Source organism: Adelges cooleyi, unplaced genomic scaffold, assembly GCF_023614345.1.
Source record: "Adelges cooleyi isolate 19-005CV unplaced genomic scaffold, UGA_ACOO_1.1 ACOO_flye_CR_arks_rails_tigmint_CR_PRNA_108, whole genome shotgun sequence".
NCBI classification, from domain to species: domain Eukaryota; kingdom Metazoa; phylum Arthropoda; class Insecta; order Hemiptera; family Adelgidae; genus Adelges; species Adelges cooleyi.
Genome location: NW_026095761.1, coordinates 18223496 through 18511853, shown reverse-complemented (window position 1 = coordinate 18511853; position 288358 = coordinate 18223496). Strand labels below are relative to the sequence as shown.

At 32.4% G+C, this 288358-nt stretch overlaps 17 protein-coding genes across 36 annotated transcripts; 13 read left to right on the top strand and 4 right to left on the bottom strand.

Annotated features, from left to right (window-relative positions):
* Positions 1-772: 772 nt before the first annotated feature.
* On the top strand, positions 773-1307 carry LOC126842117 (neuroligin-4, Y-linked-like). The gene is made up of 2 exons (XM_050579012.1): positions 773-1244; positions 1291-1307. Exons 1-2 carry the CDS (start codon positions 773-775, stop codon positions 1305-1307), a joined length of 489 nt encoding a protein of 162 aa, XP_050434969.1.
* Positions 1308-46264: 44957 nt separating this feature from the next.
* On the top strand, positions 46265-48629 carry LOC126841125 (uncharacterized). Its single transcript, XM_050577428.1, has 4 exons — positions 46265-46511; positions 47202-47375; positions 47581-47853; positions 48350-48629. The coding sequence occupies exons 1-4, from the start codon at positions 46449-46451 to the stop codon at positions 48377-48379; spliced, it is 540 nt and encodes a 179-aa protein (XP_050433385.1). The 5' UTR covers positions 46265-46448; the 3' UTR covers positions 48380-48629.
* A 1191-nt stretch (positions 48630-49820) lies between these two features.
* LOC126845938 (uncharacterized) lies at positions 49821-71171 on the top strand. 7 transcript variants are annotated; one of them, XM_050585043.1, is made up of 5 exons: positions 49821-50080; positions 50739-50822; positions 60838-61014; positions 61378-61650; positions 61714-61761. In XM_050585043.1, exons 1-5 carry the CDS (start codon positions 50024-50026, stop codon positions 61744-61746), a joined length of 624 nt encoding a protein of 207 aa, XP_050441000.1. In that variant the 5' UTR covers positions 49821-50023; the 3' UTR covers positions 61747-61761. The 7 variants fall into 7 exon arrangements, with proteins under 7 accessions (XP_050441000.1, XP_050440986.1, XP_050440980.1 ...); XM_050585029.1 differs by lacking the exons at positions 60838-61014; positions 61378-61650; positions 61714-61761 and adding exons at positions 51543-51719; positions 52017-52289; positions 52357-52465 and having other exon boundaries at positions 49822-50080; XM_050585023.1 differs by lacking the exons at positions 50739-50822; positions 60838-61014; positions 61378-61650; positions 61714-61761 and adding exons at positions 70136-70222; positions 70323-70499; positions 70648-70935; positions 71039-71171 and having other exon boundaries at positions 49931-50080.
* A 394-nt stretch (positions 71172-71565) lies between these two features.
* Positions 71566-73288, top strand: LOC126843045 (uncharacterized). The gene is made up of 5 exons (XM_050580349.1): positions 71566-71704; positions 71832-71924; positions 72023-72199; positions 72569-72841; positions 72908-73288. Exons 1-5 carry the CDS (start codon positions 71645-71647, stop codon positions 72950-72952), a joined length of 648 nt encoding a protein of 215 aa, XP_050436306.1. The 5' UTR covers positions 71566-71644; the 3' UTR covers positions 72953-73288.
* Positions 73289-74281: 993 nt separating this feature from the next.
* On the top strand, positions 74282-81368 carry LOC126846145 (uncharacterized). 5 transcript variants are annotated; one of them, XR_007686868.1, is made up of 6 exons: positions 74282-74458; positions 74822-74902; positions 75022-75198; positions 77651-77920; positions 78007-78234; positions 78982-79175. XR_007686868.1 is itself a non-coding variant. In XM_050585380.1 (6 exons), the coding sequence occupies exons 1-5, from the start codon at positions 74396-74398 to the stop codon at positions 79389-79391; spliced, it is 630 nt and encodes a 209-aa protein (XP_050441337.1). In that variant the 5' UTR covers positions 74284-74395; the 3' UTR covers positions 79392-79412; positions 80856-80970. The 5 variants fall into 5 exon arrangements, 4 of the variants coding, with proteins under 4 accessions (XP_050441319.1, XP_050441337.1, XP_050441312.1 ...); XM_050585380.1 differs by lacking the exons at positions 77651-77920; positions 78007-78234 and adding exons at positions 79347-79412; positions 80856-80970 and having other exon boundaries at positions 74284-74458; positions 78982-79245; XM_050585362.1 differs by lacking the exons at positions 77651-77920; positions 78007-78234; positions 78982-79175 and adding exons at positions 76108-76380; positions 76485-76621.
* A 20609-nt stretch (positions 81369-101977) lies between these two features.
* On the top strand, positions 101978-103574 carry LOC126837858 (uncharacterized). The gene is made up of 4 exons (XM_050571811.1): positions 101978-102144; positions 102339-102560; positions 103106-103375; positions 103478-103574. The coding sequence occupies exons 1-4, from the start codon at positions 102088-102090 to the stop codon at positions 103502-103504; spliced, it is 576 nt and encodes a 191-aa protein (XP_050427768.1). The 5' UTR covers positions 101978-102087; the 3' UTR covers positions 103505-103574.
* A 3198-nt stretch (positions 103575-106772) lies between these two features.
* Positions 106773-108323, top strand: LOC126837866 (uncharacterized). The gene is made up of 4 exons (XM_050571823.1): positions 106773-106957; positions 107045-107221; positions 107756-108019; positions 108121-108323. Exons 1-4 carry the CDS (start codon positions 106892-106894, stop codon positions 108145-108147), a joined length of 534 nt encoding a protein of 177 aa, XP_050427780.1. The 5' UTR covers positions 106773-106891; the 3' UTR covers positions 108148-108323.
* A 12162-nt stretch (positions 108324-120485) lies between these two features.
* Positions 120486-159982, top strand: LOC126837849 (neuroligin-4, X-linked-like). Its single transcript, XM_050571800.1, has 8 exons — positions 120486-120589; positions 131737-131886; positions 136184-136384; positions 140531-140967; positions 142306-142626; positions 147704-147858; positions 154839-154951; positions 156983-159982. The coding sequence occupies exons 1-8, from the start codon at positions 120562-120564 to the stop codon at positions 157927-157929; spliced, it is 2352 nt and encodes a 783-aa protein (XP_050427757.1). The 5' UTR covers positions 120486-120561; the 3' UTR covers positions 157930-159982.
* Positions 159983-162703: 2721 nt separating this feature from the next.
* LOC126842561 (uncharacterized) lies at positions 162704-164166 on the top strand. Its single transcript, XM_050579593.1, has 4 exons — positions 162704-162993; positions 163483-163656; positions 163728-164000; positions 164078-164166. The coding sequence occupies exons 1-4, from the start codon at positions 162934-162936 to the stop codon at positions 164102-164104; spliced, it is 534 nt and encodes a 177-aa protein (XP_050435550.1). The 5' UTR covers positions 162704-162933; the 3' UTR covers positions 164105-164166.
* Positions 164167-165387: 1221 nt separating this feature from the next.
* Positions 165388-169538, top strand: LOC126842537 (uncharacterized). 5 transcript variants are annotated; one of them, XM_050579580.1, is made up of 5 exons: positions 165397-165730; positions 168225-168314; positions 168559-168735; positions 168807-169079; positions 169331-169538. In XM_050579580.1, exons 2-5 carry the CDS (start codon positions 168252-168254, stop codon positions 169358-169360), a joined length of 543 nt encoding a protein of 180 aa, XP_050435537.1. In that variant the 5' UTR covers positions 165397-165730; positions 168225-168251; the 3' UTR covers positions 169361-169538. The 5 variants fall into 5 exon arrangements, 4 of the variants coding, with proteins under 4 accessions (XP_050435520.1, XP_050435526.1, XP_050435537.1 ...); XR_007686347.1 differs by lacking the exons at positions 168559-168735; positions 168807-169079; positions 169331-169538 and adding exons at positions 166052-166228; positions 166300-166572; positions 166824-166958 and having other exon boundaries at positions 165541-165822; positions 167421-168314; XM_050579563.1 differs by lacking the exons at positions 168225-168314; positions 168559-168735 and adding an exon at positions 166052-166228 and having other exon boundaries at positions 165388-165822.
* Positions 169539-169608: 70 nt separating this feature from the next.
* LOC126842096 (uncharacterized) lies at positions 169609-176304 on the top strand. Its single transcript, XM_050578980.1, has 8 exons — positions 169609-170245; positions 170768-170941; positions 171018-171290; positions 173458-173490; positions 173685-173765; positions 173936-174109; positions 174177-174452; positions 174547-176304. Exons 1-8 carry the CDS (start codon positions 170186-170188, stop codon positions 174583-174585), a joined length of 1110 nt encoding a protein of 369 aa, XP_050434937.1. The 5' UTR covers positions 169609-170185; the 3' UTR covers positions 174586-176304.
* Positions 176305-178135: 1831 nt separating this feature from the next.
* LOC126842494 (F-box-like/WD repeat-containing protein TBL1XR1) lies at positions 178136-187207 on the top strand. Its single transcript, XM_050579511.1, has 9 exons — positions 178136-178373; positions 178449-178893; positions 179580-179712; positions 179771-179932; positions 179998-180180; positions 180253-180455; positions 185981-186146; positions 186219-186320; positions 186442-187207. Exons 1-9 carry the CDS (start codon positions 178316-178318, stop codon positions 186469-186471), a joined length of 1482 nt encoding a protein of 493 aa, XP_050435468.1. The 5' UTR covers positions 178136-178315; the 3' UTR covers positions 186472-187207.
* On the bottom strand, positions 180403-183189 carry LOC126842462 (zinc finger MYM-type protein 1-like). Its single transcript, XM_050579481.1, has 2 exons — positions 182966-183189; positions 180403-182884 (listed from the first exon to the last, which is right to left on the bottom strand). Exon 2 carries the CDS (start codon positions 182878-182880, stop codon positions 180772-180774), a length of 2109 nt encoding a protein of 702 aa, XP_050435438.1. The 5' UTR covers positions 182881-182884; positions 182966-183189; the 3' UTR covers positions 180403-180771.
* A 1626-nt stretch (positions 187208-188833) lies between the features above and the next one.
* On the top strand, positions 188834-282562 carry LOC126842473 (uncharacterized). Of its 3 annotated transcripts, none has more exons than XM_050579500.1 (15): positions 188834-188877; positions 189377-189567; positions 189659-189734; positions 190019-190161; positions 190232-190424; positions 190484-190615; positions 190693-190829; positions 191388-191444; positions 251236-251397; positions 252413-252538; positions 254341-254455; positions 254540-254662; positions 264646-264812; positions 264976-265070; positions 282263-282562. In XM_050579500.1, exons 2-15 carry the CDS (start codon positions 189475-189477, stop codon positions 282402-282404), a joined length of 1761 nt encoding a protein of 586 aa, XP_050435457.1. In that variant the 5' UTR covers positions 188834-188877; positions 189377-189474; the 3' UTR covers positions 282405-282562. The 3 variants fall into 3 exon arrangements, with proteins under 3 accessions (XP_050435457.1, XP_050435452.1, XP_050435445.1); XM_050579495.1 differs by lacking the exon at positions 188834-188877 and adding an exon at positions 188978-189341 and having other exon boundaries at positions 189424-189567; positions 190487-190615; positions 282263-282561; XM_050579488.1 differs by lacking the exon at positions 188834-188877 and adding an exon at positions 188978-189341 and having other exon boundaries at positions 189424-189567; positions 282263-282552.
* LOC126842515 (uncharacterized) lies at positions 191746-242521 on the bottom strand. Of its 3 annotated transcripts, none has more exons than XM_050579529.1 (6): positions 242078-242521; positions 208081-208181; positions 198460-199081; positions 196820-197138; positions 196584-196750; positions 191746-195845 (listed from the first exon to the last, which is right to left on the bottom strand). In XM_050579529.1, exons 3-6 carry the CDS (start codon positions 199031-199033, stop codon positions 195613-195615), a joined length of 1293 nt encoding a protein of 430 aa, XP_050435486.1. In that variant the 5' UTR covers positions 199034-199081; positions 208081-208181; positions 242078-242521; the 3' UTR covers positions 191746-195612. The 3 variants fall into 3 exon arrangements, with proteins under 3 accessions (XP_050435486.1, XP_050435500.1, XP_050435493.1); XM_050579543.1 differs by having other exon boundaries at positions 196820-197135; XM_050579536.1 differs by lacking the exon at positions 208081-208181.
* LOC126842504 (uncharacterized) lies at positions 274319-280001 on the bottom strand. Its single transcript, XM_050579518.1, has 2 exons — positions 279628-280001; positions 274319-275594 (listed from the first exon to the last, which is right to left on the bottom strand). The coding sequence occupies exons 1-2, from the start codon at positions 279919-279921 to the stop codon at positions 274533-274535; spliced, it is 1356 nt and encodes a 451-aa protein (XP_050435475.1). The 5' UTR covers positions 279922-280001; the 3' UTR covers positions 274319-274532.
* LOC126842445 (4'-phosphopantetheine phosphatase) lies at positions 281654-287693 on the bottom strand. 2 transcript variants are annotated; one of them, XM_050579473.1, is made up of 12 exons: positions 287408-287693; positions 287123-287226; positions 286847-287049; positions 286110-286521; positions 285917-286039; positions 285664-285826; positions 285395-285587; positions 285172-285324; positions 284466-284553; positions 283628-283832; positions 283238-283562; positions 281654-283178 (listed from the first exon to the last, which is right to left on the bottom strand). In XM_050579473.1, the coding sequence occupies exons 1-12, from the start codon at positions 287502-287504 to the stop codon at positions 282938-282940; spliced, it is 2307 nt and encodes a 768-aa protein (XP_050435430.1). In that variant the 5' UTR covers positions 287505-287693; the 3' UTR covers positions 281654-282937. The 2 variants fall into 2 exon arrangements, with proteins under 2 accessions (XP_050435430.1, XP_050435423.1); XM_050579466.1 differs by having other exon boundaries at positions 281655-283178; positions 285917-286023; positions 286088-286521.
* Positions 287694-288358: the final 665 nt, after the last annotated feature.

Genomic DNA, 288358 nt, shown 5'->3' with positions numbered 1-288358 from the left:
CGTGCCACCAAACGCCACATACAAAGATTATGTTGTACAACGAAAGACTGTGTGTACGCGACGAATGAACTTTTTGTGTTTATATTAAAACGACGTTGCCGTCACCGTCGCTATATCTGTTGTCTTTTCGCCGGTCGTCTGTGTAAAAGGATACAATATATAGTATATATATATATATATATATTCATAAGGGATTTAATAGTGTTATGTCGGCAAGCGGAGAAAGGGCGTTAAAACTTTTGCACCGTAATCCTTTTACGGGTGTTAATGAAACTATACGGCGGCGCACACGTGCCCCGTGTAATCAAACCGCAGGGCAAAAGTCGGTTAAAAGATGATAACAATGTCTTGGAAAAACAATAATATTTTAAGATAAGAGGTAAAGACTTTTTTTCATTCGTGCAGTCATACTGGTGTTAGTAGCCCTTCTGCTGCAATAATGTGTTAGTTCATCTCTGTATATTATTATTACTCTACAAATCAAACTAATGTCTGCCGCGTGTCATGTGTTGCAGGTCTGAGTGGCAGCCCGTGGCCGGAAGAGGGTGAACGGAATCGTCCGGTGAAAACGATGTGCCGGCGCCGATGTCGGTGTAGCCGCGTCCGGGCCGATACCTATTGCCGCGGTGGCCGCGTAACCGGTGCGGCGGAATCGCGGGTGCCTGCGACGATACCGCCGGTAACGGGCGTCCGTCCGACGGCGGTGCGGTGAATGGACGGCGTCGCGCTCGACACCCCGTGACAGTACACAGCCGCGGCGGCAGGCCGGCCAATGATCGCGGTGTTGGTGGCCACGCTATGTTTGACGGTGACCGGAGACGACGGCGGCGGAGCGTCCGCGGCCACGCTCACGCGCGTCGTGACCACGCGCTACGGTAAGCTGCAGGGCGTCGTCCACACGGTAGAAGCCATGTCCAGGCGGACGCCCTCGAGCGCGGGCACCGGCAACGACGCCAACGACCGGTCCCCGTCCGTCGACACGTTCCTCGGCGTCCCTTACGCTACGCCGCCGATCGGGTCCAATCGGTTCGGTCCCACCAGGACGCCGACACCGTGGGACGGCGTCCGGTTGGCCGACGCGTTCGGGCCCGTATGCCCGCAACGTTTGCCCGACGTGTCCAACGAGACGGCCGCCCTTCAACGCATGCCTGTCGGTCGACTCGTCTATCTCAAGCGGCTGTTGCCTTACCTGCGCAACCAGAGTGAGGACTGCTTGTACCTCAACATCTACGCACCCGCCCAAGGTAAGCGTCAATTTTTCATCTTACTACAATAAAATATGCTTAACAGTATGCAACTTCTTATAAGTTATGATCAGCGTGTATAAAGTGCATTGCTGCATAAGAGTAAACAAATCGTCTAAAGCAAGTTGTTTTTTTGTTATATCGACGAGAAAATTCAAGTGCAGGGTAAGCATTCACTGAAAAAAAGTTTTATTTTTTCGGAAATATGTTTCTTAGAAATCTAAGAATAACCAAAAAAAGGTATCGGTATTTCTAAATTCAGGTAGAACTTCTTTGAAATTTGGAGCAAAATAACCCCATGTTACGGTATAATATGAGCTGAATAGACCAAGAAGTGCTCAAGGAATTTTTCGAATACCATAGTTCATTCTATTGGTATACATCAAATGAGTTCCAAAAATAATACTTGATATTAAAAGGAATAAAACGATTTTACTGCTTGTGCAAACATGGTTTGCCTTTTTTTGTACGACATTCTGTGTATTTAGTATAAAGACATGTTTTAGAAGACCACGAGGGAAGTCAATGTTTTTTTGTTATGAGTTCCGTAAAGGAATTACTTATTTATATGTTAATACAAAATTATGTATAAACATTAAATACCGTCGTCTCAGCTTCAAGACGAAGTTAAACATAAGAAGGATATTTTTAAGTACAGCTTAGTCTACATTTCTCAAATTATTAAAAATATGTATTTTACGGAACAGAGGTTATCTTTTTTTTACCGGAAGAAAAGTACATATTTTATCTGATTATATTATTATATAATGCGGAAATAGAAATCGCCTTTCCTGGAAACCAAAATGGGTAAATTTATAAAAGTGTACTTTGTTGACTTTGTGTGATGCGGTTTTAATTTTATGTGTGTTTTTTTAACTCAAGCAGGTCTGGTTTTTTTTTTATTAGGGAACCGTTTGCTTGCGAATAGCACTAAATTTAGTGGAAATTTGCATACACTAAATATATATCACAGTTAAACGACTATAAAAGTAGAAACACTCATGCATTATAGTATATATATGTAGTTCAATTATTGTTATGCGTTGAAGCTCATCGAGTTCACTCGAGAAGAAAATTAAACTTAAATACGTACGCTATACGGTATAAGTAAATTCAATGATATAGATATAGCAAATGGGTTATATCACACACAATCGTTAAAACGCCTTACTTGAATTTGACGACTTCATATTTTGTTGACAGATCTAAAAACTAACGATAGGTATATGTATATTGAAATAATTATCCTTGAAAATAACCCAACAATAATTAAAAAATGGATTTATACAAGTTTGTTTCTTATTCATTATAAGCATTCATTAGATATTAATAATTTCTTTATAATATATAAACTAGATTATATTATAAACCCTCTGAAATATTAAAAAAAAAAAACCCATGAACCATTATGTATTACCTATATATTGGCAGGTAATACATAATGGTGCAACCGACAAATGGATTAGACATTTTTCATAAATAATATTATCATCAGAATTTCCTGATTGAATTTATTATGTAAATTTGGAACTGTTTGAAAGAAGACTATAGTAATAATATAATTTAGTATATTATATTGACAATTGAGCTTGCCCGCCACCTATTTGTAATGGAAATTTCAATTTTTTTTTTCTATTATATTGCGCGTTGGCTATTTTTTCATAGTACAGCTAGATTTATCTAACTTTTCTGTCTATACAGTGCATACTGTACGAATCAATAAATATATATATATATATGTCCAATTAATGTCAAAAACGTGGTCTTCACAATGGTTCGGTGTATTTAGACTGTCATAAAAGAAGGTCGAACCGAATTTAAAAAGACACAGCCAACGAAAGGCGCATGTTTAGGGCTGCTAAACATAATAATAGATATGTGGTAGACTCTCGATTTTTTTTTTATGTCTGCTCTGGTAATATTAAACAAATAAATACGGCGTGCAGTCAGACGCGCCGGTAAGATTATATTCAATAGGGTCGTGTTCTTTGATATTGGAATAAAAAAAAAAAAAAAAAACAAATAGTAATGAAAATGAAAAAAAAAAAAAAAGGATCATGCGATAATTCAGCTGTCGGAAATCGGAATGCGCACGTAGTGAAAAGGCAGTGGAAATTAGACTTTGAAATTTATGTAAGAATGTACTGGGTACGGCGAATTGACACAAAATCAATAGTGTGTGTGTGTGTACATAACGGGAAAGAAAAACACTTTAAACTGTCAGTGGGAAGGCCTAATTAAACGGGAAAAAAATTCTGTCGACATTAAATAACTGGTATTGTTTGGAATTTATAATATATGTACACACTTTTGGAACGTGTCCGCGGCAGACGTTGAAAACGTTAAACTTGGACAAATCATTAGACGGGGTTGGGGTGTTGGTCAACACACTCGTTCTCATAAACAAAATATGTCAATCACAGTGGAATATTATATTATATTATATGATGACACTATCTTCTATCGCCCGCGCGCGTACACGTCAAACGTCAGTCTATATTTTTCATTTATTTATATAAATCCATACGGTTTTTTTTTTCTCGAAATCGACGTCACCTTCCAATGCAGATTTATCGACACGTTCCCCACACCTCTGAACTTTGTGTTTTACAACAAACACAATAATATTATCATTTCGTTGCCGGGTTACCGGGGGGGGGGGGGGCTTGGGGGTTATTTATTCGCCGAGCTTTCTAAACAACTTGGATTTAATGCCTCCAAGACCGTTAAACTCGGTTTAACAGTCTTGGCGGCTCCCGCGGGAGAAGCGGAGTGACCGTAAAACTATTAAAACGCAAATGTGCCCCGATAACGGCCGGCCAAATTCGTATTAAATGTAAAACCAGCGTCCAAGGCGATATTTAAGTTTCCGACGAACGTTACCGCCAAGATCTATGTGTGCGAATTACATGTAAATCTATTTTTCAATTGTCCGTTGTCGGTCCGAGAAGGTTAGGTACGATGGTTTTCGGCGTCACCGTCCGTAGAAAAAAAGAAAAATTATATATTTTCGCTAAAGGTTCATATTTTTATAATATAATATCAGCGTTAACGAGGAAAAATAAGTTTAGCAACATTACCCCACACTGCAGTACACCAACAGCTATTTGATTTTGATTATGATAATTATTATTATACTTGGCGATTTCATTTTGAAACGCTGTTTTCGTATTTTGCAAAATAACTTAACGGCCTTTCGGGTAATAATTTATTAGTAATTTTAAACAAAAAACAAGTTATTACACATAATGTTTTTACAGAAATTATGCAATAGTGTAGTATTATGATTTTCCAGCCCCGCAATAATTTATGTTAATAGATTTCGGTAAAAGCGTTTTTTATTCAAATTTTAATAGAGTAAGAGAGAGTAGGTGTATTTTGTTATTTAAATTGTTAACACAAATAATGCATTTGCTTAAAAATATAAAAATAATTTTAAGGAAAATAAAAAGAAAAAAACGGGAAAGTAGCTAAATAATTAAACTGGATGTGATTTTTTACATTATATGTATATATATATTATATTTTTTTTTTATATCAACAAATAATATACATAAAAAGCAATGGGGAAAAAATAGCGCGATAATAAATAAATTAGGTACAACTATTATTAAATTCTACTCTGTATGCATTTGTCCGGAGAGTATCGACCTTTGTATCTCGTATATTATAAGGATATAATGTGTCAACGTTGTGGAACTAATGATTCCAATCCCGCAGAGCTTTAGCCCAATACATTACTAGCCATATATATATATATACAAATATATCTGGGTTTAACTCTCGAGAGAAATAATTCGGAATCGTTTCTTTTTCAGTTACCATCTTTGGAGCGTTATTATCGCTCGAGTATGAAAATAAATAAACGGAAATATAGTTACACAAACTATATTATATCTATTGACATCAAATGTTATTAATTATTATTGTACAGGCTTACCCAACTTGTTCTGGGTGCCTAACATAATGTACAAGGATATCAGACAAAGCGTTTTTGAAAATAACATTTTTGAAACACACATCATACATAAAATTGTAAAACTAAAATATATATTTATTAACTTGATGTGACTTCTGTAAAACAAGGCCAGAGCAATTTTTTTTCTCTCTGGAACATTTCCCATCAGGACACTTTGAGAGCATTGCTCGGCATTCCGTCTGAAGTTGTATTGTGCACATTCAAAGGAGTACTATTCAGCGTTGAGGGTTTAATCCGAGTTCGTTGTAACGAAAGCAATTCTTTTAAAACTCACACACGGTGTGGGTGTATGGTATATGGTTTTTGCATACCTAGCCAATATAGTATACATACATATTATATTGATGTGGGGGATTCGTGCTGCAGCCGATGTCGCGTACAGCCGGACGGTTAGGTTAGGACTTGGGAGCAAAAAATCCAAAGTTGTGGTCTGTGTCAACCGTTTTGAAGGCGGCGCTATGTTGGCCATGGACTGATTTCCAGGATAAAGGTCGCGTTTCTCGGTAACCTCGATTACCCTCGGGTCTGGAATAACGTATAACGCTGTGTACATATTGTAATTATAGTATAATATAAGATTTGCGATTTCCCGGAGCGTTTTCTGAGTACTGTCGGACGTACTACAAGTTTTCATCCGGTCCAGTTCTACAGAATTCTTCTATACAACACACAATATATATATATATATAGTATTTTATACAGCTTGTAATTTATGGCTGCTCAATTTCATAGCGTCCGCGGTAGTAAGATTTTAATAAGACGCCTTCAGCGTAATAACGGACTAACATCAAAATAGCTTAGATCGTTTTTACATTGTAGAGACAGTTACAAGTACAGACAACTATTTCATACAGCTATACGATAAAAAAAACTCTTTGATGACTTGTGGTAAAATTTTTGCTTACAATCTTCTTGATATGCCAAAATCATACTTTTTTGTTATAAACTTGTACACATAGCTTAACATCAATCTAACCTAACTGTGCGCTCTGTACAGTTATCTCAAAAGTGAAGGATCTATAATGTATTATAAGAACTAAATAATATTATGCGCACGAGTCTATTTTTGTAATCATTCCATATAGGTGTATAATGAACCAGACACGGTGTCTACACCAAAAAAAAATTGACCCTTTGGCTTTTAGTATAAAAGCCAAAATATTAGAATATAGTGTAAAATGTTAATAAAAAATCCTTTTGACACCTGTGCCACCATCATAATATTACTATATTAATTAGTGAATGGAAATAATTGTTAAAGAGCACAGCTTGACAAGTTCAAAACGACATTAGCGTAGGTATAGAACGGTACTCGAGTAAAATTTTATTTGAACCACAAACATTAAAATATAACGTATAATAACTTTGGTGAATACGAAACGAATGCGCCTAACCGCAACCGTGTGTTATTATAATAATATTATTATCAACGGACAACCTGGTTAGCATCGTTACCTCGATATTATTTACACCGAGCACACACACACACACACACACATGTAATTGTTTACTTTGCGGACCTCAATTACATAATAATTTATGACAAACAGATGTCGTTAATTTTTCACACACTGGACCTACTTCAAGTGCGATACCCCTGCACTGTGGCAGGCGCAAGTCGTACAACAACGGTGCTCATACCTCTTGCATGTTATATAATCGTTATAGCACACGTTTGCAAACACTGGAAATCCACCTTGCCAACAGCTGCACCCCCCCCCCCCCAAAGCGTAATGACCCCGTAAAGCCGTGGCGGCTTTTGGTAATCGTGCGCGTCATTAGACTAAGACGAAACCAATCTTAACAATATTACAAGCACACGTGCTCGGCTATAACCTTTTTGTCTTTTACCTAGTCACGCAGCCCCGAGCACGTGGAATTTTTAACGTGCATATGTACAACCGCAATCGACGATATTCACCGCCGGTAAAGGGTTCGCGCACACCGTATGCCGGTGTGTAAATATAATGGCCGTGTCACAAGAAAACCCCAGAATTGATGACACCCGGGAACGCGACCTGATCACATTTGCACAGCAACCGACCGACGCACAGACAACGTCCCCAACGTGTTTTTCCATATGACGCAACGCATAAATTAGATGGCCCTATTTTTTTGATTCTGATGTTTGTTTTTTTTTGTTTCTGTTAATTGCGTACCAGTCCTTTTTACTGAAAATTCGAATCGTAGTGTGCTGCCGTGCGTCTCACTTTAACGTTTAATCTTTATTAATTCCCTAATGCTTTATTGCCGGTGATAAATAAATCACTCCGAGCGGGCGAGCAATCCCAAAGAACGCCCCAGAAACGATGGATACGTTCAGTATGGGTCGGAAAAAAATCTGCCATTCCCGTTAATAGTGAATGAAGCATCGGAAAATGTTGAGATTGAAAGGAACACTGTTGTATTGAGACTGAATGACCTATATAAAAAGCCTAATAGCAGAAGAATATCAAAGCCAACAAACGAAACTACACGTTATTGCAGTCTTAATATGCTGACTTGGCTGTGCTTCTGATGTTTTGGTAAAATATAAATTTTCCAAAATTGTGACTTTCCAGACAAGTAGAATCCCGAAAAGTTAGTAAGTAAGCGATTTCATTTAAATATTCAACCGAGCTCTGTATGTATATTGTGTATCGTGATTTTAGGTAATAGCTATATTATGCGCATTACAGTGGCAATTATGAACGTCCCAAGTATAATGGCTTAGACGGCGGCCCCGTCGTTTGGACTCGCACGATTGAACAGCTCGAGTAGAGTAGTGGTCCTGCCCGGTTACATCCAGATCTACATTGGTTAATTGTACACTCTTGTGGCAATCATATTATAAGTATATTGTATACACTGTATTCAAGGTACACAAACCTATCGTACGATTTCATCATCCGTTTTGAGAACATAATACGTTATCTATACACAACACAATTACATATTTTTCTTCTATCCCCGTGTGTGTGTGTGCACTTTGTGAGTCAAGATTTGAGTTCTACATATTTTCGCTAATACATTATATTATTATAAAATCAATGGTAAATCCGCGCCAAGTGCAACAACGGGCTCTGTGTAACGACCATTAAAAACAAACACCGAAAGAGTACTTTCTCTCTCTCTCTCTCCAGTCGACAGCGTAATGCCGAACAAGTTGTTAAGAGCTCAATCTGTCTGTGTCAACGCGACGGAGCAGAAATCGAATTTCCAAAGTCGCTGGTAAAATTAAAAAAAAAATCTATATTTGTGTATTTGTCTCATACGACAAACGAAAGTACTCATACTTACATTCAAGATAACGAATAATAGACTACAGATAACAGCTCTGCTCTTGAGAAAAGCAAAAGATTCGACGAAACGACGAGGCTGTAAAATATAAAACGTTTAAAAGCTGTTAGCAACTGTAAAAAGGCGGTTTCCAAACGAGCACAATTATTATATTCAACGACCATGTTAAAAAATTACCAAGAGTATTTCCATATCTGTACAGTGAATCTGGGCACAGTTGTTGGTATTATGCCTATGTATGCCTTCAAAAAAATAACATGGAACACTGTGAGAGTCAAATGTAAACCGCAATTATCTTTATAATATATTAAAAAAGATAATATCAGTGATAGCTTTGACAACAGCTAACGGTAGTAGGACAACTATCACTCCACTAAGCAAAGAAACCCAAAAAGCTTCAACAGTGAACATGGTATAATAGGCAACATAGGCCGTGCTTTAGTTGGACTCTTTAAAAAAAAAAACCAATAGACAGACTGTTAATTTTTCAGTAATTGTATAAAATTCAATAGCAAGCAGCATATTGTAAATAAAATTTAAAAAATCATAAAATTAGTGGTAAACAGTTTAAAATTTACTAATAAAATAAAACATTATTTATATGATTAAAAAATATGAGCGCAAGTGTTATGAAACCTAATACAAAACTTGTCTGGCTTTGTGAATTGGTTCGATAAAGCAAAATGTGGTAAGTCGCCAATTTAAACCGGTAGTTTTACCTGTTGATAGAACGCTCAATAAAAACTCCCTGTACAAACCGGGATTGCCAGGAGGAAAAAAAATCAGCTAAACCCCTTCTGAATAGTAGTTCATAGGAATTCCCTTGTCGTTCAATCGCCGTTTGACCGGTAGCCGACTCTATGCAATATTGTGTAATTATCCAATTGTATTTCCATTTCACTAAATCGAAAAGCCCGTCTGTCGGAGGGGAATGATTTGGAAATAAAGCGCGTAAAACGGTAGCAAAAGTCACCGTTAAACTTCGAGACCCAGCACTGCACAACCCGCTCGCAAGGTAAATAACAAGCCCATTGTTTTGGTTCAACGCCTCGTTGGTTTTCAATAATATTATTGCCGGTCTTATAAAATACGAACTCTGTCAGCGTAAAACCGCGTAACGGAAATGCGTCCGCAAATTAACACACGGTTCACAAAGCTCGTTTCCGGATACAATAACAAAAAACAGCCGAAGAATACTTTCGAGAGGGTTGACTTGATTTCACATGTATCTTTGGACACGGTGTTAAGACACCGAAATCAGATTTGAATCCATCCTGTGTGTGTGTGTGTGTGTGTGTGTGTGTACTATACTCGGATATGATAATGGTGCACGCATAACGTTGTGGGGGGGGGGGGCTGCTAATGATAACGTTTTGAAACGGCGTTGGACGGCGGCACGAGCCGTGTTTGCCTATGTGTGCGAGCAAGTCCGGACAAAAGGTTTCGATTATATTAATTTAATACTTGCCGAAATCCTATTACACCGTGTGTGTGTGTAATATATTATTAAACCTATACACATACAACACGGACATGGACGTACGGGAAACGGGCGTGCCGATGATTTAGCGGGGCATAATAATATATATCGCCGTTAACGTTTGTTGTGGATTTCCCTGGGACCGCGTCTATACGGTGAAATATTACCGCGATGATCGAGCACGACCGCGGGGCAAAGGGGAAGTAGCAGGCAAAAGTAGAAGGAAAAGGTCGGCCAAATGGAAGGGGGTGGGGGGGTGCGGTTCGATCAACGGCACGCTTGGGGCGCGAAAAAAAAACCAAAATAATAATAAGAAAAATTCGCGAATTCCGGTTGTTATGTTGTTTAAATGTACCGGAACAGTATGTACAGTGTGTGTACACATTGTGTGTGTGTGTGTACACTATACAGTATACCACGGCATCCGTATACAAATTTTTACATTCCAAAAGTACAACGCGCACGAGGGACTTTATTTGCTCGCGAGAAGACGTGAAGTTTTTTATTGCTTCATCCGCGCGTGCGGGTTTTGGGGGGGGGGGTGCAGCGATGTTTTCCATAATAATAACAACGGGCGGTGAACCGCCGGCACAATGTTCCCGGCTCTTGTGTGTGTGTAAGTACGGGTTTTCGGAGTAAGACGTTTTTTTTTTTTTTTTTTTTGAAAACGGCTCTTAAAAAGACAGCGCCGGCGGTTGTGCGGCGGACGGAAACGCGCGGCAAAACCGTATACACTCGGCAAAAAGGAAATCCGTTGTCCAAACAACAATACATAAACGATGCAAATTATTTCTGTTGATCGCATTAACATGTTCAAAGTACACGACCAAACTCGGTGCCGGCCCGGCAGTCGCTTTGATCTTTTGTTTTTCTCCGTTTTGTCAGGCAGTTAATAGTCGTTATGTACGGCTGAAAAACGACTTCTCAAGCGCCGAACATTTAGGTTACACAACAGCCCAAAGTGCACCGTCTTACGTATCGTATAAATCGCCTTTTACATAGGTTCAACAGGGCTCGAGTGAAAGAGGGAGCTGTCAAGTTTTGTAATGATTGCCACTAAATGTCTGCATTCTTTTTGGGACACCCTGTCGGAACGTCGTTCACTACTCGGACAATAGTTACTCGTACATCGATCCAAAACCCGTAAGGGTTCCGGTATTCATTGACCAAGACCAGGTTACTAGGGAGATAATGAAAACCGCGCCTTTAAGCCGAGTTGGAAAGAACCACTAATGACCGGTACTGCGGTACCGTTTTTTCCATACAAATGTAAACACCGCAGTTATAACGGGAAACTAAAAGTTAATATTTGAAAAACTACTAAAGCAACTCTTTATTAAAATATATAATTATAAAAAACCGGGCCTTGTTTTTAAGTCGTAATATTTTGTTATTTACACAAATAGTAACCTAATTATGTTGTTTTTTTTTTAACCGAAAAATCTTAAGGTTAAACTTACTTTCTAATCTCAATCTCCCATTAAAAAAAAAAAAAATAAAGCCTTTTAAGCGGCACCGACTTTAAGTTTTCGGGTTTTGGGTACGCCTAGCCCTCCCCCCTGTTCTGAGCCAAAAGCGTTACTAACCGCTATGGACTTTACTGGGTATTTTTTATATGTTTATAGCTGATACGATTAAAAATACAACTTACTATATTTAATTTTTTTTTTTTTTAAACCAAAGTCTGAAATCTTAAAGCTTTACAATTATTAAAGAGTGCCGCGTTTAAAAAAATAATGACAGAATATATTTTATGAATTTATGAAAATCCATGGACCGACGTACAAAGGTAACATGATACGCATACTAATTTGAACGGATCAATATCAATGCTTGTGCACTGTAATCTCTTTATAACCGTTAAGCGTCGGGTTTTATGTCACCGACATTCGAGTACAGTAGCAGTACGGCCAAACCACATTGTTTTTGTAACGAGAGATATTTGTTTCTACATCATCCGAGTAATTCCTTTTTGTCAGTCATTTTACTATGTCTAACCTAATCTGGAAGCTAACCAGAGGCATCACCTCCCCTTTACCCCTCCTTACCCAACGAAAACTCAGTTAAGCTATATCATACTTCCTGAAGACATTCGATCTCCCTAAATCCTATATGCTTCGTCACCACTATGCCCCGGCCAACACTGTGCTGGCTTTTAAAAAATTAAAAAAAAATGTTTTATTGTTTATTGTTAAAAAAAAAAAAAAAAAATTAAATTTTTAAAAAAAAATGCAAAAATTAACCTGTTGGTCATAGCGGATCCGATCTCGTGGTCAGAATTGTTACTAAGGAAATCAGAGTCCTAGTCAACAGCTTACACCGATAGCCCTACGGCTCAGGTTGTTTATTTTGATTGATTTTAATCTATTTAAAAAAATTAAATGAGTATATTCGGTACATTTCTAAAATCCAATAACGTGTACCCGCAAAAAGCGAAATCGGAACATTGATATTTTCAATTAAATTGATATACTATAACTATAATATGATTTGATTTATGACTGTTTTATAACACATAATACGTGTATAATGTAATATATATTTTGAAAAATAAGTTCATACTTCTCTTTTGTAGCTAATTTATAATAAGTATAACAAACGAAATAACCATAAACGTCCAACAGAGCTTTTTGTGGAAAACGATGACGCTAAATAACATATACATCTATACCGTCGGTAAAGTACACATAATATAAGCAAAATGTAAACGGTAAGATACATGTTTGAAATTCGATGGTAAAATGACAACGACCGAAGATACTCCTTTGAATCCACTGTCTATATAACCTGCTCGGTTGGAGTATAACGTACACAATGAAGCTTTTAACGAAGCCACAAAGGGCTCGTAGAAGCGTTGAGTAGGTGCGCGTTATAGACAAGCATCGTACCAAAGATGGATATATATTTCGATAATTTTTTTTTTTTTTAGTCTCACAAAATCTACATGAAGTTAACGTTCAAGTATTATAATCGGTAGAAAAGACGTTGAACGTCAATCCTTCAGTCATGTGGTAAACCTATTTTGTTTGTACTTTATGTGAATGCGTCGCATAACAGTATCATAATATCATGAAAAAAATCTCACAATATTTTAGTAAGTAATTTATAAGAAATTGAAATAATGGTTTTAGGTGAAGACTCATTTGAAATTATCAAGGTGAATGTTATTGAAACAAGTCACTGAAACGGAACATAACAGGATTAATAAAAATAACAATATTATACATGACTATAATACAATTATATTAAACAGTTCAATAAAAGTATACAATATAAGATTGTTTTAAATTAACTTTAACGTTTAAATTACATTTGCATTATTGGTGATTTAATCGTATCGAGGGCACGTGTTAAGTATATATATGGGCTATTAGTTTTTGGTCATAGTACACACACACACACACACACACTTGTTAAATAATAAATAACAATAGTAAGATCATATCATATTGATTAAATATTTCAAAAGTTGTGATATTATACTTATTTTTTATTTTTTTGTTTATATACGCCATGACAGGCATTAATTAAAAGTACACGCTACAAGATTGGTGTACAAAAGTTTGCTTAGAACAGCTATATGGCAGTGATAACATGAATATTACCAAAAGAGTGACCAAGGCTAAGGTAACACTCATATTACTTGATCAAAACTTAACATAGACCTCAAGAGACATTTAGGCTCAGAATAATTGATTGTTGAGTTTCGATTTGAAAGTATCTATATTAACCAAAGTTCTCGTGTGTTTAATAAAATAAGCATTCCGTTTTGCAACAACAATGTTTTTCTTGAGTTAATCACTGTGTTTACAACGTTCTTGGTGGAACTATTCCAACTTCACTAATCGTAAACAATTTGTTATATTCAAACAAGTATTGTACAGTTAATTTAACATGGACGTTTTAATAGCACTAATTATAAATACAAATTGTAATAAAACTCAATTTATAGCAATAATATATAATATTTTTAACAAGTCATTTGTTTTTAATAACCACGTAATTATTGTCTCATTATGAATCATAAAATTATTCCATGATTTTTTTACAGCCTGACTTCATAACATCAATTATAAATGAAATGTTAACGGTATGTGTTTGAGGTATTTTACATTATTTCCCAAAAAAAGTTATAGGTTTCAAAAAACAGACGTTTTTATACTTACATCGAACATAGTTATATTTTGTACAACAATATTCGGACATAACATTGTGCAAAATGAAGTGGTTTTCATTTTGCGTTCTTTTACCAGATCTAATTTAAACCATTATCTTTCGTTTGCATAATTAATTAATTCATTAAAAAATTATTAACATTAACGTTGGTAGTGTTCAAAGTGCAATATTACTTTTCTGCGCTTTAATTGTAAGCCGCGTTCATTCTACAATTATCCTGTTCTTATCATTTTGTAAGATAATTTTCTTAGAATTAACTACGTACAAATTAATTCCATTGCAAGTTCTTTGCTCAATTTACTTATAGCAACACAGATTGTCCACAGTTATGAAACAAATGATCTTTTTTTCTCAATGTTTATTCTAGAATATCTAATAATAATTAATATAGTTCCCCAAAAAGGATGAACATTTAAATGTTTTCAAATTGTTGTCAATACACTTTCAAAAATGTTGTTAAAATATTATTGACATTATTTTTATTGTCATGTTGTTATCACAATAATTTAAAAAACAACATATTATAGAATTATTTTCGTTTACATTACAATATGTACTGAAACAACATTTTGTAAATAACTTTTTTGAAGTATTGAAAGTCAAGACATAATATATTTAGACATTATTTTTTTAATGTTAGACAATTCATTGAAGACATTTTGTAAATATTAAAATGTTTTGTTTACTATTATTATTATTTTCCAATAAGAGGATTGTTTTGAATTTATTCATAAATTATGGATGGCCTGTATTAGTTTTTATAACTGTAATGTATTTTTATTTATTTATAATTTTATGTAATATTTTATTTTAAAGTACCTACTATAATATTACAGTTGTTATTATCATTTATAATTATTAACTGTAACAGTTGTCACATCTTTGCAGTAAACAAAAAAACTAATTAAAACTATTTTAGTTTCTGTAATATGTTTAAAAAAACGTATCTTGACTTGTTAACAACGGAGTGCATTTTCCACACAATCGCACGGCTACAATTTAACCGACTTTTAAACTTTTATCAAAAAATAAATAAAAATAAATAGGTCTTCCTTGTTAAGCGTTATAATATATTATAGTAGCTTTTTCTTGTTCATTCGACTAAAGAAAAAAAACCAACGAATTATATCAATTCTATGGTCGAAATTAAAGTAAAGTAATTTGTGATTTTCTACACAGTTAAATAGTTGTTCATATTTAAATAAGAGATTGCCATTTGAGAAGCAAAATACAATTTTAATGGTAAATAATATTATAGATGGCGTTTTTTTTTTTTTTGCTCAGATTTTTAGGTAAAAGTGACAAGTCACGATAAAAAATACCGTCAAGACATTATGGTGTAAAAATAATTGTGCAGTTGATACAATACACCGGTTGAGAAAGAGGTGAAAGAGGAAAAGTTGAACAAAAGAGTGTAATCTGCAGAAGAATGCTGTAACAAAAAACGTTTTCCTCTAAGAGTGACACGATTTTGTCACAATGGCAGAAATGTCCTGATTTTTTTTTATATGTGAGCACGCCATTCGATTGACACAGTATGTAAAATAATATTAGTCAGTTTTAACTATATTATATTTCATTGCACTTTAAAGTTGAACGTGATTTTTTTTTTAAATATTTTGTCAATACTGTTTTTTTTTTGTGTAATGACACAATAAGATACCTTTATGGATTTATTGCCAAAATAGCATACACTCAGATCGCATCGGTCGAAATGTTACCTCTTGTAATTGCTTTAAAATTCCTAACAAATGTACTCTCGTTAGCCTCACGTCTAGACAGGCTTCCTTTTTTTCAGATTCGCCAGTACGACCAGTGCAGACTGTACTTGCTTGGTTCGTTAGAACTGATAGACATCTGTTATTAAACAATACATTTTCTTGGTATGCTATATCTTTAGTAAAATATACCTAAAGACTAGACTTTGTCGTATTGGACAATCGAAAAAGTTTCTCTACATTTGAGTACATTTGAGAAACAAACACAACGTACTTAAAAGATTTAGTAGTACTTTGATTAGATAAAAGTTTAAAGAGCTTTTGGCCTGTATATGTATAGTATTGTTATAACGATTTTTTCGAGCTACACAATAAATAATGAATATTATCTTATGTATACATACCGGATGATTCGTAAAAGATAAGACACTACGTTTTTGTCCGTGTTATTTTGCAATATTATAAAATCGCTAATTATTTTCCAGAGTTTTATTAACTCTGAGGACCTAGTTATCTAGTAATATCTGAGTTTCCAGTAAACTATTGTACTATTCTCGTGGTTTTATACCTAAATAATACTCGACAACGAGCGAACGACGGTGATCATCACACGATGAGGTAAAATATGCACTGTCAAAACGCTGGTCGAGACAACAAATTTTAGGAACCATTAAGCACAGTTAGCCGTCTGTGTTTTGGCTGTGCGACATTTTACATTAATATATGCGCGACCGTTTTGGGCGAGTCGAAATCTGGTCGGTGTTTAATTAAATTTCTGCGTCATAAAACATCAATTGGCTGGCGCCCCACCGCCTTGCACGGTGGCTAAAACGGTGAAAATCATTAATTCCAAGCTGCTCAAAACCTGCCCGGGGTTAGCTGTGGTTACCGTGACCGCGTTTCGCGAAATTAGTTAGAACTCAAACGACTGACTTCTGACGGACCGCCTCAAAAGTGAGAAAGGGCGGTGAAAAAAACGCACTTAACCGTTGACAATAATCCCCAACGGTCAACAGTCTGTCTGGGTTAAACCAGCAGGGATGACGAGTAACCGTCCCTATGTTCTATCGCCGTTATCTGTTATCTGTTGGAGCCTTTCGAAAACCGACATTAGGTTCGATGGCGCGTTGAAACTCGCAAAAACCGCACGCGGCCTTTGTAATGTAATTTATTTATGAATAACTTAAAATGCATATTCTGTATTCCAAGCAAATATTTCGATTTTATTCCACGTGCCCGTCAAATCATTACTTCCCGACTATAAAAACATTCATTTCTGCGCTTTGTATTGCACGCTGAAATAATAGTCTACAGGGAAATTTAAAGCCGGTAAAAAACAAAATTTCATTTTAACCCTTCGGAATGTTCACATATTTTCTTAAGCATTTTGGCTTTTACCCACACACGAGTTCGTCGCCAAATAAAAAAAAAAATCATAATAACTATATTACATATAATTTAAAAAAATTGATCCGCGTTCTTGGCGTTTTAATTTCGACACGTGTAAGTTATTGTATTTTAGGTGTGATCCAGAGCTGAGCAGTTGTAAGCTTTATGATCTATCGTGTTGCACGGTGATATTTATTGAGTTGGCCAAGAGCCGTTGTCGTAATGGGACCGCTTTAACGTTATCGCTAAACAAGTACAAGTACATTAACCGTACACGGACATTGTCAAATATCGGAACGTCGGCCCTAAAGCGTTTGATTAAGGTCTCGGCTGCTGATAAAATAACTTTGCAAAAGCGTCCGAGCAAATTGTAGTGCACCTCTGCACTCGACATTATCCATTATAATATGTACCCTTAAAATATGGCCGGCGCATCTTTTTTTTTTTTAACCCCCAAATAAAGTAGTGCAATGACAGTAATAAATTGTTTTATATATTTTTTTTCCCCCGACGAATTATTATTATACCTAGTATTTCTTAAAACAAAATAATAACAATAACGTCGCCTTATCCCATCGACTTAGCCGAAAGCAAGAGCGAGCAAGAATGAAATATAATATATAATAGCCCGGCGGACACTTTTGGCTAATAACCGTACCGGGCGGGGCCACCCCCAAGGAATTTGCCACGTTGAATATTAAGGAATTTGTTTCTCTGTGCCGTCGCCCTCATAAACCATAATCTTGCCCGTCGTGGCCTCGCGGCTTTTTTTTTATTTTCTTATGAACTTCTGCTTCGGTGCTCTTCGGACTGCTATCCTCTTGGCCGTAAATAACCGTTTACCGCAGAATGGTTTTGGCGGCCAACGGAGGCACGTAAAGTAAGCACAAGGATGGGGGGAGGTTAGGTTAGCAACAGACGTCATCCGAGGACACCGCAGGATCTGGTGCTGCTATAGGTGTATATTCCACCGCCATACTCTGCCCGCACGGTCCCCCGGGTCGAATTGATATTGTCTTGGATAAGGCAAATGGAAAGACTCTGCTGTGTCCATCTGCTGTGCTTGGTCAAACACAGTGCGGTTACACCGGAACACCACAACATGGTATTACGATTGTTAAAGACTGCACGTATCGACGAATCCAAGTGTCAAGCTTCACCCCTGCTATACTTATTATTCTGAAGACTACAGATGTCTGTCTATAAGTATTGACCAACATTGATATTTGATACGCGTATCAAGTACCTGAGCTCATGCGAATCGTAAGTTTAACTTAAGCGATGATAGAACGGCTCAGTTTTTAAAATAAACAACGGTATCATAATATTATTATCCCATAATTTATTGCATTATGTAGGTTTTTTTTTATATTCTACTAAATTATATCAGTTTTGTACAACTTGTTCGGTACATCATTAGCTTTGAACAACAGATACATTGAGGATCCATCAAATTGTTTAAGACTTGTTCAACAGAATCGCCGTCGTTTAGGTGTAAATATCTATTAAAAACAAAAGCCTCTTTAGTAGTTGTTGTTAAAGATTATTTTTTCCTACTCGGAAAAGCTCTCCGAAAGTTGTCTAATATACTTTCGCATAAACTCATAAACTCATTTCTCTGAAACAGTTTATTATACTGGCTTTGTCAATTTTCGGCTAAAATGTTTTTGTTTTAATAATTACTACTAATTGCCAAAAAAAAAAAAAAAATTAAATGTATTAACATAAAAACAAAATGTCTGTTTTTTTTCGGTTAATTTAAAATTTAACCTATATCTATAGAAACTTTATCTGGTATAAAGTGTACAACACGTCAAATGGTCTCATCTAATAACGATGCAAATAATAAATGAAGGGTTTTTTTAAACTGAATTATAATTATATTGGTTTAACTGACTGGAAAAAAAATAACAATTGTACTTCTCGCTATATGGATGGATCACATTTATATTTCAATGATTTAGAGTTATAATCAAATACATGTTTTTTTTATATATGGTCTATATAGTTTTTTAACTTTTAACTATACCGTAAGAGGAGTATGTGTCATATTATGTTGATCGAGCAATTAAATAATGACAAATATTTTGTGATGTAAAAAAAGTTTTTTTTCAACCATGTTGCTGTTTTTTTTTTCATGGAGAAAAGTTAAAAGGAAACCCTATAAAAAAAAATATAACAGTATTCCATCGTGACACGCAAATATTGTTACTGTTACTAGCAGTTTAACCTGATATTATTACAATTATTGTCGGTTCCAAAACTATTTTTCTATAAATGTAAAACGATTGCTTAAGTGTTTTTTTTTTTTGGTTTTGTTTCGTTCTATCGAATCCAGATGCTTTTTCCGAAGTAACGTCTTGCATATAACAATGCGGAAAGGACGTGTCAACGTTTAATAAAAGAAGTTTAAGTCCAAACGCTTAAGTAGTAACATTCTTGAAAATTTGACCTCTGGGAATCAGTTTATTGCAATCCAATTTGTTTCGATGGAATTCGTTTAGTTTTTCCCCATGTTGGCACACCGACCAGAGCTTAATAGAACGAAACCCATCAACGACCAGTAAAGTTGCGGTTTAGCACAACTACAACTTTACCATAGAACTCTGCTTTTTTTGTAATATCACTCGCTCGGACGCCGTGTTACAATAATATACTATTAATACTACGGTATAATATTGAACTGATTAATATGTTATATAGCGTTAATTAGATTTAAAAAAAAAATTACTATTTATATGGTAAATTGTTTAGTTGCGCTTTCCATATTTACCCTACTAAGCACTGCTATAATTTTACAAAACAGCTTAATGTCAATAATATTCAAAAACAGTATGAACGATGAACATACTGTATTGCAATGAGGTTTTTTTTCTTCTGAACATCTTACAAAAATCACATAAGATAAAAACAATTCAAGGTACTTTATACAAATATATGGTTTTGACAAATTGCCCAGCCTTATGTATACAAAATCATAATAATCACTAAATTACCATCACGTATGAAGATTCGCGTTTTGCAACTGATTTATATCTTTGGTATTTTGACGTTTTATTTTTTAAGTTATTATTGTATTGTTTGAGCTGTAAAAAAAAACCAGCCAATAACAATGAAGGATCGTTCCCGCCCAAAGGCGCAAGAGTGTGTTTATGCTATTTTCTTATACGAAATGGAAACTAGGTCGTACGTTCAGACGTTTTTCTTTAACGCGACTTACATTTTATCCCTTTAAATGCAAATTTTATAAACATTAAACATAGTTTATACGTACACGGTTTTTCTTTTTTATTATTAAACGTTACAGTTTGCACATTTGTTGTATGTATGTGACCTAATATTGAACGTACACAACAACGCGTACAATGCACCACTAAAAAGTATACGATAAAGTATTGAATTCAAAAATAATAGGTTAAATTTGACATGAATAATTATTGAAATTAAAGAAGAAAGTGAATCCAATTTATTTTCACTGCTATGCTAAAAATAAAAACTACAACATTTCTAATAGCAAATGCCCGTGGTTAACTTAGTAAGTCGCTTACTTTTCATTACCTACAGCTTTAATAATAATTGATTGATCGACATATTTCCTGAAAGATCCGTCTTCAGCTTTTGTTCGTACAACCCATTATTTCAAATCATTAATCCACCGTATTATCTTTTTCCACAAGCTGTCACCTTTTGTATTGTGGTCGTATTGAAAACAACGTTTACAAACAACTGGCCGTAATTCACTGCAAAATATACTCGAGATTTTTTTTGTGTAAATTAATTTTTAATTCCAAGAACAGTTCAAATACCCATTACAGTACAAACCAGCGCAATGAGAAATTGGCATAGCGATTCAATAGGGTTGTTTCGTACTGTGAAAGTGATGTGTTTCACTGACAAACGCCTCAATGCGAGTCTGATATTAAGAACACAATAGTACAGTGCAAACCGTGTACAGTCCAAATCACTACACAGTATAAGTCGTGTACACAGTCTAGACTATAGACACAGTTTAAACCAAGTACGGTGTAAAAAAAAATCTAGAAAATTGTAAATATTTTTCGAAAAAACTAGCGTCTTCGCGGAATCGTGATCACTCTGTACACAAGCTATGATGTACATACTTTTGGCATACCGTACATCGATCGTCCCAACAATGCGTACCGTAATATACATATGGTCGCCGACAGAATACTGTATGAGCTAGGACGGTCGGACAGAGTAGGTACACCACAACACGGTGTCGTTGTATTGACCACATTTTGTCAACCGGTCAATATTCGGGTAATGTAAAGTTTTACCGGATGCTTGTCGGACAGTCAATTTGTACGAAAACGTTATATTTAAAAATTGACTTCAGCAATATTCAGATACACGTATTACATATTCTATTTTAATACACGTTTCTCGTTTATAATATATGTGATGACGAGGCGGACTTAAAATGAATCCGAGTCGGACTGGGAGGGTTCCAACCCCGGATCAGAAAACGTGTCTCAAAATTATGTGTACTTTAGGAAACCTACAGAGTTGGGTAAAATGTTGAGTACTTAATACATACTCCCATACAGGCATAACCGGATTTAGCTCGGCTGCTGGCCACAGTCCACGCTGCGACGAGGCCCTGTTTATTGCAGTAGTATTTATTCAAACTGAAAATCTTGTTTGAGCGTTGAGATCATAGATCAGTAATAATATATAGCCGTATTACGCAGAATCATAATACAGATTCGTAGAAATCTACAATATTATCCTCCGGGAACACACGTGAAGCTTTACTGTGTACACAATGTAGTGTTATACTCGAACGTTAAATAGTATGTACACGACTGTTGTGGTGGTACAATACGCGGTCGAATGTATATAACTTATGTTCAAAGTTGTCGGTTTTCTCATTTCCTTTTGTGACTCTGGTGTGTGTGTGTGTGTGGGATATGCTCGCATTAATAATATTCGAATACGGAATTCCGGGTTTCACACGCGCATCGTTGACGGATAGATCATACTTAAGTCTTAACCATGCCAAAGCAAACACAAGACGGTTAAACGTTATTTTCTGGCTCGTCGATCGCAGATTCCAATCGCACTGGATTGGACGATACTGGGCGTAAAACTGTGGCTTGAGGTGTTGCATACAATAAACGTCTCTTTGTATATTATAATATTTTCGGCCGAAAACTTTTGCCGCCGACCGGAATAGCAAGAGAAAATGGTTATTATTATTTATTATAATCCACATCCGGCTGTCGCTTTTGCGCAATACGTGTATATATATATATATCTATATTTTATTTTATTATTATTATCTTCGCCGTCTACCCGTCAAAAACGAACCTTGGTTTGTATATAAACGATTATAATATGTATATAAACCGTAACGAATATGCAGGCGATTTCCTTATGAAATTCAAAACAATCGTCGTCGAAAATGTATTCCACAAAAATGCAATGTAAAAATGTCGAAAGCACTATACAACGTTTCTGGAAATAGGAAAACCGATAAACCTACTCAGGCAGGGCTCGAGGCGGGAAATGATAAGGAAAATTTCCCCCTCGACATGTTTTAATGGAAAAAAAGTATAGGCAAATAGTTGGCAATGTACAGCGTTTACCTTTAAGCGACGTTTTAAAAAAATGAAATATATTTTTGATGTAAAAACAATGTCATGACATGTCTGAATAAATGAAAGAAAACTTTTTAAGTGAAATTTAGTTAAAGTAAACGCTCCGAGAGTTATACAAATCGAAAAGCATCGTATTGGGGTACAATTTTATGTCTGGTTTTTTTTTTATTTTCAATCCCAAAAGGACCAGAAGGTTTTGAAGACTGTTTTGTATGGGAAAAGTTTGGTACATAAATGTATTTTTTAAATTTCAGTAATGTATGTAGATGGCAGTAAAGTCTCATATTTAAATAATTTTCGTTATTTTCTTTTACTATAATATAGTGTATTACTCGTAGTGGGAATTTCGTTATTCAATTATATTTCTTCTAGTTTTTGGCCGGTACAAAATTCTTGTGGAAACGTCAGTTCTTCTCATCAAGAAAAATTCAGCGCAGGATAATATAGATTTATTATGTTTTCATTTTGTACAAGCTTTAACTTTGTGAAACTATTTTTTTTTTTTTTTTAATATTCTTTTGATTAGCCTCTGCAGGATGATAGTCATTTAGACCGAAAAGTAACTTAACTTTTTTTTCTCGAAAAAATAGAAAGTTTTCCTTTTTTTTTTATTGTTTTATTTCAAGCTTTAAATGAGTTCTAAAAATAAGAACGAATATGAATCCAACGCGTTTTGAAAGAAAATAATACTTTTTCTTGTGGATGAACAAATATAAGAACTTGTATAAACTACTAAAAAACTCGAGTTTACGTAGAATACTATTTTTACCTGTTATGTATACACATTGTAATATACACTTGAGTGTATGTTTACTTCGACGGCTTTCCTTGGAAATAATTCAATCGCTTCTTAGCAAATAGTAATCATTTGTAGGTACATGCCACTAGTTACTGGTATCTTATCTACCTACTATAATATAATATACTCTTAGTATTTTATTTTACTTGTAACCATAGACTATGTGATCTCTTCACTCTACTTTTTAAAATTTAATAATACATGTTATACCAACATTTGCATTGTTTGTATTTGGTGTAAAATCTAATTCAACCGACTAAATTTTGTTTGTACACAAAAATACATTGAGTAAATAGTAATATTACATTAGTAGTAATGAATAACCATTTTATTTACTTTAAACACTTAAACTAACTATTGTTTGTCTAATCGTTATTATAATTTTTTCGTTAATAAAGTTTTTTTTTCTGTTTCAGGTAAGTGAAATCAACATATTGCGATAATCGTATTCACTGCTTTTTTTTTCCATAACAGGTATGTTAGCTTTCAATACTTACATAATATCAGTTTTATACTTTAATAAGAATCAAATTGTCATTTGATCGTGAGTGGATGTACCTAATGTATTGATTACATTGATTGATACAAAAATGACCAATTATTTGAACTGTTTATATGTATACATTTGAAATTTGTTAGAATACATTTTGGACGATTTTAAGTCAACCGAGCCCGAATGATACAAGTTGTAATTACAATGCTTAAATATCACTATACTTAACTATTACTGCAAGACATGTTGTAACAGTTGCTCGTGCTTTATTTTTAATGCCACTATTTCTCGACTGTGGAAAATATTCGGATTGACAGATTGTAGTAATCTTTCCAATTTGTCACAACCTGTAAGATTGTTTGACTTTCTGTTAGCTAATTAAGGATTATTTTTTTTTTTGTTCTGTCGTTTGGCCGAATTGTTTCAAAAGTGTTTTACCGTTGCAATATTTTACACTGTGTACAAATTCCACCGGCCTGTATCGTTATTAAAATATGTATTTGTGCATATTCCACGGCGGAAGTAAAGGTGGTGTTTTTATTGTTAGATTTTTTTTTTATACTTACGCGAAAAACCGCGTCTTAACGACTACCATCAAGTAAGTGTACATAGGCCTATATACCGAGAGCATAAAATATCGAACACTGATGAAAAACCACGTTTTGGAAGAACATATACTTGGCGAATTGGCGTGATGCCCGTAGACCCGCAGGCGCCCAAGTACAGCCCAGTCTTTCTGCAACGGAATACCCGCCCCGAAGTAGATCCTTTATTAAAGTAAATCAAGCGGTTCGTGAAATTAGAAATCCCGGTAAGGCGAGGGTGCATCGATCAATTTTACAGGGGTTTGTTACAGCAAAAATCGTTGACATACTTGTGTTGTGCTCGAGTCGATTTATCGTTTCAATGATCCAAAAAAATTACATTATTGTTATGCAAACGAGCGGGAAATTTGTTATTTATTTTTTAATATGTTTTACTTGTGATTGACATTAGACATGTTTTAATGATGGCACTCCGAAAATCTGGATTTTCACATAAACAAAAAACGCTATTTAAGCCACTTAAAAATTGTATAAGTATGAAATATATGTACAGTGTACCTAAGTAAAATATTTTCAATGAAAATGTAAAAATAAAACGCAACACCAAAAAGATAAACTGCTTTTAGATTTCTGATTTGTTGAAATCCGAAAATCCGCAATCCGAAAGCAACTTAAGTCAAAGTAGAGCGGTATTTTTTTTTTTTTAAATTTTCATCAAAACATTTTACTTGGGTACACAGTTTTATATTGTAATAATATTTAATATTTATAAAAAAAAAATTAAGCGGCTTAAATAGCCTTTTGTTTTAAATCCGGATTTTCGGATTTAGAATACACTTACTATTTATTATGAAAATACCGAAGCAAAGAAAATTCAAAATAGAGAGTGCATGTTTTACAGAAATCAAAAAGCAATTTATTTTTATCGGCTATTTCTATAACAGCTATAATGAACTCGCATTTATACAAATTGTAATTGAGTAAACAAAGTTTACTTTTTTGGACGTGTATACACTTTATAATTAAATACAAATATAGTTTTATTAGGTACAACACAACTCGCAAGTCAGTTATTGGATAAATAATTGAATTTGTTTTAATGATATTATGTCAACTTGATAAATTGATAAGTGCATATGTGGATATATTGTTAAATTATAATACTTGCTATTTTTTTTCATTATCGTTGATGTATGTTCTATTCTTTCAATCATACAAATAAATATATATTTATAAACAAAATCACTAGCTGTTGATATATCACCATCGAATTATTTTAATGATAAATGCCCTGTAATCGTTTAACGTTAATAAAAAAAAAAAAAATTGAAAAAATTGTTCTACATTTTATAGGAAGTAGCAAACGGCATAACATTACCAAATACCCAACTATGAAATATTTACTTGAGCTCATCGCTCACAACAAGCTTGGCTGTTGATTTTATATTACAATATTTGCATGCTCGTGTAATATACTAGGGACACGGTGGTGCCGTATATTTATTAATAAATATTATTATTTTCTACCCACAACGCTGGTTTTGCATACTCGCCTAAGTATAAACTATGTTGTTAATAACACGGTGTTTCCTGTGTTAGTCCCTTTTTGTCTACACGACGAAGCTTTATGGAAGCTTTTGAACCGCGTTCGCATTGTGCGCACAACAACCGAGAAAGGCATTGGAGAACGTCAGTGTGTGAACAAGAGGCTAATAATTACTAGGAGTCATTTGACGCCTTATTTTTCTTTTACACATAATGTGCTTACTTATTACCTACTTAACCTAACGGGTTTAATTTGTAATTATTGTAGAAAAGCTGTCAATAAAAGTTGTTTCGACTAACATATATTTGTTATTATTTTGTCTTTCAAGTTTATTACTTGAAAGACGTGTGAAAAAATGCAAAATTTAACCTGTTGGTCATGGCATTTTCGATCTGCTGTCGAAATTGTTACTAAGGAAATCCGGTTTCCTAGTCAACAGCTATGTAGACCGATCGCCTTACGGCTCAGGTTGTTTATTTTGATTGATTTTAAGCTATTTTAAACAAATTAAATGATTATATTTTGCACACTTCAATTAATCAGAACCCGGATTAACATTATCATAGGCCTTTTTTTTTCCATTATAAAATATCATTTTTATAATTTCATTATAATTTAATGAGTACATATTATCAGGCGAGTGGAGTGATTAGGGAAGATAGAACAAGAAATGAATACATACGGGGGAGTCTAGGGGTTGCATCAATTGTGGAGAGGATGAGAGAGAATAGGCTGAGATGGTTCGGTCATGTTATGATAAGAGATTAGGCAGAGGCGGCGAGAGAAGTTTTGAAGATGAATGTAGATGGAAAAAGAAGAAGAGGAAGACCAAAGAAAAGATGGATGGACGGGTGTTTGAACGAGATGTAGAAGACCGAGCTCTATGGAGGTGTAGGACTAGCGTGGTCGGCACCATGTAGTTGGGAGTGTAAGGCGAAGATAAAGAAGAAGAAGAACAAGCACTTTAGTGTGATTGATGTACACGAATTTCAGTTTTTTAACACCACCGATATACTTGATTTTACTTATTCGACATAAAATGTGATCGATTACCGCTGTTGATCAAATCAGTCGGCATAAGCCTGTGCGGGGATGATATTTTTTAAATGTTCTTTGCCTGTTGTCATATTATTGTAGTGCACGCGAGGGATACTTACAGGCGTGTACTCGGAGCGGGCTTATATTTGTTGGTTTTTGTCGTTTAATCGACTTTTAATAATTAACCGTTGCATTGTAGTTGCAACACAGCCCAATCGAATTCGGGAGCCTGCCAATTTGTGCAATTCGCTTAATTGGATTTTTCCAATACCGTAAATTATTATTACCTATTGTTTTGTATTGTATTTGCTATTTGTCCTATTTGGGGTCATTGGTTCGTAGCTAAATCCACTAAATCGCCGGCATTCTCGTTAAACCGTGCGTTTAGATTACTGCGGTCGTGAACGTACACGGTGTACACCTATTAGTGGAATTACACGCGAATACCGTCGATGAACCCTCGCAGCAATAATAATAATAAGTAAAACAATCAACAACAGCCGATACCGTCCCAATTGACAAGTCATTGTTTATCCGCATTAGTTTACAAAAGTGAATATGCGTGTGCACCGAGATGGACTGTTAAACGTTTACAGCAGCTCTCGTTCCAAGCAAAAACGAGCAAAGTTGGCACCGAGGTTAAAAGGCCAAACACACTCAAAAGCCTCGGAGTAGAGTAACTATTAGGACTTTATAGACGTCCATTAAACACTGTATACTGAACAGCAGCAACTAAACGAATCCGGTAGTACCTGTAAGCGCTGGGCGCGGTCGCTTTGATCGACTATAACAATTAATTTCACCGGACTCGGCCACTTTGTTTTATTGTTTTCTCTGGCCCGCCGGCTCCTTTCGGCGGTCACCGTGGCCTTTGCAAGCTCATGAATATTCCCCGGTAATTATCGAACGATAATATTATTCTATTCTCTAGCGTGTAGGTGTGCAATGCTAACGCACAATTTTTTTTTTTTTCAAGAATGTCGTTTGACGATCAGTTCAGCCGGGGAGACGCTAATTACACGTTTGTGCGACGGTTCTTGTGCGGGATGGACGCAGAGAATAGAATAGAAAACGATAGAGGATTTTCCACTTGAGAGCGTGTTGCGTGGCCGGTGTTCATTAAACGTGCTTCGATTTGTCGTCGAGCAGTGTTATACAGTGGTGGACCTTACTAGTGTGTACCAAATGGGAAATTTCTATTCGAACTGTTCGGCTATTTTCGAAAAGTAAAAATAACGAGTAAGAAGGAAAACCGAACAGAAATGATTTTGCGGTAAGAGAACATAGTATTCTATTCTATTCCGCGCAAGTCAACTCAACGTGAAATGTCAGAAAGGAAACCGCCATAATAGTTATTGTTTAATACCGTGTGATTACTTACAGTGAGAGTTCAGCGCAAGAGTTTTAATAAAACGTTAAATCACTGTGCAAAATTGTATAAAAAAAAAAAATAAACATTTTTACCTTAAACCACCTAATGAGGACTAATGAAAAACCGGTCTGTTATTGCTGAACGCTAAATATACAAAAAAAAAAAAACCCCGTTAAATAATGTAACGTTTTCGTCGGTTCTAGTTTTGGAGATATTGGTTGGTTTCTCGTTGCACTCCAGTTAAATTATAATATCATTTATTGGACCATCTTCATTGATAGTATACAAAAAAACAAATATTTAAGTCCAACCACAGAACACGTTTCCTTTGCGTTATTCGAAATCCACAAAGCTCTACTCGGACCGCTTTGTTTGCCCACAATACCCAAATACAGGTCATCGCCAAACGTTCTACGCTTCTAAGCATTTCAAATACTAGTTTACAAAGAACAAAACGGCTAGTACTCGTTTTGTGTTTTACAAAAGAAGACATTTGAAATAAAAGTTTACAGGACGAACTACATTAAAATTCCGTACAATTTAGATCCTTGAAAGGTCTTCGGCACTTTGAAAACTTCATAAACTTAGTTTACTGTACAATACAGTCAATACAGTTATTTGATTAAATGCAATATTATAAATAAACAGTGGTAGTATAAAATATTATACAAAATGGACTACTTCGGTTATCTTTTCAACATTTTCAAATTAGATTTTATATCAACCATATTATTATAATATTTTCCTTTATTGTTTAACGTATAAAACGTTTTAAAACCGTTTTTAAACCTGATAATGATATTTTTATTTGTAAAACAGCAGTTTTAGTTTTAAAATATTACTTGTAATTGTATCCAAAACAAAATGTTTTCCAAAATACATGCTAATGGTGTACGTGTGTTTTATACATTTGTATTATACGCTCGAGTTGAGGTTTAATTTTGTTTGGTAAAACAACGAGCATAAAACAAGTCTGAAAAATGTGCAGTGGAATGTGTTCAGACAAAACCTGCCAAATGGATTCCTTCCGAACAGGAGGAAGCGTTTTTGTAGCGCAAGACGAGCCATGAATCACTTTGAAATATCTTTAGACGTTTTCCACAAACTTGCCCTCGGCGATCTAATCAAAACTTTTTTTGTGATGGACTTAGACGTTTTGTAAAATTTTCAATAAATTTTACTCAGAGATATAATTTAAAAAATAATCCAAACTGTGTAGTTTCAATATTTGAACACACTGATGGAGATAAATTACAAAATACGCTACTATGGTTGTATAGTATTAGTTAAATATAATTTTTGGAAAAAATATGCTGGTTTAAAAACAAGGACGTTGCATTCAAATATGTTTTTTGTCGGACTGGGACAGTTTTAGGCCATGATGTTTGTCCTTAACCTGACACCTTGGTTTTTTTAATAGTCTTGAAATTTAGTTTAGGGTCCGCATAAGCCTTGATGTAAATTATTTAGCTGGGGCCAAGAACGGGTGCATAACAAGGAGTAGTACCTGTTCTCTGATGATCAAAAGGACTTGCTCGCTGCCACTCATTTTGGCGGCGGTAGGTTGCGGGTCAGGATGAATTCTACCGAGCAAACGTATTATTAGAACTTTGCTGCCGTCACGTTTCTCCTTACCCGGGGAAGATAAATCTTGTTAATTAGCGGCGTTCGAGAGGGACGAACAGCGGTTAGGCGAAATGCGATCCGCGGCTGTGTATTATTTACCGTTCGGCCGGTCGTGTAGTGGCGACAACGACAAAAGGAGTTATTGTATCCAAACGTCTTTAGCGTGTAAATAAAAGCGGGTAATTAACGTGGCCGAAGGGAGAAAAATAACACAGACTCGGCAAACTCGAGTTTTCCCGCCAAGGTTAATAGTAATTTCGGCGAATTTCGAAACCGAGTTTGGCATTTGCAATATTGGTCGGTGAAATTTATCTCCGACTAAAAAAAAAAAAAAAAATTAAAAAAACGGCAGACAGGCGCCACCGCCGTCGAAAGTGCGTCGAATACGTGACTTGCATGTCCAGTGGATGGTACTGGGTGTATACATACGGTCACGAGAACCGCCTGGGCTTATTTAAATATTTTTTACCCGCGGTTTTCAATTGACGAACGTGATCGTGTTCATCCACACGAGGGTTTAATGGAGATACACTCGGCTGCGAGAGATAGGAAAAATATAACAATATATTGTATTATAAAACATGTACATTTTTCTAATTACAACAGCGCATCATGACGGTTATTAAAAAAAAAAATATATATATATATATATGGTCAATTATTTATTTATGTTTTGCAATATTAGGTAAACGTGAAACATATTTAAAGGAATTCGACTAATACTGGCCCGAGTAGAACAATATTAATAAAAATTAAATTAGTTACATCGCATGTGTTACTGTGATTACTTGTAAAAGGTCTTCATAGGTTAACCCGGCGAGTGTTAACAGTTTCTTAATTTCTTGGCGTGTGTCAACAAAATATTGATATTATCTTGTATCTGTATCAAACAAAAAAGTATTATAGCTCCATAACAATTAAGTGTTTGATATAAATAAAAATAACTCTTTTTTCCTTTAAAAAATCATGTTACACATATTTACCTATAATTAAACACAGTTCTGAACAAACTTTGACCATATCGATGTGAGAGAATTACACTGTAATGTTATTTTCACTTTTTCTATAACTAAAATATTATAAGATATTAATTATAATATATAATATTTATTCAAAACTGTTTTTCGAATAATTATTATTTCTATTACATTCTTTTATAGTAGTTTTAAACAGATATAATAGTTTAAGTATATTAACTTTAATGCAGACATAATAATGGAAAATATAATATATTCAATTTTAATTGTCTCCGTTGCACAGCGCATAAAGAATAGTCTAAAGTTCACTTAAAACAATAACAGTAATAATCACATTTAAAACTATGTACCTATTGTTAGGTTTGAATTATTTTGATAAGTATTACTAAACTTAGGGCTCGAAACCGCTTTCTTGGTCGTTGAATAGGAATCGGTCAAAACATTTTTAAAATCGAAATCAAAACTAACTGAAACTAAATAAGATTCAATTTTTTAGTTTTGAAAATGTCTGTCAGATCGCAGTTTGATTGTTCTCCTTTTTATAATCGTTCTTATTCAATAATTGAATATGGTTTTTTATCGAGTAACGCTGTGCTCCAATATAATTTACAATGGTCATGCGAGCATTGTCTTTTTTGGAATGACTCCAGCAAAACGATATACCATAATATTACAGTGAACTCGATTGAAATTTAATGACCTCAGCTTTGATGATTATTGAACATAAACTATTGGATTATGAGCCTTGAACAGAACTAAACATTTTTGAACATCCTGTTTCAATAATATCAAAAGCTAGTATATCTTATTAGAGTATCCAAAAAGAGGATGTGATATGATCAAGAGTACAATATTTTACTCTTTTTTTTTAGGAATTCATTTAATTGTACTAATTAATTTGCAATTTATTTTTACAAAATTAAATAAATATTATATTATAGTTCCTCGCTTAATGGATGTCGTTACTTTAAGATAGAAAATCACAGCGTGTATTGGCGTTTTACGAAAATTAAAAAAAAGTTTCAAAATAATTAAATAAAGTAATTCCGATAATTGTTAATACACAAGCAGCCTACTGAAAAATGCACAAGATCCTCTAACTCCGCCAAATCAGCAGTAATCAAATGACTCGTGCACTCAATTTATTTATTATATTATATTATCATGTTGGTTGTGTTGGAACTGGACGTTTTCCTTTGGCATCGCATCGGTCTGTTTGTGACGAACAGACAGTGAAAGCATCGGGCACGTGTCTTTGGACTTTTCGAAAGTGTAAACATCAGGCGCAAGAGACGCGGATAAAACGAGCAGATATAGATAGTGACTGGGGGGGGGGAGGAAAGAGGGTTCATTAAATACGAAAAGTTAAAAAGGGTTTTAGGGCCCATCTGGCCGAGTGTACGAAAAGTGTTAAAAGTTTTCCAGCAGTTGATCGAAATTTGATTATAATGGTCCGACCCACTTAACATAATCCACACGGACGCATAGAGCAAGTTGGATAGCGCGCGCCTGTACATAAGTGTAGTGTGTACATATGTGCGAGAGGGTGAAAGTAAAAGAGGCCTAATACGTAGAAAATGGTCTCATGTGTCTATCACGGTTCAAGTGCACTTTTTAAACCGATCTATTATCATCGCCCCGGCCGAATATGTCAGTGCATGATTTTTTTTTCCTCTCGTGTTTGGAATATCGATGACCATCTCCAGAGCTTTATTGAATATGTTTTTATTTGGTCGTCGGATGAATATATATATATGTATAACCCTTGTCTGTAACCAGATTGCAAACACTAAACCGACACCATATTCGCCAACCAACCGATGAAACACTAGATGAAAAATCACCAACATCAACAAGCACAACATTTAAGTATATAGACACCTTTTTCGGTACTATTATTTCTTTGTGTCCATTTTACTTTTTCTGCAGAGTTGTAACCTTCAGAGGACTTCTTGTTATTATTTGTGTGTGTATAAACAATAATCAATAAGTAAGAGCTTTTTCTAAAGGTCAAATGACGCGTACACATATTAATATAATATTAGCAGAGGTGGGCATCCAGTGTCGATGGTACTTTGATACAAAAAGTATACAATAGTATGCTAAACAAAATAGATACAACAATAGTTGATCGATACACGTGCGGCATAGGTACTATGTATTCAATTAGACAAGCTGATACGTTATTTATAAAAATTAAATGAGTTCTTGCGTGATAAATATAATATGTTATATCAACTAATTTTACATTACTGATTACTTATGAAGTGTGTAAATGTATTAATGCAAGTATCAATGTATGGACAAATTTCGAACATGATAAGTACATATAACAAGTATTTTGAATCTGTAAAAAATTGTCAACACCAAACTCTTCTTGTGTAACAGCAATGAAATAAAAATTGTCATAATATTTATGTAAAATAAATACTTTGTTAGTTCTACAGACAGATATATTGGTGGTGTTTGTTCACATTTAAAACATGCACTGATGGTGCATAGGAAATTCACGTTGATTATGTTCTCAATCGCAAGCACATGACACTTAAGTAGTATGGCACTGAAGTATTTTTCACTCGAATTTCGATTAAACACTTAGACTATATTATATTCGCGTTTCGTACAGCGAGAATTGTATAGGTAGGTAACAAGTATACACTCGTGGCAAAAAGGATGTAATCATTTGTAGTGTGAAATGAATACTGAAGAGGCTGTGTGAGTAATTTTCATTGATAAATAGATAGGTAATATTATCTATACTAAAGCGCGGTTATTTTTTGATATTGCTAATATGTGTGTGTGTTATAGTCTTTACTCTAATATAATATTATTATTTGTGTACCGAAGAGAAACGATTCTTATGGTTTCGACACAACAAATATTTACTTTCAAACTCTTGTAATAGTTGTTTATTCAAATGTCGGGCTTACTTTGTTTATGGAAAGGGTTTTTTATTGTTTCACGCTATCGACGAAGGCCCGGCATCCGTTTTAAATTTTTTTTAGAGAGCCAAAATAAAAGTCGAATAAAACATTTAACAAAAAAACGGACGGTACCATAATAATTCATCGGACGATTATCCAGTGTTTTTTGTTTTTTTTTTAAGGAAATTAATAGTATGCATATTTTCCAAACGTTTGATATTCGCAATAATACGGGTTTCTGAACGATGCCAAATGTGGTGGTGGGTTCACCGTGAAACGTGAGCAGGCAGACAATTCAAAAGCCGTACAGTAAAGTTCACCCGGAACAACCTAAACTCTCATTTTTCAATAAATAAATTCGTACGAAACACACTGTAATCACATTAGCCGCATACTACCTACTCATATTTTCGTCGAGACCGTCGGAAGAGGTAAAGACGTTATATTGTTGTAACCTATACAGTAATAGCAGTTGTAGACCAAGTAGGGGATGTTTAGGTCGGGCAAGACCGTATCGCGATAAAAAAAAAAAAAACATCCCAGTGTGACGTGTATACAGTCTTAAACCTTAAGCGCTGGATAGAAGAAAAAAGCGCATGCGAAAAGCTGGCTTAAACCGATTATTGGTGTGCTAGAAAGATGTCCCGGCTGAGTCGCCCAGAAACAAACAAAAAACCGCTTCTTATTTTTTTATATATATATATATATATATTTTTTTTTTTTTACCTGTTTTCCGGTAGATTGTTCCTCGCACGGCTCGATGTCGATAGAACCGCCGGCGTAATCTAAACAACCGCAGAGAGAGGGGAGGTGCTGTTTCCCGGTGGGAAGAGGAGGGGGGGGGAAATAAAGGGGGAAAAAAATCAAAATTAACGATAACGCGCTTGGTTTTTCTGCCTCGCTGTGCATTTAACGACATCATTTTTTCAACGCCCTCGTCTGCTACCAGCGGGCGATTACCCTGCGACCAAAAACTGCCTATTTATTTTATTATTATTATTATTATTAGTTTTTTTATATTATTTGTATTATTCGGCACGCGTGTACGATCCTCGTACGATATTAAATTTAGACGAAACGCGTGTCTTTAAAAAAAAAAAAACCCCATAAACGTTGAAAGCGCCACTTGAAACGAGGCGCCTAGCTTAAAAATCAGCTAGACAATTTTTGTGAAAATCTTCACAAAACAACAAATCATTTCTTTAGATAGAACCAACCGAGATTTTCAAACAAACGCGGTTTAAATTAGTTATATTCTTTATTTGAAATTCGATAACAGTTTTACATAACATGTCATACACAATGTGGTCACTTAAAAAACAAACAAGTAGTCCAAATGCCTCAAATATAGTACTCGTGGTAAATGGTTATATCAAAATTTTAGAAATAAGTCTACAATTACTACATCAATACGATTATTATTTAGCACCTACGTTTTTATAATATATTAGTATTAATGCGTACAAACGATTACCAACGAATATACATAATTTTCGTTCGAAATTGCACCAAATCGTACTTAAACGTTACATATCATATTATAATTAGGGCAAACTATTATAATAGGATATTACAAAAAATTACCATATTCAATATACATTTTGATTGTTCCGACTATACATATGCACGGCGTGTTGTGTAATTGGACGTTTAACGTTATAACGGGGTTTTAGTATGCAAACCGGGTAGTCCGTTTAGTTATTTAAACGCGTTTTCATTTTTAATTAGTGCTTTTGTACAAACTAACTTAAAACCCTAACCTTTTGGCAATTAATGGCGGCAAGGTATTGTAGATGTATACTTTAACCGTGAAACGTCTACTGACGCTTGATGGGGTAGACGTTTTGCGTTATCACCCCTTTTTTGGAAGTCTAACGTCGGTGATTTGCCAACCAAGTTGTTGGTTGGTTGGCCGGACGTTATCATATATCAAAACCTACTTTAAACCTGACCGAGGACAGGATTGTATTATACAATTGAGAAGGACGGCAGCAATCGACCAAATACTACGGCAAAACGAGAGCTGTATAATACATTTATACATTTAGTGCAACCGCCTTATGCAAATAGCAGACCCGAACTTATCTTTCTTATGTGGCTCGCACGCTAATTTCGTGTAGACTGACCCCGCGGAGTCCAAAATGTATATTTTGTGCGCCCCGGGGATAATCCACAATTAAAAAAGTACCTACTCGGTGTATATTACTGTATACAGTGTGTTTGTGTGTCTAAACGGTACAAATCAATGGCGGACCCCGGGGACCTCGCGGCCTAAAAGCAATTAGCCCCCCGCTGATCGTTCAGCAGGGTTAGTCGGCATCCATTTTGGTTTGCTCGCTGTACACAGTATAGTGTACAGTAATATCATATAATGGCTTGCTTTCCTCATTAGCGAAAAGATGGATACAACCTTTTTCCTGTACAGACGAGTTAGGTTAGGACACTATAAAAAAAAACCACCGCTAATTTTTGATAATCGTATTGTATAATTTAAAAAAAAAAAAAAATACAAAGAGCTGTCGAGCCAGTTTAAAAAACAACAACACTCGACCGAGTTAATTATGACTTGAAAAACGCCGCTAACTATGTTACGGTATGTAGTATTCGGCTTAAGAACGGTCGTTTTGTGTTTTTATAACCCGCACTTGTATAATATAGGTCTATTGGGAAATTAATGTTCGGCCGTTTTTTTTTTCCTTACCTAGAATATCAGTAAAAAAGTTTGCGCGCGACACAGTCGATCTTATCGTCAAACGATGACTCGAGAGAAGTATAAATAATTTTAATAACGTCGCTTTTAGACTTGAAATATACACTACAAATCGCAACGGTCGTATTTCCTACCCCAGGACTCATAAATTATGCTTTGATACAAAAAAAAAAAAATATACTTGTGCGCTATATTTACTGGTGGTATTAAAAATAATAGTAATATTTTCACCAACTGCTTATGAATGTGTGGAAAAAGTAAATTGTGTAATACAAAGCCACAATTTGTGTTTGTATCAATCAACATTCATACTTGAAATATGTATATCAACACATTTTCAGATATCGATGTATCAAGTTATATGTTGTACCTATAACAAAAAAAAAAATATCAATGCCTAGTTCTGATTTGTAAGTATAGTATAAGTAAGGCACAGACTTATCACATATGAACTAGAGTAGCTAAACTGGCAACGGCCAAACCGACAAAGAGTATTACGCCAGAAAAGCACTTCACTGTAAGAATATTAAAATTTTGTGATAATTAATGTTTATAAGTAAAACCTAATTTTTTGTGCAAAATTATATACCAGGAACTATTTAAAAAAAAAATGAACGGAACACAGTTGGACTTGCTCTATATGTTTAACCGGTAACCGCTATTATATCTGTTTATAATGACGCTAATACATTTTATTAAAGTTGTGCACTTTTGTGCTCAAACAATATATAAATTTATACATTATACAGATTATAGTTTAGAAGGCATTAAATAAAATGTAAAAGCGTGACGTAGTTCGTTGGCCATTCGTTTGAGAAGATTAAAACGTATATTATACTGGTACAGGAATAAGAGCTTAAAATGTTTTCAAACAAACTTACCGTGTGCATGTTAGCAATAATATACGGGTTCCCAAATTAAAACTTTTATCATTCTTTAGTCTGATGGCAATCGCATTTACTCGAGTGCCGGCACTGCGGCAGAGTTCTATAAGAGAATTACACGGTGGTATTATTTCTAATAAAATTACCAAAAATCCTGACCAGCAAACTTCGTATAGACATATATAAATCTAAAATCCTAATTTTTTACTCTGTAAAATCGCGGACTGATGTATTTTTCTTAGAAATACACTTAAGCTCATTACTTTTCAATAACGCCACATCAGAAGTATTTTATGGAAACTTTTCTAGAAGAAAATACTTGAAAAGTACAAGCAGACATTTTGGCATTTAGTTAAGCGAATCAGCTTGTACCGAAATCAGTGCACCGTTAAGTGATTAATTTTGTGAACTAATAAACCATTTGAAGATAAAAGTAAAATATGATAACACAAACGGTATGTAGTTATTGTCTAATTAAACGACAATGGGCAATGTTTCATAAACAAATAATACTTTTGCCAAACTTTTACTATTCAGATATTATCTAAATTTGTTGCTCTTAAAATTGTAAACCAATTAAAAACGAACACGACAATACTTCTACGCAGTTGCGATCTCCAGTTAGTACGTGTAGAGTGAATTTAATACGGTTTAAGGAGAAAGTTATCTAATTTCAAAGCTCTACGCACTGCAGTTTATTCGTCATCGTTTAGGCTGGAAATCCGACAATCAGATTTCGCAAGAAAGTTTAACAATATGTTAAAATTAGCTTGCGAACAAGAGACGCGAACTGCGGGCACGTTGAACTTCCTAAGTGTCAGACTTCTGTCCGCCTCCTTGATTTATAAGCGAAAAGTTTACAATTCACTATTGCATTTATTATTATTGTTGTTATTAATAGTTTTTTTTTTTTTTCTTAAACAACATGCAAACCTCCTGCGCGTAATAACCGGATGAGAGTACAACAACAAATCGTTTGCAAAATTACAGCTTTATATATATATGTATAATTATTATCCTAATGGCTTATCCGTGTATTAATTTGATTTACAAATAACATTATAAAACGCGGTGTAAATAGTTTAGTTTATTAAACTGTCTTTGAATTTTCCTAGTCATAACACTGTAGTGGTAGTTACCGTTGGAGATCTGCATACCAAAAAAGCATATTACGAAAACACACAAGCGCAACGAGTAGGTAGCTACTTACATTACTCAGAAATAACATTTGCTAGAGGAATGCACGTTGGATTGCAACCAAACATATTATTAAAATTCCGTTCGTAAATGTACATAAACGGCGAAAGACTAAAGAAATATGTTTGGAGCAGAGTAAACGTTTGTCAATCCAATTTGACACCGACCGATTGTCTAACCATAGTTTATGTACAATTACCACACAAACAGCTGTTATAAGAACTGTTCTAGAATACAAAATATGTTCGTTACCATAATTTATTTTTCCCGACATTTATTCACTTCATTGGTAAACAGTAATATGTAATATTAGTTAATGTAACTATTACGCTAGATTAAAAAATAATTACCTTATTACATTTTTATAATTAATGTTGATACTTGCTTAGCTGAGTAGGTACATATTATGTTGCACGTGTACCGATTAATTGTCGGATCTAAGCGCATGCTCTGCAGCAGAGCCTCTGCTAATAATATATATTTTGTGTATTACTGCATTTACACTCAAGAAATAGCTGCTAACAATGATCATTGTCGGTAATCAGTATTAGCAATAATTTACTGATGATGGTTTTGTAAAAAATAAAAAAACAAGCCGGTCTAAATACATTTGATATTCGTCCATTGGATCCACGCTTCACTCTGAATACGAATAGATATCAATGTAATAATTTTAATCAAAATTACATACAAATTGATTGTTTTATTTAATATCTTACCCAGCTATATATTTTAACAGAGTTCATGTGGAATTGCAAGGAAAAAAGAAAAAATCGTCGATTTTTTACTAATTTCATAGTCTTATTCTTAATCTTATATACTTTTGTTTTTTGTCACCGAGTAAGTAATTGCAAAAAAATACAAATCTAGTGAAACAATAATAATAATAACACTATAATAGCTGTATTTTAAAATCTCACTTTTTTTTAACTATTGGCAAATCAGTACCTATACCGTTGGTTGTAACCTCTTCGGTCGATTGTGTGTCACTGAGTTGAGGGAGTTCGTAGCATGTTGTTTTGTATTATGAGAAAATATTATGTTATGTTAGAATACAATATTATAAGACATGTAGGTAGCATTCAAAAGTCTAATGAAAAAAATAATAAAATAAAACGGTTGACGTCAAAAGAAAAAAAAAGAAATCTTGTTTTTACTGTGTTAAGAGTCGAAAAAATAATTTGACACTCTTGTAATATATGATAAAAACTTTTGTTGCAAACAAAAATTGTGCGAATCTTTCTTTAATCTACTCGTTACCGTGAAATTCATATTTATGTATTTTTGAATCTCGCATTAAAACCTTGTCTTTGCAGTGGTGTCGCGCACTCGTGTATATGCATTAAGTCTTGTTAAAATAAAACACCCAAAGTTGATTTGAAAAATAACATGATTTCCCTATAATGAATTTACATCTAATTTTATTACAATAAGCCAGTGCTGACAAATACAGATGGCGTAAACAAACCTTGTTCGTGAAATTACCTCTGAAATATTGATTGTTTTTAAAAACGGATAACTACTATTTATCGCATTACCGTTACAGTAACAGTCATTAAACAAATTATGCTGGCAATTATTATTTATTTAACTCGAAAAAAGAAAAACATTTATCATATTTTATAGAATAAACGTGCGTGTTTGGCTGATAATTATTGAGTTTGGTAAGTAGTTTAAAAAAGTTACTCGAATATTGTACACAGACTACATGGTGGCAGAATTCGACGTAGTTAGCCACTTATACACAAGTTATTATAACCGAGTAACAAATTGTATCTCATACCTAAACTTGTAAACTGTTATATCGTTATAGTACAACTTGGAACTCGCAATCGGTTACAAATATCACTGTAATCGTCTACTAAAAAGTTACATTAACTCACTTAGTGTAATTACAATGTACAACATGTAACATTACTGCAATTATTTAACGCGTCGGTTGGTTTTATCTGCAACTCTTTACCGCCTATTCTCTCTTGCAGAATAATACATAAGTTGTATTTAATTACTATATTAACATGTATGCGGGGGGCAAACGCTACAAATATGTTTTATTAGCAAAGACAATACAATATCATTTATTGAAAATAATGGACAAGATATATATTATTATTCGTATGACCCAAGTTCGGTCGCCTCCGAGGAGGACGGAAGTCTCTCTCCTTTACAGACAGGTGAGCTTTACACTTTGTAAGCAAACGAATACTGTGCTTGTTGTGCGGTTATAGGTTTTTGAGTTTTGTAAGTTTGAACATTTTCCTGTCGACAGAATATTTTCTCTTGACAATAGAGTTCAAACGGTGTAATTCAAATTTGCCTTAGTCGCGTTTATTGCATTATTGTTTGCTCGCTGCGACGTTTACAGGCAGTTCCGTGAATTTATCCTTTTGTCAATATAGCTGTTCAGAATGTGATCACGGTAATTATAATGCACGACAAGACCAAAGGGAAATAATAGAATTGGTCCGAAACCATATCGATGGATGGAAATATTGTGTACCACGGGGAATAAGGTAGACAGTCTCGTGACCGCCTTTTCCCTTCCCCCTCAGTCTGGTCTGCGTACAGCCAAAACTGATCGCGGTCGTCTTCGGCTTAGGTATATATGGCAGTGGTCAATATATTTTGTTTTCTTATCTGCGAGAGTGAGAGAAAAAATATATATGTGTAATAAAATATACTTTTTTTCCGGCCAATTTCTCCGAGCCAACACCACCCCGCGTCACCTAGGCCGGCCGACTAGTGTTTTTGAGATGACCGGCTAACACAAACAGCCGAGATATTTTATTGATCCGGCCCGTTTCCGTCGTACGTACATATTGTATAATAATAATAATAATAATAATATGTACCCAAAGTGTTCATCCGAAACGCTGTTTGACGGAAATAAATTTAGAATTTTAAAGCCACCGTCGACACTCGATGCTGTGTTAATATTAACACAAAATATAAATTGGTTTCTCTAGCCAATAAGTACCGCTGTGAATTAAACGCCGTCGTATATCATTATGGATCAAAGTCCATGAACTCAAAGTTTATGTAGACAGAAAGCGAAAACTGTTCGAGTGTTATAAGACGTTGCATTCATAAATACAGCTATTCTGTAGATGAAAAGGCCATGACCTGCGTCGGTCTTTATGCATTATTTTAAACTTTTGCAATATTACTACTATAACTATAGTATTGCACTACTATATTTTTCTTTTTCTATAATGCGTTGCGAATGAAAAATTAGAATTATTTTTCTTGAAAAATCACCGGCGGAATGTAATCGTTTTTATTTGATCTCGCTTTAAATCACACCAGATACATTTGTATGGCAATATTAAGCTGTAATTAAACCAATGGAAATGAGTAGGGAGGGTAGCAGAGAAATAATGAAAGGTCAAAATGGTAAAACAGGATGAATGGTACGGAACGCTATGGAATTCAGTTACTGATAAGTAGGTATCAATTTAAGTTTTTTTTCATAAATTGCACAAGACTATTCACTCTGATTTTCGAAACATTATCAATACATTTTTCTCATAAGCTTTTGATACGAAAAGCAATACATAAAACATTTAAGGCGATGTCAGTCACTTGCACTATATTGTTATAATCACCGGAATCAATAGATATCATGTATTTATTACATTATATTTCCAAGAAATAATAATATACCTAATAGTTCATAAACGTTCATCCCTATAATCTTTAACGGTATATAACGTTTCCATTACCTTAATACCACACAACGATATCTCAACGATGATCCTTAAAAACGCCGTGCAGGTATAGTTTCTCAGAAATATGTTTCAGTGCGGTTTTGAACAGAATGTTGTGTGTCTTTAACCTGCTAAAACCCTCCAAACGAGAATTGATTTTTTCGATGGAATTTTTTACTCTCTTCCGGAAATAACTCGATGACGGTTTAACGAGTACAACTGATACTTGAAGATATCAATTTCAAATTTTTACAAGTTAAATATATTTTGTTCTCGAATCTTAAGTGCAGACCGCGGACAATATTTAACCATGCCAAAAACAACAACGGAAATAGTCAAAAGAGAGAAAAAAAATGTAACTTGGAATACAGCCACTTTTTAGAAAAATATCCTCAATTCTCTCGGTCGGTGAAAAATTGTTAAAATTGAAAATCTTAAAGAAAACATTAATAACATATATTTATTGCCATTGTACCATTAGGGCAAAAGTTACTTTTCAACATCGTGTATTTATCCCTGTACAAGTATTTTTCTTTTTTTTTTTCTATTTCCACAGCAGCTTACCCCCTGCGAGTTATTGCATTAAAGTTTCCAAAGCTACAATAAAAATATGACAAACATTTGTCGCATTAAAAAAAAAAAAGAAGAAAAATCCGCAATCGAGTATTATTTTTTCCATAACAGTTCGATATCGTCAAAACCTTTATTGTAGTTTACCATAAGAAAACAATGGCGTTTTGATTTTTGATTTTTATAATTCTGTAACATATATATTGAATATTCTATAAGTATATTTATATATACTTTTATATACTTTTAATACCACCGATAATTATAAATATATTTTGATAACACTGACATAATAATATATAATGTACATAATAACGAGTTGTCATCTTTAATTAGATAGATGTATTGGTGTTCAGCTGTGTGGAAAATAATCTTCACTTCTTAGAACACCATCTCTGAGCGTTTTAGGGGTGAATGAAAAAAGTAGATTATAAATGCCAATAAGAGTAACACGTTGAAAATACAATTGTGTTGTGTAAATGTACAACACTAACTGTAGCCAATTATAAACACAATTAAAAACATTATTTAACTCTGTTAAAATAAATGAGTGGCGTATTAAACTATGAAAACGTTTAGTTGGAATTTTCCACTTTTTATAACCAAACGCGTTCGTACAGTTTCGACCAATTTTGTTTTGCAAGTTGGTAATTTTTTTTGAACTTGAACTTAAACTACATTAGCTGAGGCACTTTTTACAATGCGTATGCACTTGAGATAACACTTGAGATAACCCAAAAGTATTTGGATCGTTGGCGCCTTTGCTTACTGCTTAGTGTATAAATGTCAGTAAAATGTAATTTTTCTACATTTTGTATTCTAAAATACACATTTTGTATTTTATACAAAACTATTAATTATTTAATAGTGCTTTACGTATCAACCAGCACTGGATACACGAATCAAGTATCCTGTAAAATGCCATCCTCTGTCCGTTATATAAATCGGTGTAGGACATTATTAAAAAAAAAAAACAGTTACACTGTCAATAGTTTGCACAGGCGCAATTACAATTTAAAAAAAACCGAGAGTGCTTTAGCTCTGCATTTTCCAGGTATTTAAATATTAATTTTAATTGATGAGGTTAATGTTTCGAGTAAGGACGTTGTTAACAATTTAACACTTTAGTTTATTGACATTCGCAAGATGCAGAACTAATAGGAATAGTATGAGAGCTACTCTTGAAAATGATAAACGATACTAATAAACATACTGTTCAATCAACTCTGCAAAAAGTTTTTGGGTATTTTAATGTTAAAAATATTTTTCACAAGCAAAGGTTTTAAATACATGAACACGAACAAATATTAAAGGTTGCTAATTTCAAAAATAAGAGTGCTTCCGTCCTTTAAGAGCCTCTCCAGCGTGATTGCGCCCATGATAATATTTGCCACGCGTTGATATTCGCGTTGTTTATACTTTGATTTCCCTACATTCGGATGCAGTTTCCGGTGACAGTTTCCGGTGGCACACCCTGTATGCATGTTATTAGACACAACAACGTCTTCCGGACCATTTCGGCGGACAAATTTGTTCGCTCTCGCCGACGGTCGTTTTATGGGGATTTTTTTTTTCCGCCCCCGGGCCAACGTGTACGCAATATATAGTATTTCATTCAGACCGTCTCCCCAGAGCCCGCGGTTCGCACGTTAACTTAAACGGGCCCCGTGCCCTTTCGTCCGGATAATAATGTAATAATAATGCCGTTGCCCGAGTCCGGCGGCACACTGGCCAACGGTAAACGTACACAATACACACAACACCGACGATTGGCTTTTTGCCGTGCGAAAACGTACTAAAACAAAAAAACGACCCCCCCCCCAAGTAGAAGAAAACACACAATACAAGCGCACTTCGGTGGCATTGGAATTGCCCGGATAGCTTGTACATAAGTACACGTGTAGTACGTTTTTATTATCCTTATCCGATATAAAAGTTTATTCTCGAGTGGGCTGAATGTGTGTGTTCGTCCGGCGTTAGAGCGGCCGTTGTGCAAAAGCCGATGTTGCCCGTCGCGTGGCGCTCGATGGTTTATCAATGTTAGAGGTATATTATTATTATTGTTATTTGTTGTACATAGCTTGGTATCGAGCCCAAACGCACGTGATCATCACCGTTCGCCGTGCTCAAGTCGGTGCAACGTTCGACATATAATTTTATTATTATTATTATTATCATTCGCCTTAGTGTGTGTGTGTATTTATTAAATTTCTATAACGTCGTGTGCCTTTCCATCTGTGGCGGTTGCCATTGTACGTTGGTAACGCGAGTATAAAGCAAGCCGCGAATGTAGCCTAAAAAATTCCACATTGTCAAACACACAACAACACATTTAACATTCAACATTTTTTTTTTTTGGTTTTTATCATTAAAATAACTCAGCACCGGAAACGGACTGAATTATTTTTTTTATTAATATTTCACGAAAATCAATATATTCTCGGTTGTGCGTCACGACTAAATATAATCATTGTTGTAATATGGTACATTATTTAAAAATATTTACCGACATTTTAAGGAAAACTTTTTAAGATAATATTTTATACTTAAACACAGCCGATGATGTTGTTTATTTATGTTTAGTTCCTTGACGGATAATGGAAATAAAGAAATGCATAAACGCAAACAACAGTTAGCATAACTCAATTTCCAAGTTGTGGATTCAATAGTTCATTGCAGTTAATCAGTAATTAAAAAAATAATAAGACATCATTTATTTCTAGTTGAAACGTACTTTAACCGTGATTGAACCTATTATACTAGTTCTGTAAAAAAGAAAAAAAAATCCTGTATTCATAATAAAAACTAACAAACTAAATGAACCCCTTGTACTTCGCACTCCTTGTGTAAGGTAATTAATATAATTACAGCTACTATTGGTTATTTATAACGACTATTATATAACAACTAGTCCTCTAGTCTACGGTTGGTCTGTGTTCGTTTTAATCATTGTAATCGCTGTTATACTTGTTTATATTGAAAGATAATACTATGAAAAAATATATAATATAAACATGTATACTAAGGTGTAACGATCAGTCTCACTGCGAGTCTAGTTTAAAAAAATATTGTTCAGTTGCACTCTCAGTGAAATATCTCCGACTACCTGCTAGTCGACTGTATAAACAAAGTACATAAAAGAGTAATTTTTTTGAAAATTATCAAACAAAAAAAATGGCTACTTCAATGGATCGCATGTGGATTGCTACTAAAGATATAACGTATGAAAACGCTAAAGTAAGACATATATATGTATTTATTTATTTTATTGTTATTTTCTCATGGATAAAATACTAGTACACTCGTTTAACGCGTCATATCGCAACGCTATATAAATTTAACTTCCCAAAATTAGTCAAATAATTATTGTTTTTTTTTTTTTAATTTGTATATATACTGTTTAGGTACGACCCTGATTAAATTAATAGCCAAAACCTGGAAAATATCTCAATTCCCTTATCTTTATCTCCCAAGTGTAATATTGGTTTATATTGATGTATTTAATGACCGCAACCACAGCTACATGAAGATGTATAAAATATCTGAATTAAGATTTGTTTGTCACATTGAGTACAAATACAGGGTGATTCGTCTGATGTAAGACACAAATTTTCTCGGAAAAATATGAATACTTTAGAAATTATTTTTTCCCTACACTTTAGGTACATATTTAACTATATTTTTCGAAACTAAGAAAATGTTTACCCACGTTGCTATTACGTAAAAGAAGTATGGACTTCGTTTTTTCAAATGGGAACATGTATTTTTGATTACATAGATGTGTAGATAAAAATTCAAAAAATTTTTTTTTTTTAATTTAAAGTGTTTTGAAAAAATGGACATGTCTGGTTGTTGCCCCGAGAACTTTATTTGATATAAAAAAAAAACTGGGCAAATAAAAATGTTACTGATATTTTGTTTTTCTAGAAAGACGCATACTTCGAATGGGTCGAAGATTGTGAGATATCTTTAAATAAACTTACAGCGCAAATTTTCGACGACTTGGGTATGGACGATGAAGTGTCTTTAAATGTCGGTCTCGAAAGAATCGATACCTTTCAAGAATTTAAAAAAAACCAAATAGCCGCATTCGCCAAAAAGGTAGATTGAAATACACGTTGATACGTTTTGATCTAGTTCCCATTGTAAACTGGGTAATTGTTATTTTGCGGGGATTGAAGAAATTCAATAATGTGGTATTTACTATAGTAAATATTTTTGACTTGGCTATGTCTTATCGTTGTAACTATGTATATTTTTAATTAAACTGTGTCCATTGCGGTCAGTAAATGCAAGTTTTCCCTAGGTCGTTTCCACAGACTTTGCAAGTGATAAAGCCAAGCAAGTGGCCGCCGACTGGGCGGATACAATGGAACAAATGTCCTCAATAAAATACCACACCATAGACGGTGCGAGCGCTGCAAAACTTCGATGGGCTTTCGAAACTCTTCTGAAATACTTCATTACGGGCTCGACGTGCTTAGCTAACCAGGACGACAAGGCAGAACACAAAATAGCCGTTTCGGAATTCGCTAAAGATCTGATGCAAAGTCTACTACATACTCTCCAGGTCCTTAAAGTGAGGATCGTTTCAGATTACCGATATTAAAACTCGATAAGGAAACAAATAAAATAAAACCTAATTAAATTCATCAGTTAATTAAACGCGTTATATAACCAATTATAAAATGATCTGTACTTTAAATTATGAATTACAGTAATAGCATAATAACAAATATTGTAACAGATTTTGTTTAGTCAATTATTAAACATAACAAGTAGTTATCGTTTTTTTTACTTGTTTGTAACACTAAATGAACATTATCGGATAATATATTGTGGCCTTTTCAAATACCTCATTCATTAACCGTGTACATTTTGCTGATTTTATCATAATCTCAATAATACAATCTCGAGAGAAGAACGAAATATAATAAGGTCACCACTCTAGTGTTCATACAAATGGAAAATAATATTATTGTGTACATAATATGTTTAAAAATGTATAATAATATTATTATGTGCCTAGACATAAGTCTATTATTAATACTAACTCAAAATTGGTTACATTACAGAACGACATCGAAGCTCTCAAAAAACAGTAAATTCAATATGAAAGCATTAATATTATATTACGGATAATATAATAAATCAACTATACATGGTGCACCACCACAGCGTTCCAACAACATTTTATACATGTCAGAATTCAGAGTTGAATGTATAATAAATATTTTTTGTTGTTATTTCAAATATGTTTTAATTTTCAAACGAATAAAAATGTATGGAAATATTTTAAAGTGACCTGTACTAACTATTATGTGAAATTACAAATACTGTTTTTGTGTTGTAAAATATGTTTGTATTGTTTAAATTGGCTCTACTTATTCTTGTTAATGGCAAAGGTGTCTAAATCGTGTACACACAAAATATATCCTAAAGTGTAATACCAACACAGTACAGTTATAATTAACAATAATCGGTCTCGGGGGTGTTTTAATATGCATTTATGTCGTGCATATTATATAAACACATATATATATTGTATATACAATAATATTGTCTACATAACAGCTGTGTAGTGTGTGTATCGCAGAAGTGCTTGGTATTTTATTTGTTCAACAAACCCCAATACGGTCGAAAGAGTTCAATTGCTGGATTGCCAGGAATATTTGTTTCATAAAAGTTATTAATAATAATTACATTAGCTGGTTTGTACCGTCCTCTACCAGATCTAAGTTAACCGAATTTTTGTAATTAGAAATGAACCAACACACATTTAAAACAATAGTACTTTGTTTTTGTCGATACTCCTCAAACTATAACAACAATATTACAGCATATAAGCACCATGTCGTCGAATGACTTTTGCACTCTAGACTTAAGATAATACACCTCTGTTGTTGCGCAGTTGAAATAAAAAACTAATAATTTTAAAATAGCGCATACGGTATTTGATAAATATTTTTGCTAACGTGACAATAATATAATTTCAATTAGTATAGTTAGTGTGTTTAAGAAATTTGTAGGCGATATAGATATTTGTATTTTTTTCCATGTTAAAAGGTCCACTATATGATAAGTGACTGTAAAAACAGACTATAACACAAAAAAAACAAACAATATATAGAGTACACCCCCCCCCCACCCTAACGTGGGGAAGAGAAGTTTGGGAAATAGGTAGTAGTTAAATTTGAGGTTCTTGCCGCATGGAAGCACATTAAATAAACATTCATTATAAATTTAAACTCGATCTAACCATTTTCCTCGTAATTAAAGCTAGTCAAAGTAGAAAATAATATTCGAAGAAATTGGTTCGGCGGTTCAAAAGTTATCGTGTGTACAGACAAAAGTGCACATCACTGTAAACCTATGCAGTTCTGCGTCAAAGCCGACCTTTTTTAATATCAATTAAAAAATAATCATTAAAATATTAATCACATAGTCATTCGAGCTGAACATGCTTTTTGTTTGAAATAATTGCACATTGCACAAATTACATAGTTAGATTATTAAATTAGTCAATTTTTGTTAATTATTGAAATATAATCTTTGACGTAACTTCGTAACTTTAGTCTATTTAAAATAGAATGATAAGCTATGTGTTAAAATGTACCCTTGTAAGCATATGCATTGTTGTATAAATGGACCAGTTTGTGTAGCGCCTAGCACTGATGTATTGGACGTTTAACGAACAGTTAACTTTCTCAATTGATCAGTTTTTCAAGTTTGTTTAACATTCAGTCACAATGGCAGGACAATCAACTGTTGTGTTAGCGATGATCATCGCGGCGTTGGCCGTTCAAGTAAGCCTAATCCGATTAATTATATTTATAATCTAAGTGCTGGTTTTAAGAAGATGCTGTATCATAATTTATTTATTTTTAAAAAATATAATATATTACGTTATACATCATATGGGTTAGGATAATAATTGTGTTTTTAAAAAAGACTACTTGTTCCAAATTAATAAATATAAGCGGTGTGGCATCCTCTTAAGATTAATGACAAATGGCATTATGGTTCGATTGCAATTAATAATTTTTAATATTGTTTTTTATTTCTGCCATACGAACAAACAAACTTGTGCTAACTACCATGAAAACAAATACATAATTGGATCAGAAGAAACTATGGTTAATATAGGGACACAATACATGTATTGTTGTAAGAACCAAATAAATAGTTGCTTTAACTAAACATTTAGTTGGCCAAACTATTTATTTAGCTGTTATTCTAACAATAACTTTATTTAAAAATTACAAATAATTTTAGTTGATCCAAATATATAATTTACCGTAAATAACTATATAATATTTTAATTAGTAGCACTTCTATTACAAGTATAGTAAAATAAAAAAAAATAGGATAACTTTTTTTTTTTTTTTTAATTCTATATTATGATACGTATAAGAAATCAGGTTGTTTTCGTTATGCTTAGTTTTTTTATTTTTTATTTCTCAGTCTATTAATTCGAAGGCTGTTGGTGACGTTCAGGACAATGGAATGGACGGACTACTAGCACTGATCGGAGATACTGTAACATCGGTAAGTACTGCACTACCATAATAATAATATGTACGACAATCATCTTTAGCTTTGCCTTACACTCCTAACTACATGGTATCGACCACCCTAGTCCTACACCCCCATAGCACTCGGTCTTCTACATCTCGTTCAATCGTCCCCGGCTATCACTCTCTATTCTGCCCATCCATCTTTACTTTGGTCTCCCTCTTCCTTTTTTGCCCTCTTTTTTTTTTTTTTTTAATACAGAACCAATGAGGGCGAACTGTTTTTCACATGACATCCCCTCTACATTAATCTTCATAACACCTCTCACTGCCTCTGCCTAATATCTTATCATAACTTGACCGAACCAACTCGACCTGTTCTCTCTCATTTTCTCCACATGTGATACAACTGCTAGGTTCCCTCTTATGTGTTCATTCCTTATGCTATTCTCTCTAATCACTCCACTCATCCATCTTAACATACTCATCTTCGCTACTCTCGTTCTCTGTTCAGTTTTCTTATCCTACTGCCCAGCATTCCGACTAAAACCTATACAATTTATCTTTCAATTTTATAGGCATCCTCCTGCCACACAAAACACCCGACGCTCACCTCCACTTGACCCACCCACAATTAATTTTTCACGTCTTCCACGTACTCCCCCTTAGTTTTACAAAACTCATAGCGAGTAAAAATAATGATGTTTAGGGTAATAATGTATTTTATCATTATGATTGTGCATTTATAATATAGATCAAAAACTTACCGTTCGCTTGGGCCCATAAATACGAAATCGCCATAGTGTACAATACTGGCAAGTGGTCTGAGATTACCATTTCAGAAAAACCAGCACAAATGAAACTTGCCAAAAGGAATTACCTTGACTGCCTCATTAAAATCAAAAACATTTTATTTGATTTAATGAAACAAGTACGTAAATACAGTTTTTTATGTAGTAAAAACTAAGAATCGTCAAAATATTAAATTTAATTTAAAAAAAAAAATTAATGCATTCCAAATTTTTAAATATTTTTTTAAAAATTCGCTCCATTCTTTCAAAATACGCTGCTACAATATACAACCACATTAGTGTTAAATTTTAAAAATACTTAAGCGTTAGAATGTATTATACTGCTTTAATTAATTGAATAATTTAATTAACAAAATCTCATAAATAGAAATGCACTCGTATGTTTAAAGTTTTTAATTTATTCCTCGTTGTAATAGATGAATGCTAATGAAAGAGAGACCGCAGTAGTGCAAAGTGACGTTTCCAGTTGGCACAATAAAATTGCGGACTTGGTAAATAAGGATGGAGATTTGCCTAAGGATGCCGACTTAACACTATATCAAAAGAGATTTAATAACTTGTTCAGTATTTTAACCGGCAAGGCTAAGAACGTAAATGATGCCACACTCCTCGCCGACACCAAGGTTACTGTAGCTAATACGACCGAAGATATGATGAAAGAATTGGTCAAATCAATAAAACATGCTACGGTAAAATAATAATATATCTAATTCCAATATCAAAATACTAATCATAACTGTATCTATGTTGTTACAGAAAGAATTCCAAGACCTCGCCAACGAAAATAGCGATTCAATTTGAATTTAAAAAAATATTAACTATCTCAATTTTAGTGTAGAATTTGAATGAAGAATATATGATTGTTTACATTCTTCAAATTTACTTGGATTTGGTTAAAATATTAAAAACGCTAAATAGTTATCAGAATAAATTGTCGTTAGTCATTTATAATGTTCCTAACAGTGTGCACATCTCACATAGAAGTCAAATTTTTAATGCGTTTGTATCATTATCTTACATTCGTGTTTTTTTAAACCAGATATGAACAAAATGGTTTTATAACTATTTATTAATAAACAAGTTTTGTGTGACATATTATTTATAATCGCAATAATAATATAAAAAATAAAATCCGTCAGAATAATATATTTTGTAGTAATTTTTTGAAACACTAATTATGGAAAAAAAATTGTATTATAAAATGGTTGAATATTTCTCTAAATTAAAAAACAAATGTTAAGTTTCTACTATTTTATGACCGTTAAGTAGGCGTTCAACTATTACTATCATTAGTTTGGTGAAAAATTGTAAAACTGTTTTAATATTAATTAGAATAAAGACATTATATTTGGCAGTTAGCTGGCTGTTACGATATCTTGTCTATACTGTCCAAAGTTATACACCAAAAACAATTTTTATAGTGATAAAAGTCCAATAAAACTAATTAACATCCGTTAAGAATAGGATTGTATATTATTTGAATAATTTGAAGCTTACCGACTATTTTATTATGTAATACAATCTACAACTAGAAGATAAGTGTGAAATACTTGACGTCACATACATCATAACTATTATAGATCCTAATTTTTTAGTTTGATTATATCTGAATTATATTTTCTACAAAACGTTAGCTATGTATTACTTGTACATAATATTTGATATATAGATATTACATTACATTTAAATAAGGATGGGCAGTATCTAAGATACAAGTGTTTCAAATACTTTTTGTACTTTGTAAATTGTTTTTTAAGATACCTGTACCTTTGTATTTTGTATTTAGTCGAAAAGATACTGTATTTTTCACATCCCTGCATATAAACTTGTCGCTTACATGTTTTTATTAATAGGAATAACACCGTTGTATACACATTTTAATACTATATCGTATATCAAACTTACAAAAAACTTAATCAAAATGCCAATTATTGAGCTTTTAAAAAAGGAATTACACAACAAGAAAATTAAAAATTAAAAATTTGCCTTTAACGTACAATCAATTCTACATTGCATACAAAAGTGACATGCAGATAAAATAACAATAAACTATACATATAAATTGAACGTGTATAATATTGTATTTAAAATATAAATCTTATTCCAACATTATCAAATTATCACTAGAATTAATATGTTATAGGTTACTTACCACAAATACTTATCAAACTCTGCTCACAGAAATTTTCAATTAACTAAAAAGTTATGTGCAAAAAAAGTCACTTTATTGTAAAAAGTACCGACCGGACTTTTGTACTGAAGCTATAACTTAAAAGTAGATGTCGATAATTGTATAAAGATTATGTTTTAACGATTTTACTCATTAAAGGTCGACACGGGCTACAGCGGTCGGCCTTTTGATGTTACCTAATGAAATGTCTAATACATTAACGCGGTTCGTTGTTTGTTGCTTCGGTCACTCTAACCGACGAAACCGGACACTGTCCGGGGCTTAACTAGTGGGTAATAAATAGACGGTGGACTGCAAGACCGTTGGCTTGGTATAATAAAATATGTCTTTTGTGTGTACCAACGAGCGGCTTATGTAATGGCAAGGGCCAGCGGCGAAATTATTATTCCACGTCCGTGCGTTTTGGTCGACTTATTATTGTCGGTGCGGTTGTGCGATGCTGCCTAATATTATCATTTCACATGCTATTCTAGTCAGCTGTATTGTCTAAAATCGTGGCGACTTCTTATAGTCTGCAAGGGGCAAAAAAAAAAAAAAATAATACCTTTTTTCGCCGTAACAATATTACTAGTTGCACCGTTAACCGGACGGGTTCAGCATAAATAATATTGGAAAATTAATTACAACCGCAATTTTAATCGCAAACACAATAGGTAAGCTGTTATCTTTGTTGTACGTTACGCAGTTAAACGATATAATATTAAGACATTACCCCCGGGGTATACCTATATGTGATTTTACATATACATATAATATGTAAAAGGAATCATTCAACAAAACTCGAGATTGTAATAATTTATTGAAATTGCCTATAAAGAGACAAACACTATAGTTTATGTTTTACTTGCAGGTGGCATTTAAAAGATAATTATTTATAATATTAAAAATAATACTATATAAAATAATTAGTAATATGCATGAAAAACTGTTGTAGAGATAAATTGATTTCACACTGAACATACATTATTACAATTATTTTGATATTTTACCGAAACCAAAATATCGATGAAACGTACAATGTTTTATTTACGGTGTTCAAATAATTATATACAATTCTCTCTATTGAAACCTGTAGGCTGGTGGGCACAACAATGTTCACGGTGAATACCAGATTTCATACGGTTTTGCCTATAATAATAATAATCATATTTTGATGATTGCTAATAATTAAAGCAGCAAAGTACATTACTTTTGTCGGTGGCGTTTAAATGAAAACATAAGCGTGCGGCACTGACACAGAATAACCTAAACATACATACAACGTTCGAAATGATCGTTAGTCCTAATTGTAAGTACGGCAAAGAAGGCGATTTTCAACGTTTAAAATGTCTCGTTAAACCTTATGGCTCGTGAAAATGCACATTGTTACCGAACGTTTTTTATTAAGAAACAATACACAACCGGATAATCAGTTACCAACGGTATATTATTATTATAGTTATTAAGGACCGCGTTAAAAATTCAGCACATTGTCAGTGTATACATACATATTATTTTATAATATAAAATATACTATTGTAAGTGTACTTGAAATTAAACAGCCAACTCACATCTAAAACGACAATATATATCAGGGGCGGACTGGCCCGTCGTCCGTATTATAGTAATTATAGTACTATAGCATATACTACAGTTGAAATAGAATACTGATAATTTTAAATTTTAAAATAGCGCCTACGGTATTTGATAAATATTTTTGCTAACGTGACGATAATATAATTTTAATCTGTATAGTTAGTGTGTTTAAGAAATGTGTAGGCGATATAAATATTTGTATTTTTTTCCACGTTAAAAGGTCAATTATATAACTTATCGTAGCCCGTTAGGGTTACTTTTGTAAAGTGACAGTAAAAAACCGACTAAAACAAAAACAAAAAAACAAAATATAGGCCCCCCCCCCCTAACATGGGGAAGAGAAGGTTGGGAAATAGGTAGTAGTTAAGTTTGAGGTTCTTGCCGCATGGAAGCACATTAAATAAACATTCATTATAAATTTAAACTCGATCTAACCATTTTCCTGGTAATTAAAACTAGTCAAAGTAGAAAATAATATTCGAAGAAATTGGTTCGGCGGTTCAAAAGTTATCGTGTGTACAGACACACAATAAAAGTGCACATCACTGTAAACCTATGCAGTTCTGCGTCAAAGCAGACCTTTTTTAATATCAATTAAAAAATAATCATTAAAATATTAATCACATAGTCATTCGAGCTGAACATGCTTTTTGTTTGAAATAATTGCACATTACACAAATTACATAGTTAGATTATTAAATTAGTCAATTTTTGTTAACTATTGAATTACAATCTTTGACGTAACTTAGTCTATTTGAAATGGAATAATAAGCTATGTGTTAAAATGTACCCTTGTAAGCATATTCATTGATGTATAAATGGACCAGTTTGTGTAGCGCCTAGCACTGATGTATTGGACGTTTAACGAACAGTTAACTTTCTCAATTGATCAGTTTTTCAAGTTTGTTTAACATTCAGTCACAATGGCAGGACAAGCAACTGTTGTGTTTGCGATGATCATCGCGGCGTTGGCCGTTCAAGTAAGCCTAATCCGATTAATTATATTTATCATTTAAGTGCTGGTTTTAAGAGGATGCTGTATCATAATTTATTTATTTTTAAAGAATATAATATAATACATTATACATCATACGGGTTAGGATAACAATTGTGTTTTTTGAGAAAATAATTGTTCCAAATGAGTAAATAAACATTGTGGTGTTCTCTTAAAATTACATTTTACATTTTTTGTCGTTTGAATTTTTTAATTTTCATCCATCGGTTCGTTTGCTATGACTTTGTAATGATTTGAATTTAAAATCAGTTTGCTTGAATTGTTTGCTATTTTTCGTCTTTATTGCCACGATGTCTGTTCATGTAAGCAATACATTATAATGATTATTCATAAGGGTTAATTTTTTTTTAAATTGCACATTATGATACGTATCATCAAATCAAGTTGTTTATGTTATGCTATGTTTTTTTTTTTTTTTTTTACCAGTCTAGTAACTCGGCGCCTGCTGGTGGCGTTCAGGACAAGGGAATGAACGAACTACTATCACTGATCGGAGATACGGTAACATCGGTAAGTACACCACCATAATATGTACGACTATCTTCTTTAGCTTCGCCTTACACTCCCAACTACATGGTCCGACGCAAAACTATAAAATTTACCTTTCAATTTTATAGGCATCCTCCTGTCACCCAAAACACCCGACGCTCCCACTTCACCCATTAATTTTTCACGTCCTCCTCGTACTACCCCTTAGTTTTACAAAATTCATATCGAGTAAAAATAATGACGTTTAGGGTAATAATATATTTTATCATTATGATTGTGCATTTATAATATAGATCAAAAACTTACCGTTGGATTATGCCTACAAATACGAAATCGCCATAATGTACAGTACTGGCAAGTGGTCTGAAATTTCCATTTCGGACAAGGCAGCACAAATGAAAATTGCCAAAAGCAATTACCTTGACTGCCTCATTAAAATCAAAAACATTTTATTTGATTTAATGACACAAGTACGTAAATACAGTTTTTTATACAGTAAAAACTAAGAATCGTCAAAATATTAAATTAAATTAAAAAAAAAATTAATTAGTTCCACATTTTGAAATATATTTTTTTGGATTCGCACCATTCTTTCAAAATACTCTGCTACAATACAAACCTATTTATTTTGTATTTTCAATATACTTACACGTTCTAATGCCTTATATTGTTTTAAATAATGGAATAATTTAATATGGATAAATAAATATGGATTTCTTTTTATTCTTCTACTTCAGACAGTAAACAAAATATGTACTATTAATAAGATAATCTAATAAATAGAAATGCACTCGTATATTTAAAGTTTTTAATTTATTCCTTGTTGTAATAGATGAATAATAATAAGAGAGAGACCGCATTAGTGCAAAATGACATTACCAGTTGGCACAAATCAATTGAGGACTTGGTAAATAAGGATGGAGATTTGCCTACGGATGCCGACTTAGCACAATATCAAAAGAAATTTAATAACTTATTCAGTGTTCTTGCCGGCAAGGCTAAAGAAGTAATTGGTGACACACTCCTCGCCGACACCAAGGTTACTGTAGCTAATACGACCGAAGATATGATGAAAGAATTGGTCAAATCAATAAAACATGCTACGGTAAAATAATAATATATCTAATTCCAATATCAAAATACTAATCATAACTGTATCTATGTTACAGAAAGAATTCCAAATCCTCGCCAACGACTTGTAAGGCAAGAACTAGAATTCAAAAAAATATTCATTACCACAATTATAGTGTAGAATTTGAATGACGAATAAAGAATAGTTGATTATTAATTGTTTACATTCTTGAAATTTGGTGAAAATATTAAAAACGCTAAATAGTTATCTGAATAATTGTTGTTAGTCATTTATAATGTTCCTAACAGTGTGCACATCTCACATAGATGTCAAATTTCTAGAGCGCTTGTATCATTCTCTTACATTCGTGTTTTTTTAAACCAGATATGAACACAATTGTTTTATAACTATTTATTCATAAACAACTTTTGTGTTACATATTATTTATAATCGCAATAATAATATAAATAAATAAAATCCGTCAGAATAATATATTTTATAGTAATTTTTTGAAACACTAATTATGGGAAAAAAATTATATTATAAAATGGTTGAATATTTCTCTAAATTAAAAAACAAATGTTAAGTTTCTACTATTTTATGACCGTTAAGTAGGCGTTCAACTATTACTATCGTTAGTTTGGCGAAAAATTGTAAAAGTGTTTTAATATTATACAAAAAAATGTTTGTTACTATAGGAAGGGTTTCTTTATTATTTTTTCTAAATAATCTTTTATAATTATTAAATTAGATCAAAGCCATTATATTTGGCAGTTAGCTAGCTGTTACGATATCTTGTCTATACTGTCCAAAATTATACACCAAAAACAATTTTTATAGTGATAAAAGTCCAATAAAACTAATTGACAACCGGTAAGAACAGGATTTTATATTATTTGAATAATTTGATGGTTACCGACTATTTATTATGTAATACAATCTACAACTAGAAGATAAGTGTAAATTACTTGACTACACATACATCATAACTATTATAGATCCTAATTTTTTAGTTTGATTATATCTGAATTATATTTTCTACAAAACGTCAGCTATGTATTAATTGTAAATATTATTTGATACATTAATATTATGTGAACGAGTGTGAATCATCTTACTATTTTAACTGTCATTTGGACTCGTACTATATACTTTGGATAAGATATCAGTTAATTTTACAATTTCCATACAAAACACTGAACCGTACTTGAAATCAGAGCAATATGAGTATTTATTATAACTAATGTTTGATAATGTTTAATTGTGCAATCGAAGGTTGACGACTAACTGATAACAATAGGACTTATTGTTTATCACATATATTCCCAATGATGTTTACAGTTGATAGATGTGTGGTAGAATAGCATACGACATACATACTAAAAATAGTCAGTATAGAATTGTCAGTATTCGTCGAATTGATGAATGGTTAGCGGCACTAGGGTTAACGAAAAGTTAACTATCTCAGCTGGTCAGTAGTTTTTCGAATTTGTCTAAGATTCAGTCACAATGGTAGCACAATCAACTGTTGTGTTTGTGTTGGTCATTGCGGCGTTGACCGTTCAAGTAAGCCTAATCCGATTAATTATAATATCATTTAAGTTAAGATTAATGACAAATGGCATTTCGATTGCAATATCGTTATATTTTACCACACATTTGTATTCAACCGAAAATATGTTACACATAATCTAAGTGCTGTGTAATTGTGAATCTGACCACAATTTATTGATTCATTTTTTCTGATATTGTTTTCTACTTCTGCCATACAAACAAATAAACTTGTACTAACTACCATGGAAACAAATGCATAATTGGATCAGCGGAAATTATGGTTAATATGGGGCCACAATACACGTACTGTTGTAAGAACCAAATAAATAGTTGCTTTAACTAAACGTTTAGTTGGCCAAACTATTTATATTTAGCTGTTATTCTAACTACAACTTTATTTATAAAGTACAAATAATTTTAGTTGATCCAAATGTATAATATTCCCGTAAATAACTGTACAATATTTTATGTATTAAGCTCAGAAATATTTATAGCGCATTTTAATAACCAACAATATCACATATTATATTTTGTTATAATACAGTTTTTTTTAAATAAAAAAAAATTATTATCGATAGAATTAAGTTAATAATCGTCAACTATTGCTTTAAATTGTATCATATGAAGGGCTTTACGAGTAATAATTATTATTTCATGAGATACGGTTGCAAATTCCAAATGTTTAAGTTGTACATTTAATTTTTTTGGACATTTTTAACTACAAGTCCTTATCTACTTGCTCATAAACACATTTTTATCGCACATTTATTTTTGGGTGGCGTTCATAACAGTTTTAATATAACAAAATACAGAAATATAGATAGGTATAATTGTTGTATTTGAATATTCTTCTATCAGTGTTGTCTATCAATACACACGTATATCAATATGATACGTATGATAAAATCATGTTGTTTATTATTATGCTTAGTTTTTTTTTTATTTACCAGTCTAGCAACTCAGCGCCCGTTGGTGGCGTTCAGGACAAGGGAATGAACGAACTACTATCACTGATCGGCGATACGGTAACATCGGTAAGTACACTACCATATGTCTTCTTTATGTTTGCCTTATACTTCCAACTTAATGGGGTCGGCCACCCTAGTCCTACACCTCCACAGAGCTCGGTTTTTTACATCTTCACAACATGGCCGAACTATGTCAACCTATTCTCTCCCATTTTCTCCACAATTCATGCAACACCCCTTTATATATATATTTATTATATATATATATATACGACTATAAAGTTATACAAAACACATATCGAGTTAAAACAATGACGATTAGGGTACCTAATAATATATTTTGTCATTACGATTGTGCTTTTATAATATATAGATCAAAAACTTACCGTTCGCTTGGGCCAACGAATACGAAATCGCCATAGTGTTCAATACCGGCAAGTGGTCTGAAATTTCCATTTCAGACAAGGCAGCACAAATGAAAATTGCCAAAAACAATTACCTTTCCTACCTCATTAAAATGAGAAACCTTTTATCTGATTTAATGACACAAGTACGTAAATACAGTTTTTTACACAGTAAAAGCTAAGAACCGTCGAAATTTAAAATTTTAAAAAAAGTAATCAAGTCGACATTTCTAAATATTTTATTAAAAATTTTGCATCTACGTGTACCCCATTCGTTCAAAATACCCTGCTACAATACAACTCTATTTATTTTGAATTTTAATTATACTTTATAATGTATTATATTGTTTTAAATAACTTCATAATTTAATATGGATAAGTAAATATGGATTTCCTCTTATTCTTCTACTGCAGGCAGTAAACAAAATATGTACTATTATTAACATAATCTAATAAATAGAAATGCACTCGTATGTTTAAAGTTATTAATTTATTCCTTTTTTAAATAGGTCAAAAATAATCAAAGAGAGACCGCATTATTACAAAATGACGTTATCAGTTGGCACAAATTCATTGCGGACTTGGTAAATAAGGATGGTGAATTAGCTGAGGATGCCGATTTGGCTTATTATCAAAAGAAATTTAATAACTCATTCAGTCTTGGAGCCGGCCAGGCCAAAATTGTAATTGGTGACACACACCTCGAGGAAACCAAGAAAACTGTGGATGATGTGACCAAAGAAATGATGACCGTATTGCTCGAAACAATAAAACATATTTCGGTAAAATAAGAATATACCTAATCCAATATAAATATGCTTAACAAAACTGTATCTATGTTACAGAAAGAATTCCAAAACCTCGCCAACGAAATTTAAGGGAAGAATTAGAATTCAAACATATTACTTATGAGTGCAATAATAATAAAAATAAATATATTTTATCATAATAATATATTTTATAATAATATGTTTTATATTTTATCTAATATAATTAGATTAAAGACATTATACTTGACAGTTAGCTGATTGTTACAATATCTTGTCTATATTGTCCAAAATTATACACCAAAAACAATTTTGTATTGATAAAAATCCAATAAAACTAATAAACATCCGTTAAAAATAGGATTTTATATTATTTGAATAATTTGATGGTCACCGACTATTTTATTATGTGATACAATCTACAACTAGAAGATAAGTGTTAATTACTTGACTTCCTATTTTCTAGTAAAGTTATATTTGGGTTATACATACTAATTTATATATAGATATTACATTACATTTATACAAGGATTGGCAGTATCTAAGGTACAAGTATTTAAAATACTTTTTGTATTTTGTATCTTGTTTTTCAAGATACATGTACCTTGTATTTTGTATTTAGTCGAAAAGATACTGTAATTTGCACATCCCTGCATACAAACTTGTCGTTTACATACTATTATTAATAGGAATAACACCGTTGTATACGTTAGGCGAAGACAGAAACTATGATTAGTGTTTAAATAAAGTACCTAATTGATAAATTATATCACATTTTAATACTATATCGTATATCACATTTACAAAAAACTAAACCAAAATGCCAATTATTGACCTTTTAAAAAAGGAATCATTGAACAAAACTTGAGATTGTAATAATTTATTGAAATTGCCTATACAAAATAAACTAGGCGTCTGATAAATTAAAAATTTGGTACAATAGGTAAGTTCTTATCTTTGTAGTGCGTTACGTAGTTAAACGATATAATATTAAGACATTACCCCCGGGTATACCTATATGTGATTTTACATATTATATGTATATGCGCAGACTAATTAAATGAAAATAGACAAAACTCGATAATATTGTAGAGATACCCCTCGAGAAGATTTCATAAGTGTAAAAACAACACGGTTGGACATTTATTTACACCAAACCTAACCTAACCTTTAAAGTACAAACTGTATTGACGTTATCGAGCAAGGCTATATACTGGTACGTTTAGCGACAAGTCAGCTTTATCGAGCTGAATTTTGATTGAAACCGTTTTTATGGTGGTGTTGATTGTATTAAACAAAAGAGACAAATACTATAATTTACGTTTTACTTGCAAGTGGCATTTAAAAGATAATTATTTATAATAATCAAAATTAACATATATCAACAATTAGTTTCAATAATTTTTTAACATATATCAGTTTTAATTTACCTATTTAAATAATCTGCATACAAAATATTAATAAAAGTGATACATATAATTTGTATTGTATGTCGCCTCGACAAGAAGTCGGGCGCAGTTAACATGTATGATTTTGACTTTACCTGGGCCTTGGCGCAGTTTACAACCGCCGAAAGTATCGATGAAATATACAATGTTTTTATTTACGGTGTACAATAATTATATTCAATTCTCTCTGTTATTTTTTACAAAATGTAGTCTAATTAATTAGGGCACGCACGTAGTGAGATAAGGCGGCAATGTACCAAAGCACGGTCGCCGGTTCAAATGTCAACAAACGGCGGTTTGTTCCTCCAACTGTCTGGGGGGGGGGGCAGGGGCGAAATGGCTAGGTATAAGCCCAAAAATGCCAAATCTAAACCGTCCAAGCTCCGATCGGCGGGAATGAGGGACGTTAAACATACAAGAGTGAGTCTATATTTTAGTTAGACGTAAGAGTATTGTAGTTTTAAAGATAAAACCTGTTTGCACAACAGTGTTCACGGTGAATACCAGATTTCATACGGTTTTGCCTGTAATAAAAATAATCATATTCTGATTGGCGTTCAAATGAAAACATAAGCGTGCGGCGCGACACAGTATAAACGGCAAGGAAGGCGATTTTCAACGTTTAAAACGTCTCGTAAAACCTTATGGCTCGTGAAAATGCACATTGTTACCGAACATTTTTCATTTAGGAACAATACACAGCCGGATAATCAGTTACCAACGATATTATTGTTATTATGGACAGTGTTCAAAATTCAGCGCAATGTCAGTGTGTATACCTACATATTATTTCATAATATAAAATATTCTATTACAAGTGTACATGCAAAAATGTTACAGCGTATAAGCACAATGTCGTCGAATGAATTTTACATTCTAGACTTAAGATAATATACCTCTTTTGTTGTAGTTGAAATAATAAGTTGATACTTTTAAAAAATACTTTAGTCTATTTAAAATTAAATGATAAGCAAAGTGTTAAAATGTACCCTTGTAAGCATATTCATTGATGTATAAATGAACGAGTTTGTGTAGCACCTAGCACTGATGTATTGGACGTTTAACGAACAGTTAACTTTCTCAACTGATCAGTTTTTCGAATTTATTTAACATTCAGTCACAATGGCAGGACAAGCAACTGTTGTGTTTGCGATGATCATCGCGGCGTTGGCCGTTCAAGTAAGCCTAATCCGATTAATTATAATCGTTTAAGTTTTGGTTTTAAGAAGATGCTGTATCATAATTTATTTATTTTTAAAGAATATAATATAACACGCTATACATCATACGGGTTAGGATAATAATTTTGTTTTTAAAAAAAATATTGGTCCACCTGAATAAAAAATTAAAATTTGATTCAATTAAATCAATTAAAAATCGATTCCAAAATCTCAATCACGTGATAATGTGTTAGTGATTTCTTCCAAACCGAACACAAGTAATAAATTATAAAAGTAGTACTTATTGGCTCATCTCCTACAAAAAAAGTATAGCTATAATTAACAGTAATCGGTCTCGGGGGGGTTTTAATATGCCTTTATGTCGTACATATTTTATTAACACATATATGTATACAGGTTGGCCCAGGAAGATTTGACAAATGAAATAACTTTTGTTCTAGTGAATATTTTTTAGATCATATATTTAAGGCCACCCTGTATAGGCGTCTGATAAATTAAAAATTTGCCTTTAACAAACAATGCTGCATCGTGTAAATTGAATATTATATAAAACTTAATCCAACATTTTTAAATCATCACTAGAATCAATTACACATATGTCACCTGTTGAAGTCTTTTTATATAAACATTTGAAAAATACCATATTAACCTTCATAAGAGTTACAAAATTAATTATACAAAACTGCCTATCGACTAGTCTAAATTTTCAGTAAATAATCTTTATATAACGTAGCTTGATTTGTGTTAATTTAGAGACTTTTACAGCAGTAATCAGCACACAAATTACCTTAACTCGTGGTTATCAATATTATACCTGTTCAGAGCTGATTAATCAGATTTTTAATTTATACATATTATCAGTATAATTTTAATCCATTATCTAACTTTAAACTTGAACGTTTAAGGTTGACCTTATGCAAACATCAAATCTTGCATTTACAACTACATTCAGATTAAATGATTTCGTGGTATGGAAATGATACATTTAAGTGTCCAAAAATAAATTTATCAACAACAAATTTATCTAAAGTTTCGCTTTCGTACATTTTATTGGGAATAGATATATTTATTTGGTATAAATGTGCATTTTCTATTTGATAATTTTTCAAAGAACATTATTATAATAATATGAATTGTATTCAAAATATAAATAAACAAAACAATTATCCGGCTGCAATTTTTTGCGAACAGTGTAATTATTCCATTATTCAAATAGTCTATTTTTTTTTAACAAAAAATAGCTAACTCTACTCACAACAAATTGTCAATGAACTAAACGTGTGTGTAAAAAAAGTCACTTAATTGTAAAAAGTACCTTCCATACTGAAGCTAAATAGATATTTTCGCCGAAACAATATTACTAATTGCACCGGACGGGTTTAGCATAAATAATATTCGAAAATTAATTACAACCGCAATTTTAATGGCAAACACAATAGGTAAGATCTTATCTTTGTTGTACGTTACGTAGTTAAACGATATATTAAGACATTAACCCGCGGTATACCTACTTGTAATTTTACATATCATATGTATAGGCGTAGACTAAAAAATTTAATGAAAATATACAATACCAAATAATATTGTAGAGAAACCCCTCGAGAAGATTTCATAAGTTTAAAAACAATACAATTAGAAATTTGTTTAATAATACTTTTAAATGTAAACTGTAATTGACTGTGTCGAGCAAGGCTATACTGGTACGTTTAGCGATAAGTCAGCTTTATCAAGCTGAATTTTGGTTAAAACCGTTTTTATTGTTGTTTTGTTTATTTGGACAAAAGAGACAAATTTATAATTATAGATTTATATAAATCTATTATTTATGTTTTACTTTTTATCATTTTTAATTTTCATATTTAAATACATTTTATTCAAAATATTAATAAAAATGATGTACATAATATATACTTTGATTTTAAATTAAAACATTGCTATCAAAAATTTGTAAGTACACTTATGTAATTATTATATTTACAAAAAATAAAAGAGAAATCAATTAATAAACGATTAAATAAAAAAATGAATTTCTTAGCACTTTATTAATTTATATCAATAATATATTCAAACAACATCCATCTCCGATACTAAAATATATAAATGCAGTTCCATAAGGTGTTATAAATAATATTTTCAAAAAAATGAATGCTCAATATCAAAGTTTTCCAAAATTATAACTAGAAACATTAAGCAATTCTACTACACTAATAAATAGTAATACGAGTGAAAAAACGGTTACATTGATAAATATTTATTTTACACTGAACATCATTCATTAATATTATTTACATTATTACAATTATTATTCGGATATTTTACCGATACCAAAGTATTGATAAAATACACAATGTTCTTATTTACGGTGTACAATTATATTCAATTAGGGCACACACGTGGCGCAGTGAGATAAGGCGGCAGTGTACCAAAGCACATTAGCTGGTTCGAATTTCGACCACTGGCGGTTTATTCCTTCGACTGTCTGGGGAAAGAGAAACGGCCACCTGCACATCTCTCTGGGGTCAACTTGTCTGGTAGCCAGGTATAAACCCAAAAATGCCAAATCTAAACCGTCTAAGCTCCGATCGGTGGGAATAAGGGACGTTAAACATACAAGAGAGAGAGAGTGTCTATTTTAGTTGGACGTACCTAAGAGTATTGCAGTTTTTAAGATGAAACGCCGGTGGGCACAATAGTGTTCACGGTGAATACCAGATTACATACGGTTTTGTCTATAATAATGATAATCATATTCTCAAATAATTATAGCAGCAATGTCCATTACTTTTATCGGTGGCGTTTAAAAAAAACATAAGCGTGCGGCGCTGACACAGTATAAACAGCTATAGTTACATACAACGTTCGAAATGATCATTAGTCCTAACTGTAAGTACGACAAGGAAGGCGATTTTCAACGTTTAAAATGCCTCGTAAAACCTTATGGCTCGTGAAAATGCACATTGTTACCGAACATTTTTTATTTAGGAACAATACACAGCCGGATAATCAGTTACCAACGATATTATTGTTATTATGGACAGTGTTCAAAATTCAGCGCAATGTACAATAGTAGGTACTTGAAATGAACGACTAAACACGCATTTAAAACGATAGTATTTTTGTTTTGTTTTTGCCATCATTCCCCAAACAATATTACAGCACATAAGCATAATGTTGTATGAATGATTTTTGCACTTTAGACTTAAGATAATATACCTCTGTTGTTGCAGTTAAAACAAAAAACTGATAATTTGGAATTTTCGTTTAATTTTAGTTAAAAAATAATCATTAAAATATTAACCACATAATCATTCGAGCTGAACATGCCTTTCGTTTGAAATAATTTCGCATTATAGAAGTTGCATAATTAGATTACTAAATTGTTTTGTTGTTTTTTAATGTTTTTGTTGACTATTGAAATATAATCATTGAAAAGATTATTAAGAAATTTTGGCACTTTAGTCTGTTTAAAATAGAATGATCAGCAAAGTGTTAAAATGTACCCTTGTAAGCATATTCATTGATGTATAAATGAACGAGTTTGTGTAACGCCTAGCACTGATGTATTGGACGTTTAACGAACAGTTTACTATCTCTACTGATCAGTTTTTCAAGTTTGTTTAACATTCAAATACAATGGCAGCACAAGCAACTGTTGTGTTGGCGATGGTCATCGCGGCGTTGGCCGTTCAAGTAAGTCTAATCCGAAAAATTATAATCATTTAAGTTTTGCTTTTAAGAGGATGCTGTATCATAATTTATTTATTTTTTAAAGAATATAATATATAACGCTATACATCATACGGGTTGGGATAAAAATAAACCGTGCTTTTTTTTTTTTTAAATAGTTGTTCTACATGATTAAAATATAAGCATTGTGGTATCTTCTTAAGATTAATGACAAATGGCATTACGGTTCGATCACATTATCGTTATATATTTTTACCGCACATTTGTATTCAACCGAAAATATGTTATACATAATATAACTAACGTGTAATTGTATATCTGACCACAATGTAATTTATTAATTTTTTCTAATATTGTTTTTTACTTCTTCCCTACGAACAAATAAACTTGTACTAACTACCACGGAAACAAATACATAATTGGTTCAGCTGAAATTATGGTTAATACATGTATTGTTGTAAGAACCAAATAAATAGTTGCTTTAACTAAACATTTAGTTGACCAAACTATTTATATTTAGCTGTTATTCTAACTACAACTTTATTTATAAATTACAAATAATTTTAGTTGATCCAAATATATAATATTCCCGTAAATAACTGTACAATATTTTATGTATTGAGTTCAGAAATATTTATAGCGCATTTTAATAACCAACAATAATGATTATTATATTTTGTTATTATACAGTTTTTTTTTAAATCAAAAAAATGTTTATCGATAGAATTACATAAGTTAAATACCGTCAAGTTCTATTTAACTTTTAAATTGTATCATACGAACAGCTATACAAATAATTGCAGATTCGACACAAATGTATTTTATTTTACTTAGTCAATTGGCGATAAACGACGGTATAGAATTTTTCCAGTTGCCTTTTGTATTTGGAAAAAAATAACGGTATTTCGGGATTATACTCAATGTTTATAACGTTTTTTTTTTAACATTTTCGTTTTTGTTTTTACTATAGTTTTTTTTATCACAACATTTTTGGGTTATTAATATTTTTGTATATAAAGTTTTTATTTCTCGTAATAAAAAAATGGCAAACGCAAAAGTCTTCTTTGTGTGTACCGCATAACATAAAATAGCGGTTTTCGGCGAAAGCATTAAAACAACAAAATCACAACCATTAATATGTCGTTTGGCGGCGAAATCGACAAACTTACCACAAACTATGACAGGGTCCAGGATAACACCATTTATCTCGGATTCCCTCCACCTCCCCCCCCCCCACCACGATAGCACTAAGTATTTGAGGTATTAAATGTCTTAATGTACTCATAAAACGAACGTCTAGACATCTATAGCCGTATACTGTTGTAAATATGACAGTTATAATTTGTCTTCGAGGCAGTCGCCTGTGGTAAAGTTTGAAATAATTAAATTCTATCTGCCGTTGTACCGTCCTACTACAACAGTATAACATTAATTATTATTATTTCATGAGGTACGTTTGCAAATTTCGTTATATTTATGTTGTATAATATGTACGCCATATTACTAACCCTAATATTATTCGATTTAAATTGTAAAGTCTTCGATTAGAAATGAACAACAAACATCTCGAAAAAGTAGAAACGATCGCAAATGTCAAAAAAAATTTCATTCAAATAATTAGTATTGGAATAGTCCAAACGAAACCGACAAATAAGTAAAAAATTTCTAGTAAAAATGTGAGCAAGAAGAAAATTATTAGTGTGTATGATTTCTATTGGAACACACATGGAATGGACTTATCTCACGAATACACTCATACTATGTTGTAGTCACGTGTCGGCAATAGAGTTTAGAAAAAAAATTCTCATTCCAAGATACCAATCGATTAATATAAAGAAAGACTGTAGTAATTTTGAAAATAGACACATATTGAACTCCTTACGAGTGGCTTTTATTTTTATTTCATTTATTTGGATTTCTGTAAAATCCAAAACTCCGAATATAAATGATCAGTTAACCGCATTTGATTTTTGATACTTGATTGATTTAATGTAGATATTAAATGAATACAAACTTCAATTAAAAGTACAATATCAATATGTGTAACAATTAAGAAAAACTAACAACGAACACGACTAGAACTTTGATTAACAGCAGCTATTGGCCAATTATAATACACCATATTTAACAATACTAGAAAAAAAAAATGTTTTATGTAAATTTTGTTTCATTGAACATTTCCAGTCTACCTATTCGATGAAGTCTGCTGGAGGTTTCGACGGCGTTTGTGCAAGGCGGTTGGATTCGATGGTGGGACAAACCGAGTCCACCGTAAGTAGTGAATTTCCACACGTCGACGTTATGCGCTCAATATCATCATAATATAGTTTTATCATGTTAACAATCTACTTGATCCCTGTGCTCACTGTAGACGAATGGGATCCCGTTCTCTTGGGGACCAGAATACGAAGTGGCCGTAGTGTACGTCACCAGCAAGTGGGCCGAACTTAACATTTCCAACAAGACGGCACTGATGGCAGCCTCCAAGAGCGCGTTCCTTACTTTCTGCGTTCACAACAAGAACATTCTTAACAACTTCATGGTTCAAGTAAGTCGGCGCACGCATTATTATGACATTATTATGCCTTTCTACTTTACTAGACGCGCTCGAGTAGTTCATTTTGACACTGGCCGTCCCAGCCGTGTGTTTATGTACACTTACACAGTATGGTTTACCTGTAATTGCGAATTTACAGGTAAACGGCAATCAAAACGAAAGCCAAGAAGTAAAGGACGACGTGCTCGCTTGGTACAACTACGCCGTTGGCAAGTATGTCGACAACGACAATTCATTGCCAAAGGAGGGCGATGCGGATTATACACCAGCGTTTTACATAACGAAATTCCAAAATTCATACTATCATTTCATCAACCGTGCCAAAGTCACTTTCGATAAAACCAACCTCGACGACACCAAGCAAGAAATGGATGATATGTCTAAAAATATGATGGACATGTTGTTGGAAACCATAAGGAATCTTACAGTAAATAATACCTACTTAAATACTACACGACGCAGAAAACTCTAAAAATTATTTAGAACTTAATAATACAAAATATGTATTTTTTTTTTTTTTTTTGTTACAGCAACAATTACGTCAGCTCCAAAACAACCAAAAATCAAACGACATAATTGCGTCCGAATTGTAATCTTTGTCTGTATTATAATTTAACATTGTTATGAATTGCAATTTAATTACAGAAATTTAACAGTTTTTAATATGTGGTAAAAATGTTTTGAAAAAACCCAATTATCTTTCCGTTGTCTTTTCCTAAAAAATAAATGGTTTCAAGTATCAGTTTTTTTTTTCATTTTAAGGCGTTGCCTCGTCTTTAAATGCTACTGTAATCACTACAGTAATTATAATAGAATATTGGAAATGCGTTTAATAAGAATGTTATTAGTGGGCATGTGTTCCATTGGAACACAGGTATTATGTCCATATTGAGTCAATGCAATGTTGTTTAAACGGTATTGTGATACAATTGTTTTATAATCGCAATTACACAATTGGTAATCATAATAATATTCTGTTAATTATAAAATACGTCACTGCATTGATTTAGTTCTAACGTGTAGCTCTACCTTGTATAAAAGCGATGACTATTCAGTATTTTTTATCATTTTTTAGCAGTACATCCAACGTAAAGCTATATTATAGCTCATAATCAAATTGCAATTTTTGAACCTCAATGAAAGTACAAACCATTCGTTTGCTATCTTTCGCCTTTATTGTGACGATGTCCGTTCAAGTAAGCCATATTACAATGATTATTCATAAGGGTTAATTTTTTTTTTTTTTTTTTAATTGTGTATTATGATACTTGTTGTAAAATCAGGTTGTTTAAGTTATGCTTATTTTATATTTTAATTTACCAGTCTAGCAATTCTTCGGTGTCTGTCGATGGCGTTCAGGACAAGGGACTTGGGTTAAACCACCTACAATCGCTGATTGGAGACACGATAACATCGGTAAGTACACTACCATACATTTATAAAGTTAAAACAATGATGTTCAGGGTAATATAATATATTTTATCACTATGATTGTGCGTTTACATATTGCGTAGACCAACAATTTACCGTTCGCTTGGGCCAACGAATACGAAATCGCCATAGTGTACGTTACCGGCAGGTGGTCTGAAATTTCCGTTCCGGACAAGGCAGCACAAGGGACAATTGCCAAAAAAGGATACCTTTCCTACAGCGGTAAAATCAAGACAATTTTATTTGATTTCATGACAAAAGTACGTAAAAACGGTTTTTTTTTTTAGCAAAAACTAAGAATATATCAAAATATTAAATTGAAAAAAAAAAATAATCAATTCAACATTTTTAAATGTTTAATTCTTTCAATACAATTCTATTTATTTCGAATTTTAAATAAACTTTAACGTTATATAACATATTTTATATTATATAGTTTTACAATGAAATGAGTGTTCAGTGATAAATATTATTACCAAACCATTTGTATTATTATTAACAACATGATTAACTCTTCTACTTGAGACAGTAAACAAAACAAAAAAATTGTACTATTATTGACATAAACCAATAAACAGAAATGCACTAGTATGTTTAATGTTTACCATATTAATTCCTCGTTGCAACAGGTGAATGCTAATCCAAAAGAGACCGAAGTATTGAAAAATGACGTTGTCAGTTGGCACCAACACATTGCGGACTTGGTAAACCGCGATGGAGCATTGGCTAAGGATGCCGACCTGGCATATTATCAAGCGAAATTTAATAACTCATTCCGTCATCTAACCGTCAAGGCTAAGAACGTAATTGGTCACACACTCCTCGAGGAAACCAAGAAAAGTGTGGATGACGTGGCCAAAGAAATGATGGCCGTATTGCTGGAAACAACAAAAAATATTTCGGTAAAATAATAATACACCTGATCCAATATCAACAGTATACTAAACAAAACTGCATCTATGTTACAGAAAGAATTCCGGGAACTCGCCGACAAAGAGTCAGCAAAGAATTAGAAATGAAAAAATATACATTTTATTATCACATATTTTTTAGTGTAGAATTTCAATATAGAATAGTTGTTTATTAATTGTTTACCTTCTTGAAATTTACTCGGATTTGATAAAAAAATATTAAAAACGCTAAAGAACTTAAACAATAATATTGTCGTTAGTCATTTATAATGTTCCCACCAGTTTGCACATCTCACTAGATGTCAAATTAATTAGCGTGAGAGTATTAATTGATCATTGGTACCGACAGAACCATTGTGTAATTAGTTTTAATATAGATATGTATATTTTACTTATGAGCGCAATAATAATAAAAATAAATATAATCCATCATAATAATATATTTTATTGTAATTTTTTGGAACACACATTATGAAAAAAAAAATTGTATTATGCAATCGATGAATATTTATAAAACCCAAATGAAAAAAAAACAAAAGTTTAAGTTTCTACTATTTTATGAATGCAAAATTGCTGTGCAAATTACCATCGTTAGTTTGGTGAAAAAGTGTTTAATATTATAAAAAATTATTTTCGTTTCTATAGGAAAGGTTTCTTTATTTTTTTTTCTAAATAATCTTTTATAATATTATTTAATTAGATCAAAGACATTAAATTTGGTAGTTAGCTGATTGTTACGGTATCCCATCTATACTGTACAAAATTATACAGCAAAAACAATTTTTTTATTGACAAAAATCCAAAAAACTAATCAACATCCGTTAAGAATACGATTTTATATTATTTGAACAGTTTGAAGGTTGCCGACTATTTTATTATATAATACATTCTACAGTCTACAACTAGAAGACGATTGAGAATTACTTAACTTTACATGGATCATAATTATTAACATACATCCTATTTTTTAGTATGGTTATATCTGGGTTAGATTTTCTACAAAACATCAGCTATTTATTATTTGTACATACTATTTGATGTATACATATTATGTGAAAGAGTGTGAATCATATGACTATTTTAATTGTCACTTGGACTCACATAATATATCTTATTGTTAAATAAGAAATCAGTCAACTGTACAATTACAATACAAAATACAGAACCCTATTTTATATCGTAAAAACATAGGGGCTTTTTACAACTAATGTTCAACAAGCGAGTGTTAAAAATTCATATGATAATGTGTTTGTGATTTCTTTCAAACCGAATACAAGTGTTCAGTATTCTGCTATTCCAGTACATAAATTATTAAAAAAGTACCTGTTGGCTCATCTCCTACAACAACAAAAAAACCGGTCGTGTAAAGTGATTGCGTACAACGGGTTTAAAATGTAATCTTTTAGCATATTTCATTAATATTATTTTTTTTTTATAAATTCATTCGTACACCGTACCTATCATTCTTAAGTCTTACGTTTACCGAACAGCAATGCGGTTTCATTTGTTGGCGTTTATCTAATTTGTACACGTCACTCGATCACAATGGAATCACAAAAAAATCGTTTGTTGGTACGTTTGTTGTTTGTCGTGGCGCTGACCGTCCAAGTAAGCCGAAAATAAAGTTGTTATCAATTAGTATAAAATAATATTTTCACCTCAATAGCAGAGATGGGCATGACGTGTATCAATAAGTATCAGTATGTACATTGATGTATTAAAAATGTGTTAAGTATCAGTTGATAATACATCATACTTAACGTGTGTTTGTCAAGTATCAACAAATGTTTGACATTGGTGTATAGCCATCAAGTATCATACGTTGTATTATTTAAGCATATACAAAAAAAATAACGATCAATGTCCATCTCTGCTTAAGAAAACGCAGAATCATAATATTTACGATTGAAGTATATTCACACCGTAGCTTATTTGCTATCTTTTATTATTTTTTTCTTCGAAACTTTCCAGTCAAGTTGTTCGGAGTCCGTCGAAGATGTCGACGTGTGCGCCAACCGAACGGCGTCGCTGGTCGGAGATACCATGTGTTCAGTGAGTAAAATTACAGGATGATATTGCCTTATCATGGGCCACTCTCTAGTACCTAAAAATGTTCTTAATTTTAAAATGTTCAATAAATCACCCCGACTGTGCTCACTGTGTTAATGTAGTTAAACAACGTGCCGTTTGTGTGGGCGCCGGAATACGAAGTGGCCATAGTGTACATTACTTCCACGTGGTCCGAAATCGCCACTTTCAACAGTTCCGCAGAGGACACCATTGCCAAGGAAGCGTTCCTTTCCTATTGCGTTAGATTCAAAAACAACATGTTTAACTTTATGAAAAAAGTGAGTGGACAATTGGCACGCGTTAACTAGATTAAGTACACGGTTTAGACACAGTAAGCACAACGAAGGATTAACTTTTGAGCGGTTTTCCGTGATTCGCGCTAACAAAATGTAAGCAATTGTGTTTTCAATGTAATTCGGGCGTTTGTTGTCACAACAATAATCTCATCGTCAAATAGTCCATTGTTTGGACTCCGTTTAACTCGTTCAACGCACTGTGATTTCCAGGTAAAAAAAACTGTTAACCACCAATGCGATTCATTCGACCAAACCTTAAAAAGCGCTTTACCGCTAAAACATTGTGGGGAAAAAAAAAACGACATTAACGCTGATGACAAGTGGTTTATTTCACACAAACATCTTTAACCCCCTCCCCCCCCCAAAAAAAAAAAACCAGCAACGTTATAAAATTAATAATAAAAAAGTAAAAATATTTAAAGATTTTGACAAATAACGCGTTTATCAGTCTGTATTTTTTTTTTGTTTTAATAAAGTAGGTGATTTTTTAGTAAGTTAACCGCAAATAGGTATTTTTACTAAACTCGCATAATCAAAATTGAATAAGCAACTATTTCACTCGTTCGACACACGAAATATAGTAATGTACAATTTTTTACAGTACACTATAAATATTATAGTATGTAGTATATAGTAAGTAGTAGTTTTTGCATAACTATTCGAGTCGTTTTGGCTACCGCGGTTATGGTGATAATAATAAATCGAACACGCCTGAAAGTGTAATATAATGTCAAGATAAGTAGTACGGTGTACGGTGTTATTATACATATTATTAAACAGTTGCATGAGTCTGTATGTCTGTATCTAACGTGGTTTTGTCACGATGACGTTGGTAAACTATTCTTATTCGGGTATTCATAAAGATTACATTATATTATTATTATACCGCAGTTGCACGACGACCCGAACGCGAACGAGAAAGTGAAAAAAGCCATTAACAAGTGGTACCAAGCCGTAGACAGCATATCTAAAAAAAATTGGTTTTTGCCAGTAAATCCGGATTTGCGACACTTCCAAGTACACTTCCCGTCATCCTTCAAGCATTTACTTGTGGAATCCACCGCTGTTAACGGCGAGGCGCCCGATGAAAACACAAAGCGAGAAGTGAACCATTTTACACTGGGAACGGCACAAATGCTGATTGAACTGGTCGCACAGATTTCGGTAAAAATAAAAATCAACCGCACTCCGAGACGGTTTAACATAGAACACCTGAACGCGAGTCACAGACAGAGACGCTAAACGGTTTCGATTATCTTATGTTGCAGAAACAAATCCGTGAAATTCCGAAAAAAAGCAGTGTATAAAAATACAGCCATAGTGTTAATTATAATAGCCGAGTGGCCAATAACGTCAATACACGGCAACAAAATATAAATAAAAATGAGCAAAATAATGACAAAAAGTGTACATTCAATACTTCATCAGTTTGTATAATAAAAACAAATACTGTTATTTCGAATTAAATAACAAATTTGAAAATGTTTTAATGTTAAATTCGTTATTATATCTATGTCGGATAGCCGATCATATTATCTAACGGCAGCCATACACTTTTTAGTGTTATAATAATAAAGTTAGTTATAGAATTGTTCATAATTTTGTCCGGCTAAAATATGCCTACTGTAGTTTTCTGGATTAGAGACGTTGTACTTGCGAGAGAATGATTTTATACTTTTTAAGACACAAAAGATAAAATTTAAGTACAAAGGAACACAGTGAAAAATAAATTAATAATAATAAAACCCCAGAAGCGAAAAAAAAAAACGTATAATAAAAACTTAGATGTTGTTCACCGGGGCTTAAATATAAATTTAAGGTAAAAGCATAATCTATTTTTAATTTTATTTCCGCATAGTAAACATTATTATATTAAGTTTCGTTTTTTATATTTCATACATCTTAGGTTGTATATTTCATTTGTATAAACATTATTCAAAAAGTATTATAAAATCGAAAAAAAAAATGTAGGTAACATAGTTTATTTACCATTACATTTCGAGTCGCTTGGTGATTATTTCATTTTCATATTGAACTTTTCAAAGTTCTAATAAATTGTCATAATACATTATTATACAAGACAATCTATATAAAGTATAACATACAACGTAGCTAGACTGTGTATAAATTAAAAACATGTTCACATTTTCCTTATGCCTGTACTCGAGCACACGTGGTTAAAAGAGATTACAAAATATGGTCTGTTAATTTAATTTCCTGATGAAACAGTGGAATGTTATTCCGGAAGTAGTATGTAAGACTTACAGGTTTAGTTCAAAGTAATTTTACATATTGAATTGTTGGCATTGCATATTGGGATTTTTTGCTAATCGGCTGATTAGAGGTATATTATTATAAAATGCATTAGTATAATAATATTGTAGTATGTAGGTTTAATAAAATAGAAATTGATTCGTTGATTTTTCATTATCAGTTCAACTCCAACGAAAACGAAAAAGTAAAAAAAGCCGTCTTTGAGTGGTATCAACATGTTAACAGTGTTTCGCAGAATGACTGGTACATTACACCGGACGTGTCGACTTTACGGCACTTTGGAGAGCATTTTAAAATTTCTTTCAAGGGAGTAGTCCTCGAGAGCAGTAACATCTTTAATTCAGCGTCCTTTGTAAAAACCAAGCGATACGTGGACAAGTTTACAAGCGGGATCGTTTACACGATGGTCGAAGCGCTGAAAACGATTTCGGTAAAAAAAAAATTTAAAAAAAAAACAATAATGATTTGAAGCAAACCATTTATCTAAACGGAACACATTTGATTTGATTTTTACAGAAAGAAATCCGTGATATTCCAAAAATCGAAACACCGCAGACATAAACAATTCGAATAGTACTTAACCTTGTGATATTTGAATATTGTTTTGTTAATAAAATGGAAATTATCACTTAAGAGCATAGGCTTGTCATTTGAAAAAATATTTGTACTTTATGTTAAACAGATAATGCACTTATTTTGTCATTTAAAGCTGATTCTTCAACCAATGTCTAATAACTTGTTTTAGTAAGCAATCAATCACCTGCCGTTTGTGTCTTATTTTATAATATGATTTAGCGTTGCAAACCTCAAAAAGTTAATATTTTATTTTTAATCAATGTGAAAACTGATGGAGATAGAAATTATTTTAAAATATTATAATTACTTCAACGGTTTTGAAAGCGACCTGCGGTTGTCTCTGTATTTATTTACATTACTTTATTATGTACCTACCGAAACTTGTTAAAAACAAAATCAAGCTGCTATGCACCTAACTGCTTTAAATTATTTAAATGTAGTCTGTAATAGCAGTTGTTGACAAACGATAAATAAAAATAGAATCAAAGCTCACAACAGTTGTAGTTAGTAAACTTTAATATGCTAATTATGTTTTCCTAAGTTCATATCATACCAATTTTCAAAACAACTATATAATAATAATATACTTATAATTATAAAGTGTACAGACAATGCTCAGACAAGTGCACTAGATAATAATGCATCTATCTAATTAATAATTTAAGTTTATTTATAATTACAAATAGGTTATCACCGTTTAAAATATTTTTGTTTTCTAACCTTTACATTTGTTATGCTCGTATAGCGATATTTTCATGTAAAGTATTATTTTTAGATCCTATTTGTTGAGAAATTCTATTACCATAACCTTATTGTACTAGATAACTTAATCTTATTTTGTGCCCGTTGTCTAGACAAACTTCTGCTTTTGCTATTGGCCAACTAATGTTATTATCCTGCTGTTGTATTTGTTAGGTTAATGACGACCAAAACGGGTCAGACGAAACAAAAAAAGACGTAACTAGTTGGTACAAACACATTGAATACTTGGCGAGCAATGGACCGGTGGACCAAGACTTGAGAAGTTTTCAAAATACATTTCAAAACGCATTCAAACATCTCGTCATAAAAGCTAGTCAAGTTGTGGGCAAAACAAACAACAACGAAACGAGACTATACATAAATGATTTCACAAAAGGAGTTGTTGTCATGTTGCTGGAAACAATAAAAAGCGTTTCGGTAAACAATTATTACTATACTTAAGCTGCACGACAACTAAATTACCAAAACACACGCATTAGCGAATAAAACTAAGACGCCTACTTGTGTGTGTGTTACAGAAACAAATCCGTGGACTTCCGAAACAACTTGCAAGCGACCGATAAGTTTAATGCACAGATTTCATGGTAAACTTCATTGAAGACGATAACCGTTTATCAGTTGACAATTAGTGTATTTCTTACGACAAAAGCATTGCAATAATAAAACATGTTGTAACGCGTTCATATATTGTGATTGAAACTTTCTATTGCCATAAACAATGTTTGATTGTCCGTGATTAAAAAAATACTTTAAAATCAGCTCCATTTGCTTACTACTGTCCCAATTGTATAAAAAAAGTAATGCCCGGAAGAACATTTTCATAAAACGCTTAGTGACTAGATTTTTAATTCCGAATTCAATTTACGTTTAGAGTTTGTCGAACGACTAGTACTGAAATGACTGTTAAATTTTATTATTTTATTATCTTAATAGATTTCTTTTATGTGTTAACACGTAAGTGCATATCATATATTTTATGAACAATAAATTGCAATAACAAAACCCAAATTGTCTTGCACGTTTTTATAAACACGACCAGAGTAGTTAAATTATATGCGCCCCACTCTTATTATAGTCTATAATATAGTCAATTGAATGAAATATATTTCTATGAAAATCAAGTGTTGGCTGTTTTTTTTTAGGTTTGAAATGTATTGTGTCGTAAAACGCGTGCGATTCAGCAAAAATATGTAATAAACTAATATAGCGCTCTTATCGGTTTATGATCTTCCGGGATTGAACTTAAATGCATCGACAGTAAAGTGGTTGTTTTTTTAAAAAAAAAATGTGTTTGAATACACGATTTACAGTATTAATAGTTTTTTAGAACCGCTGTTCTTTCTTCGCCTGTAACCTAGTACATATATTTCAATTATTACTTAAACAATCAATGATAACATTTTTATAATATTTGCTTTTCGTGCTATTATTATAGTTATTATGGTTTTTGACTAAATAAACAAACAAATAGACGAAAAAAAAGTGTACGTAATTTCGATAATAATTTAAATATTAAGAAATTAATTGAAAACGTATTTCTGGTAAGAATGTGCATATTTAACTGCATTTTGAGTACTTATTTGTTGACAACAACCCCTTCGGATTTTTGAAATATCAATTTTGTAATCACCAATATCGTGAACGGTATTACATTGAATTGTGTTCACAAAAATCCACACGCTGTATTAACGTTATAGTGCTAATAACAAGTATAGATGATAAATTAACATAGGTTATACATAAATCGTAATTAATGCATTCAATGAGTTTCTATATTTTATTCAATTTCAATGCATAGTTAGTGAAATGCGGAAACAGCAATAATAGTACATTTATGTTTGAATCAACTCAAGGATAAACGTTTCGAATAAGAAATACCATTTGGAAACAGTTGTCGTTCATAATTGTATATTGTATTTATTTTTATTTTTATTCTACTTAAGTAATTTTAATCTGTGTGTACAACGTATATTATACTAATGCATTGTTTTACCGTCTTGGTTTTTTTTTTTTAATGCTGATCACAGTTACACGACGATCCTAGTTTGGTAGACAAAGTAAAAAAAGCGGTCATACGTTGGTACGAGGATTTGGATCAGTTATCCCGCAACAATTGGTACATACCGTCAACGTCAAAATTACAAGACTACCCAGGAATTACTAGAACCGCTTTCAAGCATTTAATCATCAACGCCGTTAATGTTTTCGAAAAAGCCAACACTAAAAAAACTCAACTCGAAGTCGGCGTGTTTACGAAAAAAAATGCCAACATAATGGTCGAAGTGCTTAAAACGATTTCGGTAAATATGAATTAAAAAAAAAAATAATAAATAAATAAATACAAATCAATAACTTTTCATTCAAACGTGTTGTCTGTTACAGAAACAAATACGGCAACTTCCAAAAACCACAAGTGAATGACAACAATATTTCTACTTATATATAACTACCTACTATAGCAATATGTATACCTATATTATGTTATTCGTTTGTAATGATTTCAAATTAACCATCGGCAATTATAATCAATTTTTACAAAACGTTGTATTTATTTTGATTACAAAGAAAATTGTTTTATGAAAATAATAAAAAAAAAACAAAGAACTTTGAATTTTGGAGTAATTATAGGAAGGTATGCCATTATAATTATAATAATTGTATTGAAGATTTTTTTTTTCTAACATAAAACATCTACTAACACAAATGTAGATATATAATTTTATGGAAATAATAATGTGGAATTGAAAGAAATTGAAATTAAAAGTAAGATGCCGTTTACATTATTGTGTCGGTAAATCGATTTCCGGTTATCATGCTCGTACAAAATGTATAATTTTTTAAACTGTCAAAATATTTCCGTAAACATCACAAATATTAAGATATAATGCATTTTAGTTTGAGAAAATATCCAAACAATAGTTTTTAAAACATTTAAAAGTGACGTTTACCAAAAGCTACCGTATTGTCTACGGTGAACCAAAACTAAAATTCCAATTGGATTTAAGCTCGATGGATAAATTTTGAATTTTCTCCCGGTACTTGGAATCGTACAACTTGCATAGTACACAATGTAGACTCAAGGCTTTATTTTTTATTACCATGAGAATTCGGATCACGAGCGCGCGTATCTACAATGAGAATTGTCAGACATAAAAAGAATTGGCCGAAGAAGAGATTCGTCGTTGCATTTGGTTTGTAAATTGAACAGCGGTTTTAGTGAATCCGTTTTATTGACCGACGCAGCTTTGTTTTCAGTGAAAACCATCTTATATATATATTAAGGGTCTTGTCCTCTGTACATAAGACCACGTCAAGCGGAATGCGACAAAGAAAGTCTGCGGTTGAACTTAAATTAGACCTTTAAATATTTTCACGAGGAAAGCAAATTATATACGATTTGGATTTTAATAATTAAAATCGCCACATGTATCATATTTGTATAGCTCTTTTAATTTATACATTCGATTTAAAACGGCCTATCTGACTTTTGGGAAATGTTGGTAAATGTTAGTTTAAGTGTTTATTATTCATAAATTTTTGTCAGAAGTGAGATACTTGCATCGATAGTAACAAACATTTGTCGATACACTATTAAATGATTCGAAAATACAATGTTTTATTGTAATTTTGTAATTTTGTTTAGTAGTTTGATATTGTCGAAACTTGGTTTAATGGAATTTAACGGACTTGTACCTCAGATGACACAATCAAACAGTGTTTATGTGTCAAACGCGAACAAGATTATTATATACATTAAAAAAAACGATTTACTTTTCTGATAAGTCAGATAAAGGATTAATATATTTTGCGGCGATCCAATTGGGCGTTTTATGATACCACAAGTACTTTAGTGAATGTAAGAGCAATAAAAGTAATATTGTTTCTTGTCAGTTTGAAATTAATGTCCTCAAAGTTTTTGACACCAAAGTACGATTGGTGGAAAATTCAAACGAATAATTTTAAGTTTTCATTCAAAATTTTTCTAAACCAGAATAGTATAAAATATCAATGTGGTATTGAAATAAATTTCGAACTACTGCAATTGAACTACAATGTTCTAACTAATGGTTAATCATATTTGAAACTATTATTTTCTTATTGAAATAAAACTTTAATTATTGTATTATAAGCTATTATACAATTTACCTATGTAATGCAAATAGATAAATATATTAAGTTCAGCTGACCATAGGTACCTGATAACTAATTATGTTAATTATTAGATTATTCTATGTTATATTAGACTACACAGTATTTATTGGAGGACTCTTTGGTGTTATTTATAACACAATTTCATGGTGGCTAAAAAGGGTGGGGTCCCTTGTTTATTAGAATCAAGTAGCTTTGTCGAGCGTGGCCTATGCATGTTTCAGCGATGACTGATGATCGTATTCAATTTTCTTAAAACGTTTTCCACTTTGCTTTAGTTTGACCGTGTGCCGGATTTGTGTCATGTTAATAACATCCATATTTTATATTCTTATAATAATACAATATATTATACTAGACATTTTTTTATAATATGCTTCTTCGTCGAGATCCGAGAGTGCCCAAATTGTTTTCTTACTACGCGTTTCAACTTAGATGGGTGATTTTTGAAAGAAAAAAAAACTCGAGACTGCAAAGTTGAACAAACAAGATTTTTATTTAATAGCGAAAACTTATTCAAACAAACGCCTCGTGATGTTGTTTTGACCGCGTGAACAGTTGACAGAACGTTAGCGTCGGCGGTGTTGTCAGAATCTTAAACTTTTTTTAAATGTATAAAAAGGAAAAAAAAGTTTCAAATTTCTTGCACTTGTAGAAAAAAGAAAAGCAATTGGTGCGACAATACCAGGGTTGGCTCACAGTGTAGCCGGTGTACGACCAAAAATGTAAATAAAATGTGGAACCGAATGTGGAATAACAGTTTTTTGTGTCTCTCTTTTTTTTTTTTTTAAACGGTTAATACACCTAGATCAGACCTAGGCGTTACTCACGGCTGGTATCATATTGTTATCATAGAGTAGGGTAACCGTTGGTCGGCAGTAAATAAACAGAGGCTTGCGCTCCCAGTGAGCATTATTAAAACGGTTTTCAGATTTGGCCAACAACCGTCTATGTGTGGATTTAACCCTTCGGCATTCGGTTTGTTTTTTCACTTTTCCGTCGTGCTATTTGAACACGTGGTTAACAACAACGTCCTTTATATTGAAAAATCAGCAGCACGGTGTAGACAGTAGCGCCGCTATACCTACCTACCTACCTACCTACACCCACCGGTCGCAGCTATTTTGGGAGAGTTATGCCGCGTAGCGGTGGCGGTGTTGATGCGAAAACACGGCGCACCGGGCAAACCGTGACCAAGAAAAGCCCCAAAGCAATTAAACGGAAGCGACAAAACAATTTTCCGCTGTTATTGAACGCGGTTTAATTGAAATCCGTCGATTCGGGCGACCAACAGTGAATGCATAGTACGTGCTGTGCTCTGAGTTTCGTTCTGCCACCGTAGGTCGATGCGATGCGTACCGAAACCGCGATTAGCCTTTAGCCTCCAAGCAAAGCACAATGATAATTATTCTCAACACCATTCGTCACCCGGACGTATGTATAGTGTACGACGTGCTATGCAAACGCACGGTAGTGTACTGCTGTGTGCAATGATGGGTCCATGAATGGTTTTATAATTGGTCCCGGAGCGCGAATACGTCCAATAACAACCCGAATCGGCCACCGAACGGGGCTAATATTTGTCGGTTTTAATATTATATTAGATTGTTTTTCATCGCCATGACCGTGTTTAAGCTACAGTCATACGATTATGACTGTACATACATCGAGTGTATGTATAGGACCCGTGAAGGGCCCATAGACAATAATGAATAGTATTACCATAATAATAAATTTATGTAAGACAACTACTGTCGTTCTAAAGTTACAGAATCGTCAACCTTCGGTCAAGTGTTATCTACCCCTCGCGGGTCGTTGTTGTTGCCACATTATTGTTATACGGTCCATTTTATGCGATTTTAGGCTACCACGCCAAGTGTCAATACACATACTTTGATACAAGAAAAAACATATCAACAATTAATTAATACTTGATTGTATGGAATCGAATATCCGCTGATAAATGACTCGAGTTAACTAAAATTATGTTGCTGATTACTTATAACGTATGTCGTATACAAATGACCGGAATATTCAATTTTCCAATCAAATTACAAAAATTATCATAATATTAAAAGTTCCAAGTATTGACCATGCTTGATACTTGATGGGTGATTATGATAATTATTGATACTACAAGCATGTATCAACAAATGTTGTATAATATGTATCCAATCATGTATCTATAACAATTAAACTAAGAAGTGTCGATATCACCCTCTCCACACAGCAATTATGTATTTCTAAAATATTTTGAATACTTACCAATCGTGCTAAAATGGTTAAAGATCATATTTTGAGTACTGTGCCAACGCAAATATTTCAATGCTACTTCCTTTTCCTTGTTATTCGCTCCAAATAACGAGTGACAAGGAAGTAATGTGATATATTCAAGATTTTCTAGGGTTTGAGTACCATATAGGATGTTTTTTTTTCTACAGTGATTACTTTTGCTCGAGTCCTAGCCGATTCCACTGTGAAGCATGTGATTATAAATAAAATATTATTGTAAATGTATACAAAAATATATATGTATTTTAATATGTTATCATGTCGATACCCAATGATCTGAAGAACTGATTATAATATTGTCATCGTCGCGACCGTATGAATACCGTTTTTAACATATATTGTCAACAACACACAAGCTGTACACCGCAAACGTACCTCCTTGTATTTTGATAGTGTCATTGCGAGTCAAAATGTATTTTTTTTTTTTAACGGGCACAAAAAAGAAGCCATAAATCATCGGAAAACGGGAATCATATTATTGCTATCGTTTTGGAAAAAAAAGTTGTTGACTTTCATGCAGTTGGTAAACATTTAACATATATTTTTATTTTATTGGCATGGTATGGTAAAAAAAAAATATCAACGATAATGCCTGCGATGCGAAATGTGTTTTACTCTGCAAGGGTACGTACCGAACGAGATAGGAATTTAATAGCGTTTTTTAATGTATGTATATATATTTAAAAAAAAACATTTTTTTTTAACGCAAAAGCCTTCAACATTTTTTCTATTTCGTTTAACTTATTTAACTCAACCGGAACTTTTTCAGTATGATCAATCATACTGCTAAAGTAGAAATAATTAATAATGTTATAACTGTAGTAACGTCTACTAGATACTATACTCATTAAATTATAAAAAAAATGATAAATATATGCAATTGACAACTTTTATTGACAACTGTTCTACTCTAAGCCGCCAACATACAATAATTACAAATTAAACCGGACGGTTTTATGACTTTAATCAACCGTTTTGTACAAATCTTAATACGTTGCATGACGTTTGAACGTTGAGTCGTGTGTCCCTTGTGCACATGATATTATTGACAGAAGAAATGATAACACCTATTAGTAGTTACATGCATGGTGCAAATTCATAAACTTGTTATCGAGTCCGGATTGCCCCTATCATCGTTTCGTTAAGTCTCTTAAATATAGTTTTTAATGTATGAATGCTTAACCACCATATGGAACGCTCTAATGAACCATCAAAGGTCTACACTTAAACGGAAACCGCAGTAGAATAAATGGTAAACTAAACATAATGTACCTATACAGAGCCGTTAAGGGTACTTACTGGAAGCCGGTGATTTTTTTCCCCTGGGCCGTTTCTATTAATTATAAATCAGTTAGTTTAAAACACATCTAGTAATGCATGAATTGATTTCACAAATGACAATATCAATTAATGCGAATGATTGATAATTGACCGTTAATATTTTACTTAGCAAGAAAAGTCATTCGTTTAATTTGGTTTTTCTTAATATTAGTTTGATAAAAAAATAAAACTCGACTTAAAACTTTTTAAATAGACTGCAAAACAAATTTTATGAAAATAAATCAGCCGGCTTCTCGATAAATATTTAATGAAACCTTCCTTTTAAGACGTACCTAAAGGTTTTTACAGTTTAGTTGATGTCATGTAAACTATGCAAAAACTTCATAATAAAGAACTTTTACGCATAGCAATAAAAAAAAAACTTTAATAAATGTAATGAATAAAAAAAACCATAGATACACGTACACGAAAAAAGCCAAATATTATTTTTTTTTTTTATTAAATTGCTTTTGTGATTATACATTATAGCATAAAAGCGCAAAATATTATTATTATTATTCTTTTTTTATAAGTCTTTAATTATTTTCATAAATCGTTTTAAAAAACCCGGTTTTGCTTAAGAGCAGATGCACAGCTAGCACACATGACCAAGTTTTAATATATATTCCATATATACTAATAGCAATATAGATACACATTGCATTTGTAGTTCAAAGAAATAAAATTGTATTTTTATATCGACGCGAAGGTGAAAAGATTTAGATTTTAAAGAGCTATGCGTCTGTACGCAGGTTTAATGGATTTTCCATGTCCGGTTCATATTTTATACATTTCCCATATCAATCATAAACCGCATTTATATGGTTACTTCCCAACGGAAGGCATTTAGTTATTATATAAATTGCCTTCCAAGTTGTAAAAATCCCGTTTCGAGGTAGTAACTGTGGCGCGTTTTGTTCGCTTCGATAATGTTCTAAAATTTATTTCAAATAAAAAAAAGTTTTTATTCAATTTTTTTTGGTGAATTCATAATAAATCTTAGAACTAGATAAAAAATCTGCGGTTTTTTTTTAATGCAAATGAATAGTAGAAAATTGTGATTTTTGTTTTCTATAATGACTATAATAAAATGGAAAAAACAAATTGATGTGATAAAAAAAAAACAATTGTAATTCAGCCAAAAAATAATATATGTATTTTATGATTATTTTACAACCGTGTACAGTGTTCATTTTAACACAATAGTTATCTTGTCAATCAAGTTATAATTTCAAATATTATTATAATATATTATATCGGGTGCAATACTATACACACGTATTATATCCTGTATAATAATAATTTTACTTGATATATCCTGTATATTTTACCGATTTTTTTTTTATTAATACTATAATCCAAATCCCGTAGAAAAAATGTTCAATTAAAAACAGTTATTAACACCAATAACCGTACCTAATCGGTACAGAGATTATGTACCCGTATTAATCCTATACAATTTAAAAGAAATTCAATTATTAAATGTATACATTTTTTTTTTCAAATTAATTACCGTATCGTACTGTACTTAATTTTACAAATTGTTTTGTTTCAGGTAAGTGATACAACTGAAATTGTGGGTAATCAGTGTTGGATTGGCAAGCAACATAGCGAGTAGTTATTATACAGGCGGGTGAGTATTTTGTTATATGATATCAAATGCGGATTTTCGCTTTCTGAAGACAGCTGTATGTAACAGCAAAACACATTTACTTAGTTAACGTTTTATCTGCTTTTCGGCAATAACAGGACTATGAGCAAACTTCGCGTTATGTGCCTTCTTATGTGCAATATAGTACACATACACAAGAAGGAACTATGTACAATATTATAGTAGTAGCAATGGTAATGACATTGGCGTTTCAGAGCGAGAGATAAATCCAAATTACATTACACCAGCTGCATTCATACTGGTTATAATATTACATCTTAGAAGAAATCATCTGTCGACTTTCGTTGCTAGGAAACAGTCGGATGATTTGATTACAGTTAACACGTTTTATTATAAGCAGCTAGTGGGTAATATTAATGTTGTCAAAAAGTTTGTTTATTTTCAAGAACATTTTAAAATGCTTAAAACTTCTAGAAAACAATAAAAAAAAAGTGTATATTTTTAACATTTAATTTCTAGTACAAATATTTTGCGTGATTTAAAACGGTACCTGTTATTATTAATTAATTTTAAAAATTTGGTAGGTTGCACAAACGTTTAATGAACGTTCAATATACGTTAAAAGGTTCCTTAAACACAATTTAGAGACCTGTCCATTACATTTTATCGAACCATTAAACATATTAATTCTTTATCTGGACCATCGCAGCATCCAGCTGAACCATTTTTAACTCTAATCTCTTGTCTTTTATATCTTATCCAGCATCCGCTAGACTATTTCATCATCCAGCTGGACCATCTCTTGACTTTAATCTCTTATCTCTAATATCTTCCACCTGTACATAAGTGTTTGGTCGGTATTTGGACAGTGTCGTCGGCGTAGGTTCCAAATAGGGCGGTTTCGGTTTGTGGTATGCACGCCGTGAAGATGATGTACAAGAAGGGAGCAATGTCCATCAAATTAAGTATTTTCACTTCCTCGGGAGACACCAGCTAGATTATTGTGATAATATAGGCACTGTGAGCACCGAGTAGGTGTTTAATAGTTATAACCAAGCATAGACGAAGGAATAGGTACTCGAAAAGCGCATTGCGTTGATCGCGTTTAAGTGCTATACAAATAATATCATCAGTGCTTTTAAGAGCTAATACCATTCGAGTACCTTTTGTTTATGGTAATAGGGTTATTAATAAATTGAAATTTCATTATGTAGTTTGCGTTTTAATAACGAGTATCTGCATAATACTGTAGTCGACTCCTATTAAGTGCATAAACATAATATGGTCTGTACTTAAATCTAGTTGTACACAAAAGGGTAGTGTAATCATCTCACACAGTTGACCAGATATCTTCTTACACAGGATAATAATGTGTGTTGCTTGAGTGTGTTACCACAAGTGTTGCTTAAGTTTTTCCTAGCGTTAGCGGCTAGCGTGTAACGCATAAGAGCAAAATATAGTAGACCATATATAGGTGTACACAGTTGTGTATAGGTGTGTGTTTTATGATAAAAATAACACAATAAAGTAGTAATAATATACGATTTGACCCTTTTACGAGCAACGCCCAACATCGAATGCACTTCCGACTGGTAGCAGAGTTTGAATCTCATTTTATATTTTATAATAATATTGGCCCTTTCGATATTCGTCTCCGGGTATACATGTACATATATATTCTGATGTGAATCCGATATACGTAACCAATTTTTCATCATCAATCGGTGGCAGTGTGTCGTTATAAATTGCTTTGCCCCCGTCGTCATCGCACTGGTGCCGCTGTTGATATGCACAAAAACACACACACACAGAGACTGTGTAATAAATCGGATCGTAAACAAAACAGGAATAAAAAAAAATAAAAAAAACGTTATATAAATTCAATTGGTATTATTCGAAACGGTCGTTTCGGTGATGCCTTTAGTCAGTGTCAACCGCGGGCGAAAAGAATATAAATTTGTCCCTCTCCGGCGTCGGGTCGATAATATCATAATTTAATGTATAACTGGCAAATTAAAAAAAAAAAAAAAACAATAATAAAACGGATCGTGCCAAATTAATTTGAATTTCAAAAAAAAAAAAACAACTTGCTACTTTGTTAAGTACATTGTAGTAGTATAAAACCGAATGGTAGAGTTTGGGCGTGTATCGGCGATTCCAAAACACAAATTAGTGATGCTTACCTAGCTGTACCTACATTCAATAACATAAAAGATCAGCTGACATCGATCTCATGGTTAACGTGTTGTATATTATATTTTAACTAACATTGGAGGAGATCAAGACTTGAGGCCTTGGGACACTGAAAACCTTAAAACTTAAAATCAATGCTTTTTCAAAATACCTACATTTATTTTTTAGTCAGAGATTTGTTGAAATATAGTGCCAATTTCAAGTTGATCTCTGCCAATGAGTATTAATATTATTTCACCCGTTGCATAAACATCAGCAAGAACCAACTTTGATGACAAGATTACAGTTGAAATTTGCATCGAATATCAAGATGTTCATCAGTTTCCATTTGTTTGAAAATTATAGATTTCAAAAAAATTACCTGTACAGCGTACGCGTGCAAATATTATCGTTATCTTTTGCGATAAGGATAATGGTTTATGGTTGTACTTAAACCTCCTTTAGATGTAATACTTGGACAAAGTTAGTAGATTGTAACACTCTGAGTGTTGGCCGTTTCCTATTACTATTTGAACACGGGACAGGCTTTCTTTTACGGTAATTAATTATTAAAACTAACGTTCTTTAACGTGTTATAATTGAAAATAAAATGAGGCTAAACTCGGATTTCGGTGTAAGTTCATTTATCTTTTTTTTTTTTTTTATTGATCAAAAGCCTCAGTTACAATGACCATTGGCTATACAATACAATTATCTTATTTTATAACTTTTGATATATACAATAAATACTATCATAATAATATAATAGTATTTATCTTTTATTATAGTCTCTATTATAGTCTCTTTTTTTTTTTTTTTGCTACTATTTGATTACACGACCGATTGCCGTATTGTGTTTTCTTAAAACAAAATAATTATTATTTTCAAGCACACCATTACTGTTGTAACGCTATAATTTATAACGCCCTATACACCGTTATCGTGTAAAACATTGTTAATTTAATGATGATGTAATACACATTAATAAATGTGCTTTTACATATTTTAATTGCATCCACGAGCCAGTCTACATAATACATTTTACGAAAGGTAGACAAAAAATGAGTTGTTCGTTTTATAATACTATACCGTTCATAAGACTTGTAGGTGTAGAATATTTACAAGACATCTTTACCTATTAATTATCTCTTTCTCGCCAGACAGCTGAATAACGCTGCCCTCGAATATTATATACATACTTATTAACATTATATATATATATGTACACATGTACACAAGTGTTGTTTGAGAAACTTGGTTCACTATATTATGTTATATCCACAGACAACGGATTGAACTTGCATCAACATATATTCCTCAAATTGTAATTTTGTCTCGCCAAAGTATAGTTTTCCAATTCCACTTTTAGCATACTATTACTCTGTGAATAGGGTTTTCTCTGTGAGTTTCTTTGCACTAACTTTTATTCGTTATATCCACATTTTGTTTTTCACTACTGTATGATACCATTGACTTTCATAGTACGTTTCCATATTGCCTATTATTATGTTTCACACGAGACACCTTGGTCGCGCCTTAACGTTTCCTTTTATTACCAAATATTGTACTATACTTTTCTCGGTTATAGTATAATATATATATATATATATATATATGTATTTCTATCTGCTTAGATTTCGAAAAAAAGACAATAATATATTTACACTAGCTCGCGAGATTTATTTGTTAAATACTCGAAAATAAGTACACCACATTAAATGCAATACTTATTTATAGTGCTCGGACCTTTTATTGATCTTCCAAGGCTTATACGACTAAAAATAAATGGCTAACGTTAAGTAATAGATATTACTGTAATGCATTCTAAAAGTTATATATTAATACAATACTAAACAGAGATATTACATTTTAAAAACAGGATCCTGGTACTAGTTTGATACGGTAACTACATTTCCACTTTTGTTTAATCTCTAAAGTCTTATAGTATATATTACAGTATTTTCTTTAAGTTTAACAACAATTTGGTTAAGATCTTTAGTTATCGCTGTCGTAAACAAAACACGTTAAAGAAACGAACCCTAAAATTTAGAGAATTCTTTGTTTTTAAATGTCTAAATACAAATGTCTTCCAATCCCCAACACAACTCTAATAAATGAAAAGTAATGTTATTTCGACACTACTTATAAAAAAAAAAGTTACACCATAATTGTTAACATTTGTTTTTATTCAAATTACCTATACATATTTTAAATTGGAGAGTGCAACGATACACGTCTTATTGAATGTAAGAATTTTGTTTGTTAAAAAGTAGTTCAAAATTGGTGGGAGTACTATACGAAACGCTGTACAGATTTTCAACGAGCTAATTTATGTTTTTTCAAATATAATAATAACTTTTGGTGTAGCATTTTTTAAAAAAAATTGTTTTCCAAATATATATATTTTTTAAGTATTTTGCAATTAATACTTATGAACATTTAAATGTGTTTGTAACTATCATTCAAAACGGATTACCCGATCATTGTTAAATTGCTATTTATGGTGCTGCCTAGAGCTATGGTCGTTGATAGTGTATAGTCATAGTAGTTTTTTTCCACATTTTTTAAACAAAAGGACATCAAACGTCACATTGTACCTATACTTGTGAGTAAAAAAAAAAAAAAAAGCACCTCGCCGGTAGGGTCCTGACACAAAGCTACGGTAAGTGGTATTGTTTGATGTACACATATATTATACACGAACGCATTATTATCCATTTTCTATTTGGCTCCTGGCTGTGATATTATGTATTATAAGAGTGCTGACGCAGAGTGTATGGTACGTTAAAAAGGAGACAAAATGTGAGAAAAAAAATTCGTACTTAAGGAACAAAAGTACAAAAGAGCACATCATTCGTACTGTATTCATCATAAAACAGGCAAAAGTAGTTTTGAAAAAATCACCGTAAGTTAATATATATATATATATATACAGCTATAACAGAGAGTACAGTCTTAGTTGTACTTTTATAACTGATAATTTTCCAAAAATAGGTAGGCTAAAGTTTGAGTAAAAGGGGCTCATTAACAGTAGAACTTTTAATTAAATGAATAGTACCATTTCGTTATGACAGCCGTCATTGTATGTAAAAGTTTCTATCTCATTATACGACTAGGGACGTTATGTAATTAAATTTGTAGGCCTTGTGTTTGCGTCACTCGTGTGTTAATTAATTGGATTTGCATTTGACAAGCGAGTAAAGGAACTTAAACATCCTTAACCGGACCATCCATTCTGTTAACACCATTAATGACTTCAAGGCGAGTTTCTTTTGATGGACCCTAAAAATAAAATCTACATACATACATATTTTTTTCAAATATTAGTTTGATGTGCCATAAAAAATCGAATCTCTGCCTTTTGCCTAACCTCGCTTGCTCTTTTAATAAATGAATTCACTTTTGAAGATGTCTTATTTATGGTCAATGTCATATTATTAAAAGAATTGGTAGGCATGTAGTGTGGTTTCTTTAACTTTCCCTTGCAAACATCAAAGTATGTAAAAAAAAACAGATTTTCTCTCCAAAGCAAATATTTTCTAAGGTTAGTATTTTTTAAACTAAATTCTTTACAGTGCTCGTATAACATACATATAAGAAAAATATATTATTAAGAATTTATCAACAATAATGTCTTTACCAAAAATACAGTTTTGTAAATTGTGTTACATTGTTAAAATTCTATAATTATCATTCCTACACTCAATTTGTTTTTTATGATTATACACAACGATAGTCAAATATTACCATTTAGTATAATACTTAAGTAATTTTGTTGTAAAAATTTTGTCGAAGTAAATTCCAAACAATACAAGCATGATTTTCAGGAAAAGTATTACATACACCATTTAGTTAAATTAAAGCTTTTTCATAATACAAAATCCCGCAAGTATTTACACAACACGATTGGATTTGAAAATAATTTAAATCAAATAATAATTTGTATTCTATTTGTGGCCTATAAATTTATGATCAATCGTTCAAACCTATAAAACCAATTTATAATCATTCCCACAATTAACTTAATATATATTGTACAATTCAATTATTGGCGCAAATCAATTATACAGTACTTTTTTTGTATACTAGTTTAATTTTATAAAAATTACTGTCACAAATAATATAACCTTAACCAGCAGCTTATAATTCTACTCCATATAAGCGTAACAGTTGATCCATTGTGGTTTTGTGAATATTGGCCTTCAGTTTTTATGGCATGCAGCAACCTATAAAAAAAATATATACATATATAAAAAATTACTAGGGTTGAATGTTTTGTTTTGGAAAGAAAATATCAAATATACCTATTATTGCAATACGTTTAAGAGGGTTTTTCCACAAATTTACATATCAGTTATAAGCATTACATAAAAAGTGAATTGTTGATATTTTATACTTGAAATAATAATACTATAAGACGTGTAATAATAAAATAATTGTACTCGATTTCTCTCATTAAAACCAACAGCGCGGTAATTTATTTCTCATAATATAGTTGTAAGAATAACGTTCCTGCACATTGTACTAAATGGTACTTGTGGTGGTTTAACAGAAATACAATCTAAATTATAATCATTTCACGAAGTCGCTGCGTTTTTGCTAGACTATAAAACTTATCTCTTTTTTTATCATTTTCTCGTCGAAAAATAAAAAAGTACTTAATACACATGACGCGTTGAATTATTATGACAAAACCACTTGATAAATTGTAACGTTCTGATAAAGGACAAAAAATTAAATTAGTAGCTACACCCCACTACGGTACTGTTGTAATTTCGAGTCGAAAAAGTACTGAAAAACTAAACTTCCGGTTGTTCACGTTTTGTTGCACTGCCCAGATAGGTACATCAGATAACGGTCGATGATTTAGTGGGTACTATAGTGGCGCCGTTGGAAGCAAACCAAAAACACTTTGGAAACATAACCGACAAAAGAAATAAGGCTCGACGTATAATAAGAATAGCAATTGAAGGCGAAGGTGGGCGAATGGGGCGACAAAGCTAAACGCGATCAATTCGTGTTAAGCAAATGAAGTTTAAACTCGCTTAATATAAAATAGTGTTTACCGTCGTCAGACACAGCTTTAAACGATTTATTTATTTGGCTTATGCAAATCACGTTGAACGTTCGTACATTCGTCCACGTGCTGCTAATGGCGATTTCACAGTGCTCGTTTAGCTGATGTTTTCTTGTCGTTGTTGTCATTTTCGACACTCTTCTCTCTGCTATTCCACCCCCGCGTTTAATTTAACGAAACTCGCAAAAAAAAAAAATAATAATAATAATAATAAAAGCAAATAAAAATCAGTCAGTCGCCGAATTTATGGAACGCACACGTGCCCTGGATATGAACGCGATGCTGGGGGCTTGTTGTAAATCTGTCAACGGAGAAAATTGTATATTTTTTTTAAACTACCGTTGTGTTATACATCTAATCAGAATTGCGCTAAAAAAAAAAAAATTATATAGTAAATCACTTCCTGACGCGTGTGCTATTTATTATAATTATTATTGTTCTACGGATCAGAAAAAAAAGCGTCCAATTATTGGCTATTACATTCATTTTTTTATTTAAAAAAATTCCACGAAATTTTCACATAGGACATTTACATATATTAGTGCACCAGTATTCGACGAACCTATATTCGTGATAAATGTCTGTGATAAATGACCAACGTGCAATTATTGTATAACGCCAAACGATTTTCAATAAAATTGATAAATTATACAATGACATCGGTCCAAGTTGATATAGCAGATGTTGCTGGTTTCATAAAAACAGTCGGTTTGGTAAAACCAAATGTTTTAACATTCATAACAGTCTGTTGAACAATTTCAAACTAGGTATTTAATAATTTAAAGTATTCTAAAGACTTGTGTGCTCATGTACCTACGATATAAAACGTTGGTATACCCATGGAAATATATCAGTGGGATCCGAGCTGTACCGAACTGCAATTCCCTCAGGCGAACTTGGGTATAATCCTTATTGTATGCAATATGTATAGGTACGAGAGTCACGATAAATAAATGCACCGTATCCTTAATTGTCTGAATCCTATTAAAATTGTATTGAATATATTAAAACATACCGTGCAATTTTATAAATTTGTTTTATTAATTTAAATAGCTCTGATGGCCGGTGTAGAAAGACACCACTCGGGTTCACGGTATGATTCACTCGGGATGTTATACCAAACTTATATTTTAAATTGTATCATATATTATAAAGTCTATAAAAATCGTGATATTTACTGTTTATCAGGTAGAAACAACACCACAATGTCGACTTTGCGAACATCAAGCGTGCAAACACATTTTATTTTTAAATAATCCAGCACAACTACTGACTATATTATTTGTTTGAATACTGTTAGTTTTCAAATCGCAGTCGTTCGTTAAACCGCGTAAAGTGTTAATTAACTTAAAAATCAAACTAGGTACTCGATAAAAAGGTTATTTAGAGAATTTCCATCTAAAAAAAAAAAATGATCCGTCGACCAACCGTGGTGTTCGCATTGACCCGTGTACAGGAGGTACGGTAGTACCTAACCGTCGGAAACATCAGCTTATAGTTTTACATACTTACACACAGTGAGCTTATATGTGTTTTGCAACAATAATAATAATACTAGGTATGTCAATATGCGATTTGTATATTTTACATAGTGCACAAACAACGGGTACACACGAACGTAGAATAATAAATAATAAACCGTAAAGTACATTATATCGTGTGCGCCATCGATGTGCTGCTATCGAATGGAGAAAAAAAAAGCCGTGCACTTACTTACTAGATATAGATAATATCATTGTGTTTCGGTGTATTATTATTGTTGTAACAAATAAAAACCAACGGCACGAAATGGTCGGTGACTGACATACAAGTCGCCGTTGTGCGATAGCGTTATGTCTTCAATAGTTGCAAGGAGAAAAAAAAGTAAAATAAATAAATGTCTCTGTCGACTCGGCTCGATATTATTTCACCGTGTATGTGTGTATGAGTATGTCACAAAAGTAATATTACATAGTAAATGCACGAAACCGTCGGATTCCATCGCAACTCTGCGTGGGAAAAGTGTCAAAAGCCCCAAAACTTACAGAAACACAACATGTAACAACAGCTAATGTGTTACACTCGATGAACTGTTTGAAAATTATTGGAATTATTACAAAGCTTAGCCAAATTCAGCACGACAGATATATGCTAAAAATGCGTTGATTTACCGCATCGAATAATTAAACAATTTAAAGTACATAATATTTTGTATGAACTGTTTCAAATAATGTTTTATTTAAATACACATATGTATTCGATAATATTGTTTAATTCGAATAGTTCAACTAATTCGTTGTTTAAATAATTATTTAGCAATAGGAATTGTGTACAATATGGAAAATATTAGACGTAATATATTTTGTACAAACCGAAAATTCGTACTCAATGGCTTTATCAATCTAATGTTTAGCGTTGGAAAAATATAACAGCAATTTAATAATATATATTCGCTAATGCAAATTTAATGACACCCGGCGTATGGCGTGTGTGCGGCGTTTGAGACGATGTGAGCACAACAACAAGGCGAAACCAAAGTTATTGATAAAAATAAAAATATTCTAATAGCCTTTTCGCGCAAAGTGTTGGTATACGTTTTGGTGTACACTTTGCCGGTGTTGTGTTGTGCCGTCACGAAGTTGAAATTACCAGGAGACGTGATGATCATTTTTCATTCGGACACCCGCCCACCTACCGCCCCTCTTATTAATTCATAAATAATAAATATAACATGTTGTACTTGACAGACAGTATAACAAAAAAAAAAAACAGAAACTAAACCAAAAACAATTATTTACACACTTTAGTACTTTGTCGGCATGACGAAACTTCATTACTACTCCAGTCTCCTCCGAGTCCTTTGCCACGTTAAGACGTCTTATAATCCCCCAGAGTATATAACGCTTTAACTAATTAATTATCAAGCAACATAATTATAATCGCTCACAAGAGCAGGTTATTATTTCGTTTCTACAATAATACATCTAGTAGGTGAGCTACAAATGTAATTTGAATTTTGAAGAATCCAAATTGAAAACTGTAATCCGCATAGTTCAAGGGTTTTTCCATTTTTTACGGATTTAATTTTTTTGTTTTATTTTGTACTTTATTTATAAATAAGTACCTATTGTGTATTTAATTAAAAAAACTTAAGAACTGTGAAACAAAAACACCTTCATCGACACTGAAAATAAACACTCTTTTTAGTGCATATTCAGGTCAATTTTTGCGCATAAATACATTCATATTTAAGTTAATTTTATATCACAAATTTACTACATACACAACTTAAATTTGTCTGATTATTTGTCTCTAATTTTAATGATAATTTCCGATTCAGAGTGAATGACTTTAGGTATGGGACTTTTTTATTTTCTATTTGAGAACAACTGTGAGATTATTCTCTAAACGGCGTGGCCAAGCACAAGAAATGAAAATAAGCAAAACACCTAATCCTGAATATTTGTGCTTATTTAATAACGTTATAATAGTATGATGTTTTATAGAGAAAAATCAAACATTTGTTTTCGACAAATTCCTACACTTTGTAATCCTTAGTATAATTACCTTATTAATACTGTTTTACATTGCTATTGCCTAAGTATATCAATTCACTTTGGCCCGTAGTTTGTTAAGCGGGTGTCTAACCGACCAGAACACCAGTTGATTTAGTAAAGATAACAGCGAAGACGAGAAAACCAAAAACATAAAGTTCCCTCAGCGCATTTGCATTCGAGCCAAAATAATAACATGGTAAATGGGTTCAAAATTCATACTTATGTTTGCCGTACATTGTTGATTTTACAAGTCCATAATAGGCAGAGGAATTGAACCGTTCACCCTGTATATTATTTTCTAGACATTTTCAAACTCATGTACTGTTTCAGTCAATGCAGGCATTTGGTATAGAATCTACGTTATTATAACAAGTAGGTCGGTGTAAACATACTTGTTGAAAGTTTTCTCAAGTTTCATAAACTAATTTTCGGTAATGAGTTTCTCGTCGAATAAATGAAGATACAATTCAAGTAGTTCTTTCGGAAATAAATACAATTTGGCTATTCGCGTAGATTGTTTTACACTTAAGAAAACGTCAGCACATTAAAAAAAAAACAATAATAAAATCCGAACAAACGATTTGAAATATTTGAATACCATAGAACGCATCATTACCATATAAATTATATTTTTGCAAACGTTTTGGTTTCTACAAAGCATAAATGAATTTATAATATAATTGAATATCTCCACACAAAGTCACCTGCAAGCATAATTTCAGTATAATGGTTATTATAGAATGTAAGCTGTAGAATTTTACCTTCATTTTTTTTTTTTTTTTTGTGAGCTATGTTAGATTATTATTTTAACTAATTATAAAAAATAATTACATAAATAGAGAGTCATTGTCATACACAATTAAAGGGATAGAGCAACTTTATGAATAGCGAATCAGTAACAACATAGTTAAAATAAAACAAAATAATTATTATGGTTTTTAGTTTTTAATGTTAAGTAAAGTTAAATTTTGTAAATATGTAATAAGTTTCCATTCATTTTGTGAATAATTTTATTTCGACCACTTTTTTTTTACCGACATTTTTAATGGTTCAGTGTTTGGAACTAATGGCTTACACGTGGAAGGAAGTGCGGTTGAGTAGTGCACTCTAATAAAAATAATATTGAATTATGTTTATATTAATTTTTTCCCGCAACAAGACTCACGAAATATGTTTTTTGTATAATAATAATATAAATTCTGTTATTGACCAGGCTTTACTTTTCAGTTGGTCATTTTCGTATTAAAAAACGAACTAATAATCTATTTATATTGTAGTTTAGTCAGTATGAAAACATTATTTATAACTTGATAATAATTATGAATTACGTTTTAAACTTTTTTAAGTAGAAAATGCACTTATGTTATATACTTACATCAGCAGAATTCAGCATCACTGTAATTATAAAGTTAAGTTTTTTATTATCATTATTGATGTCATGCCGTTCGCGTTGCATAACATACAAAGCAATTATCTAAGTCATGAGGATCTGAAAATAAAGTTTAAAATAAAAAAAAAAAGGTTTTCTGTAAATTTATTAGAGGACGCGGGGGTTGAAAAGCTTTGGGGGCCACTTAATCCTAATTGGCGTTTCTTTGTGTCCTTCTAAAAATAAAATTTTGGCAAACGAGGAAAATTTGACTGTGGGTGCGTTTTTTCTGATGTATGCATTGTATATATTTCAAGAATATTTGCAGTCGATTGACTCATCGGTACTGTTTTTTTTTCTTCTTATTTTGTATTCATTTTTTTATGCCGTAAACAATTTTACAAGTTCGTACGTTTTTTCGAATATATAATACGCTTAAATTATGGACGAACAAAAATAATATTTGCTTCTTACAATTAGTGTACCCAATGACTATTCACGTTTTGTTGATTCCGCCTTATCGGATAACCCGAATAAATTTAGATCATTTATAATTGCATAGAAAAATGTGTACAACAACAATACATATTGATAATGCAAATGTATTATTATTTTGCCGTCCAATTTTTATATTAGTAAATTTTTAGTTCAAACCATGGCTGTTTGTGTAAAATTAATGAATTCTTCAAGCTTAATAATTTAGTATCATTAAAAATAATATATATATATATATATATATATACAGAATGATAGGGACAAAATTGCTGAAGATTTTGATTGGTCGATAACTAATTTTAGACAATCAATTTTAAAGTTAAAAACGATTTTAATTTAGATAGATTGTGGTAGAGTAATGCGCGCAGATAAAAATAATACTACCCTGCACCCTTCCTCCCGTTATAAGTGTTTAACTTTAATAGCTTTCAAAGTAATTATCCAAAATTGATTATCGACCCGTCAACGTTTCCAGCAAATTATTCTTAATTTAATTGAGACGTATAAACGTTACTATTTATAAGTTTCAAATGTCGAAAGAGCTCAGGGAAATACTAAAAAAAGTTAAATACTTAGTAATTTTATAATAGTTTGTTATAAAATAATTTAAATAAAAATGTTTGCGAAAAGAAAATCTAGAAAATTACAAATATTTTCCAAGAAAATGAGGGGTAATCTATCATCCTGTATAAATAAATGATTTGACCACACTTCACACGGCTTCTATATTATTGATATACATCTTAAATAATATATATACATATATATTTGTCATTAAACATTATTATCACGTGTACTCATATAATATGTAATATTTTATTAATTGAAACGGATATTTTATAGTACCTAAGATTATTGTTTGTATGTAAAAAGTACTTAAATCTTGAGTTCATTTTATGTGGGTTCTAGGATTTTTCACTATTAGGATGAAGTCAATATGACATTAAGTCCACTGTACGCAATACATGCAATGATTGCAATACTGGCTATATGTACTTATCAGATATGCAAAACTAAAGTCTGTATGGAAAAAAAATGTGTGTTCCTAAGTATAATATATCCTAAACGTGAGTAGAATTTGTTGTCATGTCATTTGGTCTTCGACAGATATATATATAAATAGATGTTCATCTCAATAGTCAAAGCAGTATTGTCCGCGTTCTCGTTCAAAGCACAACTATACATCCTAAACTCCTTCTAGATTATTTTGTTCAAGTTTAACTTTCAAACGGTGACAATGGTTTCCATTAAAATCGTATTGGCCGTGACCGTAATGGTCTTAGCCGTCGCTCAAGTGAGTAGCAACATATTATTATACATTATAATATTATCTTTATCGTTGCCGTTGTGTTAACGTTTTACTCTCAGCGAAATAAAACGAGTTGTACATTAAGTTGTACGAGTCATAATATTGTATACATTTTTCAATAGTAAATACTCAAAAGTGCAAATTGTTTTATTATATAAATTAAACCAAACTTTTTTTAGTGTGCGCAAGTACAAGTAGTTAGAACAGTCGAAATACAAAGAACCCGTCCTGGAAGCGTTCAAGGCGACATTGGAAATATCGAATATTCCATGAGTGACTTGGTAAAACAATTTAAAGAAGCCCTCAGCAATCTAAACGAAAAATACAATGAGATGGCAAAACAGAGCTTCAACGATTTGTCAGACCAATTGAAATCTCAACTGGACCAATTCTCTCAAATGGTATGTTTGAAAAATATTTTGTGTTTTTAAGTTATTAATAAATTGTTAATTGGCAATAAGAATATTGTTGATATATGGTAGGAATATTATATCAGATTCGAAGTATTATTTTATGGTCATTACATTTACACTTTCGACCGGACTGAAATTCAATTGCCGAAAACAAAATTTAAAAGAACAGATAATTTCTCAACATGAACATATCATTAATTTTTAATGAATAGTCTGAATGTAAAATATTTATATTAATTCTAGAAAATCAGTCATTTCATTAACATACAAATGAGTGGTGAGATTAGTAATGAGTGGTGGGAAATTAATACATTTCCATGTTCAATTAGTTTTAAGCACAATCAATTGAGCATTGGGAAGTTCCTACCCGGTTATATTTTTCATCAATAACAATATTATTCTCTTTTGATTTTAAACAAATTTCTGGAAATATTCGGAAATACTTAATTAGTTAAACATTAATTTTCCTACTAAACTCTATTGGAAATATGTTGATATAATTTAAACCCACGCACATTTGTTCGCATACACAGATGGAAGAAAACGTCGACGTTCCCCAGTTATTAAAAGACGCGACCAGGAAATATCAAGCCGCTATGAACTCTCTCATCCAACATCTTCCCGACGACATTTCCTTAAAAAATATCGAACAAAAGTTTGAGCGTGCTAAAAGAAACATCATAAACAAATCCGCAGAGTTAATGAAGAAAGCACACGGAAGCAGCGCGCAAATAAAAAAGGAAATTGCAGACTTCGCAGAGAAGCAACTTCAATATTTAATTGAAAACATTAGGGCACTCCAGGTAAAGCTTTTGAAATCGATACATGTAAATTAAAAAAATATGTAGTATCACTGCAGGGATAATAATATTTAAAATAAAACAATTGTTTGAATCTGATTTTAGATGAACATTGCTGAACATTCTTCATGATGTCGCACAGAATAGTAACTGTCAATTAAAAGAAATAAACAAGCCATTCATATGTGGCAATACCAATTCAGTTGATTATTATTAATTTAGACGCAATATTATATTTTGTTTTTTTTTTTTTTTTTTACTACAATGGCGTGTCATTAAAATTTTATTTGATTACCAGATACCTAATTGTTTTGTTGTATTTATACCCAGTGAAAATCCACTAAAACATCATATTATATTAGTCGATCTTGAAGTCATACTATTAAATTCAATTCCGTTATACAAGTGTTTTTTTATCCTATCTAATATAATTAACTCCAACCACTTAGAATAATTGTTGTGCAGTCGCAGCCATTGTGCTACGAGTACCGTAAATTAAAAATATTCAACATGCTTCTTTATTATTATTTTTTAGTATCATTTCATCAAATGTTACTTTTTTTTTTTTTTAAATTGAGGTATAATGCAATTATTTATTTTCTCCGTGGACATTGATTTATAAAAAAAAATCACAAGACTGTGAAAACTTAGAAGAGTATTTGCTTCGTTAGTGGAAACTGTATACTATTATAGCGTGTTAGATTGCTTTAAAAACATGTTATTATAATAGTGAAGTCGGCCATGTGATTTGGAGTTATATTATAATTTCAAAAAAACGGTGCACTACAAAATAACGTAGGTAAAATATAGTGTACAAGGATATACACTCAGGCACTGTAGTGCCTCTCTAGGTTCTCAAATAAGCAAGCACTTAGCACAAGTAGTTTGAATTTTTTTTTATAATTATAAATTTGCGTCGAATACAGTATAGTGAATATACTGAACAACACAACCGTTGGATTTGTCAGCCACTAAAATATTAGCTTGGTTCTTATATTTTATTTTATATGCGTGACATATTGTATAAACGTTTAGTAAAAATATTAAGATAACAAAAAAAGCTAAGATTCTGTATACAGCTCTACACGCATATTGATCATAATATACAAACATAATTATGATGCCAATACAAAGAACACCGATTATACTAATTATGTCCTCTTGAAGGTACTTTTTTTTTTAATTTCATAATTATTATTTATAACATGATAGTTTTAGCTCCGAATTTGTCGCGGTCAAGTGCCTATACTAAACGCCTTAATATATGAAAAATAATAAATAACAATTATTAAGGGGTTTGGTACATGCAACTTTTCGCTACATCTTGATAAAAAACAGCTTTGATGCGTAGCTCAGAAGGTAGATTTAGTTTTTACAATTATGTGTTTTTATTTTTTACTACACTCACTGCTATCATAGCTACCTTGGTTCATTTACAATTTTTCGTTCTATTTTTTTTTTCAATGTATTAATTCAGTTTTAAACAGCCTTAATTAGTGTAGACATACTGTAATGGACATATAATTTTAAAAGGTTGAAAACTCTTAGAAAAAAACAATTAAATAAAGTGTATGATTGAAATACGATGTACCCCGTTGGCTTAATTATGTTTCAGTGATGTATTCAGTTTTAAATAAGGCAAATAAAAATGGAGAAATTAATTTAAAAAATTCGAACTTATACAGAAAATATGAACAAAATTAACTATATACAGGGTAAACATTTTATCGTGAACCTATCAATATTTCATAGGGTTTAATGAGAAATGTTTTTTTTTCATACTGTTTTTATACAGGGTGATCTCAGTTGTCCACAATTTGTTTTTGTTTTTACCCCCTTTCAAATTTAGTTTTTTTGATAACAATTTTTGAAACTTAAATGGTACCGCATACATTTTATTGACTTTTTAAGTGGAGGATAATGTACTAAAAATGTTGACTGGTTGATTTCCTGGTTTTTGACTTCTATAGACTCACCACATGAAGAAAACGGTTCGGCGGTAAGGGATATATTACAATAAAATATCAAAAATTAATTGCCCTCTCAGCTTTGTATCGAAGTTAAACTTAATGCAACATGATGTCTAGTAATTGCATAGAATATAATGCACTAAAAACCACTCATCAGTGCGCATAGTATGCACTTTGGCCAGACATTATAGAATATATAACACTTTACGCATGACATGTACTTAACGTAGGTAGTCAATTATGACTAATTTAATGACCGGTCTAGTTAGTCGACGTGCATTTATTTAGAACTCGGTTATATTTTTTTATGAACCGCATTCGAAACGTTTACGGCCAAGGAGCAAATCCAAGTGGCCTTTTATGGGTCATTACATTGAATGGCTGTTGTTAGTTAAATCTGAATTAACGATTTTTCATAATTACATATGTACATTATATAATACGTTTATGACGTATTTTCTGCTTTATCGGATTATTGCATCTTATTGTGAAATCGGGTTTTTGAAATCAAGACACGAAAGACAAAAAACGAAAAAAATAAATTACCATCAAATAACACATTTTTTATGAAATCTAACACAAGTTTTTAGAATAAAAAACGTGCAATGGGAAATAAATTCAACTACAGTAAGAATAAAATAACAATAATCATAATGCCCGTGGCAGTGTGTTGTTAAGCAAAAACATCAAATATCATACATATTGACCGTGTCGCATATTATTTGTGACACGAGGCCGTGAACTTGTTAAACCAAAATCAATAGTACCAATGTATTATTTTGAAGAAGGAAGTTTAGGAAGGCACATAAGTGTACCAAGTCCGACCAGCCGACTTCCAGTAATTGGCTCCTGAATTGTTTTCCTGATTGTCAACTTGTGTCGTTAAATAATACGTTTTAAAGGTATCGACGGGGATTAGACGGAAGAGTAATGTTTTTTTTTTTAGTAATTATTCAGTCAGTGTATTCACCCGGGACCGCCCCGTGTGTTATTTCAATGATATCCAAACTGTATCCAAAACCTATATTGTTATTGAACACAACAGATAGTACCTTGACAAACAATTAGAAATAAGTCAATATTATAATAACATAACGATAATTGAAACAGAAAAACGGTATTTTCAATGATGATAATTAAAGGTCGTTATTCTAATCTCGGGTAAACAACAAATCAATATCAGAAAACATATTTTATTATGCACGACGAAAACCAAATTTACAAGGTGAATATTAAAAGACGTGAGTAATAATAATAATAATTAATAATTATTGTTATTGAGCGTTTAAAGTTACTGCTTAATTATTTACCGGTGTTACATAACAAGTAAATAAGCTAATCGTCCGGGCGCGGGATCAAAGATTACAGCGATACACGTCCGTTTGATTGTCGTGCCGTTTTGCCCTTAATATAAATAGGCGCTGGGTGCAATCCTTGCATTACTGTTAGTGCTTCGACCGATCAAGTTGCGAGTACTCGATCTGTACTTTGTATTATTATTTTTTTATTATTATTATTGTTATTACTACCTACTACATACGCACAGAAAATGGTTTCCACCAGAACAGCAGCAATCGTGGCCGTGTCCGTCGTAATGGTCGTGTTCACTGCACAGGTGAGTAACCTGACCGACGAGTCAAATTTGTGTGGTTTTCTTTGCATCAACTTAACCCGTGCCATTGTTTTTATTTCACCCCGGCAGGCCTACGGCGAAAGCGCGGAACTCGCCGAATGGGCAAAACCCATCCACGACAACATCAAAAATATCGCATCCAAGTTGAGGAGCAGCAGCAACAGCGAAATCGTAGAATCAGCCAAAAGTCAATTCCTCGACTTTGTCGACAAATTCAAAGGAAACGTCGCCACTTTCAACACAAACGTAATGTTCCCTCTGAAAATTATCATATCTTTAATTTTTTTAGAATAAAATTACTTCATTTCGTGGTATTATTCTGTCAATGGTTAGTCAATATCACATCTAGTATAAAAACTGCAGGGTTTATATATTTTGATTTATAAAATTGTAATTGATATTTAAATCCCAAGGTAATCTATTTCATTTTTAATTTTCAATTCGAATACTAAATTATTGTTCCAAAATGGATAACGTCCGTCGATGGTCCAATATAAAAAAAAACATGAAATGAAAATACATTCTGGTGTAAAGAATGGAAATTAAAAAAAAAAAAAGGTTATCTAATAATATCTATAATTAAAACTTTTTTATTGAGTATAAATATTATTAAATAACTGTAAAATATTGGAAAAAAACCCATCAAATATTTCTAGTCTTGATTTGCAGAGATAATTTTTTAAATATTAATTTTTTTTTTTTAATAAAATGTTTTGTATTTGCTTTTGTAATTGTCCATTCAAATGCAATATTATGGTATTGTTTTACTCTGTTTAACAGGTCCAAGCCAAGGCTGACGCTTCAGATGCAGTAAAAGAGGCCGTAAAGAGTTTCAAGGCTAAAGTTGAGAACTACAAAGTCCCTACCATCGAGTCCGATGCAAACAAAGTTGCCGATAAGTACGAAGGCGCTGCCAAATTTATCTTATCAGAAGGACACGAAATTGGTGTGAAAGCTAAAGGTTCTGAAGCTTCCGAAAACTATATTAAAGAGTTCGGCAAAAAGCAAATCGACGATTTAACCGCCATCATCCAATCCGTAGCTGTGAGTATATTTTTTTCACTATAGAACGACTTAAAGTTCGTTTAATAACAAAATACACAACGTTTAATAACTGTAATTATATAATTTCATTATTATTTCAGAACAAAGTCGATGGAAAATCCGCCTAAATGTTGTTGACCCAACGGAGACGTTCAACATTTTCCCTTCATCTTCATCTTAAATTCAATTTTAACAACTAAAAAGCATACATGTTTATTTGTTCTTTATGTTCATTACAAAAACTATCATGTCTTGTGTGATTTGTTAATTTATTCTTATTAAATAATTTAATTTTCATTTCGAATTATGAGTTATATTCATTTGTTGTAGTTATACTTTAGTGTACTTTGAAGTAACCCTAAAAAAAAAAGAAACTAATACTATTTATATTAGTTTCAAAATGAAAAGTTAGGCGAGTTACACATTTAAATAGGTATCGGATGTATATTGTGATGGTAGTAATTTTTAAATAATTTTACTAAACATTAAAACGATTGAGAAACAGAATCGCATAACATCTGACTTCGAACGAAGAGAAAAACATGTTTTTAAATATGTCTTTCGTAATAATTCATTCGGTTTAAATTTACAAACAACCACATTTGTTAGACATAATCGAATAGGAAAAAAACAATTATTAGGTATTGTGTTATTTTGATCAAACACATATAATGTGCTAATTAAAGTTATCAATGAATGTATTCGGCTAGTACAAGAATGGAAATTAATTAGTTCTTATAAAATACAATATGCATTATGCATAATCTTTTGATATAAATTAGAAGACCTATGACCTATAGTATATTAGCAGCACTTTTTCAACAAAACTTGTTATAAATCAAATGTGCTTAAAGGTTTTAGTCAAAATAGCATCCATACTGGTATTTAGACAATATATGTATTTTGTTTTGAACTCTTATAACGGAGATGCCTTTTTATTTGTTTGATAAAATGAACAGCTTTAGCGTGAAAGTAAATCTATACTTAAAAATTCAAAAGCAGGTATGACGTCAATTTTGATTTTTGATATGGTCGAATAGTTAGTAACTGAACGTTATACATTGTACAAAACATGAATGAAATCACAGTAGCAATTAATATTTATACGAATGAAGGTTGAAATGTTTAATAATCATAACAATAAATGTTATTTTATGATATAGTAAAAGAATATTGCAAAATAAAATAATAAACATTTATTGATCTTATAATACGGAACCATATTAATAGTGTTTATATGTTATGTTCGACGATGGCTGTGCTGTTGAATGTAAATACTATTTTTCTTACGTTGAAACAAGCTGTGTGTGTAAGCAAACAGAAAACGAGATAGGTTGTTGCTTATACTTATATTGGCTGTAGGCACAAAAAGTGTTTGACTGATCGAACTGTCAACTACAGTAGTTATTTTTTAATAGAAGCTCTGTAGTGGTCTGGTCGTTTATAATATTATTATTGTTCTGTTCAATTTCATTCTTTTATTATTATTATTATTATTATTATTATTATTAAATAAAACATCATTCAAAACGCACAGCTACTTTTTTTTCTCGAATTTTTCTTCGAAGGTTGTGTGATAAATTGCATACAAAACATGGGTTAGTGTAGTGGCGGCGGTGTCACCATTGGCCGTGTTTAGGGTGTACAACGGCTGCGATAAAGCGCACCACCGGTCGACTTTTTCACAACGATATATTTATGTAAATATATACACATATGTACAAGGGTTAACAACGTCACTTAATTGCAAACCCTTGTAAAGTGGAGACCTAAGCCAGACAATAAATAATGCGAAACGCCAAAAGAGAGAGGTCGATTGATGATGACCACTTCACAGTGTGTCGAGCGACGTATGCGCGTATCATAGTGTTCACAACATGAGCATAATATCGATATAAAATATTATTATTATTATTATTATTATTATACGTCCTATTCCATTTCAAAAAACAATAGTCCAGGTGAAACACATAAATGGACAATCGAGAATTGTCTACACAAAACCCTTTTAATTGAATAATAATATAATCGTGTTAATAATACAAAATATAAATTAATAAATACATATTTCTCGACAAATGCAAACATATATTTTTTTAAGTCCATAACTGGGCAGTAAGAGATAAAATTTTTAATTTTCAACAATCGGTTCGTCACTTGTGACTTTGCATTTCAGATCGATATTAGTACAGTTCTCAAAGACAGTAGCGAGCTCCCGTTAAACAATAATACTGACCTCCGTCGATAACACTGTCACGGATAACAGAAATAGCGCTTTGTAAACGTTGTTTTTTTTTTTATGTTAAAATCTAGTATGGATAGATTAGGTTTGACCACCGTGAGATAACGCATTTTCGGTTGTAAATGAGATGCACCTAAACAGATAAAGCACAGCTCGCTACATCTCCAAGTGAATAACGTCGGTAATTTCTCAAGAGAGCAATTTTACCGGCGAATCGCTTTGTGCTGCGATCATCACAATATTATTGTCCGCCATTGTGGCATTCGTCGAGGTTTGAATAATCATGAACGCTATTCCAAACGTTTGGGTTGTTTTGTAACGATTCGACGTGGGTAGACAGTCGGAAATAGTTTCGTTTTGTAAAAAAAAAAACCATCAATATGCATACTCAAAATATTATCAGAACGTTTGGAAAACTATTGCAACAATTGTAAAATCATAGGGTTTCTCCTATTGCGACGGATACTTAAAAACAAAAACCAAAATGGCCATGCGGGCGTACCCAGATAATGGTTTTTGAATGTGACAAAGTCAAGAGGTCGGTGTTTGTGAGATTTTCCAGGGTGGCTTAGCTTCTTATTTTTTTTTTTTTAAATTCGTCTACCAATAAATTTACTTAGTTCTTCTTGCCAGGGAAAACCGTTTACTTCGGTTGAACGCTTTGGTCCGAAATCTTCTGGACCAAAAACGTTTTCTTATCTTTCTTAAACAAAACGTTGTCGATAGTAGCTTAGTTTTTTTTTATGCTTAAACAACACTAAAAACTCTCTTCGCCTAACCGCTGTTTTATCGTCAACAATATTTAGGTCCGCTGCAAACAATGCGTTACGTCATTGGATTTAAATACTTACTTATCATGTTATTCATCACGTTAGTATATATTGGCATCAACACTTGACAATACAATGACAAAGTTATTAGTTTTAATAGAGTCAACATACAAAATAAAACCTTTCTATCGCTATTTGGTCGGATTCTATACAAAAATTATATTTCATCTAACACGGTTTTAGGTCTTTATTTATTTAAGTTATCACACGATTGACACTCAATTGGGTAACACACAATATGATAGATAATTTAAAAATTAGATTGTTTTTATATATATATATATATACATATATAGTTGTTAGGTATTACTGAAATATAGACCAGTAACTTTGCACTTTATTTTTCAAACGGTTAAAAGGCACTCGAATGCCAATTAATTACTGTTCAATAAATATACATTAATATAAAAATAATTACCATTCGTATCTGATATAATTTAATTATGATAATTATTTTTGCACCGACTAAAGCTTAACAATAAATAAATAGTCAGCAGAAATAATGAAGCTTGCTATCTTGCTTAAATTGTTATGTAACATCACAATAACCGCAGTACCAGTATCCGGGTCATAAAATTCTTGAACTTTGAAAGCGTCGTAAGAAAACAAATTTATATAAGAAAAAAATACAAATTATAAAAAAAAACATTTTTTCTGTTCGAAAACAGCTACTAAATTAACGTGGCGTGAATAAGATTCTATAAGTTAATGTCGTGATGAGTGTTGTAATATGTGGGTGCACGACGTCCATTATCTTATATCACCGCAGCTATGGGGTAGCATGAACATATTTTCCAAAATCAACAATAATGGAATCAATCCGAAGTGGTTTCAAAAAGCGCAGTGGATTTAACGACCTAAACGATTATGTTCGACATTAATACCGACCGCTTGTCGTTAAATCTAATCCCAAATCAGTTGGAGTGGCGCATATCAAAACCAATCTTGATAATATTATATATATATATATGTATATTATAATAATGTATTACAGATTATAAATTATACCGAAACATATTATTATCATTATCGTGCCGTTTCGGCAGACAATAATAATAACGTTGTATGTATTTCAGTATTTGCAAATTAATAATATGCTCAAACCAAATCGCAATTAAATTCCCGTCATCGACCCCGATGATAGTGTTACAAAAACACATTTTTATAGAATAATACAAAAAAACTAATATCGTTATCAATGTTGTACGGATAACAGCTGAACGAGCTTTTTTTATTAAGTCTCCCTCGATTCTTCGGACGACTCGGCACTGGCACTACTGCAGGGACAACAATAATAATATATCATTGGTAAACGATACTGTTGTCGTTGGATATTGGGCATTACACTATAGGGCGATTCTGAAGGTGCGGTAACGACTCTCGCGGATTATTCCACCGTCGGCTAAACTAATTTATTATACATTTTGTTTGTTTGTCTTAGCATTCCACTTGTTCTTCCACTTGCGCTTTTTTCTACACAGTATTGTATACCATTGCATTTAAATTAAACGAGCTACGTCAAGCAGCAGCAATACAGTTTGCTCTAGTCGTTGACTGCGAGTAACGTTCTTTTAGTGTCGTCCGAATATATATTCGTGGCTATTTGTTTTATTTCAAACGCTTTCTCGGTGTAAAAATACGGCCTTCGAGGTGATTAGTCTGAGAGAAAAAAAAATTAAAAACAGTGGACAGGTAATTAAATAAAACTAACTGCCCGTTGATAAGGAGAAGGTTGAGAAATTGATAGAGAAGTGCGAGTGGGCCACTATAAGGGAATAACATTACCGGATACAATCAAGGAAAAGTGAACAATAAATTATCCGCAATGAACTAGTGCATATATTTTTTTTTTTTCAGCCTGCGAATCTCTTTTCGGCCAAGTACATGCCATTTATTTGAGTTTCACATTTTATAGTCTATCCTAATGAAATACGCACACACGCATTTGGACTTGCGTTGTCAACAACAGCCAGAGGTCGGTTTGATACAGATAAATAAAAATCTGGCGCAAATTTTTAATATAGACTCCCGCCATGAACAAAATGTCTCCCCACCGGCTAAAGTGGTAGGATCTGGAACTTGCAGCGTGACTTTCAATAATGCTTTTTATTATGTGAGCAAGACGTCGAATAAATCATTTTATTATAATACCTATAGCGTGTATATGATTGGATAGCAGTTTAAATTATAACTAGGGTACTATTATACCTACCTCTGAATATCATTACATCATACATAGTATGTAGTAGTTGAACATTTTGTTTCGAAAAATAGATTAATTAACCGTACGCCGTTAAAATAACATATTATATTGCCAATAATCAATAAATGTATTCATATTCAACCTGCGATTAGAGTAAATTAAAACAAATGGTAAAATAAAGAATGACGTAAAGAATTGTATTGCTTGTGTAAATAGGTATGATAATATGACCTTTCATAAGTAGGTACATATATACATTTTTTTTTTTTTTGTTTTAATGTCGAATAATTATTGCTTTCTATTAATTTAATTAAAATAAAAGATTAAGACGTAATATCTTACATTTCAATTGAAGGTAGATTATAATGTATTTTACAATAAAGAGGAGAAGGGTATTAAACATTTTTTTAAAAATCAGTTGAAAGTGTTTTATAATGAAAATATTACAATTTGTCAATTAATTTCACCGATGCGCTGTTTAGAAAGCAATTTTTAATATTTTATAACGCCTTACTTCTTTAAAACTACAGCGGTCAGCACTTGAGCTATCTTTTTATAAATGTATTTATTTTTGCCATACTAATGTGTTGTAGTGTAACTTTAATTTGGTGGATAAAATTCCAAAACAAAAGTCCAATGGTGGTAGCATAACGCCATTGCGTGACTCCGCGGAAGTTAACTAATTAATGAAAAACGGTCGCATACATATTTTAAATAACAACTTTTTTAGATAATAAAATGTAAAAAAAAAATAAAATAAAAACCGTCTGGCCCTCGGAACGTGTGCACTATTAGAGATGCAAATCACGTACAGCGATAAAAATGGGAAAATAAGTCTTATAAGATCTCCTCCACAGATTATGGTAAAGATATTTTTCTTATAAGCTAACAGGGTTAAAAATGTTGTTCCTAGAATTCACAAAATATTATATCGTTTTGGTTTCTTGGTAATAATTGAAATATTATTTAGACGAATTTAAAAAATAGTAATTACCTTCGAGTTGTAAATTATCTTTTTAAAAATGTTATTATCTATTCAACAGTACATCAACTAATAGCTATATTCAAACAATTCCAATGGGCCTGTAGTCGTTAATTGCCGTTTCTAACGAACCGTTGGGATTTTGAAAAAGTGTAACACGCACAATGAGAAAGTGGAGGGCTTCAGTTATTTCGTCGGGGCCTTATCAGAACCACATGGCGTACATACGATTTATCGACTCGGCAAGTAATAAATTAATGCAAATATGCGTGTAATGCGATAAACTAAAATCACACAACTAAAACGTTCGTGTATTATATACATATAATCGTCTAGTTGGCTTTGGACTTGTTAAATTATTTGTTCGTTAATGCGAAGACTTTCCACGTGGTTTTGCTGTCGGGCTTAACCGGATTTTCAACTACTAATACAGTCTTATACGAACAAGACGGCGTAAACCCTATGCAAATATCAGCGCGAACAAATAAAGGGCGAAACCAAAATTGTTATCTCGAATTATCAAGGGAAATTATAATAATGCGAAACGGTCTAAAAGTCGTTCAAAGTAATGTTGGCAATATTAATTCTTCGCGTTTAATATGTTATATCTTGTTAATATCATGTATTTTGAGTGATATAACATGTATGATTAATCATTTCCAAAGAGGCACTTATTTTTTTTCTTGAGACCTCAGTTCTACGACTAATCATTATAAATGTGAAAAGTTAGACTGAAACTTTTGAATCGCTAATTATAAGTTTTGTCTGATTTTTACATATATATACATTTTTTATTGTCGACATTCCAATATCGCTCTATCAATACATAAGGATATTAAAGTTTTCAACTTTTAGATAGGTTAGGCTATAATGCAAAAAAGGTCATATTTCGTTGAATGACATTAGGTGTAGACTGTTTAGTGATTTTAAATAAATAAATTAAAACAACACACAATTACATTTCAATATAAGGCTATATTTAACTTACACATTTAGGTGAAATTAGATACATAAAGGACCGAAAACGTTACCAATCCAAAATTGATATTATTTGTTACAATTGCAACAAACATTGATATAAATGATAGCTCGGCTGTGTCTAAACTTGTAAAATAAAAGAAAAAAACAAGTCAAAACATTTTACTGACTTGGTAATTTTTAGGAGTTCAGACTCGGATAGATATTAAAATAGTACCTATACTGTTAATAATTGTAATTAAGTAAATTTTGGCTTAGCAACGTTGTCAATCGCATAATTCGACTAAAACTCAAAATACAAGAAGTATGGACATAGTATATATTATATAGACGGAGCATATTTTATCATCGCGTTTCTTTCTACAATATTTTACTATCTCAATCGTTGTATGTATTTCGTGTAGAAAAAATCGCCGCGTTTAACTTGGAGAGTTGTTTTCGAATGAAGGATGTGCCGCCATTATATTTCACAGCTTAACCCGTAACACTTTAGTGTCTTTCCAAAAAAAAGTTTCGGATGTGTGATACGCCGTTGCAGTACTTATCGCCGTTAATAATCGCATTGTTTGTAGACACTTAAAGCAGGAGGAAAACGAACGAAATCAATTTATAAATCTTACCGGGTACTTAAGGGAAATAAATGTCGTTAGAGTACAAAAGTATGCGGACAATGTTAAATACCCGTGAAATAGAATATCGAAAAGCGGCTGTTTTTCCAAAGTTTCACCCTGCACCACCCCATATCATATTATTGCATACTTAGGGCCGACAAGTGTGTGGAACCCAATAACAGCGGCCAAAACTTTGTCCGGCCGATTAATATCGTTGTTATTGTTATTTAATATTTATAACGCGACCCGGGGCCTTTGTGTACAATAAAAATAGTTTACTAATAAACGGCCGCCGGTATTATATTATTACATAGGTATTAAGTGGGTGGAGGTTTTTTGGAAATATCCCGCCGTGTCCGCTCAAAGGCGGTTTTATGTGGTTACTTCAAACGACTTTGGCCGGCCAAAGCGACATTATATTGGAAACGCTCGGGAATTTCATTATCGGCTTGTCGGGGGGGGGGGGCAAATGTTTTGGGCGCGCCAAAGCGAACATAACACAGTCGGTAGTCCCTCGGGATATATATATAAAATATAGATACATCATTGCCCCTCCCCCCCCCCAAAAAAAAAATAACCACTGAGGTATCGTCGAATTGCGAGCAGGACGTGACCCGGGTCGAGTAGTCGTCTCATAAGCCGCTGGTAAACAATTCGTTATTATTATTAAGGAAACTCGGTTCGGCGTTATGGACTTTTATTTTTTATCACTTTCCTCCCCCGTTCCCGTCAACCCTATACGCCATCGCAGGGGATTTTTTTTTAAAAATTGTTTTTATTAAAAACAATTATCACCGACAACCTATATACCTAATAGTGATAGTAATATGTACACGGCGAACGAACCCCGGGCAATAAATAAGACACTTTCTTGTGGACGTATATAGAATGTTCGTTTAATCGAATCGCGCAGACCGTGCAGCAACGGGGTTTTTGGGCGAAAATGTTTATTAAGTTTAACGTCGTCAACGTGCAAAGCGGAGACGTTGTTCCTGAAACAGGAATTTAATTTACAGCCTTCCAACCAAACACGGCCGCTGACAGAACATCACGAAACGCTATCATTATGCGCCTCGCCAACTCGCCCGACCCGGTCGCCGGTGTGTCGTGGGCACAGGGGTCGCGACCGGGAAACATATTTTGTCACCGCACCGCCATACGCATAGCAATTGTGTACGTAGAGTAAAAATAAAATTGACCATTACAATTTAGTCCTAGACCCGTCGGTGTATACGCCGCCCCGGTCTTAGAGAGAGAGAGACGCCGCAAAGGTCCAAAAAAAAAAGCGCCCGAATCGTTCAAAGAAAAGCCTACTTTTGTTTGATGCCAAAATGTTCTCAATCATTACAATTAATCACAAATAACTGGACTATTTACGAAGCGAGTCTAACTGTAAAACTATTAATATCATTGGCTGTTATTAATTGAGCGTAGTTTTTGATCACTTATGGTTGAAAAATTTGCCAAAGAAGATTATTGAAAAATTCAAATAACACCAAGCTGAAAGTGATGTGTTTATACTTTATACGTGATATGTAAAATACATAATATATAAAAAAAAATCTGCTTTTGTCGAAACCAACGGACGTAGTACAGTGTAAAAAAAGACCGTTGGCCGTGCTATACATATATATATATATATATATATATATTATAATAATGTATATTATTATGTCCGTTTTACGGGCGTAATCGAAAAATCGGACAATCGGCGAAAAGAAACGATTTGTTATTCAGCTAAAAATATAAATATACAACAATAAAAGAGTAATCCTTTTAAGGTCAATGGAAATAACGGAAATTCTACTGTAAATATAAAAAAAAAAATCCGGGGTTATCCTTTTCTGGGGTTTAGTATACTATTTTCCTTCGGGAAGCTTACAAAGGACCCATCTATACATTGTTGTTTGCATTTTACCCGAGTCCGAATCCAAGTAGAATAATAATTTCAAACTCGTATAATATAATAGGTATGTATATAAAAAAAAAAAAATAATAATAACATGGGTATTATGCAAAATATGAACAGGTATAATCGCACAAACTCAATTTAATGTAGAGTGCGTATTAATACATATACTTAGGCAGTCGAAGTAATTCTATCGAAAATAAATGTAACTGGGACTACTTAGGACGAATGGCTGTAGAATGGCTGGAAGGAATTAAGCAAAATAGACACTCGGTTTGTTGAAAAAAAGGTTTACACGATAATAGTTTAAAATTAGCAATTTGGTACTTGTTTTGGCTTTTAATAATATTGCAATAACCGCCAAGTTGAACGCATAGAGCATTTTATGACATTATATATATATATATTTATGCGATATATGTATTTTATGAGATTCGAACCAGTTTTTCTTGAATGTCTTCGAGCTATTTCTTCACTACAGCCATCAATGACTATAAATATTACACCCCATACATGTAAATGCATACAACAAGGTAATAAAATATAGCGCCGTGTTTGTCAAACAATATGATGAACATCAGCAACAAAAAAAAAAAAAAAATGTGTAAAACAGCAATTTATCCATACAAATTCTTTATGTAACATTACACGTTTGAAGATGAAGAATTATGGCGGACGTAACGACCGTGGCAGCACAAAGTTTAACACTTAATCATGCTTAAAGGAGCGCGCAGCAAAAGATTTAGAACTTATAGCCGTATGGAGAAGATAATATTTTACAATAATAACGATGATGATGATAATAATAATTTTGTACCTATATTTATATATATATATTTTATAAGCCTAATGGGATCTCGCGATGCACACGTTTTAATAATAATAACAATATTATTATTGTTATTTATTACACCGATGCCGTTGGAGGAACGTTGAGAATGCGTTTCGGAGGTGTTTTTTGGGGGGGGGGGGCGCTTCGAGAAAAGACATTTGATTTCGTTAAGGCCGCCCACCAACACAGAAACCTACATTAATCAACCATCGCACGCCATCGGTTGTTAAACGTGCCCGGCGGGTTTGCTCGGTTTTTGGCCGAACGCGGCTAACGCATTTCCATGTTTGGAAAGTAGGTGAAGTACCTGCGCGCGAGCTGTGTACAAAAACGGCATTGTAATGTACACACATGTCACGCGGGGGATATACACATGTCAGTATAATAATATAGGGTAGTATAAACGCTGCCAGCAACAGCAGGGATATTTACATTGAACAAGTGAGCTAATAACGCATTCCTGATTCCGCCGCCGCCGTTGCACCCGCACAAATACACATAACGTGCCGGACAAATGGCCAAGTGGTGTTTCGTTATTCGCATTATCATATAAATGAAAACGGATAGATACAAAACAACCCTGCCCGCGACCACACCGCACGTTCGACCCGAGTGGGCAGTACGCGGTGCGACATGCAGTGTTTGTATATTATTGTATATTATTGTATCATTATACGTGACGACAACCCGTGGCCGTAAGTCCGACTACCGTGTTTTTTTTTTTTTTTTATACTTTTTTTATCGATAACGACACGTGTTTTGATATATACCCACGTCGTATTGTGTTGGTCGATGTTTGGCAAAATAATGGTATTAGTCCATTTATAAATACATTTTTTTTTCTTCAATTTATGCCGTTAATTTTTTTTTATTTAAGTCAATATACTGTTCAAATAAATACGTCTTTTATTAGAATAGCACTTGATGTGATATTGTTTTTTTGTTCTTATGCAAGATGCAGAGGAATTCACGAACTTTGTTTTTGCTATACTCTAAAATGTTCATACATGGACTACTAACGCTCTTCTTCCCGTGTGCCCTCCGAGTGTAATAAATAGAAATATTATTAACGAAAAACACACGCGTTTTTTCAAAATTCATCTTTTAATCCGACAAGATTACAAGTAAAATTTGTCATAACTCGCTTCATTTTGGTTTTAGAGTAAAAGCACCCATTATAAAATTAAAAGACAACAATATTCCGGAGGGATTTTTAAAAAAAAAATCCTTTTTTGAAAAGTTACAATCATTTAAAAATATTAAAATAGTCGTTATTTCTAAACTATGTATTGAGCGTTATACTTAGAATAATGAAAAAAAACGCACCGTCTTGCCCTCCGGAATATTGTTCTCTTTTAATTTTTATAATGGGTGCTTTTACTCTAAAACCAAAATCAAGCGAGTTATTTTCAGTCTGCTTAAACATGTAGAGATGAAAAACCATTTTCAAATCGCTGTCAAGAGGATGCTGTGGTAGTCCAAAAAAAAAATTAACTACCAAAACAGAGTCCTAGTTATCGAACTAATAACTACACATTACAGTTTAACCTTTAAATTAAAATTTTATACAAAAAAATTGCCTATACTTTACTCCTTAAAAATGGGCGGTGCGACGCCCTCTTAACTCGTTTGTGTCAACAAAATATGTATCAACTTGATTAATCAGTACATTTGTTTGTACCGCATTGGCATACATTATCCGGGCGGAATCTTTTAGAATTTATGGACGCGCCTCCCCGCTAGACTTTGGTGTACACTGTGCAGGTAAATTTTCTTTCTAGTCTCAATTCGAGGACGGGTCTATCTGGAACAATGATGTCGTCGACTTATCACTGTTGCGCCATGGCTAAGAAAGCAATGAAAACTCTGCTGCGGTGTTTCTGGATCTTGAACGTCCTCATTTGTTCTGGACTTTCCGCTGACAAACGAAATCGCGCGACTCCCCCGCATTGTCAATGAACTTCCTTTTGTACGCCAATAACGGTAAGTGTTCAAAGGTTAAACGTACTCATTTTTAAAAACGAACTCTGTAAACCCAAAAATCCCCCCTAATAGCCTCTAAAGCTACAAAGCGCAGATGACCGAGCGCAGTGCGGTAAAGCGCGTTGTAAATAAATGTGTCTAAATGCGCAGAACGCTTATTATATGCCCGACCTATGAATCCAAAGAACAACTACAGTTTAATTTGGATGTATAATTTTCTACATTGTCACCTATACTAATATGATAATCTATACATGGCTTTTTAGACCGCGCACTATAAATTGCTTATAATTAAAATTTTAACACCCTCTAAAAAAATAACATCTGGTGGCGCCACTGTTTGATTAAATTACTAGTTAAGTGACAATAGCCTCTATTACAGTGAATTTATTTTTGTTTTATCGATAGAATCAGCGCTTTTGTGACTAATGTGATAATTACTGTTAATTTTCCGAAATGACTCATTAAGGCGCTATTTCGTACAAAAGATAAACAAAATAACCTATAACTTCTTTTTTTTTTTACCGTATATAGTGCTTATTAGTTATAATTGGTGAATCACTAAATAACTTTTTAATATATTATGCTGTTTTATTTGATATCTATTAGTTTCAAGTTGTTTTTATCAAGTATAATAATTATGTAATTTTATGATTATATAACAGTTTTGAGTAACATTCTTAGCCATAAACTATATTTTTAATAAACTTACATGCTTTTCCCGTTATAATCATTTAAGAATACCGCAATCTCATCTACAACCCTATATGGCTATGGCCTATGGTTTAAGCTATTAGTAAAATATGGTAAATTTTGAAATTTACTAAATAAAAAATGTTATATTATGTGAAAGTCTTGTTGTACAACAGAATGGATTCTTTATAGTTGGAGTAGAAAGCGAATACAAATCAGTGATTTACATTAAAGAGATTTTAAGAAATTCTATTATGGAAAAATGTTATCAATACTTTTGTCGACTATTTCGACAGAACATGCATAATTAAATATTAGTGTTAAAAATATGAACCTTCTATACTATGCGACCTGTGATACTTATTATTTAATTAAACTAACCGAGCCTCAGACTATACTCAATAAATACTGGTTTGCTATTTTGTAATGTGCACAAAACACGTTAAGACGAAATCAGCCAAGTTATATAAGAAAATAAAATACTTAAGGTAAATCATCAGCTATAAAGATAAAAAAAAATAACGACAATCATTTGAATTAATGTTGACAATCGGCTGCTTTTTTAAAATCATCTTATCTTACAACGATTGCTGTGGATGTTTAAAAAATAATTCTTGTAAAAAAACCTAACTATAGTTAAATATTATTGTTCACACACCAATCGGAGTCGCAAAGAAAACAAACAGACCGAGAGGGGATGAAAAGAAATGCATACGATGAGGGCTGGGAGCAGATAGCTGGAGCCTGGAGAAATGTTGTAAGGCTCGGATATGTGATTTCCTGCCATTAGTCAGCCAGGGGCCAAGGTTCGAGTGTGTGTCAGGAAAGGGCGAAATTCTGTCTGGAGTAGTTTTGTTTTATTAGTTTGCTCGTTTTCTGTTTTTTTATTTATTTTCATCAAAAATTACGTATTCAAAACGTGATCCTTTTATTTATGATTGTGGCGTTGGCGATAGGCGTTAAGTATATAAACTTACTTGCAATCCATTTTCGTTAATAGAATAATTTATAACGGACGCGGTTGTGTCTGTACTTACTTTTTTTTCAAATTTGTACTTTAAAACAATATGCATACAAATCCATTTACACATAATATAAAACGAATTTATCACTTTCGGTAAACCAGTGGCTCTCTCCCGCCCCCACTATGTCCCCAACCCCAAAAAGTGCTGGTGTTTTTTTTTTTTTTTTTATAAACAACGCTATAACGTTACTGGGCTCGTACCAAAACCAAACTGTCGAATTGTGTATGATTTTTACTTAATATGCTCGCCACAGTACCCCAACATCGGCTGTATTAAATTATATTATGTTAACTCGATTACGGAATAACATTATTAAAAATTTCGGCGTTGAGACTTTTCGAACAAACTCCACGCACAGACGCCGTTGTTGACTTCGTTTCTTCATTTATTTTTCAACGGGGTTAACTCGATTAGTGTTGCTAAGCCTTATGCACATACGCTTGGGGCAATGTGTATGTGTTTGTATAGTCTATACCAACACATATATCCGTGTACTCGAAGATCTCAAGCAGAAACCCACCTTTACAGTTTACACGCGTCTTTGAACACTTGACTATAGAACAAAACCAGTTCACAGCCAGTATAGTGTTCAACTGTAATGTTATATTCTAAATATTTTAATTTAAAAAAAAAAAACCCTTAACCGCGCAAAATAACATTGAATAACATACACTTTAGTATTTTTCTCGGTGGGAATTAATTAGTTTTATTCACGTTTTCGCGATTTTATAAAAACAACGAAGACATGTTTCGTGTTACAAAAACAGTACACGAGTTGGTCGTTTGGACGATACCGTGTATTATTACCGTTACCGACTGTTTACAAGCGGGGTTGTTTAGTTATTGTGGTATTATACTTTTTGTTTGGACGTTATCCTCCCCGCCTCGATTTTGTTGTCGTTTCGTACACGTTAGCTTTAAACAAATAAAGGACTCTAGGATGGTAAAAATACGACAATAACCGGAAAAGGGTTTCCGGGCCATTAGCTCCGGCAGTTTCAAAGGCAGTTCGTTGTTTTTTTGTTTCCGCCCGCCAAGGGCAATAAAAAAAAAAAAACAGGAAAAAAATTGGCAAAAAGGTTAAAAGAACGTGGCGGCTACCGAGACAACTCCCCGCGGTATAGGTGTGTTGTAAAACCGACCTCTGGTAATGTTTTCACGGGTTTAGTCCATCTCATGAATATTAACGAGCAACAAACAAAATCGACAATATATGCTAGTTGATTTTTTTTTCAAAAAAAAAATACAGCTTTGCGCTTTTGCGTGCGAAATTTACGACGGACCAGGTACAAAAATAGTACACGTTACGCGGCAAAAGTATAAAATATAAAAATAAACAAATTATTATTTCCATGTCTGCGCACAGGAGTTGCTAAGCGAGGGAAACGTTTCCCGGCCGTTTGGCCTCTTAATTTACATACGCCTGTTTCAACCTGTAGGTACCGTCGTATTGTTGTGCTGTGGTACAATACCGCCCGGATTCCCAAGAGCTAGTACACACCTATGGTGAAAGTTTTCGGTTTATAACATTATTACAATATTATGGATGTTTATTCGGCGCAAAACTTTGTACAATAATAGTATTGGAACAAACGCAAACAACCGACCGGATAAACATATAGGCATTTGTCATTAATTCGACACACCTATTGTTGTGTATTAAGTAATAAAGTTTTTTTTTAAACTAACTTTTTTCCGTTATGTTTTACCGGACTTTCGACAAAAAAACAAAATAATCGAGCAAAACACCGTGTCATTGTCATAAGTTTAAAAGTTTATCTAAATTAGATTGCCACTTATGTTGTATTTCAAAACGACACTAAACCGGCAAAGTTTTTAATAATATGCATAGTTACAACAACTTATTACAACAATTTAATTGTAAAAAAATAAATATAGATTAAAAAAACTAAAAAACACGCTTAAATAGTAAAATAAACTAAAAAGTAGAAAATAATTTTCAATATAGAAATCAATTAATAAAAAATAAATAGTATTATTGTGAAAAAAGTGTGGGGCGCTTTTCAAGAACTGATATATGTAGCACCCCACGCTTTTTTCACAATAATACTATTTATTTTTTATTAATTGATTTCTAAATTGAAAATTATTTTCTACTTTTTAGTTTACTTTACTATTTAAGCGTGTTTTTTAGTATTTTTAAACTATATTTATTTTCCACTTTTTAGTTCGATGTGCTTTAAAATCGTGTTTTTTTAATTCTAGTACATACGTGTCTCTATTACTTGAAAACTTCAGGTAAACAACAATGAATACACACATGTACGTTCGGTTGCCTATCTCTTTTAGTTACATAGTTACATACAAACATACATACAAGTGAAGCTAATATAAGCGTGTTAAAAAAAGCTCGTTAAAATATGGATCACAACAATAATTATTTAGTTAAAGTATATTTGCTTTGGCTATCTGTAAACCCTATTTGAAAATTCTATACATCTCTCGATGACAAGAACTAATTTTCTATAATAGAAATAGGATATTCTAACTGTGAAAAATTGTAATTTAAAATCGTTCGACTATACTTAGAAGTTATTAGTATAATAAGCATAATACAAAGTAAAAAAAAAATAATAACTATACGCCCCTATTAACGGTGACTAGATAGACTAGCAACGTTTGATATGGTTTAAAATTATAAAAAATAAAAAAAAGTCGACAGAAATAATAATTTTTAACGTTACAATAAACAATACTAATAACGAAAAACACGGCTTTATCAGCTTGCATTTTTAACTAAATATTTGCAACCTAATTTTTAAGTTCAAATTTATGAAGTTTTCTCGCTTAAGAAAAGAAAATGCCTTTTTCTCAAAAACCTTGTTGATTTTTGAAAATTTAAACTACCAAACATTTAATTCCAATTATTTGTACACAAATATATGATGTCTTAAAATTTGGTTTTATTATTGCTTTACGTGTTTTATTTTTGGCATCGAATTCAATTGCGGCATCGATTAGCTTCGTATATTAAACCGTCAAGTTCAAATTTAATATTATCCGTTTTCCAGCTAGTTATAAGTGCCTAGCGGCGGTTCTACTTATGACATTTTTATACTCGAGACATCAATTGTACTCGAAGGCACGTGCGAAACACATAACTCGTATTGACGTTGCTATTATTGACGTTACCGCCAAGACGTCTTTGGGAATTGTTTGTCCTGTTCAGAACTTTGCGCTCTATAAATATAAATTCCGGCTTCACCGCTGTCCGGGTACTGCACCTATTGTGCTACAAGAATTTCATAATATTGCGGATACTTTTTTATTATTATTATATATATATATATATATATATTTAGTCGGCGCCAGTAGTTTTTGAGCGATCAATACACATCTCGGTATATTGTAAAATTGCTTTGATTGGAACTAAAATTCTAACTATTTATCCGAGGAAAATGACAATAAAATTTTTCTTTTTAATTTTAACAATATTTTACAAAAAAAAAAAAAAAAAATACTAAATAACGCGAAGCGTTCGCGAGAAAACCGTCAATTTTTTATTACTTTGCAAATTAAAAAGGTAGACTTTTTTTGACGCTCGCATAATTCAATTAACTGCAAAATCGGTGTCTGCAAATAGAAAACCGGCTGGAAAATACAATATATATATATATCTTTGAAAGTCGGAGTAGATTTACACTTTTAAATAAAATTGTTAAAAACTGTAAAAAATCGCTACACATTGTATTTACTCTCCGTCAAGGCATTAGTCCCCCGTTACAGATTAATAACAACATAATCCCCCAAGATAATGTCGTTAGATATCTGAGCATCCACACCTAGACAAAAAACTTAACTGGTCCTATTGTATAAAACTAAAACGTAATACACTTAACCTCAGGCTCCATCAACTCAGACAACTACTAAAATCAAAACTACCCCTTAATACAAAACTCCTCATTTATAAGCAATTAATTCGGCCTTCTATATGACCTACGGCATCCAGTTATGGGGCGCGGCAAAAAAGTCAAATATCCAAACCCTTCAATCCTTTCAATCAATATCTCTTCGCCTCATTACTAATGCCCCATGGTATGTTAGCAACCGAACCTTTCACAACGACTTAAAAATTCCAACAATACCTGATCTAGCTACCCAATTCTATAAAAACTTCCACAACAAGACTTTCAATCACCAACATCCACTAATATCAACATTATATTCTCTCACACTTCCTGACGACCCACTACACCGCCTTAAGCGTAAATGGCCCAGAGATCTTCAATCAAGTCATCCAGCGTTGTAAATAAATTAGCCCTAAATTTTACTTGTTGTATATACTAATACAGATTGTAATTATTTTCAAATTAAAAAAATTTAAAAAAAAACTGTAAAAAAAATCTTTGAAATTTAAAATGTTTTAATGAAAAACAATAGTTTACGGCTAGAATACTGTATACGGCTTATGCACGCCGAAGTTACTTTCAACACTTTATTATAATGCCGTATTATACCTAAAGTTTTCCGAGGGTAAAACTCTATAAGATACAATTTTTTTTTCTTTAGTATGATAGGATTTTGAAATTATAATAATATACAGTGTATAATATAGTATGAATAGACGTTGAATTGTATTATTATCATAATTTATTCACTGTACAATTTATTTTGATTTTACAGTCGCCGAAAAAACGTTAGGTTCCATTAGTTCCATTGAATGTTTTTTTTTTTTTTGTAAACTATTATGCCAGAAATGATTTTAAAAGTTCTACACGCAATTTGAATAAAACGGAATGATTTCTTTGAAAATGTTTTGAAAAAAAAAAAATCATCAATTCAATCGTTACTTTCGAACATTAAACTTTTGTTGAGACTAACGAATTCTTTCTCGCCGTTGAGTAGTCTTTCGGGAATACTGTCTTCAAGGAACTTCTTAAACTATTTATACGAACACTTTAATACAAATATAATGATATGATACGATAATCATCGACACGTGTATCAATGTCATTATTGACACTTGATACGTTTTTACCGTGCGCACCTCTGGCGCAGTTTCTTGGCTTCCTGGTTAAAATGTATTTCTTAGTTATGTGGCAACGTTTGGCCAAAATCTTTGCGGTTCTCGACACGATATACCTTTAACAGAACCCGACGTGATGATCTTACGACACTATTACGTGGTTGGTTGTTTTTTAACGTGCCAGGGACAACCGTACAGCTGGTGCACCGATTATACGATTCTCAGCAGAGCCCTTTGCGAAAACCGATTTTTCAATTCCAATGTGTCGTATAAGGGTTATTGCCGGGCCCGCTAACGCCTGGGAATGAAATAAAAATAGCACCGGGGAGGAGTTTGTTGTTTTATGGCCGGTTTTTCCTATTTTTTTTTTCTTTCTTCTTACCGTTCCCTCACTTTTTTATTTCAAGTCCAACCTGACTTTTTCTCTCTGCCATTTGCGTGATTTGATTCTGCGTTGCCCGCCGTTAGAATTTCGGTATTTTCACACGAGCATAATACGAAACCAGCCAGCGTTGGCGATGGGAAAAACAAAATACATATTATAATATCATACCTAACAGACGAGCTAAAGGTTTATTCGCTTAACGAAGTTTAGCTCTTTATGTGCACACACACACACACACACACACTGCCTTGTAGACATGTATTATAATTTCATCGACGTTTGTTAAGGCTGGTTCGGTTATTCTTCGACAACTTTTCGAGTTGATAATAATGATGATTAAAACCGTCGTCGACGGCGAAGATGATGAGATTTCGATGCCGGCGAGGGGTTGACAGTGATGTGCTCTCAAAGTCATTAATCAGTGCCGAATGTCGATAAGACGGCGTGGCGTGTGCAAAGCAAAGAGACTGTGTGAACCGACGGGGGGAGGGGTGAGAGAAGAGAAAATCCCCGAACATATCACCGATGACATAATTAAGAAATAAATCGTATCCGGATATTTTCAACGATTCAATGGCGGGCCTCAAGGGTAGTAACCCGTAAGCCGCCGCCGTCGTCGTTATCTCGGATCGTTAAGCAGACGTACGTTGCAAAAATTGATAATCGATTGGTTTACATACACGAGCTTTTTTTATTTTTTTGTCAATAAGTGCTTAATGCAAACTTTTTTCAGTTTACCGTACAGCATAACACGTAGGTTTACGTGAGGTCGCGTTTTTTAATCGAATCCTGCTTTTTCGTAGCAAGTTAAGTTTAACTCTGTCCGTGTCACTCGCAAGCTACATACTTGGAACGAGTGGCCTAGTATATTTTTAACCTCCAATTAACATTTAAATGTTCTCATATAAAAAAATATATATAATTTTTCAATTTTTTTTCATTGTACTAAAGCCGTAGTTTTACCATACAAATTCCAATATGTATTTCTTAGAACTACGCCTGGAAAATAAAAAAATAATGAAAAATGTCCTTCTAGGAAATCCTATGATTTTTTTTTTTTAATATTCTTATCGGGCTTAGAAAAAAAACTTATTTATTTTACCTTTTTTTTTTCTCCGAAGGACTAAAGGGTATTCGATTGTTGTACTATAAAATGTATAAATGACGACAAACACTGTGTTCCATAAAAAAATCATTTCCTATTAAAAGTGGGAAAAAAAAAATAATTTAACTGTGTACGTTTGACGCGAAACGCGCTAGACGCAATTCAAATATTACAAATGGAGGTTATTATAGATCAGTTTTAAATGTGTATGGTACATCATTTTGTTTTTTTTTTGCCGTATTACATAAATGGTGTTTTATCCATCAGACGTATGATGAAACCGCTTCTCGTTAAAAACAAACATCAGAATTGATATACGTACACAACAGCTATAAAATGAAAACCCTTTGAACCGACTACACATGAACTCTTGGGTAAAAAAAAAAAAAAAATTCTTTTGAGTGCATATAAAACACATTTCATTTCATACTGGTGACACAACCTAACCGTTTCAGTTGTCATCAAAGTAGTAAGCGAACATCCAAATTATGAATATTTAACAAGACATGTTTTTATATGCGGTAATAATAGTGTGCACTGGACTAATGTTTCTTTGTACAATGCGTTGGGCGGCGGGGGAAAAAACAAGACTGCGTTGTTGTTGTCGTCGGTGGAAATTATTATTACAACAGTACAGTTGAAGATTTGACATATTTTGTTGATGTCGAAATAATTATGAAGGTTTAATTCGTAAACCGCCAGCAGCGCATTCTTCGAATAAAACGTCAAAGGCCGGATCTAGGGTTTTACAACCGTCTTTGCTTAGGTTGTGTTATATAAGACGACCCGGTCGCCTAATGTACACTGTGTGTTGGCGCGGGACGGCAACAGATGTTCCGCTGTCCGGAATTCTAAAACGGACACGGCTCTTCTCCACAACACGGCCACGAAGAGTGTGTGTTTGCCTAAAGTTTTAATCTGTCCCTCGGCCCTGTTGCCCGTTCCATTTGCTGTTCCGGCCAGAGCACATTCTCTCTCTCTCTATCTCACTCCTTGATTAATAAATCGTCTCCGAAATATACTAGCTCACAACTTTGCGCGAATCCTTTTCAGAGACCGTCTTGTGCCAGCAAAGCAGCTCCGGTCCACTTTCCACGGCCACTATTGTGTATTGTGTATGTATCCTATGTATATATATATATCTCCGGAACCGGACGCAGCGCTGGATTATGAGCTTAGACACGAGTAAAACCGCTTTCAGCGACTCGCTGTTAGTTTGAGCAGCCTGTTGTGCGCGCACGGAGAATGCAAAATGTTAAAATCGTGTACTACATACCAGCACACATGCATTCCTTGTACACGCGTCTAAAGCTAATACCCTCGGTCAGGTTAGGATTCAGCGGATCCTTGGTCCGTGCAATGCCGGTGTTTGTACTCGGGTAATAGTGCAATAACTATTAAAAAATGTTTTTTCAACTTGGCTGTGATTATATTTTTTATAACATTGCTTTCGCCAAATGTACTTTAGGAAACAGCACAAATTTAAGTCGATCCGGTACAAACGAAAATGTGTAAGCTACCACGTCCATATTGTCCGGCAGATTTTTTTATAACATTCAAATAGGACAAAGATTGAGTAAGATTGACTTGAACAACTTACACCGAACCATTAGGTATATTGCGATGAAAAAAGTGATAATACTAATAACATAATTTTGAAACGAAACTAAACTGATACGAATCTGAAATTAACATCGCCTTCCGTGGGATCAAAACTGCTCTTAAGCGAGTTACGAAAGATAAATTAGTTCTTTATTATAACCCTAAGAAGTCAATGTTGTAAAACTTATACATAGAATTGTATTCCAATTTTGTATACAATAGTTTAGTGCTATCGTTGTAAAAGTAAAATTTGTTAAAACAAAAAAAGTATTAGTACAAATTGAATCATTAATACAATAATCCTTCTACAAAATATTTAGGAGACCTTTTGGGTGAGAAAAATGGAAAATAGCTCTCCACGAAAATGTTCAAGTCCATGATAGTACCCACTCTTTTATTATGAGCCCAAGTAAAATAGTTTGCATGCATTTTTTGTAAAACAAATATTATGTTTTCATGTTGAGGATACATAATGGACGATCCCCATTTATATACAACGTGTTAAGTCAAACTTTTGGAGAAGTTTTACTTAATCTTAGGTATCAAGGTATCAGTGTTTTTGTGTTCTTATTCCTGGAAATATTTTATTACACTGTCTGTATGTTTATGTGCGTATCAGAACGTCTCCGGGCGAAGTACCTAAAGAAACATCGTAACGAGTATAAAGTGACGGTTTTTGTCGGCGGGAAACGAAATTGAAAAATAATAAACTTCCGCTCTTAGTGTGCGTAGGCTGTACACAGCACTATTGTTCAAGGCCAATCGTGGCAGTAGGCAAAATTGTTTCGCTTGTTTGACTTGGACTTGACGGTAATCTAAAATTATCAAGTATCGGATCAATTCGTGTTAAACCCGGTGTTCTATTCGCTATTGTAATGGTTATTACGGGCGGTTTTATGACTTCAATCAACCGTTTTGTATAAATCTTAATATCGAGTCGTGTGTCCGTTGTGCACATATTATTGACGGAAGAAAATATGATAATACCTATTTAGTAGTTGCATGCATGGCGCAAATTCATAAACTGGCTATCGAGTCCGGATGGCACCTATCGTCTTTTCGTCGAAGTCTCTTAAATATAGTTTTTTAAGTACGAATGCTGCTTAACCACCACGGAACGGGCTAATGAACCATTAAGGGTCTACACAGCCGTTGAGGGTAATCACTGGAAGCCGGTGATTTATTTCCCTGGGCCGTTTCTATTCATAAACCAGTTAGTTTAAACAGTTTAGCCCGTTTACAGACTGTTAGATACATGGCCAAGTTTTAATACTCATATGCTAATAGTCTATATTGTACTTCTCTGTGTTAATCAAGTCTAAGTATACTAATTATTCGTTTTTGTTACAGGCAGTAGAGTTGTTCAAAAATACCCCGTTCTGGTTTTCATTCACGGCGAATCGTACGAATGGAACTCTGGCAATCCGTACGACGGTCGAGTGCTGGCCAGTGTTGCAGATTTAGTGGTCGTCACGTTGAACTACCGACTGGGAGTCCTTGGTAATTGATTTTTATTCATTATTATATATCAATGGGGATTTCGTATTACATATTGCCTGCACGGAAAATAATAATTAAAAAGAAACCCCCAAAAGGGAGGGAACTGCAAATGGGTCGCTAAAGTCCACTTTTGTCCACGGACACTTCTAGCTGTACTTTGGTCCTTGTTAGTAAACAGCTCTAAACAATTAAAACTATGGTTTACAGCTTAATTGGGTGACCCGTTTTCAGCTGATACCGCAACAAAGAATTAACATTCTTGTACACTTTGCAAATTATAAAATACAGCGACTTGTGAAATAATTTATGGCATAATCTCAAGCGACGGTTTACATAAAACCAATCACAGATAGAAATTGTGGATGATTTGTGAACGCTACAATTTCATTGGTGATAATAAATTCTCAAAACTCCATGATAAAAATATCGATAATTGTAATTTATTAATGTTTGTGCACATTTATCCCAGATAGGGATGACAACTCAAAAACAACAGGTTATAAATAATTTTATTTTTGAAAAAAAAATATAGATATAATATTTTTTGTAATGAGTATTGACATTGGTATACTATTCCGAGCAACTTTTTCGAAACAGCAGTAATTGTGTCTTGATTTTAAGGCTTGCCATTTATGGTTTGCCGTGTTAATATAGCAAAAATTAAAATAAGTTAATCGTTTCCCGCGAGTAAATCACAGTGATAACCATACTTCTTGGTGAACTACTTAAACTAAGGGAATGTCAAATTACACGCTTCGCAGGCAATAAAAGGCAACGGTTCGAGGAAAAAGATATATTAAAGAAAAAGAGAAAAACGTTAAAGATGGTAAACAAATAGAGAAAAAAAGCCCAGTACCTATATTAGATTTTTATTCACTTGGCTATCGCAGTATTACACACGTAGTTAATAATGATTTAATTAAATTTTATTTGTGACACTTTTTTTTTTTTTTACAGTTATTTTATTATGTTACTTGGCGAGAAGTTGTTTCACAAAGTTTTTTTATGTGTAATTTTTATTACGCCACTATTAAAAATCATTACAACCCAATCAATTGTATCATTCTTCATTACTAAAATAGCCTTTAGCAGCTTTATTTCCTTTGTAATTGTTCAACGTTATGTTTGGCTTTTTGCTAATTAGAAGGATCATTGCTATTTTATATTTTCTCGTCGACTTAATGGACACCATTAGTGTTTTTACATTTCATCTTGCTAGACAATATAAGACTGGACTGCACTCACTATTCCTTATTCAAATTGTTGGCTTATGTCAATAAAAATAGTTTTCATTGTTTTTTTATTAACAGTAATCTGCCAATGATCAAAATTAAACGGTTTACCACAAGAGGTTAAACAATACTGTTCTCTTCAATACGTTTATTGCAAAAATTCAAAACAAAAACGTTTTAAATACCTACAAATAATGCCCTATACGTAAATAGTCTAAATAGAAAGTGTCCTAAAAAATAGGTAGGCAAAATATACCTATAATTAAAGATATAACTATAGACTGCTCTTGGTGTTTATTTACAACTGAACTTTTTACAATTTTATTAGTGTCATAATTTTTTTAACATTAAAAGTTAGACGGTTACTTAAGTGGTTGGTATAATTATTGTGTTTGATGTCTCTAATCGTTTTAATCCTCAGAATTTTACATGAAAATTACAATTTATTTTTTAAACATTAGATCAATATTTTTTCATAATGTATTGAATGGTGATTAGACTTGAGTAATATTTAAACTGATTCTGTCGTTTTATGTTACATACGTTAAAAAAAAAAAGTTTTCATTGTACAATTTGATAATATAACTTTTGAAGGTCAAATAGAAACACACTTAAACTTTGATTGACCTTTTATAAACGCACGGTTATAGAATACAAATTTGTCGATCAATTTTGATGAAAAATACCTGTAATCAGCCACATTAATTAGGTTACTACTTGACTTTTAAAAAGATACCGTCTAAGACTTTTCGTTTAAAATAACATTTTTTTTTTATTGAACGATAAAAAAGCTTATTTTCATCATCCTGTATACGATTCTTGTACAATGTAATTTAAAAGGTTAAAAGCAATAGATAGACGTTCGACCAACACTATTAGATTGAAATGGTCGCGGAAAACGTGTACGGCAGTTAAGGCTTTTTTGCAGGAAACCGAAAAACACAGAAAATCTCTTAACAAAACGCGTCGTGGCTTTAGTGTTGGATAAATCGGAAGGAAATAATGTGTACGATTGGGTGAAAAAAAAATGCCCACGTACTGCTGACAAAGAACACGTCGAAAACGTGTCAAAACGAAGAAAACGTTCTCTCTTATAGGATTTAAAATATTATTTGGAAAACATAAAATCCTATCGTTTACTGACCCCACGGCCAATTGAATTATACGGTTCATTATTCGATAAGTAATAGACAAAAATATTTTGATTATTTTTTTCCGCACATGAGACGACTAGGTAAACGACGACGTCTTGATCGATTATTACTTAAAAAACTAGCCAGTGTAAGATTTGAAAAGAAACAATAAAATCCACACTTGTAAAAATCGCTGATTTAGGTATTTCTGATGTGTTATTTGCATTTCAAAAAACATGTTTTTTTGACGTGCTTCTGAAACCATATTCGAATTTAGCGGGAAAAAAATCCCCAAATAAATATATTTATGTTGGTTCTTGTTCAAAAACAAACATTTTTTTTGTACACAATAATTAAACAAATTTGTAATTTTTTCCATTATTAATTAACCAAAAAGGGTATCATTTGACGTTGGTTTTGTTATATTGACCTTATATTACAACTGAATTAATCCATCTATTTGTATTTGAAAATGAAATTCAAAAGTCTATTGAAATCTTTTTTTTTTTTTTAATCTTACTTCCTCGAACGTGCGATGTGGACGAATTCGTCATATAAAGCTGAGAAGGTTCTGTAATACGCTTTTAATTTATCGAGAACTTCTACAGTACTTTTTCCTGGTTTTTGCTGGGAAAATGATATTTAAGCTGCAATTGTTTTAGCTTTGAACCATCGAATTATGTCGTCGCTGTGATTGTAGGCGATTCGGTTGTCGCTCTCGGCTTGCTTTAACATATATTGACGTTTAACAGCATATATATAATAATAATACAGTGCCGTAGTCACCTAACTTAATTTAATCGCGAAACCCCCAAGCCTTTGAATATTTATTAGATCAACATGCTGAGGAAATTTAATTTAGTTATGAACCTACATATATACGGATATAACTTTACCGCGCTTCTTTTTTCACCCACCAACGGCGATTTCGCCAGTCATGAAACTGTCAGCAAACTTTCAAATATTATTACAGTATCACCTGCGAAAACTCACTTAATGACTTAACCCATTTATCACAAGCCCCACGAGTAAGTTTTTTCATAATAGTACGGTATTTAATAATTAACACTGCATAGTATATAATAGGAGACACGCTTAGAAATAGGAACGGGTAAAATTAATACGGGTAAAATACTATTTTTTCTTGATGTGTATGACACTTCCTTTTTTTGTCAATCAGATTTTGAACTAGGTACGACGATAAGTAAATGGCAAAAAGAAAAATGGAAATAAATATATTATACAGGTTGATTCTTATGTAAATGTGGTATTCAAGTTAGTCCAAAGGCGCTTTTCTTAAAAAAAAAATTACATTACACAATAATTAGGTTCGAACAAAACTGTATCGTTCATAATTGATTTTCGTTGAGGTTTGTTGACAATAAATTACAAATCTAAATCAAAGAAAAAACAAATCCGGTGTGACAGCACGGGGGGTCGACAAAGGAAAGACCGTTGAAGTATTTATGATATTGTTTTGCATTAATTATAAACACAAACGGCAACACGAAACTTCTAAGGTTTATTAAAATCTTAAAAAAAAAAAATGTATATATCAAAACTGTTTTTTTTCGTTTAATTACTTTTTTCGACGAACTACCATCGTTATAACTTTTCATAAATGGATTAAACGTACCGTACCGTTTGTTTTGTTTTGACAAGAAAATCCTCTTGTAGTGTCACTACTCGTTTTTATCTTAAAATATCAATAACGACGCTAATTAAAACGAAAACTACATTAAACAATACTGCCGTCAGACATTTGTTTTCAAATCCAAAAGAAACACAACGACGACGTCGCCCCTTTGTGTTTTGTTACTAGTCGTACGAATATTATAATAAGAAAACGGGGTCGGTTTTATAACTCCATTACAGTTTTCGTACCGAGCATTATTAAATAACACATAGTTATAATAGGATTTTTTTTTTCAGGGTTTCTAAACGCTAATGGCTCTCCAAATTCAAGAGGTCGAGTGTCCAACTACGGTCTAATGGACCAAATAGCAGCGCTACACTGGGTACAACAGAATATCGCCCTGTTCGGTGGTGATCCTGAAAACGTTTCTCTGATGGGTCACGGGCCTGGAGCTGCTTGCATTAACTTCCTGATGATATCTCCCACCGTCGTCACAGGTAATACACCTAATTGCAATTGTGGCCGAGATGAGATTCACTCGAGTCGTGTACTCAACCGAAACCGGAAACATTTAAACTGGCAATAACGTTCACACATAGACCATTCGAAAAGGACAACAGTGGAGAATAGCCGATATGTTTTCGCTATTGTCAAAATTGATAATATTACATAAATGGCGTTTGAAAAACACTGTTGTTTGCGTTTGAAAAACGTTTGACTATTTGTGCAAACCGTATTGTAACGTGCTATTGTTGTTATTATTTTTGAAACGCAGCCAAATTAATGGAACTTTGAAAAAACAATGCGTTATTTGCGCAACGTACTAGCGATACATAAAAAAATACATATACTATCCTAGCCCGTGTTATGATCTATGCACCTACTTAAGTATATTTGTCTTTGTGTTTTTTGCGCTGTTATTTCGCCCTGTAAATGCACACTGTGAAGCCTGCTCACGTATTGGTCATGATATCACTATAGGATTTTACTATTCGCCAGCTGGTCGTCGAAACCGCAGTATAGGACGGTGTAGAACGTCTGTGGAAACAAAATTTATATCTGTGAATAATTCCAAAACAAAACAGGACACAGGCGCTCCCCCCTTGCCCTTGTCTCCCCTTGTCGCACACATAAAGTTGACAAATGGTACATACTTATAAGGCCGTTGAATCCAACGTTTCTTGGGACACGGTTTATAAAATAAAATATTACGACCACGGTGGTGTCTTTCATTTTTTTTCATTTTTTATAAAATCTCATCCTCTTATTTTAAACAAAACTATATTTGGCTTTTGATTCGTTTTAAGGCCGCTGCTTTGTTTTATAGTAATCGATAACAGCTACGGTTGTCCATAACTATACTTATTGATAATGTTATTTTTGTTTTTAAAAGATATTTCGGTAAATAATGAAATCACGATTACTATTCTTATTCCGGTGGAATAAATATTCATAATCTTCTGCGTCCACGGTTTCTAAACAACTCAGTTTTGTGTTTGTTTTTATGGTGATTTTTTTAAAAGTTTATACTCAACCCCGGGGATTATAATATCATCCACGTTGAAGCGCACACTTTATATGTAAATATAGTACTAGCACTACCGTATAAAAAAAAAACCTTTAGAATTAATATATATATATATAAGATAATAAATTTGGACGTCATTTGCTAGATAAAAATATGTTTGACTTTGGTGTGTATTAAGACCATTATCGCCTTATCTAGCATATTTAAGTATATGATATGTTGGTAGGCAAGTTGCTTATTTTTTTTTATTCAAAGACAAACTGTTATTTTTACACTTTATTGTTAATATAAATTTCGAATTTAGTATTGTTTTTTTTTTTTTTGCGTTTAAACTGTTCCTTCGATTTGCGGTAAAAGCCCAAAATATGAATTGTCTGTTGAATAAATAGGTAGTTATTTGTAAACAGTAAGTTGAAAAGTGTGACTTTAAAATTCTCAAAAATTAGTTGTAAACAAAAATGTAGTTGTTATTTATTTATTGAATTTGATATGGCTTCAGGACAGCCAGAAACTTATAACGGTTTTAAGGAGATTTCAAAAGGTTCTTTTTTAAGCTTAAGCGACCTATTTTCGTTGCAATGTACCAACCCATCTGATGCGATAAGAATTCTGAAAACATTTCGAATAAGTCTTGATGACTTTTTGAGATACATTTCCCAATTTGTTGTACTGCAGTTGTATACATGTATATATATATATATTTATTTATAGTTTTTAATGTTTTAAAAAATATTCGCATATTCGGTTAAAAGGCTCTCGACACATAATTATTCAATCTGAAGATTATGTGTTAAATAAGTACAAAAACTTCATGCTAAGTCCTAATTCTATGGCCGAACTTAACTCATTTGTCTTGTCACTTAATCTCTGCGTATACCTGCGTCTTAAATAATATAAAGAATACTTGAAAAGTTTAAGTCAACACGACCAAATTATCAAATTAATTAATGAGAACAAATATTACCATTCAAAACAACACAAGTGTATGCGCTTACATAAATTATACGTCGAATAAAGACATAACCCTCACAAACAACGTACAAGAAATGTGTTTTCTTAAGTTTCCAATTTCCAATTCCAATTACAAAATATAATATATTTTTACTCAGAGACTATATTTTAATGAGTTTTTACTCTCAAACATTTTTCTCCAACGCAGTCATAAATTAGTTTACGAGGCAGTTTTTTTTTTTATTATTATTAAAACTATTTAGTCGGTACAGTTTACAACGAAACATTTGTATTATACGATTTTACGATAGTCTTAAAAAAAAAAAAATGACAAAAGCAAAAGCATTATTGTTCTTTGGCCAATAATATCCTCATATTTTAACCCAACCTACATCCTAGCATTAAGACGTGCACTTATCTTAAAGGGTTCGTGATCATCTTTCTAGACTAAATAACCGCATATTTTTTACACGGGTATGTAATTTGTTATACTTATTCTTGACTTACAGTATTTCTGCAAACGTTTTTAAAACATTTTATTTTTTCGGTATTTTTCATGCTGACAAAATATATACATATATACCTATTTAATAGTGATGACCGTTCCATGTTTTATCGGTTAAGAACTAATTTTGTACCTTGCCTAGTACCGTGTATTGTGTACTTTACTGAGTTTATACAATAATAAATAAAAGCCACTGTGAGAAGAAAAACAATGATATTATAAACTATAAAAAAAACTAAAACTACTGTTCTGAGCTTATATAATTAGGATAAAAAAGGAACTGAACCATTTTGGTATACTATTAGATCAATAAACTGGATGCAAATAGGTTTTCTTAAAAAGTTAATCCCCCCCCCCATAAATTATACAATTTATCAACTACAAAATTATCTTGAAAAAACTTGGTAGCAGCATGTTTTTAGCACATAATAAATTGCTCCCGAGTGCATAATGATTTGTTATAAATATTTATAAGTGTATTTAAGTACCGACGAAACTCAGTAAAATATTAAGTACCAAAAACGGCAAATACTCTCTCCCAAATTTAATAATCATTATTATGCATAGTAAATTTGTTTTCTAATAAAAAAAAAACAACGTTATATATTATTTACCGGGTACATGCGACATCATTGGTTTTTTTTTATTAATAATCAGCTTTAATAGTTTTCAATTGTTACAGTGCAAAAACCTAGTTACTATAATATACGTACAAGTTATATGTGAAGACTGAAGAAGATATAACTGCTAATCTCGCACTTGGTCATTCAAAACAAAAGTGTATCATTTTCATGGCTTTTTTAGGAGTTTTTTTTTATTATTATTTATAGCCTTTCCGGATCTGCATTTTACGACTACCGTTTTTCAGACCTTTCATAACAGACACAGAGCATAAATCGCTGTCGATAGTTTAATAAATCCACTTTGCCGTATCGATAACAACAACCGCTAAACTTGCAGACGTGGATTATGGGCTGTTAGTAAACTAAAAAAAAAACTCTGTAATGTTTTACCTGAACTCGATAAGTTGAGCATAAGGTGATAAACCGTGTAATTTCGATCAAATGATCCAATCGTAGTACACTATGTAGTGTAAAATATAAAAATATAGTGAATATAAAATAAAAAGGTTATTTTTATGAACTTTACAAAAAAAAAAGATACAAACCTTTGTGACAAAATGAGGGAGGAAAACCTGACCGGAATAAAACTTACGCTTGAGTAAAATATATCAATAATATTTTGCCAAATTCCAGACCCCCCTCTCGAAAAAGACAGCCTATCAAAGTAATGATGTATTGACATTGTAGCCAAGTCTGTTATTTATTTAGTTCATAACCTCACTGCACTCGTACTTTCATGAGCAACACTGCTGTTTTATTTGTATTGCTTAACACTTGGCCCGTTTAATAACACGGGTATAGACCGAATTGAATAACGATATTATTACGATTATTAAAATATTCAATTTAATAAATAATTACACATCGCGGTTTAACCTTTAAATAAGGATTTTATAAAAAATTGCCTATACTTTACCCCTTAAAAATGGGCGGTGCGACGCCCTCTTAAGAAGAGCAAACATAACTAGCAACTGTAACTTTTCAAATTGAACACGAATAATTTTATTGCTAACTGTATTACTTAAAATTTGTGCAGGTCTTTTTCACCGAGCCATTCTGCTGTCCGGTTCGGCGCTCAGCAGTTGGGCGCTGGTGGAAGACCCGGTTTCCTACGCGATGCAATTGGCCAAGCAAGTCAACTGTTCGGCGGACGGAACCAACACGGATCCGGAACCGGTTGTCGACTGTTTGCGGGACGTCCCGTTGGACCAGCTGATGTCGGCGGCCGTGTCGCTGCCGACTTACCTCAGTGCGTTCGGGCCGAGCGTCGACGGTGTGGTGGTCAAAAGCAATTACCAAGAAGACGTCATCACCAATCTGCTACCGGAATTCGACGGGTACAGCCGGTCCAGCGTGCCGTTTGGCGGTAGGTTTCAAAAGTTCGACTTTGAGAACGCGGTCAACAGGTATGATTTATTGTTCGGCGTGGTCACCAGCGAAGCCCTGTGGAGGTTCAGCTCGAACGACATACAGGTATGGCCGCAAACTCAGACTTACAGCGTTCGTTATAGCTTTCAGTCTATTGGTTCTTCTCCGAAAGTTCAAAAGTTTCAAATCCGAAGTATTCCATTTTCTCGTTGCTCGATATGCTGTGTGTGTAATAATAGTATTAATACATCTTATAATAACAACTATTTTTTTTCCCCAATATAGTGATAACATAATATTTATTATTATGTCTATTTTTCACAAGAACTGATGCCTTGTTTCGGCAAAAAAAAGTTTTCAAAATGTTCATAACTGAGTATCAAAAAAAAAACTACTGTTGAAACTGAAGAACTGCTACTTACACAAATGCGTTTCAATGTATTTTAAAGTAATAAATTCGGGCCGGTAAAGACTTTAATTTCACCGTTGGCATAATCCACACAATCCTTTCACGTCGATACATATTATACATTTAGTAAATTATTTTCATAATAAAATATGTAACTCTATAGCATTTTTTTTTTTTACTATTGAAAATAAAATGTAATTTACAAAATAAACTGTACAGTCCTGTTACTGATCGGTTACATGTAATTGCGAAAAGAACTCTTTTGGGTAATAAATTATTAACTAATAACTTTTGAAAGCACGAACGCCGTAATATTAATTAAAGTTAAAACGAAAATATTTTACTTCAAACGTTTTGCTTGAAAATGTATAAAAACTTTCTCGATACTACACTTTTATGATCTTTCGTTGGACGAGAAATTAATATCGAAAACACGTTGCTTTTATGATAATAAATTATTATTTAAATAATGACACGGGGAATATTTTCTTTCAAGTATTTTTACCTTAATGTAATAGGATATCAGTGCAAATGAATTAGTCGGGTAATACTAATTATTATGAAAGACTGATGGACGAAACAGGGAGGGGGGGGGGTTGGCGGTAAGTCGGTAAGACTCTTCAAAGGCTGTGCGGTGTATATTATTTTTCGTATAATAAAAATATACATCAACGTAGGCGTTTTGTTTATCAAATTCCGTCTACACTGTTCGCCATGATATATTATTATTATAAATATACACGTGTATGGTGTACATGTATACAAAAATACGATGAACGATACGCGGCACGTGTAGTGTACACAGCTAGGCGTTAAAAAGAGAAATGGTGTTTTTTTTTTTTTGGCTTTCTTTAATTTCTCCTTTAGATGTTTTCAACAAGAAAAAAAAGACTCTGTAGAGAAATTTCCCTTTAACGTGCTCGCGTGTGCACCTCGCCACGTTTTCCCGTCACGTCTGCGCCACCGCGGCCGTGTCGCGAGAAAGTTGTAAGACGATTTTTTTTCTTTTTCTTTATTGTTTCTCATTCTTGCAGGCCGGTTTCGAGGGAGAACGCCGGGACAAGATCCTGCGCACGTACGTGAGAAACGCGTACAGCTACCATTTGTCCGAGATATTCTTCACCGTCGTCAACGAGTACACGGACTGGGAGCGCACCGTGCTTCATCCGATCAACACCAGGGACGCCACCATAGCGGCGTTGAGCGACGCCCAATATGTGGCACCGCTGGTGCACACCGGCGACTTGCTGAGCCAACCTAAGCCCCCGGCGGCCAGCGGTGATCCCAAAAAGCGCAAGACCAAATCCTTTTTCTACGTGTTCGACTACCAGACCAGAGACGGCGACTACCCTCAGGTAAGCCGAAATTGTTTTACCCTCCTTCGGGCGGATCCATATAAAAAAAAAAACCATCAGGGTGGTTCTTGTTCCCCGTTGGAGATGAACGGACAAACGGCTCTGAATAGAGTGTACAGAATAAGAATCTGTTTCCAGAGTCCTATGCCATACCTCCCCGCCCCCCCCCCTGTTTGCAAATCGAATTTATAAAACTATCTAGAAAGATGTACAATTTATATTGCACGAGTTGGAACTCATCAAGCTCACTGCCGCCAGTATAATCTGACGCAAAAATCAAATGGTCTTCGGTGTTGCTGAGAACTATCCCAATAGTAGTAACATTCAATGAAAACATGCATATTCTGGTACTTTCTGTGTAATGCATGAAAACATGTGCATTCAGGGAGTCTCGAGAGATCTGAACAAATTTGGGAAATCTTTTTTCAACACTTGCTCTGCATCGAAGCTAAAACAAACATCAAGTTCTTTTTTGTAAGCGGATAATTAATAAATAAACACTACTGTGCACAATACCGCAGGCTTGTAATTATAGCAAAAAGAATAGCGCGTTGAGTCGAGGGTTAAGAACCAAATACATGCGCGTTGTACCGCCCCCTCTCTCTATAATAAAGCGGAGACATACTATTATTATATTTCAACAAAGATTTGTACTCATAGTCCTTAATGTCACACATCGAGTTTACTGATATACGAGTACAATTACACAATCGACTGTCTTGCTGAATTGATGAAATGAATGCAATATGTGTATATTATATTGAAAACGCAACGAGGACCACTATATTTGTTCTTGGGTTCGATGCAGGCGATTTTAATTTAACTAAAAATCAAGTCTATATTTAATAATATTTTATGTCCTCGGATTTAAAAGAAAATTAGAAAACTCGAATTAAACTATATTAATCCTGCGTGCTTATATTTTTATTTATACTATTTTAAACCTAACCTAATTTTAAACTATTTTGCGGTTGATAAAAAAAAAACTTATGTCCTTCATATTTCAACCCCGTATCTCCCGGGGGATGGGATTTTTATTTATCCGTAAATGGAATTTTGCTGTTTTTTTTTTTAAGGTTGGGTATCTTTTTTAAGTGACTTATATTCACTTTTTTGGGAAAATATCTCTTTATTTTAATCTAGAATTGCGTTATTTGAACCCTTAGACTGTTGTGGCGTTACTCTTATAATTTGAAGAAGGACCAAAGAAAAAATTAGCTCGGCTAATGAAATATTATTTATATTCCAAATTCTATGGTTTTTCTACAAAAGTTTTGCATTGTAATTTTACATTATGAAAATAAACGTTTAAATCAGTGATTCAACCTGTTTGTACGGCAAAGTCTAAACATTTAGATACAAATGGTTTATGTGTACGCCCAAAAAAAAGTAGTATAATGTCGGGGGACTTTAATGTAGGTTTTCGTTTTAATATTTATATCAACACAAAATACAATACTCTCGGGTTTTATGATCATGTATATAATAGATATATGCATGTACATTATGTATATTATGCTTGTCCCCGGGGTTTCAGTTTGATTGAAACTAACAATAATAAAAGCCCATACAATACCTACATTATTTTGAGCTCATAAAAATAATAACCTGTTAGGTATGTATTTTAACTACAAAATATCATTATTTCGGTGTATGTTCGAAACCCTTGTGGGCAGACTGGCACTATACATACACATTAAGTAAAACAATGTGTTAATATACTTTATTTTCCAAATGCTCATTTTGATCTTCGCCAATGACTATAGAAAACAAACACGAGCGAGTTAGGTATATAGTATGAACTTATAGTAACTTAGGAATATATAGAGTTCGGATGTTCTTCGACAAAATACTTGCCCTCTCGATCGGAACGCAAGTGTAAATCATATTTACATGGCTTTTGTTGTATTGTTTTACCGTCAACAGGACGTCGACACAATTGATTTAGCAAAATAGTATATCTATAAAGAGAGAGAGAGAGAGAGCGAGAGAGGGGAAGGGTACCCGATGGAAAAGGGCGACAATAGCAGTAACGACGTTTATACACATGAGTAAGACCGGAAGAAAGGAAACTTGATAAGGAAATAACATGCAGCATACGTGAACGTATAAACTTCATAAATTCAGATCAATGTCATACTACCACCGATTGTGCTGAAACGATTTCTTTTGTTAATATATTCCTATGGTTTTTCATTGATATTTTCCCTCCGGCTACTATACACATACACCAGAAGAAAACAGCTATTACACTTGCAGCTTTAATACTAATTAGTTTATAGAAAAGCCTATTTAAAACATGAATAGCTAATGGTATACAATATTATAGCTATTCGCTCCCATTGAACAAAGTTTATACCATTCAAAATTGTAATCTTGTTAATAACAAAAATTCAGTATTATAGTTTGTAATTTAATAACACAAGCCAACAATCATAATTTATTAATTACATAACAAGATTTTGGAACAAGAACCAAAGTTACATCAATTTTTTTCGCTAGATCCGAAATTGGGATCTCGAAATTGTCTTAGCACTTAGTTTTGAGGTATTTACAACGTGCACTGAAAGTTTGAAATATTTTCTAAAGTTTTATCGTTTATTAATAATTAATTTTTTGTTAAATTTAAACTTTATCTCGGGATAATATTAATTATTCTAAAAAAACTTCCAATATGATGTCTAAAAAATCTGTTTCATTATTATTGTTTAAAATAATCATTTAACTTCATTAGAATACTAGGAACTAAAATTAAAATAATACACATATTTTAATTTTTTAATGATTTAAAAAGGATTGAAACTATTTATTAGAATAAACCACAGTTTGTAAAAAAAAAAAAACTAAAACTTCCATTAAATTTCGCAGTGTTTAGAAATTCAACTATCTTTTTACTAAACAATATCACCGTGGGAGACATTGAAACGGAAAAAATATAGATAAGACGGTACAAACGATTTACCGCCAGCAGAGAACAGAAAAATTGTTCTTTATACATTTTCAAATATACTCTTATTTATTTCCAAATCGTCTCTCTAATCCCGCGCTTAATTCACGGGCGGCATTAAAAAAAAAAAATACCAATTTTTTTTTAGAATTTTTTGCACCTAGTTAGTGCAGGTATTAACCATATCATTGACCATATACAAACAGTGTAATTTTTCAACGAAAAAAACCTAGTAGTATTGTCGTGTATGTACAGCGTTGGATAAACTTTGGACAAACCGGGGTAGACGAGATTGTTTTTTTGGGGGGGGGGTGCGGGGGGATATGAAATCATTTTGCACGGTTGTTGCACACAAAAGTGCTAAAATCAGCACCCGAATTAAACACCGTCATAATTCAAAAGCAGGTATAACCGTAGGCATTAAAAACGTCCACCGTCAAAATGTGTAGTGTGCATGTATATTATATTATAAAACCACAGCCACAGCCGCCGCCGTTTTATGCTAATCACGGCAAATATAGATAATTTAATATGCCGTGCCGTGTCTGCTGCTCTACCTACTCCTCTCTGTCGACAGACCATTTCCAAACGGACGATTTCGATGGGGCTTCGCGGCTAATTTGAAATTGTCACCGTGACAAAAACACGTCCAAACGGGTCAAGTGTCACGGCGTTCCGTAATAATATACCGTTGTAATAGCACCTACTTATATACGGTTAACACAAAACAGCCCAAGCACACACTCGACGGTGGTGTAGATCTGCAGTTTACAATACTATATTATACGAGGCCGGCACGGATGCCAAACCGAGATTAACTCCACTTTTCATTTCAAATTGCGAATAATTTTCAGTGGCCAAGATAGATAACTCCATAGTTGAATTTTTCACCACTAGAGTGCGCTAAGAAAATTGGCAATTGTACTTACATACGTTGTTTCAAATAACTTTAACTGTCTGTCGTGGTAAATTCAATTCAATGGACTTAATCGGTTTGGCTTCTGAGCGCCTCATATAGCACGTATATACCACCACCCCCGTCTGGAGCCAATGCACGCCAATTATTTAGTACTGGTAATTTATTGTTTTTATCACGAACACCCAACCCGACTAGCGAAGAGTCAGTGTAGTCATAAGACTCGATAATACCGTCCGTCGTACCGAACCGTGGAAATGTATAATTTATTTTGACGGTAATGCCGTTTTCAACACTTTGCCCACTGTCGACTTACAAAAGTGTAATTCTAAATTACGACGTTTCCGCGTGATTTATTTGTTATTAAAAGAAGAATATAATAACAATTCCGGCGACGGTAAACTATAGCGTGGGAGTAACAATTGCGTGGCGATTGAAAATACCGCAGGCGTACCCAGGCGCACCCCTAAGGATGCTAGATGAGAGATTCTTGAGTAGAGGTACTTGCGCTGGAAAAATAAAGGATTAAAAAAAAACTCTTAAAATTGTCCGAGGTGGCGCATTATAGATCCGAGTCCAGTCTTGATAAATGTGGGTGTACACAGATTTCAGGGTATATCCGTAGAAAAAAACGTTCTGAAGAAAAACAAGAGTCCTGATAAGTGAAGTAGCTGATTTTAGGTTTTTTTTTTACTATCGGTGCTTTTTACTGCGCGTCTTTAAAATAGCTAACAACAATGACAAAATACAATTTTAGTTCTACCTGTAACGATAGTATAAGACGAGCTGCGTGCCAAGAGAGAGAGATTGGCCGGTAAATGTGGCATAAATTAAAAGGGCGCAGTTTTTAAAAAATAATGACAGAGGAGGGGAAGTGAGGTGGGGTGTAATTGCGAAGGGTGACAAAGAGCGATTGCCTTAGGGTACTAATAATTGTATAAGCTTGGCACTGTGAATAAGTTAAGTGTTTTTTTTTTTTTTAATTTTATTAGTTGCTAAAAAAATGGGTTTACTCATTTAAAAATTTAATTCATTCATCAGTCTAGACACTAACAGTTAACGCTCATGGTACATACTTCAAAAATGTAATATTAAAGTCAATTGTCCCTTAAAGTTTTACATTAAAAGCCATACTTTTTTGATTGTGTGAAAAAGTTTATTTGAAGTTTATTCATTTTGAGCTTTAACCTAAATGTATGATTATAATGTTGCAGAGAATGGGCACGGCTCACGGCGAAGAATTGCCTTATGTGTTTGGAGCTCCAATGGTGACCGACGGCATGAACCATTTCTCCAGAAACTTTACAAAGGCAGAAGCTGCTTTATCCGACGCTATGATCATCTATTTGGGCAACTTCGCTAGAACCGGGTAAGTTTTTTTTTGCTTCTTAGCGTCACGCTAAGTCTTAAGTATTTTATATTACAAGTTTTTGTAAACGTTCAGCCGTAGACTTTGCAAACAAAGTTTTTGTCAGCGTTCGATAGATATTTTCGGTTGAAAGTAAAAAAAAGGGAATATTATATATTTGTTTCAGATAGCCTAAATGTACACTATCTTTGAATATACAATGTTTACAAAAACAAGTTATTAGAATAATATATCTAATACGTTTATAAATGTCATAACTTTTGCAAAAAAAAAACTACTTGAATGAGACTTGATATTCGTATCGTTCATACAAAATTATAAATCACAAATAAAGTGACGTTTGTTAAAATATAAAACAAAAAAACCAAAAAAGTTTTCTATCATTTTTATATCAAACTTAACCATGGTTTGATACTTCCTTGTTGAATGTAAACATTTAACAAATATACAATATGTAATTAGCGCCATTTAGTATGAATATTAGTATAATCCTAGCTCTAAAAATATTATGTATAAATTTAATATATATATATTAATTTTTAATATGATAATTATAATATATAAATTATATATTTATAACGCAATGTTCGTTTTCTTAATATTATAAATATTAACTCAAACACTCTGAAAATTATACAGTTTAAATAATAAACACGAGGACTATGAACTATAAACTGTTTTTCTCTTCTGGTTTCTACATTTTCTTTTTATCGATTTAACAAACCTCTATTAATTATTTACCACGCATTCGTACAATCGTTAATTCGCATTAAATTAAAATGTTCATCCGCATTAACGACCGAGTATAAACTTGGTAATTGAACCATTGGATTGGTGGATTGTTAATTTGCAATTAGTTTCCATAGGAATCCGTTGTGTGGTATCCATTATGGAAATAAAAAAATATTACAATAATAATAGAACTCTCAATATCCAATATTGAACGATGGTGATGCATATTATTATGTTTTTATGCCGTTAAATGTGAATTTTATTACACCTATTTTATGGTGCACTCAACCCAAAATTATATCACAAAATATATCAAATGGATATTGTGACAGACAATGCGCTTTACTAAAGGCTAGTGTATTATGGTTTAAGAGCATAAAAAGAAAAATAATCCGTTGCCGCGTAACCGGAGTAGCCCCCAAAGACATAATATTATCAGTAATGAGCATCGCTAACAAGACAACTGAAATATGATCATGACATACTTGCAAATGTGCTATAATTTTGATTTTATGGAAATCGCTAAAGTAAGAATGTACCTGAAATAATCGGTTTATACTTAATTAGGCTTTGCTACAAAATCTAGTTCTTGTTACTTTTTGTCAAATTGTACCTGTTTAAAAAAAAATCTACATAATAATTTTTAAAATTCGAATAGATAGTACTCTAAGAGCTTTTTCGCTGTGTTTTTAAATTTAATTTACCATCCCATATATTTATTCAATATTTGAGATACTTTTTTAAGTACTCGGTAAGAGTACTTCGGCTTATAATTTGTAAAATTCAATTAATTGGTGCGCCTAATTCATACAGGCAAATTATACATGTTGTTTATGTGCAACATACCTTCAATTCTTATATTTTTATTTTTAGAAAATCTTAAACATTTTTACATCCAGATAGGAAACGTTGTAAAATTAAAAACTTCCCATTTAATGGTAAATTTAATTTCGATAAAACATGATATTATGTTTGAGATATGTTATCTACATTTTTGACGACATGTACAGAAATACATCTGTATCTCTAAATTATTCTACGTTACCATTTACTACTCTTGTCGGTTTTAACAGATTTCTGGCAGTGATATGACCATGATGTCGTGTTCTATCACATTCTGTCACGGTTAACGCTAAAGCCATAACGGTATACATTGATTTCTTACCGACCATGCGGGTGTCTTCATAAGCTGTGGTTACCACAAATTAAATTTGCTTGCTCCCTGTGCCGCCGGTTCGTATCCCCTCGGTGCTTCTGACAATATTTATCGCTAGCCGCTATTAGGGTGTGCCGGGTGATCCTGGTGGCATTGTTTGGCAATCTGCGTGGGTCGCACTGTTTATAGTTGCTAGTGAAAAATGATCTAGACGTTGCAGAGCGGCCGCGGTACCAGGTGATTGTAATAATAATATTAATACAATACACAGCATTCGATACTATTATATTATACAACATATTTATAAAAAATTATTTTACACGCCTGTTTATCGCATCATTTAAAGCACCTACCGGCTTGCACAGTGCGTGCACGTGCCCAAGCAGTGGTTTATTATTAATACATTCCAAACAAATTTATTGTTTTTTCTTTTTTCAATTTTTATCTACAATATACCAGTTGGCATCGTTTCAAAACGATCTCGATACCATTCGTTAAGTAAAAAAGTGTATATTTCAACGCCAAAAATACCATACACAGTTGCTCGAGGAAAACATGATAGTTAATTTAAAAATAATGCAAAATCCACTGCACAAGTTAAGCACATTATAAACTGTCACGGCTTGAAATGGTTAAAAACATTTTTTCATATAGGTAAATACTTTAAAAAAAAAGTACTGGCCAATAATGTAATTTCGATGGGATCTAGAAAGAATATTATGTAACTCAACGGGACATATACAACTGTACAACTGTTTCAATGTATAAAAGTACGTTTTCCGTTCCACCGAAAAATTCGATTAAATATACAAGGTCGCGTTTAAGATTACATTCACTGCGACACGTTTAAATTACCAGTGTTCTGAAATTATTAAGATGTTGCTCTGAAAATACAGATCTCACTAATCATATATATATATATATATTTTTTTTTTCGCAAACATCTGTTACGTTTGGGATTGAAAAATAATACATATATATTAAAAAATAAAATGAAAACCTTTTGGAAAATTTCCATTAAGAGTTGTCTGAAATGACTTAGTTCTTTAAATAATGCGCAAGGAATTCATAAATATGTATGAGCTGCAGTAATGGCGGAAAAGTAAATAAATAAATAAATATCTTGAAATGTGATAACGGGAATCTGATAAAAATAAAGTAAAAACGTGTTTGTGATTTATGATTATTATTCATTCGAACGGTGTGATCGATTAAGTTTTGTTCCGCGTTAAACGTCGCTAAATCTTTTTTTTTGACATTTAACAAATTACTTACATTCGATTTGTATATTCGTTCTCGGCCGTGTGTATTAATAGTTAAATTGTACTTAAATCTCAAATATAATATATTATAATATATTTTTACTCTATTTTTTTAAACTTTAGTCTGACTATTTTTGCATTTGGGTAGGTACGACGAATATCTGTGTATGAAAATAAGACTTCGTCAAAACAAATTGAAATTGTAAATGACTAAATGGAGATGTATGTATTATACCTATACCTATTTACCGCATAACATATAACATGTATATATAAATAAATCCATAACACACACGTTTAACATGAATATATTGTAACCAATTTCTCTATACACACTTACAATTAAATTTATCTCTTGTCATTAATTTAACTCGAGCGTAGGTGGGTACCTAATTAATTATACCTACAGTTAAATTTTTGTTTTTCGAAAAAATAAAACATTTTCCTGTGATCTATACCTACGTCTTAACGTTATTAAACTCAATCAAATAAAATTATCTCGCGGTCATTGTTTATCAGCGAAAATTTGTTTTTAACTAAAGTTGTTTTATTCGAATTGGAGATATTAATTGGAATAATACGTCATATTTTATTAAATTTTTAATTTTAAATCTCATTTTCTAAATGTTTGGCCCGTTTTCGGGCAAATAGTAATTATACGTTATTATATTACTTAGTTATCTTTTTAACTTGGGCCTGATACAAATTATTACACTACCTTATACAGATAGTTAACACGATTATAATATACAACAACCCAAGTACAGAGAGTTGACAATAAAAAGCCCGGTGCGGTATTACACAATGGACTCGATTGACCACTGCTGAATCTAGACAGTAGGTAATGGAGAAACAAATTAAATTATGTCATCCCGAACGTGTAAGGTGGTGGTTTAAATGAAAAGAAAGAGCTGATGACTATACTGTTATATTCTTAGTTACGAGCGAGGCAATTTAATCAGCTTTGTGGTGGCCAGATGGTTTGTGTGTGTTCCGGCATATTGTCAAAATATGTACAACGCGATTTGCTTAGCAGAAATATTCAGCCAAATAAATACTAATAAAATAATGTCAATATAAAAAAAAAATGTTTTTTTAAAAGAAAAGAAAAATAAAGTATTGCATAAATAAATATTATCAGATGAAAAAGAAAAAAAAGGTCTACGATTATTTTGTTTACACACAGGGGTGGATACAAGGGGGGGAGGGGCTGAAGTCCCACTCTGGTATACTAAAATCGTATGCACAAAAATTGTATTAGAATATATATTTTTTTTAACTGTGTAAATTTTAACTCTAGGACTAATGCTTAAATGTATGTACTTGCAGTGAATTTTTATTTTCAGCCCCTCCCTTTTTTCACGCCGGCCCTGTTTCCATACTTGTATAAGAAGTTTTAATTTTATTATTTCTTCTTCTTTATTACTTCTTCGCCTTACACTCTCAACTACACTTGGTCGACCAACCTAGACCATCCTACACCTCCATAAAGCTCGGTCTTCTACATCTCGTTCAATCACCCCGGCTATCCTCATATCACTCTGTGTATTCCGTCCATCCATCTTTGTTTTGGTCTTCCTCTTCCTCTATATCTTCTTCCCTCTACATTCATCTTCATAACACCTCTCACTGCCTCTGCCTTATCTCTTCTCATAACATGACCGAACCATCTCAGCCTGTTTTCTCTCATTTTCTCCACAACTGATGCAACTCTTAGACTCCCCCTTGTGTATTCATTTCACATTCTTGTTTTTAATTTTATTAATAATGAAATATTATACGCTCAAATTGTTCAATTAGACCAATTAACGTGATAAAAACTTGAAAATAATTATCAAAAACAGAATGAACACATTTAATAGACAGGTATTGTGTGGCTTGCATTTGACATTGTATTGGCCGTTATGATGATTATGTACGTACACACCCGTAGCTGTTTGAGCGGAAACTTCCGGCGAATATAATAATAATTCGTGCGGCGTTAATTGCACAGCCGGAAGTACACAACAGCGGCTGCTGTTTGTTTTCTCTTAACGACGATTAGCTATACTGACTTTTACACGGTGGCAGCACCGTTAATCTGGTCGCGGAGACGGAATAATTTTGCATACAATTATTATTATTATTATGATACTGCTACCGAGCACTTGATGAAATTCCAACCCGGCAAGGCGTTTTTATATTATTATTGTTATTATGCACGTACTTTCTTTTTGGAATTAAAACGTGACGAAGGTGTTGGTCGTGTGTCCTTTGGAGACCTTTGGCAATGCCCAAAGCTGTTCGACACGACGATACCTTAGAAAAATAAAAGACATGTCATTCGGTGCGGACCACGCTGCATATTTTTCATTATACTTGCTAGACTTCCAATCGAACGCGCGTCCAACGTTCCAAGTATCAATGATAAATCTATAAAAAAAAGAATTAAAAAAGAATGCAACTACTGACATTGATAAAAGTTTTAAGTTTTAACGCATTAATTAATTTGTTTTTCTTGTATTTATTTTTGTAAGTCGAGCAGTAAACCTAATTGAAATAGATAATAGAGTTCAAGATTACAATTTTTTAAAATTAATCCTAAGACTTTTATGAGATAATACGAGATCATAATTAACACCATATTAACTAACGACAATAATTATATGTTAATGCAAGTAACTCAACTGTTAAAATCATATATTTCTATAAACACCTATTTAATCATAATTCCAATATCGATTTACCATAAAGCATAATATGTAATTAAAAATATGTAAATTATATAACAATATATCCAATAAGTGTTTCAATCGCAGTTGTTTTATTTTAAAATTGGAACTTAAAAAAAAAAGGGTAAAAGCATTATGCATTATGACGATAACATAGTTGTAATACAATTTATTGAGGTTGGTTTTTTTTTTTTATTATAGAAATTGATCATTTTTAAAACATTAAACAAGGACGGTGATTATAAAAAATTTAAAAAAACGATTCAACTGACGCAGTCGGTAATAAGATTTTACATAATAAAAATTTGTAAACAAACGAAGGGTTGCTTTCCAAATAATAATCAGTATCGGAATAGTCTTTTTTTTTTTTTTTTCCAATTGAAAGTTGTATTCTTCAATCGGTGATGGATCGAATTGTACATGACGTTTTGTTTAACACGCGTACTAAGGCCGACTGATTACATTGTTGATTGTATAATGCAGTAACAAAGCGGCGTTCAATGCAAACACACCGTACACAACGCTTTGTGTTGAATGATTAATGAGCTTTTTATAATATATAGTAACCCGTTTTTTGATCGGCTCAAGTCTAACCCGTTTTTCTTTTTAATACACCGGACACACATCGCCAGTGCCACGGGGGGTGAGGCGGCACAAGGGTACGAAACTATGAAATACAGGGTGTGCCAAAAATAATTGTGGGGTTTCAAACGGCTGTAGGTTGTCAAGTATTGGACCTACGGCGCTCCGGTAGGGCTTGGACGAAAGAGGGAGTGGTCGAGTACCACTATGAGACATTCAGTGTCAGAGACATCATCCAGCGGCAGTCATTCGAAACTTTGGCACACCCTGTAGTGGTAGACCTCGGCCGTGGAATTAGAAAACGCTTTTGCTCGAGTTGGTTATTTGTCTCCGGCAAAAGCTAAAAGAGACGGGGGTGGTGGGTGGGGGGGGGCGGAGGAAGTGTCCTTATCGGTCGGTTGTACGTACACAAGACAAATGTGCCGCTTTGCGCAAGCGAATAATAATATCCATGGATAATAAATTCGACTTGCGACATTCGTTTTTGGTGCATGATTATTTTTAAAATTGTATTTCTGCGATTTCTTTGCTCCGCAGGGACCCCAACGATCACGACGATAAGCCCGACTCCGGATCCAAGGAAAGGAACAGATTTCGAAGCGTCACGTGGGACGAGTACGACCCCGTGCATCAAAAATATTTAGAAATAAGTAAGTATAAAGTGATAGCATACAAACAGTAGTGTTTCTATGACGGAGAAATGCAAAGACTACAGTTAAAAAATGTACCGCAAAAACTAATTTTAAAGTAATTGTGATTAATGAACAATTGTGTTGCCCAGTTTTATAATTATTTGACCTACAAATAAATATTAAATTATAAAAGTATGTACATGAAAGATTTGTGAACGTTGGAAATAATTTACTAAAAACATATTGTTGTTGTTACAAAGTTACAAACTCTATGATACTTTCATTTTGCCGTAATATATTATTATTTCTTCTTCTTCTAAAAAAAAAAAAAATGAAACTCTAACCGTAAATTAGCAACTAAGCGTTTTCGTTCTAATTTATTACATTGCACACTTCCAAGACGGTAACCTTTTCTTCGACCTAAACCCGCCCCATCCGACATTCGTGGCTTTCAATTTATCGGTATTTTTTTTTTTTACACGGTATTTTTACTACTGTTACGATTTACATACATGTATAATATATAAACTAGCTGGTCCATACAACTTTAACACGCCGCTATTATGAGCAAATATATCACTTTAGTGTAAACCGTTTGTGGTACAAGCTGGCCAAGTGTCGGTAATTTAACAAACACCAACAAAGGGCGTTAAGCTGGGTTCGTGGACGCTGAAACCAGACGCCAAGTTATAACATATGATATCATGTTTATGTAACCAACATATTATAACAGTGCGAGCATAACAATGTGTATGTCAAACTTAAAAGGCCAACACAAAAATGGCATCCCTGTTTTAAATAATTATTGTTCGCATCAAATTTACATGTTGTTTACATATTTTGTTTATGTGAAATATAAAAAAGAAGATATTATATTAGTAATACTTATACCTGAGCAAATTATTGTTAATGGAGTACAAAGTTTGAAAATACTTGATAGCACGCACCGTTCAAGGTTCAAAACGATTATTCTTTGCTGTTGTTTTGCCATTCAAAAACAAACAATAATAACATAAAAATCAACACCAAATGTTTAATACTTAAAATTTATACCCAAACGTTCTTTTATTTCTTATAATAATATTCAAAACAAATTTTCTTCAATCCATTATAACAATTTCCTTGACGGTTCAGTAATGTCAATGTGCCATTCAAAATCAATTTTACTATAAACATTTTTATATCAGGTAGTATCTGATAAAACTAAAAAAAAAAAAAATACTAAAAAACACAATAGTACCTACTATAAATTATTAAACCAGATATTTTTTTTCATCGTCCGTGTAACAAATATAATATAATAATAGATAAATAATAAAGTCTGAAATCAATTACATTCTTTAATATGGTACTTGATTAGACGGCTATTGAAACCAGCCGAGTACCTATACTCTTTAATTACAATTTGCAAGCGTATTATAACTTCATAGTATCTATATTACATTATTTTATAGACATAATTCAAACTACCAGAATGTATAAAACAAACAAAAATTCATTCATTCATCGCTTTTGAGTGATTTTGTAATACCTATTTTAGTAGTATAATAATAATTGGTAATATTTTTTTTAACCCAACGCAAATATCATTCAAACTGAACAAATATCCAATTTGTTATATGTACTTTCATTTATTTAAGCCCAAATAGATTAGATATGAATATTATAATATTATTTTATTCAAATATCAACATAATATATTACACATGGCCCAACTAAATGAAATGTCTATTATTTTCAATAGTTATTGCTTACATAATACAACAAAATATTCCTTATATTTAGTAACTTACTCAAATAACAAGTACCTACAAATCTACAGGATTTGGCCTAACTTAGCTGATTTTTTTATGTGAACTCACGTCTGAGTGTTGCTTTGTAAGTGTTTTATTAGGATCTTTCAAAGTATTGTTCACCTCTAACTTACTCCGTGGATTTTACCTGGATTTGCATTATGTTAAACACAACCCTTATAAGATTTTGATAAAAATAATTTAAAGTAGTTTTGTATGTAAACATAATATTTTAATATTAATATTCATGTTTCAGGTATGAAGCCTAGAATGAAAAATCATTTCCGGGCTCATCAGCTGTCCGTTTGGCTGCGGCTCATCCCCGAGCTGCACAGGGCCGGCATGGAAGACGTGGCACTCCGGCACAACCTGTTCAGGAACCACGACGACGCCGACCTGTACGACGGCGTGGTCAGGCCGGATCCGGTGTCTAGACGGCCGCCGCAGCACGTGACGGTCAACCGGTTCACGGCCAACGGCACGGTGGCCGAGGTGGTGCAATCGCTGACGACCACGTCGCGGCCACAGTGGCCGACGGAGGGCACGACGTGCTTGCCGCCCGCCCGGACGGGCTCGGCCAACGCGTCGTCGGCCGAAGACGCACTGGCCACGTTGGAGGCGGCCGGTTACGCGGCCTATTCGACGGCCCTGCACGTGACCATCGCGTTGGGCGCGTCGCTGTTGGTGCTCAACGCACTGTTGCTGGTGATCATCTGTTACCAAAAGGACAAGTTCAAGTGCTTGCAGCGACGGAGAGGTTCGACCGAGTCTGGCGACCACTCGCAGAAGAGGTACAAGGCAGACGGCGAAAAGGATCTAGTCGGCGTAGGCGGATACAGTGAACCGCCTCGGCCGCCGGACGCGGTCGCTCTGGAAATGGAGCAACGGCACTCGTACCACGGCCATCACCACCATCATCACCATCACGCGCCCACTGCGGTGCCGCCGCCGCGGGCGCACGACATGACGTTCCCCAAAGCGGCCAAGTCGTGTTCCCGCATAGTGCACGTCGACCATCAAGGGCCGCCCAACGGTTCCGTGCACGGGATGGCGTCCACGTTACCGAAACCGCCGCCGCCGCCCAGAGCGATCACGTCACAGGAATCACAGCCGCTGCTAGTGCAGGGAGTGGGGCTGAACCAGTTACAGAAAAGCGGCACGCTCAAGATGCCCGTGGCCGCCATGAGCGAGATGAGGGTCTGACCAAAGTGCCACTCCGCGTGTTCGCACCAAAATCGCGCTACGCCTCGCTTTTCGGCGGTTTAACAATTATTACGATCACTCTGTACTTGGTACTAGGCAATTTACACATATATGTATATAACTGTTTATATGACATTTTTTTTCATAATCGCAAAACCAATTTTGTTACAATATAATATATATCATTTTTGAAACCCACAAAGGTGATAAATTTGACATAAGATAGGTTACTTATTATCTCTAATAGCTACATTTTTTTACTCAATTTTGAACAAGTACACGTTGTTAACATTATTTTACAATTACATATTAGGAAACGATGAGAATGAAAAATATATTAATTACTTTTATAAAAGTTTACAGGAGAATGATAATTATTTCAATTCTATGTGTTCTTACGGCTGTTGTTTATTTGTTTTTGTTTTAAATATATTTTTCAAAAAGTGCGGAAAATTGTAAAACAAACATCGACCAAAGTATGGTTCGTTAAAAAATATATTTTCAACAAAAACTTTATTATGAAAGTGCCATTTATACCATTTTGTTTCTCATCGTTTCATATTATTACATCAATTTCGGATTTCGTAATGTTATGTTAGCTTATAAAATCTAAATTACTTCACAGTTATAAGTTAAAATGTCAGTTGTCAAATATAATAGTCGATCAATGATCCATTTTGATAAAAATTAAATTTTACATTTAATACATGGATACTTAACAAAAACAATTAGCAGAGTACGTTATTATACTAATTTTTATGTACGATAACATTTTAAATAATAATTGGGCTTGCAGTAAAGGCTAAAGCTTTAATTAAACTGAATATTATTAAAATTATATTTTAATACCGTAAAATAAGTATAACCTAAAGCGTTCTCAAAATGAAAAGTGACAAAATTGGAAACATTTTTTCTGGTACAATGCGTGTCTTATGTTAAATTCATTATCCAGTATAAAAGAGTTATTTATACTTCATGTTTATAGCCAAGTTCATTTTTTTAATTTCCAGTACACATGTACAATATCATTAAAAAAAAAAAAAAAATACAACTATAAGTAGGTATTATTTTTCTCTAAACAGATTTGGAAATTCAACGTGTAATAGGAAAACGTCACTACGTACATTTACCATGTACGTTAAATTTTGAAATTTGGACAACTCATTAGATTTAACACACTACCAAAACAAAATCATGTACTACCGTTTATTTGTAAATTATTTCATTATGATGATTAGTAAAATATCTATTCACTGTGATACCAAAAAAAAAAAAATTATTGTTGATCGAATTCAGAAACACATTAGCTTTGTAAGCGCTAAATAACAATAATATAATGTTTTTAAAGGGCGAATGAATACGATTAATGATTCTCTAGTTGATATTATGCTTTTACTTCATTTTTTTTTTTTGGTAAATAATAAATGTATAAAAATAAAAGTTTTGTGAAAAACAAGTCTGGGGATAGGGTAGTGTTTAATTGATGACACCGTTGAAGCGAGTAAGTAGAATTGAAAAAAAAAATATGAGAAAACCATTCGTTCTATTCGCTGGTTCTTCAAAACAGAGGAATCTGTGTAAAAGTTTTATACTTCACAACTACAAGCATAATAATAAAACAGAAACTTTGCTTGAATCGTTGAGCACATAAAGCAAACTTAGTTATAATTTATTAAACAAAAAACTCGGAGTCGGTTTTTAAGCCGTCCTTATCTTATTCTGTTTTGTTTATTTTTTTTTTTAAGTGTTTACTGCTAGATTATAATATTAATTACAATAACACGGTCCGAGGAAAGTTAAAAACTAATAGAAACATTTCAGGAACACTTAAAATTTGAACACAAATTAAAATTTATGATCAAGTTTATTACGAAACTGTGTAGTCGACACAATAATATTATTATCTGTTTTTGTTTTTTAATAAGTTTTAAAAAAATCCAAACTTTATCAATTTGTACAATTTATCAAATTTGGTTGAAATTTAAAATTATGTTTAGTCCTACCAAATATGTTTCATGGTATGTGAATAGAAAAACAAATTTAACTTTTTATATAATATATTAATCATGCGATATACTAACAAAGTAATAATTGTAATTATTCATATACATATTATATGTTATTGACTATAATTTGTTTTTGTTCGTTTTGATATCATTATTGTAAATTGAAAATATTGTACATTTTTTTTTTTATTATTATTTATAAATATAATAAATATTATGGAAGATGGTTATCATTGTTAAGAGCAAAGTATGTGACAAGATTTATCAAAAACTGTTATTGTAATTACTACAATTATTATACTGTTGAAATTATTATTATAAATTATAATTATTGAAATAATGTTAATGTAAAATAAATATCCATCGTGCAATTCAAGTTTGCAAAACCATAGTGTTGGACTTATTTATTAAATATCAATAACATCTCTACTATACAATAATGGATCGTTTCGAATAGTCAACACTGTGAATAACATAATAAACCTAACAATATTATGTTCTTCAAAGACAAAATCATTATCATCTATTATTATTATTTTGTTAATAGGTATGGTACAGCTCCATCTAACGGTATACTTGTGATTTAAAAAGCCTCTACACCAACCATAATAATATATAGATGGCAATAAAAGAATAATTTTCCAAAAAAAAAAAAAAACTTTTAACAACGGTTAAGTAAATATTATTATGAAACCGGTTATGTAACTCAATAAGAAGGAGTTTTAAGTATATAATAAATTTATACAGTCAAACGTATAAATTTGTATGAGGCAAGATATTCTGAAAACAAATCTTTGAACTAGATTGTACAAAACATAATGTATAATACAATCAAACAAACTGTTTATAACGATGTAAAACGTCGTTTTTCAAAAACGCAAATATGAAACTAGATAAAACCCCATATAAACAGATGTAATATTTTTGATAAAATTAATCAGTGGCGATTGTTGAAAAATAATAAATACATATTTTAAAATAAGTTTACTATCTGAGAACGCATAAAAAAAACGTCTCGTTATACCTATTTTGTAGTGTTTAGTCAAGTTTGAAATTCACACATATATATATATATATCTATATGTTGACTATACATGTTAAAAGTCCAATGCAATAATACTTAGATTTTTTTATAATTAAATAATAAGTCATCTTTAAATTTTGATTTTATGCAACAGTGTTCTGTTACATAACAGAATGTCTGTGTTTACTATCAATATTATCAATTTTAGGAATTTTTGCTACCTTTTACCATTGAGTATATTATATTGTACAATATTTACTCAATGCTATTACTCATTATTAAAAATAACAAATGACCCTTTAACATGAGATATCTTTATTTTCGTGATGTTTTTTTCGTGCATTTTTATCAAACAACAGCTTTCATAATGTTATCAAACAACAAAACCATTTATTTGAAAAAAACTGAATATTCAACGAGGATTGTAATTTACAGCTAATATTATTATTACTATTATTGACTAGTCCTATTTTCTCATGAAGTACGTTTACTTGATTGGCTTGCAATTAAAAAAAAATACTATTCCCATTTACCGCTGTCGATGTAATTATAACATTGACTATTACTTAAATTCAAACTCAATAATTATGGCATAATTATTTATGACACCATACGATATGTGTATGGATAAACTCCATATAACTCCATACTTAGTTTTAACTAACACAAATCCTAGTGACCTACCGCTCTTCAATATTTTGTTATTTTAGCATTTTAATTTTTACTATTATTTGTAATTCATAATGCTCTAAATAAAAACACAATTTAATCAGAAACTACTGATAAATTTGAAATTGTTCGATTGTTGGTGAACTCTATTATCAATTACCAATTAGAACTACGAAGCATATAGATGTACATTCACTTATAAATTATCTATCTATAAAAAAAAGTATACATTTATTTTATACAGCTGCATTTATCATGAAAAAAAGCTGTGTTAAACGCACGTACAAGTCTTCCCTGACGTTTTCTTTAAAACCTCGTTCAACATATATTTATAATATAATATATTGGTATTGGATTTGTAGCTTGTAAAAAAAAAAAATAAAACTAGGTACAAACGCATTAGACAATATGTATAGAAATAATTAATTTACCTAATAATGTTGTCATCGCACTGACATAATTCTGTGTCATTAACTATTTATCTAATACCTATGTGGTTTTAAAATAAATACATTATAGATATATTATTTATGAAGTGATTAGAAACCAAATGGTACAAATGTACAATTGACATTTTCATAATCAAATTTTTAATCATACAATTTATTTGTCAATGAGTCATACCTAGCATTTATTTTTCATTTGTATTTGTTTTATATTTCTTTTTTATCAATTTCCGAAAGAGATATCGTATAAAACGTCTCCGCTCTAAGAATACCTACATGGAAAAATGAATTATTGTATTTTGCCTTTTGTTGTCCTGTAAAACTTACATCGTTTTAACCTTATATATATTATTATGTTTTTGGTTGTGACCATCACAAAAATAAAATATTGGGACTTTTAGTTCTAATTTGATTAAAAATCTGGTTGTACCTGTACTATATAATATTGGTCTTAATTCGCTCATTTGCTAGGTATGTATGTTAGATCGTCGATAAAAAGATTACAAACATCAATTCAGAAGGCTAAGAACGCAAGTTATCGCACATTATTATTATACTGTAATACAACGATAATATAGTATTGTTAATAATATAGATGATATCATTTTACTGGAAACCGACCGAAGGTCATGTTCGACCGGCATGTTGTTATATAACACAATTATTCAAATAGTTCTGTATTAATAACTGTATTTATTAAACACGCCTCTTTTAAGTACTATACAGCATATAAACTATTAACACTGGTCGAACAGTTTAGTTGTTATCACTTTGTCCAAGCACAAACTACCCAAACGATCAGCTCGCGGGCAGAATTCCTATTTTATAATTTAAAAATTAAAACCATTAAACTGAAAACATGCCTGTCAGCGACCATCTAATCAAATGTGTGGAAGGAAAGAAGTACGATGTCGTCAAAGTAAGTTAATGTTTCCATTATAACTTCTTATATTTCATTTAAGTAGGTACCTACCTACCACCAAGAATTGCATATTTTCAATACCATTTACAAATTAAATTATTGTGGTCATACTCATACATGATATTATTTTCCAAATCGAACTTGTATTTCTCTACATACCTACCGTTTTGATGTTTGAATTTGTTCAACTCCAATATTCTCCATTTAACACGACAAGTAAACGATAAGACATACTATAACTGTTAACGCCATATCGGTACTGAAATTGTTACGAGGAAACAAAAACTTCTTAGTACAAAAACAACATTTTCTGTCTATCACAGCTTTGATTTACAATCAACTATGTGCAATGATAATATTATGTACTTTTATATCTTAGTAATTTAGTTGCGAGTTTGGTTACAGAACAAATTTGGATTTCCCATCCGTAAATGTTATCATGAAAAGTAAATTCACTTATAAAAATATGTTGTTTTAATATTTCAGAATAACAAATATTTCGAATGGGTAAACGACTTTGAAAATTCAATAAACAATCTTACAGCAGAGGTGTTCGACGTTATAGGAGTGAAAACTGAAGCCGCTGTTAACATCGGAGTCGATATTCTGGATAAACAACAAACGTTCCTCAAAGATTTAGTAGCCAACTATTCGAAAAAAGTGTGTATTCAGTATTTATGTATGATTGTTTATAGTAAATATATTAAACAATTTAAAAAAATTATTTTTAGCTTGTGTCCAGTTCATTGGCTAACGATGAAGCTAGAAAGTTTGCAAACGATTGGGCTGAAGGTGTTGAATACCAAACTGCTCAAAAATATCACTTGATGGGCGGAGCAAGTGCTGAAAAACTCCGTTGGTCTTTTGAGTCGGCTATCTCTTACTTTATTATATGTTCGACCACTCTGGCTGATATGGTTGATAGTAGTGAATTCAAAATTGACGTTTCCAATTTCGCAAAAGAGGGTATTCAAAATTTAATCGATTCTCTTCAAGAATTCAAGGTGAAATAATAATACTTTAAATTGTGTAACAAAAGCGAAACAATGTTAACATTAATTAACGTTATTTTCCCTTTCAGGATGGCGTCGCAGCTCTCAAAAACTAATGTGATCTTATGAAAACTATTTCTATGCATAAGATATGATATATTATATTATTGTTCATAAATCTGTGTTATTTAATCTTTATAATTGTTACAAATTGCTGGTTTTGTCTTTTTAATGAGGCTACAGACTAAATTATTTTTTAAATAGTAAAATAATAAGTTTAAATTGTTTAAATATGTGTAAGTTAACAACCGACACCTACTGTGAAATTATAAACTAGAATTTAAGGAATTCGATTTTTAACCATAACAAAACAAAATATTTTTCTAGCCTTATCAGTTATAATTTTATCATTTTTTTAATATATTATGTATTGTTATTTAAGAAAATATAAATATTATTAAAGTATAATGAGAATAAAGAGGTATATTTCGTTTGTTCTATTAATGACATCACATCAATACTATTATAACGTATGGTCTAAAAATGTATAGTTAATTGGTCTCTTATTAAATTATTTTTAATCACAAGCTCGTACAGCCAAAATTTAATTTATACTCAAAAATAACATGAATAAATTTATAATGAGTATATATTAATGGAAAAAATGTCACGGTGTGGTAATAATACTATGTATACAAATTTTAAAGGAAAGGATTGTTTCTTGTGAATACTGTCATATTTGTATGGTTTATTGATACTACTATGTCTATAAAATATTCCAAATAAATTTGGAAATAATTTGACTATTTTTAAAAAAGTGATAGTGCATCGTAATTTTTACGTTGAAAAATAGGTAAATTTTTTGGACATTTTTCTCAATTTTGAAGGGGAAGGGTTACTTTTTTAAAAATTTTGGCCCATTAAAGTACCTTTCAGGTACGATTTTTAATCTATAGATTTGTTACACGAAGAAATCGGAATAGCGGCTTAAAAGATATCTTGAGTCCAAGGTTCAGACTCAAAATACGTCATTATAAATGCAATACCTTCTCAGCTCCGCATTGAAACTAAAAATTAAAAATACCTATTCTCCAGTAAGTTTTTTTGTACATATATCTAGCATTTTAAAATCAAGCCATCGATATTACACATGTAAAAAAAAATCATTTTGAAATTTTACCCAATTAAGAACATTATAAAATGCATACAACCTCATTATATTGTGTTTTCCAAATCGGTTAGATAGTTTATACATAGATAACCTTTAATGCTAACAAGTATAGACCAAAGTGCTTACAAAAAATTATAATATTTTAATATTAAATGTTATTTTAAAGTTTTTCGTTAGTTGTGTAAAAAATAAGATACAACATTCGTACATACTATGTAAGGTAATCAATTAATTATTGTCAACTTAAGTAAGAGTACCTAACTTGAGATTTTACTATGTTATAATAATGGGAAACCCCTATCCACAATAAAATATACTTAAAAACCTGTATAATATGTACCGATATGTTTTATCATATACAATAGAGCTTCATTAGTATAATAATTAATGTAATTAGTTACTGGCGGCTGCCGTCATCGTTTTAATAATCGAGTGTTGTTAGATAAATTACCATACTAAAAATATTATAAAAGAAGTCTGCACCGTATTTATCTCATATAATTTATTTTGGCGAGATTCAGGTTTAGTTAGTTACATTACAGTGCCGTTCTTAAAAGTTATCATTTTACACCTTGATTAACTGTTACAAACACCTACAAAATGGCAAATCCGTGTGAACGATTGGGAAAACATCTAGAAGGAATTACCTACGACCAAGCAAAAGTATGTAAAGCTATATTTTTAATTACTTGTTTGAGCAAATAGTAATGGTATAATTCCGACATAAGATTACCTAACTCAAAATATATAAGTAATTTTTACAACGTTTTCTGGAAGAGAACAATTTATTTTCCTTCGTCTTTATTGCAAAGTCATAGATGTATAACATAAAAAAATGTTTCTATGCATACTTAAATTACTTATAATTGACAACATTTTGATATTTGTACAGAAAAGCCAATATTATGAATTTGTCGACGATATTGAAAATATAATGAGCAGTTTAGCAACAGAAGTTTTCGAAAAACTGGGAGTCAGCGGCGATGACGAGACGTTTAATATTGCTGTTAAAGGTCTTGAGAATTTCCAACAGCACCAACTGAATGAATTATCTGCTTTAGTCAAACAAGTATGAAGTTTCGTTGTGTTTATCAAACAATTTGTATGCCGTTGATTTAATAATTTTGATTTTGGTTACAGCTTACATCCCTACCCGACATCGACGAGGATGCTCGAAGTTTTTTAAACGATTGGATTCCAGGAATTAAATACCAGTTTGCACAAAAATACTACTTAAAACATGGCCCGAATCCTCAGTCACTTCAAAATTCTTATTTAGTAGTTCTTGAGTATTTCGTACCAGGCTGCTTATTTGTGGCTGACAAGTTTGACAAAAATGACATTAAGATTAAAATTGCTGATTTTTGTAAAAACACTTTACACTATGAAATCGACTGTCTTAATCATGTGAAGGTAAAACTTAAATACTATATAATATGTACCTATTATTGTGTGACTCAAAAATTAAGGGTTGAAAGTTATTTAAATACCTCTACGTGTGGAACATTTTTAAGCTTAACAAAAGTGATTTTGATAATCAAACGTCTAAATCGCATATTTATCATTAATATATACATATACACGCATAATATTAATAAAATATTGATAAATATATTATTATATCAATAATTTAAACATTAAAATATACATAAATTTGTTTTCAGAAAGCTATCGAGACATATCGTAAGAAGTAAATATTCAAATACAACGACGACAATATAATTTGAAGCTTAAAGTCATATTATGTATTGTTATTTAAGAAAATATAAATATTATTGAAGTATAATGAGAATAAAGAGGTATCTTTCGTTTGTTCTATTAATGACATCACATCAATACTATTATAACGTATGGTCTAAAAATGTATAGTTAATTGATCTCTTATTAAATTATTTTTAATCACAAGCTCGTACAGCCAAAAGTTAATTTACACTCAAAAATAACTTGAATAAATTTATAATGAGTATATATTAATGGAAAAATGTCACGGTGTGATAATAATACTATGTATACAAATTTTAAAGGAAAGGATTGTTTCTTGTAAATACTGTCATATTTGTATGGTTTATTGATACTACTATGTCTAAAAAATATTCCGAACAAATTTGGAACTAATTTGACTATTTTTAAAAACGTGATAGTGCACCATAATTTTAAGTTGAAATATAGGGAAATTTTTCTCGATTTTAAAGAGGAAGGGTGACTTTTTTAAAATTTTTGGCCCAATAAAGTACCTTTCAAGTACGATTTCTGATCTATAGATTTGCTTAACGAAGAAATCGGATCAGCAGTTTAGAAAATATCGTGGGTCCAAAGTTCAGTCTCAAAATAAAAACACATCATTGTAAATACAATACCTTCTTAGCTGACAGCTCCGCATTGAAACTAAAAATTAAATATACCTACTCACTAGTAAGTTTTTTTGTACATATATCTAGCATATAAAAATCAAGCCTTCGATATTACACATGTATAAAAAAATTATTTTGATATTTTACCTAATAATGTACATTATAAAATGCATAGGTATAACCTCATTATATTGTGTTTTCCAAATCGGTTAGATAGTTTATACATAGATAACCTTTAAAGCTAACAAGTAAAGACCAAAGTACTTTCAAAAAATTATAATACTATAATATTAAATGTTATTTTAAAGTTTTTCGTTAGTTATGTAAAAAATAAGATGCAACATTCGTACATACTATGTAAGGTATTCAATTAGTTATTGTCAACTTAAATAAGAGTACCTAACTTGAGATTTTACTATATTATAATAATGGGAAACCCCTATCCACAATAAAATATACTTCAAAACCTGTATAATATGTACCGATATGTTTTATCATATTCCATAGAGCATAACTTATTAGTACAATTAATCTAATCATTTACTGGCGGCTGCCGTCATCGTTTTGATAATCGAGTGTTGTTAGATTAATTAACATACTAAAAATAGTATAAATAAAGTTTACACCGTATTTATCTAATATAATATAGTTTGGTGAGATTCAGGTTTAGTTAATTACATTACAGTGCCGTTCTTAAAAATTATCATTTTACACCTTGATTAACTGTTTAACACCTACAAAATGGCAAATCCGTGTGAACGAATGGGAAAACTTCAAGTAGGAATTACCTACGACCTAGCAAAAGTATGTATAACAATTTTTCTAATTACTTGCTTGAACATTAGATTGTTTTTCAAATAGTAATGGTATTATTCCGACATAAGATTACCTAACTCAAAATATATAAGTAATTTTTACAACGTTTTCTGGAAGAGAACAATTTATTTTCCTTCGTCTTTATTGCAAAGTCATAGATGTATAACATAAAAAAATGTTGCTATGCATACTTAAATTACGTATAATTGACAACATTTTGATATTTGTACAGAAAAGCAAATATTATGAATTTGTCGACGATATTGAAAATATAATGAGCAGTTTAGCAACAGAAGTTTTCGAAAAACTGGGAGTCAGCGGCGATGACGAGACGTTTAATATTGCTGTTAAAGGTCTTGAGAATTTCCAACAGCACCAACTGAATGAATTATCTGCTTTAGTCAACCAAGTATGAAATTACGTTGTGTTTATCAAACAATTTTTATGCCGTTGATTTAATAATTTTGATTTTGGTTACAGCTTTTATCCCTACCCGACATCGACGAGGATGCTCGAAGTTTTTTAAACGATTGGATTCCAGGAATTAAATATCAGTTTGAACAAAAATACTACTTAAAACGTGGCCCGAATCCTCAGTCACTTCAAAATTCTTATTTAGCAGTTCTTGAGCATTTCGTACCAGGCTGCTTTTTTGTGACTGACAAGTTTGACAAAAATGACATTAAGATTAAAATTGCTGATTTTTGTAAAAACACTTTACTCTATGAAATCGACTGTCTTAATCATGTGAAGGTAAAACTTAAATACTATATAATATGTACCTATTATTGTATGACTCACAAATTAAGGGTTGAAAGTTATTTAAATACCTATAAATATGGAACATTTTTAAGCTTAACAAAAGTGATTTTGATAATCAAACGTCTAAATCGCATATTTATCATTAATATATACATATACACGCATAATATTAATAAAATATTGATAAATATATTATTATATCAATAATTTAAACATTAAAATATACATAAATTTGTTTTCAGAAAGCTATCGAGACATATCGTAAGAAGTAAATATTCAAATACAACGAAGACAATATAATTTGAAGCAAATTGAATATTCATTACAATTAATATAATATGAAAACAGCTACAAATCATACAACTATATTATAACAAATTAATATTATATCAAATATCCTTATAACACATTTTTACTAAATCTAATATAAAATAATTTTAGACTGATTTATCGACCAGAAACTATGATTTATTTTTAACAACCTATATATTTTAAATTATCTCTTATAGCTACGACAGATATTGGTCATTCCGATTAGAAAAAGTCGGTTTAAAACATTTTTTAAACTAAGTTAGGTGCTGTTATGAAATGGTATAAAATATTGTTTCTGGAAGAATATTTTTAACAACGTTTTTAGTTTCTGAATTTTATTATACACTGATATGACCTCAGAATACTCATTTCGATAACTAAAATGAAATACAATTCAAGACTAAAAAAAACAAATAGCTATACTATAGATAAATTGGTAAACAAGTGTTATATAATAATATAATCACAACTGCAGTCAACAGGCAACAGCAAATAACAATCAATTATTATCAGTTATGACCGGTACTGCATAATGGAAAACAAATTAGTTCTATTATTATAGGCAATCGGTATTTTGTGACTTATAGCGTCATCATACCACTTAATAAGGTTGGTTGTTATTATCAATTATATCACATCGACACTAGTAGGTACAGTGAATAATAGTATACACTATATAGTCCTCCAAGTAATCGGTATATCCATATAATATATTGCTATGGTTAAAGCTATCCGCTTCACATAAATAGTCTGCACTCAACAAAAATTACTCAGAAAAAAGAAACATGTCTGTCAGCGATTACTTGATGAAAAGCATTGAAGGGAAGAAGTACGAAATCGTTAAAGTGAGTAAACCTATTCCTTTAATTTACAATATTGTGTTTCACTTGAAAAATCCTAAGTAGGTAGCTTGATTCTGACACCACGAATTTGTAGTGAACTAAAAGTTCAAAACATAATATTCATTTGTACAGTTATAAATATACTTGAATAGGTTAAACTTTAATATGATCTATTTTAAAAAACTGCACAAGTAGAATTTAGTCCAATAAAAATTATATTTGTCAATGACACTCATAAGTTATCTTTATTAGTTTTGAACAATTATTAAACGACTAAGTACTGCCGTTAAAGGTTTATATACTAATATGCATTTTTTTCAATTTAATAAAACTATTTGAGTTATACATCAATTATTATTCTGGTGAATTTAATAAAAAAACAAAAACACTATTGTACTTTTTGTCAAACGCCAATCAGGTATAGATAGTACCTGCAAAAAAAAATCTATGAATGTTTTCAAAATACTGTCAAAAAGTTTTTTAATATTATTAATATATTTTTTAACATTTTTTTTTTTTTTTAAGAATAATGAACATTTTGAATGGGTGAATGATTGTGAAAACACCATTAACAAACTGACAGCTGAAATTTTCGACACTTTAGGGGTAAAAGATGAAAACGAATTGAACGCGTCGATAAAACACCTTGATAAACATCAAGAACATGTAATACAATCGTTATCTAACTATGCTAAAGATGTGAGTATTTTATAAGTACATAAATGAAATGCGTTTGCTGATCATATATTTACATCATACACATTTGTTTCTACAGCTGGAAAACAGTGATATTGCCAACGACAATTCAAAAAAATTTATCAACGATTGGGCCGAAGGTGTTAAATTTCAAATTTCTAAAAAATATCACCTAATAGGAGGTCCAAGTGATAAAAAAATCCGCAGGGCTTTCGAATCAACCATGCCTCACTTTATAGTGTGTTCCACGACTTTGGCCGACATGACTAATAATAGTGAATACAAAATTGCTGTTTCGAATTTTTCAAAAGTTGTCATTCTCAACATGATCACTTGTCTACAAGAGCTAAAAGTAACCACCGTGTTAACCACATATTCAATTTTTCTAAATAAAAAACCGACATTTTAATTATTATTGTACTGTTCATTTTAGAAGGATATTGCAAATCTCCAGAAATAAGAATAGACGACTAACTTCTCAAGAAATTAATGCATGTAATTTTGTTGGAAATTGATAATTTAAATTGTATTTTTCTAATGAGCTAACTGTTTGATTGTTGTTCAACTCTCAACCAACTATTAATAAAAATACCAATTAATAAATTTGCTATTCTTTTATATTATATTATAAATAAAAAAATATATTTTTTTTATTTTCACATTTTTTATATAATTTTAATTTTTACTGTACAATTATTATTTATTATTTTTAAAATTATACCTTTTACCTACTCGAGAGTTTAGTGAAAAATATTATACGTTTTATAAGTGTTGTTAAATTATTTTTCTCTTAGTTTAAAACATATTAAAAACAAAAATAGTACATACAAATATTATGGCATAATAAATATTTTCCTAAATACTTAATACTCTTATTTTATTATTGTTTAATTAATAAAAACAACGATAGAGTAGCTTAGTAGTTTGATATTTCGAGTTTGAAAATGCCTTCAAAATATTAAATGAGTATTTGTTTTATTTAAGTCAGTATACAAATTGTATAGGTACATCATTTTTACAAATGGCTATCAAAGGCGTTGGTTGTCCAATGTTTTAATTTAAAACACAGAAACTATCATTGCGGAAAATCACAATGTAAACCGTTAAATTACTGTGTGCTTATAATAATCATCTTTAAAGCATGTTTTACTATTTACAAAGTTTGGATAATTTAGCGGGTTACCAATATTCAGTAAATTGGTTTTCCTGTACGATTGTCCAAATGTTATTTTCTGTGTCGTAGAATAATTTTATAGATGACTTCTGATCTATAAACACTATGAAATTAACGGGGAATATATTTAAAACATTTGTGTGATTAATGTTTGATTTCTTGCCAAAACACGATTTAAAAGTATGTATGTAATTATTACCTATTCTTGAATATTATTTTGAGTGTTCTTTGAATTTCGATAAGTACAGTGAATAAATGCAATAACGTTTCATTTTAAAAAAACTTCAAGATGCTTAAAAAATGTTTAGGCGTTCAGACCCCATTGAGATCCCCCCCCAGATACAGCCTTGAGTAAACCTAACCTAACACTGGACCTCAAAAGCCAAGACTAATGAGAACTATAGATCGTTAATGTATAAACAGTATTTATGTCAGATTTATTTTTGATATTTTATAATTAAACTTATCAAAGGATAAATTAAAAGTATTAAGTATACCTACGTAAATACTATAATTACTACTTACCTACTAATTATAAAATTATTGTTTGATTTTGATAACGTCATGTTGTTGTGGTGTTTTAGTGAAACGATAACAACGTCCAGAGTTAATATAAAAAATATAAAGAATTTATATTCTTTATATTTTTAATTAAGATTCTTTATAGAATCTTAATTATAAAAATCTATCATTAATATTTATTTCCAACGAGCAAGTACAAAAAGCAAAACTCGAAAGTAATAAACCCAATAGTGCTGCAACTCGATCTACGGATGACCTAATGACATGTACCTACATAAGTTGATTCTCAAATGTAAATGCTTTTAAGACAAATGTCGGGCTTTCCGCATTAATCTGCTTCCTCTGTCTACCTCGCAATTTCTACTTAATCACAACAACATTTTAATCAATTTTAAAAGCCACAAAATATAATACATTGTTGTTTTTCAAAAAATAAGCCCATAATTAGTAGAAGACAACTTTAAAAAAAAACAACATCAAAACAAGGATTAGCATCATTTTTACATCTTTAAACATATTTTTCATCGAAACATGTTGAATGTTGATATTAGTAAAAATATGAAAAATTATACTATCCTTTCTTGATGACTTTTTTTTTTAATTTTTGATTTATTTTTTGGTATACAATAATAAAAAAAAAATTTGTTTGAAGCTTGAAAATATAAATGATTTTAAAATTAGGAAACAAAAATTCTTCAAAGGTTAGGTTATTGTAACAATTTAAAAAAAAATTTTAATTAGTATAGAGTAAATTAGTTCAAAGTATATTTTGCTGATTAGAGGCCAGAATGTCTCGGGTAGTTGCGCTACTGTATAACTACAGTTGTACAGTACAGTTCTACAGTTGTACATAATGGTTGGTCTAAATTTATTAAAATATGATATTTATTACAACTGTTGATTTGTTATTAGTTAATTATTAATCATTAGCCGTTTCACTATCTAAACTGCGTTTTCCTTCGAAAACAACTGTATTAAGATAAACGTGTTAGTGTTTTTTTTTCTTAATTACGGTAAAAATATTTATTAAAAAGAAGTTTCACTTTTTAGTATATACAACAGAATAATATGGCAAACGCGTGTGAACGGCTAGGAGAATACTGTGAAGGATGGTCTTATTTCCAAGCAAAAGTAAGCAATTTTTTGTTTTGTTTTAGTATAATTATAAATTAGTTACGTCTCTTGTTTTAATGTAAAATTAAACACATTTAAATATTGTGATGACAAATTTCTAGCGTTGTCACTAAATTCGATCTACGAAGATTGAAATACCATATTAAATAATATTATTATTTTCCCAGAGAGTCAAACATTTTGAATGGATAAAGGATTATGAAAGTTCTATAAAAAAACTTACCACGGAAGTTTTCGACACGTTGGGAGTAACAGACGAATCAGCATTAAACGCATCGGTAAAAAGAATAGAACAACAACAAGAATACTTAAAAAATTCTACAGCCACTTATGCAAAGAAAGTACGTATTTGATAAATTACTATTTTTTTTTTTATAATAGTTTTTGTAAGGATTAAACTGTTCGCAGCTCGCAGTCTGTGATCTAGCCAATGAAGCGGCCAGACATTTCATCAATGAATGGGCCGAGTGTACGGTGATTCAGACTGAAGAAAAAAAATACTATCAATTAGACGGATTGAGTGCAAGTAAAGTTCGATGGTGTTTCGAAATTACCATCACGTACTTTACTATATGTGCCACATTTTTGGCTAATATGAACGATAATAGTGAATTCAAAATTGGTGTATCCAATTTTGCAAAAGATGTTATTCAAAATTTAATTGACTCGCTTCAAGGTCTCAAGGTGAACAATATTTACGTTTTCTCCCACCATTTGTCAATGTTATGTAACTTTAAATAGGCACTTATATCAAAAATGCGTTTATGTTTTGTTTTAGAATGACATAGAAGCTCTTCGAAATAAAACAAACGAATAAAAAATCTATGTACGACCAACAAAATATTATACCATCCTTATAATTATATTACTAGAATACCTACTCCATTTAAAATTTAAAATTTATATATTTTTAAGCTATTTTAAAATGAAAATCGTCCTAATTATTTAAAAAAAAAATATTGTTTTTTATTTTCAATTCATCGTAGCTGTTTGCATTTTCAGTGGCTATGGTAGCGTTGCTGTAAATCTTTCATGAGGCGTGATGGCTTTTCGCAAATAGGTGTCTTGTTTTACAATTAAAGGGGTTACTAGCTGTAGGAGTTCTAAGTATGTATTTTTGTCCATTCTTAAATAATTATGCCAGTCTTCTGGATGAAATCTTAACTCATTTAATAAATTAATATGCGAATACTTCAATCTCTTTTCATAATAAATATTCTCTTTTCAAAAGCCATTCTTTTGCCCATTTTCTTTTTCTTTTATTATTGGTTTTTATCATCTTCAACATGGCTGCTATAGCTAAAGATGTGCTAAAACGGAAAATTTGGTTCACCGTGAAATAAGACCGTAGTGTGTGGCCACATAAACACGTCCTGTTAATTATCGTTGTCTGAATGAAAATCGATTGTTATTTAACTACAAGACTTGACCGTAATAAATCAGAGTTTATGAAACTTTGTTTTATATTGATGAAGAAAAACAGAAATGGAGTTTCTGATGTTCTTTTAATAGCTAAGAATATAATTATAAAATAATACGCATAGGAAATATTTAAATATTGTTTTGTTGGACTTAGAACTGTAAATGTAATGTTTTTGAACTGCTATTGAAGACATAACTTTTATCACTGAATTCCAACGAGTCTATTTAATCATTTACTCTTGTATTATAATATTTACTATGCTTAAACAAAGCTGGGTTGCTGCGTTCTATGATTTTCTTCGAGGTATCATTAATGGAATCAAATAACATTACGAGTGATCTGTATGTGACCACGTTGTGGCTGCAATAAAATTATTTGAATCTGATTTTTTTTTTTTGTGTTCGAGGAGAGGATCTCCTAATATTTGATTAATTCATGTATGCCACTTGCCAGCTGTTGCATTTAATAAAAATATAGAATGTTATCGCGTTGCTTGAAGCATTGATAAATGCAGTACACAATAATCATTTGGGTAGTCAAATGGGAGATAATTTTATCTGACTATGGTCAATGTTACACAATTGGTTGTTGGTGGATGGTCGGGCAGAGGTATAATGCAGCTAGAAGTGGGAAAAGATCAGCGTTAACTTGATGACCTTATATTATGTTAGATGACGACACAATCCACAGTCAGCTAACCGCACCAGTAGTTGAATAAATAACAATAGTTCAAAGTGTGAACACATGTTATATAATCTAAAAAAAAAACGAATTATTGTATTATAATATATTACATTGGACTATAAATATTCTGTGTTTAATGTAAATTGTTTATTATCACCAATGGACTTCATTCTGTGAGACTAAAGGAAGATCATCATTATTATTGTTATTAAACATTTGATAGAATTTATTCTTATTTAAAAATAAAATTTTAATTGTAATTAAATAGTTATGACCTAAAACTAAAAGTTAAAATAAAAATTTTGTGGCAGTTGATTTATTTGTTTTTGATTTTGTTCAATCGTATACAAATTTAATAATAAAACCATGTTTCCTGCATGTGAACGTGTTCACAAAGCTTTGGGTGATTTGACATATGACCAAGCAAAAGTAAGTAAAAGCGAGTTTTTTTTTAATATTCTTTCTTTAAAAAGTGTATACTATAAAATCATAACTGTACTACATTGTGCGTAATGTAATTGATTTTTTTTTTATAATTTCGTTGTAATTGTTTGAACTATTAACATATTTTTTTAACTTTTTATAAATATTCTTTTTTTTCTCCTAGAAAAGCAAATATTTCGAATGGGTGGATGATACTGAAAAATCGTTAAAAAATGTAGTTTCGGACATTTTTGAAACTCTAGGAGTCAGCGCAGACAACGAGACTTTTAATATTGTCGTTAAAGGTTTCGAAAAATTCCAAGAGTATCAATTGAATAAAATATATGAAATTGAAAAACAGGTATTGGTTTTTACACATTTATAATATGCAATACCACATTCGTATAAAATGTATAATGAAAGCTAAAAGTTAGGTTTCTTTTTACATTTTGTTCGTAGTTTAAATCCCGACCAGATTTTACTGAACATATTAAGAGCTTTGTCGCCGATTGGGCTCCAGGAATTGAGTTCCATTATTCGCAAAAATACTACTTAAAGAACGGTCCTAATCCCGACGTACTTAGAATTAGCTTTCTAATGATTATTGAGCATTTTATACCGGGTTGCACATATGTAGCTGATAAACTGGATAGTGATGACGACAAAATTAAAATATCAGCCTTCTCTAAAGATATCTTACAATTTGAAATCGACTGTCTTGAAGAAGTGAAGGTAAAAACTATAATATTTAATAGAAACGAAACGTCCACATCGTTTTTTAAAATTATTATCCAATATTTTTATGGCATTTAACCACAAGCACAACTATTAATACCATAATTAATTCACAATACTATGTAAAACAAGAATACATTTCTGTTTTATTTTTTCAGAAAAATATCAAGTCACTTCAAAACAACTAAAACTGCACACAAACATAAATTCATGTATCTTATTATGTTAATCTAAAATTATATTAATAATTGTATAAGTACTTAAAAAATATGTGATAATCATAAAAAAAACTATCAAATCTTTGTAATAAGTTATATAAGTACATATCTGATAAGTTGAATACATATTATACTATTTGTTTGTTTATTTTAGTTTATTTGTTAGTTAATCTATGTACAATTATTGTCTGTAGTCTAGTCTCGATTAAGAGTCGTTATAAATAAATAAAAACATAATAATAATAAGGCATAGTACCGATTATATATTCATTACTTAGTTATATCATTGATTTTAGAATACATGTAATATACAAAATCGATGGTTATATCTATGCGAATGTGAATATACAAAAGAAATAGAACAAAAGTAAAACTTTCAAAGCTGGTATCGAATTAATAAGGCATTACCATCATATCATCGCAGCGCTATTTTATTGTTTAACTGATATAATGATAATAGGTATTATAGATTGTAATGAGTTCATAAAAACGTTATAAAAATAACGTTTGCTTTTTTTAAGTAGTAAAATGTTGGAAATTTGTTGTATTACCTTAGATTTGTATTAAAATGTAGTACAGTTTTACTTTAAATTATAATTTTTTTACAAACGTTGGTAACTTAAACTGTTAAGAGGCGGCAAAGAAAACATCATGGTTAAAATAACAATGTTGTCATGGAAGAACATGACTTAAAGTATTTTTTACCGCATGGGCGCTAGTTGTAGTCATCACCGACTGTTATCAGCGAAAAACTCTGGTCATAAATCGTGATAAGCTTATAACATCCTACGGAAATGTCTATACTCCAAAGACCATATTATCTGCCAAAGATGTTGTAAATGATTTGTTTATCTCATTTTTAAAGCGGTTCTAGTCTACTTATGCGGCTCGTATTCCAATTCCGATCGTATCTATAGTCATAGACAAATTTTTGTGTTCTCGTTCGTCTGTAGGATTAATAATTTTTAGTATTAGTTAATTTATTTTTTTATTTTTGTACGGTCAATAGTATGCCAAGTTAACGACACCTTAGTTAGTTTCTAGTTTTGTATATTATCATAAGTATGGCTTTCTCGAGCGATGAACTGAATTTTCTTGTTTATCGATATTTACAAGAATCCGGTAAGTGCGAGAACATGATACCATTATTTTGCATTACAGTAACATTAAGATTGTATTTATTGTTATTTCATTAAGGTTTCCAACACTCGGCCTACACGTTTGGCATTGAGTCGCATATATCCCAATCGAACATAAATGGAGCGTTGGTCCCGCCAGCAGCTTTAATCAGCATTATTCAAAAAGGTCTCCACTACACCGAAGCTGAAATATGTGTCGGAGAAGATGGTTCCGAGCAACGTTTGACAGAGAGCCTGTCGCTGATTGATGCTGTCATGCCGGAAGTTGTTGCCAGTCGCCAGAGCCGCAACCAACAAAAACAGGCAGTAGCCAAAAATGAAACTCAAGAAACGAATGGCGAAGAAGGTGCTCCAACTGTTACTCCAGCGGTAACTAGTACAGAGACGATGGAAATGGACAGTAGTATTGAAATTCCCGAAGACAAATCTACTGTATTGACGGGCCACGAATCTGAGGTTTTCATTTGTGCATGGAATCCTACCACCGACTTGTTGGCATCTGGGTATGGTTATTATTACTTTTTAATAAATATGGCTCATTTGTTGATAGTCGTGTTTTCGAGTTTAGTTGTTAGTATTTTGTTATTAAATGTTTAATTTCAAAATTTGCTAACTATCTAAATACTCTGACAGTATACATAGTAGGACGTATAAAAAAATAAGATGTATAAACTACATGCTGTATTTCACCCAATTAGTCAAAGTAGTTTATATTGTTTAAAATCAAATTTTAACTTGTTATCTAAATTTAAATGTTGATTAGATTGAATAAAAAAAACTTGTTATATCTTCGTATATTATAAAAATCTAACTGGGAACCTTTCAAACGTTAGGGAGCCAATGATTTTATGGGTAAACCCTGCTTACCCAAACGATGGGTGGTTTAAGTAATAATTGTGACCTAAACTCAACGTCAATTATCATGTGAGACTACAGTACGTCGATAAATAGCTTAGGCTCGTCTTACACCTAACTCGCGTGAGCACATTTATCGTAAGCCGCGTATGAGTTTAATACTATCGAGCTTCAAGTATGGATCATATACTACAAATAAAAGTGTAAAAGAGGCCTCGAAGTATTAGTAGTTTAATTAATTTAATCAATTTATTCATTTAATGTAACTTAATACTTTTTATTTTTTAATTTAAGTATGATTATTTTATTAATGTTGAACATATTTATTTCACAGGTCAGGAGACAGTACAGCGCGTATTTGGGATATGACTGATAACTCTGGTTCGCTGAGTATACTTAGGCATTGTATCCAAAAAGGAGGTACAGAAGTACCTAGTAATAAAGATGTCACTTCTCTTGATTGGAATGTAAGATATTATAGATTGTAATAATCTGCATATAATTAAAGTTTATATTTGTTTTTAGTGTGATGGTACATTATTAGCAACGGGTTCTTATGATGGTTTTGCTCGTATTTGGACGAACAACGGTAGATTGTCCAGTACACTCGGACAACACAAAGGACCTATATTTGCGTTGAAGTGGAATAAAAGAGGAAACTATATTCTCAGCGCCGGAGTGGATAAGGTAAAAATTATTCTATTTTTATAAACTAAACAATGTTTTAAATCTTTATAATTTTTTTCGAATAGACCACTATAATTTGGGATGCTGCTTCTGGCCAGTGCAATCAACAATTTGCATTCCATACTGCACCGGCTTTGGATGTAGATTGGCAGTCAAATAGCAGTTTCGCGTCTTGCAGTACTGATCAATGTATACACGTCTGCCGCCTCGGTGTCGATCGACCAGTCAAGTCGTTTGAAGGACATACTGTAAGTATAATTGTAGTTTGTGTTTTATTCGTGTGTTTGAATTAAACTAAAATCTAATGGTTACAATTTCAGAACGAAGTTAATGCTATAAAGTGGGATCCGCAAGGAAATTTGTTGGCATCGTGTTCGGATGACATGACATTAAAAATTTGGTCAATGAAACAAGATACATGTGTGCATGATTTACAAGCTCACAATAAAGAAATATATACAATCAAATGGAGTCCTACGGGTCCAGGCACTGCCAATCCTAATATGAACCTAATTCTTGCCAGGTATTTATTGATGATTATTAAACTGTTTATTTGGTAATTAGTAGTTACAAGACTGGGCAAAGTTATGTCTTATTTGAAAATGTTAAAATTGAGTTAATAATAAAAAAAAACGGATTAGTTAATTTTAACAGTTAAAACCAGTGGCAACTCGTGGTGATTTGACACAGGAGTGCAATAAAATATTAGGACACCATAACTCAAAATGGCAAATAATCTGTATACTTCAGGAAAATAAATATAAAAATGAAATAAAAACAAAATATGAAATATTTACAAAACAATAGTAACAACAAACATTTTCTTCTATTTGTAGCATTTATGTACAATTTTTATACTGGAAATCAAGACTTCTTTCCTTAATGATACAAAAGTCGTCAATTACCTTCTTGTTAAAATCAACAATATCTTCATTAATCAGATGGCTCTCTACACTTAACATAGTTAACGCATCAAGTCTGTCTTCGCCCATGTTGCTCTTTAAGCAAGTCTTAATCCTCTTAAGTGTTGAAAAACTTCTCTCAGCCTCTGAGGATGTCATCGGTGTTACTACTAAAATTTTGAGCAATTTAAAAACTTCTTTAAATGTGTCTTCCATATTAGCATTTGTAATATAATTTATTATAGGAATGACACCTTTTATATTTAGAAAATCATCACGTGAGTAAAATACTTTTAACTCGTTGATTAAACGTTCTTGAACAAAAAATGGATAGCATTCAACAGTAGTATTCAGAGTGGCGAATGGAAAGTTGTTATTATATTTCACATATTTTTCATTTTGGAAAAGTTGAGCTGCTGTTAAATGTTTAGTAAAATCAAAACGTCTCTGAGCTTCAATGGATATTAAGTCACACACTTGTAACGCTGCTGATTTTTTACATTTAACAGTATCATCTGTTCGTTGTCTTTTAGAAGAATTTTCAAAAGTCAGCTCTTCTACAGAACTTGTGATATCATCGTGAATTTTTTGAATTTCTATTTTAAAAGTTATTACTGAGTTTTGTATTTGTACTGGATCAATATTTTGTGATTGTACAGCTTTATAAAGACAATCAACATGAGGCATAATTTTGTGGAAACAGTCAAGCCAAAAAATAAAAGTGGAATCCTTTAAAAGTAATAGAAGTCCTGTAGCTTGATTAATAGTGGCAGATTGTGAGGATACGTCTATAATTTTCTCCATACATTTAATTAGTGTTTCTCTATGTTCATAAACCTTATTTACTGTTTGTATATTAAAATTCCAACGTTTTTGAACAGTTTTAGGTAAACGAGTGCTTACTATTTCATCTAGTATAGCTACTCTTTGTGGAGAATTCGAAAAAAATGTTGGTATTTGAGACAAATTAGAAAAAAATAATTTTACTTGTTTATTTTGTGAAGTTGCTTGAGCCATTATTAACTTGAGTTGATGAGCATAGCAATGACTGAAATAAGCGTATGGATATTTTTCTTGAACTCTCACGTTAACCCCAGATTTCTGACCACTCATGACTGCAGCTCCGTCGTACGCTTGTGCAATTAGTTTTTGGGGATATTTTTCTAGTATAGGATCAATTTCTTTTAAAATAGTTTGGGTTAATGAATCTGCATCGTGACCGTGAGGATAACAAAATCCCCAAAAACGTTCTACAGGCTTACCATTAATTTCATAACGAAATATTAATGCCGATTGGAATTTGTTAAAGATATCGGTAGTTTCGTCTACAATTATGGATACAAACTCCGAATTATTTATTTCATTTAAAATATGATTTCTTGTAACATTTAAAATACAATCCAGTAATTCATTTTTTATGGTTTTAGAAGTACAAACAATAGACTTCTGAAAATGTTCTCGTAAACGTGGGTCTAAATCTGAACATAGGTTTATCAAACCATGAAAAACGCCTTGATTTTTTGATGAAATTTTTTCGTCGTGTCCACGTAAAGGTAATTCATGATTCCCACAGAATTTTACACAATTTAAAATTTTTTCTAAAATGTCTCGATTTTTGGCAACTTGCTCATTATGACGTTTAATTTCTAATTTATAACCACTATCAATTTTACTCGTGTCAATAGTTCCCAACATTTTGAAATCTGCCTCATTCTGTAGATGTTTAAACGAGTTTTCATGTTTGTTTATTTTGGCTAAAAGATGTATTAAATCTTTTACACCAGTCTTACTCCAGGACTTATCACCTCCAAAACATACACAAGGGAAACAAAATAACGACACGGTAGTTTCACACCCACAGAGCCATTTGTGTTTTTGATAAAGCTCGGTATTAAAATGACGGTTATACGAAGTTTTTCCTTTTTTTGAAATATTAAGTAAATTGGATAAATTTGGCAGAGGTCTACCCAAATTTTTAATCTCTACCTTTTGCTCCAACGTGAGAGATGAAAATTTTAATTTTAAAATTTCTTGCACCGAATTCATACTACTGTTATTAAAAAAAAAACCAAACGTAAACAATAATAAAACAAAAATCTAAATGCTTAATAGTGTAAAATATTATAGTCACCGTTTTCTTCCGTAGAAGTGTTACTGTCTGCTGCACTCTTAACGTTTTTTACGGTAAATCGAAGCACAAGTCACACAACATGGCTTGTACGATTGTCCATGCTGTTAGTAGGGACTAGGGTATTATATTTATAGATACTGAGAAAACCGGTTTTTATACGTGCGACTCACAACGTTGCACACACCACGTGATGTCGACCGCAATTATTATAGGCTGCCGCCCGAATTGTGTGTGCGTCTTAAATCATCGCACACCATGGCTGTTCCCATACCAGCGGTTCCCAAACTTTTTTGGTTCACGCATCTTTAAAAGTAAAAAAAAAAAATAATCGCGCCTCCCGTGAACTATAATTAATTGCATAATATACTCGTACTAGTACGACGTTACCTTTTGAAATTATCTGTGTTCTTGAAATATCAATATTTACCTCGCACCTCCCAAGGGAAGCGCGCCTCACAGCTTGGGAACCGCTGGCTTACACGGCCTCCGCCGATAATATGATATTATATTATTTATAGATGCTACAAAAAACTTGTTTTCATGTTATGTGCGGTTCACAATGTAGCACGCGCCCATTTTATATCGACCGTCGCGCCGCAGTTGTTACCCTGCACAACCACATTATTTAGATATTAGAATATATCATATTTTATAACAAAGTAAATTCCTTAAGGGGGCTCCATACAGACCATTTTTAAGGAGTTTTGTATAGGCAATAATTAAGAAAAAAATTGGCTTAAATAAATTTCGAACCATGTCAATAAATTTACCGGTTAATTTGTATAAGCTTCGAGGTATTATTTTTAAATTTAAATCATTTTAGTAAAAGCCATTTTAGTCAATATAACATACATTTTTTGTTCCATCGCACAGGCTCAACCAGTGATCCGATAAGTAATATGAAAACAGATATGAATTCGCCATAAAATTTACTTGAGATCGGTCGACGTACTTTTTTGATATCTTATTCCTACTATGTATAAAACACGTTTGAACATTTTATAAAATTTCAACATTTTAAGATACAATTTAGAAAGGGTTAAAATTAAAAATTGAAAAAAGTACCTGGACCGATCCTAAGTAAACTTCATGACATATTCAAATCTGTTATTAGATTGCTTATCGGATCACTGGTTAGGCCTGTGCGATGGAATGAAAATTATGTGTTTTGACTGAAAAAATGGTCTGTATGGAGTCCCCTTAACGTAAAATATCAAATACGTTATTTTTACTATTTCGTTATATCTGTAGGGGGTGCGCGGCCGCACCATCGCACCATAGCCACGAGCCGCCACTAATTTTGAAAACGACAATATTTAGCTTAGTCAAGTCATAGATTAAAATAATAATATACACTATAGATGAAACAATGGCCATGTTATATGATAGAAAACGCATATAACACAATTTTTTTTATTGTGAATTTGGGACACCGGGAGCGCTCGATGGCGGGAAGAGCGGTGGAAACGTGTGGGGCACATCTAAAGACAGAATAAAACATAATATTATGTGATCCACCGGGCAAGCATAATAATATTATGTTTGAAATCCATTCTGAGTCTTATTGACTGAAAAACTAACCACAAAAAGAGCTTCCAGCCGTTTTGTATTGTTTATCATCTATAGTATAGTTTAATCTATGATCGAGTTAAACATATTTTGTGAAAAAAAAAACTTAAGTTTTCAGTTAAAAGTTAATGATAAATGATTTACTTAAAAAAAAAACTAGACATTTAATTTTTTGAATAAAGTCTTGTCAGTTATTTGTTTTTTTTTTAAATGGATTCCACCAAATTTCTTAGAAAAGCGATAAAAAATAGTTTTTCGAGATGACAACCAAACAGAGAATGAGTATTAGCTAGAGCTCAATGAAGTTGTACAAACAGTTCCTAGAAATGAAAAAATGTTACTGGAAGGAAACTTAAATGACTTGTTGGAGTAGGAAAACGGGTCACTGAAGAAATAAATAGTAGAGGTTTTGAGATTGGAAGTAAAAATAAAGCAAGAGGGGACATTTTGGGGTATGATGAGGCATACAATTTGACAGTAGTAAATACATTAAAAAAATAATAAAAAGCGTATTGTCACAAATCGAGACTATTTTATAAATAACTCAAAAGAATGTAAAGATTGCAAAGTAATTCCAGGAGGGTGTGTAGTGACTTAGCATAGACTTATGGTAATGGACTTAAAGAATAGAAAAAGTGTATAAAAAAAAGACCCAGTCAAATATGTAGTCGACCTTATTTGTATGAGATTAGGCAAAGAAGTAGAAAGCTAAAATTGCTTTTTGTTACAATTTTGTTTATGTTTCTTGTTTATTTTTTGTTTTTAAACATAAGTTTAAAAAATCACATAAAAAGGCACAATACAAATTTAACCTTTTTTTTTTAAAAAGCAAAATACATGTTTTTATTTTTTTCGCTAATGCAAATTCATCCTTAGAATTATTTTAACACGTCTATTTAATCTTAAAATAATTGTAAAAAAATACGTTTTCAGGTAATTTTAGCTGTTCAGTACGTATGAATAATTTTCTAAAATTGATTTTAAACAGGGTTTTTTACTATTCTTTTAATTTTTTTTGTTGAATTTATAACTATCCTGGAATTTAACATAATATTTATAGGTTTTTTTTTGTTGGTTTTATACATTGTTTACAGCTTTGGAGGCGATTAAAAAAACAAATAGACATGCTTATAACAGTAGTTTGGTAAAAGAAAAAAGTTATCTGTCAACCAAATAATTTTGTTTTTTATTTTTTTATATTGATATAAACTGTATAATAAAAATACCATGTAACAAAAAATAGTGTTGGTGGAAATGATGTATAAACTGACAAAAGATATTGTTTACAAGCACTATTTCTACCATTTCGTGCATTGTTTTTCTTACTTAGGAGTTTTAAATTACAAATCATATCGTTAGTTTGATATTAAAATTTTGTTTACTACATTTTTTTATGATATCAATTTGTGGCAAGTTAAACAATTCATAATTTATTTTACATTTCAGTGCGTCGTTTGATTCAACTGTACGTTTGTGGGATGTTGAACGTGGAGCGTGCTTACATACTTTGACCAAGCACACTGAACCTGTGTACAGTGTAGCTTTTTCGCCAGATGGAAAATTTTTGGCATCCGGTAGCTTTGACAAGTGTGTCCACATATGGTCAACACAGGTAAATATATTTTTACTAATTTATTTTTTTGCCCAATTATATTTTTACTTGACATTTTTTTTTTTATTGCAGAGCGGTCAATTAGTTCACAGTTACAGAGGTACGGGTGGCATTTTCGAAGTTTGCTGGAATTCCAGAGGCGATAAAGTGGGTGCGAGTGCATCTGACGGAAGTGTAAGTATATATATATATATAATTATATCTAATTGGTTAACAAATTGTGGTGGAATGATTTGTGTTCAATCATTTGCCTATAAACATAAATTGAAAATTAATTGAATTTTCATTATTGCAGGTGTTTGTATTGGACCTCCGAAAACTTTAAAAATAATTTAAATAAACCTTATTAACTTCTAAGTATTTTCACTATTTTTGATACCAACTATTTACAGATCAAGTGACTGCTCTCACTTAACTGAATAATTTGTATGTTAGTGTGCCTTGCATTAAGCCTAAGTACAAAATATACGATACAAAACAATTAATGTCTTATCACAGGATTTTCACAATTTTTAAACGCCACCAAATATTACATTGTTTTTTTATGAAAACTATAAATTAATTTTTAGATAACTTTTTAGATAACTGTATTAAAAATATGATTATTTTTACTAACGAAAATTTGTTCAACAATTTGCTTATACCAATGTACATATTAAAATTAAACGTATTTATATTATAATGATAAAATAGTTTGTTCTATAATTTATACTTTGTAAGTTTTTTATTTTTGACATTTAAATGTGTCGTTAACTAATGCTAAAATATTCTAGTTTAAAAAAAAAAAATATTTAATTAATTATTTATTTATTTTGTATAATATTATTGGTTATATGCTTTGGTGGAGCTGGGTAATTGCTTAAATATGTATACATCTTACAATATTGATACCTAATATTTTAGTTATATAATATGTGTACATATTATCATCTTGGACAATTACATTTTTATCATCCAAGTTGGAATTATTTTCATGTATTATTTTTAGTAAAAAAATAAAATATGTGCTAATTTGTTATATTTTTTAGGTTGAATAAATTAAGTAATTATTTTTTACCGAATATATTATGGCGGTATACTATTTTTAGGATTTTTTATAATTTTTAGACGAATCTGTATAATTTATGTTATATACTATATAATGTATAGTATATTATAATGGTATAAAAAATATATATTGAAAACTAAAGTGTTTACTTTAAATGTTTCTTTTTATCATATTCTCATCAGTTTGATTTTTTTTTACAAAAATATATATAAAATAAAGTTAACTCTGGTACGAGTTAGAACTTGTATAATTGTACTTTTTTATTTACTGTACTTCATTTATAATTTTTTTCATTATAAAATGTATTATTTTATAATGTTAAATATTTTTTTTTATAATTCGATTGTAATTTAGTAATTTGTTTTTCTTGTTAATGAAGAAACATCCAATTACATTCAGAACTCTTACAATTTTATTCGTGTGCTCGTACATTTTTTTTCCAAGACTGAAAAATTGTCAACTATTTTTTTTCATTAGTTTGGTACATAGGTTTACAAATAATACATTTTTCTCACATTATTATTTTTTATATTAAATAAATTTGAGATCAACTTGCCTTTTCGTTAGGTGTCTTTTGATTGCATAAGTATCCAATTCAATGTTTGACGGCAATACGTTTTAGTAAAGTGGTTTTTTTAATTTGAACCTTGATTTTAGTGTTTATTTTTTTTTTAATTAGTTCTTTTTTGTTAAAAATGTTGACCAAATCTAAATGGGGATATTGAATTTTTAATATTTTTATTAAAAATACAATTTCTTGTGGGCGTTTTTTTTTAATGGACTTTTGAAAAGAGCCCGTAAATCCATCCCAAATTATAATTAGTGTTATTTACAAGAGCTAATTAACAAATTTAGAAGCCAAATCATGTCACAAGTCACAACACTAAAGCACTCAAGTAAATTTATTGTTAATTTTTAATTGGTATATGAAAAACCGAGTACAATAAATGGGTAAACAATGTATTGCGTTAGAACTATTTTCTTCCAAAAACTATAAAATTCCTGTTCTTAAAAATCATTTTAACAAAATGTTTTACCGAGACCATTTATAAAATACTTTTTGCAGAATACATTTTTATAACGTTAAAATGGTTTACATTTTGTAACATCGATTAGGTATTCGGATTTCATAGAAATTCAAAATGTTATATCAGGTACCTCATAATAAAGCTATTTTTATTATTTATCATTTATTTACACTTCTTATTATTTCTACCATTTTTCTTTTTTATAAGAATAAATATTTGTGGTTGGTTTGTTTAAAAACAAGTTTTATAATATGAAGTATATCTGTTACTACTAGCTGTTAGCGCAAGCATTTTATTATTTTAAAGTTTGTTAACAACTTTTTTTTTTTATTGTCAAGAATTTTTTATTAGTTCAATATAAAAAATATTTTATTGTTATGTAAATATATTTTAGGCTGTTCTTGATTTCGGGAGTGTAAACGGTTTATAGAGTTCATTATAACTTTCTTTCTTTCTTTTTTTATTCATGTGGATACAACACAAAAACATTTTATTACTTTACATATTCATTTGCGTTGTTTAAAATAAGTGACCTCTTTTACTTTTCAGATATTTTACAATATTATATAGTTTTAAATCATTATTGGTACTCAGTAGTTTTAAATTTAACATCATAATATTATAAATGGTGTGCTTATCTGCTTTTGTCATGATGGTAAGTACAAAGGTCAAATTTAATACGGTTTGAATATTATGATATTAAATAATATTATTATTTAAGTTTAAAATGATTGTATGAAACATTATTACCCGGTAATAATATTACAGTATCTACTATCATAATCAACTGAAACATACAAAAAATAATAGTAGCTCAATATTGGAAAAGTGTACAAACTTTGTGCTGTAGAGTAGTTAATAGTATTGAATAGTTTAAAAAATAAAATATGTATCTATAGTTAAAATCTTTTGTTAGCAAACTTAAAAATGTATATCAATTTTCGATGCATGTACCGTTGTTTCTCCAGTAATTCCATAGACGTCGCACTAGAAGTGAGGAACGCGTTAAAAAACCGCAAACCAATTATCGCTTTAGAGTCGGCTGTAGTTACGCATGGACTTCCTTACCCTCATAATGTGGACACAGCTTTGGAAATGGAGAAAATCATTAAATCTAATGTAAATTGTATTTTATTCTTTATAATTTATATTAGTTTTACTAGTGAAGTTGCTGATTGTGTTGTGCGTTGTTGTTGGTCAGGACGTTGTTCCAGCAACGATCGGCGTGATCGATGGACGAGTCAAAGTCGGTATGACACCAGAGCAATTAAATATACTCGGTATGGACCCTAAGAAGAAGACTGTTAAAGTTTCAAGAAGGGATTTTCCATATGTACTCAGCCAAGTAAGACGATATTAAAGTATAAATTTAAAATAATTTTTGAATTTTTTTTATATACGTATTATAACTATAGCTGTTAATTTGGTTTTTATAGGGTTTAAATGGAGGCACAACAGTATCTGGAACATTAGTCGTTGCTAAGTCTTTAGGCATCAAGTTTTTTGTTACGGGTAAATAAACTATTTCCTTTACTATGAAAAAAAAAATATTTAACTAAAAAATCTATTAAGAACCCATGTTAAATGTATTTAAACTCAAGAGGCATATGAAGCGACTGGGAACATTCAATATAGTTATAAATGTTTGTTCAGTTGGGTTGCATGGACTTTTATTAATTGTTTAACGATATATTAAATTAATCATTGTTTTTTTTATGCGAGCTGCTTAGGTCAAGCGTTTTTAATTTTCTGTACAGTACATAATATATTATATAATTTATGTAATTTTTGTTTAGGCGGAATTGGAGGTGTTCATAGAGACGGCCAGAACTCTTTGGATATTAGTGCTGATTTATTAGAGCTTTCTAGATGTGCCATAATGGTCATATCAGCCGGTGTTAAATCAATACTAGATATCGGTCGAACTTTAGAGTACCTCGTAAGTATAAATATTATACTATTAATAAAATAGTTATACAATTATAATAGTCTCTATGTATGAATGTTAGGAAACTGTTGGAGTTTGTGTTGCGTCGTATAACTCCAAAGGAGAGTTTCCAGCATTTTATACAAAAGAAAGTGGCTACAAAACCGTATGTGACGTGACATCGCCTTCTGAAGCGGCCGGTCTCTTAGAACAGTGCCAGAACACCGACTCTGGCGTTTTACTAGCGGTTCCAATACCTGAAGAGAAAATACAGAGTAATACTATCGCTGTACTTTATTAGCTAACAATAATTAATTGCCAAATGGTTTTTAAGAAGCAGACATTGATTTAGCGGTTGAAAACGCTTTGCAATTATGTAACAAACAAGGGATTACCGGAAAGAATGTTACACCTTTTATTTTAAGCGAAGTCAGTCGGGTGACGAAAGGAGTGTCGATGGAATCGAGTAAGAGAATATATACATATTTTAATATATTTAAATACTTTCAAAGCGGTCTCTAAACTTATTAACAACATTTTTAGATATTTTATTGTTGAAAAATAATGCTATGGTTGGAAGTAAAATTGCAATGGAATATTATTCAAAAATGTCTACAAACTACAACGGTCCGTGGATTCTGAGCCAGCCAACAACGCATAAAAAAAAGAAGAACTCACCCGTAATAAAATAATATTATACCTACAGCATATGGCAAACATATTATATATGATACTTTTCTAGTTCTTGCAATAGTTACTATAATCTATTTCCTATTAAAATATAATTACTCTTTAACTTTTAGCGCCAATGCCACACTTGAGAGAGTTCAGGAGACAATTTCTGTATATTGCAGCATATCGCTTTAACATCCTAAGGGTTTACCGGGATCGACTCTTTTTCAACGTTAACATATGACTAATAGCTTATTGCTTAGTCAAAATTTCAAAATCCCATTTGGTTCTACTTATTCTTCTGTCCTGTTCCTTATCGTCTCTCATTGGCATATTATCTCATACATTTTTCTCTGAATCGCATAATGTGAACACCTAACTGTCAATACCGATGCCACCTTTTTTTCCAACCAAGTTATCACAGCCAAAATTGTTATTATTTTTTTTTCCTATTATTTTATTGTAGACTGAAAAATATAGGTATTAATTTTACTGTGCAAATTTTTGGTTATAATTTATTAGTTATTATTATATGTTTTTTTTTTGTACTTGTTCTTATCCTTCAGGTTGTCATCGGTGGTAGCAATGTCGACTATGTACTCCAAGTCAAAGAGGATTTAAAGGTTAGTGCACAGCTATGTCAGCTTTTAAAATTTAGTATAATCGTATTAAGAGCGTTTGATTTTAGTAAATCAAATTAATGAAATTTAAAGCATTTTTAATTAATCAACATGTACAGATAACAATTGATATTAAAAAAATGAAAATTATTACAACATAATAATATAATATGGATTAGTTATAATATATAATTCTAAGCTTTACAACTCAAAATCATAACAACGATAAACCGTTACATTAATATTCAATTATTACAATAATAATTATAGGAATGGATAAAAAAAAAAAAAAAAAGATTACAAAGTTTATAATGTATGTTTTTGTACAACATTATTTATTTATAATTAACTAAAAATGATTTAAATATACCTAATCACTGTTTAGCTAGTGTACAGTCAAACTTTCCTTACATATACATTTCCAATGATTGTATTATACACAACTGTTGGTAAGCAATAATAGATATAAAACATGGAATAATATACTAATTACCTATATAGAAAGTTTAAGCTAGAACAATTAAGAATTAAAAACGATACATTTATTTTAGACTACACAGAATTCAATTATACTAATTAAGAAAGACTCGGTTATTGGGTTGTATACTTGTTAGTTAATTTTTTTCTTAAAGGTCGATTGAAAAACATGTCATCTGGAAATTTTCTTTATCGCTATCAGAATGGCGTAGGAAGTTTACCTAAGTGTCTATATATATATTTATTTAGGTAGTTTATATTATAACATAAATATTCTATTGTCTGTGTTGTTTCTGTATGGGTATTAAATTTATTCTAACGAGGTAGGTGTATCTATGTGTTTTTTTTTTTTTAGCTACTTTTGTAACAAATTTATTTTTGCATAGTTTGTTGACCGATTTGCTTAATAGCCGTGTTTCACACTTGAACGATAATAATGAATTCACCAAGTTTTTACATTATCATAGAAGTATTACAGTAATAGAAATTTGTATTAAATAAGCACAACAGTAAATTAAAATATATAGTTAGGTATTTCAAAATCCTTAAATAAGTACTTAGAAATATTGCACGTAGTATGTGTACACTGACTATCAAAGCGTGAAAAAATTTCCCCCCAAAAAAATATTTCAGAAATCCCTAATCTAAATGGTTTAATAGGCTTACAATTTGTTCAAGGAAATCGAATTGGGGATTCTCAAAATCCTACAACTTTGGGTCCTGCCTGCTGACTATTATGGTTCATTTTGTCATTTCCCATTGACCTATGCGAATCAGGCTAGGTTAGGTTTTGTCATTGTAGTTTCATCGACGGGTTTAACTGAATGTCGGTAGATTAATTATTATAAATTATAATGTACATTACAAAAGTTTCGACATATAATATTAAAAAAAAAAAAAACATCAGTATTTGAAGCTTTAGTTTTTATTTCCAATACAGATTGTATAGGTGTATATTTATGAAATTATTTTTTTCAGACATGCCGTACTTGAATTTCGAAAGCCTAAAAGTTATAAAATGTATTGAAATTGTTATTTAGTATATAACGAACCATTGGTAGTGAAATGAGAATGTGTTAATCAAACGCACTAATGTTTTTTGCATAGGTAAGGGTTATAACAAAATCACACTTTTTTAAACAAAAAAAAAAACGGATTTCGAACTATTATTATTCGAACAAGATCATTTTTATTTCAAGCACATCTAGCTAATAGAGAATAATAATAAACGCATAGAATATTTTTCAGGAAGAGAGAAAATGAGAGTGGCAAGCAACGATTAAATCAAAAGTAATGTTGCAATATTTATCATTGGAACAGGTACCTAACAGATGTGTTTATTTGGATAACATGAAATTGTGAAATCCGACTTTAAAAAAGTAAATAAAAAAGATGTCTCGAAAAAAAAAATGTTATCATCTAAGTAGTTATGATATTCTGGCGACAAATTAGAAGTCGAGAGTCGTTTGTGCACTATATTGTCTTCCTCTCTTCTTATGCAAAACACATAATTTTGTTTAACGGTACAGTTAAGTTTTGTAAACAACGTTATCTATATTGTTATATACACTGTTGGGCATTTGGGATTTTAACGCGGCGATAGGAGTTTCTGTTTATAAAAATAAAAATAAGAAAAAACTACGTTAATTTAGTGTAATGTATTTTGTGGTCGCAATAACGTTTTTTTTTCTTTTCAAGCAAAAGGAAAAATCGCCAAGAAGAATTTTAATACTCTAAGAAGAACATTGTACAGTTTATGTGAAGAAGAAAAAAGTCTCCGAAGACAATCATTTTTATTTGTTCTCATGCACTTGACAATCATTTCATTAAAAAATTAAAACTATTCCTTTGAGTTTAGGGTATGTTAGGGCGGTTCTAAATTATTCCATCGATTTTTGTGCTTTAGTATCTTACCACCCGTCAATTTTTGTATAAGCAATTCTGTCCGCTAAATTTGAACAGAATGGACCAAAACCTGAATGACCTCGAAGCCCAATCACAAAGATTGTAAAAAAAAAAAAATTCCAAACAAAAGTGGTTTTTTCATAACCCACCATATGTTTGGTATTTAAATAACAAGTCCTTACCCAAAAATACCTAACTAGATTGAGCTTTAAAAAAAAAAAATTCTAATTTTTCCACAACTGCAAAACTTATGAAGGCAAAAATGTTGTATAGAATTTATGAATTTAATCAGATTTGGGCAAAAGTTGTGTCGAATTTGGTATTCATTGGAAAACAAACAAATATTGTGTTGCATTTATTGTGTTAAAATCGTGTTTGAAATAAAGAATTATGCTGTTAAAAAAAAATCCCCCAAAAAAATTGTAAAAACAATTATCACAATAATGTTCATATTTATTCAGTACAAGTCTCTATTTTCACTTTTCTGTGGTTTTTTCCAGAACAAAATTATATTATTCAATTTTAAGAGATTCGATGCTGTGAAGGTTATTTTGTAGCATTTCCATCAAATAAATGGTTTTAATTTAACAATTTCACTACCTAGATAGGGCTGTGAAGCCTAATAAAATATTCCCCTACATTCAGGCAAGAATGAAATTATATCCAGTAAACTTTCACTTGAATACACCGATTTATAAATGTTTATTATGTGCCTAAGCTAACTGAGAAATATGATAAGTATTTGAAATGCTTTGCATACATTCCATTATTTCCACATATTCCATTTAGTTCGAATTTGGCATACATTCGTTTTAAAGGCAATAAATAAATTCAGAGAGACGGGCGATAGCTCCAAAAAACAAAATAAAAGTAAATAAAGACCGCCCTAATAGGATATAATATTATATATGCACTAATCCATCTGTGTAAATATCACAGTGAACCTGGATTTCTGTGGCGTGACGGTTTAAGATCTTCTAATCTCACTTCTTACTTCTTTATAATGTATTTTTAACAAAATTTTTAAAATTTATTATTTACAAACTATATTGTTCAGTTTTTTTTTCAGGTATACCTGAAATATGTTAAAATATGTTTTTATATTACAAAATTCAAAATTACAAATTAAATGTCTGCGGTTAAACGGCAAAAGTTATGATGATGTCACTTTGTGTCCAATTTTCGATTATTGTTTATTATCTAAACACATTTAGAATACCCACATTATAGTATCGTAAAAATGATTAAAAAGTGTCTTGGACTTTGGTCCTTTTAGCTTCTATAAGCCCTTCGGGAACGGAGACCTTGGACTGGGTCTAAAAAGGGTCACATTTGGTCGTTTTTGAAAACGACCGTTGTGGTTTTTTTTTGTTCTCTATTAAACAGTATCAACAGTTCGCCGTTATACAGTAATTCGATCAACCGGAAAATCGAGATTGACCCTTGTTTATTTATACACACTAACAGAAGCCAAGTGTCCTTTGACGCACATATGCCCTCGTGGCTCACAAAGACAATATAATAATAATATAACGTCGAATGGAAGAAGTATAAAAAATTGTTGTACACCCCGTTTGAACGTAATATAGTATGAGGTATTTATATAATAAATTAAAGGTTTTTTTTTTTTTTTTTTTTTTTTGGAGGGTTTAGTGTTTTCTTTTAATTTGAATTATGTTCTTACTGTCTATCAATAACTCGTATGCTGTTTGGGCATCGTCAGTAACGGGAACTTGCTGCGGTTGCTGCTCTCGATCAAGCTGAACCAAGCGGCCACGCATTGCCGTAGTCATACTTGGTTCTTGTGTCTGGTGATCAGCAACCGGTTCACGTCCCTCAGCTCGTGCAGCTCGTAGTTGCTCTTGCTGGACGAGCCGGTCAAGTGTTTGTCGTCGCACAGCAGCAACGCACTGTGGCTGTTGGTATCCGACTCGTTGCCGTCCATATTCGACGACTTTACCCTGAACGTCGCTTCCACCGAACGACCTTTGAACAACGGCTTAGACGCCTCCGTACACGCTTCTGTAAACGGCAAGGCAACAATGTCAAAACGGTGCAATCGTCATGAATTCCGGGCTCGGCACTTCAAAGCTCTTAAAATCATCAATATAAGCGCTGAAAAACTTCGCTATAAGGACTCAAAAAAAAAAAGCAATCTCAAAAATATTAACCCTCCTACTTACCACGAAAAACGCGGTATTCCGTAAAAAAATGTCCCCTTATAAATACTAGATGTTTTTTGCCTATTTTCCAAGACTACAATAAAAACCGGTTTGAATACAAACCCGCGACCGAGACGGACAAATCATTAATCAATATTACGTTATCCCTTACCTTTTGTGTTTATCGCATTACGGTACTATTTAGACAATATATGATGTATTAATACCGCCGAAATACCAGGAATTAGTCATAGTTTGATTTTTCGCAATGCGGCGTTTATACAGCGCTGGAATATTTGTCATTGTGTTTTAAATGTACTTAAATGTAGAAGATAAGCAAAAAAAGCGGAAAAAACTATGAAAAAGCATTTTTTTTTTTCTAAAAAAAACCTCCAAATTAGCAAAAAAAAAGCACTTTCAAATTTGATGTAATAAATCGTTGTAGCGTGCCGCCATAAACTTGTGTAGCGCTCTGCTACGTTTTATGTTAATCCAAAAAAAAAAATAAGCAAATGCTTTAAGTTCCGAGCCCCGGTCATAGTACACGCGGTGGTTCAATATTTGCGGACGATTTAAAATAAACGCCCGTCCTACTCGCCTGTTATGGTGTCTTGCCGGGACGTGTTCGACACCCGCACTACGCTGCCGTTGTGCTCTACCTTTTGCAACAGTTTGCCGGCCGCTTGGGGCACGCTGACCAACTCTAGCCGGGCCGCATCGCCGTGCAGTATCTTGATCTTCTGTATCATCTCTCGTATCTCGTACCTGGAACACGTGCGACGGCCGCTTTAGACTGCCGCGGCTAGCAGCGATTCACTGCAGCGTGTCACTCACCTCAAGATGCCCAGGAAGCACAGCTTCAAGAACGATATGACGCAGTAACCCAGGACGAACAGAACGTCGGCGCTCCTGCGCATCCACGCCATGAGCGCCCGTTCACAGCCCGGATGAAAGTATCGGTGGGCGGGCAACCGGCATTTGATCGGCATCTCTTCCATGTTGTCGTGTTCGTCTGTTTGCACGGTTGTGAACGTGGCTATCGTGGTCGACAACGGCGGCCAGTAGTCCCTCCTGAAAGGCGAAGCGATCACCTCGGGTTGATGGTAACAGCAGCTGTCCGGCACCACGGCCATGTAGTCTGCGAGACGTTCTACTAAAAACAAAAAAAAAACAAAATGAGACAAAATCCGATTAAAACTTGGTAAAAAAACCGATATTGTACTTAGTTTCTGTTGCCAACTGGTTTTTTTCTAGTTGCGGTCACTTTTGCTTAGCAGGGCAGTGTACAACTTGGCGTTACTCAACATAAAAGTATTCCGTTTTAGATTTGGTTATGCGTAGCCGTTTTATCCAATGTATCTATCTGTTATATTACCTGTCTTTTAATTCCTCACTACTACCACGTACTAATTGAGTCACCATTCGTATTATAATTATTCTCAACCTACATTTGAAGCTGTTGCCAAAAACTTCCACACTTACATCATTCATTCATTATATTATGATTACATTTAACCATTTTGTTTATTGTGTGTGTTTTTCCATCCCTTTCTATCTCAGTGCATTCTTATTGCAGTTTTTTGTGAAACTATTTGTAGAAAGTGTGCGACAAAAAAAAGTATTAAGTATTATTTACATATGTATGAGTTTGAAAAGTTTTGCACAGTTTTGATGGAACTTCAAGCTACAATAAAATATACGTAAGACGTAAAACTGGTGCGACTAGTGTTAACGGAACTTTTATGGACGGTAAAAATGTATGTGGTTTTTCTTCAGTCTCTTCTTATCTTAAAAAAACCGTCTGCGTTTTAACGGGATGGGTTAGAAGGAAAGTTCTGGTCTCATTATGCATCATAATCTCATAATGTCATCATCAAACATAAATTTCAAAATATTATGAACGGCTCAACGTTACTTAAAGCGTATGTTAAAAAAATGTAAATCCACGTGTCCGCAGTTATACTAAGTATTTAATTAGTTTTTATAAAACTAGTTAAGTTATGTTGGCTTAGAGTTAGTAAATCAGTATGTACAATTTAACAAATTACTGATAGAGTTTTCTAGCTAATGGTTGGGTGTAGTTTATAACAAGTTGTCTTTGTAAAACATTGTCGTTGTAAAACTTTTATTTGAAAACTTAACACCTCACGTCTTTAGACCGGCATTCAGATTCTTTGTCTTAAATTCGCCTCTCGTCTGTTTACATACTGCTTAAGTTATTTTCTACTATAGCTTCTAACCTTTCTAGGATATTGGCCAAAGTACCAGGGTCCTATACTATGTATATTAAGACATATCCATGTTCCTATACACTTTCGTGCAGTACTTTTTGTCACCAATATAAGGGGTTGTATTTTGAAGACACTCGCGGTCCATGTGGTTTTTTTTTTTATAGTAACTCATGTACCTAATCAGCTAACGTGTGCTAACGGGTCAGTACAACGTGGGATTCGTCTCCAGCCGTTTTCACTTACCGACTTGTAGAGTGCCATTAAAGTAGTCCTGGGGCCCGTCCACGCCGCAACAGTTGTGCTCGCGCTGCATGGCGTTCCAGATGACGGTGAACTCCGGGTCGGTGTCGAAGTCGGCGGACAGCCTGTGCCGCAGGGTCGGTTTGAGTTTGGCGACCATTTTGTCGTACCTGTACACCCAGTACACGCCCAGCACGGCGTCGCCGATGAGCAGCCCCAGCAGCATTAGCCAGTAGATGTTCAACAGCCGCTCGTTGAGCGTGCGCGCCCCCAGGCAGCCGACCAGCTGCAGGAATCCGCACTGGACCGCCAGCGCGGCGTACGCGTACAACAGGCTAGGGTGGGCCAGGTTTAGGTCGGGAACAAGGTGCCGCCGTTGGTCGGCGACCACCAGCCGGCAGGCGATCACCACGAAGCAGACGACGCAGACCAGTAGTACGGTGTTGCACGTGTATATCCAGATTCGGTAGTAGCGCATTGCCCGATGTGCCGGTGAATGAGATACCGTCATCCGAACGGTAAAGCACTCGAATATGTCTGCGGCCAAGTGGTGCTGGATCAGCATAACGGGCATCATGGGGGCAACTTCATCCGCTCAATGTTGAAACACCCGCCGCCGCCGCCGCTGTTGGCAAAAACGAAAAACGAATCATGAAGGAAGAAAAACGAAAATCATTGGGCACCTCACGAATTCCTCAAAAACGAATTCTACTTACGCTAGAAATGAATATAACAGCTGTAGCTTCCTGTTTGAGAAAGCAAAAATCGAATCGCCAACAATAGTTTTTTGTTATTACATTACGAACTAGTGTCTGTGATTTTAAACGTGTAATTTAAACACACGTGTACACGAAACCCGTGTAATTATAAATACACGTGTGCTTAAAAAAATGTATTTTGTCAACGATTTTAGTTTGAGTTAACGTATTTACACAATTATACTTGTGTTTGAGTTCGTATAATTAAATAGACGTTATATTAAACGTAAAACTAAAATTAACAACAAAAATAAATGTTTTTGAATACACGTGTATATACACGTGTATGTTAATTACACGGGTTTCGTGTGTAATCGAATACACGTGTAATAGGGACCTCTAATATGAACGGGCCAAGTTCAAAATGAATAATTAGAAGTATAATCTCAATACAACAATAATAGAAAGAAAATAAATGGAATTTTATAGATAGAAGTCTCTTGGTAAACAAAAAAAAAAAGAGATATCAGTGTTGACAGTAATAAAGTGAGCAATACAAGAAATAATACATAGAGGAACGAGGAAAACGGAATGTAATGTGTGTGTAACAATAGATTTTTAAATAGACTTTTGCATTTTTTTTTTTTTGACAATAATTGTGGTTAATAAGAGATACACTCAGAAATAAATACTATACCAATGACAAAATAAATAAAACTAATAAATGCTCTGTTGCGTTAAGAAAAGATTTTAAATCCAAACTAGTACCGTATTCCGGTCATTGCGTTGTGTGCTCGCGTGTCTGTTATTGTGAGTCGTAGGCTTTGACAAAGGTTGAAAAAAAAACTAGCAATATTTAAAAGAAAAATTCTACTAAAGGTTTTTAATAGTTCTTGATCGGTGTTAAAAGCGATAGTGGCTTTGAAAAAAATGTGAAGTCTGTAATAAGTTGGGAGGGTTTCAGTGTGGTGGGCAATTACCAGTAAAATTGGAAGTTCTATTGGGCATTCGTACATTGCATATATAAATTACAATTTAGTTCTGACATTATTTGCACAGCGCATGTTGAGTGCTGTGTTCAATCGGTTTGGCAATATTCAAATGATACACGTGTCGCTGGTTATAGATTGTAAGTTTTCGAATGTATTTTGAAAATCATATAATATGCAATCACTCGAATACAACTCGAATGGCGTTCCTTTTGCGTTTTGTTTTTTGTACCATTCTTCGGTTATATTGTACCGCATTTGTCAGAAATGTATTTATTTTTTGATTGTTGTGTGTTCGCGCTACCGTGAAAAATGTGATTTTTTTCATTCCATTTTCATTAAAATGCTGTCAGGATGTCGCTCGGTTTTTTTCCACTTGGTTAAGTTTATGAAAATGCTACACCACGTCAATGATCGTCCGAAAATGGAATCGCTGATGGAAATACTGCAAACGGGTCATTTGGTGTTTGATTTTGAAATAAATTGTTTTAACGTTTACCGAAAGTATAGGAACTTAAACGCAATTTCGGAGTAGCAAGTATATACCGATTGAAGATGACGGTTGAATAAATGTGTGCAGCAGATAGATAATTTTTTTTTTTTTTTTAGTATACTGTTAAATAGTTAAATTACACGGAAAAGTTAGTGAAGCTGACTTCTATTATTTTATACTAGTCATTAGTCTGCCTCGTCGATAAGAGTTAAAATATGGAGAGAAAAAACGCAGTTAACGGATCATCCGGTAGACATACTACCGGTCAAATTATTTACAAACCATTAAATATTTATTTTATGATCACCAGTAAAATAATTTATACTCTAGTCAAACCCGACCGTTAGTATTCCTTTATAGGACGAACAATGTCAAAATAATGTGAAATAATGGCCACGGTTTATATTGTACATACTACACCAATCTAAAAATTATTACAATTAATACTAACTTACATGTTTAACAATAGGATATTTGTTACAATTAAAAAATAGCTGGTAAAAAACCTTTTACAAAATGTTCGATTTTATCATTATTCAAGTAAGAATTGTATGCCATTGATTAGAATATAAAACAATTATTAATTCAACTAAATCCTCAATCAGTATTATGTTGTCTACAGACTACAAAAGTAAACAAAATGTAAATCTACAATAATTTAAATATATACAGGATATTTGTGGAACAAACCAAGTAGTCTAATTAGTCTATTGGCTAAATGAACCATGATTTATTTCCGATTCAACAAATGTTTATTATATTGATAAGTCAACTATACTATTTTTATTGAATTTACTGGTCGATTTGGTCAGTTGTGTATTATAAATGATAATATGTATTTTATAATATGATATGATATTATGTTCTAATTAAAACTTTCCCCCAATTTTTTGTTTTAAATTATAGTTTTAATCTTAATGGAAAAAAATGTGGTTAGAACGACCTATTTTCCTTTATTGTATTAGCCCAGCTAATACATAATAGTTTATTTATGTCGAGGTTTTGCTCTTATTGAATATTTAATCGAATACCGCGTAGCGCTAGTGATTTTTTTTTAAACTTCTTGTTTACAGTATAATTTAGCAATAAAATATTTATTAGACAATATCGTTGAATTATGTATACGATTACACGGTTATAATGGTGTATAAGCGGACGTCAAATAATTATTTGATTACTAACAATTTTTTAACTAAATTACACCAAACAGTATATTATGTAATCGATTTTCATGTTTCGTCTATTTGATCATTATTGTTAGCCTAATAACAAACACACAAATAAGAAAAAGTATACTCATGTATATTGATAAAGTAGGTATGTTTGTATCACAAGTGAATCCAGGACATTGGAACCTGAGTTCATAGCAATGATTGCACTAAAAACCCTTCAATTTATTTCAAATGTATCAACAACGATTTTTACTATTAAACTATTTCTATGTTTTAACGAGTTATGGCTTGAAAATAACTAAGAAAAATTTACTGTCAACACAAAAGTGCTTACAAGGGCCCAACATGGCTGTCAGTATAGTCGTGTGCGCTCTCATCCGCTTTGGCTGAAAGCCACAACAACATAAAGGCACTAACGATTACGGGTTAGGTTAGATGATGGATAATTAATTATTCTTGTCGGTTCAGAAATATTATTCGGACGTCTTATCAAAATGTCAAAATAACTGCTCAAAGTTTCCAAGCTGGTAGTTTCCAAACCTGACTTTCCGCCGCCGTCTCCATTGGCACGGCGAATGACGACTTTTATGATTATTAATTATTTTAGTAACTCAAAACCAAAAACTTACCGGGCGGCCGTATTCTTTAAAATGACAGAAACGTTTGGAGACTCTGAATATAGGTTTAGAGTTGAGAAAAATCACAGTTGTAGAACTTTGCGGTCATAGGCATAATCATACTATGTAAATTAATTTAAACGTCAAGATTGGGAGAACAAAGGTTTTGAAGATTGTTGTTAGAGGGAACGAAGGAAAATGAACTAATAATATGTATATGAAATGACGGGGCAAGGTTTATCTGGTATATTGAAATTCCTTACAGGCACCATAAGAGTACATATTTATGATCCAATGTTTTTCCTTCAAGGGAGAAACGAATTTTTCTTTTTCAAGTTAGTTATCACTAAAAAAAAGTGACCATAGTAGACATTATAATTGTGTAATAATTTCTATGTGCTTACAAAACTTGGCGTATCTTAGCGCCTAAGAACAAGATTACATACACGAATGGTTGTTTTCATTTTTAATATGTGTCTTATTATATCCATTTTTTCTCTTACATCTTTTAACACTTCCTCGTTTGTTTTCCTTTCAACCCATCATGATGTTTTGTTCATTTTTCTCCAGATCCACATTTCCATTGCTTCTAAACTGTCCCTTTCGCTTTTCCTGATGGTCCAGGTTTCACATCCATATAACAACACACTTCATACAAATGTTTTAATGCATTTTTTCTTAGTTTCGATGTTGAAGCGTTTGCTTGTTAATAGACTGTATTTCTTCATGAACGTTTGTTTGGCTAGAGTTATTATTTTTTTGATGTCAATGGCGGATTCATTATTATACGTAATTGTGCTTCCCAAATAGCAGAACTGTTCGACTTCTTGAATTACTATGTTGTTTTTTTTTTATAGTCGGGTGAGTATAATCTGATCTCTTCGTGCTGTTATTGTTTTTGTTTTGGTAGCGTTTATTTTCATATGAAATTTTTCCATAATCCTGGACAAGGTGTTAAGGTGTAAGGAGTTATTGCGACATGTAATTAAAAAATTAAAATATAAATAGCTTAATATTCCATCGTCGTTTCTATGATTGGGATATTTGCTAAAACGCCACTGGGATTGTCGCTGTAGTGCGGAACAGTTGATGTATAAAATTAAAATTATCCCGTGGGATTTGACACGACAGATTGGGTTTACAAGGATAAGTGCCAGGGAGTGTGCAAGAGAAAATCTGATGTCACATTTACCTCCAAAGATCAAGTGGTTGATTTTTACAAGCGTTCCACACAAAACGTCAAGTACAATCGTCTCGGTTTTGAATATTATGTGCAAGTACGGGGAAAAAACCGTAAGTACGTTATTCTTTTGAAAATTTGCTGCCCGTGTATTCTATTTCGTTGATTATGTTTTAACACTTAACCACGTTAATGGGGTTTTTTTTAGAGATTTCCAAATTTAACCAACAAACGTTTACATGCTTTTTTTTTGCGCTCTGTTTATCGTAATGGCGTTTTGTGCGTGGAAATCGGTCTGTGGCGTTGGTCGGTATAATTTATTAGTATTTTTTTTTTTTTGTACACGTCCCAATAGTTTGAGTTTACGGACCAGCACTAATAAATTTCTATACCAGAAACAAAAACAAAAAATGTATGCCGAAATTGTCCGTCCGAGCGGTCTTGTGTAATGGACCTATTCTCGACCGTAGTATTTTACAACATGTTTGTATTAACACCGTACCCGAACGTGTGTTATTATGTTGATTGATGACCGGTGTGAATAATATGTTGTTGCTATACCTATTATGTGCTGTATTGTTTTTGCGCATTGTAGTTTGTACGTTTTCGGTTGTATCTCTTTTTACGCTTTAGAAATATAATATTTACATTAGGGTGTCACTCGTCCAACCATCATCAGGTGTTTGTCAATCTTTCTCAAATACAGTTTTTTATATGATCCAGTTGGTCTACTTGCATGACAAGTTTAAAAAAATCTATTGAAATAGATAAAGTTTATTGTGTGATTGATGTGATGAGTCGTAAAACAGATGACTAATATATGTGTAAATATGAAAATTTAAAATAATTTGCTATAAAACTGACCAAGTTTTATTTGGTACACTATTAGTTGATTAACTTAGATCACAATTATATTTCATACACTCATTTGTAACTAATATAGTATAATGGCGATATGTCTATATTGGATGTATTTATGTAAATTTTTGTCTTATTGTAAGAAAATTATACAATAATTAAAAAAAATGCATTTAGTATTTACATTCAAAATTGGTGCATAAAAATCTACAGGGAAAAAGAGGACGTCTACTAAACTTATCAAAGATTTGAAAAAAGAGAAATATTTAAAAATAAGTAGGTAGTCGAAATCAAATAACAGCTGACAAATGTTGTAACGTTATATTTTATTTAGTTTCCAATGGAATTTGATCATATTTTTGATCTTTGAATATTTTCAGTGTAGCCAAAAGATACTATTATTATGTCCTTATATTTATATCTTTGACATATGATATTAAACCAACCCTATTATTATTTCGTCGAGTAACATTCAAGTGTGCAATCGACTGAATAGCGCGAAACAGTCTAGTATGCAGTGTAAGGGGTTTCTTGGTAAATAATTGTACTCGCGATCCTAATACCTTCTTTGTATACATGTTTAGACGAGTACCTCGAATAGGCTGTGTCAGCAGAGCCGATTGAGGATATTTTGCGCGCATAGTTTGAAACTTGAGAAGAGGCTTATATGGGGCGAATTGTACTTAGGTATAGGTTTAAGCTGAATAATAATAATAATAATGATAACACACATACACACCCGCACATATTATTATTATTGCTGCTGCTGCTATTACCGAGTTCGTAGAATATTATACTATTATACTTATCAAACGGCGTTTCGACGTATGCAATATTAATACATCAGTGTGTTGGCGCGTGTGCGTTGCATACATATACAGCCGTAAGGCGCTCGGATCGTCTTCTTTTCCACTCCTATTCCCCTCGTACTTCTATTTCCCTTTTATCTAATCGCACGTACGGGATTCATTACTTAATTAATTCTGCAGAGTTTATTATACTGCGACTCGAACGTGCCGACGGAGGGTAATCAATCTGTCCGAGTCTAAGTAGTATATACTACACACACACACACATATATATATATATATATGGGCTTACACAAATGGTGTGCCTAACGGTTCGGACGGTATTAAACGTTGCGACGATTAACTTCGAGATAATAATATAATAGTAATAAAAAAGAAAAAGTACCTTGAAACGCGCTTAACGTCTCCGCAGACTGATATTTTCTAGGTAAATATCTAGGTCAACCCACGGGTTGTTTTTTAGAGGGCCAAAATAAAAAAATCCTCCTCTCTTTAATGTATAGTTTTACACACACGAGTGCACACTAGTGGAATTTTCCCCCGACAATTACTAGACGACGATCACGAAAATTGTTTTAATAATAATTATGAAATGACAAATGATTTGTGTATAAATGTAATGATCTTTATAGTATCGCAACGACGCCGAGGCTTGTAAACAGGTAGAGCGGGAACAAATATAACATAACAAATACGAATGAAATATTTTAAAAAGTAGGTCAAAAGTTGTTGTTTTTTTTCTCTTTCGAATCTGAACAATTATTAATCTAATCCGGGCAAGACGACCACTGCAGGGTACCGCACAGGGGCGGCCAGTGTTGTTATTCGCCGGGGTACTTATACACGCTCTGTATACTTTTTCTCCCCTGCGAATTCTCCGGGTCTTCTCCGGAGTAAACTTAATAACATCACGTCTTTAGACATAAATCTATTTTTGTGGGTCGGCCCGAGTTCGGTGGAAGGCGTGGGGTAGGTTGGTTGTATGGCGAAGGCAGGCGGAATGATGAAAACGTATAGTCGTCCAAAACGGCGATGGCATTAGCGCCAACGACCGGTAAGGTTGGAGAGGTTAAAGTGGAAAATTTGTTGTCTTTTTCATTCTAAATTCATCGTTTCCACGGCTCACACGCGGGTTTTGTTGTCACGTTTTGTACCGCCGGTCTCTCTCTTTAACCACACGGACCAGACACTACGGCTTATAGCTATTGTGAATAATACAAACGGCCGCCAACCGTGAAATAACGCGCCGCCATGACGGAAATACACTGCCGTAAGATTACAAAAATAAATTAGAAACAGAAATGTATAAATATACCCCAACGATCCAGGTTGTGCAGTGGGATAGGTTTGAAATGTTGCATTTAAATTGTATTAAGTTCCTTTGCATTCAAGTCGAATCGGTCACGAGTAAAGTGCGGGTATTTTCAATTTTATACAGCGTAGGGCTCTTTTATCATATTATGTTATTCCTTGTTATTGTTACAACGTAATGTATTATAACCGATATTATACAGTCTGATACAAATTACCCAATATTTTTTTATTATTCGGATAAACGATGTGGTCAAATCCGATTCCAATGCGGTTTTATTTTCCACTGGAGAACGTTCTGGGTTGCTCTATTATACTGTCTACTAAATAAACGACTCGTGTAGATAAAGTTTATCAACTGATTTGTTTGGTCAGGTAGATTTGTTATTTGTTTTAAAAAAAATGATGAATAGTCGTCCTGATTATATTTTTGGTTTTATGCTTCATTAATTATTATGGAATTTTATACCGAACAAGTTATTAATAAACTCGTGCCTCGCTAGTGTAGTCCTTTAAAATTGTATATTTTAAACGCATAATAATTATGATAAATACACTTGAAATTACTCGGTTGAATTAAGTAGTTTTGAAAAAGCGCGATATTTATTAAAATAATAATTGAAATTCACTACCCGCGGCTTGGTGGTATAAAAAACAAAGAAAAAAAACAGTATAATATAGCAATAAGGCTTGTTCGTATAAAAAATACTCATCGCTTGCGCGGGCTGGTGTAAATTTTATAAATTTGTACAACAATTTACATTATATTAAAAAAAAAAGTTGTATAAACTTTGTTTCAGTTAAGCACTGAAACTGTACTGTATAATTATAATAAAAACTTGTTCAAATTAAGTTAGTATTTAGCCAACGCAGAGTTGAGTAGTCGGTACATAAAAATTAAAAATTAATCTTTTTTTATCTTAGCTGTCGGGTCTATCTGAAATTTCGGCCACCTTTAATTATTTAACTTGATAGCAATAATAATAACTTAAAAAACTATTAAATAAATAAAACCGTCGTAGGTATTGTATTTATTAAATAATTATAAGACTATATATACTATACTATATTTAGTATAGTATGATACAGATTTAATAGAGTATATTGAGCAGTAGTTTTTCTGTAAAATAGATTTTTTAAGTAAACAAAAATGTATAGTTGTAAAATTTTTTTTTTCAAAATTAAATGATGGGTTGTACTTGGACAAAAATTAAATTTTAAAAGTTGTTTTGCAGGCTAACTTCGTTAAAATGAGAATTATTTAATTTAAAAAAGGACTATCGATTAAAATATAAATTTTCAATACAATTTTGAAATTTTGTAGTTTTTCATATTAATAGTCAAAAACACCCAGACGAACCGGTAGCTGTTTAAGGCCCATGGCTACAATACTTTTTCTTAATCATAAATATTTAACGAACAATGAAAATAACTGTACAGCCTCAAAATGTTATGACACTGCAGTTGAATTAATGGCAATTAGGTTGTAGTACTTACATATGAAATGCAATTGGCAGATATGGTTTATCTTGATCACACGCTCATTGGCGTGCCGTCCTTTAACGCGAACGGACTGTATTAATTGGAAAAATCGGTTCCTAAAAAAAACCAAAAACAAATGTCCTCATTATTACACTTATATATTTTTAATTTATCACACGTCCGACAAGGTTCAGAGAATATGGCCAGTCGAAACGTTTGGCCAAATGGGTAATTTATGAGTTTCTTATTTTTTGTTTTGCGGTTTTTGGTATAGAAAACCAAAGTTTAATGCGGACAAAATATTCTAATATTCTGATAATTTCCCCTAAAGAAAATGATAATTTCTAAGCTGTTAACATAACAGTCCGCTCAAATCCATTAGCACCGGGGAAGTGTCTTTTCCTTAAAAACGGCACTGCGTCTGGCGTTAATAATGTTATATAGTAGTATAGGCACTACTGGCAGATTATGTAATTATATCATATTATATTTTCAGTTCATACAAACACATTTACAGTAGATTTTATTAACGATGCAATTTATCGTCGTTTCTTTATCATATAAAAACTATTATGCAGAATTCTCTGGGATATCTGTATATTTGTTTAGCGGTGAAGCATACGTTGTGCACATTGTGTGTATTTTCCCCTGCTAGGCGAAAGAATAATAAAAAAAAAAACCCCCATTGTATAATGGCACTTGGCGCGAACTGTTATTTCAATATAATATCATCATAATATTATTGTTATTGCTATTCAAGCGCAGTGGATTTACGACGAGGGCCGGCTGTCCTGCTGGTAGTAGAGTATTTCGATTTGAAATATTAAACCACCAGCAATTATAAATAAATTCACCGTCGCATGGCGAACCGGAGTAAATAATATCGACTCATTAACGGTGTGCCGCGAAAACCTTATTTATCGGCCGGCGGGTGTACATAGATAACGATGACACGCAAATATACACAAATAATAAAATATGATTAACGTTTTTGAAATCGGAGTAAGAAAAATCGACCGAAATCATGAAACCCACCCGGCTTTTCCGACAGTATAGTAATACATACATTATATTATAGTCTCCTGACAGGGGATGCAATCAGACAGAGTGGTCAAGTCGGGTGGTGCTATATTGGCTTGCCGAGCCGGCAAGGTATTAATTTCTATCAACGACGGTTTTTTTTTTTTTTTATTCGCATTTGATTGTATTTTTCACTTTGACTATTTTTGTCGAGGAACCGACAGACATTTCTGTATATAATAATATTTAATGTTAATCAGTAGCTATAAATAAGATTTCGTTCACTGAACGTAATTTATAGAAGTAACATTCAAATAGTGCGCTCGGTAGTTCAAAAAAATTGAAAAAAACTTCTTTATCTAAAATAAAATAACGATATTTTAAACAAATTTCAATTAAAACTTTTTGAAATGTTTTGGTCAAAAATATATTTTAAAAACATTTTCATGACAATTTTTTATTAGAAATGTAGACGATATTTTACAAATATATTATGAAGTCAGTTTATACACTTTATTGGCTTTGATATAAAAAAAAACCCCGATTTCTGTTTTTTAATTTTGTCAGTTTTGTGTACGACGGATCTGATTCATTAGGAACGACCAAGTCTAAGGACAATATGATTTAATTGTAGCACGCTTTTGGTCTTGACATAATATCTTCTAATTGCGATTCTCTCTGACAGTAGTTTAAACGCTATGCTGCGGTCAGCGCTTCTTCAATAATTTAATTTCTACAAAATTGTTGAATTCATTGCACAGCTGAATGTATTTAATTTATTTCAGACTTTTTGGAAACGTTTATTGTTTTTTTAAAATTCTATTAAAAAGTAATCGACTTTGACGATTAAGGAAATTCGGTAGTTTCGTTTAGTTTTATCCAAAATCCTTTTAGGCAACGACATTTTAATTAGTATCATAAATAGTGCGTATAAGTCCACCGTAATACCTAATTTATTTTACTACCCTTAGTTTGCTAATCACGTTATAAATTAAAACCAAAGAAATATAATATACACACAAACAACACACTTTTATAATTAATATTCTAAAATTAGAAATTTTACAGGCATATAAAACTACTGTATTGATTTCGCTAAATTCAAAAAAATATAATATATGAAAAAAGTATAATATTATTTTATTGCCTTACAAAATGTATGTAGTGTTAGTAAATATGAATGATCTATATTTAAAACACGAATGTTGTTTGTCTTAAATTAAAATGTGGTTTTCTTTTCAAAAGTAAAACAATATAACTGCAGAAAACAGTAAACATATAATAAAAGTGTAACTTAAAATATAAATCAAACAACAAGAAATTTTAAAAAGTCAGACTTTCTCGTTAAATAAAAATAAAGCGTACCTGTTATTTTTACATTCTAGTAAAAAAAAACATATTTTAATGTCGCTCTTAAAAACTATTGTTTTGTTGACTATGAAAATATTTAAATACTAAACTTTACAAAAAGCAATATAGGTATGCTTTTTGAATTAACAAAAAAGGTTATTTTTATTTCAAACAATAATGACTAAAAATTATGGTCTATATATTTTTTTAAATATTATTAGAAAATGTATAATCGTTTAACGTAAATTATGTTGCTTTATTACGTAATAATATAATGTTATTGATTTTTTTAAAGACAACTTTTTATTTTGGTAGTTATATTATTAAAAATCAAAATGCTTATATTCCAAGACTACCATGAACAAAAAATAATGTAGCCGTTTTATATAATAGAGTTTAATTCGAGTGGATTTTCCCTGGGGTCCCTATTTGCGTTATGTAATAAAATGCATTTAATTCACTGGCGTTTCAATATCAAAAGTTTAATATAATACCGAGTCACGCGAAAATTTAATAAAAAAATCGTTATACAAGTAATGGTCTTTTTAAAGTCAAATAGTGACGCTTCTTTGGTCATATTTTTGAATTTAAATATAACTTCTAAGGGTGAAAAACATTCTCATGAGAGCTCTTCCTTTTAACAAAACAGTTAAGCTACTGTATTTGTATTATATTATAATTTTACAACGAAAAGAACTATTATTTATTTTCTACACTCATTAAGTATGAAAATTCATTTTAAAGCAAAGGAAGCGGCTGAACGTTTGTTAACATAAGTGGCTTGAAAAGCGTTGTTTTGTACAAATCCAGATTTTTGGATTCCCACCACTACTTGACAGTAAAAGGAAACTTTGGGCTCTTTTGTCGTGTATCAATTTTCGGTCATCCCAACTCGATCCCGGCCATTAAATTTAATAATATTATGTTATGACAAATGTTGTCGCAAGTACAAAGTATATTGCCGTCGACCTATAAAAACTTTCTATTTCCTAAACACCGGTGGTCGAACCCAGCTGGTGTGTATAACAGGCAACAGGACACAGTTGTTCGTTTTGTGTGTATGTAATCCGAACGTGACACCCGTAATACTAGCTGTGTGCAGTAGTGGCACCAAATTCATTATCCAAGTCGAGCAGAATACATAACCACATATATATATATATATATATATATATCTGTCCTACTAAAGTATAAAGATGTCAAAATCAGGCGCAAAGCTTTAAGACGATTGGTAGGACGGTAGGATAGACTTAGTAGGGGACGTTTACCTGACCGGAATCGCATCTCCAAGACATATTGTAATATTATTGTATATACCTAGACGGGTTTGAATAGTCTACGTGACCCATCGTGTCCTATCCCGGGTTATTAATTAATTCAATAACGACAAAATAAATATTTGCTGAGAAAAAAGAGGGTATATCTTAGCCGATCATTTTGATCTTAGTACTCAAAAAAAAGGGAGCGTCCGCTTCTCTTTAATTTTTTAACACTGTTGCTAATGCTGTGCCGGTCAATCAATACTTCCAGACATCGAATTTCTTCTTTTTCCCGTCTTGTGTTTAGTCATAATTCACTCTTCCTTCTCCTTTGCTCAAGCTACCCTTTAATATTATTCTCTTGTTCCCATTTCATGTCGAGCTGATTTCTTGACTTATTAGATTAACAAAGTTTATCATTAAAAATGATTCTAATGATGTTTTTAATTGCGGTATTTTTTTTTTTATCATTCTCGAGGACATACCACCGCCTTGCGTTGCACTTGGAATAATAAGTAGAGGCGCGTTAAAATAATATCTCAACGGTACTCGAGTGCTCGCAGCCCTTTTGCGTTCCCTTGCTTCCAAAGTCAAGTGTTGGATTTTATGTGATAAGCGAAAACTGAACGATGGAAATATTATTATTAATTGTGTTTCACTGTAACGCGCCTCGTAGTGATTTTATAGTTAATTCCCCTTAGTTGGTCATAAAACGATTATGGCGTTGTGCCTAGTAGGTCAACTCTGAACGACTCTTGAAATCCTATTCGGTTAAGACAATCCAAACAACGCTAGAAAACGAATCATGACGTATTGTCTGTAGATTTCTCAGTTTGGATTAAATTTATTTTCAAATCATAAAAATTAAAGTATTATTATTTGTATATGTATGTAAATACATCAGGGAAATTACATTTGGTTTTACTCAATGAAGTTCTCTTTTTACACGTAATGCTTAACAATAAATGTGAATAGTATTTATTTAAACTTGCACCGACTTGGAACTAATTCAGTTATCTAAACCTAGGCGTCTTTTGTAGAGAATTATCGAGGTGAATTGAGCAAGTTATGATAAGTGACGAGAGCATATCTACAAGAGTGGTAATGGAAATTTGTGTAAAATGAAACAAAAGAAAGGAAAATTTAAAAAATGACGGTTAGACGTAATTGAAATAGGTGTTATGAGGATTACAGCTATATTGCATGCTTGATAAGAAGCTGAGAGAAGAGGTGGGGGAAAAAGTAAGAAGGTGATTTGATTATTGAGTATTTGGACTCGATGAATACACATTAAAAGTTCTCGTGGTTTTGTTCTCCTTTCAAGAACTCTCACGCTCCATAAGCATCCGGACGGATATAACTGCTGTTTTGGAATCTCGAAGAAGCGCACTGAGCTACCTACCGTTAAGGAGTTGGGCGTGAATCGACGGATGTACAAAGTGCAAAGTTTATAAAAAGTTTCTCGTGCTTTCTGTGTGCCTTCTCGCCGCCGTCCTTGGCCGATCGGACTGTCGTTGTTCAATGAATGAACGCAATTAAACAACGGCGAGAGGTACGGCCGGTACCATCGCTGAAAACGGAAGAACAATGACCTAAACTCGATTTATTATAGTCAGGCGGTGTTTGTATTAAAATCTCCCTAGCAATTTTTTATTATTCGAATGTATTTTTAGTTAATTGCTTTTTTTATTTTGTTCACTTATCTACCAAACAAATGTATCGATTCAAAGTAGAGTCCCGAAATATGTTATTCTCAAACTAAAACAGCTGCAGTTCCACTAGAAATACGTAGTTGTAATTTTATTCGAAAATGGTCTATAAACCACACCTAAAAAAAAACATTTGGACATGAGAGAGTTCAAAAATCAAAGCAGGTAGCTCCATTGGGTGCCCCCCTAAATTTATGTTATTTATTCAAGTCATATTATTCACTTTTTACCGTAGTTTACCCACCTTTGATACACAACACGTCTAACGACTTAATACTTATTCGGGTCAAAATCGTTGATCGATGCTGTCTTTGTTTAACAAAGGAAATTGAAAGCCAGCGAGTGAACCCGATCTTGATTGGATTTACTACCCTCCCAAAATCATACGGCCGATACAAAGCAGCCCTATCTTAAGTTGCACTGCGGTCCAAGATTAACGGTTATGGGGTTTTCGCGGCGCTGCCTAACCTGGTTATGACGTTAAATTATTATTACTATTATCACTGTTACCATCATCGTTATGTTTGTTTATCGGATCAGTGGCTCGGGGTGCACAACAACAACAACAAGGATATTCTATAAATCAATCGCCGGCCTGCATCCAGTATTATGGTCACAATAATAACATAATAATATAAACAACGACCGCGATTAATAGAAAATATAACATTCCCATTCGGTAGAGCCCTCGGTCGTAAAATTTTTATTGCCCTACGTCTTGTCCGTTATCCGACTTTGCAACGCTCAGGGAAAACATCCAATAACGACCGCATCTCCTAAACGGTTCACATATCTTCCTACTCTTCCCCCTTGTTCCCCGTCCTCTCCCGGAGCACTCGACGATTCATTTGTGTGTGCCATTCGAGGGAAAAAATCATACCGTTCCCTCTTCAATATGGTCCATGTCTTGCCGTATAAAGGCGTAAAGCTGTTTTGGCTTTTCGCTTAACCAGTGGTTCAAACAGTCGGCTGTTTGATACCTATCCTCGGAACCCTACTCGAGTGCCAAATCAGTTTTAAACTGGAAAACGTATTAGAATAGGATTATTGTGACATCTCCTGCTATTCGGCGTAGCCCATAGTGTCGCTTGTTCTGTCAACTGACAGCAGCTGAGTTGAGGCAACGCTAGATTATTGTTTAACCAGAAATTTATACCGCACGTAAAACGTGATCGATAGGTGTTCTCCGAGGAAACGCGGATCAGCTAATATGTTCACGGAAAAATGTCTCTTATAACATTTAAGATTCAATTTAAATGGTAAGTACATTGTAAACAATTCAGTGTATTGTGTGAAGTGTAACATATTTCAAATTACAAAGTACACACTTTTAGGGTCATCGAAAATATACTTATAAGTTTTTTATAAAATGTAAACAATGTTGTTCCAAAATATTACACATTAGGTAGGGCGACTTTGAGTGAAATCAAAACGGCAATTTATACATATTTATGTATTATCTTAGAACTTTGATAACTTATAAACAATGAAAAATATGTACAATTTTGACCACAGCTTTTTCTTAAACGTATCTGTTTCGACATTTTTAGAGAGCATTAATAGAGTAATTAGTAAGAAAATTAAGTATAGAATTTGAAAAAAAAAATATTACCATACTACTATATAACTCATTTTGAGTGTTGGAAAATATCTAGATATTAACTATCTTTATCTTATCTAAGGAAATATATACTATGAGCTATATAGCTCGTACAACAACAAAATTGAAATGTTAACAAACGTGTTTTCAATTTGTTATAAAGATATTTTGGCACGAAATCTAATACTTGAAAAAATAGCATTTACAAAATATTATTTATATCGATTTAAATAATTGAAATAATTTCAAAACGTTTATACAATTACTTTTATGAATAACGTTATTTCACGCGAGTAATTTAAAACGGAAAATAAACGTTTAGACGTCGAATAATAACAATACAATACAAACTATAAAAAAAAAAAAATGTTTCATTCCAAATACAAGTTTTTTATTATTATTAATACTTTGCTCGTGGACATTGTACTATGTTGTGCTTTGAGTTTGTTAGTAAAATATAGTAATCCTCTCAAAAGGCTGTGGTTGAGTTTCTTTATTTAAAAAATTCGTTTGGGTGATAAACCCACCTTTCTTTCTCCTGAAAACAACAAATACCCATTTGCTGCTCTCGTGTCTTATCTTTACCGGAACGAATAAACACAATTCTTGCAAATAAAACTTTACCAAGTAGATTGTAAACTGTAATCGAAGCAACGTAGGAATATGGTGGTTTGTCGTTGGAAGATATTTTTTTTTTTTTTTTGCACATTATGTCGCAGACGTGGTTGCCATGTGTCACGACGACGGCTTGTAACATTGTATACATTTGTGTATAATATATGGAAGCAAGTTCTATGAATAAATCAAGACTTTTATGTGTAAGTCAGCTTTTCAAAATGATTTTACACACACACACGAGTGCTGTACAATTCCCTATCTATTTTGTTTGTTTGCTTTCAACAGGAATTCGGTTTTGCTGTAATTGTAGTAGTTGTGTACATATTTTTAATAGGTATCTATTTGTGTTCCAAAAACATGGTGTAGTTTGTTATACATAAGTACTCTGATTTTTTGTTAAATCAATTAAAAGGAATTAAAAAAAAAAAATGAAAATCCAAAAACACAGATATGCGTTTTATGCAACGATATCTGAAATCATGTCCGTATTTGCCTATGCTGAATACATTACTTAAACAAGCAATACTAAGCAATACGGTTAACGGCTGTTACTGTTATTAATGCTTCCCCGAAGTCGACGCCCACTAAAATGAAATTATTAAAAGCAACCTTATGTTACACTTAACAACTTGCTAACTATTTTCGAATGAAAATTATTATTTAGTCACGCCATGTAATCGAAAGGTGTGTATTATTATCGTGCCGTTCATTTTTGTCGGTATAACACTCATCGCGCGCGCGCTAATAGCTGGTTAGGTAAATTCGCTTTTATGATGTGCAAAAAATCTAATTGAATCATGATAATATTTTTTGGAAACTCGAATGAAAAAAAAAAAAAATACTTTCCTCTATCGTGTGTGGCGTGGCGTGCGTGTAAAATAAAATATTTATATTACAATTAAGGAGGGGGCGTGTATAAAAAGGAATTTCATGTGAAATACATTATCCACATATCCCACCAATAGGCACATTCCATAGGGTCGAGAAAGTAACTATATTTTATTTTCAGTCTTTTTTTAGTCACTTTAAATGATTGTTTTTCTAGTAGCGGTAGCTTTTAAAAAAACAACCACACAAAAGAAGCAACCTGTATAAAATAGTAACCTTGAAAGTTATATTGTATTTCATGTTTGTTTTGGTATACACTTTTATTTTTAACTTCGAATTAGTTTTTTTTAAATATTTTAACGAATTAATGATTTTAAAGACACATAGATAGGTTTATTCATTGTATGCAATTATTATTTATTACTCACTGACATAAGCCCATTTTTTTTTTTTATACAGAACCAACGAGGGGAAACTGTTGATCACACGATTTCCCCTCATTAAAAATAAATACAATCAGATAATCCTCGATAACTATGGACAACAATCCGTCGACAGATATTTGAACTGTGAACTTTTGTATAGTATAACTATTACGAGAACAGAAGCCATTCGAATGCATTTGTTTCTTATACGCCACGCCCGCCTTATAATATTTAGCGGCCTAAAAGGCACATTTGCGAGTAATAGGTTTTTTTTAAGACCGACATGAAAATCCCTGTCGACAATGAAACGTTTGGAGTAAAACTTTTTCAACTAGCACATTATCGTGCTATGGTGTACTGTGAGTTTTGACCATAATGGGGCCGTTTAGTCGTGCCTGGCTATTTGTTTGACCTCGGCCACTATGGATTTTTGTTGAAAACCCTTGACGGAAACGCAGCGAGTTCGCGACAAAACTCGTTTAAGTAAAAAGTAATCATGCAATTTGTCGGGTGAAAGGTTGAAGAAACGGGTTGAATTTAGGAGAACGAAAACGGGAGGTAGAAAAAAAATACCCCGAATGGCGCCTGTGTTGTGGATATAACCAGGTTTACCGGTTGGTTAGGTTTTTCATTAAAATATTATTTTTTTAAACACACCGTACAAATTACGAGGCGCAAAGCTACTACTAAAGGTTAATGCGTTTTCTCCCGGGAAAAGGTTGTCTGTTGACCGATTGATTTATTTGCAATGTAATATATAAGCACGATTGTTTTCAGTGTAGTAGTGTTTACACAATAATCATTACAAAGGGTCCATTTAATTAACATTGACGATATAATAAACAATATTATTGTACGTTGTGGTGAACGCTGGTTGATTACCATTGAGAGTTTTGTATGCCGCAGCACATCAAAATGTACCTATGTATGTAGTTATGATTACAATCAATTATTAATAACCGTCGAAACTCCCTTCGAATGCCAAGTCGAGTGTACTTTCCACGAGGAAAGGAGGATTTATTATATATGTAACATAATTTCGTTATTAATTACCGGAATTTAATGGTTCTCCCCTTGAGGTTATTTCACGGCAGCAAATTAATAATAATTAATATAGAACTTTTTTAAATAAATTATCTTAGCTGGCTTATAAATGCTTTGATAAATAAACTCACGTTGTTAATTCGCATTTCTCATCATACAAATAAAAGTATCTTGGACTTCGACATTTTAAAATTTAAAATTGTTGAGTTTGAAAAATTGATGTACATCTTGTTATATTGCAATATTGTCTAGTGTTTGCTGTTAAAATTGTTGAGCTATTGAAATTCCGACCGTTTTGCATTCAGAAAATCACATTTTGCTACAAATGAATTATGACCTCCACCGAAGAACTGAGCTAATTGCTAAATGTTCTCTAGGTGCCTCGGTAAGGCCCCCTAGGTTTTCTAAGTATATAATTTTTGAAAAAAATACAATGTGACCTTCTTCGCGGAATGTTTTGTGTGGTATATTATTAATTAAACACAATCAATCTATATAGTATTTAGCGAGCGCGTGGCAGACTATAATATAAACAACAGATTTTTTTTTTTTTAGAAATATTTTGCCATTTACCGCACGCGTTTTAGTTGTGTTTTGTGTACGCAATTACGTTATTGTCTTGTTCTTTTTTTTACTGCTATATTTTTTTTTGTTTTTTACTTTAAGAAAAACACTTTGGTAATCGGCGTGTCGCGTTACACGACCCCGGGGCTCCACCATCACACTCTGCCTTGACTGTGCACGCAAATTAATTAAGCCCGTTCCGGCCCATGTCTTTCTCCGTCTCTCACTGTCTTTGTCTTTCTATGCCTGCCTGTCTCTCTCTCTCTCTCTCTCTCTCCATCACCTTCCCCGCGTATTCTATTGTACGGACTAGGCCGTGCTTAAGGGGGTAGACAACAGCGCTACACTGCTGTGTGCTGGTTAAACGGCGATGGTCGTTTTGCCCCGGCGGGTACGGGCCAGGCTAACCCTCCCCCGTCGGTATGACCGACAAAACGAGCGAATAGCAGTTTAGGACTCGACCTGGCTGCAGTATAGGTATTAGTATCGACTTCCGATTACTCATGTCGTGCCCACCACCGCCGGCCTCTCTGTACCTTGTATATGTGATACATTGTATTAATACTGTCCTCGTACTGTCGTCTTTCCCGTAAAAGGTGTAACAGCAGCGCCACGCTATGCATGCATATATCACATCGCTTCCTTTGGAGACCTACCCTGCCCATGGCCACTATATCCGGCAGCCATATCGGATTTAGCAGCGACACCTCCTTGTACACCCCATTATAATATATAATTACTAACCGAGTCGTGGACAAAAAAAAAATAATACTAAAGTTTCGAGGTAAAAATGATATTAGTTATAGGCTACGGAGCAAAAGCTCCATTCACAAGTAATGCACATCCTTGTGCCTATTATTAGAAGGCGAGTTAGATGATTCAGAAATAAAATAAACGTACATGCCGGGTTAAATAGTGTTTGAATTACTGTAATTGAACTACTCTAGTGGTTCGCAATAGGTATTTAATATAATATATACTCTTTTAAATATGATTTGTAATGTTCCAATTACTAATTAGGTTTTATTTACATTAAAAATAGTTTATAAATTATCTATTTTATTAGTTTAACTATTAACCATTCTAATACGTTTATATATGAATAGCTAACTCACAAATAATTGACCGTTACTTAGAGGTTCTAAAAGATAAAAAAATACTTGATTTAAAGATAAAACTATAATTTTTAATTAATAATTAGTATTGTGGAGCCGTTACTGGTAGTAATTTGGTACACCCACTTCTATTGGGGGAATTAATTTTTTTCAATTATAACTTTTTTCGTATTTCAAATATTTGTATTTTTTAATTAAAAATAGTCATACAAATAGCAACGATCATTTTTGATTCTTAGTTTACAGATGATAAGTATGGAGCACTTGCAATTTCTACCATGGCACAGCGGCAAACCTTTTTCATTATTATTATTACATAATTAACCAGGATCGACAAAAGCGTTTAGTTGATTTTACTTTATTCTGTAGGTATAATTTCTTGTTAGTATTGAGATGTCGGCGTAACGTTGGCTCTGCTTTGGTAATATTACTAATTAATTGAGTTAATTGGATTTATTGACGGAGGCAGTTTGAGAAACAAAACATAATATAATAATATAATATGTATATATTGATAATAATTTCTAGTCTAAAATCATTTTTGGTCTTGAGCGCTTATATAAGAGCTTTATTTGATATATTTATCGACAACAGTCGATTGAAAATAAAAATAAGGGTGTGGTTCAACTACACCTTGAAGTTACAAAATATGGTTGCGCCGCGGCGTGTTCATACACTCGACCGAAGTTTCATATACTTTTATAAATTATAGTGGACTTGCCAAAAGTTTTAGATGGGTTTTGTTGTTAAATATTATGTCAATAATACTCGACAAAATATGGTATTTTTTTTTTTATCTTTATGAATAAAATATGTCTAAATTCGAAAAGTTTACTTGTCGAAGGCCAAAAAACAAAAATAGTACGATTAGAGTTCCTAATTTACTTATCAATTTTATCTATATTATAAATTTCTGGTATAGTTTTTTTTGAAGAAGAACTTATTATTATGTTATACCCAAACAAGTTTTTACGACTTATGCACTTTTGGGTTCTTTAAAGTTAAATAAATTAAATACTAATATAACTTATTTATTGTTCCATTTATCTGTATAAGTGTTTAGGCACGAGGTTAAAATATAGAGATAAAAACATACTTCTCTTACTCTCCTGATCATAATTATAACTTTTTATGCTTAATAAGAGGTTTTTTTTGTAAGTTACAAAAGCCATTTGAGTACATTATATATAGAAATAATAGAACGACTTATAATAGCACAAAACTCTTTTCTAAATAAGTGATAGAATAGATAATACAATTCTTCCTACAAATATTTAAAAATAATTATTGTAAAAATAAACAATTTGTTATACATATTGATTGATGGGCCAGCATTATGCGTTCGGTTGGTTATTAATGAGTTTTTGAAATCTCATATTTTATTTTTCTATCCATGACTCATTGATAGATTCGTTGGGTTTTCATTCATTCACAAATTGCTCTCATCCATCAAACCATATTGATAACGTACAGACATTATAAAATCTCAAAAAAAAAAAATAACAAAACGTACTTCGTAAGTGGGACCAAAATTCTATTAAAAATTAATATTAACGGAGACATTAATAAATACCTAATTTTAATATAAGTGTTAAAAAATATTTGAACTTTTTTTTTTTATAAAACATATTATTGAATGTCTTAAAAATTATTTTTAAAAAAAAGATTTAATAAAATATTCAAATATATAAAATACTGAATAATTCTTCGGTTTTTTTTTTTACTAGGTACTATTTTATAAGATCAATGATAGATGCATATAGCAAAAGTCTGACGGATTATTTTTGGATTTTTGTATGAGTCATTGTAACAAACTCAACAGTGTAATTTTATTAATAGCAAATAGTTAACTAATGTTAATTAAAACTAAAAACGTTTTAACTTTGTTTTTTATGGGTCATTTTCATAAAGTGCATATTTTACAACTCCTTTTGCTGCCTTGTCTCTTCTAATCATAGTAGCTAGGGAAAAGTTACTTCAAATAATTGAGAACTTTCAAATCCCTTCGAGCTCACATGTTGGATTTGTCTAAAAAAACATTACTTGGGGGCAGGTCTAAAAATTAACCAGACTTACAAAAAAAAAAAAAGGTGTTTATATTTTATTCTCTTTATATTGTGTCTTAGATTTACATTTGTACAGTGGTATATTGACAAAAATGGCATATGGTAAAAAACATTTGAGAAAATTTTAGTTTTTTATCGTTAAAGCGTATTCCGTTTTATTGATATAACATACATTATGTAAAACGCTACCTTTGGGTTATTATATTCTTATTCTGTTTTACGTTTATTGTTTCAAAAATCAAAATACAATCCGTCTAAAGTTTTTCATGTTTAGATTTGTGTTTTTTTGGACTATAGCCTTATGTATTTCTGTCTGACAACTTTTGCATCGTCTACTGCATACACTTACTCGTCTAATTTTCGCAGTTGTGTATATTTTTCAGTTTTGTCTTTCAGAGAGAGAAACAACCTCCGATAAACTTGTACGTATACCTGGGGATTTTTCTTTTAGAATTTCCCCTCGGAGGACTATGCCAGTGAGGTGGCTGTAATTTGTTGAGAACCTTCCGAGTAGCTATGATGAAGTAGACATATATAATATATGATTGGCTTGGCTCGGTTGTGTGTGTGTGTGTAATTCGCATTTTGAAGTGACAAGAGATTCGTAAACGTCTTAGGGATTCTCTGGCTCAAGTCATATGACGTCAACGAGCCGAGAATGGAACGCGACAAAACATTTTAAACGACGGTAATCGATTCGAAGTTTAAAAGTCGATATTAGGTATACGGAATTGCGGTGTAAAAAATAGGTCAAAGCGATGCGACCGAATAAATGTGTCATTTTTCGCACTTTTGCGTTAATTTTTTTTTTTTGTAATATATTAGTATCGTTCCAACCAATCGTGTAACCGGTAACCGCTATCCGAATTCGGTCTGTAAACGTCAAGGTGTGTTCAATTGTGTCGTCATAGTAATATTTTTCGCGTTCAACCGCGGCGCACCATTGCAGTATTATACCGGTATTTGTTTTTTTTTTTCACAATATAGTGCACATTCAAAAAAACAAACTTAGGCCAGCCGACTGGGCGTTCCCATTACCTGGTTTTTTTTTTCTCGCCGAGTTGTGTGTATTCACGCAAAGTGCTGATACGTACAACGGTGTTAAAGCTCGTCCATCCGCTTTCGTTTTTTCCATTATTATTATTATTATTTTTTTTTTTTTTGTTATCTTTTTCTTTTTACTGTCCCGTACGATTTTCACGCTTCTAAATCTGAATAATACAACACCGCAGCCCGACACGTCAGATTGTACTTAATATTATTTTCTGTTTGTCATCGTTGGTTTTCTTTTCTTCTCTGTGTTAAAGTTTTCCTCGTTCACCAGCAAAGTCAGTTCCGGCGACCGGAAAATATGGTGAAAGAATCCCCCACACACTAAAAAAGAGATATCGTCAAATAATCTAGTTGCTTGTAAACACAAAAAAAAAACCTCCCTAAGTCCCTAACCGTTGAGTGCACAACACCTTTTCTCCGGAGACGTGCAGTAGGTATACTTTAAGGGGCATTACACGGCTTTAGGGCCACAGCTTTATAATAATACAGTAGCTTTCATTTATTTATCCGACAAATCCTTAGTTATTTACAATAGCTGCTGTATAGACAAACCTGGACGGTAAAAAAATCAAATCATTTAAAAAAAAAACAGAAGTTTTTTACACGCCTAAGTGCGAACATTTTTAACTTAATTGTTTTCTAATTATACAGTAGTTGTGTTGAAAGGTTAAGTAGGCAAAATTTAAACGACGATTCGGTCCTTTGATATGAATTGAAGAAGGTAGTGCCAAACTGTAAAAGCAGTATTTAATGAACGACTGGTCGATGGTAATTGATTCGAAATCCAAAGTTGTTTCGGTTAACTTTCAAAAGCATCTCGAATTATCATTGTTATTATTTTGTGTAATCTAATGGCCGTTTGATGTCGTTAAAGACGTTGAAACGTTTTCCGGGAAAGCAATAACGCAGTTTTCATCAAGTATAAAAAAAATAATCGCCTTGATTGTTCTCGATGAAAACGCTTAATGCGATTAATTTAGTTTGAATAGTTTTCACAGTCAATCCGTTACGACGACGCCCGTCTTGGCAGCATTGCGCTTAATCATATCTTGCGTTGTTTTAAGTCTTAATGACCGTCTTATAAAACCGTTAAATAGCAACAACTAGGGTGTACTGTAATACTTATAATATTTCAAAACATAAAATGTCGTCCGTTAGCAGCTTGAACGTTTCAAATATTATAATATTTGGTCACAAAAGCCGGTTATCAAATCAAATTTCCAATTTGAACGACGCATTTATATAACTATAACCGTACACAGATCCGTTTAAGGACTTAAAACGTGTGTGTGTGTGTGTGCGAAATTCGGTTAAACGGAAAGAGTTTGTTCAACACATGTTTGTGTACATGCAAACTCAATTACCGGTATTCAACGGTCCCGAAATAGGTTTTCCAAGCATATACTACCGGTGCACGTTAAACGCCGAGATTTAATACAATATACACACTGTGCAAATTGAACATCCCACGACGGTTTTGTGTTCTTGGTAATATTAATCAGAGGCAACTCCTCCCCTTCGAGTCGTTTGCAATTTGATTAAAACTGAGAAATAAATCGAACGCTCAGCCGCCAGTAAATAACCCGATTGTGAAGTTTTTACTACATTTATCGGTGGGAAGTTTACTTACCTAAGGGGCGTGTCAATATATAACGCCTCTAAGATGGGTTGACAGTTGGCTGGGATTTAATTTGTGCCAACAAATCGGTACACGTCACTACTATGAAAAGTAATTATCAAATAAATTCTCGACTGCCTTAAAATGTATAATTATAAAAATAATTAATAAGTAAAGTAAAAAGTATGTTTTAGATTTTCTGACGTTTTGCAATTCTAAATATCACTTAGGGAGATATTATTATTTTTGTTCATATATTTAGAACTAGATTGCGTTAACAACTGACCATCCATAAAAACTTAACCATATTATATCGTACAATGTACGCCTAACTGGACCTAACATTATCCGAAAATGTCCATTTAAATTTGTAAAATGTATAAATTATATTCCCAGTGGAATTTCTCGCGATCTTATGAATGTGTGATCTCATACATGATTTAAATATTTAAATTTCGTTCACTGGCCTCGGCCTGACCGGATCTGAAGAGGTGGGATTATATTGCGGTGAAACAATTGCATTGCCCTACGACAAATAGTAATGTCGCCGCCCCGACAAATGGAAAAGAAACTTTTAATTGAATTGTGAACACGTGTCCCTCTTGCTCAAATGAGATTGTGACTTTATACATAATATATCCTACTCTGTAAAGTCTTCACAGTGTCCTTGGCCTTTTCATTATCGCCAAACCAGAAACCGCCATTACGTTTCTATTACACTAACATACCTTTGTAATTCGTCGATTTTTATTTGTTTCAATTAAAATAAGTCAGCTATTATTGCATGTTCTTACAAGTTGGTCAGATTTCATAATGTATAGTAACAATAATATAGACAAATAATAATATAATACGATGTAATGAATAAATGTCAATTTTTTCTTTTAAACAGTTTAATTGTTATTATCGTTAGTAAATTTAAATTACTTTTGAGTTATTATATTTTGTTATTCGTCTTCATTTTAGAGGAGTTTAAGCTCTGATCCGATAAGAGTATATAAGGATAATAAGGATATTTATTTATTCGATCATTTTCAAATAACATTATGCAAATACATTTTTACACGCGTCCTTGTTAAATTTCGTTCAACAAAAACATACACTGTTAGAGTTTGGGTTTGACTTCCATTATATTACATTCTGCCGATGGTTTGTCATTGGCAACAAAAAATACCTAACCAAAAAAAAATTCAAAATTACTGAAATATAATCAAGTTAGGTGCGCACGTCGCAACGATGACAAAAGCAAAAGAGCAGCATTATTATTATTATTATTATAATCCTACAACGCTGCGGCCCTAACAAGGTGTCATTATTATTATTATTGTTGTTGGTTATTTTTTCTTTCGATTTTTTCTTTGGGGGAAAAAAAAAAGATAGAAGTCGAAAGTATAGAGTAAGTGGTCAAAGGACAATTAGGGTCATTATTTTTAACATGGGTGGTTCGCGTCCAATTCGTACCGGCATTGCAAGTCGAAGGCCTAGGAAAAAAAAAACTAATGATTTTGGGGTTTTCACGAAGTAAATTTGAGCGTTTTGTCTGTTAATAAGGAGACCTTATTTAGAACTGTCGGAAATTGGATTTTTTTTAAACTTTATTGCTAAATAGGGTTCGAGAACAGAATAGGAATTAATAATAGTATGAGGGTGTGAGGAGAGGAAGGGGGGCAAGGGGGTAATGATTAATTGCCGCCCGTCCGTATAATGCAACATATCGACACGGCGGGTGGTGATTTTTAAATATTATTTTTTTTTATCAATGCAAATCGATTATTCGCCTTTGCCAGCCAAAGGCCAACACGTTCGGTTGACATATTATATAGCGGTTGTTTATAAATGATCTAGTTTCATTAACGAATTTATGAGAAACATATACACACACACATATATATCTAATTTGTTTTTTATTTGTTTGCGTCCCTTGAATCATATTTTATATTAATATGATATTTGCGTTGCATTTCTTACACAAACAAAATATTATGCTATATGCGTCACACGAAAAGACTTATTTTTCAATTGCCTCCAAATGGGGATTTGGCAAAAGTATTACATAATTAATTAATTGTCGTACATAACCCAAGACGTGCGCCTAAGAATAATTTATTATAATTACTGTTTATATCTCATGAGAATAATATTATAATGTATCGTTTACATTTTTTTAACACGAACGATTTCGACTAGAGTTGAAATAAAAATACGCATTACATACAATAATTGCTATCCTCTCTTATCACTGGATAAAGTTTATCAAAACAAAAGTAGACTATTGATAAGATATCACTGATTAAAGATTAGGGATAGCGAAAACTGATAAGACATAATTGACGCGCGATTAGTGATAAGGGATATTAGCGATAAGGAATAACTGATTAGAAGCTTTCTTTTTTTTAGTAAACCGAAAAATATATACATGCTCCAACGTTTTTAATATAAACTCATTTTGGTATTGCTGTAAGCTATGTTTTGTTTTCAAGATAGTTTTGACTTTTGTTAATTCACATTTAATGTGAAATTTTGGAACATTACGCCCACATAATAATATATCCTTTGTTTGTCTCAACGATTTTTGTTTTTTTCCTTAGAATTGGCTAATTTTCTATTTGAGCGTCGTTCGAAATTGCTGTTGTACATCTGCGGTATTTCCCAAGTTATTACTTATTTTCAATTTGTGTAGTATGTCTATTAAAAAATATATATGTTTTTCCTAAAGGAAGCAATAGACTTAATTAGATATGTATAGAACAGCTGTTGTTTCTTAAAAAATCGTTCAAGCGTAAATAGTGTTAACAAATGAGTAAGTAATGAATAACACATAAGTAATGCGCTATTGATTTTATTTTCCATTTCTTCTCGCACAAAGGTGAAGATTTTTTAAGTATAACAAAATGCTAGTAGGTCATGAAACTAAAATAAAAAGTAGAATCTTTATCGTGGACTTATAATGAACAATATTGATTAATAATTGTTTATCTTATGATTTTAAACATTATTAAAAATTATAATTATTATAGCTTATCACAACAAATTGTTCTGGATGGTCAAATATGCACAACTCGATTGTTATTACATAGTTGGCCGTTGGAATATTATGAGCGTCGTTAAAAACAAAGTAGATGAACACAGTATTATTTATTGCTCAAAACTGGCGTCTCAAGTTTATTATATTAATTGCATTCAATCTTATATCATTAAATAATGGTTAAATTGAAAAACAATCAATTATGCACTCATTTTTCTCCGAACCATTAAAACTCGTTATTAATTACATAATAATAACATTTAACATTGTGTGGACTATTAACATTAATTAGGTATTGCATATATTTTATTATATCATGTGTTAAAATATAGATTTAGTGACATGTACAGAAAAATAATTGTTTGGTACTTGGTCGAAATAAATCCGATTGTTCCAAAAGTGAGATTTCAGCATATTGAGTTGAAGTTGAAAACTAAACGATTCAAATAAAATATATTTAGCAAATCGAAATGAGGAAGTACACAAAAACCACTAAAATACAAAATTAATTGTTTCACGCTTTATTTTTATTATAGAACAATTAGTTCTTCCTAAACACCAAGGAATTAAAGTTCCTAACTAGTATGTTTTTTTTTGTAATAGTTGTGTTTACATTTGACCGCCTATATTAAAATATATTATGCACTACACAACATAATATTATAAACTATTGCTTTTGTTTTTTTTCCGGCATCATTTTGTTAAAATATATGGGTTGTCTGTGTATTGTATTTTACTATTGTGTATAGTGTGCGCATTTAGTCATACGAAGTTTAATTATTATTATCTCTAAAAAGTAAAACTACACATGCGTGTGTGTATTTATTGCCGTTATTTACGACCGACTGTAAAAATAAATAAAAGTTTGGCCATGAAACAAATTGTTTTGTATACTATTCAATCCCCAAAACATAGGCAGCTAAATGTACCTCGATTAAAATTGTTTTTGCCACCGAAGCGTTGTAAACCGATATAGTATTTTCTCTTTTTGTCAGTATTTAATGGTCTTATATTATTGCATGGAATTGAGTTCCAATTCAGGCAGCCGATAGGGTCATGTTAAGAATGTCAAAATTGAATTCATATCTAGTGTGTACTATCTAAAGGAAGTAAAGAATAGTAACTTTTATTGTCGATGAATAACCAATGAAATGATGGTAGCGATTTTTATTAATTGTTTATTAATCTACAGATCCGTGTTTTAGTGCGATCCCCCCCTCTGTGTCCAGAGATCAACGCACCTCTCCCAAACTACATCAAGAACGCGAATAGTTGCTTTCAGCAAAATAATAACACAAAATCGTTTTTACAAAAATGTAAAAAAAGAGGACAAACGAGGAACTTAAGAATTAAGATTTTAGAATTGTATACTTAAGAAGATATAGTGCAGTTTGTAAAGAGTTCAAGACTTGCTCGGGCTGGTCATGCGTGGAAAACAGATGGCTCTTTCTTATCAAGATGGTATTGGTAAATCATAAGATCGGAAAAGATCACGGGGACGTCCAAGGCAAAGATGGCTTGATGTGGCTACAATATAGAACCCGGAGGAGTTAAAACCAGATTTGAACGGAAACTTGGACGTAGCTTACGCATGGGAAGTATGGGGTGAATTGGATTTAGAAGCAAAGAGCCTAAATGGCTCGTAAAAGCTTTGAAAAAAAAAAAACCCATTATAATTTAAACATATCATTTTAAAATTATTACTGTACGAAAAGGGCTTAGCTCGGATTTTTTATTTAGTACAGACATTACACATAATTTTGATGCAATATATTATCGCCTTGGATGTAAAAGTTAAAAGAAATCCGTCTTCATTTATTCCATTTAATAACGAGACGTCAACTGTTGGTTCGCGTGGATTTTTTTTTAAACCCAACCGCGGCGAAGGGTGTTTGGATTACGATATCTTTCGGCGGGAAGTACTCCTGTACTTCCGACACTTAAATAAATGTGTCTAAGTATACACTTGTACTGTACATTGATCCACACAGCAGAGTCGTAATGCATAAATTACAGTGTAAAAAAAGCCACCGTTTAGTTAAGCGACACGCAAACGTCTCGTACTTAGTTTTTCTTGGTCGTATAAAGACCGTATAATTATTTATATATATATATATATATATATATAATATTGTGTACTCAACCGTCATTGTAGTGTGTAGTATTATATTTTAACGGCGTTTTATGGCACCCGTGAAACGGACTGGAAGTGGTATTTTGGTTGGGAAAATGATTTCGCCGTACGTTCTAAATCGAGCGTGTCAAATCTAAATTGAATTAGACTTAAAATTGAATTTGAATATTAAAACATAGAGCAGAAGAGTTCCGCCGTGACGTACGGGCACGCGATAAGAAGAATAAAATATACCAGCGAGTCCCCCGATCGCACCTCTTATGAATAACTAATACACGCCTTAAGTATTTTAGGTCTATAATATATATATATACATGTTTACTTATGCAGTAAGCCTTGCGTTTGAGTGGCACATAATATACACTCTGCGCCGGTTCGCTCTAAACAATAATATTGTATACAAAGAACTTGTGTATTGAACCGAAAACCAAAATACAATTCATACATAAATTCCTGTTTTCGGTAGGGTTCCTTTCGGTTAATCCGATTCTGGTCTAAGACTTTGTGCAACGCGTCAAGTTTATTTGGAACTACAAATTGAAAATTCGGGAAAATTCATTCCGACCCTCCGAGTTATAGGGACAAGGACTCTCTGGACCTATCCTGGAGAGACAATGCAAAGGCTTCTAAATTCAAATACCTGAACAGGAATTCCAGGGGCTTCGATAGCATTTTTTATAACGTCTCCTTATAGGAGTCATATGGAACAACTATAGGAAAACCTCGTGGGACATTCGGTATCATACTGTGGTAGTCTCTCATAACTCAAATTTAAATGTAACCTAACAATGATGAGACTAGTTCTACATTTAACAAAACAATCCATAATTTAAACAATACATACCTACACAATACACGCTGTAAATAATATAAAACCATTTTTATCACAAAGCTTAGGTGAGTTACACCATGTGTGTTATACTAGTATGATATTATCTAGGACTATGTTTTTTTTTGAATATTTCGCTCCGTACTTTAGGGTATTTTTTTTTTGTTAGATCTAAAGCCGCTTATGAACTTTTCGAAGAAAGCGAATCTCCAGACGTCTCCCGAGACGAACCCAATGATTTATTTATTGCCGTCTCTATCGTTGGTCAGCAGACACAAACAAAAATGCACTCTGACGTCAGCTTTTCGGTATCAGACGTGCTTTTGCCGACAACGCTTGCGTGTTCGGTGAATTCACTGTTATTCAGGTCTAAATAATGACACGGTCAGATAATTTTATTATTGTCATTGCGTTTTCGCGGTTATCCCCTGGGGCATCAAATTACTTTTGGCACGGACATCATATTTTTAATAGCATAGCCGTTGCCCTTTGAAAGAGTACACGTGGAAGCTACAGTAATACCACCGAGTCGCCGAGGTTTTAATATTCGCCTGGGGAGAGAGTGACCCCCCCCCCCTCTACCCCATCCGCCCACTATACGACACATATTCATTTAACGCGGTTGGTGAATTTTCGCATAATGAACTTTCTGGTCCATCGAATTTGTCTTCGAAACGCGACGAACTTCCGAGCATTGTTTTTTTTTTTTTTTTTTTTGCAACCTTTAAAACGACTAGTCCCTCGGGAACGCACGTTTCTAAACACTATCGACTAATTGGCGCCACATAGTGTATTGGAGAGTAGTCCGTACTTCTTATACCTACCACTTTAGTAAAGTGTTATACACTTGGAAAAATATTTCCATTAAAATCCAACCACGACTAACCACCGCAATATGTGTCTCTCTATGTGTGCAAACTTCAGTGTTTGTTTGACAAAAGCGGTGGCCGAATGATTTGGTTAATCTTACCGCTCTATAAAGAGCGTGACCATTACTTCACTGTTAACGGGTTTTGTGAATCCGCGTTGGATTTCTCTTTTGACTGTACACGAGGTAAGGGATTCGGTTGCTAATAGATAATTAATGGGTTTGTTGTGCTTCGCGGTAATCCTCCTGGTGAACCGCTCGCAGTAATTGTTTTTAATGCGCACTCCAGTTGAATACCGAAGAACAGCTATATCGGTTTACTTAATTACCGATAATTTATTATTGTCGAGATCAGCAGACGCTTTTGGCAATATATTTCCAGTGTTGTTTTCTCTACGGTGTAAAATGTAGGGATAGGCCCGTGCGTACATTACAATTCACTATTTTTGTTAGAAGTGGCCGTGTGTGGATCCAAATGCGCTCAGACACAATATATAAGCAGCAATTGGTGGTAGTGTTTTTTTTTTGCCACTAATTAGTTTTGCACCATAACGCATAACGATTAGTCAGAAGTGTCCTTGTGAGCGCTACGTACCGGCGAAAGTATATGGTGGTTGCTCTTTTGACGGCATAATTATTATTCTCAATTGGAGCTTTTCAAAGGTCGTAAACGACCGAGAGAGATTTATGCCTACTCGAAATAATAATTGTGTTTTCTAATTTGCCGGAAGAGATAAAAGTTTCAGCAGTCGAGTGAAGGTCAAGAGGTCTGTACTTTTGTGTGTGTTGTGAAGGGGTTTTTTTTTATGAATATTTCAAAAGGGTTAAGTGTGTTCGTTTTGCAAAATACTGTTATAGGTTCACAGCAACCCGGGTTTACCGTGATAGACAAGCTCAAGTGACAAGTCTTTTAGTATAAGCCTCTCTTGTTTTATCGACTACTCGATTCATTCGATGGTCTGACAATGTGATTTTAATCGTAATAAACATTAAATAATTGAACGAAAATAAAAAAAAAATGCTTTTTCCGTGTAACGCACGCTGTCATAAGTCATAACACTTTAAATGGGTTTATAAAGAAATTCAAAATGCAAATATTTCGTGTAACTGAAAACTACTACAATTAGTTTATCGCAAGTAAATTAATTATATTACAGTAGAGAGCACTCTTCATATTGTTACAAAACTGTGTATACATTTATTTTATGCGCATATAAATAGGTATAAATTATGAACCTTGTTTTAAAAATGTTATTAATAGTCAAACAAATATAGGTTCGTTCGAAACTACAGTTTAGAGATTGTTACTCTATAAGATTGATAGTATTATAATTTATATATAATTAGTAGAAACAGGGCGAAAAATTGAGGCTTTAGTGGCCTCCGATATTTAAATTTAAATGGAAGCCACATTTTTCATCTTGCTCAGGCTTAACGTTTCTAAATGAAACTCTATAAAGGCAAAGAAAATTATTGTTAATTAATTTACCCAAAAATAAAACGTATAGCCTTGAATCATACCGTGTGCGAGTTGGAGCTCTAATAGAATAGCCTTAAAACGTCCAAAGTGACGTTAAAAGAACGTCGACTTCGCGTGCTTCAGATATGAGATAATAATTGCAGTGGATATTGACAGGATAATTGTAAAAGTTTTTTTTTTTATTATATTATGATTATCGATAATTATATGATGAAGTCTGAAATAAAAAAAAAAAAACTCCAATGTATACAAACATACATGTTTATGCGTTGGGAAACTTCCAGATGATACTGACATGGGCGTAATGGATTGAAAAACAAAAATGTTTTTCGCTAATAATTAAAATCTGTGTTTACGTTCGACAAGTGCACCTCTCGAGCCAAATTATTTCTTAATACATCATCCGCGCGCGTTAGTGTTGTTGTTTAAAACTCTGACCAGCAAACTTTTTTTTTTAATTCTGCCTGTCTGTTCCGTTTACCGTGTTGGAGCATTAGTGCAGGTCAGTGATTGCAGGTTCGACATTTTCCGACCAAATCAATCGGCAGTGCTATGTGTTTGACTTATTTAACCACTTTGTTTTACTCTTTGGTCGATTTATAGATTACGATTGTTACAGCCCATAATTTTATTATTTATCGTTAAGGTTAAGTTGAGACTATGCCAACGTTTTTCGCTATAACAACAGCTCCTTTAGCGACCTAAAACAGTTCGGACACACTAAAGAAATGCGTTCATGCTTGTATAGTTTATTTTATACAATAAAATCCATTTTTACGATTTAATTTCTTCGTTATTCACGAGTCGTCGACCAAAGAGTAAAACGAATTGTCTAAATCCCTAGTCTGGGTAAATTACATGGTATCGTGTTATTGAGATGGCCCGACTTGTTTTAAAAAAAAAATATTTTCGCGTCGGGTTTTACTAGCCGCCTTTTATTTCTATATAAAGTACACAATATTTATATACACCGAATAACAGAATATACACAGAATAGCAGTGTTTAATCACGATAAAGCTCGGTGGCAGTCTCCCGAGAAACGGTCCATTGCGGCACAGTGTACACCACATTGGACCGGTCATTGAACCGATCCTGTCAGGTCTCTCACTCCTCTCTGGTTTAGGGTTTATTTTTGCTATTATTATTTTTTTTTTTTCAGCTCTAGAGTATTTTTTGCGCAGCGTCGTCCCTTGTGTGTGTGGTGTGTTTTTTAAATAATAATATATCTGTAAAAAACTAGGCTACAGTCATTTTTTTTTTTTTTTGTTCGTCGCCTCCTCAGCAGACCTTCTTCCGTAAGAACCCCCCCCCCCGCAAGCTCTCTCTTTTCGCTGTGGTGTAAACGTCGGCATTTCCGCTTTTTGTCGGCCTTTGTGTATTGTCCGTTATTATATTTGATCCTCTCCTGTCCGATCGAAATCGCCCGTGTTACACTGTTATTATATTTATTATTATTATATATGCCACTGTCACCGTCACACCGCTTCCGCGTGATCTAGGCCGTATTACCCGCCGGACCCGAACCCAACGATCTTCGATTAGTCTTTTGCCGTTCCCCGGGGAGTCGTTGGACGTCCGCCGGAGTTGAAACAAAGTGTTCCCGTATTCCCGGCGGCCGTAACTTCTCATACATATACTATATAATAATAATAATAGAAATAATATTACATAGTACTACATTTTCTTCGGTTATAAACCAATTTGACTATTATACAACGTTTTTTTTGTTTTTTATGGTCTCGACGGCTCTTACTTTTAGACTAAGGAGAAGGGTAGAGGGCGGATAGGGAGAAATCGATACACAGCGAGTAGTACTATAACAATATATTTTTGTGCAGAGCGTATGTAAATATGTGTACATATGAATCTAGGTGAAAATGGTCACGAATAGAATGGTCATATTCTACACAAAATATGGCCAAGGATATATAATCTAATAAACAAACGAAAACTCTTTCTTTTTTGTTTTTTAATTTCAATAACAAGATATTATATCAAGTCAGGATACCTATAAAAAAATAAATAATAACCATTATTACGTTATTTAATAACGGCTTAACTCACATAATTCGCAACGTTGATGAGAACAAGCCCTACAATATATTGTCAACTATTTGTTTCTGGAAGTAAAACATTTACTGTTTTTTTCCTTGATACTACTTTTTATAGCTGGAGAGATTAATATTTTATGGTTTTTTCGTTATTTCCTTATTATAGTAGTGCAGGCAATAATATGTTTATAAGTAGTCGTTCGCGCGGGTTGCTGTCGATCGAAAAACGATCAGTGCAGTTTGACATTAAGAAGACGTTTGAGGCAAGAACGGTAAAAAAAATCCTGGTCTCCTAAAAGCACTCGGCTGCTTGGCATAGATGTATTATGGAAAATGGTAATACTCATATTTTTTTTTCTCTAAATATTGTGAAGACGTTTTGTGTATATATAATTATAACACAACATCTGGATAGTTGCTGCTTAACATATAACAGCTATACAATCTACTAAAGTCGGCGGATAAAAAAAAAAAATAGTAATACCTAATGACAACAAAGTTGTTAATGTAATATTTGTTTATAACTATTTTGGCATGGTGTTATCACGGCTGTTTTACGGCTGAAGACTATATACGCCCCTCAATATACTGCGAAACACATCCTAATTGTATAAGATTTTTGTTGGCTGCGATGTTACTTTAGGGGTCGTAAAGTCGGAAGAAAAGGGCTCGGTTGGCTTTGCCAAGATTGTAGAAAACTACTTAGTAACGATGTACATAAAAACTTTTCATAAATCTCGTTGTAGCTCAATTCGCGGGTAATCGTTTTATACAACCAAAAGTATAACAACAACAATATTAATAATATCACGACTGGACGCATTTTTCATTAAAAAACAAATTATTTGAAGAAAAAAAAAATATATTACTATCGAATGAGCTTTACTAGAATTGGTAACGGTCTTCTATTCTATTACGATTAATAACAACAAAACATGAAAAAAGTGCGTTTTAATGTTACAAAATGACTCGTTAAAGGCGGACCGATTGAATGAGCTGGAAGAAGACTACATGAACTAAACGGAAGACTGGCGGTGAAGGAAACAACAAGGGGGATCTTCGTATGAATAGGTACCAGAAAATGTGTAAATAAAATCCAAGTAGCAACCTTAATGACGTGCTTAGAACCGAAATACGCGTTCAATACCGACTCCTCGTTGGGTAATACTCAATTCTTGTACGCCATAATTTGTAATTATATCGTAACATGACCATGGTTGGGTACAATACGGTTAAATCATCATAGACCGTTGTTCGTAGCGATAATTATTATTTTCTGTATGAATAATATCGATACGGTTCTGTTATTTTCGAAACACAACGTTATAACTTTTATGTGTACAGCAATAATAATTGCGGTTTCCACGTTTGTATTTGTTTCGAAAATAATCGTTCGCATCCCTTAGAGTTATAAGTGCGAACATTTACCGGGGAAGACGCCCGAAAATCTCATTATAAGAACCCGCGAAACCATCTTCGAACCCGCCCGGTTGTCTCTAATGCCTTTTATTTCAGTCTCTCAAACTCGTTAAAACCCTCGTCGACACTTGTGCGTGTAAAACTCACACCGTTTGTTCTCTCAGAGCTCCACTACAAAGTATTATAATAGCCACTAAATTATACCGGCTTTGCTCTTTCGAGTGGAATATATTATTATTATGTAGGGCGCAAAACAAGGTTATAAAACATTTTGTATCATAGTTTCGATCTAATGATCCGATTAATAATTGTACCGTTTCCAAACGTAAAATAATCATTTTTTATTGCGATCACAACTTTACATAATATAAGGAGAAATCAACTGATAAATGATAATAACGGATATTCGCAGGGCTGGTGAGTAATTCACAAAAATAATAAAATAGCTCTAACATTTCAAAAGTCAATATGTCTATTTGGACAGTAATCATTTAGAGAAGGGAATGTCATATCCGTTTTCTAAAATTTAATCGGTATCGGACTTAATATATTTTGACAGTATAGTAAAACTCATTCGTGCTCATTCGGTTTCATAATAAATAGAGACACAATTTCGTGACCGGTTTGTAGAGAGAGAAAACAAACATGGACTCGAGTCGGTAAGAAGAAACGAAACTAAAGACTTTGGTGGAATTTCAACCGTTAAAAGTATTTAGGAGGAGGACAGTGATTAAAGTTTGAATACTAAAATTATAAAAACAAGACACTTGATACTTGTAAGAAGTTTCAACGTTGGTTGATACTTGATACGCTAACAGACAATATTTCAAAACTTAATTTTTAATTTAAATTTTGTTTAGGAAATTTGATTTTTCTGGCATCTTTACACTTTATTACATCAATCATACACTTTATTCGATACTTTACTGTTATGAGAAAACAAATTAAATTTCTACAAAAATAATGTGTGCCAACTTTGATACACGTATCAAATAAATAATAATACTCGTTAAATCGTTGAATTTTGATATCAAAGTATCACTGATAATTGGAAATGTATATTGCTGAGGGATGTGGATATTACACACCGCCCGAGGGTAAATAATTTACAGTTGTAAATAATTTCTACAAATCCGCAATCGTTACCGGCTAAGTTTATTTATTTTTTTATATTTTTTTGAGAACTCTGCCACGGGCGTCATCCTCCTATTAGTAGTTCCATCTCGTCGACTTACATTATATACCCGTGATTGATGGTGCACACAAAACAAATAATATTAAAAGCGCCCGTAACGATTTTAGACGGGCTGTGTTCACTCCCCGTTGAAAAACTTATCTGGCCGGCCATAGGAAAAGAAGTCCTTTCGTGTGTCCGAAGATACAACCCGGTAATAGCGTGGTATAATTATGATAATGACGATTCGGTTAACACCACACCCAAGTCTGGACGACGGCGACGGGTTTCTGGCGTTTATATTATCATCATTCCAGATCTCCAGATTATCCTTTAGCCTTTTGCGTTGACCGATGAATAGGGTAGCCGAATCGCCACAGCTCTACACGATAAAACCCGCTATCGTCGGCACTTTGTTTGATGGTCGTAACGTTGTGGGCGATTCGAGGATAAAGTCGTTTTTGCCCTGGGTTCGCATTTATCAGGTAGACGACGCGTGCTTACTTCGTGAATAGCCGGCAGTAAAAATTATGAAAGAATATTATCTTGAAGAAAAAAAATAATTATCAAAACGTTCAAGTGTTGTGGCGTTGCTCAATTGTTGTGCTTTGTTCGTGTGAAACGGTCCACGACATCAATAGTTATTTTAGTATTGGCTAGTACTCGCGTCGTATTCACTGATCAGTCACCTTAATTTAGATATTCGTCCGTGGCCATGTTGACGGGTAACAAAGTAAAAAAGTAAAAAAAAAAAAAGTCAAATAATAATTAAAAACACAAAATATTGTCGTCGTGTCTAACTCTCAGATTTCGGGAAAGTTTTGTCACTAATAATTATTCATCGTTGCTGTCACATTCAGCTTAAAAATAGTTTCAAGTTATAATTGGATTGTTTATGTCATCACAAATAACACAGTGAGTTCAGTAACATTTTTCATTTTTTTCTCATGAAACAATAATAAACGTTTATTAATTTTGTTGTTTTCGATGAATCCAAATTTGTAAACCGCCAAGCTGTAAAAAAAACCCATCGTTTTGAGGTATTTTTATCTTTTTTTTTTACCTTTAAACAGTTTAAAAAAAAACAATTTCAAATAGAAATAGATTCCCTTAAGTAAATTTAAATCTGGTCTAGTATTAATCTAGAATCTGTAGTCCTTTTTAAACACTAAAGAAATGATAAAAATATTGATTTTTAATTTGTAAGCTGCTAACAACTTTGGGGACGATTTAAAAAACTACCAGTTAAGCTCTGAAGCGTCCACGTTGGGATTTACCGAAACAATTTGGTTTCCATGTTTCCATCACCTCAAATACACGAGGGTTAATTGTTTAATATGTAAATACAAAACTAATTATGAAATTAAAAATAGTAGGTACTTATATTAAAACTAAAATACGAGTTCCTTACCATTTTCAAACAATACGTCTGTCCGTTCTTGTGGTACAAATACTTTTACAACAATATAGCTAAATTTATTTATACGATAAATCAAACTGGACGTGAGCCGAACACTTCTGCCATCAAATTCTGTAAATTTGTACTCGACTCACTTATAATATTTATTTTTATAGTATTTTATTATATAAATATAAACAATATATAAACGCCCTCGTGGAGGGTTTGTGGGAACCGTATAAATATTATGTGTATATCGGCGGGAAAAGCTGGCGACTATAACAAGAGGTTGGCGGTAGCAAAAAAAAAAAAAATATATATATATATATATATAAATAAAAAAAGGAAAATTATATTTTTATGTCGAGTCCCACGTCCTGTATGTGAACCCTATACATACATATAGAAGTGTATGATATTTTTTTTACGATCATTTTTCCTGATGTATTTAACGATCACAAAACGCAGCTCCTCCCTTTATTTTGTATTGCGGGTTTCCCTGCAGATCTACAAAACATAGTCAAACTGTATCATAATATTGTCCTCCGAGCATTATGAATGGAAAATTAAAACCATTATAACGCGTTATTACCGCCTTCCGAGAAAGTTCGAACAACGAGTTTGTTTTATGATACCCGACACGGTGCTTAAGAGGTCGCCCCACACACTTCATTTATTACAGGGACCCCGGTATGGGCAATTTTTCGCAGAATTTCAAACCGACAACTATTGTGTATTTGTCAGCGGCGCCAAGTTTTATAAATTAACTTAGAAATATTAAACACCCGTCCGACTTTCTTTATCCCCAAACGGCAGCATTGTTTACTCACAACTTTCCGTCGAGTCTTATTATAATTAAACGGACCTATCTTTTTAATTTATACACTAATATACTTTTAATTATTATCAGTAAATCTCGGAATCTATATCTATATGCGATGCTTCTAGTCTGCGCAGAAGTTTATTTTTTATGTAAATCAAAATTAAATTATTTCATAATTAAATATTTTGAATTCGTCTCTAAAAGTAACATTATAGCATTATTTTACCACGCTCAAGGGTGAAAACAGGTATTAATAAAGTGAATTTATTAACAAAGGTTATAAGTATACGTCATATACCTATGGGTCTTAGACAAACTTCAAACATTTTTGACAAAGTTGTAACATTTGCCTGGTCAACGATTTTGCGAACTGTGAAAGTTGTGTATCAATTATATGTGAAAAAAAAATATATATATTTTATTCCTTACAAGTTACAACATATTTTATTAAGTGAATAAAAAAAATAAGAAATTCATTTTTTTAATATTGTATATAAAAATAGTATTTTTTTTTTGATAATATAAAAAATAGACTTATAGCATTGATATAATAGTAATAAAAAATATGTTTTCTGTTTTGGTTCTATAATGCAAATTTTGACGCTTTTTCGGTGACACTTGAAGGATTCGATTGATCAAATATAATTATACTTTTTGTATAAAATATGACTAAATATATATATATAAATAATAGTAAGTATATAGATTATAATACGGCGTGGCATAATTTGTGTGTAATCCTTCATTATAGTACATAATACTCTGTATTTTGATTTAAACCGATTATAATATTCTTGAATAATTCCAGTATTCATTCACGAAAGAAGGAATAATTAAATAACAAATGGTTATCATATAAACGAATAAAAGGCAGTTTATTCGGTTTTCGAAACGAACGAAACCTAAACAGTGCTCTTTAGATATTTTCTATAATGTTTTATTACCAATCAATGAATTACCGTTTTTAAAAAAAAACTTCTAATACAACTCCACGTGGTGCGTCCATACATGTATATTGATTGGCTGTAGCTTTTTTAATGTAATATGACCGTTGGGCTTCTGGAAGGTTTTAAAATGCTATATTGCCTATTGCAACGGTCTAATGACTGCTAGTGGGGCGGACAGACTTACTGATGTACCATGTATTTGGTTTTGAAAATGAAATCCGATAACGGTTGAATTATGATAGCTCGTGTACTATAATAGCTATTATAGTCTTTGGTCGATAGTAGCCCCTTCTTTTTTCTCTTTTTTTTTTCTGCTGTCTCGTTAAAACTTTTTAAGTAAAATTGGCATCGTTGTTCGAGGCGAGGTTGATGTTAAATTTAAGCTACGGCGAATGCTGTCGCTAGAAATCCAATTACTGGCGCACGTTGCTGCTTAATTAATCTTTTACATGGGGACGATTAAAAATTACTAAAAGTGCCTTGGTATAATTATAGGTTATTGCTCGAATGATGATAATAATAATTTGTCTCGATTCGACACATTGTTAGTTCGAACAATATTATACAATATATGACTCGTGCGTGGGCACAACGTTATGTATGGCAAGTACAAATGATGATATATTTTTTTCGAAATAAAATCAACTACATACAACAAAAAGGGATTTGTAATAACGAAAAAAATTATATAGAATATTATAAAATATTATTTACCGTTTTGGCAACGCCTTCAAACAAGTTATGATCCGTAATTTTGATCACTACTAGACTAATATATAATATATTACAATGTAGTATTGTAATATATTGTACATTGTCTTATGTATAAAAGCTTAGGCCTTAGCGAATTAAAAAATAATTAAAATATTAACTAAAAATCAATGGAGACGAATCAAAATTGGATTTTTTCGGTTTAAAAATTGTTTATAAGTATTTTCTTGTTTTATGAAAAAGCCATAATAAGTATATTTTATAAGGCATTTAAATGACTTTAGTCTATAACAACGGGACTTTTGTCTTAAATCACGATCATTTTTTTAATTTATGTTCTAATTACAATTAGATGAAAAATAAAAAATAAATGTTAATGCTTCCTTGATCACATACCTACGTGACTGTGTTCATAAACATTGTAGATCTTAGTATCTTAAAATGATTAAGATTTGGGAATAAAATAGAAATGAATTTCGTTTAGAAACATTTTCATTAGGTTTTAATGACATTCGTTGTTTAAATATTTTTATTGACATTCTACTCAAAATGAAATACATGAAAATAACGTTCTAGCAATGCATTGCCAGGTAGACACGCTAACATTATTGTTATCAATATTCGATTTTCTGTGTTAAAACATGATAAAAAACATAATAACACGCTGACAGCTGTTTTTCAATGAAATGTTATACTATAACGTTCGTTCAAAACACTATTATTGCCGCGTGGAGCTCAAAGAAATGTTCTGATAACGGGTTTTTTTTTTTTTAAAAAACATTTTACTCTATTTTCGCTAGGTATTTATACTATTGGTATCACATTATATACCGGATATAATATGTACGTGTAGCGCGACAGCTGTGATGATGATGTACTCACATTATCGAAGTCCCGGTCTAGGCCGTCCGAGCCGCCGGCCACATTTGTGCACTGGAATCCGGCCAAAGGTCGTGGATTTCGACACTTTTTTAAAAAAAATTTTTTTCAATTATTATAACTCGACGGTATTATCGTCGCCCCGTTAAGTCGTTTCGGCGGCGAACCTATCGAAACGCAAAAGCGCAGTGACGAAGAGACGGCAAACGGACAAAAGACAGAGGCAATTTCCACGACGACGATCACGACCGGGGGGAGGGGGGGGCGGGGCAAGTAGTTTTGGTTTTTTGAAAAAAAAAAAAAATTTTTACAATTTTTTTTTTTTTTTTTATGACCTTCGGAGGGGCGGGGATTTATTTTTTATGCGAAATGCTCAACGGCACACGGTACACACCGACAACCGTACGGTCGTGCGGCTCGGCAGCGGCGCACTTTCAGAACTTTCACTGTTTGCAGCCGAACGCACACTATGAATGAGAAACGCTGTACGCCGCCGTTCGTCCAATGCGGTACTGGTGGCCAAATCTGTAATTACTGCACACCCGAATCGGACAACGTGTGCGGTGTATATTATATATATATATATATAATTTTTTTTTTCCATACCGCGTACATCATCATAATATACCTGCTTGGTCAATGTTATTGTTTTGGTTTTTTTTTTTTTGCCTACCGGCCGCCAAATATACCTACCAAGTTTAAGCTCATCTTCCCTCCCGCGTGTGTCTTGATTTGGATTGATGAAATCACTGTATCGTTGTTGTTGTCGTCGCATGATTTTTTTTTTTTATATTTTGCGAACGCCCGTCGACCACGTCAAAACCAAGAATGACGGTCATAGTTTTTTTATCCGCTCGGTATAATATTTATGTTTCAAGCCGCATTTGTCAAATTTGAACGGCCAAAACAAATACAGAGGTTTTCGCGCAATCGAAACAACACAAAGCGCTTTTATATTTATATTTTTTAAACACAGCAAAATACTATCGAAACGGTTTTAGGAACGTTAAATAAGTTTATACAAAAAATCGCGGAAACAGAGAAGGTATAGAAGTTTTCAATAAAAGTAAAAACGATTCCAAGCGTTGAACTTTTATAAAAAAAAAAAAAAACAATTTCTACAATGGTCAAATCCTCAAGTGTGTGCCAATAATATACAGGGTGTCCCACTAGATTTGTCTTCAGTTAAACTTTTGAACCCTCAATCCGTGAACTGCATCCAAAAAATGTTTTTGAACAAATTGTATTTCTTATACACAAGAAAGTAAACAAAAGATTCAAAGGAGAATTGTAAACTCTATAAGTAAAACAGTTACTAGTTAATGTGTTTGATTACTAATTTGTTACTGGAGTAATTCAACTTTTAATGGTGATTTAAATACTGCCCGCTCCTATAGTCATTCCTCGTGTGAAACATAGACCACGTTTTGATTTTCAACCGTTTATTTTCTTTATACAAGCGATAAACCTAAAACTAGGCTTAAATGCTACATTGCTTTATGTAATGCTATATAACTATACTTATTAAACATTAGCCAACTGTTATCATGACTTTTTTATCCATTATCAGGGTGTGCTCTTATAAAACGATATTCTAATCACGTGATGTAACTTCTTCGAAACTTCTTCTTCTAGGAAAGTCTTTGATCATGCTCGGTTCGTGTAAAAAATAAAACTTTGGTGTACTAACATAATGTGATTTGGCTTTGTTTTGTAATAACTTTTAAGATTTTACATTACTTATCCGTTATTATACTATTTTACCGTACAACCAACACCCCAATATCGTAATAACAAGTACAGGGACTATTATAATAATGTGTACAGTAATCGATTGCTTAAGTGGCTGCGCCCAGTTTTTTTCCCCTGCTATAACATATTATTATAATGCTGCCAATATTATGTTGAAATGGTATGATTGAATTGTGATGTTTATCGAAATTCACGTGTGGATGATCTACAGCTGTTGATGTTTTATAAGGCTGATAAAAAAAATATCCATTTAATTGTTTTTTTTTTTTTGTTTACATTAGTTTGGAGTTTCTTTGAATTAGCTATAGAATGTTTATACGCCATTTGAGGACAATAATTATTGTAAAAGCATGGAAATAATCAATATTTTTTACTACTGAATATAATATTATATAATATATACTCAATGCTTTCAACGTGTGTTTAAATCTATGGCGTAAAAACATTTCCCACAAAAAGGTCGGTTGTTTAATGTTATGTAAAAAGAGTTAAAGCATTTACATTTATGTACCCTATATTTCGCTGTAATTTTGATTGTTTACTGTTTTTTATTTTTTGTCGCTTTCTACTAAACTGCAAGTTGAACAACTATATAACTATTGTGCCGGTCTATCCGTAAAGGGGTTTTTTTTTACTTGATATTTTCTTTTACTTATGCACGCCCTTTTTTTTTTCCAGGAACGGCTCGATTTATGTGTTGTTAATGTTGTCATGTTGTTTTATAAACTACTTCTTAATGTAATTTATATTGCATTTGTTTTTTTTCCCCTTTATAACCTCAACTCATCTAATAACGTTTATTTTAAAAAATGTCCATTATGTACTACGTCTAATTGTGCTTGCCGTTTAGTTATTACTATTTGTAAATCGTATTGGTTGAATATCTCTTTGTAATTTCGTCAAGTTTCCCAAAGTAATCATCAAGAGGCCGACCGGGAAAGCTGGGCGTGAGTGTGATATATGTATGATACCGTTTCTATAGAGGCACCCTTAAGTGTGCATAGCTGCCGTGTATTTGTAACACTGTTGTGTACTTTAGGCAATGGTGTTAATCTACAAAAACCGCAATTATAAGTTACAGTCTTTAATGAGGATCACCCTGTGTTTGCTGAGTGTTAATGGGTTTTGTTTTTTTAATACTGAGAGTATAGTTTTACTGTTACCACCGATTGAACGAAACGCATGTATATTGTGCACGGTTGGCTCTACTAAAAGGCTCTAAATGCAGCACAAGAACATCCACCCGCATCAGGATATTATGTCGTCGACTGATAACGAACGTATCCGCATCCGTGGACAGTCTAAGACTTGTGATTTATGTGTCAATAAAATAAAATTCTTAAATATTTCGTGACAAAATGTCGCCTTTGGTGTAAAAATATACCCAACTAAATGTCTGCAACACAATGAACATAAGCAAATTCAGATTGTTTATTACATTTTATGGCTTTTTGGATTTGGAACAATGCTCTAGCAATTCGCGCCTGTGTCAGTGTTGACTCCTGTAGCAAGAAAAAAAGGGAAAATCGCCCATGTCGACTGTACAGTTTTATTGTAATGAAAACTCCTAACTGTCAAGTTTAGATACGCAATTACAAACAAATATAATCAACAATTCCCGAACGTGTCGCTTGTTTTCATTTTGCGAGTTGTCTCCGCTGGTTAAATAAAGTGAACGATAAACTTTAAGTGTCTCAACCCCCCCTCTTCCCACGCTTATCGTGTCTCTTGTATTATTTGAAATTGGTATTCGTTTAGGCTTCGGCGGCTTAAACCCGCATCGTGGACATCCGTGACTTTCCAACAGAATTTTCTTTAAGCAGAATTTCTTAAAATATTTTTTTATAATTTTAGCAGAATGTAATTTTAACACAAATGTAGTGTCAACAGTCTCTACAAAATATCATTTTATATAGCAATTATGTAAGGATTTGTGTTTGGTCTAAAACCCATTGAAAAACTAATTGTTTGCAAACCAAAATGGTTTTTTATCATTTCGAGCATCAGTCGAGTTCCTGTTTATTGTTTTTCTCAATTTTCGCCGGTTCTTTTTTTAAGATCCAGCATGTACAATACACCAGAATAAGTCTCACAAGCGCATGTATTTGTATACTTAAAAAAATTGACATTTTCCTTTTATATATTTCTATAAAATCATAAAACAGTTATAGCACTGTGGCGTAATATGCATGACGTACTACATAAAATAAATTATATCAACTTTATCTTTAAATTGTTTTTTTTTGGGGGGGGGGAATTAATGAGACGCGTGGATTGGATACAGTGCGGTCCTTTAGAGCGGATAAAAAAAAAAAAAAAATTATGAAAAATGATATTATGATTATACTTAAATAACAAAAAGGAGCGAACTCTCAGTCTGTATGACAATATATATATAATAATTGGACGTTCCCGGAACCGAGTGCGAGTGGCGGAGCGGCAGAGGCGTTAAGGGTTCGAAATCAACAGGTGCATTATGGGACAATTTACCCTATGTGCACTTAATGTTGTGACGTCACAGTGATTTCTGTTTGTTCAAGGGGAACAACCCCATCTGCCCTCCCCCGTCTACTCAACATAACCATAACATCTATTCCCGTGTCCTGCACGTTACACATTTGTTATTTATATTATTTACCGTAGTCGGATTTTGTACTTTCCCCGGCCACCGACCCTTTGTCAAATATAACAGTAATAGGCACTTGGGGTGTTAAAAATAGCAACTTTATATGCATATATGATTTTCAATGGCATAAAATGGCTGGCCACGTGCAAGCAATCTCAAGGGCGACCCGACGCGTGTCTATAACAATGTTCTTGTTGTCGCCGTGCTGCGCGTAAGCGATACTATTACGGATATTATAATAATTTAATATCTAAATAGTGTTTTTTTTTTTTTTTCGACGGTGTGGTACGCGTTCGGCACAAGCGCCCGGCGTCCCGCACCGAGTGTGTACACACAATTAAATAATCGTCGAATCGATATGCTGCAAACCAAAAACGCCTCGTGTAGCTCGCGGTAAATCTAAAAAAAAAAAAAACGTTATATATATATATATACATACATACAGACCTGCAACCTATTGTGCGTACACTTGCCGCATAATTTAAGTCGCTTTGAGTTAGCACACATCGACACACACACACATACAAACGACAATGACGCGTACTTGAAAATATTTAAATGGGTAGATTATGTGTGGTGGCCGGAATCGATAAAAGAGGGAGCGCACACGCTCGGCACGCGGAGAAAGAGAATGACGCGCGCCCCCGGTTTTATCCCGGCACTACACTACGCATCAAAAGGTTACCATGGATACCCGTTAATACGACCCTTCCCCCACTACCTATGGTTCTCCCCGTCTCCCTCGCCGCCACAAGCCTTCCCCTTAAACATCTACCGTCTCCTTTGCCGTCCCCCTTCTCCCGTACGCCTGCCTCTTTCTCCTCTGTCTGTCCGTACACGTCTGTCGCGCGCTCGGGTGGGCTGTTCCCGAAAACCCGCACCTTGCTGCTGCTGCTGCACACACCTTGACAACTATCGGCCGGCGTACAATTTCCTCTCCGCCAATTTGGGTTTCATCCCGGTAAATCTGTCTACCCTCGGTCGGCATCGCCCTATATCCCTATTTACCTATTCGGGTTTTTTTTATTTACATCTACTACTATTTTAACGGTTGTTGTGCGTACGCATCATACACCCGTTTGGCGCAAACCCAGATCGGCGCTAGTCACAGTGGAAGCCGCCTATATTACATATTAATAAATTATTTGAAAACGTCGACCTACCGATTTTCTCGGGAGTTAATTAAAATGTTTTATACGGTTTATTTTTTATAATAAATTAATATAATATAGTTAAAAACATTCTATTAAAACTAAAAAACTATTATTATTTTACTAAAAACATTTTTCTGATCAGAGAGTTACATGTGTAACTATAAGATACATGTGTATCTAAAATAATAATATAAATAAACATTATGTTGACAATTTAAGCACAAAATTTGATATCAATATAATCAGTTAATAAGAGTAAATTGTTGAACAAAATTCTGAGATAAAATGTCCAGTATTTAGATCGCTTGGCGTCAGAAAGAGTATAAAAAGAAAATTGTATTATTATTATTATCCTAATTCTCTCTTATTATTTCATCGTTTTGTTTTGTTTCCATTATTCGACGGGGGTTGTATAAATAAAAACATAATCTGTTGAAACGAAAGTTGTTTTCAAGAGACAAAAGCTATGAAATTGCACCTGTTTTTCTAGAAAATGAGCGGATAAAATATAATGGCCGACTTCGACGGAGAGAACGCGTGATACATGTATTTTGTTGTGTTTTTTATTGGCTCATGAATTTAAACGAGACTTATCTCGTACAGTGTATGTATTCGACGTCGAAGTCAAAAAGTTATTCGGATGCTGTTGGGACTGCGATGGTGGATGTTTTTTTTTTCTGTTTGTTTTTCATTTTGATCAACGTTTGCGCACATGAGCGTCAATAAGAGCCTCAAAAGGAATGACAATTCGTATAATAATATACTCACGACAAAGACCGAAAATTATGCATGGCGGCGGCAGAAGGTTAAGTTCCCACGTTTGTGGATACTGAAATTTTGTTTGTTAACAACGTGAAACGGCAACCGATATCTGAATAATTTTCTACAGTTGGAATGAATAAACGAAAATAAATAATAACTGTAAGGTTGCCCCTGTAAATCCGTATTTAAACTCAATAAACATTGCCGTATCACGTTTTATGTACTTTGTCTTGCAGCGCGGTATTGACGATGATCCAAACTGCAGTAAAATGACCATTTCAACGTATACAACCAATCTTGTTATGTCTCTTTTATGTGGTAAAATTAATGTGCAACTACTTTATTGTTTAGTTAATAATAATGCTATTTTGTGTTAAAGAAATAATTATTGATATTATGCAACATTTTTAAATATGTTCTTATTTAGTGAGCGCAAAATTACAGTACTATCAAACACTTAGTTGTATAGTATAGTTAATAAAGAAATTACTAAATAAGTAGCGCTTCCCCCACAATGAATAGATTGATTTTATCAATTATTTTACTTAATAAAGTCTCTGTTCAAAAATTTTATTAACTTGATTTTTAAAATATTTAGTTTAAAAGTTTCATTAAATACATTAATGATTTATCCTTTGAAAATAAATGACCATTATAATAGTTTTTTGGGTGCAGTATTTGATTTAGGTTCTGGAAGTCCGACTTGAGGTATATTAAGTGAGACACCTTGTATATATGTTTTGGTAGACACTTGAGAATTGGAACGTTGTGGTATTATTTATTATGTTTTTTTTTTTTAAAGTTTGGAAACAAATTATTGGATGGAATATTAAGTTTTATATTATTTGGGCTCTCAATCCAATAAGAGTTTCTTAAACTTTTATTGACCTGCTTTTTGGAAACTATTATAATTTAAACTTTTGGAAAAAGATCCAAAAATGTTGCAGAGTCCTAAACTTGAAAACATTTAAATAATAATTTTATCATAATAATAATAATCGTTTTTGCTGTATGCGAAAGTTTTTAATCATATTTGCGACTACTATGTTTTTTTTTTTTTTTTAATTTCAAGGCAATTTCGAAAAACCCTATTGAGTTTGGTCTCACTAGATTGATACTGTCTATTATTTTGTGGCTATAAATATTATATTGACTGGATACAATTACTCTGGTACTAGGTTTTCTACAAACGACGGACTTTCGGATTGGCTTAAATAATTTTCATTACTCTCATTTTCGACGACGACAAAACTTATCTCAAGTCGTTGAAAACTTCTAACGGTTTTCGATACGATTGTATATTACAGTGTCCTCGCACAATTATATTATGTATTTGGCCGTAAAATATCACCCGACTATTTGATCTCGGAGTCATTTTTTCGGCGGACAAGCGTGTAGGACACTCTTGAAAAATATGGGCTTTCCTTTTTGTAAAGTTTATATTTACTATCATTATATCATTGTCAACGGACGACGTCATCGTTTGGTGTTTACATTTCGACCTTGCATTATGCTATCTCATATCGAAAAAAAATATCGGATATCCCAGAGAAATAATAATAAATATTATTTTTTTTTATTTCAAAAGGTTTTTCACTGTACTATTTTGTTTCATTTTCTGAAAGTTCTACAAAAACATCTCAATAATACCATCTACGCACTATTGTAACAATAAACAGCCTCGTGGAAAATATTTAAATTTGAAAATTTGAGATAACACGATGACATTTTTTTATCTAGATAATATCACAATATTACTACACTAATTGGATTTCAACAATCACCCATTAAAATAATAATTGTTGTGACCAAAAATTGAAAATAATGTTTTGTCATCAAGTATAATAATAAGAATTTTGTTTGCAATACTTGTGGCTTGCATAGTAATTTCATAGAAAAAATTACTATTACCCATTGATACCTACATAGGGTTAAGTTCATTGAAGAACTTATAGAGTTGTGTGACTTAGGGTTAATGGTTGTCTGTTTGGTTTGGTTTAAAGTAATTTACACTACAAGTGAATTAATTTTGAACCGCCCCATCTTGCCTAAGTATCACTGTACATATTGTCCCAAGGCTTATTGTTCAAAGTATATTTAGTTATTTTTTAAAAATCCTACCTGACCGTACAAGATTGAACTTTCGGACGCCGCGACTAACTAACCGTTACAAATAAAATCCAATCTATTCATTTCAAGGCTTCGGGTATTACTTTTCCCTCAGACGTATCTAATGAAACAATATACATAAAGGCCTTCAACCTTATTCTATTGTCAAACAAAATTCTATAGCTCGATGTAAAACTTTTACAATCGCCTTTTCACAACCGTCCCGATTTCATCATAGCAGTCATTGTTTTCTCGGTTTTCCTAAAAATAGTCCTAATTGTAAATTATTACAATACGGTTTACCAGCAAAAATAAAAAAAAAGCCAGCACAATGGGGTCGAATATTGGAGTCAAAGAGGTCATTAGGTCTGTGGAAGTTATTAGAACTGAAAGCGATGAAATCACTTTTCTAGATTGGTATTATTGGTAATTACATTATTTGAGTGCTCATCTAAATAATATTTTATGGCACCTGTATAATGAATGTAAATATTTAAAATCCAGTGCGATGATTTTGCTAGTAGCATATAACTAAGTTTTCTAAAAATTGTACAATAAACTTCATGATAGTTATGTGTAATAGTTTTTTTTTTTTAGCGATGAGTTGCATGATAATACACAATACTATAAACAATAATATTTACTTACTTGCAAACCTCTGGTAGAGAAGTTTTAACAAGTACACTATATTATAACATTTGTGTTTTGGAAATAACGCATTACTCGATTATTGTTGATGATTTTGTTTCGTTTTCTAGTTAGACGGCAGAATGCTGGCTGGCGACTTACAACGAGCATGCGGAGGAGTGGGTAGAAACTTAGCAGACGCCTTGGGCTTATTTGGACACGACATCTGTTTTTTGTCTGTCGTCGGTACCGACTTCAACGGCGAATTGATACTTTCTTCATTGGGTCACGTGGTTAGTACAGCAACACAACAGAAACTTTTTCTAATCATTGCGGTACTGTGTAAATTTAAATACCATTATTCCCTCGAGGGAACACTAGCGTACCATCGATACGACGCAGTGTAGTTAAATTGAATTAAACAATTACTTAATTATATAGTTTATGTAGTAAAAAATCAGTTGTATAGTGATAGGTACCCTCAAGGGTCATATTTGTACCAAAATTCCATTATTATTATTATTACTAATATGATAATCATGATTTTTCACGATGAAACATAAGCGCTCGGTTTACAATAAATGTATAAATCATTTTAATAATCGAAAATATATAAAGATTATATTATACATTGGGTCTTTTTTATAAATAAGGTTTAGGCGATTTTCAAAGGTTCATCAGCCGACGGAAAATCATTTTTACAAAGAGTATTATACTAATTTCTTTTTCATAATAATATACAACAATGTATTATATGTAATATTTTTATTGAAACTAAAAAAAATCATAAATCAAGTTAAGTGTATTACATATTCATATGAAATATTGATGGTTATAATATCTCAAACAAGGGCGGCAAGGGAATGGGAAAGGGAGGGGAGGTGGGGGTGAAATACAAAAAACTTATTACGTTAATAATATGTCCCTGGATAAAATTTGCATTAAATTAAAATTTTATAAATACATGTTAAAAAACCTCCAACAATTAGAGTAAGATGCAATCGCTCTTTCCTATAATATACAGCCTTGATATCAAACTAGCATGTAACAGAAGTAGAAGTGAATAAGTTAGTAATGCATTGGGTACCGAAAACCTATGAAACTGGTATGAAAAGGTGTGAAACTGAGATTCTTTTTTTGCTGTTACTTTGTTACCAGCGAATTACTTACTTTGCGAAGTACCGGATTAGGCAATGCTTGAAAACCGCTCGGTGCGTTTCACTTGTAAGCCGATAATGTGGAATTCATTTTTTCCATTAACCACTCACGTGCGACGTTGACTGTGTAATTGTATTTTATTTATTTCAGAAAACCGACAAGATGTTATTGACAGACAAACCGACATCGTGGTGCATGGTGCTCCACAGCGAAGAGGGCGATTGCGTGTCTTGCATAGGAGACATGAGTTGTCATCAACAGATAACCGTCGACATGGTAATTGTTTTGGACTTATGTGTTATGCATTAGATATGGAAAAAATATATATATATATATATATATATATATATAATATAAATATATGTATATTATTACTGTTCGTTGCACTGCAAGTTGTCGGACGGGATAAAATAAGAATAATACAAGTTGAACGGAAGAGAAATGTTTTAAAATAGCTCCGTCCAAATCTATCGCTCTATTAACATGACGTGGGCAGCTACGCATAAGTCATCGGCACGTCTATTAGAATTTTGAAAACACAATTATAGAATTTGCGGTCAACGACGATATTTTAAACTACAATTATAATTATACCAAACGTAAAAAAATCATTATTATTTCATAAACTTTTGACCTTCGCCGTGTACTGGACGGTGTTAAAACTATAATAATAATATATCGGTTTGTTCGACGAGTTTGTAATACTATTGTCGTATAGGTAATCCAATTGGTCGAACAATTCTAAGGTTTCTTTTTATCCTTTTCTGACGCACTTGATTGAATTTATTACTATTTTTCGATTGACGGAGAACGCATTCGAGATTTTGAGTTGTTCACGTTTAAATTTATTGTTTCCGTGTCTTTCATTGATTCGGAACACCGGTTTGAAAATTGTTAAAAATGCTAATCGATAGACAAATAAAAATATATTCTTGTAATAATTGACAAATACAATTCTACTGGATTTACTATTGCTGATATTATTTTCTTATTGTAAAGTAGCAATAAGATATCACATAAAAGTATCACATGATTTTTAAACACAATTTCAAACACACTGTTAGGATTTTGTTATTGATAACTTGTTATCTCAAAATATTTAAACTAAAGATTATTAGCTTAACAAATCTGTGTTGATTGTCAATAATCTATTTCAAAAAATTATTCAGGGTGTTCGGATTCTAAAAATAGTTCAAACATTCAAAAATCTTGATTTTGCCCAACTATTAATACGTACATTTTAAATTAAACAAAATTAATGATTTTCCAAAATCCACTTGGACTTAGGTCATTACAAACTTAAGACTACAATTATGTATTTGGTTTTATTGAAAAAAAATCATAAGTTTCCATTTCATTCAGATTCGAATCGGGCTGATAAAAATTCTATTATACCAATATTTTTTTGTTGTTTTTTGTTTCGTGGATACAGTTAAGGTTTGTTGTGCACAGTGTAATTAATTTCCGGTTATTTAACGTTGTGTAGAAACACCGTTTAGACGTCTGACGTCTATGCAATGAAACCTCGACATTTTACATTGCGTTTGTTCGAACAACGTTCCATTGTGTGTGTACGGTGAAAACTACCAGTGGGGCTGGTGCATTACAGCGGTCTGACCGATCAACCCTGTCAGTTATAACTCCTACTGCTTTGCCTATAAAAAATAAAATCAATAGGTCTTACCGTGTGCGAGTGTGACGTGGAGTTTATTCAGGTCCACCTCGGTCTCAGACACCGGTCTCGGTCGAGATGTCTGATCTAAAATCGTAAGACTCGGTGGCCTCCATCGAAAAATGGTAATTTCACAAGAGCATTTACACAAGAGTACTTAAAACCCCAATTCAAAGCTGGGCATTGACAAGTTAAAAAGTTTAAAGCTAATAGTAATTATTACTTGGTCCGTTAACTTTTGAAAATCTTTTTCTTTCCACTTAATCAGGATTGGGATCAAGATTGATAGTATAAGATCCTACATGGGAAATCGTTTAAATAGTATTTTTCACCGTTCTAAACCATTTTTACTGGTTACTATTGAATTAATAAACTATGACTGTGGTGTTGTTCGGGCTTTTTGTAGATAAAGAAAAACGTCGACTCGCTGTACCAAAGTCCTCTGGTTGTCTTAGACGGTAACGTCGGCGAGGACACGATGAGGTTCGTAATTGAATTTTGCAACGAGGAAAACATACCGGGTAAGGGTCGGCGACCGGAAATAGTAAAGCTTTTTTTTCTGGCAATTTTCTATAATATTATGGTGATTTGTTTTATGTGTACAGTGTACTTTGAACCCACTGACATAGCGGTAGCCGCCAAGCCGTTCAATTCAGACGCGTGGAAAGGCCTGTCTTTTATTTCGCCCAATATCAAAGAGCTGCAATGCATTTCGGATGTCTTAAAAGGTAAGTGCCACCGATTTTAGCCAAACTTTTTAACGACCAAAGCCGAATACAATTCAAATAAATTACTGTCAGACTTTATGGGCCTCCCCCTTTTGATAGCGCCTCTTTATAGGAAATCATAAATATACTGTAAAAAATAAATTAGTATACTAACTGCGCGTTGGATTTTACTTAATATACTATTTATCGATTATGATGTTATATACCTAATAGACTTGACACTATGCGATTATATCTGATATTATGATTATTAAACGTGACAAAAGTGACTTGGGCCACTGTTAACGCTATTTCGGTGCTACACTATTTTGTAGTACTAGTGTAAATGAATTGGGTTTATTTTATTAAACCTGGAAACTGTCAATATTAATTTTGAAATTATTCGCATAAGTTTTAATAGAATAGAAGTTTGTTTGATCCGATTTAAATATAAGTTTGTTGGATAAACTGTGATATTTTTTGTTAGTGCGTTATAGTAAAAGTGAAGTGGATTTTAACTGATCAAGTGGCATCTGTATGGTTATTTAATAAGCAGCAAAATAGTTCAGGGAGTTTACTCGCGTACGGAGTTGGGTCAATAAACCGAGAAACACAAAAACGCTAGCAAACCTTTTTTTTACACTATAAATTATTTAAAAACTCCAAACTCTAAATCTAAATCGGAAATTAGACCCGTTTCAGCTAAATGTAAAATGTTGGCAATATCTTACACAAATTCTTTTAAGACAAATTTTGGTTAAGTCAATTTGTATTATTTATTTATAGTTAAACGTTTAAGTACTTATTTGTAGGTATTACTTTTTTTTTAATAAAAAAATTAGCTTTACCGAAATGCTGTTTTTTTAGTTTTTTTTCTTTTCTATAAAAATAAAAAAAAAATACAGCGATCTACGGGTTGGACATTCTTTTTTCTTCCAACTAATTTAGCTTTTGAAAATTGAAATGCTGTTAAAAAATTACTAAAAAATCATATTTTAACAGTAACAGTCTCCAAGTACAAGCATAACATACTTTTTTTCTTGATATTTCTTTAGCACTAATGTATAGTTTTTAAGTTAGCTTAATGAACAGAACACCTTAAAGATTGACCTGAGAGTGGTACCAAAATAGTAAATAAGAGGCAAATAGAGGTGTAAAAGCTACTATCACAAATATGAAATAAGAAACGACTTCAAAAAAGTCCTTTGGTGTAAATGTTTGCTACATGTTTACTATACTTATTTTTAATTTAATGTACTTTGTTTTGTTTTGCTTGCTTTTTTTTAACCAAGCTACTTCATTCTTTTTGAATTACAAACACTACAAAAATACAGCTGTGCATACACAGTAGAACAGATAAAATAAGTCGGTAGACGACTAAGAACAAAAAACAACATTCAGTTTAGAAAAAACATAAAACTTGTATTTTATAGGCAAATCTGATCTCGTAAATAACGTTTTAATATGATTCAATAAAGACACTATAATATATATCAAAACAATAAAACTATTTTATAGTAATATTAACACTGTACATAATAGTATAATAATTTGTTTACTTAACCTAACCTACTAATACATTTGTTTGGCATTGAAGTCTTAATTCGTCAACTTTATTAAAACAGAGTGTATTTATAAATTAAGACAAAACATTGCACGCTTTTTACCTATTCATTGGAACTATATTTGAAATAAGTAATATTTCCGTTTTCTTTTAATGGGATTAAAAACCGTCTAAGTATCATCAAACATATCGATTTAAAATGTGCATTATACATATGTTAAATAATCTGAAATCAAAATAATTTACATTCTTATAAATTCTGATAAAAGGCAAAACAAAATTATACCTTTTTAAACCCCATTTAAAACAGATTAACATATAAAAAGTCTATTAGAAGTAATTTTTGTATTACATTTGTTTTATGAATTGACTAATTTATTTAAATAGGTAAGAAAAAAATGTATATGTTAATTTTTTTAAACTAATTCATGATTATAGTAAAAGTTGAGTGTCTCTCAGTCAATTCTGGTTACTTTATTGGTAAATATGTCCAGAATGTCTTTGTAAGTAACTGATAAGTTTGCACAAAAAAAAAGTATCACCAGAAAGCTTTTTAGGTTTTTACATTCTAACGAATATTGATGTTAGAATATTTTGTTTATTTTAATCATATGTTTTACACTCGACATGGATAGTTGATCTTATGATGGAGTTCCGATAGGAAAAGGAGAAAGAAGAAATGTGATGACAGTTCTGAGATGGGTTTCGTCTGGATGTAAATCATTCGGCTTGAACGATTTAGATAAGAGCCTATTGTCCTACCACTAAGGCGATGGAACAATGTTTTTGTGACACTACAGTGATTTGATATTTCTGCATAACCTACCGTTGTTTAGAGTTAAAGAGAGATAGAGAAAGAGAGAAAGGGAAATCACAGATGTGACTGGTATTATTCGTTTCAATGCGTTTTTAAGCGTGACTCGGGTCGATTTAATTAGGAGATGTGTATCTATGTTTTATTTAATAATTTGTTCATTTTATTGAACGCCGATTCCCTTAAAATATGCCAAGGTATACTGCAAAGAAGTGATAGAATTCTGTGTGTATCTACAACTTAATACAATGTTTGTAGCTGGAAAATCGATATTAGGTACTAATCAGTAGCTAACTTAGGTAGAATCAGTTTTATTTTGTTCTGATAAATTAATTCGTCGACGAAACTGTCTTAAACATTTTATCCCTTTTCAAAGAAAGGCTTGAGTAAGTTCGGTCGGAGATGATAATATATTTGCAGGAGGTTTTTCAACGTTTCAGTCAACCTGGTCGAAACGTCACGATATGTAATTATGAAAACGGAGTTGTGTATGAAATTGGATGCTTAGTGCCCTCCTCGTGTGCTTTGAAGATAACGACTTGCGGCTTTTGAAAAATGACATGTCTAATGCACTAGCCAAATGTAGTCTCGGTTTAGAGAAGCGAGTATAAGTATAGGTACATAGGCTCTTGTCTTGTCTTGTGAAATTATATAAAAGATTTCATTTTTGGCAATTTTTTTCTCTTATCTCCTTAGCGATCTCCATTATCATTTGATATTTATTATCAGCTGATTGTACCAAATCATGTCTTTTATAGTTTTCCAATGTAACGATTTCGAAACATGTTTTATGCCTTATTCAGAAACTGAGCTAAGTGTTGAGCAACACAAATAAAAGAGCAGTGTTGTTAATGAAAGTAGGAGTGAAGTGAGGTTATGGACTGAAGACAGAGCAGACTTGGCCACAATGAAGATATCACTACTTTGATGGACTGACTTTTTCGGGAGAGGATCAGGAACTTGGCCATTTTTTTACGGTCAGGTTTTTGTTGGGTATTATTATTACTATTATTTATTATAACTCCTAGAAGGAGTTTTTCTATTTCTTGTTTTTCTTTATTTCGCTTTTTTATGTGTAGCACAGTACTAAAGTCTTAAAATAAATACTAAAAGAATATTTGATGTGACCCAATTACCATAAAAAGTTCTTCAGAAATCGTAAACAATGTTTTGAACAGCTATGGTCTATGTATCATAAAACAAAAAAAAACGAACAAAAAACTACTGAATATATTACTTTAAAACGAATATACTTTTTTAACGAAACGATAAGTTGATATGAAAAAAAAAAACAAAACGTGTTTTATGATTCACACCTAGAATATAAAAAAAACCAGTACAGTGGTGATGGTGCATTGTGGGAAGTTCACAAGTCTTCAAGAATTACTATAACTAAAAGTGATTAAATCACTTTCAAATAATTGTTTCGATGCGAATTTGTGTACACTGCATCTTACTTAAGCACTTTAAAGGACAGGTTTTTGTTTTAAAACTTAAATGTTTATTTGAATGATAAGAATATATATTTGTATAAATTAAGATTTTTAATAATTTGTTTTAAATTTTTATATCAGTTCTCAATGTAGCAAAGTGCGCTTATCACAGAATCATGATCACTAAAAGAGCTGTTATAATTTTTGAACATATTGTTGGCCTTCTACTAATTTTTTAAATATATATATGTTTATTTTCATTATTAGAGAGCGGCTTAGGTTTTTTCTCTCAAAATGAGCAAGTAGTGTTCTTCAAACATAAAATTAGTCTTCTTATCGATCATCATTTGTTTACTACTTTAAAAAGTATTATTTCAATATTTTTTATATTTCACATACCAATCACCTTTTACATTTTTGGTGGTTTATATTTTGAGATTTATATTTTCTTATAAAAACTGTTTTTAGTGTTGGAAGTTTGTTAATAGATAAATATTAAATTGTACCTAATATCACTTATTCAAGTCATTACTATTCATTATACTTTTTTCCGTCCTAATTAAAGTGCATAACATATTTTAATTTTTAAGAAAATACAATTTTACGCCACATTTTTTTATGTTAACCAATTTCGAATTTACACTTATATAATTAAGATTTATAAAGAAATCCCGTGTGCACGGTGTATATTTATTAACATTGAGAGAAATAATTTCACCTTTCACCTTTTCTTTGAAACTAGTTCTATAGGTGTAAGATAAACTAATGTATCCCATTTTGTGAATTGAACTTATTTCCTAATTATTAGAAACATGTCACTTCGTCCCAACGGCTGAATGTGTGTCAATATTGTTTATGGTAGCCAGAAAAAGAACGAAAATCGACATTGATCAAACCGGAAAAGTGGAGTTATCCATTAAGAACCCTCTTCACACCCTTTCCTTTGCTTGCACATTTTTGACAGTTAGCAAATTGTGTAAGCGCGTGGCTTTTATCTTTGACGTCAAATCTGATGACTAAACTAGATCATTTTTTTTTTAAACCGAAGCAAAAGTATTTTGTTTTTACTACAAGCTTGATATTTTTGACAAAAAGTATAAAAGGATAGATTAGGTTAGGGAAATGAAATGAAATTTAAATGTTTAATAAAATATAGTGGTGTTAGGTAAAAAAATAATGTATAGCTAAACGTTTTTAAAAATACAACAGTATGAAAAATAATTTCTCGGAGAAAAGAAGTGTGAAAAATTCAAAACTCATGCTATCGATTTTCTTGTTTTTTGTTCCATAAAACCGGCATAAAACGTAGTTTAAAATAATATTACACCTTTTTTAATGTAATTATTACACTCAACATTGTAGCCATTGACCTAGTAGTCGAGGCATAACTATAAAAAAGAAAACATATAGGGTCAAAAGGTTACACAGTAAAAAAAAGGTTAAACAAAATAAGTTAGGATAGGTAAATAATATAAAAACAAATCATATTACAATTGTTAATTGTATTTTATCAATCAAGTTTATAGACCCTTGATACTAAGTCTTGATTCACAATTAAAAAAGTCTAAAATACAATTTCAATTGTAATTTTACCAACAAAATGTATTTTTCCGGGCATTAATATGATCTTTTTTTACAGATATGAATACATTGGATGTAGTGTGAAATTGAGTAAACTTTTGCTGAAGTTTTAAAAATAATTCACCGAAAAGCTTGGTTTTTTTAAGTTTCTTAAATCTGCTAACAAGAGAATTATTTTTTTTAATCTTAATATGTTACTTAACAGTTAACCATTTTTGCCTTTTTGTTTATATTTTAATGGCCGAAAAAAAAGTGAAGATTTGCCATGGTTTTTTTGCAAAATAATAGAAAAACCAAAATGTCAGTAGTATTATACCTACTCCAATTAAAAAAAAACACACCATTGTAAAATACCTTCTCAGCTCCGCATCGGAAGTAAAGTGTTATTGAGTTGAAATCGTTTTATTTATACTTGTAAACATATACTAATGAGGTCCTGAAAAGGGGATTTTTTTTTGTTGAACATTTTTAATAGTGCTCTTAGCTCATTGTCTCGTGTGCGTTCGCTGATAATCTATTGTTTGGTTTTTGTAACTATAATTTGGTGATCAGAGTTTAGATCTACATATTATAATGCATTTTTTTTCTAATCGCCCATTGATCGGTAAATTACTAAAATACATTATAACAGTGTATTATGTAGCCAGAAGTAGGCGTTGATACAAGATACACAGTTCTATTGGCTCCATTTGATGTATTTATAAATTACATTTTCAGATATTACAATTTGTATTAATAGTTTTGGTATTCGGTCAGTGTAATTTATTTAAACTCATAGATACTTGGATACTTTATGCCCATCTCGGACTGTAGTCTTAACACGTTCATTGTTTTGTAATGCGACTCATCTTGTTGAAATATTAAAAATTTCCAATTGGCCGATTTTGAACCCACTCGTAGGCGTCCACGTTAAGTAATTTATTTGTCACAACTCGTCTGACCAATAACTGTGATGTTAGATATTCATAGAGAGCCACTCGAAAGTTTGGAACGGCCGCCGTTTGTGAATTATTATTTGGTGGCACAGCAAACATCGCCTATCACTTTTATCGTATAAACTAACATTAATTATAGAAGTCACGACGGTGGCTTAATACTCGAACATAAATATTAAGGGCCTCTGTGTGTATCAAAAGCTCTCATCTCCTAACTTGCTCGGCCAGAATCGTAGCACTCGCAGCCTGTATTTCGACCCCGGGACGAATGATGAGTGTTGTTGAGTTTGGCAATGCCGGTGTTTCCTGACCGCCGACGACAAATCGTTTCACAGAGGAAGTCTGTGTAAAATGATCAACGACTCGACGGCGTCGGTGCGTAAAGGCGTTTATTCGTCAAAAGCAACCGAGCGAACCGCAGAAATGAGAAGAGGTACCCCATTTGGTTCAGCCGGAACAGACCACGCACGTTCGTTACCAGCATTAACCATAACGACTATACAATAATAATAATCATAATAACTTAGTAGGGGAATAAAAGTTGTCCGGGAAGAAAAACCACATATATATCTTACCATGCGTGTAAAAAAAAAATAGCCTCCTTTGAATACGTCCACAGTGTCGTCAAAGTTTGATATTAAAAACCAGCACAGCACGAATTTAGCACAATAAAAAACAGTACAGCGAAAAAGTTAGCTAATGAAGAATAATAAAGAAAAACGCAGAAAAGCTTGATTATTTCAACTGTCTATTACCCGGAAGATTTTATATTTTTTAATCTTAATATTGAGCATTTCAGATTTTTTTAATGTCTGAAAAAATTGAACTATAACGTGTTGATAAATGATACATTTATTTGTATTTAACTATCATTGACACAGAGTAACAATAACAATAATAAGTGGGAAAATAATATGCGTAGATACCTACGGATGGTTAGGTTAGGTTTGGTAATTTTGTAATTGTTATGCGCCAGTCAGTTAGCGCAGAAATGGTGCATTTTCCATTGTTTCGATCAGTTTGTAAAAAGAGCTAGAATGGCAGAGAGTGTGATAACGATAGGAAAACCGCAGTAATGGTTAGGAACGCAGTGCGGTTTTTTTTTTTGCGTCTTCTATTTTATTGCTCTTTTATATAGATTTTTTGTCTCCGGATTTGATAGATTAAGGAATAAATAAAAATAAAATAGCGCTGTATAATATAATAAAAAGCGATTGCGCTCTAAAAAGCCGCCGTTCGCTATCCATCGACACGCGACTATATTATATAATTGATTGGACTGGTCCCGTCGATCGTTTGTTATTGTGGATTTAGCCGCAGAAAATGGCTGTTGTCACCATTTGAAACGACAATATTTGCAAAAAGATTTACATAGGCATCGACGTGTACAGGGAGATTCATTAAAAATTCAAGACATTCGTTTCCTCTAAAACTGATTACAATTTTGTATTTTTTCAAATTAAACTTTTAAATGAAAAATAATTTTCTGAAATTTTGACTGGCGATAACCAGTTTTGGAAGTTGATTAACTTGATCCACCTCCCGTCCTAAATTTTAAACTTTAATTACTTTAAAAGTAATAATATTATCCAAAACTGGTTAACTGCCAGTCGACATGTTCAGCAAGTTAAATTAAGTTCAGAATACTTAATTATAAGAAAAGTTAATTATTGATATATGTACGTTACTGTTTACGTTTTAAATGTCAATAGAGCTCAGGAAAATAGTAAAAAAAAAGTAAATATTTAGTCGTTTTATAAAATGTTTTCAAGAAGAAAAATTACAAAACTGCAATTACCTTAGGAGAAAATGAACGTCTTACCCTTCATGAAACACACTGTACATTATGTGTATTCCATTCACTGAAAAAGGGGAAAGGTTGTGCGTTTGATTGCTTTACCGTGTCAGGCGGCTGGTCGATTTGTCGAATTCTCCTCTATTCCGACCGTGCCGACTTGGAGCGATGTACGACGGTAGATCACACACAACCCGGCATTTCTGTCTTCTCCTAAATCCCCTCCCTGACACAGTCCACGTTAAATGTTTTTACAAACGTATCTGGCACGATTTTTCTTCATCCCGGATCCCGGTGCACATGCCCTTTGGATTTGCTTGCGCACAAAATAGCAGCAGCGTCATTATCTATGATTAATGTACTAAAGACTTCTTGCTCGGAAACGGGACAAGAGCATGTCGAGAAGCCACGCGGAATAGATGCTACATATCTTTATATTTATATATATATATATATATATACATATATATATATATATAGGGTATATATCCTTCCGTTAGATATAGTGATAATTATTCCGCTCGAGTTAAGTTCACTTTTTTCGGATAGCTACAATATGATGCAAGATGGAAAAATAGACTAAATTGTGTGTATAATGTTAAAAATGTTAAGAATTTATTGATACATAAATAAAAAAAAATTTAATTAGTTGCCTGCCTCATAATGACCGTACATTGTAAGAAAAAAATATTATATTAATAATTACTTTAAGTATTTGAAGAATGAACTCGTTCAAGTGACAAAAGATAAAATTAGTTTCAGGGCCGTTGGCTTTAACTTGGTTATTATACTCTTCGAGTTCAATGTGTATTCTTTTCCCCAATGGTCAATCCATCAAACGGCTATTGCTAGAGCCGATAATTTATTCACATCGAACAGACCGACCGTCAGTGAACCCGAATATCATAAAAACCAAACAATACAATAGGTATGAGAAAAAAACTATGAACTTTATCTACTGATAGACAAGGTTTTTGTTTTAGGGTCAAGACTTACGTCTTTTCAAATGGTATTCAATGTTGTGAAGAATAGTTATATTTACAATTTTCATTTTATCCGTGGAAGAAATAGAGTAATTTTATAAAAAAAAGTTTCTAATTTCTATCCAAAATCCGTGTACTGTTTAAAAATTGAGAAACAGTTTTTACTTGTTTGTTGATTTATTGTTAGTCGTTCGTTGAACTTTCATAGTTTTAATTTATATTATAATAAACATAACAATTGACTGAAAACGTTCTTGGGTACTTTTAGGATTTAATAATAATACCAAAGTGAAAACTTTTGACATAAAACCTTTATAAAAATGCAAGTTATACTCCAACTTGAAATTATATTTAAAAAACTATTATTTTAAGGATAATTTGATTGGGGTAACTTTTGATATTTAAATAGAAGCTTCGTATATTTATTGATCATAATAATATATGCAATCATTCTTTGTTGCACCATCGTGTGTGCTCAATTCGTTCGTGAACGCAATAACTATTGTAGAGCAATATTGTTTTAAGTTTAACCATACACGGTTCAATGAACGCAAAAACGAATTTCGGCACGACGATAATTTTAACCCTGTTCACGACCCGATCAGCTTAGGGCGGAATGAATTTAATATGACGGAAAACCCGGCGTAATTTACATCTTTGGCCGTTCAATACTCTCACGGGTGTCCCAAAGTGGAAAATGTAAATTCCTTTAATAGTGTTTTTTTCCCCTTTCAATCCATTTTTAATATCGTGTGCGCCACTTCTCCGAATGTACCAATTCAAAAACACTTGTGTGACACGACTCGAAGAATTTGTAATATTATTTTTGTCATCGCATGTGTATATGTATATATTATGTAAAAAAAGCGTTTTATTTTTTTATTTGTTTCCCTTTGCAGGCCAAGAGCGTGTCAGTTACCCTGTCAGAGTTAGCGTGAACGGCGGCGGCGGCGACGGCGAATTCGATGTGGGCCGAGACATAATGAATAGTTCAAAAGATGTCGTTTGCAAGCTAATATCTCACATTCCTGTTATCATGGTGACACTCGGCGACAAGGGGCTGCTGGTATGTGCGAACTTTAATCATTTCCTTTTTCGCGATGCTCCCGTTCCGGCGCACCGAAAAGTAATCTTCCAGCCACCTCCCTTCCCGCCAAAAAAAAAAAAAAAAGATTAGGCGAAATAATTGTCTGTGCGCCGTTGACTTTGTTTTTGTTCAATGTTCACAGATGGCGACCAAGCAGTCCGACGACACTGTTTCCATGGTGCACTTTCCACCGGCGAAACCAATGTCGCCCGTCAGCGTCTCCGGAGCAGGCGACTGGTAAGCACTGTGAATGTTCATCTGTTAAATTTTGGACGGAATCGTTTACCCGGCCAACACGTTCGAGAATTCATTTGAGCGTATTGCTAACATTATAATATTTATATTGGACGTGCAACTGTCACACGACCGTGTAAAAAATCTGTCTAATTTTCCCCATGCAACATTATAGTGTTTGGTATAGCGCCTTTGGCTCGCGATCATAATCGATTGATAGGCGATGAGAGAGTATACTTGTGAACATGGGAAAACTAACCAATGACTTAGATCATTTTCCATGAACCCGTGGAGTGTATAAAACGTTCGAATGTAAGTTGCTCGGTCATCGCCCCCAAAGGTGTTGGACACAAAACGTTAGTATACATGGATGAAATGGCCAGTGACCTTATTTATAGTAAATGATATAAGGCTGATTAGTGGTTTAATAACGTAGATCAGGTCAATTAGGTATTGAGACACAGTTGACAATTGAGTGGACCGTGAGATGTGAACTTAAAGTAATTCGTCATCATTTATTTTTGAGGTGTTTGTATTTCTGTACCGATTGTTATTTTCACGTGCGATGAGTAATCTTTTTAATATTAAAGACGTGGCCAAGCCAAGCCAGGTGAGCTGTTAAAAACTTCATAGGTTAGTCATTTTTTTTATTTGTAAACAATTTGGCAACGTTTCAATAAAGACCGATGCTTCGCCCTTTGATTGACTGTCTAACAAAGTCGTCGATTAGGTAATCAATACAAATAGCCCAGTGAAGGAATTACTTAAGAGCTTACTGCATTCGCTTTTTTGAAAACTAATTTGTTAGGATACGATTTCGAATTACGTTTTGCGCCAGATGTGTGTGGCTAGAACGTACAAACTTAAGAACGTCAAGGTACTTAATGGTGATGATTACAACAAATAGTTATAGGTATGTATCCGAAGGGTATGTATCGTTTGAACTATTAAGTCTGTCTAACGAGTTTCAAACGGCCGGAAAGGAGACGAGATTAATTAGCCAATATTTCCTCGCGGCATTCCAATGAATATAGTAGTTTTCTTCTTTGTGGCTAGAGAGAAATGAACGTTTAGAAAGCCAAGAACAAGTACAATGGTTTTGGTTTGAACAAAATACGAATGGTGTGAACAGATTTTCTGAGCAAGTTGAGGTTTCCAAAATAGCTCTAAGGATTCCACCAGAACTCATTACTGAGAAACAGTTTAGTAGTTGTATTCAATTAGTCAATATATACCTAAACAAATAAACAATAGTTAAAGCCAATAGTTATGATAATAATTATCATTATAGATATATCATGATAAAATGGAATAATCATTATAGAAATAATGATACCGTGGACGAAAAGTATTCATATATGAATGTTTTGTATAGGTATTATCAAGTATAGTACATACTATACTTGATTTTATTATTTTTATCTACGGTGGTTTAAGTACCTATTTGAATTGATGCTAGATTATTAATTTTTTTCAATTTTTGGAAACTATATCATTCCCAGTCATTTGCGTAGCTTCTTTTTAACGGACAGACATGTGTGGCGTTAACAATAATATTTTTATTACAGCGCATATATACATTTGTAAACGCAAATTAGCAATCGAGTTTTGTGTTTTTTTATTACTGCAAGCGTGTGTTTTTTCACTAATGAAATGGTTTACATTGAGTTTACGATTCTGCTATCAGTTGGAGGTATAATAACATTATTATTTGACGATAGCTAGACCGTTCGGGTAAGACGTCATCTCTCGCTCGTCTAAATAATTATCCGAACAACGAGACTTTTATGTACATCTTCTCTGACTGCTCGAAACAAAAGGCAGAATCGATGGCAGTGCACCTTTCGCTTGCTTGTTTTCGTGCCAACGATAGACACGACGATATTTCCCAATAGCGCTCTTATACTGTTTCCATCCAAACCTGGCTTGTATTTTTCTCATTGTTTAACGTTCCGTAGAGATTAATGTTTTTCCAATACTAAATTTAAACGCTATTGTCGTCTCAGTCTGACTACAACATGCGTTTAAAAAAAATCCCGTCGGGTTACTTTGTAAATATCTCTTCAGAGACGTTGAATATTCGTCCAATATGCCATATGTGTATTTATTTTGTCTAAATACTCAAATAGTGTTCAGCAATTTTCGAACACGGATTAAAAATAGATTTGTGTTTAAATATGTAGGATGCCGAGCGATCTTACACGTGTAGGAAACACTGAACAGACGCGTCGATTGGCACGGCCAAAACTTAGCACTCACTGGATGATTTAGACTACTAATTTATTTTATTAAATATTTATTATTCACTTGTGTCGAATGTAATTTAGAACGTTTTAAAAATTCTCGCCAAATATCGTTACCACGTATAACATAATATGGTTGAATTGTTAAAATACATATTATTTCATTAGCGTCTCAGATTAATATAATGTTATTTTAGTCAGAGTTGGAGACACAAAAAAGACTATAAATAGTTACATTGTATTTCCGTTGATCGGTAAAAATGTATCTTAATAGAGTCCAGATTTTTATAGCTCTGTTCCATCCAACATTTGAAAATCAACGATAAATATCACTTGTACACAATTCAATTCTACAACGGATTTTGTTTATTTTTTATTTAGAAAACTATCCGTGTCGTGCCCTCTGCGCTACTATAGTCGTACTCTATTTTTTATTTTGGAATGTTTTACTTATCTGTTAAGTTTAATTTCATGACCAGTCGAGTGGGCTTCATGGGCTGGATGTATTTGTAACACTAAAATAAGATCAAGTAAAGGACAAAAAAAAAATGTGTATTTGTGTGTACATAACAGAAAACGCTAAGCAAATAAAAGAGGACGGTAAATAAAAGAAACGTACATTTCAAAATCAAAATTATATTTTGACTTTTACTCGAAACGTATTTTCTAGTAGTAAAAAAACACAAAACTATAATACATTTAAATTTAAAGTAGGTAAATACATGTTAAATTATTGAAAATTCGGTCTTGTTGCTTTATTCCCGGCGAGCATGATTTTAAAAGAAAGTTCATACCTACCTGAGGGGCAAGAGTATGAAAAAGAAAACATTTAGGCGATACTCGATGAAAAAATATCCATTGACAGATTTCAGTGTTGCCCATTCATTTACAAGGTAATTCAAATCTTACAAAACTGAAACCCTATTGAAAAACAAATCACATTAACAGCAGGTTACCGCCGGCAGGATTCAAATTATTTTTGTGAATTTTAATTTAAAAATAAATGTAAAGAACAGCGAAAGGACAATACAAACCAAACGGCTTGTTTATCGTCGTTAAAAATCTATTTTGTTGCGCTTCATTCGCGATACAACAATATCTTCCTGGTCGTACGGTAAGTACGTCGTTAGGTTTACAATCTATCAAGTAACCCTTTTCTTAGTACGGCGGTTTGCATAACAGCACGCTTTATAGCTGCTGTCACGTTGACACAAAAGGTCGGGTGGAAAAAAAACAGTCCTGAAATGATGACCTATTATTAGTCATAGTGCGCAGTGTCTTCTCCGAAAAGTGGCACTTTCGAGGCTTTAAAAGTAACGTCGGGCATAAAAAAATAAAAAGAAGGCGATTTATACTCTTTAAGAAGCTGAATATTCAAGCAATAAGTAAATCGGTGTGGTGATTTACATCATCTGACCTATTTTTCTCGTCGTCAATCACGTTTATATGTTTAAAACTTGACGTCATTGCTTATATCAAAACTAATCTACTGCTAAAAAATATATATCATAAGATTGTATACTTGAAATAATGTAATTAACACGACCGCTAATTATTGTTATTATTATCTATCGAACGACCACGTTTAAAATAATATGAAATTTTTTTTTTTTAATAATTGTTTTGTGTAATTATTATAGCTGTTATTAGCACACATATTAGTTCATTTTTTTTATGTTAAAAAAAAAAATACAAGCGAAGCAACACATAAAACCGCATGATGAAAATAATTTTATTGGCTGAAAAAAATTCCAAAACTTACAAATCCATCTTAATAATACGTTAAAATTTACATTGAACATTTTTAGTTGTTTCTTAATGTTGTAATAGCGTGATAGCAGTTATTATACATGTTAAGTAATTAAGTCTCGGGCAGTGCGGTACATTTTACGTTTCTTATTACCTACAGTTTGAATTCGTATCGTTTGCCTTGGTTGTTTTTCCAATGAATATTCAAAAAACAGCTATACTTGTATGTATAACGCAGAGAATTTATTTTACACTATGAACAAATATGTGTGTGCATATATTTTGAAAATGGCATACCTACTGTAGAGTATGCTGATCCCATTGAATAGAATCCGTTCAACTAGACTCTTTTATATTGGACCAGTGTACTGAAAATGTGTAGTGTATATAGACATATAAATATATGTATGATATTTTCTGTTTGTTATTATATCGACGTAAAATTTAATAAAAGCTGAAATAAAATTATATGTATAAAAAGGATATATATATATATATGTATATCATCCATATACATACCTATACCTATATATATATTTATTTATATTTATACATTTCTTTTATTGCATTTTTTATGTAATGAATTCTAAGAAGAAAAAAACCAAATTTTTTATAGACATTATAAGTCTATAAGCCAACATAAAACTGCTACCTACGTACAACGCAATTAATAAGCTCTCGGTTAGCTTGATGTAACAATACACTATTACTGAATACCTGTTAAAAAAATATTACAAATTTCACAATTTATAATAAGTTTTAAAACACAAAAAGTGTTTACGAAAAAATCGTTTCTTTGTGTTAAGTACAATTTCGGCGAAACATAATTCACTGTGAGTGTAAATTATTTGCGGAGGGTTTTTTTTTTGTTTGTTTCAGCACAAGAAAGGAAAACGTAATTAAATTATGTAGTGAAAAACGCCCACTAGAAATAACAGGTGAACACGTGAACTATTGTAATAAAACCTTAAATTACACGGGTTTTTAAGAAAAAAGCTTTTTGTTGTCTCAAACTAAACTTATCATACCAAAATGGCAAAATAGTTATGTATGCTTAATGCTTATAAGTCATATATTAATTAAAATCTAAGAAGATATCTTTGAAAAAACGCGCTATGCTGTAAGCCTTCTCAAAAATATACAAAATAATTGGTAGTTAAAGGGGAATGGCCACCGTAATGAAACTTGATGAAGTTAACTTATAAAGTAATTGAATGCGGATTTAAAACATTCTTAAAATACAAACCGAAAACAAACTATAGCAACAGTGAAATCGAAATATGCGGTTCAAGTCGCTATAAAATACATTTAAAAAGATTGCATCTACAAGATTGTACATACAGATTAGATGTACCTTCTGACTGGTTTTAGATTTCAAGTCCAAAACTTACCAAAAATATAGTAGCTAAGTAGATATAAATCATGATTTTGATTATAAATTAGTAGAATTATAACATCCAATAATAACAACCCATACAAATTTAAAAATATTTTGACAATTGTTGGGAGAAAAGTATTGCGTGTCGGTTATCAAAAGGTTTGTGTTCTAATTTATTCAGAATTTTAAAAATTTAGTTACATATAATTCACTGTTTTCTTTATTCACTGTTTAATTAATATTTTGATTAAAAACGTTTGAATACTAAACTATAGAATGATAGTTTGTACTCGATTGATTACAGCGTGCAGCAAAATATATTATTATATTAAAATATATTATTACCTTCTATTTGGAACAAAACCAAAGAACAAATTCATTTTTAAATCACTATCAAAGTTGTGATCAACTTGCAAAACAAATATTACAATTTTTTTAAATGTCTTGTAACTGGCCTAGGTTTAACTAGTGTTTAAATGAAAATAATAAATTTCAATCCACAATTAAGTATTTTTTTAAGGAAAATATTGATTTTTTTGTTCATTGAGGAATCGTATTGAGAATCGAGTGAATTTAACCGAGTATGACGTAAGGGTTGGCACAATTTCCTTTTTTTTTTTCTAGGAAAAGTATCCACGTTCCGGATTGCTTTTAAAAAGGGACGTTAACAACACACTGAACTGACGTATAAAAATGATTTCTAAAAAACGCAAACGTTAAAGGTTGCATAAACTATATTATATCTCGTATGTACGTCATCGATAACACGAAGCAGTTTTTCCTGCCCTACAGTAAAATATGATGCATCATTGATTATCCATTTAGATTGCATTCGCCGCAATAGCAACATTATTCATGCAGTTTGTGAGCAATTTATTTTTTTTTTTGCATATCGCCCGCAAGATGGCCGTTATTCGTTTTAGATGACAGGTAATTTTATTTTTAAAAGGTTTCCGAACGACGGGGCGTTCGCCTGTTCTGGCGCCAATAGACTAAACTCTATTTTTCAGTTCACTCGTCGATATCTTACTTTTTTGAATTCGATTGGGTATTATAAATATTGAAAAGATTCTGAAATCCGTAGCTAATATTTTTTAAATTATCATATTGTGGAAAACCAGCAAAGAAAAATACAAATTATTTTAAATTTACAATGTGCGTTGTCGCAATTTGGATGTATTATTTTTTTGTGCAACATACTATTGTATATATTTTTTTTTCATACGCCAAGTCGCTATTGTATTTGAGACTAACACTGATTTTTAATTTTCTTTTTTTGTCATTAGGTTTAAAAATTTAAACAAAAGACTCCAGTGCTCGGTGTTACAAGCGCGGGATAGGCGTACATATCACTCCGTTATTATTTGTACGGCGCCGATTTCTTTTACATCAGAACACTTTTATTACACTGAGTGCAATGCGTGTAAAATATTAAAGCAAAATAGTGGTGCAACTAGATCGAAATTACATATTTTGTTTTTTCACTTTATCCCATCCAAAATGAATCATTTAAGCTAAATCATCTCTCTCTCTCTCTCTCTCCCCCTCCACTTATATTTGGTATGTTATACATTGTCATGAAGATAATAGTAATAACTATAAAACTAATTGATCAAGTCCCAGTATAGCACAGTAGTTACAGTGGCAGTAGTCTCATTGTGACCTTGAAAAAAAATCAATAATAACAATATCATCAATGATAAATAAAAAATAATAATAACCTATTTTCTTAACAGTGTACTTATATTAGATAAATGAGACATTCAGAATTGTATTTTTTTTTTTTAGCAAATGCTCAGACTTAACAAACTGTACAAAATAGGTATTAGCTATAATTTATGTAACAACGGGAAGGTACTACTATGTAAATATATAGGTAGTTCAAACATTTAAAAAAATATAGCACATTGCAAAGAACATAGCTTGTTTTTGATAAACAACAAACCTCCATACTGTATTCAAATGTAAAGAATTGTTTATTAGCTTTTTGTACAACTCATACATATGCAAAGGGAGTAATACTATGTTTAAAGAATATTCCATATAAATTTGGAACTAATAGTCGATATTTTTAAAATGGATAAAGAGCATCCTAATTTTAAGGAAAAAAATGTGTAAATTAGTTTTGGGTTGTTCTCAATATTAACGGAAAATAGGAGAATTTTTAAAAACTTTTAGTGCGATTTCTGATTTTTAGACTTATTGATTTATATTCATTATGATATTTTTTTAATGCGCAAGTTAATTAAATAGTGGTATACAGGAATTTAAATCTTAAATGATTCTTATTCTTTTGAACGGCTGCTGTTTTAGCGATTTCAGTGTAAAACTTAATAAACCCATATGTATTTTGCTTATTCAATATAGGCTGAAAATTTAACATGAAGTTTTTAATAAATAATTGTGGCCTATGAACCATAAAAACCCAGTGGTTGTTTTGCCGTTTGGCAAGCCCAAACAAATGTACCTATTTCTTGTTTACACAACCGTCTTAAAACAACGTGTTATTTTTTAGCTTTTTGTAAACCGAACGCTTTATAGAAAAAATGTTTTTTTTCAAATCATTTCCAAATAATATTATTATATTGGACGTTTTTTTATTTTTATATCAGGTTATTTTACATGGTTACGCCGGCATACTTACCTAAGTTGGGAATGTTTGATTATCATTCTTCTGTAGTTAAAAAATATGTTACTGAAACCTATTTCAAAACGAATAAAGCAAGGTTCAAACATAATGTCATTGTACAGTTGTTTGATATTTTGCTGGAGATACCATACAAAACAAACAACAAAAACCAATATTCGCTTACAAAATATAAACGAAAAATTCAACCGCCCATTTTAAGTTTAGATTTTTATATCGATTTACAATTTACAGTTTTAAAATAAATAATCTGGGCTCGGTTTACGAATCATGAAAACAGTAGTTGTTTCCGAGAGCCTCTCATAGATCTAATGTTGTGTTGCATGAGCAGAAAAATATTTCACATGTGTATTGTTCAAATAATAATATGTTTTACAACCGAAATAGTAATATTGCCTACACACAAAATCTCTATATTTTTTACGACGTTTCATAATTTTTTAACTGATAAATACAATAAAATAAATGTAATGATTTTAGCAATTGGACGACATTTTTGACATGCAGATGTTGCTGAATATTCAGTAAAATTTTACTTGATTGAGAAAACCATGGAATTAAAGGATAAACTACTTGAACAGGAAATTGAGTTTATTATTGGTAAACTTCCGAGTACGTTAAATAATAAAAATTTAGTAATACATATATGTGAAATGTGACCGTGGGTCGTCACAAAAACAAAAAAAATGTTTTTAAATAAACTCGCATCATTGTATTATTTGTTTCTATTTCTAAGTACACAACTATTTGTTTTTAATTTCTACGGAAACGCTGTGGTGGGGTTTGTAATTATAATTTCTATCAAATGTTAATCTATAATCCATCTTCACATTACAGTGGAGTAACATATAATTATAAAATATCGTATTATCATATTTATAATATATTTTGCGTGTACGCATACATAACCATTCTAGTTATAAGGAAAGTAATGTAAAACTATGAAAATTGTTGTTTTTGTCAACTTTGACAGCTGTTTTTCCACGTTTAAACGTTTCAACGTTAAAAACAAAACCTGAAAATCAGTCCCCATAGATAGGTTTTAGCATCGAGCATATAATATCGTAACAATTGTGTTACTTAATAATGTTAGTTGAACCTTAAAGCAAAACTTTTTTTCTTATATTCCAAGTTTGGTAAACCCTTAGAAATTAGCCTTATTTGGCCCATTATGTGTTCGCGAAAACCAGAATAAGAATGCAATTAATGAACATACAAAATTAATTATTCAGTGATATTTAAGTGTATATTAATTATAAAGCATAATATGTAGGTTTTACATTTCATTTTAACATAGGGTATTATTATTGAAGCTACTAGGCGGTGCATTAACAATGGTTTTAAAACTTTTGTGCTCAGTAACTTAATATATTTTTATATATAGATTAAAAATAAATAATCAAACAGCTTTTCTCTCGCTTGCATGACATGTTATTAAATGGTGGCAATCAGAAATTCTTATCGATTGGATAAGACACCGCTAAAACCGACTTGACGAACTCTTGGTCGACATCGGTCAGGAAATGTTTGACTTCTTTGACGTACTTAACAGCTAACTGACGATTTTTGTCTATATCCGTTTGGGTTGTCACTTTACTCCAATAAACGGAGAAGATCTCCGGAATGTCTTCTTCGTTTATCGTCGATATTTCGCAGGCGTTGACAAACTGACAGTGTGCCGTCAGTTGTGTTCTAATATTTTTGAGAGCAGTTTGGGAATCTTCCAGCGAAGGACTTTCGATTTGCAAATGTTTGACGGTTTCGTCAAAGGCCTCGTCGTCGTTCAAACCGATTGTGGTGGCAAAAGAGTTGGCCGTCTCGTACATCGTATAGTTCACGTTCGGTTTGTTATCTCTATGGGCCAGCAACAAGTGAATCCATATGAATCGCAACATGACTAATTTCATCAGGGTCAAGTAAATTTTTTGAAAACTCTTTATGCCTTGACACCCGTCGTACAGGTTCGTGGGTTCTTTGGCCTCGTCGTACGCTTTCCTTAGCTTAGTACTCGCGCGGTCCCATTCTATGTTTATGCCGCCGTCTTTGATGGTTTGATAAAAATTACGCTTAGCCCGTAGAAAACTTTCAGTGTTGACGCGCAAGTTTCTGACATTGATTTGTTTGTAGTTTTCTTTGGTAACGGCCCTCAGGGTCGGATGAATTTCGTCAAAATACTGTTTTATCTGGCTCGCAAAACTTGCCAATTCGTAAGCACCGTATTTTTGTTTACCGCTGTACTCTTCAAAGAACCGGCACTCTTCGTCGGTCACGTCGAATGCATTTTTTCTCGGACACAATTCCGTGGACGCGGCCAGTTGTGCGGTTATCATTTCGTGTATTTTGCCCATTCGTTCGGCGGTAGTTTTTCTCCAATAAAACACCTTACTGTCTTCAACGTACAAATAGACCAGCCACAGTGGATAGATTTTCGCGCTGTCGTACACGCTGTCGATGTTGTAGAGTATCACCATGGCGTCTCGTAGAACACCGTAAAACGGCTCAAACTTAACCTTCCAAGTGTTTGCATTCTCGTCGATGGCGGGCCTCGTCATTCGCATAATCGACAGACATATCGTTTGAACGCCGCACAGTGTGTTGGTCTTGATCTCTTCCACGGTGCTGGCCGGATCTGTTGCACCGGTCTCCGGGTCGGCAATATTGTATCCCACGTGGAAATGTCTCAAAAACGAGTCGTATTGCTTCTGCGGCGTTTGCCCTTTGCAAACCGGCTGGATCGTCGCCTCTACGTTCACAGTGTAAACGCAAAACATCAACGCCAACAATAGCGAACCCCGTTGATCCATCGGAAACGATTAGTTTGTTTCAAGGTTATTATTATTTTTTTATATTTTAAGTACCGCCAAAATCGACTTGGTCGCGCAAGAAAAAAAAATGTTACTGCGCTTTGGACTTAGACTACCGCAAAGCACTTTTTATCTGAACACACGCCAAAAAGCAAATATTATTCACGATTCGGCGGCACATAATATTTAGTTTCTTTAGTTGCTTTAGGTGGCTGTGTAAATAAATGAATACCAACACGGGATAATACTAGGTTTATGTGTGCTTTAGCCACTCGAAACTTTTTTTTTTGTACGATTACAAATGATTGTATGTCTGTAATAATTTGTTTACATTGTTACCCAAATATCGCAATCAACAATAAAATAGAAATATTATTTAGATTCTTGTTGACCGGTTGACAGGATTCACTCACATCAACTAAATACAAAATGTATTTTTTATCCCTTTTTTGGGGGTTTTCCTTAATAAAAAGAAGTGTCACTATACATTTTTTAATAAATTGTATAATATGTTATAGCTCCATTATAGATCTAACTTCGGTTTAAATTTCACACCAAGAAATAGTTTCCACCTCTGCTAGTTTTTGACTCTGCTAATTTGTTTCGTTTGCCAACGCTTTAACGGTAGTAAATAAAATAAATTCTAATTTTAAGTAGAATGATGTTCAAATTTGTTTTGTGATTTTATCGATTCCAAAGGAGAACAGGAGAACTTTTAAAACTTCCAGTACGATTTCTGATTTATAAACTTGCTAGAAAAATAAGTCGGTTCAGCCGTTAAAAGATAACTTGGGTTATCACAAAAAAATATATATGTATATAAAAAACGCATAATAATTGTACTTGTTGTTTTTCTTCTAATTACAGTTCTATTTTTTTTTATATTTATAGAAACGCTGTAGTGGGGTTCATTATTTTAATTCCCATCAAATGTCAATCTATAATTCTTCTTCATTCTTGACATTACAGTGGAATAACAAATAATTATAAAATACCGTATTATATTATTTATAATATATTTTGCCACTCTAATCATAAGGAATGTAATGTAAAACTTTAAAAATTGTTTTTGTAAACTATGACAGCTGTTTTCCATGCAAGAATAACAGTTTAAACATTTGAAAACGCAAACAACCAAATAAAATACGTTTCAAAAAAACAACTTGTTTTCGAAAAACTACAAACCATACTGTATTAAAATTGGCTTTTGTACACTGCATGCATTTGAACTAAAATTAAATATGCAAGTTGAAGACTTAACTAAATATTCGGGTCGGTCACCCTTGTCCTTAACGTAAACTTGACATGATTTTTTACGTCATCCCTATTCGCTATAATTTATGTAACAATGGGTAGGTACTGCCACCATGCAAGAAAATAGTTTTAACATTAAAAAAACAGAATACGTTTTAAAGAACACAGCTTGTTTTTAATAAACAACAAATCATCATGTAATAAAATGTATGGAAACGTGTCTTATGTATCTGACTTAAGGCGTAAAAATATGACAAAAACCACTATTATTCATGTTGTACATCGTAATATGACGGGTAAACAAGTTCGAATTAATACACATTCATATTGATGGCTGGTCAAAGACTGATTTATTACTCATCGACATCACTAATGCCGCCCGATGTGACCGGCGTTGGGCATTACCCTACAATTGAATTGCTTAATATATAACACTTCTGCCCTTGGAGAATAAAATAAAAAGAATATTAACATACATGTAAAGACGGACAATTAAAAATAAATTATACCATATAGGTTTGTAGCTTGTTAATCATACTTATTGGTTATTATAGAAAAGAAAAAAAAACAATATATATGTATACAAAACAACCTTATTTATACTTTCTGAAATCCACTGACACCTTCCATCACGTTCAAACTTATTTTATATGATTTAAACGTACCTAAACCTTCTTCGAAAACTACTTTATACTTATTTATTATTGTTTCTATCCCGTTCCCGTTATGGTGAAATTGAAAGTAGAAATGTCATCAATGCCCAGAACGGCCAAATCGTTTCTACCGACTAGTGGTGGCCCGCCTCTAGGCACGACGTATACCCAGATATGCGCGGCCTTATCTCCGTATTGAACAGGTAATCGGACCTTTCCCACCGGTGTGATTTTGTTCCCAACATAACCTGATAATGCTATATCGTTCTCTACTATGGTTTTCGTTTTAAATAACTACTACATTATCTATTGTACTATTTTTCATTTGTTAACCGATCCAAACAACAACAAATTCAGACTTGAATAATTTTTTTTTACAATATCTCACACGTGTTTCTTAAGTGACACAAGTTAAAAACTTTTGTGTTTTTTGAGTTACCATCATGTAACTTCTGGTGTATCTACAAATTTCATAAGAAGTCTTCGAGTTTCTATGTGGGCTAACAAGAATAAGAATGCAATAATTATTAAATGAATATACAGAATAAATTATTCAGTAATATTTAAATAGATATTATTTATAAAGCATAATATGTAGGTTTTACATTTCATTTTAACATAGGGTATTATGATTGAAGCTACCAGGCGGTGCATTAACAATGATTTTTAAATGTATGTGCTCAGTAACTTAATATATTTTCATGTAGATTAAAACTAATCAAGCCGCTTTTTTCTCGCTTAATTATCATGTTACATTATGGCGGCAATCAGAAATTCTTATTGATCGGATAAGACAACGCCAAAACCGACTTGACGAACTCTTGGTCGACATTGGCCAGCAATTTTTTGATTTTTTCAACGTACAACACGGCTAACTGATGATTTTTGTCTATTTCGGTTTGGGTTTCCACATTCGTCCAACGGCCGGAGAAGACCTCCAGGATGTCTTCTTTTTTTATCGTCGAAATTTCGCAAGCGTTGACCAACTGACAGCTTTCCATCAATTGCGCTCTAATATTGTCGAGAGCAGTGTCGTTGTCTTCGTGCGAAGGACTTTCGATTTGCAAATGTTTGACGGTTTCGTCAAAGGCCTCGTCGTCGTTCAAACCGGTAATGGCGACAAAAGAGTTGGCCGTCTCGTACATCGTATAGTTCACGTTCGGTTTGTTATCTCTATGGGCCAGCCACAAGTGGATCCATACGAATCGCAACATGACCAATTTCATCAGGGTCAAGTAAATTTTTTGGAAATCCTTTATGCCTCGACACCCGTCGTACAGGTTCGTGGGTTCTTTGGCCTCGTCGTACGCTCTCCTTAGCTTAGTGTTCGCTTGGTGCCGTTCTATATTTATGCCGCCGTCTTTGATGGTCTGATAAAAATTGTCTTTGGCCCGTAGAAAACGTTCGGTGTTGACGCGCAAGTTTCTGACATCGATTAGATTGTAGTTGTCTTTGGTGACGGCCCTCAGGGTCGGACGAATTTCGTCGAAATGCTGTTTTACGTGGCTCGCAAAGCTTCCAAATTCGTAAGCACCGTGTTTTTGTTGACCACCGCTGTACTCTTCATAGAACCGGCACTCCTCGTCGGTCACGTCGAATGCATTTTTTCTCGGACATTTTTTTACGGACGCGGCCAGTTGTGCGGTTATCATTTCGTGTATTTTGCCCATTCGCTCGGCGGTAGTTTTTCTCCAATAAAAGTCCCTACTGTCTTCGACGTACAAATAGAACAGCCACAGCGGATAGAGGTTCGGGCTACCGTAGACGCGGCCTATGTTGTAGACTATCGCCATGGCGTCCCGTGGAATTCCGTAAAACGGCTGCAACTTAACCTTCCAAGTGTTTGCATTCTCGTCGTGGGCGGGCCTCGTCATTCGCATGATCGACAGACATATCGTTTGAACGCCGCACAGTGTGTTGGTCTTGATCTCTTTCACGGTGCTGGCCAGATCTGTTGCACCGGTCTCCGGGTCGGCAATATCGTATCCCACGTGGAAATGTCTCAAAAACGAGTGGTATTGCTTCTGCGGCGTTTGCCCTTTGCAAACCGGGTGGATCGTCGCCTCCACGTTCACAGTGTAAACGCAAAACATCAACGCCAACCGTAGCGAACCGCGTTGATCCATCGGAAACGATTAGTTTGTTTCAAGGTTATTATTATTTTTTATATTCCAAGTGCTCTGCCAGAGTCGATTTTTTGTCGAAAATAAACCGTTCGACTGCAGCTATTTGATTGAATTCGAGCATTCGAGATCTGCGCACCTTCCATTTTACGATTTTCACAAAAAAGCAAAAACAAATATTACTCACGTTTTGGCGGCACGTAACGTGTAGTTGCTTTAGGTGTTTTAGGTGACTGTGTAAATAAATAAATACCAATACGGATAATACTAGTTTTATACGCACATAGCTCTAAGGCTGCGAGGAGGGGGCGGGGCTGAGGGGCTTTAACCTCCTAGTATTGAATTGGTTCCCTCCACATTTTTTCATTAATTATATGCATTTTTTTTTTAAACAATTCTTTTACAATTTTTAGTACCTACAATTAGAGTTAATCGTGTGTCTATAATAATTTATTGTCATCATTGGCCAAATATCGCATTCGACAACAAAATAGAAATATTTTTCAGATACCGGTTGTCTGGATGACAGGATTCACTCACTCATATCAACCTATAATTTTACTACGGTCAAAATTGATTTTATCTCTTTTTTGGAGGGGTTTTCCTTAATAAAAAAAAAGTATCACTATAATTTTTGAAAAAATTATAAAGCATAGTATGTATGTTTTACATAGAGTATTATTGAAGACACAATGCGGTGCATAACAAACAAACACAACAAATGGTTCAACCATTCGAAAAAAACAGAATACGTTTAAAAAACATACACTTGTATTCGATAAACAATAAACCATAAAATATCGTATTATATTATTTTTTGCGAAAATGCGCCATAGCTGTTTGCTAATCATAAGGAATGTGATGTAAAACTATGAGGAATTGTTGTTGTACACTATGACGGCTGTTTTTCCATGCAAGAAAAATAGTTTAAACATTTAAAAACGAAAACAACCAAAAAAAATATGTTTCAACGAATACCTACACTAAAACTCTCGACATTTTCAGCCAATCTTTCTCAATTTAAACAGTCAATAAAAGACATACGTGTTACCATTTGTTGACAATGCTTTAACGCTTAAGGGGTGAGATTATGTTTTTGAAAAAGTTCACAGTATGATCATTTTATCGTGAGCCACTCAATATCCCATAGGGTTTAGCAAGAAATTCATTTTTCATGTTTTTATACAATGTAGTCTTAATCTTTAGTTTTATCTCCCCTTCTCCCAAACTTAGTTTATTTATAGCAACTTTTGAAACTTTAATGGTAATGCATACATTTTATTAACGTTTTTAATTGAGAATAATGTACTAAACTTACTGGTCATACTTTAATAAAACTGTTTCCACATAGTTTCTGAATAACACTCGCTAAATAATGTTTTTAATTTTTTTTTTAAAGATACAAAAATAATTTACCAGGTAAACAACGCCGATATGTATTATTTAATACAAATGTATTGAAATTTAATAGAGTACCTGATTAATTATGTACAATGTACAATGTTCTAGGAAATGGTTTAAATATTTAAAACGACAAAATAAACAATGTACAATATTACTATTTCAACTTTATTGATTGAAAAAATAATTACAATGCGTGTAACATACAGTACATGACAGTTAGTGTATAGACTATTAATGTAATAGTATAATTTAACTATTATTTTTTACTTTCTTGATTTTTAAATACCAAGTATGGTAATTGAAATGTGAAAACAATCGATAATGTAACTTTAAAAAAATCCGTATGTTTTTAGTTCCATAAATATGTAGACAAAATATATTTTAGCGTTTGAATTTTAAATTTTCATCAATCCGTTCGTTTGCCATGACTCTATAATGGTCTATCTCAAATTTGTCTATCCATATTTAAAGCTAGTAATAATAATAATGTAATTGATTAATCTGTACAAAATATATTAGTTATTCAATTATCAAAGCTGTGTGATTTGTTTTTCTGTTAACAAATAAATTGCATCCAAATTTGTAGAAAAATTTGAAAATTATGAAAAATGTCGTCGGTCGGCCCTTAACGTGGCATTTTGTTGGACAATTAAATATACCAGAACAAAATATGTTCTTTGACATCATGGCAAAAAAATAAGATTATTATATTATTTTACTTTTAGCTGAATACAAGGTGGACCTTAGTTATCATATTTACAAATAAAGTTAATAAAAAAAAATATATTTACTAGTTATTTAACTAATATTTGTTTATTAATACATCCATTATATAACAACAATAATTTATGAATAGTATAATAAATGGCATCAACTTAAAACTATAAATATTTTAACAAAAAATTGAATTATCAATAACAAAGTGATTTTTTTGTTTCAGTCTATGTGCTGGTTACATTTCTGGAATTTTACAAGGAAAACCACAAGAAGAATGTGTCGCGATTGGATTGAGAGCGGCCACCAGAGCATTAATGTCCCACTTGCCAGTTCCCCCGAGCTTAATACATAATAAAAACATTTAAAAAAAAACAAAAAATATTATTGACACAACTTTTGTAACTGTTATCAAAATGAAATTATTGTACTAAGATGTAAACAAAAATTTGGGATAAAAATAATAAAAAAGTAACCCTTATGCCAATACTTGCATATGCACTAATAATGGGAATCTGAAAATCCGTACTTGCACAAAAAAAAAAAAACGCTATTTAAGCCACTTAAAAGTATTAAATATTTTTACGATATAAAGTTGTGTACCTAAGTAAAATAATTTTGATGAATATATAAAAATAAAACATACAACACCAAAAAGAAAATTTGCTTTTGGACTTTTGATTTGTTGAAATTCAAAAGCCTTTTATGTCTGTTATATTTTTAAATTTTCATCAAAAATTTTTTCTTAAGTACAAAGCTTTATAATGTAATAATATTTAATAATTAAATGACTTTTTAAGTGGCTGAAATACAGTTTTTTTTTAAAAACCGGACTTTTGGATTCCCGTCACTAATGTCATACACAATTACATAAAAAAATAAAGATAGTACAAAAGCGTAACTATAATATAGCTTGAGCGATCGCTTTCTCCTTAGCGATTCTGGGCGTTTCGTATTTACACACAACGGAAAACATGTCCCCGCCCAGCCGCTTTGCTAGCCATCTGTTTTTGATTATGGCTAATTTGAGACTATCACAAGTGAACTTTGCGTCCAGATTTGTGTGGACGGCACGGCCCATTCCTTCCAGTACGATCAAGTCGACAGTACTTAATTCGTTGGCCAACTCGCGTCCCAAACGACTGAAAAAAAAAAAATTGAACTGTTGAATTCGTAATTGATAAAAAAAAAAAAATCTCACCTCAGATCCAAACAAGGACCGCCCTGAGCTGTTTCCATTGATTTCAGTGCGCCTTCGTCCAAGCCTTTGGCGATAACGGGACAAATGGACGACGCGTGTCGTAACAAAACTACCAGTTCGGAATGCGTAACATCGTTGAGCGCCGGAGCAGAATTCGCACACAGTATCACAGTTGAGCCTTGACGAAGGAACTCCCTGGCCAATGGCAATATTCCCAGTACAATGTCGAATCCACTGTTGTCGATGAAAATGGCGATTCTTTTATACTTCTCGTTGTATATCTTTTGTACCCAATCGTCCAAGTAATCCATTAACCAAGGTCTGGCTGCCGTTTATAATATTAAATTAATTAATAAATGTAACTTTTAATTTTCAAACTGTCAACCATACCAGGAACTTTGTTTCGAGCTTGTTTAAAGTCAAACTGTCCCGATTTCATCAGAGCAACAGTTTCTTTGGCGCCCCAATCAAAAGTGTTTCCCGCCAAAACACCCATAATTAATTCTACTTGACGGTTCTTCACATTTAAAGTATCCAATTCTGTCAAACGCTCTTGCAAACAACTTAACGCTTCCTCGTTTTCAGTTCGTTTTTGCTAAAAAATAAAATAAAAATTTTAGTTTTAATCGTTTCAATTTTAGGTAATTTTTACGTTGTAAGGGTAAAAAAATTAATTTTTTTTAAAAATCAAGGAAAAGTATGAGATTTTTCTTTTTAATTGAAAATAAATGCACGAATGCACTGAACTGAATTATTAAAGTAAATAAGCAGTATACCAAATTTACAAACAAATTAATTAAGTATAGATAGAGTTTTTTTTTTAAATGGAGATATTTTTAAAGCGTTTTAAAAAATAAAATCCTCAAATAAAAACCAGCTTTACAGAAAGACCAAAACATATGGTTGAAATTGAGGAATTATAATTTTTTAAGTTTTTTAACTATAAGACTTATAATAGCATTTGGTTCAAACACTTTTAGTTTTAAATAACCTAGTCCCAAAATTATTATTATCATATTATAGCTATTGCTCTTTTATACTGTTTGATCAAATTTGCTCTTGAGAAAAATAAAACAATTTTTTTTTTTTTTTATTTCACCTTAATTTTTAGAACGTGTCACATAATATTGTACATAATGTGTAGATACTTTTAAAATGAAATAATATTTTTAAATACGTTAGAAAGTATAAAATCGATTGTTTAAATATACTCATTAAATACACTTACAGTTAAGTAAGGGTCAGGAAAATCAAATTCTTTTAGACAATGATTAATAGTGTCCAGAAGACCTCTTACAGTCAAATTGCCATAAGTACTAAAAATAAAAAAAATAATTAACACATTAGGTATAATTAACGTATTAATACGACTTTAAGATTTTCATTTGGCATTCGTAAAGTTTTATGTCAGTGGAAAACCTATGAAATTCAGTGATAGTGTTAGTGGTACCGGAAAACACAAACATTTAATAAGAAATTGTGCAACCTCATACTTTAACAAAGGTACGTGTACGACCGAGCAAAGTATGACCGAAGTGGCGTAAAATCTTAAAAGTTTCGACATTAAACTGATTGGTAAAAAATAACATAATACTTGAACGCAAATGAAAAATCTAATAAAAAGTAATTCAAATATTACAGCACTTGTAAACTATATAATATGACTACAAGTGTTACCGAACATCGGATGATTCCTAAAGAACGGGACGCGTGCCTAAATAGCACATAATTTTAAATTTAGTTTAGATCTTGATAGTGAATGTTTTACTTATAAAATTGAACCATCTTAAAAAACATTTTTTTTTTTTTACTTGTTTTATAACTGTTTCGACCTAGCTCTTACAAAAAAAAAAACCAAGATTTATAATAGTTCAAGTTTGATACATATTATTATAGTAATCCGAGTAAAAGTAAAAATTAAATATGTTTCTTACAAAGGTTTGATTCTCAGCAACTTTACTCTGGCTATGAATTTCTCTTTAAATTTCTCAGATCGAGATTTGGCTGTATCGCTAGTTGGTTGACTGGCGACGGCGTAACTTACATAATTTTCAATGCTTTGTTCAAAACAGTCCAACCAATATTCCCTTGAAAAAAAAAAAACAATATAATTTAAAATAGAAAACTTAAAGAATTTAAAAATTAAATAACACTGACCTGGCTTCTTTGTCAGAATTCAAATCGACGGTATCAGGAATATAGCTGGCCGGATCCATCAGTAAAGGACAAAACGTTAACGGAGATTCCCAACGATCGAGTTCCAGTTGATCCACTCGTTTTCCGCCCGTCAGGCGTGTACTGTTGCTTCCACTGCCAGCATAATTTTCTTGCCACGAAAACTTGTCGCCATCTATAATGGACAAAAGAAAGTTCTAAAATATTAAGATAAGATGATAATGATATTAAAACAACACATCGATACTTACCACATTCCTCGGTACCTTTCAAAAAGGCTCCAATCGCTCCCAAATAGCCTTCGTGTCTAAGGAAAAGGCTTTGCACTGTGCCGCGAGACCAAAAGTTTATCGAGAAAGAAATAGTGTGCATACTTAGCGAATGGTTTCTCAAGAAATATCCTCCGAAGTACACCTACAAAATACAATATAAAGTCAAAGTCTACGACACAATTAACAAAAGAAAATATTTATAATAATAATAATAATACAAATATATAGGTACTTTTTTTAAATTGTGCATCATCGCATATAAACAAGCGATTTGGCCAATGTCGTTGCTGATTGAAAACAACAAACTTCTGGCTAAGTCCGCTTCGTTATAATCACTTTCTAAACACAAAACCAGCTTAAAAACGTAAACTTTTTTTTAGCTACAAATTCTTTACAATGTTACCTGAATTACGTCTTGGACATACTTTACCAAATGACGAGGCGATCAAATCCGAGTGCATGCCAAGATTTTGATAATCGCCGCCATAGATATCCTTAACGAGCATGTCGGCCTTTCTGTGATCTCCTTTTTCGGCCAATTCGAGCAGCTCGTCGAACGATTTCGCTTTGGTCAACAGCGTACCGAGGCCCCAGAACGTGCCTCCGCCGGTCGCTGTGCCGCCGATTCGCTCGTAACAGTCATCAGATTCTACTTTCAATATGCTCACACCAGAACCAATATTGACTAACATGTACGGAAATACATGAGGATCGGCCACTTGAAATTCATACTCTGGACTGCCGTGTCTATGGTAGACAAACGCTTCATCGCTAATGTTCTTCAACAAAAAATTACAACCTTTGATGAGGCAGGTTAATTCATCCTCTTTGTCAACGCTAGAATTCAAATGTTAAAAATCCATTAATTATCGAACATAATATTTCAGGCGGTGGGCAAAATTGGGGATTTAAAGACACAAGTAAAAAACTATGAATGAAAAAAAAAAACAATTTGAATTGTCATTCATTGCATACCTAATTAAAAATAATGTCTTAAGGGTTATATTTTGATAAACGAAAGTGATTCTATCTTAAAGTGTTTTAGAGTTTATTGTAATTAAATATCGAAAAAATATATACTAAAATCCAATTATAGAGTCAAAATAGGCTAAACTACCATTTTAAGGATTTAGAAAAAATTGAAATACAAGTGACAACTCACGATAGGCCCAATTTGTCTTGAATGAGTTTGCTGTACTTATGTGCACCTCCACCCGTGGCTTTGATACTTTTTCCTTTCCGTTCATCAGTATTAACCAAGTTGTCACCAATGAAGTCTAAACAATTTTCAATGTATTTTGTCTCAAACTTTACAAAATGTAACCGCGCTTGTTCAGAATACGTGTAAACGAATTTGTCCTGTTTCTATAAAATATCAAGAATTAAAAGTCTTAACAATAAATGAATCAAGTGGCTATTTACGCATAATATAGCATACATCATCTTCGGTTTTACTACTGTCTTTATTAATGTCATCGGCCGCATAATATACTCGTCTGAATGATACAGTCGAGTAGTATGCTATTTTCGTCAGTGAACCACCTACAACATATTATAGTAATCACAAATTTAATTACATTTGTCATAGATCACTGGTGCTTTTTTTACCTAAGTAGGCCCAAGTATTTTGTTTAATAATTGCCTTACAAAGAAACACATACAATATTTACATTGTTATGCCTATTTTACGTAAGAGATTCGTATTATTGTTGATATTACTTACCGATATCGATGGCAAATTGCTTGGCGTTTTTCAAGTTTCGGAAAACTTCAAGTGTGTCTGGAAGTTTTATACTGTTCGGATTGCCCTTTTCTTCCATATTATAATACTATTAGTGTACAAAAATTACTTTGGCAACAAAAAATAGTACAATTTTCGAAATACAAAAATTAAGTAGTTGCAACAGAAAAAGAGATTTTTATATATAAATAATTGTATAATATTCTAATCCCGGAAGTCTGTAGAGACTTATTAAAAAATTGGTTTTAAATTATTCATAATTTTTGATTTTCCATTTTGTTCTTTGTTAATTGATAGTTGTATAATTTTGATAACGATTTGATAATACTGATAACGTTATCAGATTATGGTGTTTCAGAATGATAAGAACACTTAATATTCAAAGTGGATTTATCAAATATCAATCCACCGTGCTAAAATATAGTAAATCATAAATGCTTATAATATATTTTGTGTATCTATCTATCTATGATTGTTGGTGGCATAATAAATAAACAGTTCTTGTTGCAATATTTGTTACCCCAACTTCGGTTTAAGTAGATATAAGTTAAAGTTAACAATAGTAAGTTATGTATGTATTTTCGTATAGGTATTACTTTTAACTACTGATTTGCATATAATAAAATAATATAATAAATAATGTGAATCATTCATCACATGTGTCATGACGTAGGTGAAAGCTAGATGTGTCAAACGCAATATTGTAATCATATTATCAAAAAAGGAAATAAAATTATTATTTCTTTTACTAGTTATAGAAGGCGCCATAAATATTTAATTGCAGTAAAAACGATAACCCTGCAGTGAAGGTTATCTAAAATTATTCACTACTGGATAGGTCCCTACACAGCACAATTATGGCCTATAGAAGAACAGATGCAAAAAAAAAATGAAGTTGTATTGTTCAATGTATATTTTGGTTTTCATTGCAAA

Coding starts and splice junctions, on each gene's coding strand:
- LOC126842117 (XM_050579012.1), top strand. CDS start 773: ATGATCGCGGTGTTGGTGGCCACGCTATGTTTGACGGTGACCGGAGAC.
- LOC126841125 (XM_050577428.1), top strand. CDS start 46,449: ATGGCTACTTCAATGGATCGCATGTGGATTGCTACTAAAGATATAACG. Junction 46,512..47,201: donor TAACGTATGAAAACGCTAAA/GTAAGACATATA, acceptor TTGTTTTTCTAG/AAAGACGCATACTTCGAATG. Junction 47,854..48,349: donor ATACTCTCCAGGTCCTTAAA/GTGAGGATCGTT, acceptor GTTACATTACAG/AACGACATCGAAGCTCTCAA.
- LOC126845938 (XM_050585023.1), top strand. CDS start 50,024: ATGGCAGGACAATCAACTGTTGTGTTAGCGATGATCATCGCGGCGTTG. Junction 70,223..70,322: donor TGGGACAAACCGAGTCCACC/GTAAGTAGTGAA, acceptor TGCTCACTGTAG/ACGAATGGGATCCCGTTCTC. Junction 70,936..71,038: donor AAACCATAAGGAATCTTACA/GTAAATAATACC, acceptor TTTTTGTTACAG/CAACAATTACGTCAGCTCCA.
- LOC126843045 (XM_050580349.1), top strand. CDS start 71,645: ATGAAAGTACAAACCATTCGTTTGCTATCTTTCGCCTTTATTGTGACG. Junction 71,705..71,831: donor TTGTGACGATGTCCGTTCAA/GTAAGCCATATT, acceptor TTAATTTACCAG/TCTAGCAATTCTTCGGTGTC. Junction 71,925..72,022: donor TTGGAGACACGATAACATCG/GTAAGTACACTA, acceptor CATATTGCGTAG/ACCAACAATTTACCGTTCGC.
- LOC126846145 (XM_050585355.1), top strand. CDS start 74,396: ATGGAATCACAAAAAAATCGTTTGTTGGTACGTTTGTTGTTTGTCGTG. Junction 74,459..74,821: donor TCGTGGCGCTGACCGTCCAA/GTAAGCCGAAAA, acceptor GAAACTTTCCAG/TCAAGTTGTTCGGAGTCCGT. Junction 75,199..80,855: donor TGTTTAACTTTATGAAAAAA/GTGAGTGGACAA, acceptor TGCTGATCACAG/TTACACGACGATCCTAGTTT.
- LOC126837858 (XM_050571811.1), top strand. CDS start 102,088: ATGGTTTCCATTAAAATCGTATTGGCCGTGACCGTAATGGTCTTAGCC. Junction 102,145..102,338: donor TGGTCTTAGCCGTCGCTCAA/GTGAGTAGCAAC, acceptor AACTTTTTTTAG/TGTGCGCAAGTACAAGTAGT. Junction 102,561..103,105: donor TGGACCAATTCTCTCAAATG/GTATGTTTGAAA, acceptor TCGCATACACAG/ATGGAAGAAAACGTCGACGT.
- LOC126837866 (XM_050571823.1), top strand. CDS start 106,892: ATGGTTTCCACCAGAACAGCAGCAATCGTGGCCGTGTCCGTCGTAATG. Junction 107,222..107,755: donor TCGCCACTTTCAACACAAAC/GTAATGTTCCCT, acceptor TCTGTTTAACAG/GTCCAAGCCAAGGCTGACGC. Junction 108,020..108,120: donor CCATCATCCAATCCGTAGCT/GTGAGTATATTT, acceptor TTATTATTTCAG/AACAAAGTCGATGGAAAATC.
- LOC126837849 (XM_050571800.1), top strand. CDS start 120,562: ATGAACTTCCTTTTGTACGCCAATAACG. Junction 131,887..136,183: donor CTACCGACTGGGAGTCCTTG/GTAATTGATTTT, acceptor TTTTTTTTTCAG/GGTTTCTAAACGCTAATGGC. Junction 147,859..154,838: donor GGCAACTTCGCTAGAACCGG/GTAAGTTTTTTT, acceptor TTTGCTCCGCAG/GGACCCCAACGATCACGACG.
- LOC126842561 (XM_050579593.1), top strand. CDS start 162,934: ATGCCTGTCAGCGACCATCTAATCAAATGTGTGGAAGGAAAGAAGTAC. Junction 163,657..163,727: donor TAGCCAACTATTCGAAAAAA/GTGTGTATTCAG, acceptor AATTATTTTTAG/CTTGTGTCCAGTTCATTGGC. Junction 164,001..164,077: donor ATTCTCTTCAAGAATTCAAG/GTGAAATAATAA, acceptor TTTCCCTTTCAG/GATGGCGTCGCAGCTCTCAA.
- LOC126842537 (XM_050579563.1), top strand. CDS start 165,760: ATGGCAAATCCGTGTGAACGATTGGGAAAACATCTAGAAGGAATTACC. Junction 166,229..168,806: donor TATCTGCTTTAGTCAAACAA/GTATGAAGTTTC, acceptor TTTTGGTTACAG/CTTTTATCCCTACCCGACAT. Junction 169,080..169,330: donor ACTGTCTTAATCATGTGAAG/GTAAAACTTAAA, acceptor ATTTGTTTTCAG/AAAGCTATCGAGACATATCG.
- LOC126842096 (XM_050578980.1), top strand. CDS start 170,186: ATGTCTGTCAGCGATTACTTGATGAAAAGCATTGAAGGGAAGAAGTAC. Junction 173,491..173,684: donor TTCTACAGTTGTACATAATG/GTTGGTCTAAAT, acceptor TTCACTTTTTAG/TATATACAACAGAATAATAT. Junction 174,110..174,176: donor CAGCCACTTATGCAAAGAAA/GTACGTATTTGA, acceptor AACTGTTCGCAG/CTCGCAGTCTGTGATCTAGC.
- LOC126842494 (XM_050579511.1), top strand. CDS start 178,316: ATGGCTTTCTCGAGCGATGAACTGAATTTTCTTGTTTATCGATATTTA. Junction 179,933..179,997: donor TCAGCGCCGGAGTGGATAAG/GTAAAAATTATT, acceptor TTTTTCGAATAG/ACCACTATAATTTGGGATGC. Junction 180,181..180,252: donor AGTCGTTTGAAGGACATACT/GTAAGTATAATT, acceptor TTACAATTTCAG/AACGAAGTTAATGCTATAAA.
- LOC126842462 (XM_050579481.1), bottom strand. CDS start 182,880: ATGAATTCGGTGCAAGAAATTTTAAAATTAAAATTTTCATCTCTCACG.
- LOC126842473 (XM_050579488.1), top strand. CDS start 189,150: ATGTATATCAATTTTCGATGCATGTACCGTTGTTTCTCCAGTAATTCC. Junction 190,616..190,692: donor AGGAGTGTCGATGGAATCGA/GTAAGAGAATAT, acceptor CAACATTTTTAG/ATATTTTATTGTTGAAAAAT. Junction 190,830..191,387: donor AAAAAAAGAAGAACTCACCC/GTAATAAAATAA, acceptor CTTATCCTTCAG/GTTGTCATCGGTGGTAGCAA.
- LOC126842515 (XM_050579529.1), bottom strand. CDS start 199,033: ATGATGCCCGTTATGCTGATCCAGCACCACTTGGCCGCAGACATATTC. Junction 197,139..198,459: donor TAATGGCACTCTACAAGTCG/GTAAGTGAAAAC, acceptor TTTTGTTTTTAG/TAGAACGTCTCGCAGACTAC. Junction 195,846..196,583: donor CCGGCAAGACACCATAACAG/GCGAGTAGGACG, acceptor TGCCGTTTACAG/AAGCGTGTACGGAGGCGTCT.
- LOC126842504 (XM_050579518.1), bottom strand. CDS start 279,921: ATGGATCAACGCGGTTCGCTACGGTTGGCGTTGATGTTTTGCGTTTAC. Junction 275,595..279,627: donor AGAATGCAAACACTTGGAAG/GTTAAGTTGCAG, acceptor AACACTTGGAAG/GTTAAGTTTGAGCCGTTTTA.
- LOC126842445 (XM_050579466.1), bottom strand. CDS start 287,504: ATGGAAGAAAAGGGCAATCCGAACAGTATAAAACTTCCAGACACACTT. Junction 285,827..285,916: donor TGATGCACAATTTAAAAAAA/GTACCTATATAT, acceptor TGTATTTTGTAG/GTGTACTTCGGAGGATATTT. Junction 283,833..284,465: donor TTCCTGACCCTTACTTAACT/GTAAGTGTATTT, acceptor TTTATTTTTTAG/CAAAAACGAACTGAAAACGA.